A 288,358-nucleotide genomic window follows, 5' to 3' on the forward strand; every position below is an offset into this window, starting at 1 on the left:
GGGGCCGCTCTGCCAGTGGGTCGTTCCCCCCCCCCCGTGGGCACTGGTGACGTTAGGGACCCACTCTAAATAGGTGGCCTTGACGTGGCGAGTGGGCTTGTACTTTTTGATCAAAAATGTATACTAACAACCTGTTAGTTTTTGATATTATGCTGAGAAGCAATTAGATCATTATACAAGATTGTAGATGTGCGACCATGCCTGTTTTTTCTACCTGAATTCACTTTGGGCGGAATTCTGCCAGACTGAATTGCCGTCTATGAGATGCACATTTGCGTGGTCCTAACGCTGATAGTCCAGGTTGCACCCGCTATAAGGGCCTCCCGATCAGACATGTTGGATTTCAACTGTCTGATCTTTGTTTTCAGAAAATAAGATCAGGCAGTTGAAATCCAACATGTCTGATCGGGAGGCCCTGGCGTTAGATAGTCCCCTCATCCCACTGTATAGTATAGGCCCTGCACAATTATAGCACATGATCTACAGAGTCTTTACATGTGCTATAATTTGCAATATATATATATATATATATATATATATATATATCCATCTAGGAAGGATGCCGCAGCACACAAAAAGAGTTCAAGTGCAAAAAAACTGTGGTTTATTCCCTTGTATTACCATGGAATAAACCACAGTTTTTTTGCACTTGAACTCTTTTTGTGTGCTGCGGCATCCTTCCTAGATGTCTTACTAGCTTTGACCAAAGCTTTTTTCGCCGCCTGCACCAGCACTATGGTACAATAGGACATGCTGCTCCAATCTAGTTTTTGCAGTATATATATATATATATATATATATATATATATATATATATATCCATCTATCCATGCTGTTCACTATCGGAGAGTGCCTGCATCCATCATTGCTGACTGTTCGCAGTTCATCGCCCACCACTCATGGATGAATTGCTCTTTACTCCTGTATCTAATCCTGCGGTTCAGCTACCTCTCCAGAGCTGATGAAGTGTGACCTCATATCTGACACTGGAGAAATCTTAGGTATAAATAATGGAGTCTGCCTCCATAGTTATGTAAGTAAGGTAAGCCTTGAGCCTGCAGTTAGATAACTCGCTATTTGCTTGATTTATGGAACATTGTGGGTGTGTGTATCCAGGATAATGACGTGAAACATTTACCAGACAGAACTTCCTATAAGATGTCAGTACGTGCACCTGCTTAACTTTTCCCCATAGAAAACACCACGTCACCTGCATAGACTGACAGCAAGAATTAGTGTGGAAATGCACCCACTGACGTCAACTACAAATCCCAGCATGTAAGTGTATAACATTCTCATAAAGGGGTTAATAATATTTGGGCTTACAGTATGATATTTCTTGGTAGTGTTACTTGGACCCCCACGTTGCAGACCTGTCATGTGACATGTCCTGCATAGAGTCTAGCAGCAGCCATAAACCCTCATATGTGCACTAGTGTTGAGCACGAATATTCGTAATGCAAATTTTTATCGGGACTTTGCAATTTCGCAAATATTTAGAATATAGTGCTATTTATTCGGAATAACGAATATTATTTTTTTTCACATGCAAAGGATTATGCAAATTTTTATGTGCATTTTTCATGCGAATTTTCACATGGAAAAAAAAGTGAATGAACATAGCGAATATGTGAATTTTGCAAACATAGGACGAATAATCGTCAATATATTCACGAAATATCGCAAATTCGAATATGGCCCCTGCTGCTCATCACTACATATCACATTATATAACTCTTAAAGCAACATTACATGGTAAAACATATTTACAATGGGGAATCAAGTGCAGGGGGCCTTGGTGACACTGACGGAGGCTGCCTGACAGGACAGCAGGAGCACGGGGTAACACCTCCCGTACTGGGCCACCACAATACCATGAGTGAACCCGTCTTTATTCCTTGAAGATCTGATCGTCTGATTGCTTACATCGGTGTTTTCCAACCAGTGTGCCTCCAGCTTTGCAAAACTACAACTCCCAGCTTGCCCAGACAGCCTTTGGCTGGTTGGGAAACATTGGCTTAAAGGGGTACTCCGCACCTAGACATCTTATCTCCTATCCAAAGGATAGGGGATAAGATGTCTGATTGCGGGAGTCCTGCCGCTGGGGACCTCCGATCTCCCTGCTGCACCCAGCGTTCGTTTAGAGCATTGGGTGCAGCGCCGGAACCTTGTGACGTCACGTCACGTACATTTTTGTAAAAAGGGTTACATGATGAAGCGAAGTTCGCGCCGTGCACCGAAGTTCGCTCCGTGCAGGGGAAACTGACATCAAGTGTTCAGTTGAATGTTGAATTCTATATCTTCTTGTACTTTGGGGGTCAAATGGGGTGCATCCGCAGAATATTTCACACTGCGGATGCATTGCTGACAGTCACAGAGGGACTGCAGAGCGAGCTTCCTGCTCCATGTAGCTCTGTATGTCCGCTTGTAGTAGAGGATTTCCGTCCGGCAGTCACGAGCGGACATACAGAGCTACCCGACCGCAGCAGGGAGCTCACTCTGTAGTCCCTATGCTACTGTTGGCAGTGCATTCGCAGTGTGAAATACCCCTGCCCTAAAAGACTATTTTCTTTCATTCCCTATCTACTTGTCCAATGTCATTCTTGTTTCCTATCTTCTGTTTTGTCCTAATCGGAGGCTAAGTGATGACCACATATTATGGTTGAAAGTTTATACTATAGGTCATTCTGATAGAATGCGATTAATTCATGATGTTACAAACCTCTATATTATTTTTGCCTACTAGAACACCTTTGTGACACAATATTCTAAAGCAGTCTAAGTTTTTCCAATTTTTTATGTAACAATATGGAAATAAACAGTTATTGAAAAGAGTATAACTTAGATTTTCTTTTTCATTATAGTCATTTTCAAGTATAAAAGCAGCATGAAAGTGTGTTATAGTACAAGTTTACCGATGGCTCACAAATGGTTAATTTCTGGACAAAATCCAGAGTCACAGCACAAAGCTTAGGAGACCCCTTCCCCTCAATATCCTTGGCGATGGTAAAGGGGTGGAGTAGCATGGAGTCTGGCCATCAAACAGGTTAGCCATTGCCGCATCTATCTGAAAGGGTTAATCAGCCATGGCTGTCAGTTCTCATTAGCCATCTCATTGTGAGGGCGCGCTGTTCCTTGGTTTCCATTTTCACGCTCTGTGCCACAGACACCCGCTGAAAAGACCCCAATTGAAAACTGTGTTATTCGGACCCCAGTTCCCACAGGGGACAGGACAAAGGCTCGGCAGGAAAAAAGGTGACGTACTACGGCTGTGATCAGGGACCACCCAGGTGATGATGATGATGGAGTGAAGGGACGAGCGGCTACAGGACAAATAAAAGAGCAATTATTGTGAGGATTGTGTATAGGGTGAAATCAGCTTCCTATAGGATATTAGTCATCTCCAGGAAGCAGATGAAGACCCCTTAGGGATTCCGTGGCAGACTATGACCATCTGTTTCTGTACCTGGACATGTGCCAGCCATTAAGGAAGCTAAGGGGGTCTAGCTCTATAGATACAAGATAAGTAGATTTGGATCACTGACAGCTTACAGATCAGTAGAAAAGCTTAACCAACAAGCCGGGAACTGCTCGTCTAGATGTTTATATGGTGTAGATGAAGACCTACTGCCATCACAAACCCTGGTCCAACACTAACTTTGGCAATGTAGACCTAGTGGCTGCAACCCTGTAACAACTTTTCCTCTGTGTGTCTCAGCTATAGATGCAGCTTGGCTTTCTTTTACTCAGGGCAAAGACTCAGCTTGCTGCCTTCTCTATATCTAAATGCCGGAGCCCCTCAAGCACCAGTATTCTGATCACCCATTGGATACTTACCCTAGTAGTTATTCACTATGAGACAACCATGTGTATCAACCATGTGTATCACCTCTGCTGTGATACAGACTAAATATACTCTGATATAGCATGTACACTTTACGTACATTAGTACTGGGACACCTGCACATTTTATCTACAGAAGCTTTAAAAGGGGTACTTCACCCCTAGACATCTTATCCCCAGCGGTGGGACCCCCGCGATCTCTGAGCTGAACCCAGTGTTTGTTTAGAGCGTTGGGTTCAGCGGCAGAGGCTCGTGACATCCCAGCCGTGCCCCGCTCGTGATGTCACGGCCACGCCCCCTCAATGCAAGTCTATATGAGGGGGCGTGAGGAGAGGGGCCAAGCCAACACCCTGCATCACCAGTCATCCAGCACAGAGCGAAGTTCGCTATGTGCATCAGATGTCTGGGGTGGCACAGCCGAGATTGCGGGGTCCACAGCGGCGGGACCCCTGCGATCAGACATCTTATTCCCTATCATTTGGATAGGGGATAAGATGTCTAGGGGCAGAGTACCCCTTTAAGACATTCTATTCTAAATCCATAGGCAGTACCATGGAGACAATCCTCCTTTTGCAGTTACAAAAGCATCAACTCTTCTGGGAAGACTTTATACAAGTTTTAAGAGGGTTTCTGTGGGAATTTCCCCCTTTATCCAGAAAAGTTTTATGAGGTCAGACAATGATATTAGACAAGTGGGCCTGGCTGGTAGACTCCCTGTTAGATTATCACAGTGGTGCTGGATGGGGTTGAGGTCAAGGCTGTGTGAGTCAGTTATTCCACTCCAAGCTCAACCAACCATGCCTTTATGGATCTTGCTTTGTGCAGAAAAGGACCCCCCAAATTATTCCCGAAATGTTGGAAGCATGCAATTTTTCAAAATGTCTTAGTATGCTAAAACATTACGATTTGCATTCACTGGATGTTACGGGCAAAGCCAAATGCTAAAAACAACACCATAGCATTATTCCTCCTCCACCAAACTTCCAGTTGGCACAATGCAGGTAACAGTCTCCTTTTCAAACCCGTGTTACCAGTGCACTGTTTCACTTCTTCTAGTGTGAAGGATTTGACCATAACCCATGGTAAAAAGTCTCTATTAAACCTTCAGTCCAAGCTTAGCTAATAATATACCTGGACTATTACTATGCAAGACATGGTAAAGCATAACGTATATAGTGTCCATAAGGAACTACTCAGGGACCATATTGTAGGAGGATTTCTTCTTTTTTTTGTCTTTATTTCTTCATGACTTTCATCACATAAACATGACTTAAAGGGGTACTCTGCTGCCCCAGTGTTCGGAGCTGGCAACCATGCCCCCTATCATAAACTTTCATTAAGGGGGTGTGGCGTGCCATCACAAGGGGCATGATTGTGACATCACGACCCCGCCGCCAGCACCCAACACTCTAAACAAATGCTGGGTGTTGCACAGAGATTGTGGGGGTCCCAGCAGCGGGACCCTTCCAATAAGACATATTTTCCTCTATCCTTTGGATAGGGGATAAGATGTCTAGGGGCGGAGTACCCCTTTAAACAATCCAATGACTTCAAGATGAAATATATAACCTTGGTCGGATGAAGAAACAACCTGACCTTCCGGCAGGTAGATGCACAGGTCGTGTTTTCATTTGACCAGGGTTGTATATTTCATCTAGATTGGAATGTTTAAGTCATGTTTATGTGATGAAAGTCATAAGGAAATAAAAACAAAAAAGAAGACATCCTCCTACATGATGGTGTGTGAGACCTATCCATCATCCTGCCAAATAGAGAGGTGTGGGTCGATACTCCAAAGAACACATTTCCACTCCTCCAGAATTCAGTGGCGGCTGCTCTACCCCACTCAATCAGAAGCTTGGCATTGTGCTTGTGGATGTAAGGCTGGCATAAATCCCCTGACGGAACACAATTTTTGTGATGATTGTAATGTTAGATGAGGTTTGGTATGCAGTTATTGAGTCAGTAGAATGTTGGCTTTTATGCACTATGCCATTAGAACTCTATAACTTTGCATGGTCTCCAGGAGATGGAAGAAGTGTCAGGGAATTTCAGAAGCTAACTTGTAGCAGTGACATTCTAGTACAACACCATACTGGAATTCAGCCATCTTTAGAATAGCCTATTCTTTCACAAATGTTTGTAAAGACACATTTCATTGGTAGGGGTTGTATTTTATATATATTTTTCTATGAGATTGAGCCTGAATGAGACTTAAAGGGATAGTCCGCCCCTAGACATCTTAACCCCTATCCAAAGTATAGGGAATAAGATGTCTGATCGCGGGGGTCCCACCGCTGGGGACTCCCCATGATCTCGGCAGCAGCACCCCAGATATCCAGTGCACGGAGCGAACTTCGCTCAGTGACGGATGACTAGCCATGCGGGCGGAGGCTCGTGATGCCATGCCGCCTCCCATAGACTTGCATTGAGGGGCACGTGGCCATGATGTCACAAGCGGGCACGGCTGTGACGTCACAAGCTGCTGGGTGCAGCAGGGAGATCGTGGGGGTCCTTTGGATAGGGGATAAGATGTCTAAGGGCGGAGTACCCTTTTAATACTTGTCCATGTAGCTCATATAGATCAAGAATGGGACTAGGGCTGCAGAGCAACTTTGACTGCGTCACGTCACCCGCCCAAAGATCACAATGTCACCTGCCTCCATTGCAGCTAATGAAAGTGAATGTGATTACATTGCATCACACAAGTTGCCACATCTGACAGTAACCGGACATCAGGCAGGTATTGATTTCTGGTGACTGTCGTGTTTCGACAACCTTGTGTGTCACAATGCTACCACGTTCACTTTCATAAATTGTGATGCAAGCAGGAGACGCTACAATCTCTTTTATAGAAATTGATATAGCTTGCTCTATAAAAAAAAAAAAAAACTAAGAATGGGGATCTGCTACAAACATTTAATTCTACATCCAGAACCTCAACAAGGTCACAAGTTCTATGAACCAGCCCTTGGGTTGAGCCACTATAATAGATGGAGAAAGATATCTATGGAAAATGAGTTATTGTGTAACATACTAGCCAGCGCTTATGACTAAAGGGCTTTAATATCTTATAACTAAAAATAATTAATAAGATCCCCACAGTGCAACTTATTATTTGCTGAAATAAAAAAGTGTTATAAAAGGATTTTGGGGAGGGAGGGAGCTGTACTGACCTCGAGCTAGGAAACATAGAGGTGCCTCAATTCTGATCTTACATAATCTTCCTTTCTGCATTTTAATTTCCTTGGACCCTTCCATATCAGACTACTAATGGAGAAACTGAGCAATGCTCTGCCAAGTCCGCAGGGGGGAGACGTCTTAATATTGCAGGAAGCCATTTAACGCACCACAGATGTACTTAATTCTAGAAATCAAAATTCATTTTTAACCCCTCAACCTCTGACAAAGTCATACATGAGCAGTATTTCTTAAACATCTTAGTTTATGTAGACATTTACAACTACATGTACTGTGACAACTGTGCACGAACAGCAAGCACCATTTAAGTGCAAAATGTTTTTGTGCAAAAAAAAAAGTTGTGCAAAACAGGACTTATGCCAAATTTTGTCACTCTGCTCTCAGATAAATGTCAGATTGCAGCAAAGCTGATTAGACACTGGATCTTGCCATAAGAGGGCATAAAAGTACTTCCTCTGCCGCCCTAAAAAAAAAGCTCTCAGAGGCTACATTTGGGTAATGTATCTCTTAGACTTCTTTCACACTGCCGTTGTCCATTGGGGAACCTGGGGAGAATAGCAGGAGAAAAAATACATCATGCAACGTTTTGTACTCCCATTACTCCCATCAGAAAACAACGGCACCCCACGGAACCCATAATAGTAAATTATCAAAAATAATGCCGTTAAGGCAAAAATAACGTCCGTTAAGGCAGAAAAAAAAAGTGCCTAAAGGGGCCTTAGTGAGAGATCTTTGACTGCTACAAATTGCGATCTAGGCTGTTCTAACCAAGCTGTCAGGAGAGGTTGGGAGCAATGGTTACACAGTGTTCTTGTCCACAATCCAGGCACAGGTGGTACCTTCATTCTGTCTAGGACAGAATCATATTAAGGTGCTTAGCCAAAGGAAACTTTATATCTGACATCCATTATGTGTCCTGCCATTGGCAGCTGTGGTGAGCCACCAGTGTATGGCGGGACCACGGGTGCAGCGGACTGAGTGGTGGGATCAGATGGTATTATCCCCTGGGGCAAGATGTTGTTAACCCCTAATGTTCGTGACGCCAGGATGTGGTTGTTTGGTGTGGGGCACCGCCGACAACCAGCCCAAAACGGCATATATAGTAAATGAGAGTCCAAAGCAGGTTTTGATGCAACTGGAACTTCACTGAAGAAGGCAGTATAACAGTCTTCCACAGAGGTGACTGGGACACAGGGAACCTCTCAGGCTTGCTTGGACTTGTAATGATAATAACGATGATGCAGGGCACTGTGCTCCTGTTATGACTTTGGTAAGGACAGTAGAGACTAGACTTGTAGACATAAAAGTCTTACAGATTAGATGTGGCTGCAAACTTGCAGGCTTTGGCCTAGCTGGACTGAACTTGTACAGAGGGCAGCACTAAAGCCCATTGGAAGCTGGTTGCCTGGGGTTACCTTTGCCTCTGGAACTCTGGGTATCAGGTTATCACATATCACGTGACTACACTGTATAGGACTTTCTAAGGTCATGTGATAAACATCATAATAACCTTTGTATATAGCTTATATTCATTATACAATACCGATAATAAATGTGCATAATTGATATACAATGGAGTACCATAATAGTGACCTAGGTGTACCCTGCAGGAGAGCCCTGTGGACTTGAGGGGACTTTAGGACTGTAAAGAACCATGTTCTGTACTGGGACACGACACAGCCATCCATAATCCCTTTTGTTTGCAGTGGTGTGGTGAACAAGAAACCTGGACTGCTATAGACTACAACCGTATAGTCTTTGGAGATTAATTGAGGTAATGTTTATAATCTCATGACAGTCTATTGGCCTTGTGGCTATTGGTTCAATCCTATCATTGCTATGGAGTGACACACTTCCCTAACTGCTGCTGTAATGATGTGGGGAGCCATCACATACAACAGTTGGTCACCCCTAATGGTAATAAGAGTGACAGCAACAGTGCAGCAACATAGGAGTGCATACTCTAATCACTCCAAGTGCCCCGGCCACACTGTATTTAGCTATAAGTGTGTCCATATGACATGCTTATGGCTAGATACTGCGGTGCTCAGCTCAGAGCTCTGATGGAGAGAGGAGCGCCTGGCTCCTCCCACTGTCACTAGAGGTCTGGAGCCTGTCTTCCTCTGTGCTCTGTGGCACGATGACATCACGGATGACAGGCGACCACAGCCATCACGCCCCCTACATTCATGCCTATGGGAAGGGACGTGACAACTATGTACTAGCTGTCACGCCCTCTCCCATAGAAATAAATGGAGAGGGCAAGGCGTGACATCACGAACACGGAAGCTCCAAGCTTCCATGTTCAGAACACAGCAATGCCGGCCCGGAGATCGCAGGGGTGGGAGGTCCCAGTGGCTGGACCACTCGCGATCAAACATCTTATCCCCTATCCCTATGTTTAGGGGCGGAGTACCTCTTTAAACTCTGCAGCATAAAATCTGCAGTTCTCGGGCTGTGTCACGTGACCAGTCTACCTAATGTTTCCTTACGTTATTTTGACATTTCCATTCATTGGTTGAAAGCTCTGCCTTCATGAATGGAATATCACAGGATGGGTCATTGAGTTTTTTATTTGGGGAGGGGAGCGCTGACAGGCTTCTCTGAGACTATAGCTCTTACACAACAAGAGATAGTGTTGAACTAGGCTGCATATTAGCGTGTATGCCTGGTAGACAGTAATGGACATGTTTAGGAAGGATCTGCGCTTGTCTTGGGGCTAAATGGCTATGTTGTGTGATTACCATAACACTGTGGCTAGCTTTTTGTGCACTGGTATTTCCTGTTTGAGTTTTCTTTTTTGCCTACAAAATCCCATAATTCCATTTTCCTCCCTCCCACACATCAGCCACCCCACCCATTGAAACATAAATGAGCTGCATCCATTCAAAAGGCCTGTGGTTTTCAATCAGGGTGCCTACAGCTGTTGCATTAGTTGCAGACAGGCTCCATGTCATCAGCTGACTAGTGAGTCAGGTCTTGGCCACATTGCAACCTGGGAAAAATCTGAGACAACATTTACAGTCATTTTGTATGCTATTAAAAGTAAATATTGGGGTGACAATCACAGAAGAATTGTGATAAAACCATCACACTCAGGTACAGACACTATATTATGAACTACACTAACTTTACAGCCCCTGTAGCATAGTCAAATAAAATAAAATTCCTGGAATACCCCTTTAACATGAAATTCTATCTACACTTCAATGCACTACTTTGTATGATTTCTCCTTTGCTGACTTTAGTCTGTTTTGTAAGCCAGGTCTGGACTGGTATGTTTGTAGTGTATTTGAGGGCACTGCGACAAATGTGCAATCTCTAAAACATAGGATTCTACTCTCCACTTCTGGTTTTATGACTCAACAGGAGGTTTGGAGTCCTAATGAACCCAAAGCATCTGAACGAATATATATGATTTACCAGAAATATAGGATGAAGAATATTTCTCAAGCATAAATCTTTTGAAAGCTCCCTGTTTGGAATCAATAGACCTCCTTAAAGGGGTTGTGCGTTGCCCTGCCTTTTGGAGCTCCGCTCGCAGCGTCCGGAAGTTCATTACTCCGAACGCTGTGTGTGGGCTTCCATGTTCGCGGCCTCCCCCTCGTGACGTCACGCCCAGCCCCTCGTGACGTCACGCCCGCCCCCTCAACGAAAATCTATGGAAAGGGGGGCGACCTTTGGTTGAGGGGGCGGGCATGACGTCTCGAGGGGGTGGCCGTGAACACAGAAACCCGCACACAGCGTTCGTAGTAATGAACTTCCGGACGCTGCGAGTGGAGCTCCGAAATGCCGGGCAGCGCACAACCCCTATAACATGACTACCACCAGAGAGATAGGCTCTCCCCTTAGGTACTGGAAATCTAGAGTAGATAAGGAAGAGATCTCCTCCAATGCCTCAGTGGTTTCCTGTCCCCAAGGAAACCTGGAGTATATCCAGGTCTGTAGTGGCCAGAGTTTTTAGGAAAATTGCTGAGTTTGCTCCCTTTTGGCTACTAAGAGCCTGGTTTTCCAGCCATGTGTCTGTCAGACCCATAAGTCCTTCCAGAACGGCAAGATCTTCTGTTTCAGGGCCAATTGCATCATCTGGATGAATGCATCCTCCATCTAACTGCCTGGCATTTACAAGGTTGATACTGAAGGCAAATGGGTTATTTAATATTGTAATTTCTAAGCTGCAGGCCAGCAGGAAGCCGGTCACATCAACGATTTTTAGGATTTAGTGTAAATACATCTGTACACTGGGTGCGTCGAGCTTGGACTTTAACAAACCAAATATTGCCTCTTCTTTTTACAGACGGGTTTAAATAAGAGGTTGAAGGCAGCAACACTAAAGTTTCATGTTTCAGTTCTGTGAGCCCTGCTTAGCCAGAAGATAGCAGACCACCCTTGGGTAGTGAGGTTCAGATCTGTTAAGAAGCTCTTCTTAGATCTCTGTAACTTACATGGGTAATAAAAAAAGGGCTCTTCCTTTTCTACTTATGGTTTCCTGTCCCTAGCGGAGGAGTCCATCTCTTTGGTGGGGCTGTCATGACTACAAGAAAACAATTATCTGTAAGTAATTACCAGCTTTCAATTCCATGTCTTACCATTTGGAATCTTATCTGTACTATACAGTCACCTGGCTTTCATCATCCTGGTAGATGGCAGCAGATTTTTGTCAAGAATAAGTAAATTTACCCATTTAGCCTTCCTTCAATTACGTGAAGTTTGCCAGTACCATTTTCTGAAACCAAACTTCACTGTTAGTATGGGGATTTTAGGCTGATCTGCAGTGTAATTTCTCCTCCAAACATAGTTTGTATTATGGTATCTACACAGTTCAATTTTGCTGACCACGCTATATTCTCACAGTATTTCATTGGCTTTTCCAAATGCTTCAACATGATTTTTATTCCACAACAGAGTCTTGCATGGTGAGCGTGCAAACAGACCATGGCAGCTTAGTACATTACTTACTGTTTTCTTTGAGACAACAGTTTCTGCTAATTTCAGGTCTCCACAAGTGTCCTTAGCTCTTGGGCAACTTTGATATTAACCCCTTAAGGACCAAGCCCATTTTGACCTTAACCCTTTAATGAACCAACCCATTTTCACCTTAAGGACAAGAGCATTTTTTTGCACATTTTTCCACTGTCACTTTAAGCATTAATAACTCTGAGTTGCTTTTACTTATGAATTTGATTCCGAGATAGTTTTTTCGTGACATATTCTACTTTAACATAGTGGTACATTTTTGTGGTACAATTCCACAAAAAATTTGAAAATTTTGCATTTTTCTAACTTTTAAGCTCTCTGTTTGTAAGGAAAATAGACATTCTGATGTTGGCATCATAAATTTGACATGAAAGTATATCAAAAAAGAGCAAGAAGCCTGGCACCAGTATGTATTAAGATCAAAGGATATAAATACTTCTTGTGTAAGAACAATGTTGGGAGGTAATGTGCCTGCTATGGGTGGTGCTCACACGATGCGGTACAGTCCATACTATGCCTAAAGGTAAAAAAGAAAAACTGGAGCAACTCACCCGAGACCAGAGAGGTATTAGCAAGGTATTTTCTTTATTGCATATAGTGCAGGTATAGGTGCAAACCACGGGAGGCAGATGTAGCGGTGGGGGAGTAGCAGACAGCGACGGGCCACGGTCCGTATCGTGCTTCCAAAGCACTTCGTCAGGCCTGAGGAAGTGCTTTGGAAGCACGATACGGACCGTGGCCCGTCGCTGTCTGCTACTCCCCCACCGCTACATCTGCATCCCGTGGTTTGCACCTATACCTGCACTATATGCAATAAAGAAAATACCTTGCCAATACCTTTTGGGTGAGTTGATCCAGTTTTTCTTTTTACTTTTATGCATAATAAATTTGACATGTTTTTACATTTGGAAGACTTCAGAGGGCTTCAAAGTTCAGCAGCAATTTTCAAATTTTTCACAACATTTTCAAAATCAGAATTTTTCAGGGACCAGCTCACTTTTGAAGTGGATTTGAAGGGCCTTCATATTAGAAATACCCCATAAATGACCCCATTATAGAAACTGCACCCCTCAAAGTATTCAAAATGACATTCAGAAAGTTTGTTAACCCTTTAGATGTTTCACAGGAATAGCAGCAAAGTGAAGGAGAAAATTCTAAATCCTAATTTTTTACACTCGCATGTTCTTGTAGACCCGTTTTTTTTAATTTTTACAAGGACTAAACTAGGAGAAAAAGCACCCCCCCAAAAAAAAAAAAAAAAATTGTAACCCAATTTCTCTTGAGTAAGGAAATACCTCATGTGTATGTGAAGTGTTCGGCGGGCGCAGTAGAGTGCTCAGAAGGGAAGGAGCGACAATGGGATTTTGGAGAGTGAATTTTGCTGAAATGGTTTTTGGGGGGGATGTCGCATTAAGGAAGCCCCTATTGTGCCAGAACAGCAACAAAAAAAAAAAAAACACATGGCATACCATTTTGGAAACTACTCCCCTCAAGCCATGTAACAAGGGGTCCAGTGAGTCTTAACACCCAACAGGTGTTTGACGACTTTTCGTTAAAATTGGATGTGTAAATGAAAACATTTTTTTTTTTCACTAAAGTGCAGTCCCCCAAGAATTTGTAATCCCATTTCTTCTGAGTATGGAAATACCCCATGTGTGGACGTTAAGTGCTCTGCTGGTGCACTACAATGCTCGGAAGAGGAGGAGCGCCTCTGAGCTTTTGGAGAGAGAATTTGTTTGGAATGGAAGTCAGGGGCAATGTGCTTTTACAAAGCCCCCATGGTGCCAGAACAGTGGACCCCCCCCCCCACATGTGACCCCATTTTGGAAACTACACCCCTCACAGAATTTAATAAGGGGTGCAGTGAGCATTTACACCCCACTGGCATTTGACAGATATTTGGAATAGTGGGCTGTGCAAATGAAAAATAAAATTAATTTTCACATACCAATGTTCCAAAAATCTGTCAGAAATCTGTGGGGCATAAATGCTCACTGTACCCCTTATTACGTGAGGGGTGTCGTTTCCAAAATGGGGTCACATGTGGGGGGGGGGTCCATTGTTCTGGCACTATGGGGACTTTGTAAACAGACGTGGCCTTCAATTCCAAACAAATTTTCTCTCCAATGGCGCTCCTTCTCTTCTGAGCATTGTAGTTCGCCCGCAGAGCACTTTACATCCACATATGGGGTATGTTCTTACTCCTACTCTTACTGAATGGGGTTACAATTTTTTTCCCCTATTTTCCCCTGTGAAAATGAGAAATTTAGTGTAACACCAGCATTTTAGTTAAAAAAAAATATTTTTTTTTTCATTTTCCCATCCAACTTTAATGAAAGGCTCACTATACCCCTTGTTACGTTCCGTGAGGTGTGTAGTTTCCAAAATGGGGTCACACGTGGTTATTTATTTTTTTGCGTTTACGTCAGAACTGCTGTAAAATCATCCACCTCTGTGCAAATCGTCAATTTAGGCCTCAAATGTACATAGTGCGCTCTCACTCCTGAGCCTTGTGCATCCACAGAGCATTTTATGTCCATATATGGGGTATTTCCATACTCAGGAGAAATTGCGTTACAAATTTTGGGGGTCTTTTTTTCCTTTTACCTCGTGAAAATAAAAAGTATGGGGCAACACCAGCATGTTAGTGAAACATTTTTTGTTTTTTACACTAACAGGCTGGTGTTGGTGTAGACCCCAACTTTTCCTTTTCATAAGGGGTAAAAGGAGAAAAAGCCCCCCAAAATTTGTAGTGCAATTGCTCCCGAGTATGGAAATACCCCATATGTGGCCCTAAACTGTTTCCTTGAAATACGACAGGGCTCTGAAGTGAGAGAGCGCCATGTGCATTTGAGGACTAAATTAGGGATTGCATAAGGGTATTCTACGTCAGTGATTCCCAAACAGGGTGCCTCCAGCTGTTGCTAAACTCTCAGCATGCCTGGACAGTCAGTGGCTGTCCAGAAATGCTGGGAGTTGTTGCTTTGCAACAGCTGGAGACTCCCTTTTGGAAACACCGGCGTACGATACGTTTTTCATTTTTATTGGGGGGGGGGGTGTAAGGAGGTGTATATGTAGTGTTTTACCCTTTGTTATGTGTTAGCGTAGTGTAGTGTTTTTTGGGTACATTCGCACTGGCAGGGGTTTACGGTGAATTTCCCACTAGGAGTTTGCTCTTCGGCTCAAGTTTGAAGCAGGAAACTCACTGTAAACCCGCCCGTGTGAATGTACCCTGTACATTCACATGGGGGGGGAGGGGCCTGACAGTTGCAAAACTACAACTCCCAACATGTACTGACAGACCATGCATGCTGGGAGTTGTACTTTTGCAACAGCTGGAGGCACACTGGTTGGAAAACCTTCAATTAGGTTCTGCTACCTAATTCAGTATTTTCCAACCAGTGTGCCTCCAGCTCTCTCAAAACTACAACTCCCAGCATGTACTGATCGCCGAAGGGCATGCTGGGAGATGTAGTTATGCAACAGCTGGAGGTACGCAACTACAACTGCCAGCATGCCGAGACAGCTGTTTGCTGTTCATGCATGCTGGGAGTTGTAGTTTTGCTAGATCTGAAGGGCCACAGTTTAGAGACCACTGCACAGTGATCTCCAAACTGTGGCCCTCCAGATGTTGCAAAACTACAAAGCCCAGCATGCCCTGCATGCTGCGAGTTGTAGTTTTGCAACATCTGAAGGGCTACAGTTTAGAAACCACTGTATAGTGGTCTCCAAACTGTAGCCCCCCCAGATGTTACTAGGCAACAACTCACCAGCTTATTATTTTTTATATTTTTTTTTTGCCATTTTTTAATTTTGTCATCTGTACTCCATTGAATTATGCCTATGTCTGTCAGTACTGACAGGCATAGGATAGATCAGTCTACTTTAGGCTGATCTCTTGTTGCCATGACAATGGAGGCCATTGTCAGGCGTCCGATTGCCATGGCAACCAGACGCTCTGCTTTCACTTTGCAGAGTGACGATCGGTGACAGAGAGAGCTCCCTCCCTCTGTTAATCTAATAGACGCTGCGGTCTCAGTGACCGCAGCGTCTACAGAGTTAACCCAGGATTCTCTTGAAAAAGGGAAACCGAAACGATCATAGGGGTCAGGGCTCCGGTTGCTATCCCACATGGGTAAGATTATCTAGTTGTATAATGTTTCTCTATGCTATCCATGTATATGGTCTTTTCACATCCACATTCACCTTATATCGTTGCATTGTTTTACGGGCACCTTGTATAATACTTTACATATTTATATATATGTTCCATGAAACCTCTACTTTTGTTATTGAGGAGGATATATTTTTTGTCATGGCACATGTCATTTCATAGTGTTTTCCTGTATATGCATTTGGCTTACGCGCAGTACAGGGATTATAGGCATCTTATTTGTGTTGGATGTATTTGTTTACAGAGAGACTATTATTGCAAACGTTGCTGATATATTGCATTTATTCTTATTGGATAGCTTTTAGCTACTATGACATAGCAAACTTTTTCTTCTTAAGCCCCAATTTTTTTGTATTGGCTGACCATTACAGTACTTTCCATTTCACATATTATATGTCTTTTTAATTGTCATTGGAATAAAAACATTGTTTTTTAATCTACTATCAGGTGTTGTTTGAACTCTTTTCCAATATATATAATTTTTTTTAGGGTATACAAAGTGACCAAAAAATACGCAATTGTGTTTTTTTTTGTTACTTAAAATGTTATTGAACGTGAGGTTTAACTAACGTTATATATTTTAACAGTTACATTTACGCACGTGAAGATACCACGTGTTTAGAGAAGGGGTTAATTCAAATTTCTTAACTTTTTTTTACATTAAAATTTTTTACACCATTTTTTAGACCCCATAGGGAACTTTTACATGCATTCCTTGAATTTCATACACTGTTCAATGCTATGCCATAGTATGTCATTGATCAGTGCTAGTATAGCTCTGCTGCTCCAGCCTGCCATGACTGACTGGAGCTTCAGACCAAAGATCAGACGTCGAAGAGGCAGATAAGGGCCCTCCCGCTGTCCCCTCCCACCGTCCTCTCAGCTGATTGGGACACAACTTTGATCGTGGCGTCTAAGGGATTAATGCTATGACACAGGGTCAGCTCATGAGCCTGTGTCATAGAAGGGGGGGGGGGAGCGGGACAAGGGTGTATATGTGTTAATATCTAAATTTATGCATTTTTTTTTGTATGTATGGATTACTTGGGTTGTTACCAAAATTTCATGTCAATAGCACCTTTGGAAACATATTTAGCGAGAAAAAATAGTGACGTGTTCAATACTTATTTCACTCACTGTCTTTTAAAGGGTTTTGCCAGAAGTAACAGCCCTTTGTACAGCCAGATTTATCATAACCTGTGTAGAGGAAGAGTGGTGCAGTTCCCCATAGCAACCAGATTGATTCTTTCATTTTAAAAGATGCCTCTAAAAAAAAAAAAAAGAAAGATGAACTCTGATTGGTTGCACCACTCTTTCTCTACACAGGTTTCGATAAATCTCCCCCTGTGAGTCTATCTTAGGGGCCCACCTAGGAATTATAGTACACCTCTGTGGTCTGAACCTATTGCTTTAGCAGGATTATAATACACTGTGCCGCCATGAGCAGTATAAGATACTCACCAGCCTTTTTTTACACAGTCATCACAAGATGCTGCTATAGACTCAAGTTGCCAGGCCTGGTACCAAGAAAGTCACCAGATGTATACACACTGCATAGTGCAATCCTACAATCCTAGTTTGATTTTCTTACCAGGTATAAAGAAGAACTGAAACCCACATTTTATTGTAATGCAGGACAAGAATTTTCCCTCTGTGGAGTAACAAATTTGAATTCTAGCCCTAGCCCCCCCATTTAAAAAAAAAACAAAAAAAAAAACACTCAAAACACAAATGAGGGGAGAGTTATCAAAAACTGAGCAGAGAAAAAGTTGTACCCATAGCAACCACTCAGATCACTTTTTTTTTTTATGAAAGAAGCAATCTGATGGGTTGCTATGGGCAACCACTTTTACCTTTTCATAGGTTTTGATATATCTCCCCCAAATGCCTTTTTAATTTTCTTTCTGGCTGTTCTTTAGACTGAAGTTAAAAATACTGATTTCCAGAGAGCTACATCCTGGTTTTACCTCTACAAAATCTTTTATCTTCTCACTTGGGCTTTTACCTGAGCAACCTGGTTCATATGCAAAAGGAACCCCTTTTTCCCCTATAGATAAATTCTTTATTATAACTAAGGATTAGTTATCCTATCTGCTTTTTTAAAAATGGCATCAAGATGGGAACCGAACAGGAATACTCCCCTACACAAGGAATTGCAGAGTCTGCTCTTAGAGGCTACATGGGAGTCAATGGGAACCATACAGACCTGTATGTGCATACGGTTCCATCCAGTTTTCACCATACGGTTTTTGACTTTGCAGTGTTTTTTTTCTTGGAATTTCAATCAAACAAGTGAAACTTTATTCATATTGGAGTGAAAAGTTCAAAACGTATACGTTTTTTTTCTTAAAAAATGGATGCAACCGAACATCATTTTTCAAACCGTATACGGTTTTCAGCCATATACAGAAAACTTTGTACACACGTTTTGATACAGTTTAGTCAGGTTTTGAGGAATCCGTTTTTTTTAAAATCAAAAACCTGATAAAAAACTGTATTGCAAAAACATGGTGTGAACCTACCCAGACTACAGTTTTGGGTACTTGTAAAAAACGGACTAAACCCGATGATGCGTTTGACATACAGTTTACATGTTCAGTCAATGCATTCAGTTTTCTATACAGTTCCATATGGTTTTTAACTTGAAACCGTATACGGGAACTGTATAGCAAAAACGTGGTGTGCATGCACCCTTAGCACCGGAGTACCCCTTTAAAATAGAATAAGGCACAAAATTGTTTAAGAATTTTGATAGACTATGTAAATAACCCATTATTCCATTCATTGGCCCCAGTGTGTTTATAATTCATTGGCCCCAGTGTGCTTATTCCCCCTCCCGCTACCTGCTCCTCATCTTCTTGAAGCAGGGCAGCATTGGGACATGTTGGCTTCATTCACCGCCGCCAGTTCCCGACATGTCCTGCATGTAGGCTTCATTCATTCATTGCCGCCGCTGGACGTGTCCCCGCTGCTGCCCTGCTCCTAGTACCCGTCGGGTAGAGAGATGAGCAGCAGACAATAGACATGTCCCGGCGGTGCGCTGATTGTGCTAGGAGCAGGGCAGCAGCGGGAACGTGTCGGGCGACTGTGAATGAATGAATGAAGCCTACATGCGGGACATGTCCCGCTGCTGCCCTGCTCCAAGAAGATGAGGAGCAGGAAGCAGGAGAGGGAATAAGCACACTGGGGCCAATTAATTATTATAAACATGCATGGGGGCATAAATTTGGGGGACAAAGTAGTAGTTTAAAAATCCCGCCGGGAGCCCTGAATGGCTCCTTGGTGCCGGCTCCCAGTGGGGGGATTTAAAAATGAAAGTTTACACAGTAGTATATACATCGCAGGAGTGGAGCATGCCGCCCGCTCCCCTGCTTTATAACTGCTGATCACATCGGGTCTCAGAAGTGAGACCCGGTGTGATCAATACCTTATCCCCTGTACTACTGTTGGGTCTATAATATTCTGATATATTGATCGCTATATATCTATACTCATATGCCTTTATTAAATGCTATATGCCATTGCTAAATATAGCAGAAGAACTTTGCTTTCCTTAATTCAAAACATTTTAGCTTGCTCTTTGCCCGTAATTAAAGGGGTACTCCGGTGAAAACCTTTTTTCTTTTAAATCAACTGGTGCCAGAAAGTTAAACAGATTTGTAAATTACTTCTATTAAAAAATCTTAATCCTTCCTGTATTTATTAGCTGCTGAATACTACAGAGGAAATTCTTTTCTTTTTGGAATTCTCTCTGATGACATCACGAGCACAGTGCTCTTTGCTGACGTCATAATAATAATAACTTTATTTATTGTTATCCTTAGTGGGATTTGAACCCAAGGCCCCAGCACTGCAAGGCAGCAGTGCTAGCCACTGAGCCACCATACTGCCCTTAGCATACATCTGCTATGCACGGTTGCTAAAATGGACAGAGATGTCAGTAGAGAGCACTGTGGTCGTGATGTCATCAGTGTTCCAAAAAGAAAGGAATTTCCTCTGTAGCATTCAGCAGCTAAGTACTGGAAGGATTAAGATTTTTTAATAGAAGTAATTTACAAATATGTTTAACTTTCTGGCACCAGTTGATTTAAAAGAAAAAAGGTTTTCACCAGAGTACCCCTTTAAGACTAGAACCTTGAGATGGAGTCTGTGGATACAAGAAGTCTAAACATTGGGCTTTGTGGAAGGATGGAAAAATCTCAAGCTAGAGAAGTTGCAACATAAGTGACTTATGCTACGCCATGCTCAAATGGCCAATCAGCATATAAAGCGATGATTTGATGCAGAGTTTTACCCTCCCCTTTTTGTCAAATTGTAAAAACTAATGTGATTTCCTGATAATATTGTCTGGTGTGAATTTGTAGACACTCTGCAAAATAGCACAGCGGTAGTCACTCACAGTTTAAGGACTCACATTAAGACATCCTTGACACTACTTCCCCCAACATGGAACAGACTCTGTTCCATGATGGGTAGTGGTACAAACATTAATGTAGCCAATACTTCAGTGTCTGCAGAAAGAATTAACCTGTTCATTCTTTCTGCAGACTCTGCACAGAATGCATTCCTGTGCGGTCCTAACACCGGCATGTTAGTCTCCGGAACATATGCACAGAGATTTTCCATGCGGACATTCCGTAGTGTGAACATACCCATAGGCCAACATAGGCTCAGCTCACCAGTCACATTTTAATTAAGAGACCCCAAAAAGTCTCTGTTGACTGGCCCTCTGCATGTGCCACTTGTCGCTATTTCCAGAGTATGGTAAGCCCCCAGAATCTTATATCATCCAGGGCCCACAAGCAGGGTTTGATGCACTGCCCTTGTTCTCTTTATCCCTGACATCAGAGTTTGCACACATCCGCGGCTCAGGCTGCCATCACACAGGACCCCCAGTCCTACCCACACTTCACCAAACCAAGGTACTCCAGCGCTCCCTACCTTCCCCAGCAGTGGATAACTGGTCAGAAAGAAGGACAGGCAGACAAATGAACGGTTTGAGGGAGCAACTACCTCTCCTTTGATTCCAGGCAGGACTTGGGCTGCAGATGTCCCCTTCCAAGAACAGGAGGATGGGATTTTTTCACAGGTATTGTGCAGCAAGCAGATTCTGCACTGCAAATCCAGTGTCTGAATTCAGACTTATGGTTTGAGTAGTTGCTATGAAGGAACCCACTGCAATCATGATAGATGTACGAAATATAGTAGGAAGATGTGCAGCCATTTAAATACCAATATTGTGATCCCATAAGTCATCAACGTTGCTTAGGCCTAAAACAAGTTTGAGGAGGAAAGAAATATAAATGTACCAATAGTTTGCAACTTTCAGTAGATTTTATTCACAGACCATAGGCTGAATGCAACAATCAATATTCAAAGATTACCCCCCCCCCCTCAATTCCTGAAGCATTAACTCTGCGTAATCCAGTACTATAAACCCCACATCATATGGTTAACAGTCTAATGGGCATACGGGAGCAACCCCAGAGACTCAAGTATGATCCAGTAAATAAACGTGACACAATCCAAACCCATCCCCATCCCCATCATCACAATCTTTCATTAACAGTGTTGTGCTCGACAATAAATTACATTTTACATCAATATACAGCTTCTTTCTGCTTGTATATTGAATATACAGGCATCCATGATTGTGTGTTGTAAACCAAGATTATCCACTGAAATAGCAATGGTCAGTAGCCTGCTTAGAAGTATATCCCCACTTTAGAACACCATTTATCAATCATAAACGGATCTAATTTACACACAGAATTAAGAGACTTAATTTTAGATAAATTAAAGACAGTACTGAAACAAGTTATAGGAGTACTGAATTATATTATACTCCAGAGCTGTACTTACAATTCTGCTGTTATTGGAAACAGTCACCATGCAAGTCAGACACATTCCGAACAGCTTGGGTAAGCACAGTATTGCAGGTGAAAGTTATTTTGTCATACATTACTGTACAATGAAATTAGTCCAGTGTAAATAGCAAAGTGAACTGCAAGCAAAGCAAGCATTGTCCAGACACTATACAAGCAGAGAAGTGAAAGATGTCAGCTCTGAAGTTTGCAGAATCATGAAAGCAGATCCGGACTAGAATACAGAATGTAACTCTGGATCAGTACAGGATAAGTAAATGTTTGTGCACAGAGAGGGAGATTTATCAAAACCTGGAGCAGTTGCCCATAGCAACCAGATTGCAGCTTTTATTTTTCTAATCAGATTGGTTGCTATAGGCGACTAATCAACTTTTTCTCTGCAGAGGGACATGTCAAAAGTTTGGATTTGTCAGGGTCTCAGTGCTAAGACCTATAAGTCTATGGAGCAGCAAGACTAAGATCACTATGAGCCAGGAGTATACAGCAATGCTGCACATTTCTCCCTGCTCATTCTGCTGATTGGTCAGGGTCTCAGTGCTGACACCCCCACTAATCAAAACTCTTAACATGTCAGATGTTTTTCTAACCCATGCAATGGTTTATGTGGATAGAATTCTATATGTAAAACATTTTTTCAAATTGTGAACATTTTTTTTAAAATGAGAGGCTTTTGGCTATGCTAGTTACCACTTACACTGATGTAGCGGAGTCAACCTGTTATACATGGCACAATGCTATTTCACCCACTAACTTCTAGAAGCCCTAACATAACGAGCTGTCACAAACAGATCCATAAGTAATAGCTTTAAGTAGTTAACAAAATTTAGCTCTGTCACATTTGTACAGTCTGTGTCTGATGAAAAATCATTTGGAATAAGCTTAGTATGTGCCTAAAATAGAAAAATTAAGGTTATTATTTGCTTCTATTTCAGGTTTTCTCTTTCCCCATTGTCTGTCTCCTAGTACATTACAATCCAATGTGATGTCTTACATAAGAATATCAAGTGACAATCACACTGCGGTCGGCCCCCACTGTTACCTGTTGACATTACAGACAAAACCACCACTTTGCTGCAGGAAATGGAAAAGAATGTGAAACAAGTATAGGACACAGTTTTTTCATGCATTATTAATCCTTTCTTGTATAAAAGGATACTGATCATTAGATTTTTGCATACATCAGCAGTGCATGTGAACACAATAACATCTGTAATATATCTTATTATGAAATGTCACATGCAGATCCACAGCACAATCTTTGAGATCATTGGAGTTTTTTTTGCCTCCGCATTTCGGTGGAAAGTCTTCTTTAGGCTAAATTTTCAAATTGACATGGTACAGATTTGGCTTGTGGATCTTCTGCAAATCAATTGTGGATCTGCTGACAAAATTTCCTGCAGCAAATCCGATCCATGCAACCTTCAGACACCTTTACAGTCATTAAAAATTGACAGTGTTAAACAGTAAATATAAGAGGGGAGGAGGGAGATGTAGCTGCAGATTCTCAATCAGTGCTTTAAAGGGGTTGTCCCATCTCTTGAGTCTGCTTTTTCTGGCCACCTCCAGCAGAGGTAGTCAGGAAAGCTGAAAGCAACCAGAGCGGGGAAGATACGCAATTTGCGTAACTCCCATTGACTCCAATGGGAGTTATGCTAACAGCAAATCTACAATGTTTACGTAACTCTGTTACGTAATTCCTCCACGGAGAAAAGCCCTACAGGTAATATGCATCTATACACTTGAAGAGGAACTGGATATTTTTTTTTTAATGGTAGGTATGTTTTACAAATCCCAGAATACACCTTCATGGATAAATACTTGTATTCTTCATGAGTTAACAGTGCTGGAGCATCTCATCTCAGAAATTGCATTTTGCTATTCTGCAGTTGTGCCTCTTGGAAATAGGTCAATAGATAGACAACTGGATGTTTCCACTGATCGTATAAGGTGTGTCCCTATTTTTTTAATAAGTTTTTGCAAGCTGCTGCTTTTAACCATGTGAACATGTCTGACAACAGTCCACTCATCGCTGACTGGGTAGGGGCACATTCCTTGGACAAGGACAATGGTAACACCTAGTTGTCTATTTACTCATACATTATGACATGTCAGAACCCGAATAACCGTGTCAATTGGTTGGCCAAGGGTAAATTAGAAGGGCACAACTAAGCCACAGTAGTCCAAATAGTTGGCTGGGGGCTTTCCTATCCTTGGCTGAGATTCCATAGCTGTCACGAGTCCTTGTGCAATTGTAACATACACGCAACACTGCATGTAAATACAACACTTCGCAGTCACTAAACAGATTTTCTGGTGTACCCCAGCACTAGACCTAGAGGCAGAGCAAGCGAGACTTGAGTCCTTCTTCCCTAAACAAATGCAAAACTACCACTCAAACCCATGACACGACCAAGGCAATTATTTACCGAACAAAAGAAACATTTAACATAATGTTTAAAGCAAGGTCCCACTGATACAATGTAAAAAGAAAAAAGAAAAAACAAGTTACATCTTCAGAGTCCCATAGCCACGCAACCAGCCATTACCCAGAATTCTTTTGTGCATAGGCTGCTGTTAGGCTACAGATTAAGGCAGGAACTATGACCAGCTTCAAGTTCATTCCTGCTGGGTAAAGCCATGTCTTCAGTATGTAAACATAAGATAAAAAAAAGTGCCAATATTTTATAATGGTGTTTACATCTTTGTCAATTTACATATGGATGCCAGGAAGGAGTATAAATGTTCACGTCGATCATTACATCGAACCGAGCTGTAAAACTTCTAGAGAATCGGTGCCTGTGAATTTGTAGATTATGTTGACAAGGATACAAGCTTAGATATTATCTGGAACGGGACGACTAGGTGCAGCCAGAGAGCTCTGCTCAGCTACAAGAGAACTGCAGAGCGGGGACCGGAAGCAATCAGCATTACAATGGTTGCTCTGTTGTAGCCATACCTTCCTTCTACAAAGGGTGGAAAGGGTTCTCTTTATTTAAAAAAAAAAAAAAAAAAAAATTATATAAAATTGTTGGTCCTGAATTTTGATTTTCGGCTCTTAGTTGCTCTTCTTTTTCCTCCTCTTTTTTGATGGACGTCCAGAGCCTACGGAATAAGCAGGAAGGTTAAAGACTGTGGCAAAAGTTATGTTACAGTATTGCTGTCAGGCCAGCAGAGAGAAGCTACTTATGAATTTATCTATTGTGTAACCTGGATATAATTGTAACTAACTGGGAGATGTTTTATGTCTATGCAGCTTTTAATCCTCTGACAGAACATAGATCTCGAAAATGGTAGGATTGAAATCGAAGTATATTAGGGCCTTATTACATTACAGAGCCTATCCATGGCTTAAAGGGGTTGTGCGCTGCCCTGCCTATCGGAGCTCCGCTCGCAGTGTCCGGAAGTTTATTACTCCGAATGCTGTGTGCGGGCTTCCGTGTTCGCGGCCGCCCCCTCGTGACATCACGCCCGGCCCCTCGTGACGTCACACCTGCCCCCTCAACGAAAGTCTATGGGAAGGGTTCACGTCCCCGCTGTCACGCCCTTCCCATAGACTTTGGTTGAGGGGGCGGGCGTGACGTCACGAGGGGGCGGCCGCAAACACGGAAGCCCGCACACAGCGTTCGGAGTAATGAACTTCCGGACGATGCGAGCAGAGCTCCAAAAGGCAGGGCAGCGCACAACCCTTTAAGCGTCTGGCAAGGAGAGCTGGAAAAACTATTGCTAGATCATTTGTGTCTCTCTTTCCTGTAAACTGGTATCTGACGCACATCCACTATAACACCGAGAGATGTGTGGCCAATTAATTTCTTAATGGTTAAGCATTTGCTTGTTCATTGGCTGATCACTGATCCTATTACACAGAGCTACACTGATCAAAAAAAATAAAGGGAACACTTAAACAACACAATGTAACTCCAAGTCAATGACACTTCTGTGAAATCACACTGTCCACTCAGGAAGCAACACTGATTGACAATTTCACATGCTGTTGTGCAAATGGTACAGACAACAGGTGGAAATGATAGGCAATTAGCAAGACCCCCCCCCCCCCCAATAAAGTAGTGATCTCAGTTCCTATGCTTCCTGGCTCATGTTTTGGTCACTTTTTAATGCTGGCAGTGCTTTCACTCTAGTGTTAGCATGAGACGGAGTCTACAATCAACACAAGTGGCTCAGGTAGTGCAGCTCATCCAGCATGGCACATCAATGTGAGCTGTGGCAAGAAGGTTTGCTGTGTCTGTCAGCATAGTGTCCAGAGCATGGAGGTGCTACCAGGAGACAGGCCAGTACATCAGAAGACGTGGAGGAGGCCAACAACCCAGCAGCAGGACCGCTAGCTCCGCCTTTGCGCAAGGAGGAGCAGGAGGAGCACTGCCAGAGCCCTGCAAAAATGACCTCCAGCAGGCCACAAATGTGCATGTGTCCACTCAAACAGTCAGAAAAAGACTTCATGAGGGTGGTATGAGGGCCCGACATCCACAGGTGAGGGTTGTGCTTACAGCCTAACACCGTGCAGGACGTTCGGCATTTGCCAGAGAACACCAAGATTGGCAAATTCGCCACTGGTGCCCTGTGCTCTTCAAAGATGAAAGCAGGTTCACATTGAGCACATGTGACAGATGTGACAGAGTCTGGAGACGCTGTAGAGAACATTCTGCTGCCTACAACATCCTCCAGCATGACCGGTTTGGAGGTGGGTCAGTAATGGTGTGGGGTGGCAATTCTTTGGGGGGCCGCACAGCCCTCCATGTGCTTGCCAGAGGTAGCCTGACTGCCATTAGGTACCGAGATGAGATCCTCAGACCTTGTGAGCCCATATGCTGGTGCGGTTGGCCCTGGGTTCCTCCTAATGCAAGACAATGCTAGAACTCATGTGGCTGGAGTGTGTCAGCAGTTCCTGCAAGAGAAAGGCATTGATGCTATGGACTGGCCCGCCCGTTCCTGAATCCGATTGAGCACATCTGGGACACCATGTCTCGCTCCATCCACCAATGCCACGTTGCACCACAGACTGTCATCAGGAGCATGCATAGGCATTGTAGGGAGGTCATACGGGCACATGGAGGCCACATACACTACTGAGCTCTATTTTGACTTGTTTTAGGGTACGTTCCCACACGGCGTATTTTGCTGCGTATTTGCTGCGTATTTGGTGCTGCGTATTTTCCTACCCATTGATTTCAACAGAGAAAATAAAATACGCAGCAGCAAATACGCAGAAAATACGCTGTGTGGGAATGTACCCTTAAAGGATATTACATAAAGTTGGATCAGCCTGTAGTGTGGTTTTCCACTTTGATTTTGAGTGTGACTCCATATCCAGACCTCCATGGGTTGATAAATTTGATTTCCAGTGACAATTTTTGTGTGATTTTGTTGTAAACACATTCAACTATGTAAAGACGAAAGTATTTCATACGATTAGTTCATTCATTCAGATCTAGGATGTGTTATCTTCGTGTTCCCTTTATTTTTTTGAGCAGTGTATATCAGCCTGTTCGGCCAATCACTGTTCTACAGGTAAAAAGTTGCGAGCATTAAAACAGCTGTTCTTACATAATTTTGGGGTGTTAAAAATAACATAAAAAAAATTTATATTGGCTCTAGTTTCAATGATATAAGCAACAAAGTAATGAAGTAAGGTTTATAAAATGCTTGATGCAATTTACACCATGGATTACATTATTAGTATTGGTGACCAATAGAAAACCGCCAAGCGTACCAAGATGATGCAATATTAAGTCAACAAATTCTATAAAAGTCACAGTATCTGTTGCTTAGCAAGTTTAGAGTGGGTTCACACTGCTTTTACTAACTAGGGGAACCAGATCTGGCCCCCTTCTCATTCATTTGAATGAGCCGACCGGAGTTACATAGTTACATAGCAGCATACCACGGTTTTCAGTCCAGTCAGAAAACCGGATACAGGGCAAAAATGACCCACCGGAAGTACTATGCGACTCCGGTCGGCTCATTAAAATGAATGAGAAGGGGGCCAGATCTGGTTCCTGTAGTTAGTAAATGCAGTCTGAACCCATCTTAAACTTGCCAAGCAACAGATACTGTGACTTTTACAGAATTTGGTGATGTAATATTAGCTAATATTGCATCATCTTGGTACGCTTGGCAGTTTTCTACTGGTCACCAATACTGATTATGCAATCTATGGCAAGTTGCATCAAGCATTTTATAAACCTTACTTCATTAGTTGGTTGCTTATATCATGGAAACTAGAGCCAATATACATTTTTTTTTATGTTATTTTTGTTTTTAGCAACCCAAAATTATGTAAGAACAGCTGTTTCCATGCTCGTAACTTTTTACCTGTGGAACAGTGTCATTTGCCTATTACCTAAAGTTGGAAAATGTAAAATGTCCATTGCATGAAAACTAGAGCCAACTAACAAATTTCATTATTATATTTAAATTCAGCATGTGAAATTCATTAAGAAATGGCAAATTTCATATCTGAAACAAATTTTTTTTTAAATATTTTGTAGAACAGTGAAATCGCTAATGGGGGCCTTAAAAAGTTAAAAGATCCAATTGATGTCCTAATGTAAACTTGTGTGCTTCACACCTTTAACTATAATAAACATAAAAGCACAGTCCAGCTTAAAAAAATGTATTTCCATTATAAAAACTGGGTTAAAGGGGTATTCCAGGCAAAAACTTTTTTTTATATATATCAACTGGCTCTGGAAAGTTAAAGAGATTTGTAAATTACTTCTATTAAAAAATCTTAATACTTCTAATAGTTTTTAGCTTCTGAAGTTTTCTGTCTAACTGCTCAATGATGATGTCACGTCCCAGGAGCTGTGCATGATGGGAGAATATCCCCATAGGAGCTGGACAGCTCCCGGGACGTGAGTCATCAGAGAACAGTTAGACAGAAAACAGCAACTCAACTTCAGAAGCTAATAACTATTGGAAGGATTAAGATTTTTTAATAGAAGTAATTTACAAATCTGTTTAACTTTCCGGAGCCAGTTGATATATAAAAAAAAGTTTTGGCCTGGAATACCCCTTTAATAGACAACCTTACCACCAAATCAGTGCATACATTTTTATGGTTAATCTAAAACTATATTTCAGCAGGAATTCATAGAGAAGCCCTATAGGTTACTTTTAAGGAAAATCTGTCATCAGTGTCACCTGCACAAATCTGTCGGGAGAGACAGTGTAGATGACACTGATGACAACCATACTTAACCTGATCTCATTCCGCGCTCCGGGTCTCTTGTTCCATGCTCCCGCTATCTTCCTCCGTATCACCGCTGCTGTTTGGTAGTGCAGGACCCAGAAGCGAAGCAGGAGCGGTTATGTCACGAAGCTCCGCCCATGCTTCAAGTCAGCCCCGGAACGGAAGATACGGAAGATGGTGGCGGGACAGCTGGAGCACGGAACAGGATCAGGTAAGTATCGTTGTCATCAGTGTCACATGCACTACCTGTCTGTACCGATAGGTTAATGCAGGTGAAACTGATAATTATTTTATCAGTGGGGAACCAGACTCCTAGAATTCCCACAGATCAGATAATTGAAGGGGTTGCTGAGGCCTCTTAACCACTTACCAGGCATAGCAACATTGCATTTGAAAGTGGATGTGTCCGGTAACATAGGAAAAACATGGGATCCTTCAGCAGAGCTTATCAGGTAAAATTTGTTCTTTATTTCCTTACACATATCAAAATCTTCATCGAAACATTATTGTAGAATAGTAATAAAGCCAACGCGTTTCAGCCTGTTACCTGGCCTTAGTCATGGATATATATTACAGTGAAAAGCATAAATTTAAAATACCATTTGTGAGAATGTGACTGGCACATCCCTGGGTAAGGTTTATGATCCCATCTGGTACTGGTTCTTTTGGTTCTTATGCCCCTCTGCTGTGTTATTCTATACTATTTACCTTTGCTGGGTATTTCATTGGCATGAGTGTGGTTTTAATCATTTATTCATACATTATATTACAGCCTTCCCTAGTATGTGTTCACCATAGATATTCTCCACTGTGCCATTGTTATTTTAATTTATGTTTTATTCTTGTGATTTTTCAATAAAGATTCATTTTGTATTTTTTGTAATTATGGTTTTGGTTAGTGTCGTCTTATTTTTGGTGTAGTATTACTTAGTTGAGACCCTAGTCTATACATATTTACCTTGCAGTGGGTGGTCTCTGCAGGATGCTTTTGGCAGTATACATGTGAACTGTCGCCAATATAAATTTCTCTAACACAATTTGTTTTTCTCTTTTTCCTCTGCAGATTGCTATATATGTCTTACTGAATGTAACTACTGCTTACATTATTTCCACATTTTTAGCTGATGATCTGTTCTATTTGTGCGCTAATCCTTGGTAGGATCAATATATATTCGTTTACATTATTTCAAAAAATGTTTTATGTTTTTCCTGCCTATTTGTTCATTCTGGGATAAAATATTGCCAGCGATGCTACTGTTACTTGATACTTTTATATTAGTATTGTTACCTATTTGTACATTAAGGGGGAGAGTTATCAAAACCTGTCCAGAGGAAAAGTTGCTGAGTTGCCCATAGCAACCAATCAGATCGCTTCTTTCATTTTTGAAAAGGCCTCTGAAAAATTAAAGAAGTGATCTGATTGGTTGCTATGGGTAACTGGTCAACTTTTACTCCAGACAGGTTTTGGTAAATCTTCCCCTTATATCCCTGCTATTTATATGGTAAAATTAGGTCCTGTCTCAGGTCACGAACAAAGGAGAACAGATTTTTCCTGATAAGCTCTGCTGGACGATCCCTTGTTTTTTCCTGTTCTTAGTCTGAGTGGAGTGGCTCACCACACTCCGTCCGTGCACTACAGCAGGAATGATAGCAAGTGGGCTGGCTACTCATACACTGCAGATTGTAGACTGTTTTTTTTTAATGCCTGGTAATACAGCTCAGTAAATTTTGTCCAATGGACCAGCTGCCATTCCAGGAACAGCTTCTATCAAATGTACAGATCTTTGTATGGTAAGGAACCCCAACCAGCACTCCCAGGAGTGCTGTAGCTCCCTCAATCAGCTGATCAGCCATACCCCCCCCCCCCCCCCCCCACAAAATCATATCGATGGACTGGAGGTATGTTCATAACATGACATGTCACAGCCCATGCCTAAGGCATCCGAAAGGAAGGGGCATCAAAATGTTTCATTTTCATTTCTCATCTTAGTGTTGCTGCTGGATAACTGTTTTAAAGGGGTACTCCGGTGAAACACTTTTTTTTTTTTTTTTTTTAAATCAACTGGTGCCAGAAAGTTAAACAGATTTGTAAATTACTTCTATAAAAAAATCTTAATCCTTCCTGTACTTATTAGCTGCTGAATACTACAGCGGAAATTCTTTTCTTTTTGAAACACAGAACTGTCTGCTGACATCACGAGCACAGTGCTCTCTGCTGACATCTCTGTCCATTTTGTGAACTGTCCAGAACAGCATATGTTTGCTATGGGGATTTCCTTTTACCCTGGACAGTTCCTAAAAATGGACAGAGATGTCAGCAGAGAGCACTGTGCTCATGATGTCAGCAGAGAGCACTGTATTCTAAATGGAAAATAATTTCCACTGTAGTATTCAAGCAGCTAATAAGTACAGGAAGGATTAAGATTTTTTTAATAGAAGTAATTTACAAATCTGTTTAACTTTCTGGCACCAGTTGATTTAAAAAAAAAAAAAAAAAGTTTTTCACAGAAGTACCCCTTTAATATCAGTCAGTAGCGGGGAAGGAGGGCCTTGGAGGTCAACTTTAACAGACAGGAAAATGTCTTAGTAGGACACTGCACAGCAGCAATACCAAGCACGTTTATATGATACCTTTTTGTTACATTATAGGAAAGTGTAGCAGACTGCATTTTCCTATAGAGTGGGCCACTGTAAAAATGCAAAGCCGGCGGACATTTTTTTTTTTTTTTTGCATTAGAGCCATTGGGAGATGTATGCTAAAGTATGGCTATACAGTGGCATTTGATTGTGGTAACTAAATGGCAATTTATAGGTGTTAATCAATCATATGTTAATTATATGAAATACATGTATTACGTTTTTTTTTTTGTATAGTGGTTTATATTTAAAGGGGTATTCTCATCACATACATTTAAAGCCTATCCATAGAATATGCCATTAATGTGTGATAGAAGTAGGTTGGGAAGTCATGGGTAGTAAGCTGGGCCTATATGCTGAAAGCAGAGGTGAAGGCATGTGGTTAAGTAACTTGCTGGCAGCAGACAGCAAATAAGCCCAGATTTTGGACCAGTTGAAAAAAAAATAGAAATACTGGATGCAGTAAAATGCAAAAAAAATAAAAATAATAAAAAAAAAAAAATATGGACCAAATGCAGCTTTCTTTTTTTTTGTTGATAAAATGGGGTGTATTTAGGTGCGTAAGACAGAAACAACTATATACATCATAGATCTGTTTTAAGGATATGCTATCAATAAACAAGCCTTGGAAAACCCCTTTAACCATCAATGTGCTCCGTTATTTGGATTAATGATGCCATCACCTACAGTCTTGTTGCTATAATACCATGAAAAAAAACACTGAATACAAAACTTTTGAATGAAGCATTTGAAATGCAAAACTTCTTACCCCAGCGCAGCCGTGTCAGCCACTCTCCCAAGCAGTAGAAAGCAAGAATAACAAAGAATGACGATGCAAAAAACACCAGCATCCCTACTGCATCCAGCTTGGCCAGGATGGGATACACCCAGATATCTGCTGCAAAATGCACCCATTGGACCCTGTGCAGAAGAGGAGAAAAATGGCATTAATACAGGGGAGACTGTGTCATCGTTTTACAATGCTACATGCACTGCATGGATGGATTCTGAGATGTGTCTTATAAAACGCAACAACTTTCTGATATAATGGGGGAGATTTATCAAAACCTGTGCAGAGGAAGAGTGGTCCAGTTGCCCATAGCAACCAATCAGATTGCTTCTTTCATTTTCCACAGGCCTCTAAAGAGGCCTGTGGAAAATGAAAGAAGCAATCTGATTGGTCGCTATGGGCAACTGGACCACTCTTCCTCTGCACAGGTTTTGATAAATCTCCCCAAATATGTTTATCAATGGTAAATGGGGGACATCCTTGTTCACCCTCTCAGGCTGGTTTTACAGTTTGGGTGATTGAACCTGCAACCTGACTGTAGGTTCAAACAGCCGAATTGAAATATCATTGGGATCAATAATGCTTATAGTCCAAGTCATTAAACGTTTGGGGCAGAACTTATGGCCTTAATACAGATGCAAAACGTGGCCATTCTGTGCTGCTGTGAAATTGGCCATATGTTAGAAACCCAGCCTAACCTAATCAGCTGAATGGGGTTGTTATGTATTCTGAGAGCTAAAGGAAGCACAAGTACACATCTCTTGTACTACAGGCCAAAAGCACCCTCACATAAAAAGAAATTACCTGCATGAAGGTCTGTGTGTATGTATTCACCAAGGCTGGGTCCACACTACGTTTTGTCCCATACGGGAGCGCATACGGCAGGGGGGGAGCTAAAAGCTCGCGCTCCCGTATGTCACCGTATGCGCTCCCGTATGTCATTCATTTCAATGAGCCGACCGGAGTGAAACTTTCGGTCCGGTCGGCTCATTTTTGCGCCGTATGCGCTTTTACAACCGGACCTAAAACTGTGGTCAACCACGGTTTTAGGTCCGGTTGTAAAAGCGCATACGGCGCAAAAATGAGCCGACCGGACCGAACGTTTCACTCCGGCCCGCTCATTGAAATGAATGACATACGGGAGCGCATACGGTGACATATGGGAGCGCGAGCTTTTAGCTCCCCCCTGCCGTATGCGCTCCCGTATGGGACAAAACGTAGTGTGGACCCAGCCTAACAGAAAGTAGGAACATAGAAACATAGATTGTGTCAACAGATAAAAGCCATTCAGCCCATCTAGTCTCTGAATGAATGATAGCCTTATGCTTATCACATACAAACTGAAACTCCTTCACTGTATTTTGCATTTGCAGCTACCACTTCTGCAGTAAGGCTATTCCATGTATACACTACATCTCTCATTATAGTGACACTAATAATATTCCTGCATAAACCTTTGCTCCTCTAATTTAAAACTATGTCCTATTGTGGTAGTTTTTTTTCCTTTTGAATATCCTGTTCTGCTTTACCGTGTGGAATCCCTTTATGTATATAAGGTATCATATCCTCTCTGTCTCTTCTTTCTTCCAAGCTATACATGTTAAGGTCCTTTAACCCTTCCTGGTTAGTTATCCTGCAATCCATGTACTAGTTTAGTATCTTCTCTGAACTTTCTCCAAAGTATCTATATCCTTTTGGAGATACGGCCTCCAGTACTGCGCACAATACTCCAAGTGAGGTCTCACCAGTGTTCTGTACAGCGGCATGAGCACTTCCCTTTATACGGCTAATACCTCTCCATATACACCCAAACATTCTGCTAGCATTTCCTGTTGTGTATATCATGTAACTTTAAGTCTTCTGAAATAATGACCCCCTCAATCCCCCTTCGCTCAGATACTGAGGTCAGGACTGTATCAAATATTTAAAATTCTTCCCTTGGATTTTAATCCCCCAGGAGCATTATCTTGCGCTTATTCACATTAAATGCCAGTCACCAGAATTCGGACCATTCATCTAGTTTATCTAAATCCTTTTTCATTTGATGTATTCCTCCAGAAACATCAACCATGTAACTAATCTCTGTGTCATCAGTAAAAAGACCAATTTCTTACCATTGAAACCTTTTGCAATATCGCTAATAAAGATAGTGAATAAAATGGGTCCCAGTACAGATCCCTTTGGGATCCCCACAACCTTGCTGTAAATATATACTCCATAGATTAAAACCTCTGTTGTCTGTCAATATGGGAGTCCAAGCTCAAAGATGGCGGTTTATTGATAAGACTTCTATGTGCGACCAAGTCAAAAGCTGTACTAAAATCTGCCATGTCTTATTTTAGTCACCCAGTAAAAAAATAAACTGAACTAAACCAATGTTGTTTTTCACCTTGAAATCTCACCTTGGGATCTTAGATGTTCCACAATTCTATTCTTTAATGTAGTTTCTAATTCCCCCAGTCTTACTGGCTTATACTTGCCGGATTACTCCCTACTACTATATTTTTATTTTTAAGAAATTGTGCTAATTTGCAATGTCAAGTATTAGTAAATGTATTTTAGGAAGTTGCACAGGTTTTTACTATACAAAGAAAAGAAAAAAAAGGAATCATTAACATGGAGAAATCAAGCCTCCTTGTAGGACTGGGTAAGAACTTACCATTATATCTCCTTTCTACTCTTCATGCCATGGTCAAAATGTGTTTAGGCTAGTAGCCAGACCAAATAATTAAAAGGGCAATGAGGGCAGGGAGCCGGTTTTCCGAGCTCCCCTTCCTCCTTAAAGGGGTTATTTGGAAAAGGGGTTATTCAGGAAAAAAAAAAATTTTCTCCAGCCTCAAGGGTACTTTAGATATGCCCACCTGCACACATTCTGTCCAGTTCTGCCACCTCCTTTTGGCTTCAGTGAGCTTATCTGCACATTGCTTTTTCTTTTGGCCGCGTGTTGCCGGGATACAATTCCTGGCAGTAAATGCGGCTCTCTACTGACTGCCGATGTGGTGAAAAATCCTGCGTCTTTCCCAGCTAACTGCACCAGTGCTTCTTGACGCACAGACCCTTCTTCCTAGCCCCTCAGAAAGCAGCTATTCACCGCTGAGCTATGGAGGAGCGGAACTAAAGGGCAGGAGAAGAAGCCTGCCCCAGGATATGAGCAGCTACCTGCTTTCCCTGCAATACTGTGAACTAGTTACCACTGCCTGCAGGGACTGTGCGGGGAGAGGCGGGTGCACTGTGAGGGAGACTCTGACTACTTCTGTATCTCAGCTCCTCTTTTTTAGATCACCAGTGGAAGGGACTCTACGTGCAGGCCCCTGCAAGTCCCTGCTTCCTATCCCCTAAGAAAACCCAGGCTCCTCAATGGATATGGCTGAGCAGGTGCTGGCTGCAGGACTCCCACAGCCAGTGCCTACTTTGCCATATCCAGTGATTAATAGTATATCCAGAAGTAGGGACAAGAGCTGTGGTATCTGGTTTCCCTCACACTGCACCGCCTCTCCCTACACAGTCCCTGCTTGTTAGAAGAAAGTTAGGCCAGGCATGCAGTGATGTCATGCTAGGGGGCCAGGCTTACCAGGAGACACAGCATCAAGTCATGTCTCCTAGCAAGCACTGAAACCGTCTTGGGAGGGCTCCCAGTAGGCCCTCATGTCCTAGTGAAGTGAGAGTGAAGACATTTGAATTTTCATCGTGGGGGTGGGCCGGGCAGTGAATATTGTGGAAGCAGGGGTGCTTTGTGTGCTGCCTCCCCGCCTCCATTGTGCACAGCACTACTATAGCAATGGATGAGGAAGTAGGAATAACTCTGCAACTACCCCACTAATTAAAGTAAGTGACCACTGTCACAATCTTATACATGGAACGTGCCAAGTTCTGCAGCTCAGCTCTATTAACTTGAATGCTGCAATACCAGAAACAGTGATGGTAAAGTGGCACTTACCCTAATTTTTCAATACATGGACATTTTGCATTAATAGAAAAGAAGTGCTTACCATGACAGATAGGCAATGCTAAACACTAGCAGGACAGCGAAGCCATTCTTCTTGCTCGGGTAATGATGTGAACATGCAAGGAGCTCAATAAGCACAAGAGGTAAGATAGCTGTATGCTGTAGAGAGAAATAGAGAAGGATGATCAGATGGTGTGTCCCACATACAAGATTACATGTATCTATACCCATCAGAATACCGAGGAATGAAAGGAACCAGTATTTTTCTCCACTCTGTAGGAATCATACCTTAGAACAGAGTTCACCCAATTGCCTTAGAAGGAGCAGGGTGCAAACTGGCCAAGACAAACGGGAGCTGCCAAGTATCCTTGCTAGTACATAAAGGTGGTCGACCACGTTTTTGCCTGTGGTCGGGAAAACGCATACGGCCGAAAAAGCAGCTGACCGGAGGCTGCAGTTCACTCCGGTCGGCTCATAGACATACATTAACTACGGTTCCCGAATACGGCTGAGTGGGGGCGCCGCGATTAAGCCCCGCCCACCCCTCCTCCCAGCCGTATACGGGAACCGTAGTGTGAACCCAGCCTAATGCAGAGAAGCACAGCCTTCATGAAGGCTGAATCATGTTTCAATTCATAAAATTATACTATTCCCTAGAAGAATTGCTTCTAAAAGATGATCAATTAAATAGTAATCTAACCCTCCAGAAAGTGACAACTACAAGTTATAATATTCTTTAATATTCTCACCCTTTACACGTGAGGTTAATCAGTTTTCTGTCAGATAATCTAGAATATTTGATCATCTGGCTACCATAAGGTCCCATGGATGCAGACAATGAAATATTTTACTTCTGCACAATTATTTTTCATGTAAAGTTAATTTGTCCAAAAATGTATAAGATTTAATATGTGTCAGATTAGATATATTCTGGATTACTGGATATATTCTGGATTACTGTTGCTGTCAGGGCATGCTGGTAGTTTTACTTTCGTCACGGTTGGAGACCACAGTCTTAACTGGCCATCCTTGCTCAGTCTTTCGACATTATTTAGCAGTTTGTTCATTTTAAGGATTTCAGATTAAATAGATTTCACTGTAATTGTACAATGCCATGCAATAGCTAGATTACATAACTAAATATCAGATCCTCTGGATCAGTGGCCTTCAAACTGTGGCCCTCCAGATGTTGCAAAACTACAATTCCCAGCATGCCCGGACAGCCGTTGGCTGTCCGGGCATGCTGGGAGTTGTAGTTTTGCAACATCTGGAGGGCCACAGTTTGAAGACCGCTGCTCTGGATCATTGCTGTAGGTACATTTTTTTTTTTAAAGAATTGCCTCCTGGTGAGATATTATAATGTTTACACACCACAATGGATCTGGTTATTTTTTTATGTATAAATATGTATTCTGCCCATAGAGAGGAGATATGATATTTTCCCCAACCTTTGGCTCTCCAGCTGTTTAAAAACTACAACTCCCAGCATGCTTTGACATGTTCAGCTGTCAGACCATGGTGAGAGTTATAGTTTTGCAATAGTTGGAGAGCCACAGGTTGGGGAACACAGAATTATAACAGTCTTACCATGGCATGATTAAGCCAATGTGGAATGATGCTGTCCAGATCTTTGGGGTAGACCAGCTCTCTATCATAGAAGTACAGACTCCAGAATGAAGTAAACACAAACTGAAAAAGAAAAAAAAAATTGATCAAAAACTGAATACAAGTGATGACTGAAGCTGGCCATACACATGAGATTAACTCCTTAAGGACCAGGCCCATTTTGGCCTAAAGGATCAGACCAATTTTATTTTAGCATTTTCGTTTTTTCCTCCTCGCCTTCTAAAAATCCTAACTTTTTTATATTTCCATCCACAGAGCCATATGAGGGCTTGTTTTTTGTGTCACCAATTGTACTTTGTAATGACATCACTTATTTTACCATAAAATGTACGGCACAACCAAACAAATATTATTTATGTGGGAAAATCGAAAAGAAAACCGCAATTTAGCAAATTTTGGAAGGTTTTGTTTTCACGCTGTACACTTTCCGGTAAAAATTAGGTTTTCTTTATTCTGTGGGTCAATACGATTAAAATTATACCCATGATTATATTCTTTTCTATAATTGTACCACTTAAAAAAAATCTCAAACCATTTTAACAAAATTAGTATGTTTGAAATTGCCCTATTTTGACCACCTATAACTTTTTCATTTTTCCGTATATGGGGCGATATGAGGGCTATTTTTTTGCGCCATGATCTGTAGTTTTTATCAGTACCGCTTTTGCTTAGGTTTTACTTTTTATAAATTTTTTATAAAACATTTTTGGAATAAAATGTGACCAAAAAGCAGCAATTTTGGACTTTTTTTTTTTCACGTTTACGCTGTTCACCGTACGGGATAATTAACAATATATTTTAATAGTTCAGACTTTTATGCACGCGGCGATACCAAATATGTGTATTATTTTTTTAATGCTTTTTTGGGGGTAAAATGGGAAAAACGGACGTTTTACTTTTTTATTGGGGGAGGGGATTTTTCCAATTTTTTTACTTTTTAATTCTACATTTTTATTTATTTATTTTTTTACACATTCATAGCTATTAGTTGATTGCTAATACTGTTCAGTGCTATGTATAGGACATAGCACTGATCAGTATTATCGGTGATCTTCTGCTCTGGTCTGCTCGATCTCAGACCAGAGCAGAAGACCCCGGGAGACAGCCGGAGCAGGGTGAGGGGACCTCCGGCCGCCATGCTGGATGATCGGATCCACGCAGCAGCGCTGCGGGCGATCCGATCATCCATTCAAAGTACCGCACTGCCGCAGATGCCGTGATCTGTATTGATCACGGCATCTGAGGGGTTAATGGCGGACATCTGCGCGATCGCGGATGTTCGCCATTACCGGCGGGTCCCTGGCTGCTGATAGCAGCCTGGACCTGCCGGGCATGAAGCGAGCACCACTCCGGTGCTCGCGATCATGGCGGCGCATAAATGTACGTCATGGTGCGTTAAATAACATGTCACCATGACGTACATTTACGTCCATTGTCGTTAAGGGGTTAATGCTTGGCAAACCTGGCAAATCTGTTGGAAAAGGACAACTACCTAATGTGTATGGGAGCCTCCTGATTCTTACTATGCTGAAGTGAGAAGGAGGTGTGAGAAGGATTGGTGACCTCTTTAAGTTACCGCCATAGTAGAGTAGCAGCAGCTAAGATGACAGCTATGTTATGTGTATGGCCATCTTTACATACAAGCAAAGAGTCAAACTATTGTATATGAAAACCATGCATTCATTACAGTGCATGCCACCTTGTGGACACATTTCATAGAAGTAGTTGAACTGCTAAGCTCACCACGCCAACAGGAAATGCCAATACTGCAAAGATGCAGTCTTTCAACCGCGTGAGAACTGAGCAAAGTCGATTCCGAGTGGAAAGGCAGAGCTGAAGGAGATCGCACAGTAGGCAGACACCAAAGAACGCCGTCTGAAGAACCTGGGGAGACAAGTATATGTTGGATTAAAATTGTTCGAAAGCAGCATCACCTACATTATGAAAAAACCTACACAATCAGCTTTTTAGAGACAGTGGGAGACATGTATCAAAGATTTTACTCCTGTTTTGTGTGTATTTTTTTGCGCAAAATTTTGCGCAATCCCATTTTTTTGCGCACGTTTTGGTAGAGCATGTCCTCCAGATGTGGCTGAATCGGGGTACCTTGGAGTGACATCTATAGTACACATGGATTTATTAACTGCGTACTTTTCCTTTACACCAAAAATTTTGCCGCAAGAGCTCTTTTTTTTGCGCAAATATAAGCCATCTTGGACTTAACGTAGCAAGATGCTCTAAATCATCGATTCTATTTTCCAAAGAGTAGATTGAGGAGATTACTATATTTACCCGCAATTTATGAAACTCATTGCACTTGATTGATAAATTTAGCGCTTCTGCTCATAATTTAGAATTTGGGAAAAGGGGTAAAATGCTTCTACCATACACAAATAATGATACATGTCTCCCAGTGTCTTTCTATATGTGCAACTCAGCTTTGGATTGCAGCCCCTGCCTACGGAATAGTTAGATGTCAAAGTGGTCATAGAGCATAGCCTCTGCACAGAGCGCTTTAACAGGCACTTGATCCCCCAAATATCAGCTTATTGATGGGGGTAACTGGGGTTTATAATAGCTGAAAAACCCTTTAATGTTTAGGCATCTATATATACTCTAACAATGACGTCAGTGGGTGCATCTCCACACTAATTCTTGCTGTCAGTCTATGCAGGTGATGTGGTGTTTTCTATGGGGAAAAGTTAAGCAGGTGCACGTACTGACATCTTATAGGAAGTTCTGTCTGGTAAATGTTTCACGTCATTATCCTGGATACACACACCCACAATGTTCCATAAATCAAGCAAATAGCGAGTTATCTAACTGCAGGCTCAAGGCTTACCTTACCTACATAACTATGGAGGCAGACTCCATTACTTATACCTAAGATTCCTAAGATTTCTCCAGTGTCAGATATGAGGTCACACTTCATCAGCTCTGGAGAGGTAGCTGAACCGCAGGATTAGATACAGGAGTAAAGAGCAATTCATCCATGAGTGTTGGGTGATGAACTGCGAACAGTCAGCAATGATGGATGCAGGCACTCCGATAGTGAACAGCATGGATAGATGGATATATATATATATTATATTCCAAATTATAGCACATGTAAAGACTCTGTACATCATGTGCTATAATTGTGCAGGCCTATACTATACAGTGGGACGAAGGGACTATCTAACGTCAGGGCCTCCCGATCAGACATGTTGGATTTCAACTGCCTGATCTTATTTTTCTGAAAACAAAGATCAGTTGAAATCCAACATGTCTGATTGGGAGGCCCTTATAGCGGGTGCAACCTGGACTATCAGCGTTAGGACCACGCAAATGTGCATCTCATAGACGGCAATTCAGTCTGACAGAATTCCGCCCAAAGAATCAACATGTTAATTATTTGGGCATACATCCATTGAACCAGCAGAATTCCATAGTGCGCACAGAGCAGCAGATTCCCAATGAAATCAAAATGTCCGCAGTGTGAATGAGCCCTTACCCCTTCACAAATGTCAATCGGAAAACGTATGTGCATGTGGGTGAATGGGAAAGATAGATGTTGACCAAACTGAACATTTATGTGTATGTAGGGATCAAGAGATAACATTAAAGGGGCACTCCGGCGCTTAGACATCTTATCCCCTATCCAAAGGATAGGGGATAAGATGCCTAATCGTGGGGGTCCCGCCGCTGGGGACCCCCGTGATCTTGCACGGAGCACCCCGGTTAAAATCAGTCCCCGGAGCGTGTTCGCTCCGGGTCCGATTACCGGCGACCACGGGGCCGGCGGCATGTGACGTCACGCTCCGCCCCTCAATGCAAGCCTATGGGAGGGGGCGTGACAGCTGTATTGTATTTCCTGTTTGACTTTTTCTTTTTTTTTACTACAAATCCCACAATTCCATTTTCCTTCCTCCCACACACCCCACCCATTGAAACATAAATGAGCTGCATCCATCAAAAAACCTGTGGTTTTCAATCAGGGTGCCTTACAGCTGTTGCATTAGTTGCAGACTGATCTCTCTCCCACGAAGCAATCCCTCCACCTCCACCCATTGAAGCAGACAGGCTCCCTGTCATCAGCTGACTAGTGAGTCAGATCTTGGCCGCATTGCAATCTGGGAAAAATCTGAGACAACAGTCATTTTGTATGCTGTTAAAAATAAATATTGGGGTGAAAATAACAGAAGAATTGTGAGAAAACCGTCACATACAGGTACAGACACTATATTATGAACTACGCTAACTTTACAGCCCCTGTAGCATAGTCAGATAAAAAATAATCTTGGAATACCCCTTTAACTTGGTTGTGCATTAAAAGGCTAGCCATGCAGCGTGGTTTACCCTCTAGTACCGTGCTCAGTGATTGGCTGGATGAAAATGTGCCATATTGACTATACCACCAGGAAGTGCAGTGTGGCAACAACCAGGTGCTACAAGGTTACTGAGGGAGGTAAGTACAAGTGTTTTTTTTTTTGTTTTTTTTGTTTATGCAGGGAGCATGGACTTATTTAAGTTTCATTAAAGGGGTACTCCGCTGCTAGACATGTTATCCCCTATCCAAAGGATAGAGGATAACATCTGATCGCGGGAGTCCGGCCGTTGGGGACCCCCGCGATCTCTGCTGCGGCACTCCAGTCATCCGGTACACGGAGCGAACACAGCTGCCACGCCTCCTCCATTTGTGTCTATGGCAGGAGGCGTAACGGCTGTGTACTAGTCGTCACGCCCCCTCCCATAGACATGCATGGAGGGGGCGTGGCATGACTTCACGATCACGGAAGCCCCTGGCTTCTGTGACCGTAACGCTTCAGTGCCGGCCTGGGGTACCCGCGACCAGACACCCCCCCCCCCCCTGCAATCAGACATGTTATAGAACATGTCTAGGGGTGGAGTACCATTTTAAATGGGAAAAGTATGTTATAGGAATCTACCTGCTTAGCACAGTGTTTTCCATTCAGTGAGCCTCCAGCTGGAGGAGCTGTAGTTTTGCAACAGCTGGAGACACACCGGCTTAGCGGATAGATTTTTAATACTTTTCAAAAGTTAAACGTAAACAGTGTGAACCCGGCCTACTTGTTCTCAACCGTACGTACACTCCACCTCAACAATCACAACCCTTTGACATGCTGTAAGTCACCTTTACCCAGAGGCAAAGTCCCCTGCGTCCCTGTGATTGTCATCAGGGTTATCACCTTGTTCCTGCAGGCGGGAAATGATACAGGATCAATAAAATGCCATAAGGCTCAGTTTCTACTTTTTTTTTTCTGGCAGTTTTTGAAATACTGCCACTGCAATTTTTGAGCCAAAGTCAGAAGTGGATCCATAAGGGAGGAGAAGTGTAAGTCCTTCCTTTATATGTCATATTCCTTTTGAATACATTTCTGGCTTTGGATCGAAAACTGCAGTGGAAATATTCCAAAAACTGCCAGAAAAAAAAAACAAGTGGAAACTTAGCCTAAACGCTGTTTCTGAGACCCCCAGAATCAAGAGAATTGGGATTTAGGCAATTCTTGTCCACTACTAGTCCATTGGTGAACCATTTTTTCATGCGGCCCCTTCCTCTGAAGTCTAAGGGAAGGACTGAGGTCCCTTCCAGTGGTTGAATCTACACTATATCCTATGGATCCCTGCGGCTCGTATGCTGCTCCATGACGCACCTCCTAATATGATACATGACTATCTAGATCAGTGGTCTTCAACCTGCGGACCTCCAGATGTTGCAAAACTACAACTCCCAGCATGCCCGGACAGCCGTTGGCTGTCCGGGCATGCTGGGAGTTGTAGTTTTGCAACATCTGCAGGTCCGCAGGTTGGAGACCACTGATCTAGAACATGACTATCAGTCACAAATCTAGAAAATAAAACTGCCATATATATATATATATATATATATATATATATATATATATATATGACACTATGCAGGACATGTCACATGACAGGTCTGCAATGTGGGGGTCCGAGTAACACTACCAATAAATATCATACTGTAAGCCCAAATTTTATTAACCCCTTTATGAGAATGTTATACACTAACATGCTGGGATTTTGCACCAAGGTTGCACCATTCATTCATTTTAGCTGCTGGGTCACGTCAGGACTCACAGGAAGGACCTAACCCCCCAGAGCCCCAGTCATGGTTTACCTGGTTAAGAAAGGTCAGGTACTTCCACCTGCCTCCATAAGAATGGGCCCCATGATTCAGCCTGGAGCCGGTCACCTCAAAATTCTGCCATACCGCGAACACACTCCAGGCCAAGAAACCCAGATGAAGGACAATCCCCAGCGCCGCCATCTTGGCGAAGATCGTAAGGAGCCAGCACACTGAGGGCGTCCCCTCGGCTCACTTCCGTCAGTCAAGGGTCCGGTGTGACAGAGAACACACAACCGCACAGATAGCAGTGTTCCTAGGTACGGGAACAAGGTCCAAACCGACTGCAGAGAGTGTGAACGCTAGAGGCCACAATGTTTCTCGCCACAAGTCAATACCGTTAGCCGGCGGCCGCCATGTTGTTGGATACCAAAATTGTCAAAATGTAGTTTCAGAGTTGTATCTCTTGTGGTAGGAGACAGGTAAGGTGATAGATACAGTGCCATCTGCCGTGCCAGTCCATGTACCCAGATTTATATGTAAACCTGAGGTACGAGTTTTTGGGTGGATTACGGATATGTATGGCTATGACCACAGTGGACAACTTTGTGGTGATATTTTACCACAGTGGTCTCCAAACTGCGGCCCTCCAGATGTTGCAAAACTACAACTCCCAGCATGCCCGGACAGCCGTTGGCTGTCCGGGCATGCTGGGAGCTTTAGTTTTGCAACATCTGGAGGGCCGCAGTTTGGAGACCACTGTTTTACCACAACGAGCAAACCAGATGTGCAATAGTAACAAATGTCAAAAAAAATAAATAAATAAATAAAAACTGTTTAAGCGACATAGTATCACATTTTAGAAAAAAAAAAAATTACTTTTAGAACAAGTTTTAGGGTACGTTCCCACACGGCGTATTTTGCTGCGTATTTGCTGCGTATTTGGTGCTGCGTATTTTCCTACCCATTGACTTCAACAGAGAAAATAAAATACGCAGCAGCAAATACGCAGCAAATACGCCGTGTGGGAATGTACCCTAAGGATGATTTTCAGTCAGATTTTGGGTGCACTGAACATGTATCCCTCCTCCATGTTGCCTAAACCATAATAATCAGAAAAAATCTTGGTAACTGTGAATAAATGAATGACACTTGGTGCGGTTTCCCCATCCACTTGTCATAGATATGGCATGTGAGGTGGACACCATTATGACAGAAAGGTGGCATAATTATGAAATTAATAAACCAAAGGTGATTTTTCTTTTCAGAGGTCACCCACTCACTCCTCGCCAACTTTCCTATATCTGTGATGGATCCGTCCATTAGACTGCAGGATATTATCGCTTCAGTGACAATGTGCTTTACACCATTCCAGTGACACCACAGCGACAACTCCAACACGTACACCTGTTGTGTGCCACGATATAGGCAGGCAGTGGCAAATGTAAGCCATGGCCCGCAATGCAAAACAAATGCATGAAAGGGTAGGTTCATACTGACCCTCATTTACCATTCTAAACCCGACTTGTTTTGTCGAGTTTTTTTGGCGCATCTTTGTCTGCGACATGTGCGCCAGTCTGCGACACAATGCAACATTTTTTCCCGACGGACCCGATGTGGATTCTCCCAAACCCGAAAAAGGGGCGTAACCCGACATTTCTGATCTTTCCCACGTATTTATAAAGGTTTCCAACCTGAATTTGTTGAATTGTTGTGGATTTTTTCCCGACAACTCAGAGGAGTTGGAAACCAAAACCAACAAAACCCACGTGCGACAAACAGGATGCGACATAATAATAAATACCAGGGGAAAAAAGCAGTCGGGTAAGAAAGCAACATAGACTTACAACCCGATTTTCTAAGTAAATGAGGGCCACTGTGTTTGTGCCCTTGTTAGGGTGCATTCACACCACGTTTTTGCAATACCGTTCCCGTGTACGTTTTCTATATGAAAACCGTACGGAACCGTATTGAAAACCGTATGCATTGACTCTCCATTGAAAACCGTATGCCAAAAGATGCATCAGGTTGTGTCCGTTTTGCATCCTGTACGGTTTTGTCAGTTTTTTTTTTCCCATACCCAAAACCGTAGTCTACCACGGTTTTCAGTCGGGTGAAAAACTGTATTAAACCGTATACGTTATTTTTTTTTAACATGGGAGTCAATGGGAACCGTACAGAACCGTATGTGCATACGGTTCCATCCGGTTTTCACCATACGTTTTTTTGACTTTGCACAGTTTTTTTTCTTGGAATTTCAATCAAACAAGTGAAACTTTATTCAAAATGGAGTGAAAAGTTAAAAAACTTATATATTTTTTTCCTGTATATATGTTGAAATTTGTACACACGTTTTGATACAGTTTAGTCAGGTTTTGAGGAATCAGTTTTTCATCAAAAACCTGATATGGGAACTGTATTGCAAAAACGCGGTGTGAATGCACCCTTAGTTTTGTCTGTCGGAGCAGCGGACCCTATTGCTTCTGAATAGAGTCACTAGGGACATATGCAATATTTTTTGCGGACTCAAAAATGTGGGCTGCTGCGGTTTGGAAATAGCTACTAGGTCCCGAATGGAGTCACTAGGTAACTAACTCCATTCAGCCATAGAATGCAATAGGGTCTGCTGGTCCTGTTAACAGTATATGTCGGCATCCTGTTTTCGGCCATATGCGGACTGATACTACTAACATAGTATGAACCTACCCTTATATGGTGTACTTTTTTTTGTGGCAGCTCACAAATCTTAGTGGAAACATAGCCTTAAAGGGGTACTCCGGTGAAAACCTTTTATCTTTTAAATCAACTGGTGGCAGAAAGTTAAACATATTTGTAAATTACTTCTATTAAAAAAATCTTAATCCTGCCTGTACTTATTAGCTGCTGAATACTACAGAGGAAATTCTTTTCTTTTTGGAATGGTGTCTGATGACATTTTATCATGTAAAACTACTCTATGGTCTTTCCCACCATGCTGCTGCTCAGTTTCAGGGTCTTGGCAATCTTCTTAAAGTCTAGGCCACCTAGGCAACAAGTATTTTTTACAGATCCTCTGAGAGTTTTTTGCCACGACGTGCCATGTTGAACTTCAAGTGACCAGTATTAGAGAGTGTGAGAGCGATAACACCAAATTAAAGACACCTGCTCCCCATTCACATGTGAAATCTTATAACGCTAATGAGTCACATGACACTGGGGAGGGAAATGACTATTTGGGTCCAATTTGGACATTTCCACTTAGACATTAATGGCTGTGTGTAAAAATATTTACAAAAATGTGAGGGGTGGACTCACTTATGAGAGATACTGTACATCGGTGCTCTGTTCGCAACAAAAAAAAAAAACTGAGCGGGACAGTCTATTGCACAAAGGACACCCATAGGTCTTGACAGATCCTATTGTCTAGTGTGCATTTGTTAGCCGGATTTGAGTGGAAAAATATTCTTGGATAGATCCAAATAGAAAATCTGCTGGCATTGCACCCTCCTTTCTCACCCCTTATATCGGCAACAGTCCCCAGGTTCCAAAGTATATAGTACAGCCATTGGATCTGACAAAGTATATGGTATGCTCATTGGATCTGACGAAGAGGGGGTCTCCACCCCTCGAAATGCGTTATCCCTGCACATTCCTGCATGAATAAAGTATTCACTGCTATATTGAAAACAAGACCTAAGGCTATTATTCATCTTGAAAAGGAGCGCTTTTGGAGCACCGTGTTCTTCCGAGGATCTTAGATCCTCACTTTTTGCTTCCATTGACCAGACGTCCAGGACCGGTTCCCGGGACGGTGAGGTGCCAGCAGCCCTTTCTAGACCGCGTGTCCCCCAGAGATCTGGGATCAAAGCTGAATACGGTGTTGTGCCTGGGACACAACACGCTCAGGTGAGCGCAACACCTTTCTTCTCATCTCCACACTACTGCCTAAACAGAATCATGGCACATTAGTGTGCTTTTTCTCTGTTTCTTTTTTTCATACATATATTGAGTCTCTTTTGGTCTTAGAGTATACATAGCAATAGAATATTTGGAGTTGTTTTCTTTGAAAAGGCTGATGGTTGGAAAATAAGCAAATTGTTTAGGTCCCAGAGGCCCACCACTCAGCAGTGTAGCAATTTTTCACATGAACTCCTATAAAGAACCTCTTTGGAAAAGATATTTGTGAAAGCTCCAAGTAGAGCAATAAAAATGTGACCCAAGATTCCAATTCTTTCACACTAACTCCTGACGATAGTTATTTCATGCATTTAGAATTTTCATTCCTTAGGGAAGGGGGTAGGGGGTTCATCGGTCATCAGTAAATAAAGTTTGCTAAAATTCTTTACCATTTTTTGAGAATGGTTGCAAAAAGCATCTCTGGCTCATCCTGCCTTGCATTTCACAGACCACTCATAAATTTAAAGGGGTTATCCACCATAAGGTGATTTTAGTACGTACCCGTCAGACAGTAATGGACATCCTTAGGAAGGATTTGCACTTGTCTTGGGGCTTAATGGCTATGTTGTGAGATTACCATATCATTGTGGGTAGCTTTTTGTGAACTAGTATTTACTGTTTAAGTTTTTCTTCTTTACCTACAAATCCCATAATTCCATTTTCCTCCCTCCAACACATCAGCCACCCCACCCATTGAAACATAAATGATCTGCATCCATTCCAAAAAAACTATGGTTTTCAATCAGGGTGCCTACAGCTGTTGCATTAGTTGCAGATTGATCTCTCTAGCACCAAGCGATCCCTTCACCCATTGAAGCAGACAGGCTCCCTGTCATCAGCTGACTAGTGAGTCAGGTCTCGGCCGCATTGCAACCTTTGAAAAATCCAAGACAGCAGTCATTTTGTATGCTGTTAAAAATAAATATTGGGGTGAAAATCACAGAAGAATTGTGAGAAAACCGTCACACACAGGTAAAGTCACTATATTATGAACTACACTAACTTTACAGCCCCTGTAGCATAGTCAAATAAAAAACATTCCTGGTATACCCCTTAAAGGAGTAGTCCGGCACGCACTTTTTCCATTTTATCCCGTCCGGGCTGCAAAATAAAATAAAACAAACTTTCTCTTACCTGCCAACGAGCCCCCGGAGCTCCGGTACACTCCGGTACAGGTGTTCGGTCCCCGGGCTGTATTCTTCTTACTTCCTGTTAGCCCGGCACATCACACGGAGCTTCAGCCTATCACCAGCCGAGGTGATAGACTGAAGCTCCGTGTGACGTGCCGGGCTAACAGGAAGTAAGAAGAATACAGCCCGAGGACCGAACACCGGTGCCGGAGTGTACCGGGGCTTGTTGGCAGGTAAGAGAAAGTTTGTTTTCTTTTATTTTGCAGCCCGGACGGGATAAAAGGAAAAAAGTGCACGCCGGACTACTCCTTTAAGGGTGCATTCCCACCTGGCGTATTTTGCTGTATATTTGCAGCGTATTTGCTTATGCATATTTTCCTACCCATTGACTTCAATGGGAAAATAAAATACGCAGCAGCAAATACGCCAGGTGGGAACTTACCCTTAATGTGAAATGCTTCATTTCTTCTGTTTTGCATTGCACTGCCTAAAGATTGCAGCTGATCCAAGTGGAGAAGCATGTGGTCCAGGCAGCACAGTATCTCGCAGTGAACTGTAGTTATCCGATGGGGATACTTTGTTTCAGTTTGAGCTTAAAGGACAACTGTAGTGCAAGACTTTTATATATTCCTGTGCCCGGGCCTCAAAAATAAAATAAACTTTAACATACCTTCCTACATGCCCCCGTTGGTCCGGCACAGGCCTCACGGTCCAGCGGTGCTAACCTCGTTCAACTTCCTGGGGATGACGCAGAGCCATCGGCGTATCACCAGCCGCAGCGATGTCCCGCCCCGGCCGGTGATAGGCTGAGCCCACTGTCATGTAAGGAGCTCTGGCCGGCTTCTTACATGACAGTGGGCTCAGCCTATCACCGGCCGGGGTGGGACATCGCTGCGGCCGGTGATACGCCGATGGCTCTGCGGCGTCCCCGTCCCCAGGAAGTTGAATGAGGTTAGCACCGCTGGACCTTGAGGCCTGTGCCGGACCAACGGGGGCACATAGGAAGGTATGTTAAAGTTTATTTTGTTTATTTTTGAGGCCCGGGCACAGGAATATATAAAAGTTTTTGTCCTTTAACAAAATAAACAAACATTAAAATTCAGCATCTGGTAACCAAAAAAATTCTGCATAAAAATCTGGTTTGAAGAAGATTGAGCAGAGATTAGAAAACTAAAGGTACCTGTACACATGGAATAACTGCTGAACAAATATCGCTTCTTATCCCTCTATACACATGAATGTTCAGCTCGGCCAGGAATTAATCTGTTCTTAACCCCTTAAGGCTAGGTTCCCACATTTTTTTTTTTTTTTTACAAAAAATGCCAGACAAACTGCCAGTAAAACTGCCACTGATTTTCCCTGCGTTTTTTTCTGCCATTTTTTTACCTTTGTGTGGAAATAGCATTTTTGTCCCTTTGCCAGTTTTCTTTTTCTTTTTTTTCCCAGGGTACCAAAAAATTTAAAAATTTAATATATAGGAGAGATGCAGTAGGGATGCCTGATTTTGTAGGAAATAAACATTGTTTTTTATTTGTAACTTTTTTTGTATTTCAAAGCAGGGACCAATTAAAAATGCAGTGGTCCATATTAAAATGAGTGAATTTCATATATGTATATATATATATATATATATATATATATATATATATATTTTACTTTACTATTATTAATCCTATTTATTTATTTATATTTCGGGCATTTAGATGTGCATAAGATTGCGGTGGTCAGGGAGGAGCCGAGGACGGGGACATCAGTGATATGTATAATATAGTAGGTAAATAAAAAAGGCTGACAGTTTCCCTAATTTAGATAAAATCCATAAGTTTACAGAGGTCTTCTATCAGAAATTGAAGATACTTTAAATTGTCATTTGCAGAGAACAGTGATGGCCGGGACAATATCTATGTATTTAATGTAATTGTGGAGGGCAATGTAATTGTAATTATACTGTATGAGCTGGTTTAAAATGACAAATTACTTCAAAACTGTTCTTGGAATTCTAATGTCTCAGGAAGACATGGATGGGTGCTATATTTTTACTAGGATGGAAAGGACTGTAGAAGGGAATAAGTAACCACCGATGTTGGATGTGCGATTACTTTGTGAAATATGTGACATATCTTTTATTTTTTATTCTTGGGATGATGAGAGTTGTAATTCCTGAATTCCAGTTGTCCACGCTCGCAATCACGGGAGTTAGTACAGTGGTTGGGAGCGAGAAATGGCAGGGAATCACTCAGCTCTATGGCCGTCCTGGGGCCTTATGAATGGAAGAAAGAAAGTTTTGAAATATACAGTAGCTGCTCTAATTGGAGCAAATTTAGGTTAATTGAATAATGAGACCACAGCAATTAAGGTCAAATAGGTATCAGAACATCAAACGAATATATGTCAAGTGGTTTGACCTTAATTGCCTGCAGTCTCATTATTCAATTAAGGTCTTTCCCTCCTATTTAGTGTCAAAAAGAGAAAATTTATTAAAACACAGAGATAAGGTACATAAACCTTGCATTGCTCACGCAGGCTCTTGGTTGAAAAGACATAATCAACAACAAATCATCAACTAAGGCACGTCAAAGGTGCAGTATGAACAGAAGCAGGCTGGGTGCCAGGCAACATAACTAGAACTCGTATTAGAACTAGTCCGGTGAATGACACATGAGGAGGGGCGGATAAGGGTGATAGGAAGAGACACTAGGGTTTGGACGGAGCTGCAGATCATCTAAAAGGAGTAAGGGTAACATTAATAATGGTTTCCCTCCTATTTAAACCTGTTCTTCATTCATATGTCAGACCAGCAGTGTGAGCATAAATATCCTAGCTGCAATATTTATAAAATGACTTATTGTTTTAACATTTTCTTATGTGTAAAATTAACTTAATAAAATTATTATTAATAAAATTAACAAAGAGTAACATTCTAAATATATATATATATATATACGAATATATAAATATATAAATATATATATATATATTTGTGATGACTCGCTCTTGCAGTATAGAGGCAAGATAACAGTACTTTTCAATTCAAAGTTCAGTGTTTTATTCACACTTGACAAACAGTAAAAGCAGTCTTAGATGCAGTTCAAAGAAAATAACAAAGTCCACCTGCGTTCCTTAGGTGTTAGTTCACACCTGAGTAAGCAAGTCTTTTCCAGGCCTCCAGGCAGTCTGCTCACCAGCTTTCAAACTTGATGCAAACGCAGGGAAGATTCCACCTCACAACTCTGAGCTCCAACATGCAAATTTCCCCGCAGCTGGTGAAGCAAGCTGTCTTTAAAGGGGTTCTCCACTGCCCTGCCTTCCGGAGCTCTGCTCGCAGCATCTGGAAGTTTATTACTCCGAACGCTGTGTGCGAGCTTCCGTGTTCGAGGCCGCCCCCCTCGTGACATCACGCCCGCCCCCTCGTGACGTCACACCCGCCCCCTCAACGAAAGTCTATGGACTTTCATTGAGGGGGCGGGCGGGTGTGACGTCACGAGGGGGTGGGCGTGATGTCACGAGGGGGCGAGCATGACGTCACGAGGGGTCGGCCTCGAACACGAAAGCTCACACACAGCGTTCGGAGTAATAAACTTCCGGACGCTGCAAGCGGAGCTCCGGAAGGCAGGGCAGTGGAGAACCCCTTTAAGGCCAACAAAACGCGACCTGGATTGTGGGGCCCACCCTACACTTGACCATTCCCAGTAGGAGCCGTGCCAGATTGGCCTTCCAGCCATACTACGACCACAGTGTTAGTCTGCATCGCAGCACAGACACTGAATAAATACCGGCTCTTACTTCACCAAGGCCAGGAGCCTTGGTGACACATATCACCCATCAACCACCATGCCCTTCACCCTCTCACATACCCCTCCACTTTGTTCAAGCCTTAGGGGTTGAACACATGTGCAACAGTGTATTCGGGATCAGGCATCAGTGTTGCATAGCAAACTTGAAATTGCCTAGCAACCTTGAAATTCTGTAATGACAGAAACCACCTGGGTACCCTGGTATTTTTGTCCTTGGCTTGGCACATCCACTTAAAGGGGTACTCTGGTGCCAGAAAGTTAAACAGATTTGTAAATTACTTCTATTAAAAAATCTTAATCCTTCCTGTACTTATTAGCTGCTGAATACTAGAGTGGAAATTGTTTTCCGTTTGAAACACAGAGCTGTCTGCTGACATCATGAGCACAGTGCTCTCTGCTGACATCTCTGTCCATTTTACTAACTGCCAGAGTAAAAGAAAATCCCCATAGCAAACATATGCTGTTCTGGGCAGTTCCTAAAATGGACAGAGATGTCAGCAGAGAGCACAGTGCTCATGATGTCAGCAGACAGCTCTGTGTTTGAAAAAGAAAATAATTTCCGCTATAGTATTCAGCAGCTAATAACTACAGGAAGGATTAAGATTTTTTTTTAATAGAAGTAATTTAAAAATCAGTTTGACTTTCTAGCACCAGTTGATTTAAAAAAAAAAATTAAAAAAAACTTTTTCACCGGAGTACCCCTTTAACCCCTTAACGACGCAGGACGTATATTTACGTCCTGCGCCGTCTCCCGCGATATGAAGCGGGATCGTGCAGCGATCCCGCATCATATCGCGTGGGTCCCGGCGCTAATCAACGGCAGGGACCCGCGGCTAATACCACACATCGCCGATCGCGGCGATGTGCGGTATTAACCCTTTAGAAGCAGCGGTCAAAGCTGACCGCTGCTTCTAAAGTGAAACTGAAAGTATCCCGGCTGCTCAGTCGGGCTGTTCGGGACCGCCGCGGTGAAATCGCGGCATCCCGAACAGCTGATCGGACATCGGGAGGGCTCTTACCTGCCTCCTCGGTGTCCGATCGACGAATGACTGCTCCGTGCCTGAGATCCAGGCAGGAGCAGTCAAGCGCTGATAATGCTGATCACAGGCGTGTTAATACACGCCTGTGATCAGGATGAGAGATCAGTGTGTGCAGTGTTATAGGTCCCTATGGGACCTATAACACTGCAAAAAAAAAGTAAAAAAAAAGTGTTAATAAAGGTCCTTTAACCCCTTCCCTAATAAAAGTTTGAATCACCCCCCTTTTCCCATAAAAAAAATAAAACAGTGTAAAAAAAAATAAAAATAAACATATGTGGTATCGCCGCGTGCGTAAATGTCCAAACTATAAAAATATATCATTAATTAAGCCGTACGGTCAATGGCGTACGCGCCAAAAAATTCCAAAGTCCAAAAAAGCGTATTTTGGTAACTTTTTATAACATTAAAAAATGAATAAAAAGTGATCAAAAAGTCAGATCAAAACAAAAATCATACCAATAAAAACTTCAGATCACGGCGCAAAAAATTAGTCCTCATACCGCCCCGTACGTGGAAAAATAAAAAAGTTATAGGGGTCAGAAGATGACATTTTTAAACGTATAAATTTTCCTGCATGTAGTTATGATTTTTTCCAGAAGTGCGACAAAATCAAACCTATATAAGTAGGGTATCATTTTAACCGTATGGACCTACAGAATAATGATAAGGTGTAATTTTTACCGAAATATGCACTGCGTAGAAACAGAAGCCCCCAAAAGTTACAAAATGGCGTTTTTTTTCCGATTTTGTCGCACAATGATTTTTTTTCCGTTTCGCCGTGCATTTTTGGGTAAAATGACTAATGTCACTGGAAAGTAGAATTGGTGATGCAAAAAATAAGCCATAATATGGATTTTTAGGTGGAAAATTGAAAGGGTTATGATTTTTAAAAGGTAAGGAGGAAAAAACGAAAGTGCAAAAACGGAAAAACCCTGAGTCCTTAAGGGGTTAAGGGGGGAATGATCCATCACGAGACAAAACTTCCTTCCCAACAGATAATAGTGGAGAGACTCGAGTGCCCACATAATGGCCAGGCACTCTTTCTCCACTATACTATACCTGGTCTCGGCCGGGGTCAGTTTGGGCCTGAGAAATACAACGGGATGCTCTTTCCTGTTGACTTCCTGGGAGAGTACAGCACCGAGACCTACCTCAAAGACATTGGTCTGTACCACAAACTCCCTTTTCAAAGCGGAAAACGCCGGCTCTGCCTGTTGGTTCCAACGTACCATTACAGACTTGCGTCCCTTCAGGAGGTCTGTTAAGGGCGCAGCCATTGTAGCAAAATGGGGGATGAACCTCATATAATAACCCACCATTCCTATAAATGACTTCACCTGTCGGGTAGTGACAGGTTGGGGCCAATTCCAGATGGCCTCTGTTTTGTTTACCTGGGGTTTGACAACTCCACGCCCAATGACATACCCCAGGTATTGGTCTCTTCCAACCCTATGGCACATTTTTTGGGGTTAGCAGTTAACCTGGCCTTCCTAAGGGAGTCTACCACTGCCTGTACTTTTGGAAGGTGACTTTCCCAGTCTGTACTGTGGATGATGATATCGTCCAGATAAGCTGAGGCATACCAACGATGTGGCTGGAGTACAATATCGATTAGCCTTTGAAACATAGCGGGAGCACCATTTAAACCAAAGGGTAACACCTTGTAGTGGGATAAACCTTCTGGTGTGACAAAGGCTGTTTTCTCTTTGACAGCATTGGATATGCATCGAACTTGGAAACCTCATTAAGTTTCCAGAAATTGTTACAGAACCGTAACGTACTGTCTGGTTTGGGTATTAAAACTACCGGACTGGCCCACTCACTTTTCGATTCTTCGATGACATCCAATTTTAACATCTGTTGCACTTCTTCCGAAATGGCTTGTTGCTGCGGCTCAGGTACCCGGTATGGTTTCAACCGTATTTTAACCTGGGTTCAGTGACAATGTCATGGCGGATGACAGAAGTATACCCAGGAAGGTCTGAGAGAACATCAGTGTTCCGACTGATGAGCTCCCTGGCCTCCTGAGTCTGTGCAGAGGAAAGGCTGTCAGCAATCTATACTGTGACAACTGCTTCCCTCGACCCAGACTGAGGGACGGGAAACTCTACCCCTAACAAACCTGGCCGGCGGCTGTTATCCACTCTAGTCTCCCTATCTCTCCAGGGTTTCAACAAGTTTACATGGTACACTTCACCTCCCCTACTTTTTCGATCACTTCGTAGGTACCGCTGGTACCAGAACCCGATCTCCCGGGTTAAAATTCCGTACCCGAGCGATTATAGACTCTACTCTGGGCTCTCTGAGCTGCCTCCATATGTTCCCTAACCAAGGGCAACACTGTTTTCATCCGTTCGTGCAACTGAGTGACATACTCAACTACACTTTTGTGCGGCGTGGACTATGGGCATGCACTGCGAACATGAGATAGGGCAGCAAAGATCCCAATTCTTCCCATCTCTAGCCGACACCTGCTTTAACATATTTTTTTTATGTTTGATTAACCCCTTAAGGACTCAGCCCATTTGGGCTTAAGGACTCAGACAATTTAATTTTTACGTTTTTGTTTTTTTTCCTCTTTGCCTTCAAAAAATCATAACTCTTTTATATTTTCATCCACAGACTAGTATGTGGGCTTGTTTTTTGCGTGACCAGTTGTCCGTTCATGCCATCACTCACTTTACCATAAAATGTATGGCGCAACCAAAAAAATACTATTTGTGTGGGGAAATTAAAAAGAAAACCGCAATTTAGCAAATTTTGGAAGGTTTCGTTTTCACGCCGCACCCACGATAATATACTTTTCTATTACTGTTGCGCTTAAAAAAATCGCAAACTGTTTAACCAAATTAGCGTTTAAAATCCCGCTATTTTGAAGACCTATAACTTTTTCATTTTTCCGTATAAGCGGCGGTATGAGGGCTCATTTTTTGAGCCGTGATCTGTGCTTTTTATTGATACCATATTTGCTTATATAAAACTTTTAACACTTTTTAATTAATTTTTTTGGGAATAAAATGTTATAAAAAAGCAGCTATTTTGTATTTTTTTTTTTTTTACGTTCACGCCGTTCACCGTACGTATCATTAACATTTTATTTTAATAGTTGGGATATTTACACACACGTATATAAAATATATTTTTTTACACTTTTTGGGGGTGAAATAAGGAAAATGGGACAATTTACGTTTTTATTGGGGGAGGGTTTTTTTCAAATTTTTTTTACTTTTATTTTTTACTATTTTTACTTTTATTTTTACACTTTACTAGTCCCCATAGGGGACTATTTATAGCAATCATTCGATTGCTAATACTGTTCAGTGCTATGCATAGGACATAGCGCTGATCAGTATTATCGGTCATCTTCTGCTCTGGTCGCAGACCAGAGCAGAAGACCCGTGGAAGGCAGCGGAGCCAGGTGGGAGAAATGAAACTGAAAGTAAAGTGATTTTTACTGTGGCATCCACTAGGAAGGCCGAACTGCAACTCCCAGCATGCCCAGATAGCCAAAGGCTGTCTGGGCATGCTGAGAGTTGTAGGTTTGCAACATCTGGAGGGTCACAGTTTGGGGACCACTGTTACAGTGGTGCCCAAACTGTAGTCCTCCAGATGTTGCCAAACTACAACTCTCAGCATGCCTAGACTGCCCAGGCATGCTGGGAGTTGTAGTTCTGTGACATCTGTCCCTTCAGATTTTGCAATTTTCATGAAATTTTTGAAAATTGCTGCTCTATTTTGAAGCCCTCTAATTTTTTCAAAAAGTAAAAATATGTCCATTTTATGATGCCAACATAAAGTGGACATATTGTATTTGTGAATAAAAAAAAAAATTATTTGGAATATCCATTTTCCTTACAAGCAGAGAGCTTCAAAGTTAGAAAAATGCTAAATTTTCAAATTTTTCATGAAATTTTGGAATTTTTCACAAAAAAAGGATGCAAGTAATGCCGGAAATTTACCACCAAAATAAAGTAGTGACTAAAGTAGTGACTACTTTATTTAAACAGTCTCAGAATCAAAATATTCGGTAAAAGAATCTTAGAGTTATTAATGCTTAAAGTGACGGTGGTCAGATGTGCAAAAAATGCTCTGGTCCTAAGGTGTAAAATGGCCTGGTCCTTAAGAGATTAAGGGGTTCCACTGAAGTGCAAAACATTTTTTTTTTTATTTTTTTTTTCAAATTAATGGTGCTAGAAAGTTAAACATATTTGTAAATTACTTCTATAAAAAAAATGTAATCCTTCCAGTAGTTATCAGCTGCTGTATGCTACAGAGGAAGTTCTTTTCTTTTTGAATTTCTTTTCTGTCTGACCACAGTGCTCTCTGCTGATACCTCTGTCAGTGTCAGAAACTGTCAGAAGCAGGAGAGGCTATGAGGATTTGTTCCTACTCTGGACAGTTCCTGACATGGACAGAGGTGTCAGAGAGCACTGTGGTCAGACAGAAAAGAACAACTCAACTTCCTCTATATTATACAGCAGCTGATAAGTATTGGAAGGATTACGATTTTTTAATAGAAGTAATTTACAAATCTGTTTAGCTTTCTGGAGCCAGTTGATACATAAAAAAAAAAAAAAAAAACTTTAACCCCTTAAGGACTCAGGGTTTTTCCGTTTTTGCACTTTCATTTTTTTCCTCCTTACCTTTTAAAAATCATAACCCTTTCAATTTTCCACCTAAAAATCCATATTATGGCTTATTTTTTGCGTCACCAATTCTACTTTGCGACAAAATCCAAGAAAAAACGCCATTTTGTAACTTTTGGGGGCTTCCGTTTCTACGCAGTGCATATTTTGGTAAAAATTACACCTTATCATTATTCTGTAGGTCCATACGGTTAAAATGATCCCCTACTTATATAGGTTGGATATTGTCGTACTTCTGGAAAAAATCATAACTACATGCAGGAAAATGTATATTCTTAAAAATGTCATCTTCTGACCCCTATAACTTTTTTATTTTTCCACGTACAGGGCGGTATGAGGACTCATTTTTTGCACCGTGATCTGAAGTTTTTATCGGAATGATTTTTGTTTTGATCGGACTTTTTGATCACTTTTTATTCATTTTTTAATGGTATAAAAAGTGACCAAAAATACGCTTTGTTTGACTTTGGAATTTTTTTGCGCGTACACCATTGACGGTGCGGTTTAATTAATGATATATTTTTATAGTTCGGACATTTACGCACGTGGCGATACCACATATGTTTATTTATTTATTTTTTTACACTGTTTTATTTTTTTATAGGAAAAGGGGGGTGATTCAAACTTTTATTAGGGAAGGGGTTAAATGACCTTTATTAACACTTTTTTTTTTACTTTTTTTTTTGCAGTGTTATAGGTCCCACAGGGACCTATAACACTGCACACACTGATCTCTCATCCTGATCACAGGCGTGTATTAACACGCCTTTGATCAGTGTTATCGGCGCTTGACTGCTCCTGCCTGGATCTCAGGCACGGAGCAGTCATTCGTCGATCGGACACCGAGGAGGCAGGTAAGGTCCCTCCCGGTGTCCTGTAAGCTTTTCGGGACGCCGCGATTTTACCGCGGCGGTCCCGAACAGCCCGACTGAGCAGCCGGGTCACTTTCACTTTCACTTTAGAAGCGGCGGTCAGCTTTGACCGCCGCTTCTAAAGGGTTAATACCGCACATCGCCGCGATCGGCGATGTGTGGTATTAGCTGCGGGTCCCGTCCGTTGATGAGTGCCGGGACCGACGCGATGTGATGTGGGATCGCGGCGCGATCCCGCTTCATATTGCGGGAGCCGGCGCAGGACGTAAATATACGTCCTGCGTCGTTAAGGGGTTAAGGCCAAAATGGGCTGGGTTCTTAAAGGGGTTATCCAGGGAAAAACTTTTTTATATATATATATATCAACTGGCTCCAGAAAGTTAAACAGATTTGTAAATTACTTCTATTAAAAAATCTTAATCCTTTCAGTACTTATGAGCTTCTGAAGTTAAGGTTGAAAACTTTGGTAACAAACAAGTATTTGGTAAGTATCTCAGAGCTTAGACCCCAATCGATCAGAACTTTTCACAGGTCTCTGACGTATCAAATGTTTTTTGTTTTTTTTCTACAAGAATGCTATTTGGGTGCCAATAAAAAAATACAACTTGTCATGCAAAAAAAGAAAAAAAAAAACTAATTCGACGGTATTGTGAGAAAAATACAAAAGTTTTGGCTCCTGGGACCTAGGGATAAAAAAAAACCATAATGTCATTGTCAAAAATTGCAGCGTCAGATAATGGGTTAAATGTCACCAGAGAAGAGAGAGCAGATGAAGTGAAACCACTTCTGGAACATGTACATGTCATCTTATGTTGAGCTTGTCGGTTGTGGTTTGCACTTTTGATCACTATAAGGAAACGCACATCCTTCTCCATCTTGATATTTCACAGCAGAACCACTGGTTTATTTGCTCTGCTAATTTCATTAGGCAGCGAATGCTGACATGGTTGCTATGGAAATAGCCCCCCTCCCTGTGATGCGTTGCTATAGAGATGCCTGTCATGGGAGTATTGCAAGTAACACGATGTGTGCTGCACCCTCAGGCGTTTCTGGGTCGCGCTCACGTGTGTTTTACGAATGACAGGAAAACATCAAGACAAGATTGCTGAGTATAAGAACAAATGCTGCAGATTGAGCTTGTATATCTGTTTGTTACACGGGGGTCTATTAGATTTGTCTGTAATCAGACTGTGGACTTACCTGGTTTCTGCAGATGACACAAGTTATGGTGACTTATCTGTAGTTTTACATACAATTGGGAGAATCAGCTATAGTATTTACATGTATGTGTCACAAACAAAATACTGATTTATATTGTATTGCCGATCACTACTTTTTCATTCCAGTAAGGAGATATCCATGGATACAGCACAGGCTGTGGACTGGTTTATCCTATACGTCTCTTTACTCCCTACTGATGCTTGTGCTTATATAATGGAAGATCACTGCAAACAGACAACAGAACTGGAACACACTTGATAACTGTGAGCAATGATCTCCCAAAACAGGACCATGGCATTTTAGTCATGTATAGCAAATCTGTCAATAAGAAATAAGACTGTATGACGGCTCAAAAAAACTATAGTCTCCTCAATGACTATGAGCTGCCTATATTGAGTACTAAGTGTGGACCTGCTGTGCTACCGGACCAGTTTGGTTTTTGGTCACCCCCCCCCCCCCCCCAACAGACCAGTCTTAAGTACATTCTGGTTTGTAACCCTTTATCCTGCTCCAGGATTGGAAGATAGACTTCTGCTGCTAGAGGGTACATGGCAGGCCTCAAGTCCTGCAGGAATGTATGGGAACTGAGTTCCTGTACTTTTTCCACAGCAGGAATGCCTTTCCCATTAGCAGAAGTTCTGCAGGACCAGCTCTTGAGGGGAAATATTGGGTGAGTTCCCACACTTTTTTCCAAGACTTGACCCCTGGTACCAGGTAACTCCACAAGTGTAATCCCAGTGTGGGTGGTGACTGGCTTAGTGGACCAGAATGTACCGGTGTAACACCAGTGGGTCAGGCAGGTAAGTGTAGCCAGCAGTCCAAGGCTTACACAGGAGAATCAGAATGGTAGCAAGGAAGGAGGCAGAGATGTAGTCCAACATGAGCAGAAGGTTAAGCCAGGAAATTTTTTTTTTTTGGCTCACGTTTTTTTGCTCCCCACATTCTAAGACCCATAATTTTTTATTTTTCTACTCACAAAGTATTAGGGCTTCTTTTTTGTGGGACAAGCTGTATTTTTCATTGGCATGCTTTACTTTATCATATAATGTATTAAGGACCCAGAAAAAAATATATATGTAAGGTAAAAGAGAAAAAAATATGGAATTGCGCAATTTTGTGGGACAATATTTTTTTCATAGTTTACAACATGGTAAATCTGACATGCTATCTTTATTCTATTGGTCAGTATGATTGTAATGATACAACTTGGGTAATTTTTGTTTCGTTGTAAGATAAAAAAAAAAAATTGAATACCATGTTCTGACTCCTATAATTTTGGCATTTGGATTTTTTTTGCATTTACACCTTTTACCAATCAGCATTAGGAACACCATAATTTAATAATTCAGACCATTACGCATGTGGCGATTCCAAATTATTATTCAAATTCTTTTTTCTCATTTACCTAAATAATTGATGTAAATAACAGTCAGCATAATTATCATCTTATCAACTATTAAGAGAACAATTCAAATTTTACTGAACAAACCTCCTAATGATAACAGTATTTTTTTAAACATAAAAAAAACTTACAATGCACTGCTCCAAATTATTACACACAGTAAGTTTCTAAACACTTTATAGCTTGTAATGAACTGAAAATTGTTATTTGTTGTGTTTGCAGCATATTTACTGAAATCAAAAGCTATTTCGATCAAACTTTAACAACATTTTAACTTTTTAAACATTTTAACAAGCTATGTTACATTTTAACATAGGACCCCTTATTTGATAGCAGCTTCACAAGTCTTGCATCCATTGAACTTGTGAGTTTTTGGACAATTTCTGCTTGAATTTGTGTTTGCAAGATGTCAGAATAGCCTCCCAGAGCTGCTGTTTGGATGTAAACTGCCTCCCACCCTCATAGATCTTTTGCTTGAGGATGCTCCAAAGGTTCTCAATAGGATTGAGGTCAGGGGAGGATGGAGGCCACACCATGACTTTCTCTCCTTTTATCCCCATAGCAGCCATTGATGCAGAGGTATTCTTTGCAGCATGAGATGGTATATTGTCATGCATGAAGATCATTTTATTATGGAAAGCATAGTTCTTCCTTCTGTACAGGGAAGAAAGTGGTCAGTCAGAAACTCCACATACTTTGCAGAGGTCATCTTTACACCTTCAGGGACCCTTAAAGGGCTGACCAGCTCTCTTCACATGATTCCTGCCCAAAACATGACTCCACCACCTGCTGACGTCGCAGCCTTGTTGTAACAGGGTGGCACTACTGCATCCATCTGGACCATCCAGGGTTGCACGGCACTCATCTGTGAACAGGACTGTTTGAAAATTGGTCTTCATGTATTTCTCTGCCCCATGCAGCCGTTTCTGCTTGTGAGCATTGGTTAGTGGTGGCCGAATAGAAGGTTTATGCAATATCTATTTGCTGCTATTTAGTGGTATTCTAGCAGCTGCTCTCTTGATCCGATGCATGGATTTGGCAGAAATCTTCCTCAATGTGCCTTTATCTGCATGAACCCGTCTGTGCTCTGAATCAGCCACAAATCTCTTAATAGTGTGATGATCACGCTTAAAGGGGTTCTCCGGTGCTTAAACATCTTATCCCCTATCCAAAGGATAGGGGATAAGATGCCTGATCGCGGGAGTCCCGCCGCTGGGGACCCCCGGGATCATGCACGCGGCACCCCGTTTGTAATCAGTCCCCGGAGCTTGTTCGCTCCGGGTCTGATTACGGGCGACTACAGGGCAGGCGGCGTGTGACGCCTGCGCCGGCGTGTGACGTCACGCTCCGCCCAGCAATGCAAGCCTACGGGAGGGGGCGTGATAGCTATCACCTGCTGAGCTCCCTATTTAACCCCTTCATGACCCAGCCCATTTTCACCTTCAGGACCTGGGCATTTTTTGAAAATCTGACCACTGTCACTTTAAACATTAATAACTCTGGAATGCTGTTACTTATCATTCTGATTCCAAGATTTTTTTTTTCGTGACATATTCTACTTTATGTTATTGGTAAAATTTCACTGATATTTGTATCCTTTCTTGATAAAAAATCTAAAAATTTCATAAAAATTTTGAACATTTTGCATTTTTCTAACTTTGAAAGTCTCTGCTTGTAATGAAAATGGATTTTCCAAATAAATTACATATTGATTCACATATACAATATGTCTACTTTATGTTTGCATCAAAAAATTGACAAGTTTTTACTTTTGGAAGACACCAGAGGGCTTCAAAGTTCTGCATCAATTTTCCAATTTTTCTCAAGATTTTCAAAATCGTACTTTTTCAGGGACCAGTTCAGGTTTGAAGTGGATTTGAAGGGCCATCATATTAGAAATACCCCACAAATGACCCCATTATAAAAACTGCACCCTCCAAAGTATTCCAAATGACATTCAGTAAGTGTTTTAACCCTTTAGGTGTTTCACAGGAATAGCAGCAAAGTGAAGGAGAAAATTCTAAATCTTCATTTTTTGGACTCGCATGTTCTTGTAGACCCAATTTTTGAATTTTTACAAGGGGTAAAAGGAGAGAAATCACCCTAAAATTTGTAACCCAATTTCTCTCGAGTAAGGAAATACCTCATATGTGTATGTCAAGTGTTCGGCGGGCGCAGTAGAGGGCTCAGAAAGGAAGGAGCGACAATGGGATTTTGGAGAGTGAGTTTTTCTGAAAGGGTTTTTGGGGGGCATGTCCCATTTAGGAAGCCCCTATGGTGCCAGTATAGTGGACCCCCCCACATGTGACCCTATTTTGGAAACTACACCCCTCATGGAATTTAATAAGGGGTGCAGTGAGCATTTACACCCCACTGGCGTTTGACAGATATTTGAAACAGTGGACTGTGCAAATGAAAAATTGTATTTTTCATTTTCACAGACCACTGTTCCAAAAATCTATCATACACCAGTGGGGTGTAAATTCTCACTGCACCCCTTATTAAATTCCATGAGGGGTGTAGTTTCCAAAATGGGGTCACATATGGATATTTATTGTTTTGCATTTATGTCAGAACTGCTGTAACAATCAGCCACCCCTGTGCAAATCACCTCAAATGTACATAGCGCACTCTCAGTTCTGGGCCTTGTTGTGCGCCCCCAGAGCACTTTGCGCCCACATATGGGGTATCTCCGTAGTCGGGAGAAATTGCATTACAAATTTTGAGGGTCTTTTTTCCCTTTTACCTCTTGTGAAAATGAAAAGTATAGGGCAACAGCAGCATGTCAGTGTAAACATTTTTATTTTTATACACTAACATGCTGGTGTAGACCCAAACTTCACCTTTTCATAAGGGGTTAAAGAAGAAAAAGCCCCCCAAAATTTGTACGGCAATTTCTCCCGAGTACGGAGATACCCCATATGTGTCCCAAAACTGTTGCCCTGAAATACGACAGGACTCCAAAGTGATAGAGCGCCATGCGCATTTGAGGCCTAAATTAGGGATTTGCATAGGGGTATTCTATGCCAGTGATTCCCAAACAGGGTGCCTCCAGCTGTTGCAAAACTCCCAGCATGCCTGGACAATCAAAGGCTGTCCGGCAATACTGGGAGTTGTTGTTTTGCAACAGCTGGAGGCTCCGTTTTGGAAACAGTAGCGTACCAGACGTTTTTCATTTTTTTGAGGGAGGGGGGCTGTGTAGGGGTATGTGTATATGTAGTGTTTTTTACTTTTTATTTTAGGTTAGTGTAAGTGTAGTGTAGTTTTTTTAGGGTACAGTCACATGGGCAGAGGTTCACAGCAAGTTTGCCGCTGGGAGTTTGAGCTGCAGCGCAAAATTTGCGCCATCTCAAACTTGCAGCACTCACTGTAAACCTCCGCTCATGTGAGTGTACCCTGTACATTCACATTGGGGGGAGGGGGGGGGGGGCAAACATCCAGCTGTTGCAAACTCCGAGCATGCCCTTTGGCTGCCCGTGCATGCTGGGAGTTGTAGTTTTGCAACAGCTGGAGGCACACTGGTTTGGAAACACTAAGTTAAGTAATAAACTTTCAAGTGTTTTGCAACCAAACAGTGTTTCCAAACCAGTGTGCCTCCAGCTGTTGCAAAACTACAACTCCCAGCATGCATGGTCTGTCAGTGCATGCTGGGAGTTATAGTTTTGCAACAGCTGGAGGCACTGAGGTAGGAAACAGACAATGTTTCCCAACTAGTGTGCCTCCAGTTGTTGCAAAACTACAACTCCCAGCATGCCAAGACTGCCCAGGCATGCTGGAAGTTGTAGTTCGGCAATATCTGAAGGATCAGATGTTGCTGAACTACAACTTCCAGCATGCTTGGGCAGTCTGGTATGCTGGGAGTTGTAGTTTTGCAACATCTGGAGGTCCACAGTTTGGAGACCACTGTATAATGGTCTCCAATCTGTGCTCTTCCAGATGTTACAGAACTACAACTCCCAGCATGCCTGGACAGACTGAGCATGCTGAGATTTGTAGTTTTTCAACATCTGGAAGAGAACAGATTGGAGACCATTGTGGTCTCCAAACTGTGGACCTCCAGATGTTGCAAAACTACAACTCCCAGCATGCACAGAAAGCCAAAGGCTGTCTGGGCATGCTGGGAGTTGCAGTTTTGAAACTCCCAGAGGCAGCGGTGAGATCGCTTTACGGCGATCTCACTGCTGCCAATGAAGATGCCGCCCTGCTGCTGCAAACTCACCGCTGGGACGCACCACCGCCGGGACCGCCTAGAGGACGCCACTCACGCCGGGACCGCTCGGGACACTGCATGGCCGGGTAAGTGACGCCGGGAGACGGGTAAGGGACACTTAGCAGAGTGGTGTGTGTCCTGATCCCCGTGATCGGGACTCACACACTGCGCTGCTAAGTATTCTCATAGCGAAACGCTGCTATCAGCTAGTCAGATTTGACTAGCTGATAGCAGCGATCGCTGGGGGGGGGGGGGGATGAAATCCCCCCGTGGTCGCATGGTAAGATGGCTGGCTATCCGTGATAGCCACCATCTAACCGGGCGCTGCGGGATGCCGCGAGTAGCGTCAAAAATGTTCATGACGTACCTGGTACGTCATGGGTCGGGAACACCTTGGGTCGGGAAGGGGTTAAAGGAGTACTCCGGTACAAAACTTTATTTTTCTTTTTAAATCAACTGGTGCCAGAAAGTTAAACAGATTTATAAATTACTTCTATTAAAAAATCTTAATCCTTCCAGTACTTATTAGCTGCTGAATACTACAGAGGAAATTATTTTCTTTTTGGAACACAGAGCTCTCTGCTGACATCACAAGCACAGTGCTCTCTGCTGACATCTCTGTCCGTTTTAAGAACTGTTGAGAGTAGGAGAAAATCCCCATAGCAAACATATGCTGCTCTGGACAGTTCCTAAAATGGACAGAGATGTCAGCAGAGAGCACTGTGCTCGTGATGTCAGCAGAGAGCATCATGCAGCAGACGACAAATCTGCAGCAACTTCATGATGCCATCATGTCCGTATGCCAAAAAGAATGAAGGCAAATGGGGGTCCTTTACTAGCAAGGTGTGCCTAATAAAAGGACCAGTGAGTGCAGACACACTACTACTGCCATTTTCCCAGAGGGACTGCAATGCTAACCCAGCTCCTTACCCCTTTTACTCTGTGATGCTTATAGCTACGGCACTACAGCACTACATCATTCTCAGAATCAGTGGAGGTCCCAGTCTCCCACCAATCAGAAAGGGATAACATTTCCTACAGATTGTGTGACTTACTGATGATGCCTCATGGACAGACACCATACATTGCTGCCGATCTGGCCTGATGGCAACAAAGGGATCATATAGACCATGTTCTATTTCAACACTTTACATTTGTGTTATAAATCTGTAAACTTACAAGACCCTATAATTGTCACTTTAACATTCTTTGGTTGTCTTGTAGTCATGGTTACCGAAATGTAGACATTCGAGTAGAAAAGAAAAAAAAACGGTTTCCGTGACAACTGATGAAAGCATAACTGCATGAAAGCAAAAAAAAATAAATATATATATATATAAAACATAATAATGCTAGAGCTGTATCTTTTTAGAGAGAAAAGAGAAGAGACTTTTCATCACACGCCTCGTGTCGGATCACGGGTGAGTCGTGTATTTGTCTGTCTTAATGTGTCCATTGTAAGTCTGTGCCATGGCCGGATACATACTTGTGGTGCAGCATATAAGGTCATGTGCCCTTGGCTGATTCCATGCTTTTTTTTATAGAGACATTTTATTACTATTTACCTTGTTCTTCTATGACTAAGAATGGGCAATCTGTGTTAAATCATGACTGATAAAGACAGTAGTACAGCACATGCATTAAAGTAAATGCATGTCATAGCAATGTATGGACTAACTGGTTCTAAAGGGCCCAGATCATGTCACCCGGGACAAAGGACTTTTTGAGTCATTTCCAATGCATTTACAGACATGGGGTGTTCTGTGACAGCCTGTAATGTATTAGCAGATTACAGACTTCCCTAAAACAGGGAGGAAGCTAGGCACGTCAAAGATCCCATACAACTGTTGCTAACCTGTATTTCCATTATTAGATCTTTCTGCGCATACTTATGGTCAGCACCGTCTAGGAACAACCCCTGTTTAAAATCCTTGCCTTTTTCTTCCTAGTAGGTATTTTAATTTCTAATTATGGCACCTTAGTTGTGCCACATGGAGATCTCTATTAGCCCCTAAATTATCTGTCATTCTGAAACAGAAGTATTGCATTGTGTTAAGAAAGTGATAATTAAATTGCATAGTCAAGTCCTCTAATGTAACTTAAAAAATAAATTAAAAAAAGGTCAATAAAGTGTCCTGAAAGAAAAATCCCAAGCATCTTACATAGTTAGTACAGTTAAAAAAGACACATGTACATCAAGCTCAACCAAGGAGATGAAGGAAAGGAGTATGGTGAATGAAGATGAGGTGAACTTTGTTCTGTCACAACCAAAACCATAGAACTATCACCGTATTTATACCTCATGGTGGTAAAATCTACAAGTTGTCTAGCAAGAAAGTCAACAGCTCTAACTACAAGATAAAATATTATGTTTATCATGCTGAAGTAGTAAACCTATAAATACTCAGTATTGCCATAATCATTTCAAACAATTGTTTAAAGTTATCACGTTATTTGTACTGCATGGTAAACGGTCTATATTTAACCTCTTAAGAACGTAGGGCGTACCTTTACGCCCTGAGTCTGCACCCTTTCTATAATGCGGTGCCACGGCATCATAGCGGGTCGTGCCCGGCCTCTAACAATGGCCGGGACCCGTGGTTAATAGCCAGGCCCGTGGCTAAAGGACAGGCAAACCAAGCAATTGCTTGGGGCCCCGAGCTGGCCCGGGGCCAGTCGGTGCTTGTTGTGCTTCCTATAAGGCTGCACCTTTTATATATATATATATATATATATATATGTTGGATTGTATGGTACAGTGGTGTTTTTTGCAAATGTTTAATTGTTGAAAATGTTCAAATTTCATGCACATTAAATGCAACAGCAGAATTTGCACTGTAAACCTCCTTTTATTTATATAAAGTGTGGGTGAACTTAAACTGTATGGCTATGCTGTGGTTCCTGTAGGCTTTGCATGCGTGAGGTGGGGAGGGGGTGGAGGGGGGGCCTCCATGTCTATTTTGCTTGGGGCCCCCAAATTCCTTCAAACGGCCCTGCTAATAGCGTGCGGCACTCATCGTGGTGCCGCGCGCTATTTAAGGAAATCTGTCATCAGAATCACACGCACTAAACCTGTTACACAGGCTTGTAGTGCGGGTGATCCTGATTAAAACCTGGTTAAAAATGGTTCAGCGCTTCTTAAGATATCTTTATTTTTAGTTTTCTGTTATTCCCTGGCTTGGGACTCAGTGGGAGGTGTTATCATCTGGGACTCGGCCACACGTCATTCTAGCTGGGCGGAGCTGCCGCCCGGCTCATGAATATTCATGAAGTTATCCATACAAATATATCTATATATAACCTGCTTGTTCCTTCAGTTTGTGAATAAAAACACCCTCCGTCCCTCCCTTAAAAATATAGATATCTTAAGAACCGCTGAACCATTTTAAACCAGGTAAGGAGCGTTTTAATCAGGATCACCCGCACTACAAGCCTGTGTAACAGGTTTAGTGCGGTTGATTCTGACTACAGATTTCCTTTAACCATTTAGACGTGGCATTTAATGTTGATCTCCACGTCTAAAGTAAAAGTAAACTACTCCCGGCTAGCTCAGTAGGCTGTTCGGGACCGCCGTGGAGAACAGCTGGAGGACACAAGGAAGGTCCCTACCTTCCTCCTGTGTGTTCCATTGCCGAATGACTGCTCCTTGCCTGAGATCCAGGCATGAGCAGTCAAGCGGCAGAATCATTGATCAATGTTATCCTGTGGGGGCTATAACGTTGCAAAAAAAAGTGCAAAAAAAAAAAGTTATTAAAGATCATTTAACCCCTTTTCCCATAAAATTTTTTATAAAATGTGTATATAAAAATAAACATATGTAGTATTGCCATGTGCGGAAGTATCCAAATTATAAAAATATATAATTAATTAAACCGCACAGTCAATGGCGTACACGCAAAAAAATTCCAAAGTCCAAAATAGCGTATTTTTGGTCACCTTTTTATATCATGAAAAAATGAATAAAAAGCGATCAAAAAGTCCGATCAATACAAAAATGGTACCGCTAAAAACTTCAGATCACGGCGCAAAAAGTGAGCCCTCATACAGCCCCGTAGGCAGAAAAATAAAAAAGTTATAGGGGTCAGAAGATGACAATTTTAAATGTATAAATTTTCGTGCAAAGAGAAGGATTCATTTTTACCGAAAAATGCACTGCGTAGAAACTGAAGCCCCCAAAAGTTACTAAATGGCGTTTTTTCTTCAATTTTGTTGCACAATGATTTTTTTCAGATTTTGCCGTAGATTGTTGGGTAAAATGACTGATGTCATTACAAAGTAAAATTGGTGGGGCAAAAAATAAGCCATCAAATGGATTTTTAGGTGCAAAATTGAAAGAATTATGATTTTTTTAACCTCTTAAGGACACAGGGCGTACCTGTACACCCTGCGCCCGGTCCCGGTATTTAAAACGGGGTCACGCCGTGACCCTGCATCGTACCGTGTCGGTCCCGGTGGCTTATGATAGCCGGGACCCTGGGCTAATAGCGTGCGGCACCGATCATTGTGCCGCGCGCTATGAACCCTTCAGTCTAAAACGAAAGTAAAAGCTTCCCGGCAGCTCAGTCGGGCTGATCGGGAGTATTGAGATAAAATCGTGATGTCGCGATCAGCTAGGACGCAAGCGGAGGTCCCCTTACCTTGCTCCATCGCGTCCAATCGGCATTTGATTGCTCCAAGCCTGAGCTACAGACTTGAGCAGTCAAGCCCCTATTACGCTGATCCATGCAAAGCTATGGCTTTGCAGGGATTAGGGTAAAAGATCAGTGTGTGCAGTGTTATAGCCCCCTATGGGAGCTATAACACTGCAAAAAAAAAAAGTTTAAAAAAAAAAGTTAATAAAGGTCATTTAACTCCTTCCCTAATAAAAGTTTGAATCACCCCCCTTTTCCCATAAAAAAAAAACTGTGTAAATAAAAAAAATAAACATATGTGGTATCGCCACGTGCGGAAATGTCAGAACTATAAAAATATATAATTAATTTAACCGCATGGTCAATGGCGTGCGCGCAAAAAATTGTCCAAAATAGCGTATCTTTGGTCACTTTTTATATCATGAAAAAATTTATAAAAAGCGATCAAAAAGTCTCATCAATACAAAAATGGTACAGATAAAAACTTCAGAACACGGCGCAAAAAATGAGCCCTCATACCGGCCCGTATGCGGAAAAATAGAGGTCAGAAGGAGAATTTTTAACGTATAAATTTTCCTGCATGTAGTTATGATTTTTTTCAGAAGTCCGACAAAATCAAACCTATATAAGTAGGGTATTATTTTAACCGTATGGACCTACAGAATAAAGATAAGGTGTAATTTTTATCGAAAAATGCACTGCACAGAAACAGAAGCCCCAAAAGTTACAAAATGAAATTTTTTCTTCAATTTGGAAGAAAGTGGATTTTTTGGTAAAATGACTAATGTCACTGCAAAGTAGACTTGGTGGCGCAAAAAAATAAGCCATCATATGGAATTTTATGTGCAAAATTGAAAGCGTTATGATTTTTAGAAGGTGATGAGGAAAAAATGAAAATGCAAAAACGGAAAAACGCTGAGTCCTTAAAGGGGTATTCCAGGAAAAAACTTTTTATATATATATCAACTGGCTCCAGAAAGTTAAACAGATTTGTAAATTACTTCTATTAAAAAATCTTAATCCTTTCAGTACTTATGAGCTTCTGAAGTTAAGGTTGTTCTTTTCTGTCTAAGTCCACTCTGATGACACCTGTCTCGGGAAACGCCCAGTTTAGAAGAGGCTTGCTATGGGGGTTTGCTTCTAAACTGGGCATTTCCCAAGACAGGTGTTATCAGAGTGGACTTAGACAGAAAAGAACAACCTTAATTTCAGAAGCTCATAAGTACTGAAAGGATTAAGATTTTTCAATAGAAGTAATTAACAAATCTGTTTAACTTTCTGGAGCCAGTTGAGATATATATATATATATATATATATATATATATATATATATATATATATATATATATATATAAAGTTTTTTCCTGGAATACCCCCTTTAGGTAGGAAAAAACGAAAGTGTAAAGATGGAAAAACCCTGAGTCCTTAAGGGTTTAAAATGGTTTCCACCCCCCCCCCCCCCCATTGCAGAAAAAGTTTAGAAAAGTTATTAAAGTTTTGTATCTCGAAATGGTGCAATCCAAAATAAAGTCCAATGGGTATGTCAATGAAAAAAAAACTAACCTGAAATAGGCTGGTAACTTAGGGGTTATATAAAATACTCACAAGTAGGGAAAGGCTTATTTTGGCATCCCCAGATCTACTATCTAGAGAGTAAAGAGCACACCATTTTTTTTTAATTCAAAACACACATAGAAATATGGATTTAGGGTACATTCACACATACAGGATTTGCTGCATATTTTTGCTGCATATTTTCTGCAACTGATTTTGCTACACAATGAAGTTATTGGGTAGAAAAATCAGTTGCACAAAATATGCAGCAGATCCTGTATGTGTGAACATACCCTTAGGGTCTATTCACACGTACAGTTATCCTTCGCAGATTTGATGTGCAGGATTTGAAGCTGTATTAAGTCTTTTAGTATACATTGAAATCTGACAGATAAAATCCAGCGCATCAAATATGCAAAATGGGATAAGCCACAGATCATATTTCTGACATATAACCAGCTGACAGTGACCCCATAGACTAATAGATAGTTTATCACAAGACCAATGGGTTCAAATTAACATTTATGGGAAGACAAATGCCACTAAATAAGGAAAAAAAAAGCCACAACATACTCCCATTTTGAAAAACTGTCACTGTGCCAAAAAAGCCACAAAATAAAATGCCCTGTTTGTATGACATTTTATATTTACCTTTTGACTCGCAGTTGACATCTGGCTGCATCATTGGTGCCAAAAAAAAAGCCATGTAGCGAATATGATATTTTTCATTTTAATTTTCTTTTTTTTAATTGAAAACCAGTGTGTCTGATATGAGCCAAATTCTTCTATTTTTCGGAGGTACAGCTGAATTTTAGTAATGCAGTTGAAAGAGGAGTCCAGAGGTTCTAGGCAACACAGCAGCTAGAAATAGTAGGGACAATACAAGACAAGGGGCCTCTGGTATCTCAGCTCAGCACTGCAGACACTCCTTTCCACCTCTCCATCTAAATTTCTGTCCAATTTACAATGTGTCATGACTATACAGCAGCCAGAGGAAACCATAGCAGAACAGAGGGATATGGGCTTCCTAAGGGAGAAAGATGTACATCTGCCCTTCTCCTCTGGACACACAGACAAAAATACATCTCAGCAAGTTCTGTCTGGTTTTTAAGCAATGATGCAAAACTTATAATACATTTGATCTATCGACCCCACCCCTTCAAGCTAGGCAGCACTGCGAGAGGTGAGATACTCGTAGTAGAAACACCCCTGTGTGCATGATGAGGTCAAGCACTTGAGTTGGTCCTCTGTAGTTTTTCAATAGATCCTAAAGTACAAATACTGATCCTTTTGATTAGGTAATCCATCATGGTGTACAAAAGAAGCAGATAAAGCAAATTAAGCTCAACTGCATCTGCATATTACAATATTTTGTATACATATTTACATACAAGCAGGAGAATGCAGCAGCACACAGATACAGATAAAACATGAAATGCTATATTGCTAAAATGAAAAATTTAAGTGCTTCGCTAACCATTTGGCCAATTAGTTTGGACCATCCCACCACAATAAGGTGACCTCATTGGGACGGACCCTACACTGTTAATGTGCCTCTGTGCAGTCAGTTACCAGGCTTGTAAAATCTGAGATATCCAGCACCTTATAAGATGGGTGGGGTGCAGGAACCAATATGGAGGTAGCCACTCCCCCCATATGTATAACACAAAAAAGGATATGTTGGCCAGCACTTACTGATACCAAACTATTGCATGGACCCGACATACAGGTGCATTCTGCTAGGCTAAATATACACAAGCAGGAGAATACAGCAGCACACTGCCAGCACAAAGATACAGATAAAACATGAAATGCTATATTGCTACAATGAAAAATGAAAAATTGAGGTGCTTTGCTCACCATTTTGCCAAATAGTTTGGACCATCCCACCACGATAAGGTGACCTCATTGGGACGGACCCAACACTATGACTGTGCCTCTATGCAGTCAGTTACCAGGCTTGTATGGGTATATATAGCCAAATGTTAAGACATATTCTCACATTGTGTTGAATTGCGATTTGTCCATATCTGAAGTCCAGATACACAGGGGACCAATAAACACACGAAACAAAGCTATAGAAGATTTAACACCGTATTCTATGGAAGAATATACACAAATGAGAAGGGTCACTTCAGTGGATGACGGACAGAACAGAAATGTTGCTGACCTTGTATTTCATTCTAGTATATGATATACGTGGTCATGAGTATCTAAGTGAATACAAGGCTAGATATAGTGCTGGAGTCAGAAAGTCAATGCATTTTCTTGCTTTCTTTATGAAATAAAAAGAAGAAATCTGAACAGATGGTGGACATCTGTGTGCATCAAATTCAGCTCAGCTGCATCTTTGTATTACAATAAAAGTAGATCTATGTATAACGAAGTTCTATTCTATTTTCTGACATTTTGTTTGATCACTACCTGTCCATATCTGAAGTCTAAAGCATGGGGAAACAATAAACATGAAACTTCACAGATATTTCTTAACTGACAGGAATTGTTTGTGATCTTCTTCAAGGATGAAGGAATGTTATGAAGAACGCAGTGTTCTAGGGGAGAGGGTATCCGTTGCTATATGAGGAGGGTCATCTCAATGGATGGGGGCACAGGAGAAGAATTCATTGTTTAGTATGTGGTTATGGATATTTAAGCTAATAAAAGGCTGTATAGGTTAGCTCAGTGGGCTTGGAAGGTCCCTACCTGCCTCCTCGCTGTCTGATCGCCGAATGACTGCTCAGTGCCTGAGATCCAGGCATGAGCAGTCAAGCGGCAGAATCATCGATCACTGGTTTCCTATGAGAAACCAGTGATCAATGTAAAAGATCAGTGTGTGCAATGTTTTAGGTCCCTATGGGAGCTATAACGCTACAAAAAAAAAAAGTGAATAAAGATCATTTAACCCCTTCCCTATTAAAAGTTTGAATCACCCCCCTTTTCCCATTTAAAAAAAAACACAGTGTAAATAAAAATAAACATATATGGTATTGCCGCGTGCGGAAATGTCCGAATTATAAAAATATATCGTTAATTAAACCGCATCGTCAATGGCGTATGCGCAAAAAAATTCCAAAGTCCAAAATAGTCTGATCAATAAGTCCTATCAATGCAAAAATGGTACAGTTAAAAACTTCAGATCACGGCGCAAAAAATGAGACCTCATACCACCCAATATGCGGAAAAATAAAAAAGTTATAGGGGTCAGAAGATGACAATTTTAACCTCTTAAGGACCAATGACGTTGTGGAACGTCATGGCACCCTGGGCCTTAAGGACCAATGAGGTTCCACAACGTCATGGCGTTTTCCGGTCCCTGCCGCGCCCCGGGCAGGGATCGGAAGCGGATGCCTGCTTAAATCCATCAGCAGGCATCCAGGGCAAACGCCGAGGGGGGCCATGTAGGCCCCCCATGTTGGCGATCGCCGCAAATCGCAAGGGAAATCGCCCTAGCGATCTGCGGCGATACCGGGCTGATCGGGTCTCTGGGACCCGACCGCCCGGTAATTTTGCATGATCCCGGCTGTCACAGACAGCCAGGACCATGCTAACTTATAGGAGCGAGGTGGCAAGCCTGCCACCTCCTCCTATACCCTGCGATCCGTAGGTTAGTTAACCGACCAATCGCAGGGGGGGGGGGGGGGCGGTTACTTCCTCCCGCCCTGCCCGGCCCCTTGAAGTCCGGAGAGGACGGGAGGAAGACCGGAGGACGCAGCGGGGTACGGGGAAGTGCTGGGGCCTGGCCCCGGTACTTACCTCGTCCCTGAAGACCCGGATCCCGGCAATGAAGACGGCGGCGGCAGCAACAGGTGAGTGGATCTTCAGCCGCGGTCGGGCCCTTTACAGCAATGCACGTCGCCGTAAAGCGACATGCATTGCTGCATTGCTGGGGTATTTCTAAGATGAAGACCCTTCAAATCCACTTCAAACCTGAACTGGTCCCTGAAAAATTGTGATTTTGGAAATTTTGTGAAAAATTGGAAAATTGCTGCTGAACTTTGAAGCCCTCTGGTGTCTTCCAAAAGTAAAAACTTGTCAATTTTATGATGCAAACAAAAAGGACATATTGTATATGTGAATAAAACAAAAATAATTATTTGGAATATCCATTTTCATTACAACCAGAGAGCTTCAAAGTTAGAAAAATGCAAAATTTTCAATTTTTTCATCAAATTTTGGAATTTTTCACTAAGAAACGATGCAAGCATCAACAAAATTTTACCAATAACATAAAGTAGAATATGTCACGAAAAAACAATCTTGGAATCAGAATGATAGGTAAAAGCATTCCAGAGTTATTAATGCTTAAAGTGACAGTGGTCAGATGTTCAAAAAACGCTCTGGTCCTAAGGTGTAAAATGGCCTGGTCCTTAAGGGGTTAAACGTATAAATTTTCCAGCATGAAGTTATGATTTTTTCCAGAAGTACGACAAAATCAAACCTATATAAGTAGGGTATCATTTTAATCGTATGAACCTACAGAATAAAGATAAGGTGTCATTTTTACCAAAAAATGTACTACGTAGAAACGGAAGACCCCAAAACTTACAAAACTGCGTTTTTTTTTTTTCAATTTTGTCTCACAATGATTTTTTTCCAGTTTCACCGTAGATGTTTGGGCAAAATGACTGACATCATTACAAAGTAGAATTTGTAGCGCAAAAAATAAGCAATCATATGGATTTTTAGGTGCAAAATTGAAAGAGTTAGGATTTTTTAAAGGCAAGGAGCAAAAAACGAAAATGCAAAAACGGAAAAAACCCCGGTCCTTAAGGGGTTAAGGAACCTGTACATAGGGCAGATAGAAGATGTAATAAAGATTTTTCGGAAGCATTTGATTTTATTATAAAATTATTAAAGTTGTACAAGTTCTCAATAACATCATTCATGCAATTATTGACAAATGCACTCAGAAATGTTGGATTGCGGCATGCTGTTATGTTTTAGGCAGTTATGTTTTAGGTAAATGATGACAGGTGGAGTCTGATTAGACACTGGGTCTTGCTAAAAGAGGGCAAAAAAGTGTTAACCCTGCTGTCCTATTTAAAAAAATAAAAATAAATAAAATAAAAAAAGCTCTTAGAGGCTACTTGGGTTGTTAACCTCTTGGTGAGAGATTGTTGACAGCTAGACATGTTTTTATGATGCACTTAAAGAGTACCTGTCAATAATAAAACTTTAATATAGTGTTCCTTGTGTAATTAGCAGACACTTTCCCATTCACTTGCTTTTAAAATTATCAACATAAATATATTTAAAATGTAATATAAAAAATAGCTCTGTTGTGTCCCCTGCCTCAATTAAAGGAGTACTCTGGTGCGGAGTATTCCTGCTCCGTCCTGCACGGGCTGCAAAAAAAATGAAAATAAACCATTACTCACCTTCCTGTGTTCCTGCAGAGCGCCACTACAGCTGATCGGCCCTCCGGTCAATCTTCTTCATACTTCCTTGTGAACGAAGCGTCACATGGCGCTCAGCCTATCGCCGGCCGCCGCAATGTTCTGCCTCGGCCCATAATAGGCTGAGCGCCATGTGACGCTTCGTTCACACGGAAGTATGAAGAAGATGGACCGGAGGACCGATCAGCTGTAGTGGCACTCTGCAGGAACCCAGAAAGGTGAGTGATGGTTTATTTTCATTTTTTTGCAGCCCGGGCAGGACGGAGCAGGAGTACTCTATACCAGAGTACTCCTTTAATACAGTGAGTTTGATCTCCTCCTGGCCTGGCAGGAGGCGAAACTCAGGAAGTGTTTCTCTGCACAGAGCTTGATTGACAGCTGCACAGAAAGTGAAAGCTCCTCAGATTCTCACAGAAAGCTGCACAGACTGAAAGCTGCAGGAGATCCTCACTGATAGCAACACAGACTGAAACATGCACAGAGCCTGAGGTCTTCTATTCATCACAGCACTGCAACCATGGGAGGATGGAAGTGGTCCCCCAGTGATGTCATGCCTGCTGGGGAAACGCTCACTTTCTCCTGCTGGGAAATTGCATTGCATTGCATTTTGAGCAAGAAGGAAGGTATGATACACAGCTTTTTTTAAGCTCTGAATTTTTAGTTTAAAAAGTTAGTCTAGAACAGTTTATTTGGTGACAGGTACTTTTTAAATGGGTACTCGCCCCTAGACATGTTATCCCCTATCAAAAGAATATGGGTGACATGTCTGATTGCTGGGGTCCAGCTGTTCATGTCTATGGGAGGGGACATTACGGCTGTGTACTAGCCGTCATGCCCCCTCCCATAGACATGAATGGAGTGGGCGTGACATGACGTTCATCAACGCCACACCACCGGCCCGAAGATTGCGGGGGTTCTAGCAGCCGGGCCCCCTGTCATCAGACATGTTATCCCCTATCCTTTGGATAGGGGATAGCATGTCTAGGAACGGAGTACCCGTTTACAGACATTTTGTCCGGTTGACAGACTTTGAGAGGGGGCGCACCATTGGACTGAGAGAAGCAGGATGTTTGTTTCATTGAATTGCCTGCCATCTAGACCATTCTGACCAAGCTGTGAGAAGTTGGGAGAAATGGTTACAAGAGGGTACACACAGCAAAATGGCTCCAGATGGTTTAGACAGATCACTAGTAGGAAATATCATTTGATTTCCTAAGGACTACAAGCAGCTACTACAGTTTCCTTGTCCAACATCAAGACACACCTAACTCATGTCTAGGTGCATAGCAGAAGAAAATTTGGTGTCATGGCACCCATTATGTATGCTGCCATTGACAGTGGTGTCATAAATAAAAAATACCATGCCATATGGAACCTGTATGCCTTCATGCCCAACTGTATGTCATCTTGTACATAGGTTAGAGTCAGCCCAACAATGTACTAGAGCCTTCTTTCACTTGTACAGTTTTTGCCAATAAACATATGCTTTTGCATTAGTATTGTAATTACTTTCATATAGCATCATTGCACTAACACATATAAAGTTTCATTCAACAGCTACTTCTTGGTGCGTTGATATAGTCAACCCGTAATCTTTTGTGTTAAATGGAGTCAGCCTATATTCTCCCAAGCAGATGGTTAGGCATTTTTATTAGTACTGTAATATGTAGCCTTTTTTTCTAAATATGCTTTATGATGCAAGTTTTAGACCTGCTGTGCTTGATGAAAATTAATGTTTAAAATATATGGATCCCCCTCATCACTAAATTACCAGTTACTGCAGAAACACATAGAGAAAACCATGTACAAGCAGCAGAAAAGCACAGAACATAATCTTGTAAATCAATTTTAGATATACCACTTTTCCCTACATGCAGAATGAGTCAGATCTAAGTGGTGAAATTTTGTTACCGTACTTATGCTAAACTGACCCTTTAATAAACTACAGGTTAAGGCATTGTCTGGGTAGCAGTTATTGCTATGCCGTGCATGTTAAAAAACAAACAAATAAAAACAGCAGCTAAAAAAAAAATTTATGTCAAAAATGGGAAAAGAGGGGTAATTTGAAATTTAGTGTAATACTACAGTATTAACTTGATCCATTTAATCTATGACAGGCTGTAGGATCGGAATACTGATGGCTGCCGTGGAAGCCTAGTACAAGCCTCAGGCTGCCATGACAACAGATCGGCTCAAAATCCCCTATACCACCAATGGCACACACGAATACTGTTTAAATGTAGCTTTCAGTTTTGACAACAGTTAAATATTTCACAATGTAAATCGTTCAGTGCAGGTTATTAGTGGTAGCTCTCAGCTGCTAAAAGCACCAGCAGTCACCAGGAATGAAGTGGGCTTGGCTCCCAAGCCTGCTCCATGCACCCCCATGACAAAAACCCACATCATGGGTCCTTAAAGAAGAAGTATTGTGCAGAAAAACATATATCCTCTCCAAAGGATAGGGATTAAGTTGAAGGTCGCAGGGGGTCCAACCGCTGGGACCCCCGCAATCTCCTGCACTGGACCCCAGCTCTCCCCAGGAACTGATCATGTCGAACCTCGCACGAATGGTTGCCAACAAGCCCCCTCCATGTATCCCTATGGGAGAGCCAGAGATAGCTAAACAGCTCTCCCATAGCGATACATGGAGGGCAGGTGTTGGCTGCCACTTCATGTAAGGGACGCCACACCCCATTTCTGGGGAGAGCCAAGGTCCCATGCAGGAGATCCTAGGGGGGGGGGGGGTCCTGACGTTCAGTCCCCAATGATTTAAATCTTATCCCCTATCCTTTAGATAGAGGATACAGTCACTACTTTCAGAATCATTCCAGGTTTGATACCAAATCTGCATACTTTGAAGTATTACATTACTGTCATTAAAAACAACTTTTGACATGTCGATCATGTCGACCAAAATCGCGGTAAAAATGACACATTAAAAATCACCATAATACTATGATGTGGGGAAAATAAAATCTTAAATTCAATTGTAAACACAGCCTGAGGTGAGGTGTATAACTACCACATATATCTCAAATCCCATAGTGATGGCAGGTGGAGTGGGTAGGGCTGGGGAGGGATCTGAGAGCTAGTAGGAGGGGATCTGGTAGGTGATTACTTAATTCTGTAGTTCACAGAAAGTCAGAGCCAAAGACTGACATCCTGTTTTGACCTTTCACCATCAATGACATGTAATATACATGGGCCATTTATATGGATACACCTTAATAAAATGGGAATGGTTGGTGATATTAACTTCCTGTTTGTGGCACATTAGTATATGTGAGGGGGGAAACTTTTCAACATGGGTGGTGACCATGGCGGCCATTTTGAAGTCGCCCATTTTGAATCCAACTTTTGTTTTTTCAATAGGAAGAGGGTCATGTGACACATCAAACTTATTGGGAATTTCACAAGAAAAACAATGATATGCTTGGTTTTAACGTAACTTATTCTTTCATGAGTTATTTACAAGTTTCTGACCACTTATAAAATGTGTTCAATGTGCTGCCCATTGTGTTGGATTGTCAATGCAACCCTCTTCTCCCACTCTTCACACACTGATAGCAACACCACAGGAGGAATGCTAGCACAGGCTTCCAGTATCCATAGTTTCAGGTGCTGCACATCTCGTATCTTCACAGCATAGACATTTGCCTTCAGATGACCCCAAAGATAAGTGTAAGGGGGTCAGATCGGGAGACCTCGGGGGCTATTCAACTGGCCCACGACGACCAATCCACTTTCCAGGAAACGGTTCATCTAGGAATGCTCGGACCTGGCACGTTCCCTGAGTTTTTCCAGCAAGATGGTGCACCACCACATTATGGGTGTCAGGTCCGAGCATTCCTCCTTCTGGTCCTGCCTGCAGTCCTGCTAGCAGATTGTCTCCTGCAGCAGCCTGGCAGAGACAAAAGTCATGAAATGCAGGTGGGACCTTAGCTCAGCATATTATATAGAGTTAAATATTTCAGCTCCCTTTCCCTTTAAGCAAAAACAAGAACAAAATGTGTCTGGCACTTATTCTAGGAATTACAGACGCGCCACAAGTGATCTCAGCAGCCTGGGATGGGAGTCGGCTATCTTCAGCTGGAGGTGCAGAACTATCATAGAATGTAGTACACACGAGTAGGTAAGTAGGAGATAAAAAAAAACATACAGTTGCACTCACCACTCTGATCTTTTACTTCTTCATTCGGGTAGTTTCAGGTACAAACATAACTAATGCAGGTGCGCGTCCAGGGGACGGAACCGTTTTGCGTGGGATACACTCTTCGTCAAGCCAATGCTCGTTGGCTTGACAAAGCGTGTATCCCACACGAAACGGTTCCATCCCCTGGAAGTGCCCCTGCATCAGTTATGACTGTACCTGAAACTACCCGAATAATAAGTAAAAGTTTAGAGTGGTGAGTGCAACTGTCTACTTTTTTATCTCCTACTTTCCTTTCCCTTTGAGCGGAGCTAGACAGTAGAGCTGGGTTTCCCAACCAGGGTGCCTCCAGCTGTTGCAAACCTACAATTTCCAGCTAGTGGGGTAACAATAAATATGGGGGGCCCCCTGCCAGACCTACCGAGGAGGCCCCTAAGCTCCCCCCCCACAAGGTATGCCCCAGGCCAATGTCCCCCACCCATACCAAATTGATCCACCCTTACTGATATGCACCACCCACAGGCATTTTCTATGGATTTATGAAGAGCATTTGTAAGTAATACTTACATTTGTTTTTTTAAATGTCACTGTAGTTTACAATATATAGCGTAGATAAAATAAAACCATTATCTGTTTTACAACCTAAGTAAATAAATAAATGAGGACTGCCACACACTGCACCCTCTGAATATAATAGTGCCACACTGCACCCTCTGTATATAATACAGCCAGACACTGCCCCCTCTGAATATAATACTACCACACACTGTGGTCTCAGAATATAATACTACTATACACTGTGCACATTAAATATACCGTATATACTCGAGTATAAGACAAGTTTTTCAGCACGATTTTTCGTGCTGAAAACCAGTGAACTCTCCGCCTGTCAATCCCTTCATCAGTGGTCTTCAACCTGCGGACCTCCAGATGTTGCAAAACTACAACTCCCGGTATGCCCGAACAGCCATTGGCTGTCTGGGCATGCTGGGAGTTGTAGTTTTGAAACATCTGGAGGTCTGCAGGTTGTAGACCACTGATGAAGGGATTGACAGCCGGTGATGATGAAGGAGGGGGATGATGACGGGGGTCTGGATGATGACAGGGGGATGATGATGGGGGTGATGATGACAGGGGGATGATGATGGGGGGGAAAATGACCAGGTGATGATGACAGGGGGATGATGACGGGGGTGATGATGACAATGTGATGATGATGGGGGTGAAAATGACCAGGTGATGATGACAGGGGGGATGATGATGGGGTGATGATGACAAAGTGATGATGACGGGGGTGATGATGACAGGGTGATGATGATGGGGGTGATGATGACGGGGGTGATGATGACAAAGTGATGATGACAGGGTGATGATGACGGGGGTGTTAATGACGGAGGTCTGGATGATGACAGGGGGGATGATGACAAGGGGGATGATGACAGGGTGATGATGAGGGGGGTGATGATAACAGGGTAATGATGACGGGGGTGTTAATGACGGGGGTCTGGATGATGACGGGGGTCTGGATGATGACAGGGGGGGATAATAACATGGGGGAATGATGTATTTCCCACCCTAGGCTTATAGTCGAGATAATAACTTTTCCTGGGTTTTTGGGGTGAAATTAGGGGCCTCGGCTTATATTCGGGTCGGCTTATGCTCGAGTATAGAATAGAACTAACACACACTGGCGCTCTGTCTTCATGTAGCAGGGGTTCAGTAAGCCCCTCTGAGCTACTGCAGATTTTTACTTTCCCTTTAGACTCCGTGATTGGCATTGATCATGGCGGTCCGGGCATGCTGGGAGCTGTAGTTTCGAAACATCTGGAGGTCTGCAGGTTGAAGACCACTGATGAAGGGATTGACAGGCAGTGATGATGAAGGAGGGGGATGATGACGGGGGTCTGGATGATGACAGGGGGATGATGACGGAGGTGATGATGAAAGGGGGATGATGACGGGGGTGAAAATGACCAGGTGATGATGACAGGGGGATGATGACGGGGGTGATGATGACAATGTGATGATGACGGGGGTGAAAATGACCAGGTGATGATGACAGGGGGGATGATGATGGGGTGATGATGACAAAGTGATGATGACAAAGTGATGATGACGGGGGCGATGATGACGGGGGTGATGATGACAAAGTGATGATGACAGGGTGATGATGACAGGGTGATGATGACGGGGGTGTTAATGACGGGGGTCTGGATGTTGACAGGGGGGATGATGACGAGGGGGATGATGACAGGGTGATGATGACGGGGGTGATGATGACAGGGTAATGATGACGGGGGTGTTAATGACGGGGGTCTGGATGATGACAGGGGGGATAATGACATGGGGGAATTATGTATTTCCCACCCTAGGCTTATAGTCGAGTCAATAACTTTTCCTGGGTTTTTGGGGTGAAATTAGGTGCCTCGGCTTATATTGGGGTCGGCTTATACTCGAGTATAGAATAGAACTAACGCACACTGGTGCTCTGTCTTCATGTCGCAGGGGTTCAGTAAGCCCCTCTGAGCTACTGCAGATTTTTACTTTCCCTTTAGACTCCGTGATTGGCATTGATCATGGCTTCTAAGGGGTTAAATGATCCCACCGCTGTAGGCAGTGAGTGTCTGGCAAAAACTAAAAGAAAAATAGCCAGCACAACTACCTAATACACGGGTGCACGCTGCTGTGGCAAGTATGCAAAAAAGAAGGTTGCAGCAACACTCTTGCCTCTGACTGGGTGACATGCTGGATCCACTATCAATCTATTGATAGTGGATCCAGCATATCACCCAGTCAGAGGCCATATGCCCAGCAGACGTGAGTGGAATAAGTGTTAGGGTCCCATCCGAAATGAGGCCACCTCCGCGTGGTGGATGGGGGACACGTTTGATCAAAAAGTGCGCTAAGAGCCTCCATTTTTTGACCAAGAGTACTGCTGCAACCTTTTTTTTTGTATAGTGAGTGTCTGGCTACAGATAGTAGCTGACACTTACTGCTTTGAAACGAATGCAGCTCCTGCGTTCGCTTCAAAGCCACTTAAGGTGTCTGAGCGTACAGGTATGCCCTGCATTCTTAAAGGAGATCTGTAGTGCTCTGAACTTATCCCCTATCTGAAGGATAGGGGAAAAGTTATAGATCGTGGGGGGTCCGAGCGCTGGGGCCCCCCGCAATCTCCTGTATGGGGCCGTGGCAATGTACAGGAAAGGGGGCCTCTCTCCCCACGTGACACGGCTGCTGGCACGCCCCCTCCATGTATCTCTATGGGATTCATGGAGGGCATGCCAGCTGCCGCGTCATGTGGGGATGGAACACCCCTTTCCTGTACATTGCCGCGGCCCCATACAGGAGATCGTGGGGACACCAGTCCTCGGACCCCCCATGATCTATTGGATAGAGAACTACAGATCAGAGCACTACAGATCTCCTTTAAGTACCAGGAAAGGAGGGCGTACCTGTATATCCTATGTCCTTAAGAGGTTAGCACACATACATTAATCCCTTCCATATTAAAATAAATTCCATATACAAATTATGTAAACATAATAAAAATAAACATATTTGGCATGTCTGATCTATTAAAATATAACATTATTTATCCTGTACAGTGAATGTTAAGAAATACCAAGCCCCAAAATTGCTTTTTTTATCACATCATACCCAGAAAAAATGAATTAAAAAGCTATCAAAAAGTCCAATCAATGCTACAATGGTACAAATAAAAACTACAGACCACAGTGCAAAAAAAAAAAAAAAAAAATAGCTCTCATAGAGCCCGGTAGCCAAAAAAAGTAAAATAAAAGTTATAGGTGTCAGAAAATGACAATTAAAAATATAAATTCTAAAAAAGTTTAGAGTTCTTGTTTTAAATTACTAAAACGTGAGGCGAACTATACAAATTAGGTATTGTTTAAATGGCGCCAACCTCATGTATTCAGATTACATGTTAGTTTGACCGCACGGTGAAAAAGAAAAAAAAACACATTTCCAAAATTGCTTTTTCCCCCTCAATTTCACCTCCCAAATGTTTTCGTTTTGAAGCATATTTTATAAATAAATCAATGAAGACGTTACTAAGTACAATTGGTCTCGCAAAACAATAAGTCCTTATATGGGTATGTACCGTATATACTCGAGTATAAGCCGACCCGAAAATAAGCCGAGGCCCCTAAATTCACCCGAAAAACCCAGGAAAAGTTATTGACTCGACTATAAGCCTAGGGTGGGAAATACATCATCCCCCCCCATGTCATTATCCAGACCCCCGTCATTAACACCCCTTCATCATCACCGCCTGTCAATTCCTTTTCAGTGGTCTTCAACCTGCGGACCTCCAGATGTTTCAAAGCTACAACTCCCAGCATGCTGGGAGTTGTAGTTTTGCAACATCTGGAGGTCCGCAGGTTGAAGACCACTGATAAGGGATTGACAGGTGGAGATGGACGGCCGGGACCATCCCCTCACAGCTAAAGCCAAAAATGTTTTTTTTGTTCACTCAAGTATAAGCCGAGGGGGGCGTTTTCAGCACGAAAAATCGTGCTGAAAAGCTAGGCTTATACTCGAGTATATACGGTAGATAAAAAAAAGTCTGAGTTATGGTAATTAGAGGGCGAGGGAGTTAATAGTTTGGACATTTCTGCACACGGCGATACCACTTGTTTATATTTTTGTTTACATTATTTTATTTGAAAAATGGGAAAAGGGAGGTGATTCAAACTTTTATTTGGGAAGGGGCTTATTCACATTTATTAACATTTTAAAATATATTTTATTCACTATTTTTAGCCCCAATAGACCATTACATGTGATGTTTTGATTGTAAGCACTGAACAATGCTGCTCCATATCACAGTACTGATATTGGTGGTGCTCTGCTTCTTCAGTTTCTGTGGTGCAGCTTCCTCAAATAAAACTACAACTCCCAGCATATTGCTCTATATTGTAGTATAGGTAATGGTGCAACTTGCTGGGAGTTATGGGGGAGATTTATCAATAATGGCCTTGGCTAGATCATTTTTGTGGTTTGTCTAGATGCGTTTTTTTTGGCGGTGCTGCTCCAAATTTATCATATTGTTGCAGTGACCATGAGAAATTTCAGGCAGATCTGCACCGAGATAATTTTTTACCCCGCTTTCAGATCATGCCTATCCTGCTTCTAAGCGGAAAAAAAGCTAATTTCCAGCTTCCATAAAAAAAAGTGCATTTTATTTCAATCCTTTAAAAAAGCGTGCAAAAAATATAAAGGTGACCCCAAAAAATCCAAGGGAAACGCTACCGCGTTTCGGTTTATTAATAAACCTAAGTCATAGCGATATTCATATTTGGGAACCTGTTCCTCTCTTTATACCTGTAGTAAATGTGGTTTAGGAAAATACAAGATCCACCCACCTGGAGGGTGGGGGCAGGAATTAATCAGATGTGTGTGAGAATTCACACCTGTGCAATAGATCAGGTAAGAGAGAAGGAACAAAATAGAAAGAATATTCAAAAAAATATATATGAATATACATCACAGAAGTATCAATATTTTAACTTGTAATTAGAAAATGTACATAAGGTCATTTTTGTAGTTGAGTCCTCGGGGGAATCAGGTATCCAGGCCGAGGATCCAGAACGCCTCCCGTCTGAATACCAGCTTCCCCCAGTCACCACCTCTGTTAGGAGGTTTAACCCTCTCTATCTCTTGTATACTTAGACTGAACAAATCGCCTCCATGTCTTAAAAAAAAATGTTTAGTAAGTCCTGACATGGAGCGTTGAGTCCTGTTCAGATTATGCGGCATATGATGATGTTCCGAAATTCTTGTTTTGAGTTTGCGAGAAGCACATCCTATGTATTGTAAATTGCAAGTACGGCAAACAGCTGAATAAATGACTTGTGAAGTATGGCAATTTATGAATGATTTCATCTTGTATGTTGTGCTGTTGGATATGGATTTAAATTCAGAAGTATTCATATATTTGCATATATTGCAATGAATGTGGTTGCATTGGTAATTACCCTTACGGTCCAGTTTTTTTTTGTGGTCTTTTTATTTGAAAGGAAAAATCACTAGGAGATAGTTGATTGTATAAGGATTTCCCTTTATGTAGGACAATTCTGATACCATCTTTTATTATATTTGAGAGTTTCTCATCATAGTGTTATACAGGTAAATGGTGAAGGATGATTTCTCTTATTTTATTGAAATGTATACTGTAAGGAGTGCTGAAAGTAGGTAAGTCGTGTTTAGTTTTTTTTTCTTCCATTTTTCTATTTTATAGATAATAACCTTCAGGTTTGGCGTTTACAATATTTTTTGCTCTATCAATGTCACTTTAATAGGATTTTATGAGGTCACCTTTATATTTTTTGCACGCTTTTTTAAAGGATTGAAATAAAATTTACTCTTTTTTATGGAAGCTGGAAATTAGCTTTTTTCTCCTATCTGCTCAACTGGGATCCGGCTCAGTAATCAACCGTGCTTCCACTGAACTTTGTCCTGTATCTGTATCTACTACTGGACGGGTGAGCTGACTCCATTTCTCTTTATTCATATACATATCCTGCTTCTAATGCTAGGATTCCACTTTTTTTTTTCAAGCATTTTTTCAAAAAAACGGCAGAGAAAACGCCAGTGCAATTTCCTGCATCTAACGTTTTTTCTGGCATTTTTGCATTTGAGTGGAAATGGCATTTTTGGGTACAAAAAACAAACAAACAAAAAAAAAGGGATGGGAAAAAATGTATTTAACTAAGTTTTTATAACAACATTTTAATACATTTTTAATAAAGTGTGTGTGTGTTTCACTTTTTTTTCTCTCTATTTTTTTATTTTTTTTAGGAATTCTACTACTCCCAGCATGGGACAGACTGTTCCATGATGGGAGTAGTAGTACCTGTGCTAATTGGCTAATCGCCCCATTATCATTATAAAAAAAGATACATTTCTTTAAATACAATTTTTTCCATCAATACCGTATCTTTTTTATTATTATTTTTTTAATGGTACCCTATGAGATTTTATTAAAAAAGGTATCTCCATCACTTTTTTGGATCGCTAAAGTCTCTGTCTCCCTCTCTTTCACTTTGGCTGATGTTTTTTGATTTTTGGCAAACAGATAGGAGTAGTTATTTTTTTTTAGACCTGGTCAGGAGGTGGTCTAGATTTGTGTTTTTTTTTTTTTTTTTGCACCATTTGCGGGTTATTTTGCGCAAAAATTTAAAACACGCAGATAATAAATACATTACCACTGCATCCGTCACTTCAAAAACTGGTCTAGCAAGACCAAAAGGTCAAAAGGAAGGAATTTAGAACTTTAGAAAAGCGCAATTAGCACGAAAGTAAAGAAAATTCACAGATTTAGACCAAAAAAAAAAAGGAATAGAACACAATGATAAATAACCCCCATAGTTTTGAGCTTGCTGCAGAGCCATAGGCCGTGTCAAGGAATGCTGGGAGTTGTAGTTACTAACTACAACACCCAGCATGCCCTGATACAGCCTATGGTTATGCTGGTGACCCAAAACTACAACTCATGCTGCACTAACCTGTAATTTAAACATTTACAGCAGGTCTGGCTGCCACTTCCATTTATAAAGTCAGGCTTCTATCCAGTGGGGCCTCCACACTGACAGCATCCTTCCTTGTAGGGCTTCATTCACACTACGTTTGCAGCCTACGGCTGCCGAATCCGACTGGGAGATTTCAAAACCAGGAGCTCCTGTATCCCAGCCAAACCGGCGCCAAAACCCGTTCACTTTAATGAGCCGGCAGGAGTCAGACAGTGACTCTGGTCGGCTCATTTTTGCCCCGTGTCCAGTTTTGTGACCGGACCTTAAACCATAGCATACCACCACGGTTTTAGGTCCAGTCACAAAACTGGATATGGGGCAAAAATGAGTCGACCGGAGTCACTATCTGTGTCCGGTCAGCTTATTAAAGTGAATGAGAAGCTGTGTGGGTCCAGCTGGGATACGGGAACGCCCAGTTTTGACATTTCCCAGCCGTAGGCTGAAAGCGTAGTGTGAATGCAGCCTTACAGACGTACCTGTTCACGGCACGCACGGCTGTTACCAGCATACCCTGCGCTCTTAGGGTAGATTCACACGTAACGGATCAACCCATGACCTGACCCATATTGTGCCTCCTGCTATTGCCGAACCCACCGCCCCACCCCCTTCCCTGCTCGACCTGCCTCCTGGCTGATCGCAGCAGCAATCTGCCGCTCCGAGTATCTACACTGGGGGTCTGCGGGTCGCCGAATGCACCCTGCGTACACTGCGCATGCACAGGGGCGTTCAGCAACAGCAGAAGGCACAATATGGGTCAGGTCACCAACGGATCCGTTGCAAATGACCCTATCCTCAAAGGGTCCCGGATAGATGCCAGCAAGGGGAGGTGCTGTTGTTGGTGCTGGCGGTACCGGCAGGTGTTGCCCTTGAGTGTTGCACCTAAAAAAATAGGCTGTTGGCAGTGGCGAGCTCCCCTAGCAATGCCACTGCTGAGGGACCCCTATCTAGATGGGGCCCCCTTGCATTGCAGGGGCCTCCACTTCGCCATTCCATACACACATTATACATAAATACACACATATTAACACCCTCCCCCCGTCCTTGGCCTCCACCTCCCAGGGGTGGACTGACAACTCATGGGGCCCCGGAGCAATAGAGAATCATGGGGCCCACCATGCACCCACCCATGTGTAAGCCACGCCCATATAGATACCCCGCCGACATATAATAAATACAAAATTATTTTGTAAAATTGAAAAGAAACAACACAATTTGCTGTTTTGTTTTTTTTTGGGGGGGGGGGGGGGTATCAGGTATGTAATGGTTAGGGGCTGCAGTGCCAGTCACCTAGCCAGCCCCGCAGTCCCAGACAGAGTGAAGTGAGGGCCGCAGGTGTACATAGTGTACAGCTTAGCAGGCATCGGCGCGCAAGACATGATGCTGCCAGGTGGACCCCCCTTGCAACGCCACTGCTGGGGGCCCCTACCTAGTTGGCCTCCACTACACCACTGATCCCAGCTTGCCTGGACAGCCAAAGGTATGCTGAAAGTTATATTTTTGAAACAGCTGGAGGCACCCTGGTTTGGAAAAACTGCTATAGAGTCGTAATGCCTTCAGAGCATAGTGCTAAATATTGTGCTAAAATTGCGCTGGATTTTTTGCAGCTGCTGGGAAAAGCTGACACACTGTAGAGTTCAAAGCTGAAGGGTGTGTGTGCGGTCTCAGCCAATCATAGCCTATCTCACACTTACGGTGTCCATTTTAGGACATCGTCAGACGTAACTCCGTCCTCCGTCAGGTGAAAGGGTGTCCCGCCTCCTCCCTCGGGCCAATCTCCGTCAGGCGTCAGCCGCAACTCCCTCCTCCCTCCTTTGTCATCCTAAAGTCTCTCATCCAAATCTCCGTCATCCCTGAGACAAAAAACTTTCCTGCCGTGTAGCAAAGCCGAGTCAGTGTTGGCTGTCTGCTCTACGGGTTCTGCTGTACATGCTATTGAGTGTCGGCTCTGCTATACAGGCTCTGTAGAACATGTAGTGTCTGTAGTACACGTGCAAGTTTCACAGTTTCGACTCTGCTATACAATGCTGTGCAGCGTCGTCTCTGCTATGCGGCAGGAAGTTGCGGCTGCGGTATGATGGCGTTTTGGATGACGGAGTTTCGGATGAGGGAGGATGGAGTTGTGGCTGAAGGAGCACGGCGATTGTTGTGAGGGAGGACGCCGTTTCACATGACGGAGGACGGAGTTGGGGCTGACGACTGCCGGCGATTGGTCCGAGGAAGGAGGTGGGATGCCGTTTCACCTGAGAAAGGATGGAGTTGCAGCTGACGACTGACAGCGATTGGTCTGAGGGAGGAGGCGGGACGCCGTTTCACCTGACGGAGGACGGAGCTATGTCTGAAGACTGACGATGTCCTAAAATGGACACCGTACACACTGAACTGCTCTAGGCTTTGTGCTCAGAGCAGCATAGCAGAGTAAGGGAGGAAGTTCTCACTAGCAGGGCTGGGTAACTCCCCTTCCCAGTCTGTGGAGCTGACTGAGACTGAGCAGAATATACAGCACAATATCAAGGTAGAAAACGGGGGGAAAAAAAACAAAACATGAAAATAAAGGCAGAGGAAGGGGACGTTGTGTAGTTCTTTCCAGTCTGACAAAAGTCCCCTGCTGCCACCTCTGTCCATGTCAGGAGCTGTACAGAGTAGGAGAGGTTTACTATGGGGAATTGCTTCTACTCTGGACAGTTCGTAACATGGATAGATGTGGCAGCAGGGGACTTTTGTCAGAGCAAAGAGCACTGTGGTCAGACTGGAATTAACTACACAACTTCCTCTGGAGCATACAGCACCTGATAAGTACTGGAAGGATTAAGATTTTTATATAGAAGTAATTTACAAATCTGTTTAACTCTCTGGCACCAGTTGATTTGAAAACAATTAGGCATTGTCATTTTCTGTGGATCAGACTTGTGATCACATGACCACGTTATAGTAAAAAAAATACATAAATGCAGCTGCACTTGAATAAAACAAATGGTGCTGGGTTACTAGTGATGGTGAGTGTGCACTATATAGGCAAAAAAAAAATAAAAAAATAAAAATAAAACTATAGGAGTGTTCCTTTAATTCTGTGGCCCCTATTTACTGAATGCACCCATACATCTGTGGCTCCAGTTTCCTCAACTTGCAGCTCTGGTTAGTCCTATGTTTTGCTCCTGGATCTTGTCATCTCAAAGCAGATAAGTCATTTTTGGATCGTGTCTAGAAGAGGTTAAAACACAGTTGTGTCATTTTATACGCCCACACAGAGCTGCAGTGGCACAGACATTATAAGCAGGAAAACCATATTACGGTCATTAAAGCTCTACCCACGCTATGCCATCCAGGTCCTTAACACACAGGCTTAAAGTACTGAGAAGATGGAGGTCTACAGAGGGACGAACCTTCCCAAACTGAGCCCACAGTGTGCAAACCGTACAGCATATCTGTACGCCGGCCATGAAGTCAACCTGCTCAAAGTAAATTCTTAGTTGTACAGTCTGTGATATGCATTGGTGCTTTGTGTCTTGCAAAAATGTTCACAGCATGCATTATGTGTATGTAAGTGTGGTTGGAGCTGCCATGTCATGAAGAAAGTATAGATTCTAAAAGGTGCTTGGAGTATTCTACCTGCAACAAATAAAGCTTTGTTGATGTAGGATACAGTATATGAAAAAAGGGATTTTTCCAACATACTTGATCTATGTTTGTTAGTCATTTCATGACATAGCAAGAAAGAGATCTGTTAACTATAGGAAGCAATGCAACTGTGTGACTCTATCTATCACTCTACAGAGGCTGATTTTCATTCTCAGAAAAGTTTCTATGCATTGACAGCAAGCGGAGATCCTGAAAAATAGTGAGAAATCGATACACAAAGTACGTTACAAGATTGCACTGCTTTTTTTTTTTATCATACGATGAGTTATCTTTCTTTATTGAAACTGGATTACCGCTTTAAGAAAAAGGGTCTATAGATGTATATGTGTTCCATGCTGTATAGAAGATATATGTATCCCAGCTAGTAGCTAAAGGATCATGGGTCCTGGTGCAGAAGTTACTGTTGGTTCCCCTTGGGCAGCTTCTCTTTATCGCCACAGACTGCATTGCTGAGTTATTGAGTGACATAGTTAGGGACGTGGGCAATGTTCCCTATAAGCTGGGCAATACAGAACAGCATAAAAGATAACTATGAATTTACATTATCAGCTATAAGGCAGACAAATATATAGGGCCACGTAGCATCCAGGCCATTAGTACTAGACAGCTTCCAGGTGCAGTATGTTAAATGGTTTGTCTACAACTTTGGTTCATTTCTGTATCCTTGGGGGTCTAGGGCAGTAAAGTTGTTGATCTCTGTAAGCCTGGTGGTCTATTGCAGTAAAGAAGTTAGTATCAGCATTTATGGTGGTCTATTGCCGTAAAGATGTTAGTATCTGCATTAATGGTGGTCTGTGGCAGTAAAGATTTTAGTATCGGCATTCTTGGTGATCTAGGGAAGCTAAAGAGTTGATGCTAATATTCCAGGTGGTCTTGGGCATTTTGTGGTTTAATGTCAGTATACTTGGTTGTCTAGTACAGTGAATAAGGTTAATGTAAGGTTCCTTAGTATTATCAGACAATATAGGGGATAATGTTAATATAGGGGATAATGTTACATTTTGGCCTTAAGGACACAGCCAATTTTATTTTTGTGTTTCCATTTTTTCCGCCTCACCTTCTAAGAGCCATAACTATTTTATCTTTCCATCCACAGACCCATATGAGGGCTTGTTTTTTGCAAATTGTACTTTGTAATGACATCACTAATTTTACCATCAAATGTACGGCAAACCCCAAAAATTATTATTTGTGTGAGGAAATTAAAAAGAAAACGGAAATATTGCTAGTTTTGGAAGGTTTTGTTTTCACCCTGTACACGTTACGGTAACAATTACATGTTTTCTTTATCCCGTGGGTCAATAAAATTAACAATACTATTATTGTACTGCTTTTAATTTTTTTTCACAAAATAGGTATATTTAACACGTTAAGGACTAAGGGTGTACAGGTATGCCCTTGGTCTCTGGTCACCAGTAATCTAGTGGTCATTGTAACAGGATGCCTGCTAAAATTGTTCAGCAGGCATCTCAGGAAAATACCTAGGGGGGTCCGTAACCCCCCCCCCCCCCCACCATAACGGCGATAATTGTGATGCGCTGGTCAATTCTCACCAGAGACTGAGGAGTAAGGGGAGGGTGATCGGTGGTGTAAGACACACCTCCCACTTCCCTCCATATGTAGGTGGGAGGTGACAGTGAAGCTACCTTCAGGAGCTCCGTGATTGGTTGGTCAGTACTACCGACTAATCACGGGCACCGGCGGGAGGGGTAACCTTCTGTTGCCCTGCTCTGCCCACCAACAATAGGAAGTAAATGACCAGAGCGGAGCCTGGTGCCTGGAATCCCCTGTGCCAATCCGTACCCATCTGGGCAAACCGTGTGTCATCCTGCACTGATTTAGTAAAGGGAAAGATTTAGAGCAGGCAGAGATAAAGTGTAAAAACAAGAATAAAGCAAGTATATATATATATTTTTTTTGTCGCAGCCTCCCCCGAAGTAGGTGTCCAAAGGTCCTCAGCACCTTCAGCTGTGGTCTGCCCCAACCTTCAGTTTACCTCCCCCTTCTCTAAATGGACTGCCCCAGAGGACTATCAGCCCATGATTCCTGGGTTTGTTGGAAACCCAGGAATCCAGATTGAGATTGTCGACTTCACTGAAATGTACTTTTTCAGTTCTTTTTTCAGTAACGATTTTGGCAATCTAATGGTGGAGCAGACAAACCTGTACGCCCAACAGTTTGTCACCCACCACCTGGATTCCCTTTTGGCTAAGCCCAATGGAAGGAACTCTGTCAGTGCAGCCGAGATGAGGATGTATTGGGGCATCGTGCTACACATGGGCCTATCCAAAAAACCTAGTGTCAGGCAATACTGGAGTGGGGACATCCTCTACCAGACCAAACTCTACAGTATGGCCATAGCACGGGGACATTTTGGGGCCATATAAAAATGCTTTCATTATGCTGATAATGCAGTATGTCCCCCCCCCCCCCCCAAAGTGATCCTGCTTATGACCGCCTTTGCAAACTCAGGCTGATAATCGATCACTTTGGGGCCAAATTTTTGAAGGCCTACATACCCCAAAGGGATGTCTCATTTAATGAGTCTCTTATCAGCTTCAAAGGGAGACTCATTTTCTGCCACTATATCCCTTTGGGGTACGTCCCACTAAATGGGGGAGGAATGATGTGAAATTTTGTGAGAATACCTCAGGGTATACTTACAAGTTTAGAGTGTACGAGGGAAGGGATTCCCATATTGAACCCCCAGAATGTCCCCCCATTCTGGGAGTTAGTGGGAAACTTGTGTGGGACCTTTTGCACCCACTGCTGGATAAGGGTTACCACCTGTACATGGATAACTTTTATACCAATATCCCTCTTTTCATATCCCTTCATATCCCCACGGTTGCTTGTGGTATGGTGTGGAAGAACCAAAGTGGCCTCCTTATCTATCCACTCCAGAGACCTATGCCCAGGGGTGAGATTAGGGCCTGCACCTCTGTCCCTGTATGAGGTAACATGACACCGATCCTCAAACCTGATTGTATTGTGGCCTACAATCAGTATATGGGGGGAGTTGATCTCTCTGATCAAGTCCTCAAGCCAAATAATACATTGCTGAAAATCCAGGCATGGTACAAAAAATTTGCAGTCAACATGGCCCAGGTTGCCATGTACAACTCTATTGTACTGTCCCAGTATGCAGGCAACACAGGGACAAACCTTCAGTTCCAAGAGGAAGTCCTCAAGGCCCTGATCTTTGGTGACCAGGAAAGAGCGAGCTGGAGTACCTCTGGAACTGTAGTCCCCTGGATTGTCTCAGGCCAACACTTTTCAGATGAGGTCCCCCACACTGGAAAGATGGAATGGTCCCAGAAAAAATGCAGAGTGTGTTGGGGAAGGACATCACCACTTTATGTGACACTTCCACCAATCAACTGCACCTCTGCATTAATAATTGCTTCAGGGAGTACCACACTTCCATGGAGTACTACATTTCTTATCCTCGTAGCCTATTTTAATTTCCTATAATTTGACCCCAATGTACCAGTCCAGAGTACATTGTCTTCCAAAATTTTAACCAAAAACCCCCATAAAACCCCTTCACATAATACTGCTGATAAGATCACTTGGGGTATTTTTCCCAAAATAGGTCATGGGTCACTTGCATTGGGGGTTTTCAAGTTGTCTCAAATGCTCTATGCTTTCTTTTCACCTGAGCAGTGTGCGCATTTGCAGGCAACAGTTTAAGGACAGCCACACATAAAGCATTACCAAAATGATGAAGGGGTTTGGGGCTTGGGGGCATGCATTATTTTTACTTTTGGCAATCCTCTGGGACATCATTCTGGGAACATAATTGGCATATCAGTATGAAAATTGCAATTTAAATTTTTCCCAAACTACACTTCTTCCATTCATGGAAAATAAATTTAGGGAACACCTGTCCATTCCAAATGTCCACTTCACCCCAATACACCTTCCTCAGGGGGTGTACTTTCTGTAATGGGGACATATGTAGGTGTTCCTTTTTTTTCCCCCCTCTGAATGTATGTAACCGTCAGCTACTGATATGTCAGTAAGAAACATCGGCCTCAAATGTGGAGTTCTCTCTCAAGAACCCCATCAAATTTCCAGGCAACAATTTGGGGTCACATGTTGGTTGTTCCCAGAAGCAGATTAAGCATGATGAAGCAGAGCATAGGGTTTGGGGCGGGCACAAGTTTTACTTTTGACAATCCTCTGGGTCATCATTCTTGGTACATAATTAGCACTACACTTCATCCAATCCTGGAAAATAAATTTATGAAACACTTGTGCGTGCAAAATGTCCACTTCACCCCTATGCACATTCCTCGGGGGGTTTACTGTCTGTAATAGGGTCACATGTGAGTGTTTCCTTTCTTTATATTCCTTGGAATGTAGGTAACCGTCAGCTACTGATATGTCATAGGCCTCAAATGCGAACATAGCTCTATGACTCTTGAACATTGTTGTGCACCCGCACAGCATGTTACATCCACATATGGGGTATTTCCATACTCAGAAAAGAAAGCCCTCCAAAATCTGTAACACAATATCTCCCATTACCCCTTGTGAAAAAGAAAATTTGGGGTAATACTAGCCTTTTAAGGTTATGGATACTAGATTTATGTGGATAGAACGTTAATCCAGGGATTTATTCTGATGCCATATTGGGGTCAGGAAGGAATTTTTCCTCTGTCATGGGGCAATTGGCATCAGCCTCATGTTTTTTTTTTTTTGCCTTCACTCTGGATCAACACAGTGGGGTTTTAGGTTGAACGCGATGGACTCTTGTCTTTTTTCAACATTACAAACTATGTTACCTTTGAGGTGTAAATAATCACCGTACCCCTTGTTACGTTCCTTGGGGGGTGTAGTTTCAAAATTGAGGTCACTTGTGCCAGTGTCTTTTTTTTATTTATTTTATTTTATGTCAGTACCTCTTTCATTGCAGTGCAAATCACCACCTTAGGCCTCAAATGTGCTCGGTGCTCTTTCACTCCTTAGTCCAGTTGGGCACCCGCACAGCAAGTTACATCCACGTATGTGGTATTTCCTTACTCGGGGGAAATTGGGCTACACATTTTGGAGGGCTTTTTCTCCTATTATCCCGTGTGAAAATAAAAAAATTGGGTAACAGCAGAATGTTTGTGAATTTTTTTTGTCATTTTAATGTCCCTTTTTATTGCAATCACAAAACAATGTACATAAAAAAAGTTTACATTCAGAAGATACTTTGGACAATTACATACATAATCATACAATAATCATAATCATAAGTTTCACCTCTGACCAGTGTCATCACTATGCCCCTTGTTACGTTCCTTGAGGGGGTCTAGTTTCCCAAATAGTGTGCCTTGTGTTTTTGTTTTGTTATGTTTTTTTTGTTTTTGCTGTTCTGGCACCATGGGGGCTTCCTAAATGTGATATGCCCCTCAAAACCATTTGAGCAAAATTCACCCTTCAAAAGGCAATTGTCGCTCCTTACCTTCTGAGCCCTCTAGTGCACCCACAGAGCACTTTATATCCACATATGAGGTATTTCCTTTTTTACCTTTTACCCCTTGTAAGAATGAAAAAAAAATGGGTCAACAACATGTTAGTGTAAAAAATTGAGATTTTGAGTTTTCTCCTCCACTGTGCTGCTTTTCCTGCGAAACACCTAAAGGGTTGACAAACTTTATGAATGTCGTTATGAATACTTTGAGGGGTGCAGTTTTCATAATGGGGTCAATTATATGGGAATTTCTAACATAAAGATCCTAAAATTCACTTTAAAATCGAACTGCTCCCTGAAAAATTTAGATTTTAAAATTCATGTGAAAAATTGGAATATTGTTGCTAAATTTTGAAGCCCTTTAACAGTTTCAAAAAGTAAAAACATGTCATCTTTATGAGGCCAACATAAAGTAGACCTATTGTATATGTGAATAAATATATCATTTATTAAGCATGTGTATTTTCCATACAAGCAGTTTGTAAAGTATTGATGAAAATTTACCACTAACTTAAAGTTAAATATGTCACAAAAAAACTCTCAGAATCAGTATGATAGGTAAAAGCATCCGAGAGTCATTAATGCATTAAGTGACACAGGTCAGATTTGCAAAAAATACCCTGGTCTTTAAAAGGGGTATTCCAGGATTTTTTTTATTTGACTATGCTACAGGGGCTGTAAAGTTAGTGTAGTTCATAATATAGTGTCTGTACCTATGTGTGACAGTGGTTTCACAATTCTTCTGGTTTTCCCAGGTTGCAGTGCATCGAGAATTGACATCGCTAGTCAGGTGATGACAATGGTTCAATGGGGGGGAGCGACTGCTGAGTGGAAGAGAGATAATTTTGCAACAGCTGTAGGAACCCTGATTAGAAAATACTGGTCTTTTGAATGGAATGCAACTCATTTGTGTTTCAAGAGGTGGGGTGGCTGATGTGTGGGAGGGAGGAAAGTGACCTAAATCTTACAAGCATGGAACTATGGGATGTGTAGTTTGAGAACGAAATCCAGCAGGTAAGTACTAAAATGACCTTATGGTGGTTAACCCCTTTAAAGAGAACCTCTCATGATCGTGTTAAAGTTTATAATCCTCCCAGTTCACTACCCCAAATATGATAAACCACCCCCTGCCTTTATTTTTATAATTTTTTAGTTTTCTACCTTGAAATTGCTCTGTATTTTCTGCTCAGTCTGAGTTAAATTCACAGACTGTGAAGGAGCGTTACCCAGCAGGCATGACATCATCTGAAGCCATACAGGGGAGAACTTCCTCCCTCACTCTGCTACACACAGCCCACAGCAGTTCAGTGTGTGAGATGAGCTATGATTGGTTAAGGCTGCACACACCCCCCCTCAGCACTCCAGACTGCATTTCCTGATTTTGGACTTCGTCCAGGTCAGCAGGAGTGCAAGGTATGTGCAAAAGATGGGGGAAATGTGTTCTGGAAAAGTAGGGAGACTCCTAGTGGCAGCTTTTTTAAACACAAATAAAACATAGAAAATGTATTTTAATTTTTTTAAACAAAGTACACTAGAAAGATTTTTTTATTTACCATAAGGAGTGCAATAGCAAAAATTAGCTTTTATGATAGTGCCCATTTAAGGTCAAAATGGGCTTGGTCCTTAAGGGGTTAAAATTGCCCTATTTTGACCACCATCAATTTCTCATTATTCCATATACCAGGCTGTATGATGGCTCATTTTTTTCCACTGTGATCTGTAGATTTTTTTTGTACCACTTTTGCTTATATGTGACTATTTGATTGCATTTTATTTATTTATTTAATGACTTGACCAAAACGCATCAATTTTGGACTATCTTTTTTATTACATATACGCCGTTATATTTAAATAGTTTGGACGTTTATGCACGCGGCAAAACCAAATATGTTTATTTATTATAATTTTTTTTGCTTTTATGAGAAAAATGGGGACTAGGGGTGATTTAAATGTTTATTGGAGGAGGGGCTTTTTCACATTTAAAAAAAACTTTTTTCACATTTATTTAACGCTTTTTATGTCCCCATAGGGCCTGGGTTCTCAACCTGGGGTATGCGTACCCCTAGGGGTACGCCAGGGGCTGTCAGGGGGTACGCAAAAGCGCTGTCAAATACCGGCCATGCATTGGCCAGTATTTGACAGCGCGTAGCAGAGAACGGCAGCGGCAGCTTACTGTACAGTAGCAGGGCCCAAGCTGCGGCCGCAGCTACTGTAAGTGAGCTGCGTGGTTGCCGGGGAGACGTGAGGCCTCCCCTGACGTTGCGCGGAGTTGCCACACAGCGCAGGAGACTTCACACGTCAGTGCGGCCCCGCCAATCATCCCGTGAAGGAGCAGGCAACGGGACCGCAGGACGCCAGGTAAATAACTGTATGGGACAGAGGGGGAACTGTATGGGACAGAGGGGGAACTGTATGGGACAGAGGGGGGACTGAATGGGACGTAGGGGGGACTGTATGGGACGGAGCACAAGGCATTAAGATGGAGGGGGAGAGAGATAATGGTGGAGGGGGGATGGGGAGTAATAAAGTTAAAATTAAAATGTAATAAAGTTAAAATTAAAATGTAACGCCTTGTGCTTTATTTCTCCCCTTCCATCTTAATCCTCTTGCACCATTCCCCCTCCCTCTGATCCCCTTTTGCCATATTAGATAATAATGGCACAAAGGGATTAAGATGGAGGGGAAAAATGGCAAAAGGGGATCAGAGGGAGGGGGGAATAATGACACAAGGGGATTAATATGGAGGGGGGGGGTTGATTATCCCCCCCCTCCCCTCCATCTTAATCCCCTTGTGTTATTATTCCCCCCTCCCTCTGATCCCCTTTTGCCATTTTTCCCCCTCCATCTTAATCCCCTTGTGCCATTATTATCTGGTATGGCAAAAGGGGATTAGAGGTAGGGGGAATGGTGCAAGAGAATTGAGATGGAAGGGGAGAGGGATAATGGCGGAGGGGGGGGGGGGGGAGTAATAAAGCACAAGCCGTTACATTTTAATGCCTTGTGCTTTATTACTCCCCATCCTCCCTCTGCCATTATCCCTCTCCCCCTCCATCTTAATGCCTTGTGCTCCGTCCCATACATTATTCCTCCTTCATCTTTATCCCCTTTTGCCATTTTTCCCCCCTCCAACTTAATCCCCTTGTGCTATTATTATCCGATATGGCAAAAGGGGATCAGAGGGAGGGGAAATAATGGCAAAAGGGGATCAGAGGGAGGGGGGAATTATCAACCCCCCCCCTCTATATTGTGAGATTTTTTTTCCTCCCTCCATCTTTATCCCCTTGTCCCATTATTGCCCCATCAATCTTAATCTCCTTGTGCCATTATTATCAGAGGAAGGGGGAATGGCACAAGGGAATAAAGATGGAGGGGGAATAATGGCACAAGGGGATTAAGATGGAGGGGGGGAAATGGTGCAAGAGGATCAGAGGGAGGGAGGAATAATGGCACAAGAGATTAAGATGGGGGGGGGGTTGATTATCCTCCCGCCCCTTCCATCTCAATCCCCTTGTGCTTTTATTCCCCCTCCCTCTGATCCCCTTTTGCCATATTGGATAATAATGGCACAAGGGGATTAAGATGGAGGGGGGATAATAGCACAAGAGGGGGGATGCATTAGTATAAAGGTAAGAACACGCCTTTTGTCCGCGGGTACCCCTCAGGCGCAGGTACCCCGCGAGGGGGTACCCGCAGACATACATTCAGGCCTTGGGGGTACGGTCGCCGAAAAGGTTGAGAACCACTGCCGTAGGGGACTATTTATAGCAATCATCAGATTGGTAATACTTTTCAGTGCTATGCATAGGCATAGCACTGATCAGTATTATCGGCGATCTACTTCTCTGGTCTGCTCAATGACAGACCAGAGAAGATCACTCCAGGAAAGGTGCAGAGGCAGGTAAGGGGACTTCCGTTCACCATCTTGGCTGATCGGAACCCCGCTGCCATGTCGTAGACAATCCGATTAGCCATTTAAAGCGCTGCATTGCCGCAGATGCTGTGATCTGTATTGATCACGGCATTTGAGGGGTTAATGTCGGACATCAGCACAATGGCTGGTCCCTGGCTTCTGATAGCAGCCGGGACCTGCCATGCATGAGGCGAGCACTGATGCAGTGCTCCCATCATGCACAGGACGTAAATGTGCATACTGGTGCGCTAAGTCCCAGCGCATCAGGACGTACATTTATTTCCAATGTCCTTAAGGGGTTAATGGAGCTCTGGGGTCCTGAGTAGGGATGAGGGAAATTTTTCATAAGTATAATGATCAGAACCAAATTTTATTGCCAGAGTTCAGCAAACCAGCTGAACCGAACTTTTAAAAAGTTCAGTCAAAGTTATGGCAACATGTATGGCTATGGATTAACAGATGCCTGGTGGTTATTAACAACTTTTTGAAAAACACACAGCACTAACAGATCTATCCAAAGATGCCAGCCAGTGTTTATATGCACATGCAGGTATTAGAAGAAGCAATGGTTTTTTCAAAGTGGTAAAAAAATGTATCAATTTTTGGAGATAGCAACAGATTTCGCACAAAGAAAATGAAAAAACAATGGCTTACAAGCGGTCCAAAATTATCCCATTTTGGGCAGTAGAAACAGGATAGGCATCCTAGAAAGTACACAAAAGTATCACAAAACCCTCTATTCATTACTTTTTCACAATTTTAGAAGTGCGCTAAGAGCACTGTGTCAGCTGCGTATTTTGTTACTCATTGACTTTAAAAAGTAGGAAAATGCGCAGCAGCAGATATGCAGCAAAATATAACACTTGTGACTCTACCCTAAAACAAAAAAACTGTCACACTTGCCATTGAAAAGATTTAGCACTGACAGAATGCTATATGCTGATTTACTACAATATTATATATATATATATATATATATATATATATATATACTAATATCTGTGTTGTTCACTGATCACTGTCCCTCACAGAGATCATCTCCTAACATCTGCTATCCCTAAAATGGCTGTTAAAGGTATGTGCATAGGCTTTGACATCACCCTTATTCACCCTCCTGATTGGATAGGGGAGCTATTTGAAAGGCATTATGGACTACCTTGAGGTCATATGATACTTTTGTCCTTTCTGCCATTTATCTGTTATTATTTTAGCAGGTTTGACTGAACCAATTGTGTGCAGAATATTACTTTTAGCAGAGTTCTACCTGGTCGGTTCGCTCATCTCTAATCCTGAGGAGATTAATGTCAGCCTAAGGCTGTGAAAGTATAAATGTCAGAATCTTTGTCGGTCGGTCTAGGATAGTAAATATCATTATACTTGCTGCCCTAGGGCAGTGAAGGGGTTATAACTTTAATGGTTAATTATTATATTCCTGATGGAGGGCAGTAGAAGATTACTGCTCTACTCCTGGGATCCAGTAGTTGCTCACCTCTGTAGGCTTAAAGGGGTACTCCAGGGAAGTAAAGAAAAAAAAATGCCACAAAGCCTCCACAATACCTTGTCTGGGTCCCCTGTACGGTCTTCTTGTGATTCCACCCACTCCTGTGGCCCCTGGTGTCCTTTTCAATATTCTTTCCCCCCTTGCTTCTGTCTAAAACTACAACTCCAGGCAGTCAGCGCGCATGAGCTCTGACTGCCGAACTATTCCTATTGGCCTTAGGCTCTTCTCTGCTAGACTGTAACATAGGGAGCTGAGGGGAGGGGGGGGGGGGGGTTGGGGCTTGCTTTGAGGAGGTGCTGCGGCTTCTCTGTTAGATCGTTTCACACAGGGAGCTGAGGGGAGAAGGGTTTTGCTATGAGGAGATACTGATGGCTTCTCTGGTAGATTGTATCACACAGGGAGGGGGAGGGGGGTTGTGATCTTTCAGCCAGACACTGTGAAGCCAGACAAGACATAGGTCACGTGGGCTTGTCTTGGAGCACTGAGACTAGCCCCCACCTTATCAAGACAGAGTGGACCTGATGATGACCTTTTTGTACCACTTGCTGCATGTACGTGACAGCTGTAGCAGGAAATCTGCTCTATATAGGTAATGAATGATATTTAGACAGATAAATAGGTTGGGGAGAAGGAAATGAAGGGCTATGGGTTTAGTTCCCCGGAGTACCCCTTTAAGTGTTGTCCTGTCTGTAACTTTCTGTTTGCTCTGTGCACTAATTCTACAGATGAGTGCAGTGAGGGGATAAAGAGGACTGTGCAACTGTATCTGTAGGGCTACACAGTTCTCCCTATGATCATACAGAGCGATTGAGGAGCACTCCACTTGATTATTACGGGACAGTCAGGGCTAGTGTGCGGAGAGGAGTTTGTGAGCCCCCTGGTTCAGGAGCTGGGCCCCAATTGTCACTGTTTTTACCCTTATAGGCCACTATATGCGTCCACCTTAAAAATTTTGGTTCCAGGTTAGAGTGGGTCTGGCTCATGAAGCCTCTGACAAACAGAAGGGAAATGTAGTATTGCATTATGTGGATGTCTTTCAGGGAAATGGCCAGCCATCATAAAATATATGTGTGGTTACCACAGGGATGATGAGCTTTATGCTGCAGGCCAGCTGGGAGTACTAGTACCGAGTATATGTCACATGGTAGGGGGGTGTAGCTAACCTGATTTTTCCCAGTGAACCCCACAGACCTTTTGTCACTTGAGTTTTCCTGTAGTGCAAAGTGCAAGAATGAGACCTCTGGACATTAGGATTCTTAACACTTTACTTAAAGGAGTTGTCCAGTATAGAACAACTTATCCCCTATCCTAAGGATAGGGGATAAGTTTCTGATCGCGGGGGGTCTGACCGCTGGGGTCCCCTGTGATCTCCCGTATATGGCCCCGGCTCGCTGGGCAGAGAGCACGTGCCGACCACCACTCGATGCGGTGGCTGACACGCCCCCTCAATACAGCACTATGTGAGAGTCGGAGATTGCCGTAGGAAGCGCTCTGGCTCGGCCATAGCGCTATATTGAGGGGGCGTGTCAGTCACCGCTTCATGTGGTGGTCAGCACGCGCTCTCTGGCCAGCTACCGGGGCCCTGTACGGGAGATCACAGGGGGCCCCAGCAGTCGGACCCTCCGCGATCTGAAACATATCCCCTATCCTTAGGATAGGGGATAAGTTGTTCTATAATGGACTACTCCTTTAACCCCTTAAGGACTGAGCCCTTTTTCACCTTAAGGAATGAGCCCTTTTTGCAATTCTGACCACTGTCACTTTATGCATTAATAACTCTGGGATGCTTTTACTGATTATTCTGATTCCGAGATTGTTTTTTCATGTCATATTCTACTTTAACACAGTGGTAAATTCTCATCATTACTTGCATCCTTTCTTGGCGAAAAATCCCAAAATTTCATGAGAGTTTTGAAAATTTTGCATTTTTCTAACCCTTTAGGTGCTTCACAGGAATAGCAGCAAGGTGAATGAGAAAATTCTAAATCTTCATTTTTTACACTCGCATGTTTTTGTAGACCTAGATTTTGAAATTTTACAAGGGGTAAAAGGAGAAAAAGCCCCCCAAAATTTGTAACCCAATTTCTCTCGAGTAAGGAAATACCTCATATGTGGATGTCAAGTGCTCTGTGTGTGCACTACAAGGCTCATAAGGGAAGGAGCGACAATGGGATTTTGGAGAGTGAGTTTTTCCGAAATGGCTTTTGGGGGGCTTGTCACATTTAGGAAGTCCCTAGGGTGCCAGAACAGCAAAAAACAAAAAAAAACAACATGGCTTACTATTTTGGAAACTACACCCCTCAAGGAACATAACAAGGGGTACAGTGAGCCTTAACACCTCACAGGTGTTTGAAGACTTTTCGTTAAAGTTGGATGTGTAAATGAATTTTTTTTTTCACTAAAATGCTGATTTTCCCCCAAATTTTACATTTTTACAAGGGGTTATAGGAGAAAATACCCCCCCAAAATTTTAACCCCATCTCTTCTGAGTATGGAAATACCCCATGAGTGGACATCAAGTGCACTGCGGGCACACTATAATGCTCAGAAGAGAAGAAGTCACATTTGGCTTTTGGAAAGCAAATTTTGCTGAAATGGTTTTTGGGGGGCATGTCGCATTTAGGAAGCCCCTATGGTGCCAGAACAAGGAATGTAACAAGGGGTACAGTGAGCCTTAACACCCCACAGGTGCTTGACAAATTTGTGCTAAAGTTGGACGTAAAAATGAAAAATTAGATTTTTTTTAAAAAAAATTAATGCTGGTGTTACCCCATAGTTTTCATTTTCATAACGGGTTATTGGAGAAAAAGCCTCCCAAAATTTGTAACCCCATTTGGAAATACCCCATATTTGGATGAAAAGTGCTCTGCGGGAGAACTAAAATGAGCTTTTGGTGAGAGAATTTGGTTGGAATAGAAGTGGGAGGCCATGTGCGTTTACAAAGCCCCCCATGGTGCCAGAACAGTGGACCCACCCACATGTGACCCCATTTTGGAAACTACACCCCTCACAGAATTTAATAAGGTGTGCAGTGAACATTTGCACCCCACTGGCATTTGACAGATCTTTGGAACAGTTGGCTGTGCAAATGAAAAATAACATTTTTCATTTTCACGGACCACTTTTCCAAAAAATCTGTCAGACACCTGTGGGATGTAAATTCTCACTTTACCCCTTATACATTATGTGAGGGGTGTAGTTTCCAAAATGGGGTCACATATGGGGGGTCCACTGTTCTGGCACTATGGGGGCTTTGTAAACACACATGGCCTTCAATTTCGGACACATTCTCTTGCCAAAAGCCCCGTGGCACTCCTCTTCTGAGCATTGTACTTAGCTCGCAGAGCACTTTACATCCACATATGGGGGTCTTTTTTTCTTATTCTCCCTTGTGAAAATGAAAACTGTAGGGTAACACCAGCATTTTAGTGGAAAAATATTTCTTCATTTTCACGTCTAACTTTAACGAAAATTCGCCAAACACCTGTGGGGTGTTAAGGCTCACTATACTCCTTGTTACATTCCATGAGGGGTGTAGTTTCCAAAATGGGGTCACATCTGGGTATTTATTGTTTTGCGTTTATGTCAGAACTGCTGTAAAATCAGCCACCCCTGTGCAAATCACCAATTTAGACCTCAAATGTACATGGCACGCTCTCACTCCTGAGCCTTGTGCGCCCACAGAGCACTTTACGCCCACATATGGGGTAGTTCTGTACTCAGGAGAAATTGCGTTACAAATTTTAGGTGCCTTTTTTCCTTTTATCGCTTGTGAAAATTAAAAGTATGGGGCAACACCAGCATGTTAGTGTAAATTTTTTTTTTACACTAACATGCTGGTGTAGACCCCAACTTTACCTTTTCATAAGGGGTAAAAGGAGAAAAAGCCCCCCAAAATTTGTGAGGCCATTTCTCCCGAGTACGGAGATACCCCATATCCCATATGTGGCCCTAAACTGCTTCCTTGAAATACGACAGGGCTCCGAAGTGAAAGAGCGTCATGCGCATTTGAGGCCTAAATTGGGGATTTGAATCCGCCACAAAAATACCCTACGGCAGTGTTTCCCAAACAGGGTGTTTCCAGCTGTTGAAAAACTCCCAGCATGCCTTGACAGTCAGTGGCTGTTCGGCAATACTGTGAGTTGTTGTTTTTCAACAGCTGAAGGCTCCGTTTTTGAAACATTGCCGTACAAGACATTTATTAATTTTTTTATTGGGGGGGGGGGGGGGGCAGTGTAGGGGTATGTGTATATGTAGTGCTTTACCTTTTATTTTGTGTTAGTGTAGTGTTTTAAGGGTACATTCACACTCTCAGGTTTACAGTGAGTTTCCCGCTAGGAGTTTGCGCTGCAGCGGAAAATTTGCCGCATCTCAAACTTGCAGCAGAAAACTCGCTGTAAACCCGCCTCTGTGAGTGTACCCTGTACATTCACATGAGGGGGGGGGGGGCAAAACTCCAGCTGTTGCAAAACTACAACTACCAGCATGCACTGACAGACCATAAATGCTGGGGGTTTTAGTTATGCAACAGCTGGAGGCACATTGGTTGCGAAACACTCAGTGTTTCGCAACCAGTGTGCCTCCAGCTGTTGCAAAACTAGAACTCCCAGCATGTACAGTCTCCCAGTGCATGCTGGGAGTTGTATTTTTGCAACAGCTGGAGGCACTCTATTTGCAAAACTGGTTTCACAACCAATGTGTCTCCAGCTGTTGCAAAACTTCAACAATCAGCATGCATTAACAGTCTAAGGGCATGCTGAGAGTTGTAGTTTTGCAACAGCTGGAGGCACACTGCTGCAACTCCCAGCATGCACTTTGGTAGTCTGTGCATGCTATGAGTTGTAGTTATGCAACAGCTGGATGCACACTTTTTCTTAGAAAAAAATGTGCCTTCAGCTGTTGCATAACTACAACCCACAGCATGCACAGACTACCAAAGGGCATGCTGGGAGTTGTAGTTTGAACTCCAGCTGTTGCAAAACTACAACTCCCAGCATGCCCTTTGGCTTTGCATGCCGAGAGTTGTTGCTAAGCAACAGCAGGATGTGAACAGGCCTCACCTCCTGCTGTATCCTGCTGCCAGGACTGCCGCCGCTGCTACCACCGATCCTGCTGGTCCTGTAGCTGCCACCGCACCAGAGGGGACCCCTGCCGGACCAGTGCAAGGTAGGTGACCCTCACCGGCCCAGATCGCCACCATGATCGCCGTCCTGATCTCCGCCCAGCAGGGTCGTGATTGTGAGGCGGCACCCGTTCCACCTCACTCCTGCTGGCTAAGGGTGAATGGGGCTCTCATGGAAAGCCCCATTCACCCTTTTTTCTGGGTCACCAGAGATCCGATTGACCCGGAATAGCCGCAAATCGCCGCTCTGATCGCCGACATGGGGGGGGGGGGGGGGTCTCAGCAGTCACCCCGGTCCGCTCGCTGGGCAGGGACCAAAATTCCCACGGGTGTACCCATACGCCCTCAGTCCTTTAAGGACTTTAAAACGGGGGTGTATGGATATACCCGGCATCCTTAACGGGTTAAACATCATGTGCAAGTCCAATATAATACAGTCTCTTTAGCACCGCTTGGAATGTTGCAGTGTTTTAGCCAAATGAATTGTCAGCTGTGAGACCTTATATAGACAGGGCTATGTCATTCCAAATCATGTCCAACCTAAAAAAAGAAGAAGAAACCACTGTGTTAAAAGCTAAGTCAGGAAAAAATATGAATAAGACATTTTCCATGAATCATTTGATGCCTGTGTCTAATGTAAAGACAAATAAGTCACAGGAGACTGATTGCATATACCCAAAGTTGTTATTAAAGCTTAGCAATGTACTAGCAAAACCATTTACAGATTTATTTAACCAGTGAGTGCTAACAGGAGTAGTCCCAGAAGATTGGAAAGTAGCAAATTGTTACGCTTTGCACTCCGGCCAGACAGGCTGGCCATGAGCGCTTCCCCCTCTGTCCTCCCTCCCAGCTGGCGGGACTGGGATTCGCATCACGGGACGCGCCTGCATGTGAATCTCAGCCTGTCATTCACCTCTGCTCCCTGTTGTCCCTCTGGTCCTCTTGCAGCACCCAGAGAATGCCTGTGCCGGAGCTAAGATCTAAGATTTAAAGGGCCAGTGCGCCCTTAATTATTATCTACACCTGCACCTATGCTATAAGTATGAGAACCTCCCACATACCCATACCGGATCTTTGTTTGCCTTAGTGCCCTAGGGAAAGCGTCTGTAGTCTTGCCCTGCTGTGTTCCTGACCCTTTGTTTCATGACCTGACCTTGTTCCTGTGCCGCCTGCCTATTGAACTCCTGCTACGATCCGGACTTCGCATCTGTGCCGCCTGCCTTGACCTTCTTCTATCCAGATCATGAGTTGCCGTATCCCTCCAGTGCCTCGAATCTCTTCAGCCGCCTGTGTGGTCGAGTCGTGCCAGGGGTAGCAACCTGGGTGCCACCTGCTGCAGCAAATCCATCCCGCTTTGCGGCGTGCTCTGGTGAAAACCAGCGGGACCATAGACTCTGCTCTCTGGCACGGCCCACGTAATCTACTGGGAACAGGAGCTGATAAATGTCTGATGTACTAATATAAAATGTTTTGACCATCTCTCTGAAAGAGAGAGCTGTAGGTCTGCTTCCCATTTAGAAACAAAAAAAGGGGACAGTTGAGCTGAAGGCAAAATCAAAAGTGCATGGATCAATGATAGGGAATCAGGGGTTCAGTTGCTATAATCATTGCCTCATAACTTTCATTAGTCATGAGGTGGAAAATCCTAAATTTGCCCTCCCGTATCCACTGACCAAAAATTGGGTCCTTCACCCCTGGAGGAAACACTGGGTGATCTTAGTGGCAGTAAAGATTTGCACACTCTCACATCTGTGCAAGCCATAATGGTGGGGCTGATGGTCGGGTGAGTTTTTAAACCAGTGATCCAGGAGAGCCAGCCTCCAGGAGAACACCAGGAGATACACTGTAAAGGCATATTGGCTGCTTATTCAGTTGATACCCAAGTTTTAAGGCTTACACATCTACACCAGTCTAATGCCCTAGATAGATGAACGAGATGAACGGAAATATAATAACTTCTAAGATCGGGCATATCAATTCAATCCCACCCTCTTTTCACACAAATAGATTCCCCCCCCCCCTAATTAAAGCGATTCTGCAGTGAAACAACCATCTGTAAGAAGACCTGGGGTAATCGTATTGGGATACACTGGAAGGCATAAAGCAATCTCGATAGAATTGACATTTAAAAAATGGCACATCTGCCTAACCACTAAAGGGCATAGTGGGAAACTTAATGGAAACCATACTAAAAAATAGGATTATTGAACATCTAAAATCATGTGGGCCTAGATTTATAAAACTGTGTGAGAAAAATTGGAGTAAATCCCCCCCTGTATCTCCAGAAGAATATACACACAAAGAGAAGAAGCAGCACTCCAAAAAAATATGTGAGGAGTTGGGTGCACACAGTAAATGGTCTCAGTCACAAGGCCTCAAGGTAGATACACAAAAAGAAAAAATCACTGCAGCACTCACAAATAGTGAAAAAATGGTGTTGCTTTTATTCCATCACAGACAGGCAACGTTTTAGATGTGCAATTGCAGCCTTTCTTCAATTGCGCAGCCGAAATGTTGCCTGCCTGTGATCCAAAAGCATATAGATCCTGTGGAGAGAAGAGCTACTAAAACTAGTACATGTATTGCAGGATAAAAATGACCAGGAAAGGTAAAGGACCTTAACGTGTATAGTTTGGAAGAAAGACAAGACAGAGGGGATATGATAGAGACTTTTATATACATAAAGGGAATCAACACTGTAAAGGAGGAGAGCATATTTAAAAGAAGAAAGACTACCACAAGAGGACATAGTTTTATATTAGAGGAGCAAAGGTTTCTGCAGTTATCAGGAAGTATTACTTTACTGAGAGAGTAGTGGATGCATGGAATAGCCTTCCTGCAGAAGTGGCTGCTGCAAATACTACAGCCGCCGAAACCGTTGTTCTGAACAAGAATGTTCAGACTAGATGGGCTGAATGGTTCTTATTTACCAAAACATATTTCCTTTCTTTAAAAAATGTGTAACATTGTGTTTTCACATTCTCATTATAGGGTATTGGGTGCAGAATGAATAGGGAATCTTGAATTGAATTTTTTTTAGCACAAGGCTGCAGCATAACAAAATGGGGGAAAAGTAAAAAGGGTCTGAAAATATACCTATTGCTCCACAATATGTAGTACATATAGTATAGTGGACAGTGCTGGTTAATGTTCTGCACATGATGTGTCTATCATGACTCATGTCTTTGTTGTTTTCTACAGCTACGTTTAATTCCAATTTTCAGTATTTCATTATTGTGAGTCATAACAAGAGCTGCCCGCCCCTCAGTGCTTGTCACATGCTCACGTTTGGGGTTTCTGACTCATTGCTGTGATCTACATAAAAGAAAAAAAACATGAACACTTGAAGAGAGGCAACATACCATGGGAAGAAAAAAGGGCAACCAGGTAGAGTGAACAACTCTGCCACCCTGCCGTAGGCTAGCATGGAACAGATGTCAGACTGATACTAAAAGCGACACTATGCTGGGAGATGGGCTGGTTGAGGGAGTGGCTTGTATTCAGAGTACCTTAGAGAGGAGGGGACTTTCCTAGAGAAGATCCAACAGAAATAAGGGGATTTTAGTGGCTAAAGAATGGGGAGGAGTGGCGTTAACATGTTTAAGAATAATACCGAGAGGATCAAACTCTTTGATAGTTTACAACTGATGGCCATAAATGTATGATTGGCGGAGTCCTAACCCAAGCATACCACTAGAATGGAACTGAGCTTCAGTACCAGGCACAGTCACACTTTTATTGATGGCACTATGTCTATTACTGTTAAATGCTCTGCTTTTTACTGAAGGTCCATGATGTTAAAATTATACTGTTTATAACTCGATGGTCTATCCTGATAGAAACACTGCAGGCACACTTATATACTGTTTAATGTCTAGTGCAGGCACTGAGTAGGCAGAACATGACTCAGGGACTCTGTTCTTTGTGTTCTTTCAATCCTTTTGTTATGTACTGCTCCCTTAGGTCTTAGGGTGGGTTCACACTACGTTTTCTCCCATACAGGAGCGCATACGGCAGGGGGGAGCTAAAACCTCGCGCTCCCGTATGCCTTCGTATGCGCTCCCGTATGTCATTCATTTCAATGAGCTGGCCGGAGTGAAACGTTCGGTCCGGTCGGATCATTTTTGCGCCGTATGCGCTTTTACAACCAGACCTAAAACCGTGGTTGACCACAGTTTTAGGTCCGGTTGTAAAAGTGCATACGGCGCAAAAATTAGCGAGGTTTTAGCTCCCCCCTGCCGTATGTGCTCCCGTATGGGAGAAAACGTAGTGTGAACCCAGCCTTACACTGTTTAATTTAGTGCTGTGAGTAGTACAGGATCCTCTACAGAATTATTGAGATTTATAGTATATATATACTTAAAGGAGTACTCCGGCACGCACTTTTTTCCTTTTATCCCGTCCGGGCTGCAAAATAAAAGAAAACACACTTTCTCTTACCTGCCAGCGAGCCCCCGGAGCTCCGGTACACTCCGGTACAGGTGTTCGGTCCCCGGGCTGTATTCTTCTTACTTCCTGTTAGCCCGGCACGTCACACGGAGCTTCAGCCTATCACCAGGCGCAGCGATGTCCCGCCTCGGCCGGTGATAGGCTGAAGCTCCGTGTGACGTGCCGGGCTAACAGGAAGTAAGAAGAATACAGCCCGGGGACCGAACACCTGTACCGGAGCTTCGGGGGCTTGTTGGCAGGTAAGAGAAAGTGTGTTTTCTTTTATTTTGCAGCCCGGACGGGATAAAAGGAAAAAAGTGCGTGCCGGAGTACTCCTTTAACAGAGATAGAGGTATAAGGTGTACCATAGAGACAGACCATGCCACTATTATGAAGCCTTTAAAAACGGGATCAGCACTAGCTTATTACATCTCCTTTCCTGCTGGCTGGCAAAAACATGTGCAGGACTGCCCTCTTCAGAGGAACTCCAATGTAAGCAAACAAAGAGGGGGGGCAATTGGTTCAATGGTGGTGGTAGAAACAATCACCAGGCCCTTCTGTCCCAGATTGCAGTATTCAGCACTATAGCGTTTGAACATTTTCATGTTTCTTTTCTGATTTAATATTTGGTAGCATCGGATAGCATAACCAAAGCTTCTGCTTGGTAATGTGAGGGTTAAAACAGTTAGCAGTTTCTGTTTGCAGGAGACGTTTTTAAAAGTGAAATTGAATTTCTCAGCTTCCTCTTTCTGTATCTGGTCCAGAACAATGGTACATTCTTTGTGATTAATAGTGTTACCACTTATTATACCAATGTGCACCCAGGACTTCCTATATATTTCATGCACCTGTGGAAAAGTAAGTTATAGGAATTCCTTATACTGGGCCCTAACACTCGCCTGTTGCAGGTGTTCGAGAGCTGGAAGTTTTACATGTCAGGAAATTAATACATAGTTGGGTGTCACATCCTGCCTGAACATCCCTGACAAACAGTATCTGACACATATGTACAACTACAAGAAGCGTAAGGACTGACAAGTGGGATCTTTAATCTCTGATGTGTGGTATGTAAGATGTGGGATCTTAACAATTACTGATGAGTTTTTGAAGAAGACAAGTAATAGTTTCCGAAATATTTTAATACTCTCGTGAGCAGTAGCCCCTCCTACAAAATTCTGCTTCCAGTGTGTGTGATAGAGCTATTCAGCATGGTTCAAAACGGTACAAATGTTACAGCTTTTTGGCAGCTAGCAGGGATCTACCCACAGGTAAATATAGGGGTTGTTTAGCTTCCGTAAATCACGTTTAAAGGGGTACTCCGGTGGAAAACTTGTTTTTATTTTTATAAATCAACTGGTGCCAGAAAGTTAAACAGATTTGTAAATTACTTCTATATAAAAAAAAAATCTTAATCCTTCCAGTACTTTTTAGGGGCTGTATACTACAGAGGAAATGCTTTTCTTTTTGGATTTCTCTTCTGTCACGACCACAGTGTTCTCTGCTGACCTCTGCTGTCCATTCTAGGAACTTCCCAAAGCAGCATATGTTTGCTATGGGGATTTTCTCCTGCTCTGGACAGTTCCTAAAATGGACAGCAGAGGTCAGCAGAGAGCAATGTGGTTGTAACAGAAGAGAAATAAAAAAAAAGAAAAACATTTCCTCTGTAGTACACAGCTGCTAATAAGTACTGGAAGGATTAAGATTTTTTAATAGAAGTAATTAACAAATCTGTTTAGCTTTCTGGCACCAGTTGATTTAAAAAAAAAAATAAAAAATAAATAAATAAAAACATTTTCCACTGGAGTACCCATTTAAAGGGGTATCCAACTATTATCAAGTGACTGTATACAGCTTGGGTAGCAGACTGGTGTGGTTCAACTATAGTCACCTCACTTTTCATGGTAATGAAGGAGCCAGGGCCGCTTTACAAATTTCTCCCTAGCAGATTCTGTGCAGAGAATTGCAACTGAGCTTATGCAGTATTGCAGTATTTGCCCTGCACTTGGATGGCAGCAGTGTCAGTGGACATCTGGCAGACCCTATTTCACGTCTATCTGCAAAAAGACTTGCCATAGCTGTCAAAGGCCAGTTTTAAATGGAATTCCCATCACATACCCTTATGGTATATACATCTTAAATATATGCTTTGCATTGGTTTGGACTGGGGGCTCCCCGCTGATGTCATAAATGAAAAGGAAGCAGCCCCTTTAGCTTTTTCCCTGCACATTGGTGCTCCTGGCCACCTGCTGTTCTGGAAACTGCAACACATATCTATTAAAGTGTAGGGGACACTAAACCAACCTTGATTATTGTAAAGACCCTGTGTTATGCCCCACCCCCTCAGGCCTGCACAGTATATTAGTTTTAATCAGAGTATTTCTTGAAATCACATAGCCAAGTCTAAAGTGACATTGTGAAATTGAGTTATGAGACAATTTCGTTAAGGCCAGAGTTTGGTTAATCCATAGGGAACTTTGGAAATTAAGTGCTCTAATACAGCTCATTTGTGTTTTAATTTAGGAAAGGTTAACATGCATATATATATATATATATATATATATATATATATATATATATATGTATATGTTTTTCTTTAAAGGGGTATTCCAGGCAAAAACTTTTTTTTATATATCAACTTGCTCCGGAAAGTTAAACAGATTTGTAAATTACTTCTATTAAAAAAACCTTAATCCTTCCAATAGTTATTAGCTTCTGAAGTTGAGTTGCTGTTTTCTGTCTAACTGCTTTCTGATGACTCACGTCCCGGGAGCTGTCCAGCTCCTATGGGGATATTCTCCCATCATGCAAGGGATATTCTCCCATCATGCACAGCTCCCGTGACGTGACATCATCATTGAGCAGTTAGACAGAAAACTTCAGAAGCTAATAACTATTGGAAGGATTAAGATTTTTTAATAGAAGTAATTTACAAATCTGTTTAACTTTCCGGAGCCAGTTGATATATAACAAAAAGTTTTTGCCTGGAATACCCCTTTAATTCTGTTAGTGTCGTCTACACATGGAACTAGCCAAGTGTAAATGTATATTTTTTTCTCTATTTATTGTGCTGCTGGCCTGGTTATAATGTTCTGAAGGAAGACTCTCTGGCTCCATGCCATAGGAAGGGCGGTTTACTGTAATAGGAGTATTAGGGATAATGTGTGTATCTGAGCCAAGAAGAACAGCTTATCAGCCATTATTGAACAAACTGAAGGTCAAAACACAGACCCTGGGACATGAAATGAGTATATGAAAAGTAAAGTATTTAATCTACACTGAATAGTTATTAGTTCTTTAGTGTAAATGAGTTATAATAATAATAATATTATAAATAATATTGGTAATATATGGACCTTTAACCTACTGAGAATAAGTAAGATAAGGTATGCATACTGTTGTGGAATACATAGGGGTTGTCTGCTTTATACAAATTATTTTTATTACAAGGGATCCCCAACAATAAACTGATCACATGTTGCCTCGCTGGTGGGCCCTTAAAGGGGTACTCCTGTGCTCCAGCGTTCTGAACATTTTATTCAGAACGCTCGTAACTGGAGGCCATGATTGTACAGTCATGGCCCCTCATGACGTCACACCAGGCCCCCTCCATTCATGTCTATGGGAGGGGGCGTGTCGATAGACATGGATGGAGGGGGTGTGGTGTGACGTCACAAGGGGGCAACACGACCACTGCAGCAGGAACCCAGCGTTTATTTAGAATGCTGGGTGCTGCGGTAGATCCCTGGGGGCCCCAGCAGCGAAACCCCCACGTTCAGACATCTTTAAGCTATTAAGTATAATGCTATTAGGTATTAGGGATTGACCGATTATCGGCACGGCCGATATTATTGGCCGATACTCATGTTTTTTCCCGTTATCGGTATCGGCTTCTAACCTGCCGATAATGCCGATAATGCTGAAAACAAGGCGTGCGCACGAATCGCGGGACCTTAGTCCCGGCCCTGAACTTCAGGCCGGGACTGAAGTTCCGCGATTCCTGCGCACGCCTTGTTTTGCCGTGCGGAGCAATTGCCTGACAGCTGACAGCATGGTAGAGAGGAAGCTGTCAGCTGACCCGCTCCTCCACTCCCAGGCCAGCGTGATGACATCCCATCATCGCGCCGGCGCCCGGAGATCACGTCCCTGCAGCTCTCACTTACAGTACAAGAACGTAGCAGCGTGTGAGGTCAGCACTGCACTGTATGGGTGGACGGGCAAATTATAAGTGAGGGGGGCAAATATAAGTGAGGGGCACATATCAGGGGGGGTATTATATGTGAGGAACACAGGACAGGGGGGATTATATGTGGGGGGCACATGACAGCCCCCCTGTCATATGCCCATATAATGCCCCCCTGACTTATAATACCCTCTGTCCAGTGCCCCTCACATATAATGCCCCATGTCCTTTGCCCCTCACATATAATGCCCCCTGAGGAGGCAGGACATGGGGCATTATATGTGAGGGGCACTGGACAGGGGGCAATTGTTACGCCGAGCGCTCCGGGTCCCCGCTCCTCCCCGGAGCGCTCGCTACATCCTCGCTACGGCAGCGCCCCGGTCAGATCCACTGACCGGGTGCGCTGCGATACCGCCTCCAGCCGGGATGCGATTCGCGATGCGGGTGGCGCCCGCTCGCGATGCGCACCCCGGCTCCCGTACCTGACTCGCTCTCCGTCGGTCCTGTCCCGGCGCGCGCGGCCCCGCTCCCTAGGGCGCGCGCGCGCCGGGTTTCTGCGATTTAAAGGGCCACTGCGCCCCTGATTGGCGCAGTTGTTCTAATTAGTGTGTTCACCTGTGCACTCCCTATATATACCTCACTTCCCCTGCACTCCCTCGCCGGATCTTGTTGCCATCGTGCCAGTGAAAGCGTTTCCTTGTGTGTTCCTAGCCTGTGTTCCAGACCTCTTGCCGTTGCCCTTGACTACGATCCTTGCTGCCTGCCCCGACCTTCTGCTACGTCCGACCTTGCTCTTGTCTACTCCCTTGTACCGCGCCTATCTTCAGCAGTCAGAGAGGTTGAGCCGTTGCTAGTGGATACGACCTGGTTACTACCGCCGCTGCAAGACCATCCCGCTTTGCGGCGGGCTCTGGTGAATACCAGTAGTAACTTAGAACCGGTCCACTAGCACGGTCCACGCCAATCCCTCTCTGGCACAGAGGATCCACCTCCTGCCAGCCGGCATCGTGACAGTAGATCCGGCCATGGATCCCGCTGAAGTTCCTTTGCCAGTTGTCGCCGACCTCACCACGGTGGTCGCCCAGCAGTCACAACAGATAGCGCAACAAGGCCATCAGCTGTCTCAACTGACCGTGATGCTAGAGCAGCTACTACCACAGCTTCAGCAATCATCTCCTCCGCCAGCTCCTGCACCTCCTCCGCAGCGAGTGGCCGCTTCCGGCCTACGACTATCCTTGCCGGATAAATTTGATGGGGACTCTAAGTTTTGCCGTGGCTTTCTTTCACAATGTTCCCTGCACTTGGAGATGATGTCGGACCAGTTTCCTACTGAAAGGTCTAAGGTGGCTTTCGTAGTCAGCCTTCTCTCTGGGAAAGCTCTGTCATGGGCCACACCGCTCTGGGACCGCAATGACCCCGTCACTGCCTCTGTACACTCCTTCTTCTCGGAAATTCGAAGTGTCTTTGAGGAACCTGCCCGAGCCTCTTCTGCTGAGACTGCCCTGCTGAACCTGGTCCAGGGTAATTCTTCCGTTGGCGAGTACGCCATACAATTCCGTACTCTTGCTTCCGAACTATCCTGGAATAATGAGGCCCTCTGCGCAACCTTTAAAAAAGGCCTATCCAGCAACATTAAAGATGTTCTGGCCGCACGAGAAATTCCTGCTAACCTACATGAACTCATTCATCTAGCCACTCGCATTGACATGCGTTTTTCCGAAAGGCGTCAGGAGCTCCGCCAGGATATGGACTTTGTTCGCACGAGGCGTTTTTTCTCCCCGGCTCCTCTCTCCTCTGGTCCTCTGCAATTCGTTCCTGTGCCTCCCGCCGTGGAGGCTATGCAAGTTGACCGGTCTCGCTTGACACCTCAAGAGAGGACACGACGCCGCATGGAGAATCTTTGCCTGTACTGTGCCGGTACCGAACACTTCCTGAAGGATTGTCCTATCCGTCCTCCCCGCCTGGAAAGACGTACGCAGACTCCGCACAAAGGTGAGACAGTCCTTGATGTCAACTCTGCTTCTCCACGTCTTACTGTGCCTGTGAGGATATCTGCCTCTACCTTCTCCTTCTCTACTATGGCCTTCTTGGATTCCGGATCTGCAGGAAATTTTATTTTGGCCTCTCTCATCAACAGGTTCAACATCCCGGTGACCAGTCTCGCCAGACCCCTCTACATCAATTGTGTTAACAATGAAAGATTGGACTGTACCATACGTTACCGCACGGAGCCCCTCCTAATGTGCATCGGACCTCATCACGAAAAAATTGAGTTTTTGGTCCTCCCCAATTGCACTTCCGAAATTCTCCTTGGACTACCATGGCTTCAACGCCATTCCCCAACCCTTGATTGGTCCACAGGGGAGATCAAGAGCTGGGGTACCTCTTGTTTCAAAGACTGCCTTAAACCGGTTCCCAGTACTCCCTGCCGTGACCCTGTGGTTCCCCCTGTAACCGGTCTCCCTAAGGTCTATATGGACTATGCTGACGTATTTTGCAAAAAACAAGCTGAGACTTTACCTCCTCACAGGCCTTATGACTGTCCTATTGACCTCCTCCCGGGCACTACTCCACCCCGGGGCAGAATTTATCCTCTGTCCGCCCCAGAGACTCTTGCTATGTCTGAATACATCCAGGAAAATTTAAAAAAGGGGTTTATCCGCAAATCCTCCTCTCCTGCCGGAGCTGGATTTTTCTTTGTGCCCAAGAAAGATGGCTCCCTACGTCCTTGCATTGACTACCGCGGACTTAATAAAATCACGGTAAAGAACCGCTACCCCCTACCTCTTATCTCTGAACTCTTTGATCGCCTCCAAGGTGCCCACATCTTTACCAAACTGGACTTAAGAGGTGCTTATAATCTCATCCGCATCAGGGAGGGGGACGAATGGAAAACTGCATTTAACACTAGAGATGGACACTTTGAGTATCTGGTCATGCCCTTTGGCCTGTGCAACGCCCCTGCCGTCTTCCAAGACTTTGTTAATGAAATTTTTCGTGATCTCTTATATTCCTGTGTTGTTGTGTATCTGGACGATATTCTGATTTTTTCTGCCAACTTAGAAGAACACCGCCAGCATGTCCGCATGGTTCTTCAGAGACTTCGAGACAATCAACTTTATGCCAAAATGGAGAAATGTCTGTTTGAATGTCAATCTCTTCCTTTCCTAGGATACTTGGTCTCTGGCCAGGGACTACAAATGGATCCAGATAAACTCTCTGCCGTGTTAGATTGGCCACGCCCCTCCGGACTCCGTGCTATCCAACGTTTTTTGGGGTTCGCCAATTATTACAGACAATTTATTCCACATTTTTCCACCATTGTGGCTCCTATCGTGGCTTTAACCAAGAAGAATGCCAATCCTAAGTCCTGGCCTCCTCAAGCGGAAGACGCTTTTAAACGGCTCAAGTCTGCCTTTTCTTCTGCTCCCGTGCTCTCCAGACCTGACCCATCTAAACCCTTCCTATTGGAGGTTGATGCCTCCTCAGTGGGAGCTGGAGTGGTCCTTCTACAAAAAAACTCTTCCGGGCATGCTGTTACTTGTGGTTTTTTTTCTAGGACCTTCTCTCCGGCGGAGAGGAACTACTCCATCGGGGATCGAGAGCTACTGGCCATTAAATTAGCACTTGAGGAATGGAGGCATCTGCTGGAGGGATCAAAATTTCCAGTTATCATTTACACCGATCACAAGAATCTCTCCTATCTCCAGTCTGCCCAACGGCTGAATCCTCGCCAGGCCAGGTGGTCTCTGTTCTTTGCCCGTTTTAATTTTGAAATTCACTTTCGCCCTGCCGACAAGAACATTAGGGCCGATGCTCTCTCTCGTTCCTCGGATGCCTCGGAAGTAGAGCTCTCTCCGCAACACATCATTCCTCCTGACTGCCTGATCTCCACTTCTCCAGCCTCCATCAGGCAAACTCCTCCAGGGAAGACCTTCGTTTCTCCACGCCTACGCCTCGGAATCCTCAAATGGGGTCACTCCTCCCACCTCGCAGGCCATGCGGGCATCAAAAAATCCTTGCAACTCATCTCTCGTTTCTATTGGTGGCCGACTCTGGAGACGGATGTTGTTGATTTTGTGCGGGCCTGCACTGTCTGTGCCCGGGATAAGACTCCTCGCCAGAAGCCTGCTGGTCTCCTTCATCCTCTGCCTGTCCCCGAACAGCCTTGGTCTCTGATTGGTATGGACTTTATTACAGACTTACCCCCATCCCGTGGCAACACTGTTGTTTGGGTGGTCGTTGATCGATTTTCCAAGATGGCACATTTTATTCCTCTTCCTGGTCTTCCTTCAGCGCCTCAGTTGGCAAAACAATTTTTTGTACACATTTCTCGTCTTCACGGTTTGCCCACGCAGATCGTCTCGGACTTTTTTTTTGGTTGATTGGGAGGGTTGTGGTCCTGAAGAGAGATCCTGGGAACCTGAGGACAATATCCTAGACAAAAGTCTGGTCCTCAGGTTCTCAGGCTCCAAGAAGAGGGGGAGACCCAAGGGGGGGGGGGTACTGTTACGCCGAGCGCTCCGGGTCCCCGCTCCTCCCCGGAGCGCTCGCTACATCCTCGCTACGGCAGCGCCCCGGTCAGATCCACTGACCGGGTGCGCTGCGATACCGCCTCCAGCCGGGATGCGATTCGCGATGCGGGTGGCGCCCGCTCGTGATGCGCACCCCGGCTCCCGTACCTGACTCGCTCTCCGTCGGTCCTGTCCCGGCGCGCGCGGCCCCGCTCCCTAGGGCGCGCGCGCGCCGGGTCTCTGCGATTTAAAGGGCCACTGCGCCCCTGATTGGCGCAGTTGTTCTAATTAGTGTGTTCACCTGTGCACTCCCTATATATACCTCACTTCCCCTGCACTCCCTCGCCGGATCTTGTTGCCATCGTGCCAGTGAAAGCGTTTCCTTGTGTGTTCCTAGCCTGTGTTCCAGACCTCTTGCCGTTGCCCCTGACTACGATCCTTGCTGCCTGCCCCGACCTTCTGCTACGTCCGACCTTGCTCTTGTCTACTCCCTTGTACCGTGCCTATCTTCAGCAGTCAGAGAGGTTGAGCCGTTGCTAGTGGATACGACCTGGTTACTACCGCCGCTGCAAGACCATCCCGCTTTGCGGCGGGCTCTGGTGAATACCAGTAGTAACTTAGAACCGGTCCACTAGCACGGTCCACGCCAATCCCTCTCTGGCACAGAGGATCCACCTCCTGCCAGCCGGCATCGTGACAGCAATATATGTGAGGGGCACAGGACAGGGGGTATTATAAGTCAGGGGGGCATTATATGGGCACATGACAGGGGTGGGTTGTCATGTGCCCCCACATATAATCCCCCCGTCATGTGCCTCTCATACATAATACCCCCTGTCCTGTGATCCCCACATATAATGCCCCATGTCCTGTGTTTCTCACATACAATGCCCCCATCATGTGCCCCCACATATAATGCCCCCTGACATGTGCCCCTCACATATAATGCCCCCTGTTCTGCACCCTCAGGGGGCATTATATGTGAGGTGCACAGGACATGGGGCATTATATATGAGGGGCACAGGACAGGGGGTATTATAAGTCAGGGGGGCTTTATACAGGCAGGGGGAGAGAAGTAAGTGGTGGCGGCGGTCTCTAGCACCGCAAAAGCCGCTACAGTTCATTGATTTAAAGCGTCCACTTTATATCAGTGATCTGCAGCGGCTTCGGGGGGGGGAGAGAAATAGCCTATAATTTATACCGGAATATCGGTATAAATAATCGGCTATCGGCCTTAACCTCCACAGATTATTGGTATCGGCCCTAAAAAATCGATATCGGTCGATCCCTGTTAGGTATAAATGTGGGTAAATAGTAGCAAGTAATCAGTTTCCACTGCAGTGTCTCCACAGGTAGATTAAATAATTACACAGTTCCCTTTTAAATCAATGGGTTGAACAGGTAGTGTATGGATATATTGGGTCATCCAGAGTAAAAAATGCTTTTTATAGCAAATCTGTCAACTCCATAATAGGTTATTTATAACAGGTTTTCTAATGCAAATATTTCTTTTTATGTCCATAAGGGTCCTTTGGTTTCCTTCCAAATCACATTCATAAGGGAAATTCTTATGACCTGAAACACAAGATGATGTAGCACTACACTAGCATTTTCGTATGAACCAACCATAAATAAATATATGATAAGTTCTCTTCCTTTAGAATTGTAGTTGTATGCATTCTTTTATAGTGAACCCATGCATGGCAATTTTACATATGTATTTTATGTATCTCAATTTTGTGGTTGATTCTAGAAATACCATTCCAACAGCGAACTAGATGAAAATTTTTATTCATTTATATTTTATCTGCAGATACAGCATAGAAGCATTTAGGAATGGATGCATCAAGTATATCGGTTTCGTCCTCCAGCTTAGCATGGCCTTCATGCACAACAAATACATTACCAAACAATGATAACCACCAGTCCTCCACAAGAGAAGAAAGAACATCTCCACAAGCCGTGGTTCTAAATGGCCTAAGCCTTCCTGTAGTTCAGATTGCACAACAAGAAGGTCAACAGACACCCTTTCAACTGGCATCAGGTGGTACCAGCTTTGCGATTGAAAATGCCAATCTATCTGTGATATTTACCCCTCAGCCTCAAACTGTTCTCCAAAAAACTCCACAGACTCTCACACTGAACATTGTCAACCCTTTACCAATTCTGAGCCCGACTTCCCCAGCTGGCTTCATGGGTGCAAACTCAGGAAAATCAAAAAGTGTTGGAAAGCACATATGTGGCCATTGTGGTCGGGACTGCTTGAAGCCAAGTGTCCTTGAGAAACACATTCGGTCACACACTGGGGAGCGACCCTTTCCCTGCAACATTTGCGGTGTCTCATTTAAAACTCAAAGCAACCTTTACAAACATAGAAGGACACAAACTCATGTTAATAATGTCAAGCAGAGCTGTGACTCTGATTGTGGTAGTTGCCATGAAGATAAACTTCATGAACAAGTTGAACACCACACTAGTTTTGACATCAGCAGTGGAATGAGGGATGTTTGTATAAATAATAATCCAGTACATGAAAGTGATAGTATACCAGGAAAGAAAGAAGATGTATCAATACTATCATCTTTAAGAATCCATGGCAAGACACATGCAGATAATGATTCTGATCCAAAGTCTACAGCTTCAATTAGGCATGGTCAACTACAGAGGCAACATGAAGCCAGTGTAGATAAGCAATGGGATGGTCCTCTTTCTGAAAGGAAACTTAAAAAATGTGAAAGCACAGATTCTGGATACTTATCCCATTCAGACAGTGCAGATCTTCAGATGTTTGCTGGAAGCCCTCTTCATAGTCTTAGTGAGTGCAGTATGGAATCAGAAAACATGCTTGGTATTGGTTCTGTGGAAAGTGAGGATAAGTCCTCATCCTCACACAAGAAGAACTTGGAGGAACATATCTCCATGCTGATCTCTAACAATAAAGTGGTTGTGGATAACACACACTTGGACAATGTTCGTCCTCGAAAAACTGCTCTGTCAAAGCAAGGTAGCATTGACCTGCCAATGCCATATACTTTTAAAGACTCCTTCCACTTTGAAATCAAGTCGCTTGATGCCAGCAGAAAGAAGGTGGCTCTTTGCTCTACCAAATCTACTTTCACTCCATCAGAGAAGAACAAGCCTCTGTTTTTTCACTCAGTACCAACCCAGATCTCTACAACTATAGAGAACATAATATTGTCTCGAAGCAATTCCTTGCCATTTGTAGAAAGTGGCAAATTGAAAGACAGATTGACAATACATAACATTAAATCACATGGCTCTGGAAAACAACATTTAAATGCAAGCTATGGCAATTTATTACTGTCCAACACTGCCACAGCCTGCACAGTTGATTTTTCATGCAGCCATCCCCGTGGGCTTGTTAGACAAGCTGCCGTAGATGAGATGCATATTGGCATTGGTTCTGACAATACCACTTCAGGAGAAATTAAGGAAAAGACAAAGGTTGCAGTTGATCAATTATCCTCAAAGTTGAAAACAGCAATTAAAAAAGGTGGACAAAAAAAATTAAACATGTTTTCTCATGAAAAATGGCAAATGTATGGGGATGAAACATTCAAGAAGTTTTATCAGAAAATGAAGAAGAATGATCAGGTTAAGAAAACAAAACAAGAAAATTCAGAATCTACATGTCTGATCAATAATGAAGTATGCTTACAGGCAGCTTGTGAACTGGACAAGTCATCTGAAAATCTTGCCTCTATGTCTTCTCCAACTTCAAACCTGCAGCTTACATATACATCTGCAATGACCTTAGCTGGCAAAGGAATGAATGTTCCTGCATCTACTGAAGTCCCCCAAGTAACTCTAAATGATGAAAGTGGTGATCAAGGAAACCATCCCGAAGCTAAGCTACAAAGTAACCTAAAAATATCCAAAGGTGATATTAATAGTTCACAAAATGTTCTGGTAAATGTTCCAAGTTCTTCTACTGGTGTCACTGATAACTCAGGTACTGTAGTAACTGGAAATCAGCAGAAAGTACCAAGTATTTCAAGTATTCATGACTGTTTAGATGTTAATTATACTGACAATTACCAAAGCAATGAAATCTCTCCATCAGACAGCAAAAAACCTAAGGTAGCCCAGTTGAAAGGGGAGATATTGTATAGTGTTTCCTTGGACATTGCAGAAGATAGCATTGAACATCAGAATAAAAGTGTGGATGACTTAACAGATAGTGGAAATATTACAAGAATGCTAGGTGGTGAAGGGACTAAGAAAGTCTTATCTTGTCAATTACTTTCCACTATCCTTTCCCATGCAGAAGATTCTAGACAAATACAGTCAAATAAAAGTCGACTTTTCAGCCCAACTACTCAACCGCCATTAGCATTGAAAGAAACTTTATTTTCACCCAGATATTTAATAAAATTTCACTTCACTGGAGCTTCTTTAAATGAACCTGTCATACAGTCAAACCAGCCAGCAGTTTCTGGTTGTATCTCAAGAGATACTGATATGTTCAACTTAAGTCATCCAACCTTTCTTGAAAACCAGCCACAAAAGATGCAGAAACATGAGTCTGTTATTGCTCCCTTTGGAAAGATACGTCTTAATGAAGAATGTGTTTCTATATGTTGCGCCTCAAAGATATCCCAACATCTAGTACAGAACAAAAGCTTAGACACTCAAAAAGTCAGGTTAGATAGCACATATCCAGAGAGACATAATACATTTCAGAACCGTAGAGTAGTGACTGAGGGCCACAGAGTGGCGAAAGCCCAAATATCTAAACAAATAGAGTTGAAGTCTACTATGGTTTTATCAAACAGCTCAACCATGTCAGCCAATGAGGTTACAAAACCCTCTCAAGACCAATTTCTTCTAGATATAATTCAGCCTGGACAAACTTGTTGGAAACCACTTAATACAACTGAATTACTAAACTGGGAAAACTCATTGTCCTCCACGACATGCACCCATTCACCATCAGGTATCTGTAGTGTTAAAGTCACACAAGTCAGCTTCTCAACAATGAACACAGAACCTAAATCTACATGGTGCTGGTTGGACAGATGTCTACCCTTTCCAGCAGAGCAAAAGGAAAAGTCATATTCAGTTTATGCTTCATTGTCAAGTAATACCTTTAAAGAAATGAGGTCTGAACTTAATGGAAGAATTGAGAATAACATGAACAACAGGACAACCTTCAATGACCAATCAATGATGTCTTCACTTCTGATGTCAGTAAAAGAAAAGGTATTTAAGACAAATTAGCAAATTATATGTGAGGGGCGCATAATGGGGGTATTATATGGGAGGGGGCACATGATGGGGGCATTATATGGGAGAGAGCATTAAGAAAGGCATAATATGTGGGGGGCGCATGATGGGGGCATTATATGCGAGGGGCGCATAATGGGGGCATTATATGTGAGGGGCGCATGATGTGGGCATTATATGTGAGAGCGCATGATGGGGGCATTATATGTGAGGGGCACATGATGGGGGCATTATATATGAGGGGTGCATAATGGGGGCATTATATGTGAGGGGCGCATGATGTGAGCATTATATGTGAGGGGCGCATGATGGGGGCATTATATTTGAGGGGCGCATGATGGAGGCATTATATGAGAGGGGCGCATGATGGGGGCATTATAGGTGAGGGGGGCATGCGGCCCAGCCTCACCCAGCCTCTACCTCCAGTCGCCCCAGATAATTAGAATTTGCACTAGGAAGTGTAGAGAGATCAGGGAGGTGAGTAATGCTTCTCTGAATCTTTTCAACTAGTCTGCCCCTTTTAATAAAATTATTTGGCCAGACAACCCCTTTAAACTCCCTATTTATCCAAGGTGTGTAAACTGTTTATAAATATAAAACCATGGATGACTCTATTAAAAAAATCATGTAAATTTGTTAGGGATTGTTTATAAAACATGTAAACTTGCCACCTTAGTCCATAGATGCACAGTGTTAGATGCACAGAGTAAGTGCCTATTTCAGTTTTTGTCTGTGTGCTGGATGCAAAAAAAACAACCATAAGCAATAATCTGGGATCTTGCTAGTTCTGCGATATGCTGGTAAGACTTTAACTGAACAGATACAGCGGGTGAAATAAGTATTGAACACATGAAGATTTTTCTTACCACATATTTTTCCAAAGGTGCTATTGGGGTTCGTTTAACCCCTTAACGACAATGGACTTAAATGTATGTTATGGTGCCGTGGTACTTAGCGCACCATGATGTACTTTAATGACAGTGATCACCTGATCGGTGTTCGCGTCATGCACAGCAGGTCCCAGCTGCTATCAGCAGCCAGGGACCCACCAGTTATGGCAGACATCAGCAATCGCGCTGATATCAGCCATTAACCCCCTCAGATGCCATGTTCAACACAGATCAGGGGATCTGTGGCAGTGCGGCAATTAAAATGGATGATCGGAGTGCCCACATCGCTTCCGTGGGGATCCGATCACCTGCCTCCAGCCATCTCCAGGGGACATCTGCTCTGGTCTGAGATCGGGCAGACCAAAGCAGAGGATCGCTGATAATACTGATCAGTGCTATGCCTTATGCATAGAACTGAACAGTGTTAGCAGTCAACTGATTGCTATAAATAGTCCCCTATGGTGACATAAAAATTGTAAAAAAAAAAGTTTTTAAAAAGTTTTTAAAAAAGAGGAAATTTTTTAAAAATCCCCTCCCTCGATAAAAATGTAAATAGTCCCTTTTTCCCATTTTACCCCCAAAAAGCATAAAAAAAAAAGATTAATAAACATATTTGGGATTGCCGCATGCATAAATGTCCAAACTATGAAACTATAATGTTAATTATACCGCATGGTGAATGGCATAAACCTAAAAAAGAAAAAGTCCAAAATTTCTGTCACATTTTATTAAAATTTTTTTTTTTTTATAAAAAATGATTAAAAAGTAAAATACAAGCAACAATGGTACTCATAAAAACTACAGGTCACAGTGCAAAAAAAATGAGCCCTCATACTGCCCCGTATACGGAAAAATTACAATGTTATAGGTGGTCAAACAGGGAAATTTTAAACATACTAATTTTGTTAAAATAGTTTTTTTTTAAGTGGTACAATAATAGAAAAGTATATAACATGGGTATCATTTTAATTGTATTGAACCACAGAATAAAGAAAACATGTAATTTTTACTGTAAAGTGTACAACGTGAAAACAAAACCTTAAAAAATTTCATAAATTGTGGTTTTCTTTTCAATTACTCCACATAAATAATGTTTTTTTGGTTGCGTCGTACATTTGATGGTAAAATGAGTGATGTCATTACAAAGTAAAATTGATGATGCACAAAACAAGCCCTCATTATGGGTCTGTGTATGAATATATGAAAGAGTTATGATTTTTAGAAGGCAAGGAGGAAAAAACAAAAATGCAAAAATAAAATTGGCCTAGTCCTTAACCCCTTAACGACGCAGGACGTATATTTACGTCCTGCGCCGGCTCCCGCGATATGAAGAGGGATCGCGCCGCGATCCCGCATCATATCGCGTCGGTCCCGGCGCTCATCAACGGCCGGGACCCGCGGCTAATACCACACATCGCCGATCGCGGCGATGTGCGGTATTAACCCTTTAGAAGCGGCGGTCAAAGCTGACCGCCGCTTCTAAAGTGAAAGTGACCCGGCTGCTCATTCGGGCTGTTCGGGACCCCCGCGGTGAAATCTCGGCGTCCCAAACAGCTGACAGGACACCGGGATGGCCCTTACCTGCCTCCTCGGTGTCCGATCGGCGAATGACTGCTCAGTGCCTGAGATCCAGGCAGGAGCAGTCAAGCGCTGATAACACTGATCACAGGCGTGTTAATACACGCCTGTGATCTGTGTAAAAGATCAGTGTGTGCAGTGTTATAGGTCCTCATGGAAAAAAAATGTAAAAAAAAAAGTGTTAATAAAGGTCATTTAACCCCTTCCCTAATAAAAGTTTGAATCACCCCCCTTTTCCCCAAAAAAAATAAAACAGTGTAAAAACAAATAAAAATAAACATATGTGGTATCGCCGCGTGCGTAAATGTCCGAACTATAAAAATATATCATTAATTAAACCGCACGGTCAATGGCATACGCGCAAAAAAATTCCAAAGTCCAAAAAAGCGTATTTTGATCACTTTTTATACCATTAAAAAATGAATAAAAAGTGAACAAAAAGTCTGATCAAAAAAAAATCATACCGATAAAAACTTCAGATCACGGCGCAAAAAGTGAGTCCTCATACCGCCCTGTATGTGGAAAAAAAAAAAGTTATAGGGGTCAGAAGATGACATTTTTAAACGTGTAAATTTTCCTGCATGTAGTTAGGATTTTTTCCAGAAGTGCGACAAAATCAAACCTATATAAGTAGGGTATCATTTTAACCGTAAGGACCTACAGAATAATGATAAGGTGTAATTTTTACCGAAATATGCACTGTGTAGAAACGGAAGCCCCCAAAATTACAAAATGGCGTTTTTTCTTCGATTTTGTCGCACAATGATTTTTTTTTCCGTTTCGCCGTGCATTTTTGGGTAAAATGACTAATGTCACTGCAAAGTAGAATTGGCGACGCAAAAAATAAGCCATAATATGGATTTTTAGGTGGAAAATTGAAAGGGTTATGATTTTTCAAAGGTAAGGAGGAAAAAACGAAAGTGCAAAAACGGAAAAACCCTGAGTCCTTAAGGGGTTAAAGGGGTACTCCCATGGAAAACTTTTTTTTTTTAAACCAACTGGTGCCAGAAAGTTAAACAGATTTGTAAATTACTTCTATTAAAAAAATCTTAATCCTTTCAGTACTTTATTGGGGCTATATACTACAGACGAAATGCTCATCTTTTTAGATTTCTCTGATGTCATGACCACAGTGCTCTCTGCTGACATGCCTGTCCATTTTAGGAACTGTCCAGAGTAGGAAAAAATCCCCATAGCAAACATATGCTGCTCTGGTCAGTTCCTAAAATGGAAAGCAGAGGTCAGCAGAGAGCATTGTGGTCATGACATCAGAGAAATCTAAAAAGAAAAGCATTTCCTCCGTAGTATATAGCCCCTAAAAAGTACTGGAAGGATTAAGATTTTTTAATAGAAGTAATTTGCAAATCTGTTTAACTTTCTGGCACCAGTTGGTACTGGCAAACTTAACATAAATGAAGGAAGTATGAATGGGCAAATTTACCCATTTACCAGTTCTTGATGAAAAAACTGCTGCCATATACCAAGATGATGAAGATGAAACTAGGGGAGAACATTTCAGCAAGACAATGATCCCAAACAGTACAAACACCCAGACAAAGACATTCTTAAATGGTTTCAAAGAAAAAAAAAATACATCTGGCCCAGCCAATCACCTGACTTAAAGGGTAGCTCCCACAATCCTATTTTTTTTTTGTTGCTAGCCCGTTCCCCCCTCCCCCCCGCTACGGCACTAGCCCGTTCCCTCCTCCCCCCCGCCCTGCATACATCGTTCCCTCATTACACTTGCAGTTACTGCAGAGTCCGGCAGCGGGCATGCAGGGACAGCGTCGGCAACGAGGCGGCGGCGGCGATGTGCGGGAGGAGTGGCCTCCCAGCCAGTGGCCGGGGAGCCAATGCGCTCGCTCCCGCCTGTCTGATTGACAGGCAGGGAGCGAGTGCAGCCTAACTGAAAAAGGACTGATTGCCACTCCAAAATCAGTCCTTTTTCAGTGGCCGGTTTTTAAATGTAAATTAAACCTTTTTAATGAAAAAAAAAATAATAAAAGTATATTAGAGATATGTTGTAGTACATAAGTACTACAACATATCAAAAAATAAAGTTGGTGACAGTGCCCATTTAAAGAGTACCTGTCATAAAACCATATTTTCTAAAATAGCTAATATTATATTCCCCAGCTATTCCTAACACCCCTCCTGCCCTTAAAATATTTTCTGAGCTTTAAAAAGCTGTGTATCATACCTTTCCCCTTGCTCACATTGTGGGAGCTCCCAGCAGGAGAAAGTGTGTGTTCCCCAGCAGCCGCAGCATTACTGAAGCCTGCGAGGGCTGTGCCTCCCCATGCCCAGCATTCACTTCCTGAGTTTGCTCTCCTGCCAGGCTACAAGGAGACCAAACTAACTGTTTCACTTGCGCAGGGAACAGAGCCACCTAGTGGCTGTTTTTTAACCCCTTAAGAACGCAGGGTTTTTCCATTTTTGCATTTTCATTTTTTCCTCATCACCTTCTAAAAATCATAACGCTTTCAAATTTGCACCTAAAATTCCATATTATGGCTTATTTTTTGCGCCACCAATTCTACTTTGTAGTGACATTAGTCATTTTACCAAAATATCCACAACAAAGCGGAATTTTTTTTTAATTGTGCAGCAAAATTAAGGAAAAAATGCCATTTTGTAATTTTGGGGGCTTCTGTTTCTATACAGTGCATTTTTCGGTAAAAATGACATCTTATCTTTATTCTGTAGGTCCATATGGTTAAAATGATCCCCTACTTATATAGGTTTGATTTTGTATTACTTCTAAAAATAATCATAACTACATTCAGGAAAATGTATACGTTTAAAATTGTCCTCTTCTGACCCCTATAACTTTTTTATTTTTCTGCATACTGGCCGGTATGAGGACTAATTTTTTGCACCGTGATCTGAAGTTTTTATCGGTAAATATATTGATCTGACTTTGTGATCGCTTTTTATTCATTTTTTTCATGTTATCAAAAGTGACCAAAAATACTCTATTTTGGACTATGTTTTTTTTTTTTTTACGCGTACACCATTGACTGTGCGGTTTAATTAACGATATATATTTATAGTTCGGACATTTCTGCACGTGGGGATACCACATATGTTTATTTAAATTTTTATTTACACAGTTTTTTTTATGGGAAAAGAGGGGGGGATTCTTTCTTTCATTAGGTAAGGTGTTAAATGATCCTTATTAACTTTTTTTTTTTTTTACACTTTTTTTTTTTGCAGTGTTATAGGCCCCCCCCCCCCTGGTGGCTATTTCACTGCACATACCGATCTCATACACAGATCACTGCCATGCATTAACATGGCAAAGATCAGTGTAATCGTCGGTCGATTGCTCAAGCCTGGATATCAGGCTTGGAGCACTCAATTGCCGATCGGCTTTTATACAACATATTAAAAAAAAAATAGTAATTGTGCTCAATACTTTTTACCTGTGTCATTACACATTATTACTAGTGATGAGCAGCTGGGGCCATATTCGAATTTGCGATATTTTCATGTTCACGAAATTTGCATATTCCGATGTTTGTTCCTTTTTTTTCCATGCGAAAAGTCGTAATGAAATTCGCATAGTGCGCATGCGCGATTATATCTTTCACCTAAAAGAAGGGAGGGATCAGTGTTCTCTGGAATTGCCGATATTCACGAATATATGCATATTCACATATACGAAATATTCGCGCTCCACACCGACTCACAGTAAATAATATTGGAGCCTTCTTTGGACCACAAGCTGGAAGCAGGGAGGGATGATCACTTTTTTCTTACACAGTACACATCATTGTTGTGGTGTGTACTGTGAAGAAAAAAAAAGAAAACAAATGTTAGTCATTACGAATATATATCGCTACATTCTAAATTTTCGGGAAATCGCAAAGTGCTGATATTTACGGTACAAATTTGCATATCCAATATTTGCGCTCAGCACTAATTATTACACATAACATAATTTTTCAGCTTAATTGTTTTGATTTCTTTGTTTTATGCGTTACTTGGATTGTTACCAATATCTGGTGAAAATGTTTCAATAGCATCTTTGAAAATATATTTAACTAGAAAAATGATGGCATGTTCAATATTTATTTCGTGGCCAACTCCCGTTATGTAAAGCGCGTTGAGGAGCTGAGCGTGCTTTATACCTGGTGGGTCCCAGTTGCTATCAGCTATTAACCCTTTAGCTGCCGGGATCTAAGTCGGGAGAAAACACTGCCAGTTAGCTCAGCGGAGCTTTTCATGACCGCTGCAAACAGCTGAAAGGACAGCGGGAGGGTGCTTACCTTCCTTCCCGCCGTCCGATCTTTGCTCCATTGCTCCAAGTCTGAGATCCAGGCTGGAGCAATAGAACACAGATAACACTGATCAATGCTATGCTATGGTATAGCATTGTTCAGTGTATACAATCTGAGAATTGCATGTAATAGTCCCCTATAGTGTCAAAGAAAAAAAAATGAATGTGATTTAACCCCTTGACTCACCCCCCTTTTCCCATAAAATATGTAAACAAAAATAGAAAATGAACATATGCGGTATCACTGCGTGCGTAAATGTCCAAACTATAAAAATATAATATTAATTGTGGTCGTTGCTACATGACTGATATGCGTACAACCCTAATACTAACCTAACAACCAACTGTAACCAATAATCTATCAACCTCAACTAAGCAGTTTGGAGTGTGCCATAACTGCGGCGTAAAGAATATGCCTGGAAAAGAGGGCATACCCTGTGGTAAGTGTGATGAAATGAAAAGAAGGGGGGGCGGGTGGGAGCGAAGAACCCACGGCGTCAATGAAGGGGGGAGAGCCGTGGGTTTTATGGTCATCCCGCTCCTCCCACAATTACAGGCCAGCTGCGCAGGCCTTTCCATTTGTGGTCGTTGCTACATGACTGATATGCGTACAACCCTAATACTAACCTAACAACCAACTGTAACCAATAATCTATCAACCTCAACTAAGCAGTTTGGAGTGTGCCATAACTGCGGCGTAAAGAATATGCCTGGAAAAGAGGGCAAAACCCGGATTTAAACAAACATTTGTTTATTGCAGATTACAACACAAGAGACTGGAATGCGCTAGCCATTTCTTTGCGAGGGTTAGGGAAATACTGCATGAAGCATCCGCATTTCCAACATCCTAATTTCATGATTACTTGGGTCGGGACCCCGTGCCTAGAAGTGGCTGTAGCTGCGCCAAAACGGAAGGAGTGACCGGATAATGAAGTCGGGACTCCTCCCAGCGACCTGACCGAAATGCGTAAATGTTAGATGAATTGAGAAGTAGTTAGCGGGTTGGATCTGAAATGGAGTAAAGAGTCATCAGCTGATAGGTTAACACAGGCATTCAACAATTCACGGAGGATTGTGACAGGACACCATTTGTGCACGGTGGGAAAACCGAACAACCACCGTATGACCCGGAGACGAGGTCTTGATCTGACTGAGGGACAGCTGGAAATGATCAGAGACACGTGACAGCTGACTGACCTAAGGAAAGGGTGCGTTAATGGTCCGAGTAGTACACTCACCCGGTCTGAGAAACCCATAACAGGCAAGGTACATGGCCGCTTTTAATGTGAGGCTATCACGGATACCCAATGGTGTGGAGTCTAACAAGTCGGACAACTGCCTGAACATGTTGCCTGTGATTGGTTGTCTGACTGGGCTGCGAGGGACTTCCTTCTCAAGGATGCCCTTCAGAGCGGACTTCACCAAGCGAGAAGGGAGTATGGAGTAACTACGGGTATTGGTCAAGGATAAATGGTGTTGGATACCGGCTAGATAACTCTTAAAAGTATTGTGGGATAAATGCAGTGTGGAATGGCAAAACCCGATATATGCTAAATAGGAAGGGAACTGAAATCTTGTCGCCCTCGGCGTGCTTGGATCTGGATTTGGAAAACGAGTTCCACGCCGTACCATAAATTTTTGCGTATTTGCGGACAAGGCATCTGCTGCAATATACTGGACTCCTTCAACGTGAGCACATGTGAAAGTAAATGTATGTAGTAGGGACAGCCAAACTAACCGTCTAGCCAAGCTCATTTATCTATAACATGGCTGACCGTCTAACACCAGGACAGAGAGAGAGTATCCGAAGACGTGACGGGTGAGAATTGTATACGTGACGGACCTAGACAAGTATGTGCCCGGTGACAAGAGCGAAACGTTATACAAGTACCTTAACAACCTGGAACACCCTGAAGAGCATCTTTAGGAACGAGACTACACGGAGAAAGGAGCGCATCGACAACGCAAGCAATCACAACCTGAAAACGCGTCAGGTTCATGAGGTGATTACTTGGAGAACAATGTACGACACTTTAAACCAGAACAGAGGGAAAGTATCCGAAGACGTGTTGGACGAGAATCGTATGCGTAACCGGGCCTAGACGAGTATGCGCCCGGTGACAAGTGCGAAACGCTAAACGAGTATCATATCAACCTAGAACACCCTGAAGTACACTTTTGGACATGACTACACAGAGAAAGGAGCGCATCGACAACGCAAGCAATCACAACCTGAAAGCGTGTCAGGTTCATGAGGTGATTACTTGGACAATAATAATCAACTCTTTAAACCAGGGCAGAGGAAAAGTATCTGAAGACGTGTCGGACGAGAATCGTATGCGTAACCGGGCCTAGACAAGTATGCGCCCGGTGACAAGTGCGAAACGTTATACGAGTATCATATCAACCTAGAACAGCATGAAGTACATTTTTTGGGACATAACTACACAGAGAAAGGAGCGCATCGACAACGCAAGTAATCACAACCTGAAAGCGTGTCAGGTTCATGAGGTGATTACTTGGACAATAATAATCAACTCTTTAAACCAGGACAGAGGGAAAGTATCTGAAGACGTGTCGGACGAGAATCGTATGCGTAACCGGGCCTAGACGAGTATGCGCCCGGTGACAAGTGCGAAACGTTGAGAAAGGAGCGCATCGACAACGCAAGTAATCACAACCTGAAAGCGTGTCAAGTTCATGAGGTGATTACTTTGAGAACAATGTACGACACTTTAAACCAGAACAGAGGGAAAGTATCCGAAGACGTGTCGGATGAGAATCGTATGCGTAACCGGGTCTAGACGAGTATGCGCCCGGTGACAAGTGCGAAACGTTATACGAGTACCAAATCAACCTAGAACACCATGAAGTACATTTTTAGGACATAACTACACAGAGAAAGGAGCGCATCGACAACGCAAGTAATCACAACCTGAAAGCGTGTCAAGTTCATGAGGTGATTACTTGAGAACAATGTACGACACTTTAAACCAGAACAGAGGGAAAGTGACCGAAGACGTGTCGGACGAGAATTATATGCGTAACTGAGTCTAGATAAGCGTGTGCCCAGTGGTAAGTGCGAAAGTTTATACGAGTACCATGACAACCCAAAACATCGTGAATTCCGTTTTTTGAGAACGTGACTATATCGTAAAAGAGGTGCACCGACGATACAAGTAAACACAACCTGAAGACGTGTCAGGTTCATGAGGTGATTACTTGGATAATAAAACAAATCTTATCACCTATGTGTGGCGTTATTGCTGTTCTGAAGGCGTGTCAGTAACAACCGTGCGACGTACTCCCTGCAGGCGTGGCAGGCATGATGGGTATACATCACCTATGTGTGGCATGACAGTCATAAGAACTATGCGACGTACCCTTCCTGTAACATGACAGGCTTAACAGGTAAATACCACCTATGCGTAATGTCAGTGTCGCTCAGAAGGCATATCAGTACCAACGATAATGAGACATACCCCGTCTGCAACGGTTTACTGGGTAAGCCCCGCCTGTGCGTCGTGTAATTGTCGTTCTGAATATGTGTCAGCAGCGACAACTGCTATGTATCACTCTGTCTATACAAAGATGCGTGCAGAACGACTACGTGTGAAACTGTCGTGAACCGCTATGCATGGCTGTACCACCAACTTGATGAACCTATACTCGGGCCAACCATATACGCGTATAGACCACCAGTGAATGCCTGAAGCTAACCACGACCTGATGGCAGAGAATATGCCGGGAAGTAATAACTATTATAACCACATACCTGCGTACAGGGCCACACCCCATGAGCTGTATGAGCATGTGCGCTGCACTAAACTGCGGGCGTACGAACTTCACAAATAGCGCAAGTGCAGGTACAGAACACATGCCACGGGTGCACGGGCAGCCTGATTCCCGCGTGCACCCGAGTAATATAACCCTACAAACACGCGTGATACAGGTCCTGCGAGCGGGAGTGCAGCACAAACCTTATGAGTGCATATTCAGTAGTAATCTTACAAGCGTGAACCATGTAATACTATAAACGTGCGTACAGAGTGACTCGTATGAGCGTGTACAAAGTATGAAACCTATGAGTGTGTACAACATGACTCCTACAAGAGTGTGTGTAGTATGAACCCTGGAAGCGAGTAAAAGCGTGTATACTACGTAAACCTACGAGCAAGTGTACAGTATGGATGCTACAATGGTATGTACCGCATGAACTTTATGAATTATGCGATCAAGTGAACCGTATAAATGCTACCGGCGAATGTGCTGGATAATCCTAACGCGTGTAAGTAAGAATCCAACAAGCGTGTGTACAGGATATCCTACCAGTGTGTACCGTGTATGGCATGAATCTTATAAGTGTGTACGCAGCATAATGCTACAATTATGTACAAGCGTGTGTATAAATGTAACCGGCATGAATCCTACCAACGTGTATGGGTACCAGGATGTGTACAGCATGAACCCTACGGCATGATTCCTATAAGTGAGAATCGTAGCTCCACAACAGCTGGAGGCACACCGCCCGGAAACACAGAAGTATAAAATAAATGAAAAGAAAACTGTGAGGAAGTTAGTTAAGAGACAAAGGTTGGAGGTGAGCGCAGCTGTTGGTGTAGCGTGCCTAAGACTGACCAGATTGGCAGCTGTGGGGGTGAAGCATAAGGCCACAGGGTGGGGCGGAGCGGTGAGTCCGATTGAGTGTAAAGGTGTGCGAGTCTCAGTATACTGGAGACACATATAGATCCTCCCAGCAGCACAGAAGTACAAAATGTGATAAAGATATATATGTGCAGGAGGCTGTTACATAGAGCGGCAATGATATATATGTGCAGGAGACTGTTCACATAGTGCGGCAATGATAAAATAAGTAGGAGGCTGACCACATAGTGCGGTAATGATATACATGTGCAAGAAGCCTATCACGTGGTGCGGTAATGATAAGCATGTGCAGGAGACTGTTCATACAGTGCGGTAATGATATGTATCAGCAAGAAGCCTATCACACAGAGCGGTAATGATATGCATGTGCAGGAGACTGATCACACAATGCAGCAATCAAATACATGTGCAAGAGGCCAAACACATGATGCGGTAATGATATGCATGTGCAGGAGACTGTTCGCACAATGCAGTAATCATATGCATGCGTAGCAAGCCGTTCACATAGTGCGGTAATGATATGCACGTGCGGGAGGCTATTCACATAACAAAGTAACGGTATACATGCTCAGCAAGTCGATCACATAGTGCGGTAATGATATGCACGTGCAGGAGACTGTTCAAATGGTGCGGTAATGATATGCATGTGCAGGAGGCTGTTCACATAACAAAGTAATGGTATACATGCGCAGCAAGTCGTTCACATAGAGCGGTAATGATATGCACGTGCAGGAGACTGTTCACATAGTGCGGTATTGATATGCATGTGCAGGAGACTGTTCACATAGAGCGGTAATGATATGCATGTGCAGGAGACTGTTCACATAGTGCAGTAATGATATGCATGTGCAGGAGACTGTTCACATAGAGCGGTAATGATATGCATGGGCAGGAGACTGTTCACATAGTGCGGTAATGATATGCACGTGCCGGAGACTGATGACATAGTACGGTAATGATATACATGTGCAGGAGACTGTTCATATAGTGCAGTAATGATATACATGTGCAGGAGACTGATGACATAGTGCGGTAATGATATGCACGTGCAGGAGACTGATGACATAGTGCGGTAACGATATGCACGTGCAGGAGGCTGATGACATAGTGCGGTAATGATATGCACGTACAGGAGACTGATCACATAGTGCGGTAATGATATGCACGTGCAGGAGACAGTTCGTGTAACAAAGTAATCATCACATAATAAAGCAAGCCATAAGAAAACACATACATGCGCAGCAAGCCGTTCACCTAGTGCGGTAATGATATGCCTGTGTAGGAGGCTGTTCGCATACAAAGTATCCATATACATGCGCAGCAAGCCGAAGTAAATATATGTGGCCGAAAACCGTATAATGCGACCGGCAAATGCCGAATGCCGACATGTAATACGAAAAACCTGGGGCCGGGCTGACCAAGGGTTTCCCTGAACTCCGGCTCACCTCCGGAGTCCGGGAACCGCCAGCGTTACCCCCGGTCAGCCACGGCCACTTACCCCCACCATGCCGGCTGAAGCGAGGTTCCTGTCAGCTGACTCGTGCAGTCAGCTGACCGGTGGGAACGTGACTCCACTTCCTGCCGACGTCACGTGACACCCTCAAGCGAAGAACCCACGGCGTCAATGAAGGGGGGAGAGCCGTGGGTTTTATGGTCATCCCGCTCCTCCCACAATTACAGGCCAGCTGCGCAGGCCTTTCCATTTAATCCTCATGGTCAATGGCGTACACATGAATAAAATTCCAAAGTCCAAAATTGAGTATTTTTTGGTCACTTTGTATACCCTAAAAAAATGTATAAAAAGCGATCAAAAAGTCCCATTAAAACAAAAATGGTACAGATAAAAACTTTAGGTCATGGCACAAAAAATTTGTCCTCATACTGTCCCATATACGAAAAAATGTAAGTTATAGGGGTCAGAAGATGACAATTTTAAACATACAAATTTTGGTGCATGTAGTTATAATTTTTTTATTTTGTAGTAAAATAAAACCTATAAAAATTGGGTATCCTTATTACCGTATGGAAGTGCAAAATAAAGATATGGTATCATTTTTAAGAAAAGTGCACTGCATAGAATCGGAAGCCCCCAAAAGTGACAAAATAGCATTTTTTTCCAATTTTGCCCTACACATCTTTTTTTGCTAGTTTCGCCGTAAATTTGGTGGTAAAATGATTGATGTAATTACAAAGTACAATTGATGGCGCAAGAAACAAGCTGCCATATTGGTCTGTAGGTGCAAAATTGAAAGCGTTCTGATTTTTAGAAGGTGAGGTGGAAAATACTAAAGTGCAAAAATGAAAAAACCTGTTGTCCTTAAGGGGTTAATGTCTATGCTGAGAAGTGAATAGCAACATCCGCTTTTCACTATTAATTTGTGTTTTCTACTAGTGATAACACGCTTAAGAAAGTATAATATGTATAAATATAATTATATTTCACCAATCTACTTATGACATATAATAATTTTTATCCAATGAGTACATTATAACCAGGGGTCAAGTCCTGGAAAAAAAAAGTGTGGGAACTGACCCAAGATTTCTAATACACCCCCCCCCCCCCCCAGTTTGCGCAAAAAACAAAACAAAAAAAGAAAATGTCCAAGCTAAAACTTGACATCCTGCATGGTTCCAGGATTCTTACAGGCCACAGGCATACAGCTGCCCAGCTGCCTACTGAGTATAAGAGTGACACACTGTAACAAACCTACTCCTCATGTAATCTCCCTACTACTGGGATGACACACTGTAACAAACCTCCTCCTCATGTAATCTCCTTGCTACTGGGGTGACACACTGTAACAAACCCCCTCCTCATGTAATCTCCTTGCTACTGGGGTGACACACTGTAACAAACCTCCTCATCATGTAATCACCTTACTACTGGAGTGGCACACTGTAACAAACCTCCTCCCCATGTAATCTCATTACTACTGGGTGACACACTGTAACAAACCCCTTCCTCATGTAATCTCCTTACTACTGGACTACTGGGGTGACACACTGTAACAACTCTCCTTCCATGTAATTGCCTTATTGGGGTGACACACTTTAACAAATCTCCTCCTCATGTAATTTCCTTACTACTGGGGTGACACACTGTAACAAATCTCCTCCTCATGTAATCTCATTACTACTGGGGTGACATACTGTAACAATGCTCCTCCTCATATAATCTCCTTACTACTGTGGTGACACACTGTAACAAATCTCCTCCACATGTAATCTCCTTACTACTGGGGTGACACACTGTAATAAACCTCCTTCTCATGTAATCTCCTTACTACTGTGGTGACACACTGTAACAATCCTCCTCCTCATGTAATCACCTTACTACTGGGGTGACACACTGTAACAAATCTCCTTCCATGTAATTACCTTACTGGGGTGACATGTGACATGTCTCCTCCAGCTCAGCCCCGCCTCCTCCACAGCATCACACAGGTTCTTCAGCCACGATCTTTACTCTCCTCCACAGCTAAGCTCCGCCCCCAACATGTGATGGTGACATCATCACAGGTCCTACATCTCCAGCATCTAGCAGTCTGGGCCAGGGGAGGAGATGGAGGGAGGGTAAGAATAATTCAGAGGTCGGTCCTGCAGGACTAGTATAACAGGGACGGCGTTCCTCCTCCGGAAAAAGCAAAGGAACGCCGTTTCTGTGCGTTCCAGCAGGACTCGAGCCCTGATTATAACAGAATGTCTTTGATCATCAAGCATAACATTTTTCCTCAGGGTACATCATTTATGATTGATGTCGCCTTAATGTAACCATCAGACACATTCTTATGTTCCCGCTAGGCTGTAAATCCATTAACAAATTACGGGTGGTTGGACAATTAACTTAATGTGTCATGATTTCCAATTATACATGCATTTTGACTGTCTTATAACACCCTGTAATTCACACTTTTTTGGTAACAATTCAAGATAGTTCTATAATATTTAATCTTTGATTCAAGTTCTTTGTAATCTAACCTTACATACAAGAAAACATTAAGTTTGCCTCTAAAGGGGTTGTTGATTTAGAAGAAAAAAGACTTAAGTAGTTCATCTGTTTTCCCTTAGTCTTGTCAGCAGCAAAATAATGGGTTAACATTTCCCCCTGTGTGCTTGTAGGACCTTGGAATGTTTAATGAGAAATAATGAACACCCTTGGATATATAAAGGATCCTCCTCCCTCTAGACAGTGAGTAAATTATAAAGTAACAAAATAACAATAATATCATCAAGGGTGGGAATTTGTGCTGCTGACAAGACTAAGGGAAAACAGATTAACTACTTAAATCTAATTTTCCCTAGCATCTTGTCAGCAGCACAATAATGGGACTTAAGTAGCAGTATTCCTGGGTGGGCTAGTTGCATTAACAGAATTTAGTACAGATTTAACAAACTGCATTCTTCCCGATAACAATAAGTCAATCTTATAGCGCTTAAAGAAAGTGTTTGATGCACTTTGACAAATGTGTTCCAAAGGAGGCTGCTGTTGCTCTTCTTCAGTGAACTTTGGTAAAGTCTCTGGGATCTAGATCCTGGATGGAATAGGAAGTGGTGATGCAGTAAGAGATCCATCTAGAAACATATTATTTGGTTAGTATTGGCAAATGATGGACATTTAGAAAGAAAAGAAGGAAGGAATCTTAGGAGTACTGTATCAGAGCGAAAAGATAGGTAAGGCTCTTCAGTAGCTAAAGCCTGCAATTCTCCTACTCTTTTGGCAGATGTTATGGCCAAAAGAATTTTTTTTTAAAGGTAAGTTATTTCAAGGAAGCCTCTTTTAGAGGCTCAAAGGGTTGTTGACATAATTGTTTTAGTACAAGCGAAAGATCCCAAGAGACTATAGGTTGGACTCTTTTTGGTCTGAGACTACCTAGGGCTTTAACAAAGTCCTTGACTTCTTGGTATTGTAACAACTTTATATGAAGAAAAGCTGAGTCCATCACAAGAAAAGCGAAAGAGACAGCTCACCTCTAAGAGCAGGTACCGTATATAGCTTGGAACAAAGCAATAACCAGGCAACAATAGAGTCGATGCAGGCTCAAAGAGACCTGCTGTCAGGACCTGGCCAGCTGAAATATGCCCGGTTTGGCACCAGGTGCCTAAGCCCCACCCCCTAACATGCCCCCTGACCCGGAACATATATTGCTAGATATATTAATAAACATTTATATATCTATATAGCATAGCTATGAACATAACTGCGTTGCTGCCGCTCACCTCGTCCGCCAGGAAATATAATCTTATAAAGGATACGCTGTTTATAAAAAGCAATGTCCCGGCCGCCCATGCCTCTGTCTGATGTCTTCGTGACATACGCAGCAGAGGGAGAAATCCAGCAAGTACCGGAACGTGTGCTCCTAGCAGCACAGGTCGATGCCGGCACACATGTTTTTATCCAGTACGGAGATGGAAGCTGGCATAAGACCTGGATGGAAAGTGAGTAAAAAGAACAGGAAAGGGGGGATACAAAGATATACAAGACCCTAGTAAATGGTCAAGGGAAATGGAGGGACTGTGGAAGCTTTTAAAAAGAGAGAAGAACAAACAAACTTAAGGAGGAGTAAAATACAATAGAGATCCTGCACACAGGAAGAAAAATACACATGTTTAAAGGGAGGTGGATCCCTTATATACCTCAGGGTGTGTTTTTATTTCTCATTAAAAATTCCAAGGTCCTGCAAGCACACAAGGGGAAATGTTACCCATTATTGTCACGCCTCCTCCCATGGACATGAATGAACGAATTCAGAGTGCTGCGCTGAGATCCTTTGGATAGGGGATAAGATGCCTAGCAGGGGAGTACCCCTTTAAGGCCCTTTTACATAGGCCAATTATCAACTTAAGAGTGCTAGGCTAAAAGAAGCTGAGGCAGGCATTGTCACAATAATCTCCTGTATTAAAGGGGTACTCCACTGCTAGGTATTTTATGTCTGATCACTGGGGACCCCCGCGATCTCTGCCGTGGCACCCCAGTCATCTGGTACATGAGGCAGGTATTGTCACAATAATCTCATTCATTCACCATGTATGTTTTTTTGAGGAGAAACGGGTAGGTAAACAAGCGGAAAAATATAGAGGGTGCAAGACCGACATTCTTAAAAACGTGCCAAGGTGGGGTGTAGGGAATCCGCGGTCAGCACTAGGCTGACTGGTGGAGAGGCTGATGTTTGTTCACAGTTGCAGATTTCTCTAAACTTAGAGGCTTCTCTAAGCTTAGAGGGTTAGAGAAAGTGGCAACCGTGAAACGGATATCAGCCTCTCCTAGAGTCAGTCTAGTGATGACCTCGGATTCCCTACACCACAACGTGGGCATGTTTTTAAGAAAGTTGGAATAAAGCTGAACTTCTTTTATACAGATCGGGTGAGTGCTAACTACTTTTTCTTTTTCATTTTTTATCAGCTGAAGAGCGTTCCTAGGCAAATGAGAAATAGCTTGTTCTTCAGCTTATTAGCTTATTGGATCTTTTGTGCAGCTAACAAAATCATCACTATAGGCTGCACTTGCCCTTTGTAAAAAGTGCAGACAACGATGGTCACATGAATAATCCAGCAATAGTTTGTGTGGCCTGGCTGCACAATTGAATGAGCCTTTTAAAGGCTCAGTAATTAAGCGCTGATAATTGAGATCGGCAATCATTATCAGGATGGATTTTAAACAAGTATACTGTTGATGTTACTGGGAGCTGTGTAATGCTTAATTTTAAGTGTGATGGTGCTGCAGGATAAATTTTACAGCCACGTTTAGTCACAGATTACAGCCATCTGCTGGCAGCCCCAGCATGAGGACACATTGTGGTCTGCTTAATATCTGTGAATACTTAGAACAGAAAGGGATTGTCCAAAGCGGAGAACCTCTTTAATAATTTCTAGACATGACTTAAAGGGGTACTCCACTGGAAAACATTTTTTTTTTAAACAACTGGTGCCAGAAAGTTAAATGTGGTGTCCCGGTACCGTATCCTATCCGGTACCTGCGTGTGGGTCCCCTTAGCCAGAGTCCCTAGGATGTTGGGGTCCCCATTGTCTAGTTCACCCCTGGTCACCTCTCATCTAGATAGTTATTGAGCTAATAGTTTATTTTGGATGCATGTAAATATGATATCAATGTCTATAAATAGTTAATTACCTGTATACAGCGTAGCAGGACCTGCGGGTCACCTGATCAGGAAAACTCTATGGTTCCTGCTTTAGGACCTTTGGAGGTCCCTGTGACGTATGCTACCCATCACTCCTTGTAACAGTGAGTGACAGTTACTGGGACATATCCAAAACGGCCCTGCCCCTGCCCATATAAGGGAGCGGCGGCCATTGCTCTTCCTCTCTTGGCTCCTGCGCTCATGACGAGGAAGGATCTATACAGCTATCTCCCGCAGTGAGTTAGGCCCAAGCCTTGCGGCAACGGCTGATCGATTCTAAATTGAGAGTGTAACAATCCCTAAGCACTCTGCATGATCACCGGACCTTATCTATCCCCTAAATCCGGACGGATCTGCAAATATTACCCTACATTCAGAGGCTGTATCTAAAAGTCAAGGTCCGCAACAACTGTCAGTCTTTGCACTATATAGAGACTGTATTCCTGAGACTGTTATTGTGCATTGGATGTACCGCAAGCCTTTCAGTAAAGTTTGTTCAAGTTCAAGCACCTTGTGGACCTTCAGTCATTTTTATATATGCACCTATCGTTACTGGGAAGGGCGGCGATAGGCTGGAGAATTACCTCAGCATACTAGCCCTCAGCCTGACGTCACGAACTATAGGGTTAACATTAACCCCTTATCTACCGAAACAACTCCCCAACTACCATATACCCCCCCAAGGGCTACCACATGAACAGATTTATAAATTACTTCTATTAAAAAATCTTAATCCTTCCAGTACTCATCAGCTTCTACACTACAGAGGAAGTTATTTTCTTTTAGAATTTCCTTTCTGTCTGACCACAGTGCTCTCTGCTGAAACCTTTGTCCATTTTAGGAGCTGTTCCGAGCAAAAGAGGTTTTCCATTGGGATTTTCTCCTGCTCTGGACAGAGGTGTCAGCAGAGAGCACTGTGGTCAGGCAGAAAGGAAATGCAAAAAGAAAAGAACTTTCTCTGTAGTATACAGCAGGGGATAAGTACTGGAAGGATTACGATTTTTTTTATATAGAAGTAATTTACAAATCTGTTTAACTTTCTGGCACCAGTTGATTTAAAAGAAAATGTTTTCCAGTGGAGTACCCCTTTAAAGGTTACATAAACACACTGTGACCCAAAGAGTTATCTACTTTGGACATTTTTTTTTTCTTTGGGAAAACTGACCCCCAGGAATTCACTGTACACTTAAAGGGGTATTCCAGGTATTTTATTTATTTGACTATGCTACAGGGGCTGTAAAGATAGTTTAGTTCGTAATATAGTGTCTGTACATGTCTCTTACGGCTGGTCTCGTATTCTTATGTGATCTTTGCTCTGGATGTTCATTTTTAACAGCATACGAAATGACCCTTGTCTCGGGTATTTTCCAGGATGCAGACCTGACATCACTAGTCAGGTGATGAAAGGGAGCCTGTTCTGCTTCAATGGGTGGAGCGACCACAGGAGATTAGCAACAGCTGGAAGGACCCTGATTAGAAAGCACTGACCTTTTTCATTGAATCTAGCTTGTTTGTTGTTCAATGGGTGGAGTGGCTGATGTGTGGAGGTAGGAAAGTGGAATTCTGGGATTTGTAGTAAAAAAGAACAGAAATACTTAGGTTCACAGAAAGATAGCCACAGCTTTATGGTAATCTCACAACACATCCATTTACCCAAAGACAAGTGCAGATCCTTCCTAAGTATGTCCATTACTGTCTGGCAGGTAGGTGCTAAAATCACCTTATGGTGGATAACCTCTTTAATGGTAGCCTGCAAGCAGGGCCGGTTTTAGGCTTAGAGTGGCCCTGGGCAATCTCAAAAATGGGGCCCCAAAAGTCGTAATAGTGCACTAACCAGATTTGCACATTTTTGGTCACTTCAAATACCATAAAAAAATATCTAAAAAGCAATTGAAAAGTCCCATCAAAACAAAAATGGTACAGATAAAAACTAAAAATCACAGCGCAAAAAATTACCCTCATACCCCCCATATACAGAAAAATAAAAGGGTTATAGGGATCAGAATAGTACAATTTTATACTTTTGTGTAGTTCCCCCGCTTTAGGATGACAGTATAGTTCCCCCCACACAGGGCTGCCATCAGAAATTTCGGGGCCCCTTACACCTCTCAAGGCCTGCCCCCCCCCCAAACCCCCGTGGCCTGCCCCCAATTTTATTTTATCTTCCAGATATATATTTCCAATTAGATTAGAGCATTCATGGAGGGGGTGTGCCGGCCGCGGCTTCCTGCGGGGTACAGACATCAGCTTCCGGCAAACTGCCGGGGCCCATGCAGGAAATCACAAGGGGCCCAATGCTCAGACCCCCCGCGATCTATAACTTATCCCCTATCCTTGTATAGAGGATAAGTTATTTTTCACCAGACTACTCCTTTAACAGCTCCCCCTCCCTTCCAAGGCCCGGGCATTTTAGTATAAGCAGCTAATTTTTTTGGTGGGGGTCTGACTGCTGAGACCCCCACTGATCACCTCAGTTGAAGTGGTTCTCCAGCTGTTGGAAAGCTAAAACTCCCATCATGTCTGGAGAGCCTCAGGCAATGGGAGTTGTAGTTTTGTAACAGCTGAAGAGACACAGATTGGACGCAGTTTTACCCATCATCATTGCAGAACTTACAAGTGACTACAGCTCTGATGGGACAGTCATGAGAACACACAATGATATCAGTGACCTGAGTGACGTCTTCTGACTTGAGTGATATCTTCTCTGTTATCTTTTCTTCTTTATCTGGTCCAGAGACCAGGTCTTCCTCCAGCTCCATCTTCTCTACAGAGTCTGACATCCGGACATCATTGGCTCTTCACTTTGTCAGCAGATCCTCATCCTCTGCATGAAGACAATAATCATTATAACCTTGTCAGAAAGTGTACCCGAAATAAAATACTGCCCCACACTGTACCCTGAATATAAAACTGCCACACACTGTATCCTGAATATAATACTGCCCCACACTGTACCCTAAATATAATACTGCCAGACACTGTAACCTGAATATAATACTGATGTACACTGTACCCACTAAATATAATACTGCTATACACTGTATCCACTAAATATAATCCTGCCACACACTGTAACCTGAATATAATACTGCTGTACACTGTACACTGAATATAATACTGCCACACACTGTACCCTGAATATAATACTGCTGTACACTGTACCCACTAAATATAATACTGCTATACACTGTATCCACTAAATATAATCCTGCCACACACTGTAACCTGAATATAATCCTGCCACACACTGTACCCTGAATATAATACTGGCACACACTGTACCCTGAATATAATACTGCCACACACTGTACCCACTAAATATAATACTGCCACACACTGTACCCAGAATAAAATACTGCTATACACTGTACCCTGAATTTAATACTGCTATACACTGTACCCTGAATATAATACTGCTATACACTGTGCCCACTAAATATAATCCTGCCACACACCGTACCCTGAATATAATACTGCTATACACATACTGCTATACACTGTGCCCACTAAATATAATCCTGCCACACACCGTACCCTGAATATAATACTGCTATACACTGTACCATGAATATAATACTGCTATACACTGTGCCCACTAAATATAATCCTGCCACGCACTGTACCCTGAATATAATACTGCTATACACTGTACCCTGAATATAATACTGCTATACACTGTACCCACTAAATATAATCCTGCCACACACTATACCCACTAAATATAATACCTCTTATCCTCTGTGTCCTCATCATTCCTCATCACCCCCATAACCCCCGCCAAACCTCTCCTCATCACTACTATAACCCCCCCGCAGCTCTCCTCATCACTACTATAACCCCCCGCACCTCTCATCACTACTATAACCCCCCTGCACCTCTCATCACTACAACCCCCCGCACCTATCCTCATCACTACTATAACCCCCCGCATCTCTCCTCATCACTACTATAACCCCCCCGCACCTCTCATCACTACAACCCCTCGCATCTCTCCTCATCACTACTATAACCATCCACGCACCTCTCCTCATCACTACTATAACCCCCCCACACCTCTCCTCATCACTACTATAACCCCCCCACACCTCTCCTCATCACTACTATAACCCCCCGCACCTCTCCTCATCACTACTATAACCCCCCCACACCTCTTCTCATCACTACTATAACTCCCCCGTGCCTCTCCTCATCACTACTATAACCCCCCGCACCTCTCCTCATCACTACTATAACCCCCTGCATCTCACCACCCCCATAACACCCCCCTGCACCTCTCATCACCCCCATAACACCCCCCTGCACCTCTCATCACCTCCATAACACCCCCCAGCACCTCTCATCATCCCCATAACCCCCCTCTCATCACCCCCCATAACCCCCCTGCATCTCTCATCACCCCCATAACCCCCCCTGCATCTCTCATCACCCCCATAACCCCCCCTCTCATCACCACCATAACACCCCCTGCACCTCTCATTACCCCCATAACCCCTCCTCTCATCACCCCCATAACCTCCCCATGCACCTCATCACCCCCATAACACCCCCTGCACCTCTCATTACCCCCATAACCCCCCCTCTCATCACCCCCAAAACCTCCCCATGCACCTCATCACCCTCATAACACCCCCTGCATCTCTCACCACCCCCATAACACCCCATGCACCTCTCATTACCCCCATAACCCCCCCTCTCATCACCCCCATAACCCCCTCTCATCACCACCATAACACCCCCTGCACCTCTCATTACCCCCATAACCCCCCTCTCATCACCCCCATAACCTCCCCATGCACCTCATCACCCCCCCATGCACCTCTCATCACCCCCATAACACCCCCTGCATCTCTCATCACCCCAATAACACCCCCTGCACCTCTCATTACCCCCATAACCCCCCCTCTCATCACCCCCATAACCCCCCTCTCATCACCACCATAACACCCCCTGCACCTCTCATTACCCCCATAACCCCCCCTCTCATCACCCCCATAACCTCCCCATGCACCTCATCACCCCCCCCCCTATGCACCTCTCATCACCCCCATAACACCCCCTGCATCTCTCATCACCCCAATAACACCCCCTGCACCTCTCATTACCCCCATAACCCCCCCTCTCATCACCCCCATAACCCCCCTCTCCTCACCCCCATAACCTCCCCATGCAACTCATCACCCCCCATGCACCTCTCATCAACCCCATAACACCCCCTGCACCTCTCATTATCCCCATAACCCCCTTTCATCACCCCCATAACCTCCCCATGCACCTCATCCCCCCCATAACATCCCCTGCACCTCTCATTACTCCCATAACCCCCCCTCTCATCACCCCCATAACCTCCACATGCACCTCATCACCCCCATAACACCCCTGCATCTCTCATCACCCCCATAACACCCCCTGCACCTCTCATCACCCCCATAACCCCCCTCTCATCACCCTCATAACACCCCCTGCACCTCTCATTACCCCCATAACCCCCTCCTCTCATCACCCCATTAACCTCCCCATGCACCTCATCACCCCCCCATGCACCTCTCATCACCCCCATAACACCCCCTGCATCTCTCATCACCACCATAACACCCCCCTGCACCTCTCATTACCCCCATAACCCCCCCTCTCATCACCCCCATAACCCCCCTCTCATCACCCCCATAACCTCCCCATGCACCTTATCACCCCCCCATGCACCTCTCAGCACTACTTTAACCCCCCTGCACCTCTCCTCATCACTACTATAATCCCCCCGCACCTCTCCTCATCACTACTATAACCCCCCCTGCACCTCTCCTCATCACTACTATAACCCCCCTGCATCTCACCACCCTATAACACCCCCCTGCACCTCTCATCACCCCCATAACACCCCCTGCACCTCTCATCACCCCCATAACACCCCCCTGCACCTCTCATCACCCCCATAACTCCCCCTCTCATCACCCCCATAACCCCCCCTGCATCTCTCATCACCCCCATAACCCCCCCTCTCATCACCTCCATAACCCCCCTGCATCTCTCATCACCCCCATAACCCCCCCTCTCATTACCCTCATCACCCCCATAAGACCCCCCTGCATCTCTCATCACCCCCAAAACACCCCCCTGCACCTCTCATCACCCCCATAACACCCCCTGCACCTCTCATTACCCCCATAACCCCCCTCTCATCACCCCCATAACCTCCCCATGCACCTCATCACCCCCATAACACCCCCTGCACCTCTCATTACCCCCATAACCCCCCTCTCATCACCCCCATAACCCCCCTTTCATCACCACCATAACACCCACTGCACCTCTCGTTACCCACATAACCCCCCCTCTCATCACCCCCATAACCTCCCCATGCACCTCATCACCCCCCCATGCACCTCTCATCACCCCCATAACACCCCCTGCATCTCTCATCACCCCCATAACACCCCCTGCACCTCTCATTACCCCCATAACCCCCCCTCTCATCACCCCCATAACCCCCTCTCATCACCCCCATAACCTCCCCATGCAACTCATCACCCCCCATGCACCTCTCATCAACCCCATAACACCCCTTGCACCTCTCATTACCCCCATAACCCCCCTCTCATCACCCCCATAACCTCCCCATGCACCTCATCACCCCCATAACACCCCCTGTACCTCTCATTACTCCCATAACCCCCCTCTCATCACCCCCATAACCCCCCCTCTCATAACCCGCATAACCTCCCCATGCACTTCATCACCCCCATAACATCCCCTGCACCTCTCATTACCCCCATAACACCCCCTCTCATCACCCCCATAACCTCCCCATGCACCTCATCACCCCCATAACACCCCCTGCATCTTTCATCACCCCTATAACACCCCCTGCACCTCTCATTACCCCCATTAACCCCCCCTCTCATCACCCCCATAACCCCCCTCTCATCACCCCCATAACACCCCCTGCACCTCTCATTACCCCCATAACCCCCTCCTCTCATCACCCCCATAACCTCCCATGCACCTCATCACCCCCATAACACCCCCTGCATCTCTCATCACCCCCATAACACCCCCTGCACCTCTCATTACCCCCCTAACCCCCCCTCTCATCACCCCCATAACCCCCCTCTCATCACCCCCATAACCTCCTCATGCACCTCATCACCCCCCATGCACCTCTCATCACCCCCTGCACCTCTCATTACCCCCATAACCCCCCTCCCATCACCCCCATAACCTCCCCATGCACCTCATCACCCCCATAACACACCTGCACCTCTCGTTACCCCCATAACCCCCCTCTCATCACCCCCATAACCCCCCCTCTCATCACCCCCATAACCTCCCCATGCACCTCATCACCCCGATAACACCCCCTGCATCTCTCATCACCCCCATAACACCCCCTGCATCTCTCATCACCCCCATAACACCCCCTGCACCTCTCATTACCCCCATAACCCCCTCTAATTGCCCCCATAACCTCCCCATGCACCTCATCACCCCATAACTCCCCCCTGCACCTCTCATTACCCCCATAACCCCCCTCTCATCACCCCCATAACCTCCCCATGCACCTCATCACCCCCATAAAACCCCCTGCATCTCTCATCACCCCCATAACACCCCCCTGCATCTCTCATCATCCCCATAACACCCCTGCACCTCTCATTACCCCCATAACCCCCCCTCTCATCACCCCCACGCACCTCATCACCCCCCCCATGCACCTTTTAATCACCCCTATAACACTCCAAGCACCTCTCATCACCATTGTAGTCTGCAAACAACACCCCTCGTCAGTGACGTCCCCGCGTGCGCTACCTCCCGGCGGCCCCTGCATCTTTAAAGTTAACGCGGGGCCGCAGAAAGGTGACCGGACATCCTTGTATCCCAAAAAGATCTTTTGGGACACAGGGATCTCCCGAATGTGACAGGGGGCCCCCTGCGGGCTGCTCAGTGGCAGATCCCTCCCCCTGGATCCACCACTGGGGGATGGGGGCCCTGGGCAATTACCCGGTTTGCCCCGCCTTAATGCCGGCCCTGCCTGCAAGTATACATTCAACACTATGCAGCACCAATATAGACAAAAACCCATTACACAGTGTCCATTGAAATCAATGATCTGTTCATGTAATACATAGATGTATAGATGTTTTGGGTCCTCCAGATGTTCTTTGTAGCTCCTCTCCACTATGGCTATAGGGTTCTGAATGACAAACAAGCTCTATAAAGTCATTTTATATGAAAACTTTTTTTTTTTATCTTGATGTCATGACTTACCATTGGCTCTTCAGGTTTCTCAATAGTTTTTTTTTTGTTTTGTTTTTTACAATATTTGTAGTTCTATACATCCACCTTTTTTAATGGTTGGCCTCTTCCTATTCTCCTTCGAGTCTTCTAATCTTGACTTCTCCAATAAGTTCTCTCTCATCATACTTCCCTGGCTGCAAGCAAAGGGATCAGATTATGCATTTAAGTACCGTATATTAATTAAATAGGGTTCACCTTTGAACACCATCTGACATGCAACTTAGACTTGTCATAAAATAATATTGCTAGTGCTCTGTGGCCTGTGAACGCCACAATCCAATACTCATGGCCCTTTGTTTTCTGGCATCTTTAGTCTGCTGCTGAAATGTTACCATAATAATAAGTTGTTGTGAGTTTCATGGTAATAACTCTTCTCTAACATCATCTCATATAGAGTTATTTCTCTTTAAAGGACGGTGTGGATAAAGAAACCGACAATGGCAATTACTATCCATTGGTCAAAAAGTCTAGCAGGATGGGCACAGTCATGAAGTCTAGACATGTAAAAAGGTCAGCCACCTCTTTATTCTTCTCTTCTGCTGCCTGTTTGCTTGGTGATGTCAACCATGAGCAACACTGTAGCCGCCACTATTATCTTGCCTAGAGTTAGGTATCATGTCTGTGTATTATTGGCACTTAAGACAGTCCATTACTATTTTTTGTCTTGTTTTTGATTCCTGTCTCCTATCTTAAGACAGTCCATTACTATTTTTTGTCTTGTTTTTGATTCCTGTCTCCTATCTTAAGACAGTCCATTATTATTTTTTGTCTTGTTTTTGATTCCTGTCTCCTATCTTAAGACAGTTCATTACTATTTTTGTTTTGTTTTTGTTTCCTGTCTCCAATCTTAAGACAGTCTATTACTATTTTTTGTCTTGTTTTTGTTTCCTGTCTTTGATCTTTTGTCTGGTTCAGAAAATTAACTGCAGGTGAAGTGTAATGTTAACTGAATTCTTATTAGTATTTCTCTTTGGTGATTATGATTTGGCTGGCTGCTTCATCTGTCTTCTTAAAAGCAACCTGACATCAGATTTTACCTTATATAACACGATTTATATTGTAAAATCTTCTTTCTCACCATATCTGGGAGATGTTAATTAATGCCCACAGGGATAGTGAGGATATATTGCCCCGTAAGTAGTCCCCTGGGCTGGGAACTATCCTCACCTAGTCCCATCTGCTGTGCTGTAATCACACACACACATCCCCCCCCCCCCCCCCCCAGTATGATTGACAGCCCAGTTACAGCCCATGCCATTTCACTGCTTTGTTTGCTTAGGAAGCAAAGTGGTGGGAAGGGCTGTCAATCAAACTGAGGGGTGTTATTGTAGCGCAGCAGATGGGACTAGGTAAGTTAAACTCCCTGTTCGGGGGACTACTTACGGAGCTGGCGGGGGACACTTTCAGACATCCTATCCTCACCATCCCTGCGTCTTCAGGGGATGATGAGGAAAAAGATTTTACCATATATATAACGCATTGCCATATATTGTAACATTTTATGACAGGTTCCCTTTAATGTATTCGATTGGGTCAATGAGTGATTTACTAAAATCACTCTGGGCTGTACAGGTTTCTTCATCTCTATGTTGTTTATCTAATGCAGGAGCAAAGATGGTACCCGTGGACGTTCCCACTGCAAAATGTTGCAGCACAGATCTTCAAGAGTTCTTGTTCAAGACCAACAGCATAAGAAAAACATTGATCCTGGAAGTCTCGAGTCAGGTATTGACTAACTCCTAGAGTTTAAGTATCTTCATATGAGCCCTCTTAATAAAAATATCTATCTATTTATTTATTTAGCTATTTATTTTCTGCTCTCTCCTTCAGTGACTCTGGTCAATAACAATGCATCACAATTGCATTATTGAGGTGTGTCCTCCATTTAGATGATTCCTCTTTTAAAAGAGGTTGTCCCTTTCAACATATTTAGTAGCTCGATCCACAAATTTTAGCTCTATCTACAAATTGTAATCTCTCATATTTAAACCTAGGATCCTTTAGATAAGATAGACCCTGGCCCTATCTTATATTGGGGATATCCTTATGCTTATCCCATGCATGCTTTAACTCCTTCACTGTACTTGCTTATCCCATACATGCTTTAACTCCTTCACTGTAGTTGCAGCTACCAGGAGGTTTATTTAATGCATCCTCTACTTTCTCCCCCCTATATCCCCTGTCTCATCTTTCTTCCAAGCTATACATGTTAAGGTCCTTTATCATTTCCTGGTAAGTTTTATCCTGCAATCCATGTACTAGTTTAGTATCTTCTCTGAACTCTCTCTAGAGTATCTATATCCTTCTGGAGATACGGCCTCCAGTACTGCTCACAATACACAATAATGTGTTCTGTACAGCGGCATGAGCACTTTCCTTTCTACTGCCAATACCTCTCCCTATACACCCAAGCATTCTACTAGCATTTCCTGCTGCTCTGTTACATTGTTTACCTACCTTCAAGTCTAATGCCCCAAAAATTCCTTTCCTCAGATACTGAGGTTAGGACTGTATACATTTTTCTATATTCTGCCCTCTGGTTTTTACACCAGATGTGCATTACCTTGTACTTATTGACATCACATTTTACTAATTCACCTAAATGATTTTACATTTGGTGTATCCATTCACGAACATTAACCCTGTTACAAATCTTTGTGTCATAAGCACAAAGTCATAACTTACTAATAAAACCCTCTGCAATATTAATAATAAAGATATTAAATAATATGGGTCCAAGTACAGATCCAGGTGATACTTGTTTTCCCTGCAGTGGCTACCACAGAGCAAATGTAGTATTACATATGTATCTGTCACGATTCGGCTTCCAGGTAGTGGATCCTCTGTGTCAGCGAGGGATTGGCGTGGACCGTGCTAGTGGACCGGTTCTAAGAGGCTACTGGTTTTCACCAGAGCCCGCCGCAAAGCGGGATGGTCTTGCTGCGGCAGTAGCAACCAGGTCGTATCCACTAGCAACGGCTCTACCTCGCTGACTGCTGAGAAGGCGTGGGACAGAAGGACTAGGCAGAGGCAAGGTCAGACGTAGCAGAAGGTCGGGGGCAGGCGGCAAGGTTCGTAGTCAGGATGGGTAGCAGAAGTTCAGGTACACAGGCTTTGGACACACTAAACGCTTTCACTGGCACAAGGCAACAAGATCCGGCAAGGGAGTGCAAGGGAGGAGACTAGATATAGCCAGGGAACAGGTGGGAACCAATTAAGCTAATTGGGCCAGGCACCAATCATTGGTGCACTGGCCCTTTAAGTCTCAGAGAGCTGGCGCGCGCGCGCCCTAGAGAGCGGAGCCGCGCGCGCCAGCACATGACAGCAGGGGACCGGGACGGGTAAGTGACCTGGGATGCGATTCGCGAGCGGGCGCGTCCCGCTGTGCGAATCGCATCCCCAACGGCCAAGACAGTGCAGCGCTCCCGGTCAGCGGGACTGACCGGGGCGCTGCAGGGAGAAAGACGCCGTGAGCGCTCCGGGGAGGAGCGGGGACCCGGAGCGCTAGGCGTAACAGTACCCCCCCCCTTAGGTCTCCCCTTCTCTTTGTCCGGTAACTGCCTCCCCTGGGATGAGGACACCTGGAAAGAATGGAGGGTTTCCTCAACGGCAGGCAGTACAGCAGGAGTGGGAATAGGGAGGGAGGGCAGAGGGCGAGGCCTGGCACGGAGCAGTGTGACACCAGGACGGGGACCATGGGGAGGCACAGAGGCTTGCCTGACGGGACTGGGAGGGGGGGAGAGGCACTTCCTGTGGCAGGCAGAGTCCCAGTTCCTGATCTCCCCGGTGGTCCAATCAATGGTGGGGGAATGAAGCCGGAGCCAAGGCAGACCGAGGAGGACCTCAGAGGTACAGTTGGGGAGAATGAAGAACTCAATCCTTTCGTGATGGGGTCCAACAGACATGAGGAGGGGCTCTGTGCGGTAACGCACGGTGCAGTCCAATCTGGCTCCGTTGACCGCGGAAATGTAGAGCGGCTTGACGAGACGGGTCACCGGGATGCTGAATTTATTAACAAACGACTCCAAAATAAAATTTCCAGAGGCACCGGAGTCCAAGCAGGCCACGGCTGAGAGGGAGGAGTTGGCTGAAGAAGAAATCCGCACGGGTACCGTGAGACGTGGATGAGCAGACTTGGAACCAAGAGACGCCACACCCACGTGAGCTGGGTGCGTGCGTGCGTTTCCCAGGCGTGGAGGACGGATAGGGCAATCCACCAAGAAATGCTCGGTACTGGCACAGTAAAGACAGAGATTTTCTTCCCTACGGCGATTCCTCTCTTCCTGGGTCAGGCGAGACTTATCCACTTGCATGGCCTCCTCGGCGGGAGGCCCAGGCGTAGATTGCAACGGATACTGTGGGAGAGGTGCCCAGAGATCTAAGTCTTTTTCCTGGCGGAGCTCTTGGTGTCGCTCAGAAAAACGCATGTCAATGCGGGTAGCTAGATGGATGAGTTCTTGCAGATTGGCAGGAATCTCTCGTGCGGCCAGCACATCCTTGATGCGACTGGATAGGCCTTTTTTAAAGGTCGCGCAGAGAGCCTCGTTATTCCAGGATAATTCTGAAGCAAGAGTACGGAATTGTACGGCATACTCGCCAACGGAAGAATTACCCTGGACCAGGTTCAACAGGGCAGTCTCGGCAGAAGAAGCTCGGGCTGGCTCCTCGAAGACACTCCGGAGTTCAGTGAAGAAGGCCTGGACTGTGGCTGTGGCAGGATCATTGCAGTCCCAGAGCGGTGTGGCCCAAGACAAGGCCTTTCCTGAGAGAAGGCTTACTACGAACGCCACCTTAGACCGTTCTGAAGGAAACAAGTCCGACATCATCTCCATATGCAGGGAACACTGAGACAAAAATCCACGGCAGAGTCTGGAGTCCCCATCAAATTTGTCCGGCAGGGACAAGCGGAGGCTAGGAGCGGCCACTCGCTGCGGAGGAGGTGCAGGAGCTGGCGGAGGAGATGGTTGCTGCTGTAGCAGAGGCAGAAGTTGCTGTAACGTGGCGGTCAACTGCGACAGCTGCTGTCCTTGTTGGGCAATCTGCTGCGATTGCTGAGCGACCACCGTGGTAAGATCAGCGAGACTTGGCAGCGGCACCTCAGCGGGATCCATGGCCGGATCTACTGTCACGATTCGGCTTCCAGGTAGTGGATCCTCTGTGTCAGCGAGGGATTGGCGTGGACCGTGCTAGTGGACCGGTTCTAAGAGGCTACTGGTTTTCACCAGAGCCCGCCGCAAAGCGGGATGGTCTTGCTGCGGCAGTAGCAACCAGGTCGTATCCACTAGCAACGGCTCTACCTCGCTGACTGCTGAGAAGGCGTGGGACAGAAGGACTAGGCAGAGGCAAGGTCAGACGTAGCAGAAGGTCGGGGGCAGGCGGCAAGGTTCGTAGTCAGGATGGGTAGCAGAAGTTCAGGTACACAGGCTTTGGACACACTAAACGCTTTCACTGGCACAAGGCAACAAGATCCGGCAAGGGAGTGCAAGGGAGGAGACTAGATATAGCCAGGGAACAGGTGGGAACCAATTAAGCTAATTGGGCCAGGCACCAATCATTGGTGCACTGGCCCTTTAAGTCTCAGAGAGCTGGCGCGCGCGCGCCCTAGAGAGCGGAGCCGCGCGCGCCAGCACATGACAGCAGGGGACCGGGACGGGTAAGTGACCTGGGATGCGATTCGCGAGCGGGCGCGTCCCGCTGTGCGAATCGCATCCCCAACGGCCAAGACAGTGCAGCGCTCCCGGTCAGCGGGACTGACCGGGGCGCTGCAGGGAGAAAGACGCCGTGAGCGCTCCGGGGAGGAGCGGGGACCCGGAGCGCTAGGCGTAACAGTATCGCATAAATGTAATATATGTACAGACAAGGCCTGTAAGAACCAATACTTGTAATACGTGGTCATAGAGTTTCTTATTGGATAAGTAAAATAAAAATTCTACTGAATTTCACATTTTACTTCCTTGACCCACAAATCACTGAAAGAGAAGCTAAAGCCTTACTGTTTTATGGCCTTAAAAATTATGCAAATTGCTAGCAGTAGGACGCAGACTATGTGAGAGATTAACAGTCTGTTTTAGTAGATGGGATAGTTTTTATTAGCTGTTCTTAGCCAGTGTTTGACAGTGTCATAAAGGGCTCATTCTTATTGGCAACTTTTAACTCCGAAATTGCCTCTCGCAGGCTTCCCGTTGCCTTCTTATGATCTTCTTTTAAGAATGAAATTCCTCACATGAAGAAATTGAACTACAGATGTGAAACTTGTTTTAAAAGTTTTTTTTTCTTCAAGTATGCATGTTGTGTGGTATATAGCTCCAGTCCCCGCAGCTATTGTTTTCTTGAGCTGCAGTATGACTGTAGGGCTCAGGAAACAAGCAGGCCCAGTGTGTTAACACTACTACTCTGCAAATCCCTCACCGCGCCGTGACATCGCTGTGGCCAGTGATTCGCTCAGCGACAGCTTTACACACTGGGCCCGGGAATTAGCTCAGGAAGATGATCACTGTGGAGATCGTAGCAGGACATAGGAGGCCTGGCGGGAGCGCTGGAGATAAGGTTGCCACCTGATAAAGGTTGCTACATGATATATTCATAATTCCACACCATTTATGTCTTATTCTTTCAAATTTTTGTAAAGGGGTAAACAGGCCTTTTTTTTCAAAGACAGCGCCCTCCTTGTCTCCACTTTGGGTGCGGTATTACAATGCTGCTTACGACCCTCAAAGCAACGGACTCTGTGAACGCATCAATCAAGTTTTTATCCACGTGCTGGAAATGTATAACAACACAGTCCATTGTTCATGAAGGAGCTTAAAGTCCAAACGTCCGATCCTTCGATAGTTTCCCATGCCGCCCCTTTCTACCTGATGATGGGGCGGCATGGGCAGCTACCGTAGAATCGGACATTTGGACTTTAAGCTCCCTTCAATAACTCTCCGCAAGCTTCCATGGAGTGGGTCTCTGACCATCAAAGGAGAATCCAGGAAGCAAAAGAGATTGTCAACAAAAAGATTGGTGAGGCGCAGCAAAAGCAACAGCAAGACTACAACCGTCATGCCTCCGCCAAACCCCTGCAGTTAGGTGACAACTGGAGGAATGGCTGCGGAGATTTCCGAGGACCCACAAGCTGGATTCCATCTGGGAAATGGAACCATAAACAATAATGGCCATACACTACCCAGACCCTGATGTGTACGAGATCCAGAAACCTGGGTATAAGCCGCAAGTTGTCCATCGTAACCGGATAAAGTTATGCCACAAGGAAGACCTGCTGAACCTCCTGTACCTCCTCCACCAGCTGTCAGACCTGCGAGGTAGTACATGCCAGGAGAGGGGATCCACCCATCCATGGATGTCCCCATGTTTTCTCCCAGCCAACCTGAATTCTTCTGTGTTGTGCCATCTCCAATGTCTCTGCCAGCCAGAAGAGTGACGTGTTCCTGGTTCAAAAGAAGTGGTGCTGCGTAGGTCCCAAAGGTCTTCAGAGGGCCAACTGCCAGCAAGATACAAAGATTAAGTTTCAAGTAACCATTAGTATCACACATAGAGTCGCTGAGTACATATATATATTCATGTACACATTTCTGTCATTTCACTAGGGCTGTAGCACTAACCATCAAACAGCCCACACTAATGTCTCTATAAATTTTCATATATCTAATGTATTTTCTCTTGTGTCCTCGTGCTCAGGATACTTTCCTGGCCAGAAAGTATACCTGTAACCTGCTATGCACATATCAAACAGTCAATGGTAACAAATGTCAAAAAATGTCTAGTTTAAATTATATATCTATTGTTCTGGGGAGAAGTGTGTTATGCCAAGGGACCCCAGTAGCCAAGGCATTGGGTAAAAAGACTCCGGCAGCCCAATCCGTCTTATATTGTGTCAACAATTTATGGAACGGTCTACCTCAGGAACTGGTCACAGCAGGAACAATTAACAGCTTTAAAACAGGATTAGATACATTCATGGAACAAAATAACATTAATGCTTATGAAGAAATATAAAATCCCATCCCTTCCCCAATATCGCGCCACACCCCTACCCCTTAATTCCCTGGTTGAACTTGATGGACATATGTCTTTTTTCGACCGTACTAACTATGTAACTATGTAACTATGTAACAGTTGCATATAGTGTGTTATAGTGAAGTGTAATATTATCGAGTCATGTTCCTAAAATAGTCATAAAAGTTTATAAGTCTTCAGAGCGTGTATGGACATTATACAAGAACTCTTTATTTTCATTGGTCATACTAAGGTTAAGCCTGGAAATGGAAGCTAATTGTAATGCTCCAAGACTGCATGCGGCCCCTGTGGCCATTTCGTTCCTCCACCCTCCCGGACTGGGCGTCGAGGGCGACTTTATTCAAGTGGGGGAGTTTGTGATGTCCCAGTATGGGATGATGTGGCCCTGTACTGTCCTCCTATGTTGTCTCTGCAGAGTCTCTGCATGTCCCTAGGGCTCCCCTGCAGCATACCCCCATTATGTATATAGGTTTGCCTCATTTAATGTACTGTTGCGTTAATGTTTGTACCACAAGATTGTTACCCAGAGGGCTCCGGTGACCAGGTGACCCCCCCCCCCAAGTGACTTATGGGCTCCTTGCACTGTCCCCTATATAGCCAGGGCTGCAGTCTCTCGCATAGCACATTGCTACTTCTGCTGAGGTCAAGTCCAATTAAGTTGTTCCTCAAGCCTAAAGTCCTGCAGCCACAAGTCGGTCATCAGTAAGTCAATTCATCTTATTGTCAGTCACCATCTCTGTCAAGTCAAGTACATCTGTAGTCACCGTGGCCTGCACTAAAGTCAGTCTAACTACTGCAGGTCCCAGCAAGCCTGCGAGGTCCCCCTGTGTCACTGGTCACCTCCTTGGGATATTTGGCTGTACTGCAAAGACTATATCACCTGTCTTGCCTCAGTAAAGCTGCCGTTATCCCTAATCTGGCGTTGGTGTCTTCATTGTCCCTACCTAACCCAGGATCAGCGGTATTATCTTCGGGTGGTTAAGGCTAAACCATGTCCTGGCGCCAAGACAAGAAGGGGTTAATTTCATCTGCCCCTTGGGCCATAACATCTGCCCTGCATCAACCCTGCACCTCACACCTGACTCCACATTTAGAAGATATGTTTCCGCTCACAGTGGAATGTGGGACCCTATAACCCTCCTAACTAGTGATTGCACCTCCTGCCAAAAGTTTCTTAGAAGTGGGCAGTCCCAAAATATGTGTGGTTTAGAACCAATTTCTCGATTACACCTCCAACAAGAGGGTGAAAGGTGCGGGAAGATGCAGTGCAGTATCTCAGGCGTGTGATACCAATGTAGTAAAATGTTGTACTGGTTCTCCTTATGTGTGATGCAAGTTGAGGACTTAGCTGCCCGTGACCAGATGACCTGCCATTGTGCAAAGAAGAGGGATTTCATTAAATAAGATTCCTACTTTCTCAATATGGGTGTTGTAGTTTGGACATGTCCTCTGGAGATATTGGAATATCATAAATTCTTGAGATGAGACCTCTAGTGGTGGTGTCTCATTTACAAATAAATTCAAAGGGAGTTGGAGGGGGGAAGGGGGGATCGGATGGGTGAATCCCAAAATGTTCCTGAATGGTGTGGTAGTGAATAGAGGTGCCGATTTGCCGAATTGTTTGAAAATTTTTTGTTTGACCCGAATTTATTTATAATATAATCTATATTAAAAACGGCTATTTCTGGCCTACAGAGAGCCTCAATAGGGGGTGTAGAACATTTTCTGTGTTCTAACATGCATATGGAGTGTGCTGGGGTTGTGAAATAATACTGTTATTCAGCATGACATGCAGATTACAGGCATTGCTTTTAGAATCACTGCCACAGAGTGGCACAATGACAGAGCCTGGAGGTGGTATCAGTATGAGGAGACCATATAGTGGCTGAATGACACAGCAGGAAGGTGTTGGCAGGATGAGGAGACCATATAGTGGCTGAATGACACAGCATGGAGGTGTTGGCAGCATGAGGAGACCATACAGTGGCTGAATGACACAGTGTGGAGGTGTAAGCAGCATGAGGAGACCATATAGTGGCTGAATGACACAGCCTGGAACTGGCAGCAGCATGAGTAGACACTAGGGCTTCACAATCCCTAAGATTAAAAGATGAATTTTGAAATTTAAATTGAAGATTTATGGTAGCTAGTGCTACCATAAAAATGTTTAGGTCCAGGCCCAGCAGCATCAGTAAACCATATAGTGGCTGAATGACACAGCCTGGAGTTGGCGGAAGCATGAGTAGACACTAGGGCTTCACAATCCCTAAGATTAAAAGATCATTTCTGAAATTTAAAAGGAAGATTTTGGGTAGCTAGTGCTACCATAACAACATTTTTATTCCAAGACCCAGGCCCAGCAGCATCAGTAAACCATATATTGCCTGAATGACATAGCCTGGAGTTGGCTGAAGCATGAGGAGACCATATAGTGTCTGAAAGGCACAGCCTGGAGTTGGCAGCAGCATGAGTAGACACTAGGGCTTTACAATCCCTAAGATTAAAAGATGAATTCTAAAATTTAAACTGAAGATTTTGGGTAGCTAGTGCTACCATAACAACATTTTTATTCCCAGACCCAGGCCCAGCAGCATCAGTAAACCATATATTGCCTGAATGACAAAGCCTGGGGTTGGCTGAAGCATGAGGAGACCATATAGTGTCTGAAAGGCACAGCCTGGAGTTGGCAGCAGCATGAGTAGACACCAGGGCTTCACAATTCTTAAGAAAAAAAGACGAATTTTGAAATTTAAATTGAAGATTTAGGGTAGCTAGTGCTACCATAAATATTTTTTAGGCCCAGAACCCGGACCAGCAGCATCAGTAAACCATATATTGGCTGAATGACACAGCCTGGAGTTGACAGAAGCATGAGGAGACCATTGAAATTTATGATTTTTAAATTTATATTTAAGATTTTTAAATTGAAATTGAGGGTTTTGAAATTTAACTTTTAACTCCCATGTTTTAGTGTCCCGGGCCCCGGCGTGTAGGTAAAAAGGCCAAATCTAACAAGGAGTCACATGTCACATGGCAGCAAAATGACAAGAGCCTGGAGGTGGCATCAGTATGAGGAGACCATATAGTGGCTGAATGACTGCCTGGAGTTAGTGTCAGCATGGGTAGACCATATAGCGTCTGAATGGCACAGCCTGAAGTGGTCAGAAGATGAGGAGACAATAGGGCCTCACAATCTCTAAGAATAAATGAATGAATTTTGAAATTTCCATTGAAGACCTAGTGCTACCATAAACATATATAGGTAATATCCTAGGCCCAGCAGCATCACTAAACCATGTAGTGGCTGAATGACTCCGTCTGGAGCTGGCTGAAGCATCAGTAAACCATATATTGGATGAATGGCACAGCCTGGAGGTGGCTGAAGCATGAGGAGACTATATAGTGGCTGAATGACACAGCCTGGAGTTGGCTGAAGCACGAGAAGAGACCATTTAGAGACTGAATGAGACAGCCTGGAGGTGGCAGCAGCAGCATCAGGAGTCCTGAAAGGGACATGGTGACAGAGTGGTGCGGTGGGTGGCAATACCAGTACCCAGTGATGAAGGTGGTTGAAAAAAGGTCTGATGCGGAGGAATGTTTGTAACTGGGGAGCAGCGCCTTAAATCTCTTTGGCACTATCCATATTTGTGAAGTGTTGGTGTGGCACCATGGTCAATCTACTCTCATGCATCAGGCATTGGTGGTTGGAAATTCTGGCTAATCCATGACTGATTCATCTTCACAAAGGTCAGTCTCTCCACATTTTTCGTGGACAATGTTCTCCTTGGGGTGACTATGGCCCCCTGCTGCACTAAACAACCATTCTGATGGCACACTACTGGCCAGACAGGACAGCTTTTCCAGAGCAAACTCTGCTAGTTGAGGCCACAAATCAAGTTTGGCTTCCCAGAAGTCCAGCGGAGCTTCAAGGTGTGTTGGCATGGGCATGTCAAGGTATGCCACCACCTGCTGGTTCAGGTCCTGCTCCAGGTCTACCTGCTGCTGATGAGTTGCTTCACTATGCGGGTGAAGAAAGCTACTCATCAGCGACTATAGACTCAGGCTGCTGCTGATGGAGCTGGTACTGCTCCTGCCACCCCACCCCTCCCAGTGGCAGTGGAAGGTAAGCTCAGAGGGCCCCCCGATTCAGACCTGCGAGAGGATGACAATGGCGCCGTAGGCATCGGCCAACTGACTACATAGGATGCCTCTGTAGTAGGTCATTTTGTCCTCCCTATCACTGGGTGTAAAAAAGGCCCCTATTTTGTGGCGGTAGTGAGGGTCCAATAAGGTGGAGATCCAGAAGTCATCCCGCTGCCGAATGGTGATAATCCGGCTGTCACTACACAAGCAGGTGAGCATGCATTGTGCCATTTGTGCAAGTGACTCGGAGGGACTCCCTGCCTCCATCTCCACTGCATACTGCCACGGTGTGTCTGGGTCCTCTGTCTTGCCTTCCTCATAAACCTCTTGCTCCTCTGGCTGCTCCTGCTCCTCCTCTCCTATCAGATTACAAGAAGAAAAACCCATTTGGCGAAACCTAAACTGTGCTCCACTGTGCCCCTCCCCCTCCTCCTCCCCCAGTTCAGCCCCCACAGGGCTCATGTGGCCATGAGATGTAGGTGCCACATCTCCACTGCCCTGACCAGCCATTGTTTCCAACACGTGTTGTAAGAAATGAAGCAGTGGGATGACATTGTTCATCCCGTAATCCTGGCGACTTACTAATAATGTGGCTTCCTCAAAGGGCCTGAGCAAACGGCAAGTGTCGCGTATGAGCTGCCACTGGTTCACATTGAAGTTACACAGGGGAGTACCCCCATCCGCTTGGATCATCAAGAAATGATGTCTTTTCTCTGTTCGTACAGTCGGTCCAACATATGGAGGATGGAATTCCAACGTGTTGCAACGTCACAAATCAGACTATGTTGTGGGATACCATTCTGCCGCTGCAGCTCAAGGAGGGTGTGCTTTGCAGTGTACAAGTGGCTGAAGTGCATGCAAAGTTTCCTTCCCATTGTTAGGATGTCTTGCAAATGAGGGGAACACTTCAGGAACTTCTTCACAATCACATTGAACACATGTGCCATGCAGGGCGCATGGCTCAGCCTTCCCAGTTGCAGCGCATGCAAGATGTTCTTCCTGTTGTCAGTCACCATGGTTCCCATCTCCAGTTTTTGCCAAGGCAAACCATGTGAAGAACAGTGTGACACCGCCGTGCCCTGCACAGATTGTATGCTGAAGGGCCACTGAGACTTGTCTGCGCAGTGGAGGCTGAGGACACGGTGGAGGATGAGAAGGCGGAGTCGCACACTGTCACAGGACCAACGGGCTGAGAGCGTGGAGGAGGTAGTGGCGTGACCTGTCCAAGTTGGGGTTTTGGCTGTGCAGGAACCACAGTCACCCAGTGAGAAGTAAAGGACATATATTGTCACTGACCGTAGTTACAGCTCCAGACATCGGTGCTGCCGTGCACTTTGTTACACACCGACAGGCTCAAGGACTGGACCACCTTTTCTTGCGCAAAATTGTGCAGGGCTAGTACTGCCTTCTTCACATAGAAATGACAGCTTAGCACTCTCCACCTCGGCTCAGCACAAGCCATCATTTCTCTGAAAGGTGCAGAGTCCACCACTTGAAAAGGAAGGGACTGCAGCACCAGCAACTTAGACAGGAGCACATTCAGCTTCTGCGTCGTTGGATAGCGAAGCATATGTTGACACCGGGGTGGGGTGCCAACATTGGGACCCTGGCCACGCTTCACCTTCTGCCGACATATCTTGCATGTGGCTATGAGAACCTCCTCCGGATGCTTGATGAAAAACTGCCACACTGCCGAGTAGCTTATTTTCCCACCAACAGTCCGCACTAATTTACTGCTACTGCCGCCGTCTCCAGGAACCCCTGTTCCACTACCTGGAAGATACCTGGAAGATAGGCTGCCGCAAAGCAGGCTGTCTCCCCAAGCACGTTTGGCTCCAGAATTTCCACTTCTGCCACCATGCTGACTGCCAACCATGCTACCGCCTTGCTGGCTCAACTGCTGCCTCATGGGCAAGCTGCAACTATGATGATAAGCCCCTTTTCACACGGCTCCCAATTGCAATCAGCTTCATCATCATCAAGTGTCTACACGTCACTGATGTCCTCCTCAGGTTCCCTTCAGGACCCTGAAGCCTGGCAACACCGCCTCCCACTTTACTCTCCTCATCACTACTTGCCCGCCTAGCGGAGGAAGTGGCGGATGTCTCCTCCACTTCTTGGCTGGGCAGTAACTGCTGACTGTCCTCTATTAGATTGTCCTCAGTGAATAGTGTGGAGCTGAATCCACAGCATAAGATACTTCTGTAGGGGAGGGAACAGCTTAGGACAGAGGAAATGGGAGGACAGGGACTGCTCCTGGGCCATGCCAACTGAGGATTTTGTCTGAGGAACCCACCGACTGGGGGTGTCAGATGTCACTTTTGATGAAGGGGATGACTGTGTTAACCAATCGACGATGGCAGATGGGTTGCTGGTCGAGACACGACCACTTGCTGATAACGGGAGCTCAGGCATCTTGCTGCGACTCCTGCTGCCACTCGCCCCTAGTCTGCTGCGACCTCTGCCTGAAGGATTTAGGCTTCTTCCACTCCTCTGTGCACGTCCTGGCACTTCTCTGCCCGACATACTTAGTGCGTATATGAGGGGAGTACAATACGCTTCACAACGCTTAAAACAGTATTTGTCTAGAACAGCAGCAGGTGTGCACTTTTGGCTGGCCTTTCACAGTATCTAGTACCTTGACAGATTAACAGATACAAAATAGTACACTACTTAGATGTAGATATGTGGTATGCACTGATGAGGGCAAAGAAATGCGCTACAGTACGCCTAAAAACTCTGTATTTTTTGTAAAACACCAGCTGGTGATTACTTTTTTTTCTGTCCTTTCACAGTATGTAGGAACTTGACAGATTAACAGGTACAAAATAGTACACTACTTAGATGTACATATGCGGTATGCACTGATGAGGGCAGAAAAATAACCCACAGTACCCTTAAAAAATATATATTTTTGTAAAACACCAGCAGTACACAACAATGCTGCAGCCAATAAAAGCTGTGTACTAAACACAAAATTGTACTCTGTCAAAGACTATTAGGAATGGACTGCTGGGTATTATAGCGTCTACAGACTAGTATAACCAGTAGATGATTTTTTGTGGAACAAAGACACTGTATTGCACTGAAAAAATGATTCCTGCCTCCTCTGCTAAGGTTTATGAAGTTGATGCAGCTTGTTGAAATGTATGAGGCAACACACAAGTATGTGCCCCTCTCTGTATTATTATGCTGAAGAAAGTGCTGGAATGCACTTTTCTCTGCTGTAACACACACACACAAGCTTTGCGTCCTATGATCCTTCTGCAGTGTGTTGTAAAGAAGTGAGGAGCCGGAATTATGTCTGCCGATTATATAGGGCTGTGACATCACATGGGTGACTGGCTGCTGATAGGCTGCATCCTGCATGTTATTCAGGGTCATCCTGCCTACTTCCCTTCCCGCCTTGCCTTCCCAGCCTTCCCAGCGTCCCTTGCTCCATGTACTGACATGTGGATCCGCCATTTTCGGGTTCATCAGCTTCGATTCGCTCATCTCTAATAGTGTGATAGGGACACTCTTGTCATGTGAAATTTGTCACCAAGAGATTGCAGGGTTAGAAGCTTTCGAGTGATGGGATCAACCAAGTCGGCTAGATAAAATTTCTTGGCCATGATCCAGGGGGAGATAGTCCTGATGTCATCGCTATCTGGGATACCAGGGTTAAATAACATTGGTGTGAGTAGAGAGGTCGGTGATTTAAGGGGATATGTGGAAGAGGCCTCCAGATTTTAATAGTTAGTCTCATTAACCTAAAAGGTTCCTTGTGATCCTTGTGCAGGGGGTAAAGGACCATATCATAGAGGATGGATGTATAGAAGCAATCCATAACTTCTCTACTTTAGTCCACCTGTTGTACGCCAAAAAAAATCTGGTCCATGAGGGAATTCTCCGGCGGTGCACCACCATATAATATTTATAGACATCAGGCATGGCCAGGCCTCTGAACAGTTTTTTTTAGCAGACAGGACAGCTACTGAGAACCTATGTCTCCTAACCTGCAACATAGCTTGGAACTTTCTAATGGCATTTTTGGGAATGGGGACGGGTAAAGTTTCTACGAGATACAGGAATTTTGGTAGAATTTGTTTGTTATTCTTCCTAAAAGAGAGAGTGATATTGGAGCCCATTTTGCTAACAGTGTTTGTATATTTTTAAAGAGACATGGGAAGTTCTGCTTATACAGGGAAGACTGTGTGGGGATAAGACGTACTCCTAGGTAACCCAAGGACGTATCCTGCCATTTATAGGGAAATGACTGTTTCAAATTTAAGAGATCAGTTGGAGGGGACATTAATTGGGAGGGCTTGTTTTTGAAGTGTTGATCTTGTAACCTGACAAATGCCCATAATCAGTTAAAGGGGTACTCCGCCCCTAGACATCTTATCCCTTATCCAAGGATAGGGGATAAGGTTTCTGTTTGCAAGTGTCCTGCTACTGGGGACCCCCGGGATCTCTCCTGCAGCCCCCGAGTCATCAGCTCTCCGGAGCTAGGTTTGCTCCGTTGCTGATGACTCATGATCAGTTCGTCATGTCATGGCTCCGCTCCCTCATGACGTCACGCTCCGTCCCCTTAATGCAAGTCTATGGGAGGGGGCGTGACTGTTGCCATGCCCCCTACCATAGACTTGCATTAAGGGGGCGGGGCATGACATCACGAGAGGGCGGATCCATGACGTCATGAACCACCGGCCCCTCTCATCAGCCAGCGGGACCCCTGCGATCAGACATCTTATCCCCCCATCCTTGGGTAGGGGATAAGATGTCTAGGGGCAGAGTACCCCTTTAATGCTATGTGGAGATTGGGTAGGGATATTAAGGGGTAGTGAATGGTCAGAAGGACATCGTCCGCAAATAGCGAGATTTTGAATTCCCGATTCCTAACCATTATACCTTGTATAACAGGACAATTCCGAATGGAGGCTGCTAATTGCTCTATACTGAGCACAAATAGGAGTGGTGAGAGGGGGCACCCCTGACGTGTGCCATTATAAATTTGAAATCTAAAAGAAGTGGCATGTGGTAATTTGATCTGGGCAGAAGGTGTGGTGTATAATTAGGAGACAGCAGTAAGGAAGGGACAATTTATACCATAATTCTGAAGCGTAGACAGCAGGAAAGGCTCAAAAGAAGGCCTGAAGACTTGGTCTTATTTAATATGTCGATGAGGTCAATGGCCCTCCTTGTGTTGTCCCCCACCTGACGGTGTATAGCAAAGCCAACTTGTATGAGTAAGGCTAGGTTACCTGGCTGAATTGCGTCACTTTTATCCTGTTCTTGTTGGTACCTGAATAAAATCTTTCTACTGCACGAGGTCAGCGCTGGATCCATTTTTTTTCTGCATTGTTTCCTTCGGTGTTGGGTTGCACCTGTCTGTGTGCGGACACCTGGCGTGACCAGGGGTGAGCTGATAATCATTGCTATCTTTCCAACAAAGCCAACTTGGTCTTTGTTTACAAGGCCGGATACCACATTGCTAAGTCTGTCAGCCAGAATTTTAGTGAATAGGTTGAGGTCCGAATTGAGTAAAGATATGGGTCTATAGCTCGTGCATTCTGATGGGTCTTTCCCAGGTTTAGGGATCACAGTGATATGATAAGATAGCATCATGGGGGAAATAGGTGTACCCTGAAGAAAGGAATTAAACAGTGTTAATAGATGGGGGCCAAGATATCCATGATATATCCCCCCCCCCTCCCTTCTTTATACAATCGTCATGGAATATCTGGTGGTAGCCTTGAGGCAGGACGTTTCTAATTCTGTGCCTTGCTCTTCACTCCTGGTCCTATGAATTGTCATTATAAGCAGATGATTTGCTACTGTACAATATGTCTCCACAGGTCTCTCTTCCAGTTATTTTAGCAGAATTTTGTGAACTATGCGATCCTTAGCAATTAAGGTTAACACCCATAAATCTGAACTCCTAGGGGGAGATTCATCAAAACCAGTGTAGCGGAAGAGTGGTGTAGTTGCCCATAGCAACCAATCAGATTTCTTCTTTCATTTTTAACAAGGCCTTTGAAAAATGAAAGAAGCGATCTGATTGTTTGCTATGGGCATGGGCCTACTCTCAATTTCCTTTTAAGACCTAATCCCACTCTCTGTCTCTCTATGGTTGCCAACCTTAATGATCTGTTAGCGGCCTATTTATCCCTCTTGTGGACTATTGAGCATAATCTTGAAAACTGGGGCTCACTCTCTTGTGGTTTGGTAAGATAGCTGTCCTTAAGATGGATATCTTGCCTAGAATCCTGCATATTTATGTGTGTGGGCAGGGCACAAAAAATGTAGCCGACCATAATTAAAATGTAGTGTGTGTGTGTTTTTCCCTTTTTTTTCATTTTTTTAAACATTTTTAGGTAGTACTACTACTCCCAGCATGGAACACACTGTTCCATGATGAGAGTAGCAGTACCTGTAGTAATTGACAGATCGCCCAGGGTCTGTTGCGATCCTTCTGTATAATTTATAGATGCGGCCGGCCACATATATATATATATATATATATATATATATATATATGTCAGTGCAGGGGACCATAGAAGAGTGGCCTCCCGCATCTATACATTATACAGGAGGATCACAGCGGGTGTCAGGAGTGACATCCGCTGTGATCTTTTCTTAAAGGGGTATACCAGGATTTTTTTATTTCACTATGCTACAGGGGCTGAAAGTTAGCGTAGTTCATAATTTTGTGTCTCTACCTGTGTGTGACGGTTTTCTCACAATTATTCTGTGATTTTCACCCCAATATTTATTTTTAACAGCATACAAAATGACTGTTGTCTCAGATTTTTCCCAGGTTGCAATGCGGCTGTGACCTGACTCACTGGTCAGCTGATGACAGGTTGCCTATCTGCTTCAATGGGTGGAGCGATCGCTTGGTGGGAGAAAGATCAATCTGCAACTAATGCAACAGGCACCCTGATTGAAAATCACAGGTTTTGAATGGATGCAGCTCATTTATGTTTCAATGGGTGGGAAAATAGAATTATGGGATTTGTAGCAAAAGAAGAAAACTCAGAAAGGAAATACCAGTTCACAAAAAGCTAGCCACAGTGTTATGGTAATCTCACAACATAGCCATTTAGCCCCAAGACAAGCGCAGATCCTTCCTAAGCTTGTCTATTACTGTCTGCCAGGTACGTACTAAAATCGCCTTATGGTATATAACCCCTTTAACGTCAGGTACTACTGCTCCCAACATTTAGCACACTCTGCTCCATGCTGGGAGCTGTAGTACCAGCATTTTTTTTAAGGAGTGTCCAATGGACATAGGGGTAATAAATAGGGTGCTGTTCGTAATGGGTAAATATGGGGTAAAGGTTAATACTATGTTGTCCAAGCAAGTGAGGATGAATTCTGGGGGTGCAGAACAGTATTCTATGAACTCATGAGGGGCTTGGTATGTAAGGGCAATGGCGGTGTGATGCAACGGGCTTAGTGAGGCACAGGGAACCTATCAAGGTCCGAAAAAATGTGAGTGTATGTATTTAGGTGCAGGGAATCTGTTCATTCTGTGTAGATAACAAAATTGGAGGGACAGGTGAAGGTCTGCGTGGTCCTCAGGTTGGGGTACAGTCATTTATACCCAGTATTGCTTGCTGCAGATGACTGGGATTTGGTGGTTGTGTCTGTTCTCCCTGCGGAGCTGGTTCTTAGTTATATAACAGGGGTCTTAGCAATCCCATTCTATCCCAGAGGCCCAGGACTGGGAGTAGAAGTCACTGTCTGAGGATAAGATGTGCAGAGAGATACCTGCACTGACCCCGAAGTCACTGTCTAAGCCCGGACCCAGGGAAATGCTGTTGGCTGAAAATACAGTTGGCGTATCATCCGGGGGATACTGCTGGCGTGTTCAAAAAGTATGTACCCCAAAGGGGAGAACAGGGCTCCCAGATGCTTCCTCTGTTTACTGATCTTATTGCAGTTCTTCACCCCGGGGACCATTTGTGGAGCCACTGGAGTGTTGGGTGGCATGGCATTTTGCCTGGACTCTTTCTCGCTGTATCATATTCCACCACCTCCTTCGCCATCTTCCACTTCATTCCAGCTGATCACTCTCTCTTAGCACATGCCGGGAGATACTGAGAGGGGACAGGGCATAGGCGAGGCACGGGGCGGGCGCAGACAGTAGGGTCTCAACGGGGTTGTTCTGCATATGGAACCATTCCCTGGTGGACTGAAGCCTATCACGAGACGCATGGGCAGTTTTGCCAAGGGCCAACGTGGCCTCCAAACCTTGACTGATGGCCGCACAGTAGCTGTCAAAGGTGTACATATCCGGGCAACCAGGCTCCTGCCAGTTATTATGTCTGGCCTCATTGTTCCTATAAGGGGGGGGGGGTTGTTGCCCCTCCTCGCCTCTTGGCCAGTTTCTTTAGGGGCAGGATGGGAAGGCAGTGGAAGAGCAAAAAGCAATTGATGAGGAAGAGTAAAACCACACATGGGAGGAGGATGAAAACCAGGAGCGTCAGAGATGGTTGCAAGACCAACTTCTCCTCTACGGATGGAGCCACCTGGGAAAGTGGGTTCCCCCCAACTAAGGGGGGGGGGTCACAGACACCATGACATTAACAGATACTAGAGTATTTGGAATAGGATTAAGGGGAGTGTAGTACCTGCATTAATAGACAGATCGCAACAGGTGTCAGAAGATACACTCTCTGCGATCTATTAATGCAGGTACTACAGCTCCCAGCATGGAGCAGAGTGTGCACCATGTTGGGAGTAGTAGTACCTGCAGTTAAGGACAGATCACAGCGATCGTCCTATCTATTGCAGAAATGCGGAGCGGCTCTATACAGCGCTCGCATCTCTGCATTATACTCCGGCCGGCCAGTGATATGAATAAAACATCACTCATTCATATTTCCCACTGAGAGCGGGGATTGTCTGCAACCATCTGGCCAATCCCCACTCTGGGCAGAAAATATGAATGGGTGAGGTGAATTTCTATTTACATCACTGGCCGGCCGGAGTACAGAGCAGAGATGCGGAAAAAGAAAGTGAAACACACACTTTATTAAAAATGTATAAACATTTCGTTATATAAAAAAAAAAAAAATTGTTTAATAAATTTTTTCCCATTCCTACTGCATCCTTTTTTTTTTTTCTTTTTTGTGACCCAACAAATTTTGAAAAAAACGCCAAAGGGGCCAAAAATGCAATTTCCACTCAAACGTAAAAACAGCAGAAAAAACATCAGACGCAGGAGATTTTTTCTGGTGTTTTTACTGGCGTTTTTATTTTTTATTTTTTTGTGAAAAGGGGAATCCTAGCCTAAGTGTCAGTACTTGTTAATGAGGACATTGGGGAGATCTATCAAAACCTGTCCAATCAGATCGCTTCTTTCATTTTTCAGAGGCCTTATTAAAAATGAAAGAAGCGAGCTGATTGGTTGCTATGGGCAACTGGGATGCTTTTCTCTGTACAGGTTTTGATAAATCTCCCCCATTATCCAAATTTATATTGCTAAGGGCCTCTCTGAGTTGATCAAACTTTGCCTTCCTAAAGTTCATTGGTTTTGTGGCCCCTTGAGAGGATCCCTTATTGAAGAACAAGTTATAATGTATTATACTATGATCACTATTTCCTAGGTGTCCATCAGGTCTGTTGGTTAATATTAAGTCCAGTTGGGCGCCCCCTCTGGTCGGGCCCTGCACCATTTGGGACAGATAATTGTCTTTAGCTATAGTCAGAAACCTGTTTCCTTTATGAGATTCACAGGTCTCAGTCTCCCAGTTTATATCAGGAAAGTTAAAGTCCCCCATTATTACCACCTCAATTTGATTTGCTGCCTTGTTTATTTGCCTCAGTAATTGATCTTCTGCCTCTTCCATTATATTTGTCGGCTTATAGCAAACCCCCAATAACTTGTCTGTAATTTTTTAACCCCTTAGGGACTCTATTTTCACCTTAAGGACTCAGCATATTTTTGTTTTTGCATTTTCGCTTTTTCCTCCTTCCTTTCTAAAAATCATAACGCTTTAAATTTTGCACCAACAAACCCATATAAGGGCTTGTTTTTTGCGTCACCAATTGCACTTAGTATTTTAGAATATAACCTGCGGTGAAACCAAAAAAAAATTTTTTGTATGGTGAAATAAAATAAAAAATGCCATTTAGTACATTTTGACAGCTCCCGTTTCTACGCAGTGCAATATTTTGTAAAAATGACACCTTATCTTTGTTCTGTAGGTCCATACGCTTACAAGGAAACCCAATTTATGTAGGTTTTATTTTATTTTAATATAAAAAAAAAATTATAAACTACATGCACCAAAATTAGTATGTTTAAAATTGGCATCTTATGACCCCTATAACTTTTTTATTTTTCCGTGTATGGGGTGGTATGAGGGCTCATTTTTCGCGACCATGTGGTTTAGCTAACCTAATATTTTATTAGTTCGGACATTTACGCACACGACGGTACCGCATATGATTATTTTTATTCTTTATTACATTATTTTATTTAAAAAAATGGGAAAAGGGGTGTGATTTAAACTTTTAATAGGGAAGGGGTTAATTAACTTTTATTTAAAAAATAATTTTTACACTTTTTTTAGCCTCCATAGGGGGCTAAAACATGCAATCTTCCGATTGCATATACTGATCAGTGCTTTGCCATTGCAAAGCACTGATCAGCACTGATCAGTGTAACCAGCGCTCTGCTGCTCCAGGCATGGAGCAATAGATCACCGATCGGACCACGGAGAGGCAGGTGAGGACCCTCCCATCGTCCGGTGTGCTGATCTGGACATCGCGATTTTGTCGCGATAGTCCCGATCAGCTCCTCTGAGCTGCCGGGATTCTTTTACTTTTGTTTTAGACTGCGCAATAAAGGGTTAATGGCAGGCATCAGCCCGATCGGCCGTGCCCGGCATTAGCCGTGGGTCCTGGCTGCCCGTAGCAACCGGGACTCACCGGGTTTAACCCGTTCTCTGTTTAAACCCGGTAAACGGGACCAGGGCGTACCTGGGCGACCTTAAGGGTCGGGGATGCAGGGCGTATGCATATGCCCTGTGTCCCCAAGAAGTTAAATAGTCTGTTAAAATAACAGGCAAGTGGCAGTATCCATTTGTTAGTATGGTCCATTTAGCAGCAATAACGGGAGAATAGCGGGACAGGAGAGAACGGCCATGTAAACCTAGACTTACTCAAAATTGAATTTTCCGGCACCCCCCTCCCCCCCCCCCCCTGTAAATACACAAGCCATCTGGATTTATAGCTTAGAAGTTCATTTCAAGTTACCAAGATGGCCCATAGGTGGTAGAGGTAAAGAAAAGGCATGCCTATAAAGCAATAAGTGACCTCTCTGGTACTTACCACAGAAATAATTATTGCATCCATTTTCTTTTTGCAATTTAACAAGTCCATAAATATTTCACATTCCCAGTCCCTACATAGGACTCAATATCAAGGACTTCACCACTCCTACCAGATGTCTTAAATTAGGCTAGCCATGTTTGTAGGGTGCACTTTTCCCATCTAAATATGCACAAAATGAGACTTGGTTATTAATCTGTTGGTTATTATTCATATATTGTTTTTGTTTGTTTTTTAAAATATGCTTTAGAAAGACAAGAGTTTTCTTACTGCTAAGGTTCACTTACTTAGTAAATGAAAAATGATCCAGGATACAGGCTAGATATAGCAGATTAGCATTTAATTTACCTTGAAGCCAGACAAAAGAGCAATTTAACCCCTTGTGTAGCATTTCTCTTTGCCGAGGAGTTCTGGCTGGAGTCACAACTTTACAAGAGGATGTATAAACCTTCTGAAATCACATCACAATCAAATTAACTCCTCTCCTGCTGATACAGGCTGTACCACCTTTACCAAGAAGTAAATACATGAATATACTACACAAGAGATATGTAGTGGGGCTGAAGTTACAAATATTATATTTGTTTTCACCACCTAACCACTGATATTTATTTTCTGCTGTTTTGTAACCCAAGATCTCTGTCTTATTATGTACTAATCTGTCATCTGTTTATGTTGTAGGGGACATATTACTGATTTCTACTAACTCTGAGCTTAGTGATAAGGAAGGCAGCAGAACCAGCATCCACCATCGACCATTTCAAGGAAATCTGGGCCAGGAGGTGAGAACTTGCTTAATTCTTAGTACAGAGGCCAAAAAAATTTAATCCCATTTCTAGGCATGTGGGTACACTGAAAGGGCAAAGTATATTTAGTACATTTAAGAATTAAAGAAATTGTGGTAAAATGCATGCTATCCCTATCCACAGTTTAGGGAATACATGATTGTGGGGGGCGGGTCAAACCTCAGGCCCCCCCATGTGATCATGAGAACTGTGACCCGACTCTCCCTGCTGAATGGAGAAGTGGGTCAGCACCCACACCCAGCTACTTTCATTTATTTTCTTTCCATATGCTGAACAGTAATTGTGTATGGGGGATCCATCTTTACTTGAAGTGATGAACTAGGGAAAAAAAATGTAAAAGGTTACTCCGGTGGAAAACTTTTTTTTTTTTAAATGAACTGATGCCAGAAAGTTAAACAGATTTGTAAATTACTTCTATTAAAAAATCTTTACCCTTCCAGTACTTTTTAGCAGCTGTATGCTACAGAGGAAATTATTTTCTTTTTCGTCTTGTCCACAGTGCTCTCTGCTGATACCTCTGTCCGTGTCAGGAACTGTTCAGTCTATGAATGAAAAGAGAGCACTCCTTGGCGTGATAAATGCGATAAAAGGGTTATAAACAAAAGAGGCTTGAAAGCCGCTCACCCCACATAGTTGTGTACCGACATAGACAACAATGGCCAACACATATATATATATATATAGTGTCATCCGCAGCCCTCCGGCTGAGATAATGGCACAAGATCAGGGAGGCTTCAGAGAGGAATGCCGGTTCCACGAGGCGCAGGATGAACTCAGCAGGAAACCAGGTAAAATCAATGAAGGTTTATTCCCAAGATGCAACGCGTTTCACTGCAAGTTTGCAGCTTCATCAGGCAATGAACTGTCCAGAGCAGCATAGGTTTGCTATGGGGATTTTCTCCTGCTCTGGACAGGTGTCAGCAGAGAGCACTGTGGACAAGACAAAAAAGAAATTCAATATGAAAAGAATTTCCTCTGTAGCACACAGCTGCTAAAAAGTACTGGAAGGATTAAGATTTTTTTAATAGAAGTAATTTACAAATATGAATTCAGGCAGAAGAAACAGACATGGTCGCACATCTACAATCTTGTATAATGATCTAATTGCTTCTCAGCATAATTTCAAAAACTAACAGGTTGTTAGTATACGTTTTGATCAAAAAGTACAAAGCCCACTCGCCACGTCAAGGCCACCTATTTAGAGTGGGTCCCTAACGTCCCTAGCATAAAATGCCGTAGCACTGGGCGGCGACCACCACCGCCGCGACACCAGTGCCCACAGGGGGAACGACCCACTGGCAGAGCGGCCCCATTGCCACTCAAACCAGTCTATGGTCGCACCTCCCCACAGACACGGCGCCACGGCAGCAACGGACACCGCACAGCACCACACCAGTGTGAACAGGGTGCTACAGCTCACTTACATGCTGTTCCAGTCAGACTGGGAGGCTGCTAGGAAAGAAATGGCCCTTGTGTAGCTAACTACTACTTATATAGGGTTGGGCTGAGGGGGTGGGGAAGAGTGCAGACACATGTTAAAAAAAAAAAGGAGGGGATTGAAAACACTATGTGAATTCAGTAGAAGAAACAGACATGGTCGCACATCTACAATCTTGTATAATGATCTAATTGCTTCTCAGCATAATTTCAAAAACTAACAGATTGTTAGTATACGTTTTGATCAAAAAGTACAAAGCCCACTCGCCACGTCAAGGCCACCTATTTAGAGTGGGTCCCTAACGTCCCTAGCATAAAATGGCGTAGCACTCGGCGGCGACCACCACCGCCGCGACACCAGTGCCCACAGGGGGAACGACCCACTGGCAGAGCGGCCCCAATGCCACTCAAACCAGTCTATGGGTCGCACCTCCCCACAGACACGGCGCCACGGCAGCAACGGACGCCGCACAGCACCACACCAGTGTGAACAGAATGTTACAGCACACTTACCATGCTCTCCCAGTCAGACTAATTTACAAATCTGTTCAACCCCTTAAGTTTTTGCATTTTCGTTTTTTCCTCCTTACCTTTTAAAAATTAAAACCCCTTTAAATTTTCCACCTAAAAATCCATATTATGGCTTATTTTTTGCGCCACCAATTCTAATTTGCAGTGACATTAGTCATTTGACCCAAAAATCCACGGCAAAACAGAAAAAATAATGAGGGCTTTTATCGGTACCATTTTTGTTTTGATCAGACTTTTTGATCGCTTTTTATAAATTTTTTAATGGTATAAAAAGTGACCAAAAATACGCTATTTTGGACATTGGAATTTTTTTTTACTTGTATGCCATTGATCGTGCGGTTTAATTAATGATAAATTTTAATAGTTTGGACATTTACACATGCGGCGATACCAAATATGTTTATATTTATTTTTATTTACATAGTTTTTTTTATGGGAAAAGGGGGGTGATTCTGACTTTCATTAGGGAAGGGGTTAAATCACATTTATTAACACTTTTTTTTCACTTTTTTTTGCAATGTTATATCTCCCATAGGGGACTATACCATTGCACAAACTGAATTCCTACACTGATCGCTGCCATGCATTAACATGGCACTGATCAGTGTTATTGCCGCTCGACTGCTCCTGCCTGGATCTCAGGCACGGAACAGTCATTCAACGATCGGACATGCAGGAGGCTGGTAGGGATCCTCCTGGTGCAAGCTTCACCTCTGCTGTCCCGAATAGCCCGACTGAGCTGCCGGGATGCTTTCGGTTTCACTTCAGACGCGGCGGTCAACTTTGATCGCCGCATCTGAAGGGTTAATACCGGGCATCAGACGCGATCAGTGATGTCCGGTATTAGCCACGGGTCCCGGCCGTTGATGGCCGCCGATACCGACCCGATATATAGTGGGAGCTGATGCAGGACATAAATATATATCCTGCATCATTAAGGAGTTAACTTTCAGGCAGCAGTTGATTTTAAAAAAAAATATATGTTTCTACCGGAGTACCCATTTAAGTTTATTTGTCTATGCCCTTCAGGCAGCTTGACATTGCCTCCAGGGATTTAATGGCAGCTAATGTTGCTTTTGCATGCTTTGAGTCATTGGTACAAGTTCCACCATGCAACATCTTTATGGAGTTTATATGTTCTCTCTGATTTTCTTTTCGTCAAAAGCATATCATTGGAGCAAGTGCATCAACTGATTTACTGGAGGCTAAAGTTGCCTTGCATATGTGGAGCTATTGATTCTTTTGCCACTGTGCAACATCCCAGGTTTTCTCTACATTTTTTCCGCTCTTAAATCATTGTCAGGGGCAGCGATTTGGCCATTCATTCCGTCTGTGAGCGCTCCCTCCCTGCTGGTACTAGTGGCTCCAGGACTCACGGTGCGGTACGTGCCCGGATGCGTGTCCCGGGCATTGCTATGGGTGGCGCTCTGGCCGTTCAGCGCGGCCGTGAGCGCACCTCTACTTATGTCCACGGTGGCTCCGGAACTTGCTGCGTGAGACGCACCCACATACGAGTCCCAGACATTTCCTTACCCCTCACTGTCTCCAGCCTCCCTCTCTCTGCACATTGCCGGCGCGTGCCTCCCCTTTTCCTTAGGGCGTGTGCACACCGGCGTTATTAGATTTAAAGGGCCAGTAAGCCCTTAATTGGTCTGCTGCAGGGCGGACTTTATTGAAGTCCAGCACCTTCCTATCTTGGTGCCGGATGTTTGTGCTTTGTGCCTAGAGAAAGCGTTCCACAGCATTTGCCTACTTAGTGTTCCTGACCTCCAGCTCATGACCTGACCTTGCTCCTTTGCTGCCTGCCTCCTGACCTCGTGCCTGTGACCCAACTACGCTTCCTTGCTGCCTGCCCTTCTGACCTGTGCTTCGTCCTGACTATGCCTTACCATCTGTGCCTAGTTACATCTGGGCAACCTGTGTGGACGGATCGTACCAGGGGTAGCAACCTGGGTGCCGCCTGCCGCAGTAAGTTCATCCCGCTTTGTGGCGGGCTATGGTGAAAACCAGCGACACCTTAGACTCCACTCCCTGGTACGGTTCAGTCATTGTCCACATAGGCCAGTGGATCCACTATCCAGCCTCCTTACAGTAAGATCTGGCCATGGATCCAGCCCAGGTTCCTCTACCGAGCGTTGCCGATGTCTCGGTAGTCTGCGCAGATTGAACAGCAAGCACAGCAGATGTCTCACTTGTGCAGCAGCTCCTAGCTTTACAGCAACACACGTCGGCAGAACCTTCGGCCTCTTCTGCTTCTGTGGCTTCTGGTGGCTCCAAGATTCGCCTGTCTCTTCCCACCAAATATGATGGTGACCCAAAGTTGTGCAGGGGCTTCGTGACTCAGTGTTCTTTGCACCTAGAACTTCAAGCCTAGGGAGCATGCCAAAGTGGCATTTATCATCAGTCTTCTTTCCGGGAAGGCTTTGGCCTGGGCTACCCCGCTGTGGGACCGCAATGACCCGCTTTCCTCTAATCTCCGGACTTTCCTTGCTGAATTCCGTAATGTTTTTGAGGAACTGGCCCGGGATTCTTCGGCGGAAACAGCCTTACATGGGAGAATACGCAGTACAGTTCTGCATCCTGGCCTCTGAACTTGCCTGGAACAATGAGGCCTTGTGTGCTACCTTTAAAAAAAGTCTCTCTAGTAGGATCAAGGATGCTTTGGTGGCTTGAGATCTTCCATCCTCTCTGACTGATCTCATTAATTTCGTCACTTGCATTGATGTGCAGTTCTCTGAGAGACAGGAGGAGTTACGCCAGGAGAGGGAGCCAGTCCGGTTACGGCGTTTTCCCCGTTTGGCTCCTGTGTTTCAACGTCCTCCACAGCAGTCTCCATCTCTACCAGCAGAGGAGCCCATGCAGGTGGACCACATTAGACTTTCTACACAAGAAAGAACCCGTCGACGCAACGAGAACTTTTGCCTCTATTGTGCCAGTCCTGAATACTTCCTTAAAGAGTGCACTCAACGTCCACAGCGTCCGGGAAACGCTCGCACCTAGGGCATGTAGGAGAGGCGTCCCTGGGTGTAAATAGTACCTCTTCACGTTTGACCATGTCTGTTCAAATCTATACTTCTACGAAGTCTTCGTTCTCCGCCTCTGCATTCTTGGATTAAGGTTCCACGGGAAACTTTATTGATGCTACTCTGGTCCAAAAGCATAATTTACCTGTGTCTTGGCTTGCTAAGCCTCTATATATTTCGTCTGTCAACGGAGCGTATCTGAATGGTACGGTCCTATACCGCACAGAACCTTTCTCCATGCAAGTGGGCGTGTTACATAAGGAGAAGATAGAGTTCTTAGTGCTCAATGTTCCTCTGAAATTCTTCTAGGACTACCTTGGCTTCAGCGTCACTCTCCGCAATTTGACTGGAACTCAGGGGAGGTTTCTCATTGGGGAACTTTTTGTCAAGGTCACTGTCTGGAGTCCATTTCACCTAAGGCTGTACCATCACCCCTTATTAGGTCGGGCATACCTTCCTCTTATCAATATTTTTCTGATGTATTCTGCGGCAGAGACTCGTCCATATGATTGTCACATTGATCTTCAACCTTGTACAACACATCCCCGGGGAAGAATTTACCCGCTGTCTGTACCTGAGATGCAACTATTGAAAAATACATCCAAGAAAACCTTGAAAAAGTATGGATCTCTCTGTCCTTGCATTGACTGTCGGGGACTTAACAAGATCATAATAAAAAAAACGCTAACCTTTGCCTTTGATTTCAGAACAATTTGATCGCCTACGTGGAGCCAGAATCTTCACTAAATTGGATCTGTGGGCGGGGGGTGGGGGGTGGTGGTGTTGCTTACAATTTAATCCGCACTCGTGAAGGCAATGAATGGAAAAACGGCCTTTAACACCCGAGACGGACATTTCGAGTACCTTGTCATGCCTTTCGGTCTCTGCAAAGCTCCCACAGTCTTCCAAGAATATGACATCTTCCGTGATCTGTTGTATATCTGCGTGGTAGTTTATCTGGATGATATTCTGATTTTCTTTCCCAATTTGAAAGTCTATCGTTTACACGTCAGCCAAGTCTGGCAGCGTCTCTGGGAGAATCATCTGTTTGCCAAACTGGAGAAATGCCTCTTTTAGAGAACAAGTCTTCCTTTTCTGGGTTACATTGTCTCCCATCAAGGACTTCAGATGGATCCTGCCAATCTTTCTGGGGTTTGATAATTACTACCATCAATTCATTCCCCATTTCTCTTCTTTGGTTGCCCCAATTGTAGCCCTTACCAAAAAGAACCATAACAACAAAAAATGGCCCCCAGAGGCTGAAGAGGCTTTCTTTCGGGTGAAATCTGCCTTCACTTGAGCACCTCTTCTCTTGAGGCCTGATCCTGAAAGACCATTCTTTTTGGAGGTAGACGCATCGTCTGTAGGAGCTGGTGCAGTTTTGACACAGAAAACCTTTCAAGGGGTACTCTGGTGGAAAACTTTTTTTTTTTTTTTTAAATCAACTGGTGCCAGAAAGTTCAACCGATTTGTAAATTACTTCTATTAAAAAATCTTAATCCTTCCAGTACATATTAGCTGCTGAATACTACAGAGGAAATTATTTTCTTTTAGGAACACAGAGCTCTCTGCTGACATCACGAGCACAGTGCTCTCTGCTGACATCTCAGTCCATTTTAAGAACTGTCCAGAGTAGGACAAAATACCCATAGCAAAGATATACTGCTATGGTCACTTCCTAAAATGCACAGAGATGTCAGCAGAGAAAACTGTGCTCGTGATTCAGCAGCTCTGTGTTCAAAAATGAAAATAATTTCCTCTGTAGTATTCAGCAGCTAATAAGTACTGGAAGGATTATGATTTTTTAATAGAAGTAATTTACAAATATTAAAATTAAACAATAACCAACCCCTCAGGACTAGTATCAGTTGCCTGATACATGGATGAATATTGGAATAATTTATATTATAGACTGGATCGTGCTTCAATTATAGGATGCAAAATTATAAAATATTTTATTAAAATCTAAAATATCAAATACTACAATTTATCCTCATGGCACAGGGCCCTTGATTTTGATTATCCAGCATCTGGTGATCCAGAAATAAACTAAAGTCCCGTATATTGAATGGGTTTCCAGAATAGAAGATGTATGGAGAATGGAATATAGTTACCAGCTTGATGAAAGTGCCAACATAGCGTCACCTGAGGATAGAAGGTGAGGTCCGCAAACCTTGGATGGTGCAAGACACTGGCATGCGTCACCGCGGCGGTCTGCCTGCCACAGACCAGTTTGAATAGAAGCCGCTTCCAAGTTGTTTCGCTGTAGATGGTATCAAGCGATGTATTGGTGCAGACCTCGTGATATCCTGATGGCGTGTAATGTCACAGGCGCTGGGCAATGCTGCCTGGAAGTTGGATTCGGATTAGAACTGCTGGTTTAGCCCAAGATATACAAGGCTGGATCAGAATCTTCTGGTAAGTAGTTAGGTATCGGTGAAATAGATATGACTTAAATACACCTAGACGCGTTTCAGGGCTCTCATATGTTAGACACGGCCCTTTCCTCAGTAGGCATATACATTTTTTTTTGGAGCTACAGATCCTTTATATATTCTTCCGGTCATAATCAGATAAATTGCACATAGATGTTGTTTGGGATGAACAGAAAATTTGGAACGGATCCTTGCAAAAATGCTTGATTTGTAAGACCCGACCTGGCATCAGGATCAGCCGATAGTTAAATAGGTGCTTGCAGGTTTTTGCCGCATCATGTGTATAAGCATATATAAAATGGAAATAGCAGCATGATTACAGACATCATAGACTAGTAATTAAACTATACTGTATTTAATTAATGAAACTGCACAACAGTATGGGAATGAGAAGAAAAAAGAATAAAAACGTAAATATGAAAGAACAAAATAAAAATATAGTCCAAAAACAAAATATAAAGGGAAGGGTCTTACGTCTCCGGGTGTATCAGTGTGGTGACTGGGTGCTCTATTCCCAGTGTGTTCAAAGTCATATGAAGGCTCACACACACTGTTACTGCTAAAGCTTCTTCTTTATATGAAATTTCTTCACAAGAAATAATTTCTTCACAATACAACAAAGCAAGAAAAAAGCAGTGAATAATCACCCAGGTGGATACAGATAGTCTGCAAGATGTAGATTGGAGAAATAGCCGATTTCTTAAGACTTCATTGTGCAGCTCCACTGCTCAGTTTCTCTGACCGTCTCCATTCACACGAAGGACAGGTGAGAATAATTGCAATGTTTCAGAGGCCTCCTTTTTCAGGCATAGTGAACATTCCCATCACCCACATACATAGTATCAAACTCTCGCGAGATTTAAATTCTACAAAAATATATAGAAATTACAACACTATTAAAAACAATGTATATAGTTAATCATAGAATATATCCTAATTATTTCTTACAGAAAAATATTAAAATTACAATTTTCATTAATTCCATGAGGCTGTAACGTACACAATTTTTGTTTCCAACACACCTCGCTCTTTAGTAATCTCGTCTTAATTTGTTCCTTGTTATCTCCATCAATATTTTACAATACTTGCCACCTTAATTCGTTAATATTGTGCCCCTTTTCAAAGAAATGCCGTGCTACGCTAGTTTCATATTTTTGCTTTTGTTTTTGGGTGTCTTCTTCAAACTCCTTTTTATACTTGCGAACCGCACTTTTGTGTTCATTTAATCTTTGTTTTATTGGTCTCATCGTCTGTCCTACATAACCCATCCCACAGGGACATTTTAAAAAATACACGACTTGGCTGCTGTTACAAGAATGCCATCCTTTGATTGGGATTTAAAGAGGCACTGTCATTGTTAAAAACTTTTCATATATTGCAGGACTCATTATAATATGACATTTCACAATATACACCTGTTAAAAAATTTTTTAATTTTCACCTGAAATTCAAGCTCAAAATAGCCACCACTAGGGGTCGTCTGTCTTTTAGCCAGACAGACTAGTCTAGATTTTACAGCATACTGGATACCGGCTGTAAAGCATACCGGTATCCAGTATAGGAGATTTCTATTGTGTATGCAAAACTACAGATAAAGGATGTGTGGACATGCTGGGAGCTGTAGTTTTAAAACAGCTGGAGGCAACACTGCTCTAACACAGTTATTTACAAACATTGCAGCTTCAGTTGTTACTAAACTACAACTCCCAGCATGCTGAAATAGTCAAAGCTTTCTCGGACTCCTGAATGACAAAGAAGTTGATCAGACATTCAGGAGTCTGTGAAAGATGAATGACACACATAGTGACAGCTATGCTGATTAGCATCCAGCTTTACTAGGAGAAGATAAAACAGATAGAACATGTATTCATAAAATGCTGTACTTTTATGTAAAAAATCCTTGCACTAATTTTATAAAGATCTATTCTTATATTTACCGTATATGCCGGCGTATAAGATGACTTGGCGTATAAGACGACCCCCAACTTTTACAGTTAAAATATAGAGTTTGGGATATACTCGCCATATAAGACTACCCCTCCTACCGCGATGTACGGTACCTTGTAGTTCCCCCCACATTAGGTAGGCATCATGTTCCCCCACATTAGGTAGGCAGTATAGTTCCCCCCCACATTAGGTAGGCAGTATAGTTCCCCCACATTAGGTAGGCAGTATAGTTCCCCCACATTAAGTTGGCAGTTCCCCCACATTAAGTTGCCAGTTACCCCTCATTAGGTTGCCAGTTCCCCCACATTAGGTTGCCAGTTCCCCCACATTAGATTGCCAGCTCCCCCACATTAGGTCGGCAGTTCCCCCACATTAGGTCGGCAGTTCCCCCACATTAGGTCGGCAGTTCCCCCACAATAGTAGGCAGCTCCCCCACAATAGGTCGGGAGTTACCCCACATTAGGTCAGCAGCTCCCCCACATTAGTAGGCAGCTCCCCCACATTAGTAGCAGTTCCCCCACAATAGTAGGCAGCTCCCCCACATTTGTAGGCAGCTCCCCCACATTTGTAGGCAGCTCCCCCCACATTAGGTCAGCAGTTCCCCCACAATAGTAGGCAGCTCCCCCCACATTAGATTGGCAGCTCCCCCCTACAGACATACAGCTTCCAGCCATATACAGTGTATGGCTGCAGGCTGTATGTCTGTACTGGTTTGCCCCAACAGTGTTCCGATCACCGCTCCTCCGGCCCGGGTCACCATCTACTGCTATGGCCTATGGACCATAGCAGTAGTTGCCGGGACCGGGGAGCGGTGATCGGATTACTTAAGATAGCATGGCCGGTCACTCACCAGGTCCCGGTCGGCGCGCGTCCTCCTGGTCCTGCGCTCCTCTGCCTTTATGGTTGTAGGCACGTTACGTCACTGATGTCCCGTGCGTACAACCATAGAGACGGAGGACCGGACCGCAGGAGGACAGAAGGAGGATCGCTGGAGGACACGCGCCGCCAGGGAATGGTAAGTGACCGGCGGACATCCGGACATGTCCGGCATAGGAATACCTATGATTATCTGCCCGGGCCGGCTCCCGTGTGTGGCTGCAGGCGGGGGCCGGCCAGAGCATCTAAAAACTAATACTGTATACTAAAAACCAGGGGGCCTCCAGCTGTTTTAAAACTACAACTCCCAGCATGCCCACACAGCCTTTGCCGTGCTGGGAGTTGTAGTTTCACAACAGCTGGAGGCACCCTGGTTTTTAGTATACAGTATTAGTTTTTACTTGCTCTGGCCGGCCCCCGCCTACAGCAACACACGGGAGCCGGCCTGGGCAGATAATCAGAAGTTTTCCTATCCCGGACCTCAATACCCAGCTTATAAGACGACCCCCGACTTTTCAGAAGAAAATTCAGGGTTAAAAAGTCGTCTTATACGCCGGGATATACGGTATACATTTTATCCTGTTATGAATTCACCATAATGTCTTCTGATTACTGCAGGCAAGCTCCAAGTATCTTCCTCTGACACAGCATAAAACCAGAGAGGAAAGGGTTACAGAGTAGAGAGTACTGATTGGCTGACTGCCCAGGCTTGCTCCTGTGAGGGAGACAGACTGACACGCCCCCTCCAGCTCGCACAATGAAAAAGTAACTCACCAACGGATGAATGCTTATATCTCTGGATATATAGGTCCAAGACACATAAAAATGATATGCACATGATCAGGATTGGGTCCTGAGTAACATATCACTTTTTTTCTTTTTTTTGCACTATGACAGGTACCCTTTAAGTCCCCTTCATCGGATGGGAGACCGTATCTCCTTTGATGATAGCACTGCAATTTTGACACGACAGACATGCAGATGTCCCTGATTGTCTAGCGTTTAAGAATGTTTGTCCATTTTCTTCTTTTTTAGGTCTGCTCTAATCAAATGTTTAGCAATTGATTTATTTTTTCTATAGACAAATCTTGGGCGTTCTCGGATTAGGCGACCATTTTTGTCATCTGCACCAAGCAGTCCCCTATACTTGCATATGACTTTTTTAATAATTTTAAAGTGACCAGTGTATGTAGAAAAGAAACTCATCTTATTATCTTGTATAGTCTTTTTATTCTTATTACTTCTTAGATCTTCTCTCGATAATAAATCTATCTCTTGGCTCGCCTGCTCTAATTCTTTTTTGTCATATCCTCTTTGTGTGAATTTTTCAATCACTATTTCTTTAATTTTTATAAACTCTTCCTCTTTACTACAAATTCTTTTTGTACGAATTAGCTGGCCTTTTGGGATACCCTTGAATATTTGCGGCGCATGACTGCTTTCTCTATGTAACAAATTATTACGATCAGTTTTTTTAACATAAAGAGTAGTCTCTAACCTCCCCTCTGTGTTTTTGATTACTTTCACATCAAGATAGTGAATCTCCTTCTCACTGGACTCTTTTGAAAATTCTGTCAATTCATGACAACCATTCAGATATTCAACATATTCGAGGAGTTGAGGCTGTGAGCCTGCCCAGAGGATGAAAACATCATCCACATAGTGGACCCACAGCCTCACCCTCTCACTGAGGTTATGACCTCCTACGAACCTCTCTTCGAATTGGGACATAAAGATATTAGCTAGACTGGGGGCCACAGGGGACCCCATCGAAGTCCCCTGTTTCTGTAGAAAAAATCCTCTCCAAATCTAAAATAATTCTTATACAAAATAATTTCCAACAATTCTACCCAAAATTTAAGTTTTGCATTACTCAATTTGTTGTCCTTAATAAGTTGTTCTTTTATTGGAAGTATGCCCTCCTGAGTTGGGATATTGGTATACAGACTTTTTATATCTAGAGTGCATAGCAAAAGATCGTGAACATTATCATTCACTCCCGCTAGGCAGTCCAGAAATTCATTCGTATCGCGTAAGCAATTTGGTAAGGAAGCAACAATTTTTTGTAGATAACTATCTACATAAATTGCCAAAGGGCACAAAATGGAGTCGACCTCCGAGACGATGGGACATACTCTTTATGTTAAAGAAACTGATCGTAATAATTTGTTACATAGAGAAAGCGGTCATGCACCGCAAATATTCAAGGGTATCCCAAAAGGCCAGCTAATTCGTACAAAAAGAATTTGTAGTAAAGAGGAAGAGTTTATAAAAAAAATAAGGAACTAGTGATTGAAAAATTCACACAAAGAGGTTATGAGAAAAATGAATAAGAGCAAGTGAGCCAAGAGGTAGATTTATTATCGAGAGAAGATCTAAGATGTAATAAGAAGAATAAAAAGACTATACAAAATAATAAGATGAGTTTCTTTTCTACATACACTGGTCACTCTAAAATGATTAAAAAAAAGTAATATGCAAGTATTGGGGACTGCTTGGTGCAGACGACAAAAATGGTCGCCTGTTCCGAGAACGCCCAAGATTTGTCTATAGAAAAAATAAATCAATTGCTAAACATTTGATTAGAGCAGACCTAAAAAAGAAGAAAATGGACAAACAAATATTCTTAAAAGCTAGACAATCAGGAACATTTGCATGTCTGTCGTGTCAAAATTGCAGGGCTATCATCAAAGGAGATATGGTCTGCCATCCGATGAAGGGGACTAAAATCCCAATCAAAGGATGGCATTCTTGTAACAGCAGCCAAGTCGTGTATTTTTTAAAATGTCCCTGTGGGATGAGTTATGTAGGACAGACGATGAGACCAATAAAACAAAGATTAAATGAACACAAAAGTGCGATTCGCACGTCTAAAAAGGAGTTTGAAGAAGACACCGAAAAACAAAAGCAAAAATAGGAAACTAGCGTAGCACGGCATTTCTTTGAAAAGGGGCACAATATTAACGAATTAAGGTGGCAAGTATTGTAAAATATTGATGGAGATAGCAAGGAACAACTTAAGACAAGATTACTAAAGAGCGAGGTGCGTTGGATACAAAAATTGTGTACGTTGCAGCCTCATGGAATTAATGAAAATTGTAATTTCAACATTTTTCTGTAAGAAATAATTAGGATATATTCTATGACTAACTATATACATTGTTTTTAACAGTTTTGCAATTTCTATATATTTTATATTTTTATAGAATTAAAATCTCGCGAGAGTTTGATACTATGTATGTGGGTGATGGGAATGTTCACTATGCCTGACAAAGGAGGCGTAGCCTCTGAAACATTGCAATTATTCTCACCTGTCCTTTGTGTGAATGGAGACGGCCAGAGAAACTGAGCAGTGGAGCTGCACAGTGAAGTCTTAAGAAATCGGCTATTTCTCCAATCTACATCTTGCGGACTATGTGTATCCACCTGGGTGATTATTCATTGCTTTTTTCTTGCTTTGTTGTATTGTGAAGAAATTATTTCTTGTGAAGAAATTTCATATAAAGAAGAAGCTTTAGCAGTAACAGTGTGTGTGAGCCTTTTTTCATATGACTATAAAAATAATAATATAATTTAAAAAAAATGAAAATGAAAATAAATATACATATGAAAATGAAAATAAGGTGACAATAAAAATAAAAATGAATATATCAATAAATCAATGAGAATAAAAATACAAAAATAAACATGAAAGTGAAAATAAAAATAATGATAAAAATAATAAAAAAATAAAATAAAAAAATAAGAGTAGATATAGAATAGCGTTAGAATATAAGATAACAATAATCAATGCTAGATCAACTATTAAGCCTACACATTTATAGTACATGTGTAGGGTTAATAGTTGATCTAGCATTGATTATTGTTATCTTATATTCTAACGCTATTCTATACATACTCTTATTTTTTTATTTTATTTGTATTATTTTTATTTTTTATTTTTATCATTATTTTTATTTTCACTTTCATGTTTATTTTTTGTATTTTTATTAACATTGATTTATTGATATATTCATTTTTATTTTTACTGTCACCTTATTTTCATTTTCATATGTATATTTATTTTCATTTTCATTATTTTTTTTAATTATATTATTATTTTTATATTTTTATTTCATTCTTTCATATTTACATTGTTATTCTCTTTTCTTTTCATTTCCATACTGCTCTGCAGTTTCATTAATTAAATACAGCATAGTTTAATTACTAGTCTATGATGTCTGTAATCTTGCTGCTATTTCCATTTTATATATGCTTATACACATGATGCGGCAAAAACCCGCAAGCACCTATTTAACTATCGGCTGATCCTGATGCCAGGTCGGGTCTTACAAATCAAGCATTTTTGCAAGGATCCGTTCCAAATTTTCTGTTCATCCCAAACAACATCTATGTGCAATTTATCTGATTATGACCGGAAGAATATATAAAGGATCTGTAGCTCCAAAAAAATGTATATGCCTACTGAGGAAAGGGCCGTGTCTAACATATGAGAGCCCTGAAACGCGTCTAGGTGTATTTAAGTCATATCTACATCACCGATACCTAACTACTTACCGGAAGATTCCGATCCAGCCTTGTATATCTTGGGCTAAACCAGCAGTTCTAATTTGAATCCAACTTCCAGGCAGCATTGCCCAGCGCCTGTGACGTCACATGCCATAAGGATACCATGAGGTCTGCACCAATACATCGCTCGATACCATCTACAGCGAAACAACTTGGAAGCGGCTTCTATTCAAACTGATCTGTAGTAGGCAGACCGCCGTGGTGACACATGCCAGCTTCTTGCACCATCCAAGGTTTGCGGACCTCACCTTCTATCCCCAGGTGACGCTATGTTGGCACTTGCATCAAGCTGGTAACTATATTCCATTCTCCATACATCTGCTATTCTGGAAACCCATTCAATATACGGGACTTTAGTTTATTTCTGGATCACCAGATGCCGGATAATCGAAAGTGACATTTCTTTGTGATTATTTTATTGATGCTAGCTATCGGTGTATGTTCTGAATTTATTAATATGTTATAATTGTATTTTATATACTATTTTTCATCGGCACAAGGGCCCTGTGCCAATGGGATAAATTGTAGTATTTGATATTTTATATTTTAATAAAATATTTTATAATTTTGCATCCTATAATTGAAGCACAATCCAGTCTATAATATTAATTATTCCAATATTCATCCATGTATCAGGCAACTGATACTAGTCTTAAGGAGTTGGTTATTGTTTAATTTGACTATTTCAAACCTCCAGCACCAGGTGTAAGTGTACAACCTCCTTACGTCGGCTAGTTAATTTTGAGCTGCACATCCCCCCCTTTGTTTCTATATTAATTTACAAATATGTTTAACTTTCTGGCACCAGTTGATTAAAAAAAAAAAAAGTTTTCCACCGGAGTACCCCTTTAACGGCAAGAACATTACTTTTTTTTTCAAGACCTTTTCACCTGCAGAGAGGAATTATTCTATCAGCGATTGGGAACTCCTCGCCATCAAACTTGCCTTAGATGAGTGGCGCCAACTTTTAGAGGGTTCTACTCATCCTGTCAGCATTTTTACAGATCACAAAAACCTCTTATATCTACAGTCAGCACAACGCTTGAATCCCCGTCAGGCAAGGTGGTCACTCTTCTTCTCCTGATTCAACTTCTTCATTCATTTTTGTCCCGCTGAAAAGAATGTTAGAACCGATGCACTTTCTAGATCCTCTGATATTGTTGGTCAGGATTTCACCCCTTGTCATTTTATTCCTCCAGAGTGCCTGTTTACTGTGGCTTCAGCTTCTCTTCTTCAAGTTCCACCTGGAAAGACGTTCTTGGCTCAGACGTTGTGTCCTCAGTTGGGGACACTCCTCGCTGCTAGCTGGTCACTCTGGGATCAAGAAGTCTTTTCAATTAATCTCTTGACACTACTGGTGGCCGCACCTCAAACGGGATATCACTGACTACGTCAGTTCTGGTGCTACCTGTGCTCATGACAAGACTCCACGGTTGAAACCTGCTGGACTTTTACAGCCTTTGCCTATTTCGGATACCACATGGACACATATAGCCATGGATTTCATCACCAATCTGCCACCTTCCTGTAACAATACCAGCATCTGGGTGGTCGTTGATCGGTTCACCAAAATGGCACATTATATTCCTTTGCCCGGACTTCCTTCTGCTCCTCAGTTAGCCAAACATTTTCTACAACAAATCTTTTGCCTACCTGGTCTTCCTTCTCACATCGTCTCAGATCGTGGAGTACAATTTGTTTCCAAGTTCTGGCATGCTCTTTGCTCTTGTTTAAAAATCAATCTGGACTTCTCTTCCACCCTTCACCCTCAATCCAACGGGCAGGTGGAGAGAGTTAACCAAATTCCTTGGGCAGAGTTTTCTTATAATCACAGAGACTCTGAGTCCACGAAAACTTCTCCCTTTTTTGTTATCTTCATCCTCATCAACCTATTCTTCTACCAGTTACATTTGGAGTGCTGGCCGTAGATGCTCTAGTCAGAAATTTTGTGTCCATCTGGCAGGAGACTTGCTTTCCGCTTCCTCTCAAATGAAGTTGTTATGCCGAGCGCTCCCTAGGGCACGCACGCGCCGGGTCTTTGCGATTTAAAGGGCCGGTGCGCCACTGATTGGCGCATGGGTTTAAATCAGTACCTTCACCTGTGCACTTCCCTATTTATACCTCACTTCCCCTGCACTTCCTTGCCGGATCTTGTTGCCATTGTGCCAGTGAAAGCGTTTCCTTGTGTGTTCCTAGCCTGTGTTCCAGACCTCCTGTTGTTGCCCCTGACTACGATCCTTGCTGCCTGCCCTGACCTTCTGCTACGTCCGACTCTGCTCTTGTCTACTCCCTTGTACCGCGCTTATCTCAGCAGTAAGAGAGGTTGAGCCGTTGCCGGTGGATACGACCTGGTTGCTACCGCCGCTGCAAGACCATCCCGCTTTGCGGCGGGCTCTGGTGAAAACCAGTAGCAACTTAGAACCGGTCCACCGACACGGTCCACGCCAATCCCTCTCTGGCAGCCGAATCGTGACAGAAGTCTCAGGCTGACAAGAGGAGAAGGCCTCCTCTATCTTTTTCTCCGGGTGACAGGGTTTGGCTCTCCTCTAAGTATATACACTTCAAAATTCCCATTTACAAGTTGGGTCCTCGTTACCTGGGTCCATTTGTGGTGCTTCAAAAGATCAATCGAGTCTCTTACAAATTATGTCTGCCCTCCTCCCTTCGCATTCCAAATTCTTTCCATGTTTCCCTGTTTAAGCCTCTGGTCATTAATCAGTTTTCTCAAAAGGTCATTGCTCCCACTCCTGTCTCTGGTTTTTCTGACCTTTGCGAGGTTAAAGAAATTGTTGCTATGAAAACTGTAAGAGGGAAAGTTATTTTCTTGTCGAATGAAGAGTGTCCAGAAGAGAGGTCTTGGGAGCCAGAGAAAAATATTTTTGATTCCAGCCTGGTTTGATACTTTCTAAGACCCAAAAAAAGGGGGAACCCGGGGGGGTACTGTCACGGGCATCGCTCCGGCTATTCATTCCGTCCGTGAGCGCTCCCTCCCTGCTGGTACTAATGTCTCCGGGACTCGTGGTACGGTACGTGCCTGCATGCGTGTCCCGAGTGTTGCTATGGATGACGCTCTGGCTGTTCAGCCTGGCCGTGAGCGCACCTCTACTTATGGCCATGGCGGCTCCGGGACTTGTTGCTTCGGACGCGCCGGCAAATGAGTCCTCACCTCTCACTCTCTCCGGCCTCCCTCTCTCTGCGCATCACTGGCGAACACCTCCCCTTTTCCTTAAGGCGTGCGCATGCCAGCATTACTAGATTTAAAGAGCCAGTACGCCCTTAATTGGTCTGCTGCAGAGCAGACCTTATTTAAGTCCAGCACCTCCCTATCTTGGTGCCGGATCTTTGTGCCTTGTGCCTAGAGAAAGCCTTCCACAGCATTTGCCTACTTAGTGTTCCTGACCTCCAGCTCGTGACCTGACCTTGCGCCTTTGCCGCCTGCCTCCTGCCCTCGTGCCTGTGACCCGACTATGCTTCTTTGCTGCCTGCTCTTTTGACCTGTGCTACATCTGGGCAAAGTTGAACGCCACGTCTAAAGTGAAACTGAAACCATGCCGGTTAACTCAGTGGGCTGTTCGGGATAGCCCCGGTGAAATCGCGGCATCCCGAACAGCTTACAGGAGAGCAGGAGGGTCCCTACCTGCCTCCTCACTGTCCGATCGTCGGATGACTGCTCAGCGCCTGAGATCCAGGCATGAGCAGTCAAGCGGCAGAATCATCGATCACTGGTTTCTTATGAGAAACCAGTGATCAATGTGAAAGATCAGTGTGTGCAGTGTTATAGGTCCCTATGGGAGCTATAACACTGCAAAAACAAGTGGAAAAAAAAGTGAATAAATATCATTTAACCCCTTCCCTATTAAAAGTTTGAATCACCCCCCTTTTCCCATAAAAAAAAAAAACACAGTGTAAATAAAAATAAAAACAAACATATAGGGTATCGCCGCGTGCGGAAATGTCCGAGTTATAAAAATATATCGTTAATTAAACCGCACTGTCAATGGCATGCGCGCAAAAAAATTCCAAAGTCCAAAATAGTGCATTTTTGATCAATAAGTCCTATCAATGCAAAAATGGTACCGTTAAAAACTTCAGATCACGGCGCAAAAAATGAGCCCTCATACCGCCCCATACACATAAAAATAAAAAAGTTATAGGGGTCAGAAATAACAATTTTAAACGTATTAATTTTCCTGCATAAAGCTATGATTTTTTTCAGAAGTACGACAAAATCAAACCTATATAAGTAGGGTATCATTTTAACCGTATGGACCTACAGAATAAACATCAGGTGTCATTTTTACCGAAAAATGTACTACGTAGAAACGGAAGCCCCCAAAATTTACAAAACAGCGTTGTTTTTTTTCAATTTTGTCTCACAATGATTTCTTTTTCCGTTTCACCATAGATTTTTGGGCACAATGACTGATGTCATTACAAAGTAGAATTGGTGGCGCAAAAAATAAGCCATCATATGGATTTTTAGGTGCAAAATTGAAAGAGTTATGATTTTTTAAAGGCAAGGAGCAAAAAACGAAAATGCAAAAACGGAAAAAACCCCGGTCCTTAAGGGGTTAAATCTTTAAATCCCAGTGAATATTAACTGGAAAAACAGCCTGTTTCTCCAGAGATATTCCACAGGATGGTAAACCACCTTTAACTGCAAATACTGGTAAAATATTCAGGGGGTTATTAATTAACTGGTATGCGTCTGCTAAATTGCCTGTGCTGCATGTTTTTATTTTGAGCATTGACTTGCACAGAATTTGCTTCTAAATGTTATTTTATGTCTATGCTGGCTTTGTTGTTTTTCCTTCTGTGGACTTGCAAGGGGCTTGGCTGCAGATGCGCTCATTGGTGTGCTTAATTTATAATGTGCGCAAAAATATATTTTAGTCAACAACTGTTTTATGTTTGATGAAGGGCCTTCCTGTCATTTGTGGGGTCATGATTAATCTCCACTTAATGTCATGGCCTTTTGAAGAATTTTTGTCCTGCCATATGTTGGTCTGTTTATAAATAAATATTTAATGCTGAAGTGCTATAGTCGTAATGCAGGGAAATGGCAACATTTCTTCACACACTCTACGCACCTTTTCATAACTCATGCTAAATCCCACAAAATTAATGGAATAAAATGATCTATTGCTATAAGCACAAGAAAACACATCAATAAAAGTTTGGATCTGTAATTCTGCCCTTTAGAATGCCTGATTCCAATATTGTAATTTAAAAGCCGAGCTTCCTCCTCTCCATACAGGCATGCAGACCTGCTATATCTCAATTACGAGCGTTTATTTTAAAATCCTATATGCCCGAGCTGCAACAACAAAAATAACATGCCTTAAAGGGGTACTCTGGTGGAAAATATTTTTTTTTTTATCAACTGGTGCCAGAAAGTTAAACAGATTTGTAAATTACTTCTATCTAAAAATCTTAATCCTTCCAGTACTTATTAGCTGCTGTATGCTCCACATGAAGTTCTTTTCTTTTTGAATTTTTTTTCTGTCTGACCACTGTGCTCACTGCTGAAACCTCTGTCTATATCAGGAAGTGCTCAGAGTAGGAGCAAATCCCCATAGCACACCTGTCCTGCTCCAGATAGTTCCTGACATGGACAGAGGTGTCAGCAGAGAGCACTGTGATCAGAGAGAAAAAAAATAAAAAAAATAAAAGAACTTCCTCTGTAGTATAGAGCAGCTGATAAATACTGGAAGGATTCATATTTTTAGATAGAAGTAATTTACAAATCTGTTTAACTTTCTGGCACCAGTTGATTAAAAAAAATGTTTTCCACTGGAGTACCCCTTTAACTTACCTCCCACCGCACTCATAATGAGTATCACTTCTCCGGCCCAGGTCTTCTTCCACATTCTGGGGCCTGACACTTCACACTGTGCTAAGGTTATCGCCGGCCACAGCGATGTCCTACCTAGACCAGTGATCATCAGTGTGATGTAAAGGGCCTGGGCCTGGCTTTTTTCCTGGTACCCAGGCCTGTTACATCACAATGCCACTCAGTGTATCACCTGCCAAGGCGGTACATCACTGCGGCCAGTAATAACCTAAGCACAATGTGACATATCAGGCCCCAGAATGTGGAAGAAGTCCATGGCCGGAGGACAAGAGACTGATATTGGGCATTGGGGAAGTGATGGGAGATAAGTTATGGTTATTATTTTTGTTGTTGCAGCCCAGGCAAATAGAATAAAAAAAAATAAAAAAACAGGAAGTTCCTGTCTTGTTTTTCTCAAAAAATTCTGAAATATGATGTTTATGGTGTGTGATATCAGTGGGCAGATTCAAACAATGCATTCTTTGCACAATCTTATTTGGTTATGATACTGGATGCTGGAATTACAATACATTTTTTTCTGGACTTTACCTTTACCTGCTAGCCAATTGTAGGAACACTCATCAAAACCTGTGCAGAGGAAATGTTTTCTGTTGCCCATGGCAACCAATCAGGTTGCTTCTTTGTTTTTTCAGAGGCTTTTTCTAGAAATTAAAGAAGTCATCTGACTGGTTGCTTTGGGCAACTGGTCAACTTTTTCTCCACATAGGTTTTAATAAATCTCTTTTTCTCTATTATTTATTTTTGTATCTACAAAGAAAGTCTGGAGAACCTTGTATATCTGTGCATTATATGAACAGATCATTTATATGCGTGGGGTATGTTTTATCCTATGGTAGCATCACTGTTGAATTGAACACTTTCTGCCAGATTTCCCTTTTTAACTTATTGTCTACATTCTGTAATAAATCTTCCACTCTTGCACAATTCATAAGTATAGTCCATGAAAAAGGATAATCCATTTGGATTTTCCAAAAATTTGCATGAACATAAGTGTTACTTTACAGCTCCCCATACAATTCTTTCCCAACCATCACTTCAGGCAGGACTATTGTTTGGCAGTAACAAATGTAAAAATTCTCTTGGTTTTACCAGAGTGAAGCTAAAGCTCTACTAGACAGTCAAATGAATGAGGGTACAATATCCACATCACCTGCAGCACCAGAACAGATCTTAACCGCAGAAGCTAATCTGTCTCTGTCTATGGAAAAGATTGCCCATCCAGAATCTCCCAAGTCAACATCATTACTTTGGCAAAAGTCCTGCTCAAGTGTTCGCCTGACAGGCAGTGAAGTTCAACATCAACATTTAACAGGTTGTCCACAACAAAAATATGTCAAGAAGATACTTCACAGATCTAAGACAATAGGACACAGCTTAGGAGATGATCCTGTAGGGTCAACATCTAAGTTGACATCTTCTGACTCCCAACCAAAATTACCGGTGGAAGTGAAAGATGGAACACGCAGGTCGTCTTTACAAAATATACATTCAACTGATTTTCATTTGGGACCAAAGGCAAGTAATTCTGGGACACTTCAGTCAGAAAACTATGGAGCACCCTCTGGCCTTCAACTTCATGGTTTTAAAACACAGAAGAAAATTAACTTGGAGGTCATGAGAAAGCAAACTCATGTAGAATATAGTGACAGTGATGACGAGGACCGACTCTACATAGAAATTGAGTAGTTCCTTGAAAGACATGTCAAAAGAAATGATAAAAACGTTACTGCGGGATGGATACGTTTGTTAGATTTTTATAGTAGACCAGTTTTTCATGGGTTTGAAATTTCAAACCAATTTGGACAATATGGAACAGATTGTTGTTGTTTTTTTTTTTGTACCTACCTTTATTACTGATATTACAGTGAACATTAACTGAAGCCATTACAAATATATTGTATTGTTGTATTTTGCAGTGAAGCCTTTACCTGTGTGCAGCATATACAGAAATAATCAATTAATAAATAAGTGATCAGTTTCTTAGGATTTACTATGTTTTTGGTAGAGTCCCTTTTGGTTTCCATATATACTCCCTGTGCATATTATTTCTGATTTAGTTTTGTCTAAATTTTTTATTTAATCTTCCAGCTTCAAGACTGAATGGCCTGCTGACTTAATGTTGGTACTGTTACCAACAAGCTTGTATTTTCTTTGTATAGGCTTTCTTTGGGTACTCTGGTGTAATTTTATAGTTGGAAATATTTAGGTAAATCAGAATTTATTCCAGAATATGACTGACTTTCTGCAGATCTCCTACATAAAGAGGAAGAGCTCAATCTCTAGTGCTAGATGTAAATTCTCTTTAAAGAGTACCTGTCATCAACAAAAACTTTTAATATGTTGTTCATAATCATTAATGAAGAGATATTGTAATATATCTTCATTAAAAAATATTAATATTTATACCAGTTTTTTCATTTTATACTTTTGGCCACTAGGGGTCTCTCTTCTATGCCTGGTCTGCAGGTAGCTTCCTATGCTTTTCATAGTAAGTGTACAGCTTTTAGGACTAATGCTGACAGGGTTCTGGTCCTTCCATCGGAAGTTCAGTACTCTCAGCTCACTGTGAGCTACAAGCCTGTGAGCTGAGAATACTGAACTTCCGGTGGAAGGACCAGAACCCTTTCAGCATTAGTCCTAAAAGCTGTACACTTACTATGAAAAGCATAGGAAGCTACCTGCAGACCAGGCATAGAAGAGAGACCCCTAGTGGCCAAAAGTATAAAATGAAAAAACTGGTATAAATATTAATATTTTTTAATGAAGATATATTACAATATCTCTTCATCAATGATTATGAACAACATATTAAAAGTTTTTGTTGATGACAGGTACTCTTTAAGTCAATGGTGAAACCTAAACGGTCCAGCAAAGGAGCACTACGGTGGAATCCTTTTTTTTTTTTTTTTTTTTAAATCAACTGATGTCAGAAATTTGAACAGATATGTAAATTACTTGTATTAAAAAATCTTAATCCTTCCAGTACTTATCAGCTGCTGTATACTACAGAGGAAATTATTTTCTTTTTGGATTTCTTTTCTGTCACGACCACTCTGCTCTCTGCTGACACCTCTTTCCATGTCAGGAACTGTCCAGAGCATGAGAAAATGCCCATAGCAAACATATGCTGCTCTGGACAGTTCCTAAAATGGACAGAGGTGTCAGCAGAGAGCACTGTGGTCGTGACAGAAAATAAATCCAAAAAGAAAAGAATTTCCTCTGTATTATACAGCTGCTAATAAATACTGGAGGGGTTAAGATTTTTTGTTAGAAGTAATTTACAAATCTCTTTAACTTTCTGGCATCAGTTGATTTAAAAAAAAAAAAAAAGTTTTCTACCGGAGTACCCATTCAACATAGAGATATGCTACTTTCAGCAGGTGGCAAATCTTCTGAAACTGAGCCACTTTGTATACTTTCCAGGGAGTATTGTCTGCTTATGAGACTATTGCATCTTAGTGGTCTTTATACAGGGACACATTACCCCCTCAGACTGACTTCATTCTGTGACATTAAAGGGGTTTTACAGAATTATGTTAATGAACGTCAACCACTGGATAATACAAAAATCTGCAACATTTTGTATTAATTTGTGCTTAAATTTTTCACCAATTCACCTGTTTGCTTGCAATAAATGTAAACAGAGGCTGAAAACCTGTCCTGATCATTCCTGCTCACAAAAGGCTTTTTTTTCTTGTTTTTCCATCACATTCATTTGTGACATATGCCACAAAAGTGCAGGAGACAGAAGTCCAATCTTTGTCTTGCTTGTAACTCTCTCATTGAACAGATTTCCACACACATGGCTATCCTCCTCTTTATTCAATGCAGATACCTTAAAGGAAATCTGTCATCAGTTTAACCTGCACTAACCAGGCAGGTAGTGCAGGTGACATTGATGACAACAATACTTACCTGGTTCCATTCCATACTCTAGTTCTTCAGACTTGGAGCATGGGCGGAGCTTTGTGACGTCACTGCTGCTGTATGCTAGCAGAGGAACTCAGCAGAGAACAGCAGTTGTCATCAGTGTCACCTGCATTAACTGATTGTACCGACAGGTTAGTGCAGGTAACACTGATGACAGATTTTCTTTTAGTGGGAAAACTGGGGACTCCGTTTTCCCAATGAATGGGGGTCCCTGAGAGGTGGTCCCACCAGTCAAATGGTAGACACCTGTATCAGTTGGACATGATTAGAACTTTCCATTCTTGTGAACTTTACAGAAAGTAAAACTCTTAAAAAATTGTGAGGAATTTTATTAGTTAAAATTTAGAAACTTGATGAATTTTTCCTTACATAACATGAGATTTATTTGGATAAAACTGTGAGTCCTCTTTTTAGTGTATTTAATTCAAGTAAAAGTGACAAAGTTGCCCATAACAACCAATCAGATTGCTTTATAAATTTATCAGAGGCCATCTTTCAAATAAAAGAAGAAATCTGATGACCAGTCTTCCTCTACAGCTTCTCCTCAACGACTTAGTAACCACAAATATGTGTTTTAACATCAGAAAGCCGGTCACTGCATATAAAGCGAGGTCACGAGCTGAGCCCAGTCCATATGCGGCAGGTGCCAACTATAGCTTGCAGCCATCACTTACGGCAAATGGCTGTGGCAGGCTGTATGAGTAGAGGCTGAGCGGCAGGTCAGAGTCTTTCAGAAGGCCTCTGTTTGATCTTCACTCTGTGATTGCGTTGCAGGGCTGCTGATAGGAGACTTGACCGGTGCGGCACATGTCTGGCAGTTTTAACCTTTAGTTGCCATGATCAATAGCGATTGTGGCATGTAGAGGATGACTTGACAGGTGCAGCATCTGTCAAGTCTTCTATTGTCACCCATATATTGCGATCATAGGGTGTTGACTGTTACTATGGCAGCCGGAGGCTTTCTAAAGACTGTGCTCATAGAGCCTGGGCAGGCTGTACAAATAGAGCACAGATCTTACGGATCAATGCAATTCATATGTATTGAACTGGTGTGTGTAAGTAATCCAGTAATTGCTTATTAAAGTCTCCTATGAGACTTAAGAAGTCTAAAACCATAAAAAATAAAATACATCTAAAAAATATCTTAAAATCCCCAACATAATAGAAAATTGGAATCACCCCCGTTTTCCATTTCTTTAAAAAAATTTAACCCCCCAAAAATTGGGAATGGTGCCAAAAAAATGAATCCAGAATATTAGATTTAGATTTAATGATGTGAGATATGATGTGACCAAAACTATTTAATTCGGACTTTGGAATTTTTTTTACACTGTGCGGGAATCGCGGGATCATAAACATTATATTTTAATAGTTCGAACATTACCCCATGCAGCAATACTAATGTAGTATAGGCAGTCTACACAAGAAGATCAGTCACCCTGTATGCCAGAGGAAGGTAAGAGACCTCCGCCATAATCTGCGCATCATTTAAATCTCTGCGATCACACTGCAGGGGTCGGATAAGCCCCCTGGACCAGTGACATAGCTATAGAGGTCGCAAAGGTAACAATTGCGACCGGGCCTCGGGCCCCCCGTCACTACACTATGTGCTGCAGCAGCAGGTCGGGCCATTGGGCAGCGCAGGATGGTGAGGGGGGGTAGATATGCTGTTAGTCCACTGTATATGGAAGCAGTGTATGTTGATTGCTACCTAACTTACTCAGAAAGTGCCTTCTTTCTAACGTTTAGTTGCTGTTCCCGAACCTTTTCCAAAAACTACAACTCCCATCATGCCCTGACAAGCTATAATGGCATGCTTAAAGTTTTGGTTTTGAAACAGGTAGAGCAGTGTTTCCAACACTGTGTGCCTCCAGCGGTTGCAAAACCTGCAGAACCTACTGTTGTGAGAGAATGCTGGGAATAGTAGTTTTGCAACAGCTGGAGAGTCTACAGCTTTTATAATATGCTGGGACTTGTAGTCTTGCTGAGGGTGGTAAAACTGCAATAGTTACAAAGCCTGCAGTTGTCGGGGAATGCTGGGGGTAGTAGTTTTGCAAAAGCTAATGAGCCACAGCGTAGGTAACACTGCTCTAACTTAGCTCTGTAAGTGTTTTCCGTACAGTGTGTCTCCAGCGGTTGCAAAACTACAACTGTCAGCATGCCCGGACAACGCAGATAGAACAGAATAAATAGTGGAGGCTAATGGGGGATGTAAATTACACCCCTATGTATATGCCAGTGCACAAGAATACAGCTAAAATAATCATATGATTATAAAGTTACAGAGCCAAGTAAGCCTCCTTCATCCAACGTTGCACCCAAAATTGTCTTCTTCTGTCATCACACTACAGAAGAAGCCATTTTGAGCTTAACCCCTTAAGGACACAGCCAATTTTTATTCATTTTTTATTCTTTCATTTTTTTCCTCCTCTCCTTTTAAAATCCATAACTCTTATTTTTTCATCTACAGACCCATATGAGGACTTGTGTTTTGGATGAATAATTGAACTTTGTAATGACAGCACTTATTTTACCAATAAAATGTACAGCCCAACCAAAAAAACATTATTTGTGGGCAGAAATTTATAAGAAAAGTATTTTGCATACTTGGGGTTTGGTTTTTACACAGAGCACTTTATGGAAAAAATAATACATTATTTTTATTCTGTAGGTCAATGCGATGAAAACAATACACAATTTATATAGCTTCGCTTTTATTGTGCTACTAGCTGAGTACCCGGCGTTGCCCGGTTTTTCCTTCCTAATCCTTGTTGGGGAGGTAAATAAACAAAGGAGGAAGCTTTTGACTTCATATCCCGTCCTCATATATTGTTGTCATATCCCAACCCCATATGCTGTCCTCATATCCCGACCTCCTATCTCGACCTCCTAACCAGTCATCATATCCCGTCATCATATCTTGTCCTCATATCCCGACCTCCGATCCCGACCTCCTATCCCGTCCTCCTATCTCGACCTCCTATCTCGACCTCCTATCCAGACCTATCTCGACCTCCTATCCTGATTTCCTATCTCGACCTCCTATCCCGACCTCCTATGATGACCTCCTATCTCGACCTCCTATCACGACCTCCTATGATGACCTCCTATCTCGACCTCCAATCCCATCCTCCTATCTCGACCTCCTATCCCGACCTCCTATCCCGACCTCCAATCCCATCCTCCTATCTCGACCTCCTATCCCGACCTTCTATCTCGACCTCCTATCCTGACCTCCTATCCCGTCCTCCTATCCCGACCTCCTATCCCGTCCTCCTATCTCTTCCTCCTATCTCGACCTCCTATCACGACCTCCTATGATGACCTGCTATCTCGACCTCCTATCCCGTCCTCCTATCCCGTCCTCCTATCCCGACCTCCAATCCCATCCTCCTATCTCAACCTCCTATCCCGACCTCCTATCTCGACCTCCTATCCTGACCTCCTATCCCGTCCTCCTATCCCGACCTCCTATCCCGTCCTCCTATCTCTTCCTCCTATCTCGACCTCCTATCCCGACCTCCTATCCCGACCTCCTATATCGACCTCCTATCCCGACCTCCTATCCCATCCTCCTATCCCGTCCTCCTATCCCGACCTCCTATCTCGACCTCCTATCCCGACCTCCTATTTCGACCTCCTATCTCGACCTCCTATCCTGACCTCCTATCCCGACCTCCTATGCAGTCCTCCTATCTCGACCTCCTATCCTGAATTCCTATCTTGACCTCCTATCCCGACCTCCTATGCCATCCTCCTATCTCGACCTCCTATCCTAACTTCATATCTTGACCTCCTATCCCGACCTCTTATCCCGACCTCCTATCCCATCCTCCTATCTCGTCCTCCTATCTCAACCTCCTATCACGACCTCCTATGATGACTTCCTATCTCGACCTCCTATCTCGATCTCCTATCTCGACCTCCTATCCTGACCTCCTATCCCATCCTCCTATCTCGTCCTCCTATCTCGACCTCCTATCTCGACCTCCTATCCTATCCTCCTATCCCGTCCTCCTATCTCGTCCTCCTATCTAGACCTCCTATAACGACCTCCTATCTCGACCTCCTATCTCGACCTCCTATCCCGACCTCCTATCCCATCCTCCTACCCCATCCTCCTATCCCGACCTCCTATCTCGGCCTCCTATCATGACCTCCTATCCTGACCTCCTATCCTTACCTCCTATCCTGACCTCCTATCTCGACCTCCTATCCCGACCTCCTATCTCGACCTCCTATCCCAACCTCCTAACCCAGACCTCCTATCCCATCCTCCTATCCCATCCTCCTATCCCGACCTCCTATCTCGACCTCCTATCATGACCTCCTATCCCGACCTTCTATCCCGACCTCCTATCTCGACCTCCTATCTCGACCTATCATGACCTCCAATCCCGTCCTCCTATCCCGTCCTCCTATCCCGACCTCCTATCCCGACCTCTTATCCCGACCTCCTATCTCGACCTCCTATCCCGTCCTCCTATCCCGACCTCCTATCCCATCCTCCTATCCCGTCCTTCTATCTTGACCTCCTCTCTCGACCTCCTATCCCGACCCGTAATATGTGTACCTGGTATTGAAATATGTCCACCCGTACGGAAGTAATGAGGGAACATACATTTCCCATTGATTTGCATGGGACTTTAAACAAAAAACCGGACACTCACAAATGGGGGTAGTTAAGGGTTAAATTAACTATCCTATATTTTAAGTGGACATATAAGTAACATGTGACCAAGTATTAACGAAATATCTCCAGCCGTTTGGAAGTTATGCAGTAACATATATTTCCCATTGACTTGTATGGGACTTTAAACATAAACCCCGCCCCTGGCAAATGGGGGGGGGGGGGGGGGAGTAAGGGTTAAATAACCTATCCTATGTTTGTTGTTACATATAAGTAACATGTGTGCCAAGTTTCATGTTAATATATTTAGCCGTTCGGACGTGATGCTGGAACATACACACAAACATACATACACACACACGTTGAGTTTTATATATATAGATTTTTAAAAAATGCTAACTTTTTTTTAAAGAAATTGGTATGCATAACATTGTCATTTTCTGACCCCTACAATGTTTTTATTTTTCCGTATACAAGGGAGAGGGCAAATTTTTTGCGCCATGATCTGTCCTTTTTACTGGTATACTCTTTGTTTTGATGGGACTTTTTGATTGCTTTTAATATAAAAAAAAATTCCAACATATGATGTGATAAAAAAATTGTATTTTTGGTGTTTTTTTTTTGTAAAATGAGAAAATAAGGGGGATTTGTTTTCTTCTCTTTTTTTTTTTTTTATTAGGGGAGGGGTTTTTATATAATTTTAGAAGCTTTTTTTATTTTTTATTTTACAATTTTTAAGACCCCATAGGGGACTTTTATGTGCAATCATTAGATTGTACGTACTGTATAATACTATATATATATATTGTATAATACTATATAATTGAATCGGCGATCCGGCTGAAGGAGGCAGATAAGGGGACCCTCAATCACGTTGCGGGGGTTCTTTTAGCTCCATTAAGCTGTGGGCATCTTTCAGGGGTGGGATTGAATGATGAGGAGACCGAGGATAGGGTACGGGGGGGGGGGGGGAGACGAGGATGGGGTACAGGAGGGGGTGGCAGTGTATGAGGTGATGAGAACACTGAGCCTGGAGGAGGACAGATGGATCTGGAGGAGGACAGTGCAGTGGTGGGATTTAGCTGAACTGAGAAAAAACACTGTGTGACAGTATAATTATTGTTATTATTATGGGCACAGTGTGTGGCAGGGTTATATTTAGAGGGTACAGCGTATAGCAGGGTTATGTTTTGAGGGTACAGCATGTGGCAGTATTATATTCATAGCATACAGTGTGTGACAATAATATATTTAGAGGCACAGTGGGTGGCAGGGTTATATTCAGGGGGTACAGTGTGTGGCAGTATTATATTTAGGGGCACAGTGGGTGGCATTGTTATATTCGGGGGGTACAGTGTGGCAGTATTATATTCAGGGGGTACCGTTTCTGGCAGTATTGTTTTCAGAGGGCACAGTATTAGGCAGGATTATAATGATTAATGTCTTTATATAGAGGATGAGGATCTCCTATCAATGTGAGGAACCAATGATGTGCGGGTGTCAGACACTGCAGAAGATGTAGCTGGAAAAAGACCTAGTGCCCGGACAATATGAGGAAGAAAAGAAAAGACAACAGAGAAGACATTACTCAGGTCACTGATATTGTGTATTCTGTCTGACCCAATCTGTGGCTCTCCAGACAAATTTTTAGCTTTGCAACAGCTGGACAGACACTTGAACAAAGGACCCCCATCATAAAAATGGGCTGCTTATTTTAAAATCCCTGATTTTTTGGTCCCAGTTCGGCCCTGCCTGTAATTCATTAATGTCTTTGTACAGCCAAGGCCAGGTAAGGGGGTCATCAGGGATTGGGAAAGCGGGTCATAGGGGAGTAGGGGGGCCCAGGACAATTTTTTTTGCATCGGGGTCCTGTGATTCCTAGCTATGCCCTTGTCCTGGACCCACCGACACCTCAATTTCCCTTTTGAGGGTGCCCTGATTGGCATTGATCATAGCATCTAAAAGGTTGATGGCAGATATCAGGATCACTGATGTCGGCCAATAGTAGTGAATCCACAGCTGCTGATAGCAGCCAGGAATCACCCGCTCTGAAGCGAGAGCAGCTCCTGCGTTTGCTTTATAGGTGTGCCATAATTTTACTGCACCATGTGCAAAGTACTTCACTGCAGCGCTGTATAATTATGTTGTACATCCTTAAGGGCATAACAAAATATGTATGCACAACATTGGCCTAAACTAACCCCTACAACTTTTTATTTTGCCTTATAAAGATCTAGTTTTTAGTGAAGTTTTTATCAGTAACACTTTTTTATAGGACTCTTTAAAGGGTTACTCTGCTCCCCAGCATCCTGAACTCAAAATGTTCCGAATGCTGGGTGCGGGCTTCCGAGTTTATGCCCGCCCCATCGTGACATCACGCCCCGCCCCATGATGTGATGTCACGCCCCGCCCCCTCAATGAATGTCTATTGGAAGGGGCGCCACGGCCGTCCTACCCTCTCAATGCAAGTCTATGGGAGGGGGCGTGACGTCCGTGGCACCCCCTTCCCCCATTGAGGGGGCGGGACATGATGTCACAATGGGGCAGGCGTGAACACGGAAGCCTGCACCCAGCGTTCGGAGCATTGAGTTCCGGACGCTGGGGAGCGGAGTAACCCTTTAAGCACTTTTTATAAATTTTTTCTGATATATGATATATGACTTTTTATTAAAAATATTCTGATATACTGTATGATCCAAAATTAGCAATTCTGGCATTTAATTATTTGCACATTTTGCCATTCATGATGCACATATCAAATATTTTAATTATTTATTTTTTTATTTTTTTACAGGGGACTTTATATCATTTTAGGAAGGAAGGGGCTTTTATATAATTTTAAAAACAGTTTTTTTTTATCATTTACTTTACACTTTTTAAGTCCCCACAGGGGACTGTTATAATCAATCATTGGATTGCATTCACTGTACAATGTTATGGTATTGCATAGCATTGTACAGTGAAATAGGCGGCCTGCTACTACACTCTGCTGAAGACTGTTTTAGAGGAGCAACGACTGGGCTTAACGGAGGTGAGTAGCAAATATCCACCATTGTAGCTCATTATTCCCCTGCAATTGTGCTGTGGGGATCTAATGAACACCCCAGACCCACCTTCATCTAAATGTCATTCAGATGTCATAATGGGCATTGATCACAGCATAGGGTTAAAGGGGTACTCCGCCCCTAGACACCAAAGAATAGGGCAGAAGATCTGATCTGGGAACCCCCGAGATCTTCTGCACGCCAACTCGGCATTCTGAACTTTTCGTTCCGAAAGCTTGGTTCGGGCCGTGGCTGTGACATCACACCACGCCCCCATGTGATGTCATGCCACCACGATGTCTAGAAGCGGAGTACCCCTTTAATGGCATTATCGCTAACAGACTGTGATTGTCGGCTGCCGATAGCAGCCGTCACCAATGTTTTATGAAGCAAATGCAGCTCCTGTGATCACTTCATAGACCGTAAACACTCCAGGGCATAGATGTATGCACTGGTGCACCAGGCAGCCAGGGCATACAGGTACGCCATGTGTCATCTAGTGGTTAACTGAGCATGAAAATGAATAGCAGGCCATAAGTAATGACTTATAAAAATCTGCAAAGCCTCCCAGAAACCCCCACTCTGCACATGTTTTCATAGGTTCTGCTTCCTTTAAGATCTATCTCAATGAACACTTATACGAAAAACAGGACATTGGAAGATATGAAATTACCAGTGTGTCAATAAGAACAAAGGGGTCATTTTTTGCCATAAAGGTGGGTGGAAATGTACTGTATAGGCCATTTATGCTCCTCTGGGATTTCTGATAAGAAGGATATGCAAAAAATCTCTCTGGTGCTACTTTTTGGAGGTAGCTGTAATGTCCATTTTTGTGTTTTTGCATTTTTCTATTTTAGGCCCTGTTCAGACTTTGTTTTATGTATGAACTGTTTTCTGTGCTATTCTCCCTGGCTAGGGAATAGTTAATGCTTTTAGCCAATGGGAACTTGGGTGGGGCTATGTAAACCCGAGCTCTGCTGAACTCGGGGCTGGTGATTAGTTCTTATTCTGACTATGACTATTTTAGTCTGCTTGGTTTTAAAGGGGTATTCCAGGCAAAACCTTTTTTTATATATATCAACTGGCTCCGGAAAGTTAAACAGATTTGTAAATTACTTCTATTAAAAAACCTTAATCCTTCCAATAGTTATTAGCTTCTGAAGTTTTCTGTCTAACTGCTCAATGATGATGTCACGTCCCGGGAGCTGTGCATGATGGGAGAATATCCCCATAGGAACTGCACAGCTCCCGGGACATGAGTCATCAGAGAGCAGTTTGACAGAAAACAACAACTCAACTTCAGAAGACAATAACTATTGGAAGGATTAAGATTTTCTTAATAGAAGTAATTTACAAATCTGTTTAACTTTCCGGAGCCAGTTGATATATAAAAATAAGTTTTGGCCTGGAATACCCCTTTAAGTACATCTGTTGGCTTTTAGTACCTTGTTATATCTTAGTCTGTGTTCACACTGTGAGTCTTGCTTGTACCTGTGCTCTCTTTTTTGTATCCTGACCCGGATACCTCCATGTTCTGGAGTTTGGTTTTGTAAATTCTTGTTTGGTATCCTGACCTGTATTCCTCCATGTTTGGAGTTTGGCTTTAGTAGAGTCTGTTCAAACTTATCTGGTTCTCAGTCTAGTGTTCCGTGTATTATATTTCTGTTTCCCTCTAGACCAGTATCCTGATCACACGGTGGAGTGTACCCACTGGCTAGTAGTCTATTTGGCTTTGGTATTGATGTCCCTCCATGTTTGGAGTGGGGAATCTAGTTTGTTCTTTATTCAGTGTCCAGTGAGAACAGTGTTCTATGTTTCCTGACGTGTTTTACATTCAGTTTATTTGTTCATCCCCTGCATCTCCTGGTTTCTGCTCTGGTGCCACTTTCCGTTTTCTTGGCTTTCCGTTTTTTGAAGTGGACCAGATGCAAGTATTTCTACAGCCTGTCCTGGAAGCTGCAGTATGGCGTGCCTCCATCCCTTAGCCAAGCACTTGCGTCCAGGTGGCAATCGTGGTATTTTTTTAAATACATTTTATCTGATTTATGTTTTGCTTATTTTGTGTTTATTTTAGACGGTCCGGTGGCCCCTCTTTAAAGGGAGGGTACTGTAATGTCCGTTTTTGTGTTTTTGCATTTTTCCGTTCAGACAGTTTTTTTTTTTTAAATAATATATTCTTTGTAAACTTTTTCAAAACATATAAGGTAACATATACAAGAAAAATATAGAAAAGTCACTCGAACCGGTGCAAATAAAAGTACTTAAAGTCAAGAGGACAGTCTTCCTTTTCTGCAGATGAGTCACTCAGCTGCAATGATATATAAAATTCAAACAGGAACTGAGCAGGAGTCCAGGAAAATACTGCAGTGGAGCATCCATTCATTTCCTCCCCAGCACAATAATACCCCGATCCGCCTCCCTTCAGTCGTTAAGAAGGAAAGCCCACAATACAGTGAGAAGGAGAAAAGATGTGCTATGCAGAGATTGCTCAACTCGACTCTCAAGGGCCACCATACCCAAAAGATAAACTTACTCAGTCATCAGGCAAGTGCAAGGCCTCCAGTGTGCCCTGCAACGCCTCAATACAATACCACTCAGTATGGCAAAAAGAGCATACAATATCAACTATCCCCAAAGAGTCGAAATGAGACACAATAAAAGAGCACTACTTCTTGAAAAAATGTGGAATCCTTATGTCTCTCTGCATCTAATCTATCTATCCCCATAAAGGTCTTCAGTTGACACACCAGCATAGGCAAATCATGAGTAGTTGCTTCTAACCATTTGGTAAAAAGGCATCTCAAGGCAACCAAAAGTGCAATATGTACAATTTGCAGGATCTTCTCCTCCTCCCCTGTAGCCCCCCAGGTGGGTGTAATTCATGAAATAAGAAGAACTGGGGAGTAAATGGGAGCGGTGTATGCCAGTGATCCTTAATAAAGGTCCCCACCAACTGCCAGTAGTCAACCGAATGCGAACATTTCCAGGCCCCGTGATATTAATTCATGAGTGGTGCTCAACATTTAGGGCAACTGGTGATCCAATCCGGAAAGGAGGGTGAGGGAGTATATTGAACCCATACAAAGCAGCATGAGATAGCTTAAAGTATGTCTCTCGCCAGCGTTCATTAATAACATGCCTACGGATTGCTTCCCAGCCAGCCAGGGTGACATCAGCGATGTTAGAGTCCATCTTTCCAAAGTGCTAAAATTTTTTGCAAAGTCCAGTTTGAGATCAAGACCCTTCTTGGTTCCGTGCCAATAACATCATCGAGGGAATGAGCTGTTGCTTCCCGTGAAAGATCCCTCAGTCTGGAGGAGCAAAAAGCATAAACCTGAATGGCATAGAGCATGTGAGACTGCGGGAGTTCAAACATGCTAAGTATGTCTATCGGCGCAAGCCATCTGCATTCGTCTCTAAGCATGAGAGTCCCTACATCAGTCACCCCCTTAGTGCCCCAAGAACTCAGCCAGGAAGAGGAACAACCCTAAGGAAATTCCGGATGGTCACGCAAGGGCATCCTTTTGGATAGAAGGAAAATAAGGCCAAACGCCTTCCGTACCTCCTTCCACATCACGATTGTGTTTCTAAGCAACACCGAGCTCTTGATCTCTGTCGGCAGGTTAGCCTAAGAAGTGTGCAGCAATGCCGTTAGAGACCATGGCGCAGCCATTGCCTTCTCAACCCTCAGATTGGAGTAAAATGTAGAGCCATGTATCCAATCCATCACATGGATGGAATAGACATGCCAGATTATATCCCCTATCATTCGGAAATTGTACTCCGTCCTACACAACACAAGTTTCTGTAAAGCTATACGTGGACACTTGCCCTGCCACAAAAAAATGCGTAAAAGCAGAATTAAGACACCTGACATCGTCATGTTTTAGGAGCAGTGGAAGTGTTTGTAGAATAGATAATAATCGTGGAAAACTAATCATTTTAATAAGGTGACAACGGCCTAAAAAGTAATGTGGTAGGTTTTCCCAGCGTTTTTACTCTGCCAATATACGTTTGAAAAGTGGAACATAAATAAGGGAGTAAAGCCTGTCAGGCGCCCTTCCTATGTGTATTCCCAAATAGGTAATGAAAGAAGTGGTAACCACTACTCCCGGTTCTTCAATAGGGTACAGCCCCCTCACTGGAGCCTATCCTAAGGGCAACAGCATGCTTTTCGCAACATTATAGGGGTATTCCGGGAATTTTTTTTATTTTTTACTTGACTATGCTACAGGGGCTGTAAATTTAGTGTAGTTCATAATATAGTGTCTTTACCTGTGTGTGACAGTTTTCTAACAATTCTTATGTGATTTGCACCCCAATATTTATTTTTAACAACATACAAAATGACTGCTGTCTCGGATTTTTCCCAGCTTGCAATGCGGTGGAGACCTGACTCACTAGTCAGCTGATGACAGGAAGCCCGTCTGCTTCAATGGGTGGAGAGAGCAATCTGCAACTAATGCAACAGCTGTAGGCATCCTGATTGAAGACCACAGGTCTGCAGCTCATTTATGTTTCAATGGGTGGGGTAGCTGATGTGTGGGAAGGAGGAAAATGGTATCATGGCATTTGTAGGCAAACAAGAAAACTGAAAACAGGAAATACAAGTTCACAGAAAGCTAGCCACTGTGTTATGGTAATCTCACAGCATAGCCATTTAGCCCAAGACAAGCGCAGATCCTTCCTAAGCATGTCCATTACTGTCTGCCAAGTACGTACTAAAATCACATTATGCTGGATAACCCCTTTAACCTTATACCCCGTGAAGAGCCGAAGAAAGGAACTCAAAAATCCTGGGAACATCCTCTCTAAGCCTACTAACATACAAAAGGACGTCATCAGTGAATATAGAAAGTGTAAGTTCCTGGGAGCCCACCATAATGCCCTTAAACAAGTCGGAAGAAACAAGGAAACGCGCCAGGGGTTCTATTGCCAAGTCAAACAATAAGGGCGACAGCGGGCAGCCCTGACGTGTGCCCTTCGACAAAGTTATTGAAGGGGATAGAATACCCGGGGTGTATACCTTGGCCGTGAGATTATCATATAAGCCTGTTAGAAAGGCGCAGAAACGCCCGGTAATCCCAAACCTGCACAGCACCAGCCACAGCTAGTCCCACCGAATGTTATCAGAAGCTTTTTCAGCATCAAGTGTAAGTAGGGTTGGGTGAAAGGCTGACTGGGGCTGGCACCAGACGCTATCCACAACTGCCAAGACTTTGCGAATATTAGTAACCGCTAAACCCACCTGGTGATCTCCGACTAATGAAGGCAGAAACCTAGCCAACTGATCTGCTAGTATTTTAGAGAGCAACTTCACGTCCTGGTTGATGAAGGATGTGGGGCAATAAGATCCAGGATCCAAAGGATCCTCTCCCGGCTTGGGGAGTACTTTAATATATGCCATTTTAGCCAATGCCCCAGTATGCAACACTTCATTGAAGTAAGATGTTAAGGTGGGGACAATTTGCCATATGAGGGGTTTATAAAACTCACTGAGATAGCCATCCCTCCTGGCGCTTTGCTATTAGCCAGAGATCGGATAACAACTGTCACTTCCTCTCCTGACACCTCCTCATTCAGGTTCTGGCGTTGTTCTTCCGACAGTGTGGGCAGAGACATGCCCTCAAAAATCTTTTCCCCCTCAACAATGGGAGTGGGAGATGTCGAATAAATGTCAGTGTAATAGGAGCCCAACACTGCATTTACCAAATGCAAGTTATTTTTAACTTGCCCCAGGGCGTCTCTGAGCGCCAAGACGTGGGCTGATGGATGCGTACGCTTAGCCAGTCTTGCCAGGAGGCGTCCGGCCTTATTACCGTGTCTGAACATGTCTGCCTCCAATTGCAATCTATATATTCGTTCTCTCCTGTCCAACCACAATTCGTAGGAAGCCCTCGCCTCCTGCCACTGAAGCTTAAGGGACGGAGTAGGGAAGGCAATAAAACAGTAGTAAGTCTCTGACAAGGTTGCGCTAGCTGTTGCGGGACCATCCTGTGTTTTGCGTTTAAGGGAGTTACTATAGGCCATAATGTTGCCCCTAATGACCACCTTGGCTGTCTCCCAGTAAAGTGTGGGGTTGTGTTTGTGTGCTGCATTATCAGTCTCGAACTCCAGCCACCAACGCTGCAAAAGGCCCAGAAAAGATTAATCTTTATCAAGATAAGATGGGAATCTCCATAAGTAGTCCGACCCTTTGGGGCAGGACAGCAGGAGCTCTAAGACCACTGGTGCATGATCCAAAATAACTAGATCCTGGATATCCACAGCCTGTAAGGGGGCTCCCAGCTGGCGACTATTCATGATATAGTCAATGCGGGACCAAGAGTCGTGAGCATGTGAAAAGTGTGTGGACTCACGGTCATCTAGATGAAGGTGACGCCATGCATCTAAGAGGCCCGTCTGATTCTTAAACGGAGGGAGCACCTTGTCACTATGTTGGGTGACTATGGGCTGCAATTAAGAGCATCTCTTGTCTATATTAGGGTCGACTACAGAGTTCAAATCTCCCCCAAAGATTGTCAGCGGTCCTGCTGCACGTTGAACAGTGTGAGCTAGGGAAGTGTAAAAAAAAAAAATTATTATCACCATTCGGGGCATATATATATTATAGACATCATAAGCTTGGCCACTATGTTCCAATTGTACATGGGCCATGCGTCCTTCTGAATCAACATCATGGGACAGTAAGCCATAGGGGAAGGATTTATGAATCAATGTTATTACTCCAGATTAGTGTTGAGCGGCATAGGCCATATTCGAATTCGCGAATATTCGCGAATATATGGACGAATATTCGTCATATATTCGCGAATATTCGCATATTCGTAATATTCTCGTTTTATAGTATTAAATAACATATGCGAAAATTAGCATATACAAAATTAGCATAGGCAAAAATTCGCATAGGCGAAAATTAGCATATGCTAATTTTCGCATATGCAAAAATTCGCACACCAGTCTCACACAGTAGTATTAGAGCCTTCATTACACCACACAAGCTGGAAGCAGAGAGGGATGATCACTGTGATGTGTACTGTGAAAAAAAAAAAAAAACGAATATTCGTAATTACGAATATATAGCACTATATTCGCGAATATTCGCGAATATGCGATTTTCGCGAATAAAATTCGTATTGCGAATATTCGCGAGCAACACTACTCCAGATTTCCCATCTACAGCTGGGGAACGCAATACTTTGCCCACCCACAATTTCTGCAGTCTTTGAAAGTCTGCTGATGCAAGGTGCGTCTTCTGGAGAAGAGTTTACCTGTTGCCGGGGTCGGGTCCGCGCTGCTGCAGGCCTCCGGCGTTCGTCCCCTGCGTCGTTGCTATGCACGGCACGGCGCACTGACGTCATGCGCCGCGCCATGCAGTGCATAGCAACGACGCAGGGGACGCACGCCGGAGGCCTGCAGCAGCGCGGACCCGACCCCGGCAACAGGTAATTATGCCACCGGGGATGGGGGGAGGCAACGGGGCAGCGGCGCCGGCAATGGGTGCCGCTGCCCCCTTCTCTCCCCCTGGCTGTCGGCGCCGCTTCTTTCCCTCTGGCTATCGGCGCCGGCAATGGGGCAGCAGGGCTCTAGACCCCAGGAAAGGCAGGGGGAGAGAAGCGGGCAGCGACGGCCTCTCTCCCCCTGCCTTTCCTGGGGGTGTATCGGCGTATAACACGCACATAGACTTTAGGCTAAAAATTTTAGCCTAAAAAGTGCGTGTTATACGCCGATAAATACGGTATATCAGGAACATGGTGTAGGAACCCTCTTGCAGTGCGAGGGGTGTATCCATGTTGATTTCCCTTCCAGCTTCACCGATGTTGGTGTAATATGCATACTTGGAACAGCTCATGGTAAACAGTACATTCAACATTTCCTTGTCTCTTCCGTAGCTGCTATCAGTTTGCTTTTTAGTATACCATTATGTCTTTCTACAAACCCTGCTGACTGGGGGTGGTATGCACAATGTTTTATTATTTCTATCCCTATTACTTCTATTAGGTGTTTAGAAAGGATCTTTCACCATATCAAGTGGTTAAAATTAGTTTTAACTAAATATAAAAAATAAGAGGATAATTTGACCTCGTAACAGCTAACAACACTATAATGTTTATAGCTAACGTCTGACTATGACTAGGAATATGTAGCTAGGACCTTAAAGGGGTGCTCTGGCCCTGAGACATCTTATCCCCTATCCAAAGGATAGGGGATAAGATGTCTCACCGCGGGGGTCCCGCCGCTGGGGACACCCGCAATCTTGTATTCGCCACCCACCTGTTTGAGCTGCACGACGGGGTGCCAGCTCACAAACAGCCGTGTGGCAACCATGGGGCCGGAGTATCGTGATGTCACGACTACACCCCGTGTGACTCCACCCCCCCCCGCCCCGCTATGCAAGTGTATGGGAGGGGGCGTGACGAGGTTAAGGGGATGACATGTCTCAGGGCCAGAATACCCCTTAAAGAGATAACCCAAACAAAGCTGATATGGTGTTTGAGAAACATTTTGTTGTTGTGAAGAAATGTTTATGAGAATAGAGGTTAGTGTGTGCAATATCGTAGGTCCATTAAAATGGCTGCTGTTATGTTAACTTAAGAATTATGGAACAAGTAGAATATTTATGAGGAACAATAGAATAAATTATGTGCAACTCTAAAATGTTAGAATCTCATATGAGTGATACAGTGTACAGCTGATTATATACACAGTGTGAATATAAAATATATGTTTGTGTAATGCACCATCTCATATCCAATTAAATAACATTTATCATTTCGGTATTTAGGGTTAAGTTTTGAATGCATCTGCTTAAACATGGCTGCCAGGATCAAAATGGAGACTCATGTCTCTCCGCTTCATTTTGATCCAATCAGAATGCATGACATATTCCCCCACCCGTCATTTCCGTGAGTCAACAGGAAGTTGACTGAACCGAAATGAAGAAAAGGTAAAGTGATCTCCATTATCATATATTAAAGAACATAGGTGTATAAAATAAATGGACCACAAATTATGTGTACTTTAACAACACATACCCAATGTGCAAATATAGTTATGCAACTTCACTTTCAGTGTATTAATGTGGATATTAGTGAATATGTGTGCTAATGATAGCAACAATTATTTAGATGACCACGGTAGGAAAAATGTCGCGATTATTGATTTTTAAGAAACGTGTCTCTGGAACATTTTTGGGGGGTATTTAATAAGCTCAATATAGTATGATTTAGCTCTATTTAATTTAAAGTAAGCTTCTTCTTTTCACTTCAGTTACAATTCTAATTATTATTATTATTAATTATTATTATTAAGAAGTACATTTGACCTTGATTTGGTACACTCTGCTCTGTGATGCTGATAAAATGTTCATAGTGAGCTGAAAAAGAAAATGTTTACATGAAACTGCAAAGATGTGACAGGCAGGTTCTCCCTTGCTCTGTGTCTATGCTTCCCCCCCCCCTGCTCTTAAGGGGTCACTTAGGTGTTAAAGTATACAGCTCTGCCACTTGTTTACACTATCGGGCTGGTCTCAGGACTTTGAAACTTTACAAGAACATGTGATTACACTAGCATTGGATAGCAAATTAGTAACCAACTTGAATATTTTCTTGCTATTGGAGATTTTTTACCTCATCAGGAATTATTTAGAAATAATATATATTTTAAAATGTTCCTCTTTTATTCTGCCTCACACTCTAATATTCACTGTATCTATGGTCACAGAATCAGTACAGTCAGACAAGGACATACTTATATTGGCCCACCTTAGGCAGTTAGATGAAGTCTACTCTTAGTCTCTGAAACAGGTAAGATGATTCTAGTGTGTTGGTAAGATACTTTTATTGTTTTTCCTGGGTCATAACAGATGTAGATAATGAAGTCTGTACAAAACCGTCTTTTTGCATTGTTGACTCCTGAGGCCACCCAATATACAGATATTACTACACACATAGCTCCCTTCTGTTTAGCATATGAGGCCATGTATGTTACCATGGGGTACAAGACTGCTGGCACACATAGTTTCTTACCAACTCTCCAGATGCAATCTTTGCCCTGTACCACCTCTTTCTTCTTCCATTGGTCTCTCTCAGCATGCATTGCTGGTTCCTGCAAAAGAACTCCCCATCCACCTGTATACTCTGTACCAGAACTGTGGGAGGACAGGAGCACTGCAGCCTTGGCAGCCTCCTTCACCATCCAGTCCCCTTTGCTTCTGAGGTTGTTTTCATGTGGGTCTGATCTTTATGATGGCCACCTTCTCGGGCAGCTCTAGGACTTTGAACACTGGAATTGCAAACTATAGATTGGTTTGCCCAAGGATTCAAGAAAACCGTTACTCCAATGGGCCCATACTTGTGGGGGGTCATAAACGTGAACCCGTACCTTCAGATATCTTACACATCTCAGTGAATACATTTAACTCTACTTTCTGAACCACCTGCTCTGGTCGAGTGGTTTATTGCAATAGAACTTCATTTTGCATGTGGTCACAATATATCCTGTCTTATGTATTACATCTTTGCGTTACTTGGAGTAAGCTTACATTTATAACTCAGCATTAACCATGGATTCTCTGATATTTTATCATGGCTCTTGAATTCTTAACCTCATAATTTCAAAACAATTTAATCATTATCCGAGAGTAGCAAAGCCACCAAAGGGTAAAAAACTGTCTTCTTTTTCAGCATCTTTAGATTACACTAAATTATCACTATAAAGTTATCCACTCAAAATTAATATTATTCAAATAAATACAAAGTAGAATGTATAGGTATATCACATTGTGTATGCAGGTACTATAAACATACTCAATTTTAAACAGTAAATATATATACATTTCCTTCAAGTCTAATGTGATTTTTGTGTTTCAGGAGAGGAGGCTTTCATTCTCCCTATAGGCCTATCCTTTCTCCTCCCACTCCTCTATGTCACTGGTCACTGCCCCTTTGAGTCTGGCTTTTTGCTTTCCCCCAGGTTTGGTCAGTCTTCAACATCACTTGAACGTCTAGTATCTGACTGGATTTCTGTGTTACTTTACATCAAGAGACATACAAGACATGTGTAACAATACTGACATTTACAAATACTCAACGTACAACACACAGGGCCCAACACACATTCTCACCAAAAATGTAAAAGAATGAAAAATATAAAGAGCTCTTTCAAAATAAAAAATAATAAATTGGGGGAAAAAATCACCTTCAATGTGCATTGTTTATGATCCAATAAACCATTAGCTGATTTTTAACTACTTTAGGTAATATTTATCAATTAAATAGTGATCACTTTCTTTTTTATCTTATTTTATTTTTCTTGGCCAAACTTCTCTTGTTACTCCTGTAACATAATCAGAAAATTAATCGCATTTCCTGATACACATCATTTTTTGCCATCCATCCTGTGCAAGTGTGAAAACAAAACTTATTAGCAAATTAATGAAATATCATCAAATAGGTTCAATTAATACCACATTGATGTTCTTTTGTTCTACACCAATCTAAAAAAGAATCCATTACAACACAAACAGCTTCACAGAGAAAACATTCACTGGTCATATTTCATAAATCCCCGATTCATTAATACACATCACACATATACAACATACTTTATATCATCATAAGAACCATCCTATGAACGTCATCACATGAATACATACACACAGCTTTCCTAGAGACCTACCACACCCTCTGCATTCCATAGCACTAAACACTTCTCCTCCTCATCATCATCATTAGAGATGAGCGAATCGAAGTTGACAAACCCGAATTCATTACGAATTTCATGAAAAATTTGATTTGCAACGAATACGAATATCGCCGCAATTCTATCGCGCGATTCACTTCATTAAACTCCTTTTTACATCGTTCCAGGCTATTGGAGACCTAAGATGGCGGATCCACATGTGAGTACATGGGGCAGGGGATTATGGGAGGGCGGGAAACAGCGGTGGGAATGAAGGTAGGCGGGCTGACCCTGAATCACATGTGAGATGCAGCCTATCAGTGTTCATTGAACGCTGTGATGTCACAGCCCCTATATAATCTGCGGCCATCTTGCCTCTCTTCATTTCATCTATGCACTCAGATGGAGAGGACGGGACTGCGTGTGTGTGAATAGCTCATACCACAGCGTTACACTGCAACTGCTAGTCACATCAGCATTAGGGAAAAACAGGAGTGCAGAGTGCTTTGCTGTTACACTGAGAAGGATCATTGATAGCTAAACCTTCTATTCACGTTATTGAGGATTGCAGCAGAGAGGGGCAGATAGCTGTCAGTGGCCTCATACAGATCTCCAAGCTTCCTGAACTTTCTGAAGTATCTTATCTCCTCATTTTTCAGCCCAATTGAGTTTATTTTTATTTTCTGCTGCTCAGAATTGTGTGACACAGTGCAATTTAGGGTTTAATCCCTGGATTTTTTTTGTGGTGCTACACTGTTGGGTCCTGCTGCTGTTCAGAAATAAGTCATATTAGTGTGGACTTTAGTGCCTTTTTACAATTTTTTCACCTGTTACTCAAATTAAGCAAATAGTGTGCTATATACTACCTTTTTATTTGTCTCTGTGCTAAATTCAGTGTTATACCACATGTTATACACCTGCCGTTGTATGAAATAAAAAAAAGTTTTTCCTGCGTACAAATACGCTTAACAGTGGCCTTATCATTGCAAAGGGCCTACATACAAGCAAATAGCGTACCATTTACCACCTTTCTTTCTGTCTCTGTGCTAAATTCAGTGTTATACCACAAGTTATACACCTGCCGGTGTATTAAAGAAAAAAAAGTTTTTCCTGCGTACAAATTCGCTTAACAGTGGCCTTATCATTGCAAAGGGCCTACATACAAGCAAATAGCCTGCCATATACTACCTTTTTTTCTGTCTCTGTGCTAAATTCAGTGTTATACCACACGTTATACACCTGCCGATGTATTAAAGGAAAAAAACTGTTTTTCCTGCGTACAAATACGCTTAACAGTGGCCTTATCATTGCAAACGGCCTACATACAAGCAAATAGTGTACCATATACCACCTTTTTTTCTGTCTCTGTGCTAAATTCAGTGTTATACCACACGTTGTACACCTGCTGGTGTATTAAAGAAGAAAAAAAGGTTTTCCTGCGTACAAATACGCTTAACAGTGGCCTTATCATTGCAAAGAGCCTACATACAAGCAAATAAGGTACCATATACTACCTTTTTTTCTGTCTCTGTGCTAAATTCAGTGTTATACCACAGGTTATACACCTGCCGGTGTATGAAAGAAAAAAAAAAGTTTTTCCTGCATACAAATACGCATAACAGTGCCCTTATCATTGCAAAGGGCCTACATACAAACAAATAGCGTACCATATACCACCTTTTTTCTGTCTCTGTGCTAAATTCAGTGTTATACCACACGTTATACACCTGCCGATGTATTAAAGAAAAAAAAAAGGTTTTCCTGCGTACAAATACGCTTAACAGTGCGCTCATCATTGCAAAGGGCATACATACAACCAAGTAGTGTACTATTTAGTACCTGTATTTCTGTCTCTGTGCTAAATTCAGTGCTATTCCACACATTAGTATATACCTGCTGGTGTATTTTTCTTAAAAAAAGTGTTTTTTCTGCGTAGAAATACGCATACCAGTGCGCTCATCATTGCAAAGGGCATACATACAACAAAGGAGTGTACTATTTAGTTACTGTTATTCTGTCTAGGGCCTATATACTTTGAAAGGACAGCCGTAAGTAATCGCCTGCTGCTGTTCTATACCCTCATAAACGCACTAAGTATGTCAGGCAGGGAAGTGCCAGGACATGCACAGAGAAGGGGCAGAGGCCTACATACGTCAGGCAGAGTTGGCAGCAGACTTGGGGCGAGTGGCAGCAGGAGTCGCAGCAATAGGCCTGAGCTCCCGTTAACACCCATCGGTCATGTCGTCGACCCATCTCTCCTCGTCAATTGGTTTGCACACTCATCCCCATCATCACAAACGACATCTCACAACCCCAGTCAAGAGTCGGTGGGTTCCTCAGACACAACCCTCAGTTGGCATGGCCCGGGAGCAGTCCCCGTAATCCCATTGCCTTTGTCCTATGCTGTTCCCTCTCCCAAAGAAGTAGCTCAGGCTTTGGGTTCAGCTCCACTATTTACTGAGGACGATCCATTAGAGGACAGTCAGCAGCTAATGGGCAGCCAAGAATGTGAGGAGATATGCATCGCTTGCTCCACAAGGCGGGCAAGTAGTGATGCGGAGAGTGACGTGGGAGGCGGTGTTTCAATTGTTCAGGGTCCTGAGGCAGACACTGTTGTGGAACACGAGGAGGACATCAGTGACGTGCACACATCTTTTGATGATGATGAAGCCGATCGCAATTGGGAGCCGGGTGCAGAAGCCGGGGCTTCATCATCATCAGAAGAGATTTTCTCTTTGTCTATGAGGCAGCAAGGGGGTAGCACGGTTGGCAATCTGCGTGGTGGTGGCAGTAGTGGAAATTCAGGAGCCAAACGTGCCAGGGGGAGACCACCTCATTCGCGGCAATCTACCATTCAGGGAGGTAGTGGAACAGGGGTTCCTGGAGACGGCGCCAATAGCAGTGAAATAGTGCGGACTGCGGGTGGGAAAATCAGCTACTCTGCGGTGTGGTTTTTCTTCATAAAGAATCCGGAGGACCTTAGCGTAGTCACATGCAAAATCTGTCGGCAGAAAGTGAAGCGTGGCCAGGGTCCCAATCTCGGCACCACGGCCCTTCGTCAACACATGATTCGCCACCATAAAGCGGCCTGGGATAACCGTGGCTCCGATGTAGTGGTCCAGCCTGCCGCATCAGCCAGTGGCCTTCCGCTCCCTCCGTCATCCAGCCAGGGCTCCACCACCTCAGCCGAAGGGAGCATTGTGTCAAACCCTCCTTCTTGCACTCCTGCTTCTTCCGCTCGTAGTCAGCCATTCCGCCAACAATCGATCGGCGAAGCCCACTCATCCAATGGCGCAGAACTTGAATGTGCTCCTGTCCAAGTTGCTGGTGTTGCAGTCCCTCCCTTTCCAACTGGTGGACTCTGCAGCTTTCAGGGAATTGATGGCTTGTGCCGAGCCGAGGTGGAGAGTCCCAATCCGTCTGTTACGCCGAGCGCTCCGGGTTCCCGCTCCTCCCCGGAGCGCTCGCTTCACCTCCTCCGCTGCAGCGCCCCGGTCACGTCCTCTGACCCGGGGCGCTGCGATCCTGCTGCTAGCCGGGATGCGATTCGCGATGCGGGTAGCGCCCGCTCGCGATGCGCACCCCGGCTCTCCTACCTGACTCGCTCCCCGTCTGTTCTGTCCCGGCGCGCGCGGCCCCGCTCCCTAGGGCGCGCGCGCGCCGGGTCTCTGCGATTTAAAGGGCCACTGCGCCGCTGATTGGCGCAGTGGTTCCAATTAGAGTTATCACCTGTGCACTCCCTATATTACCTCACTTCCCTTGCACTCCCTTGCCGGATCTTGTTGCCTTAGTGCCAGTGAAAGCGTTCCTTGTGTGTCCCTTGCCAGTGTTTCCAGACCTTCTGCCGTTGCCCCTGACTACGATCCTTGCTGCCTGCCCCGACCTTCTGCTACGTCCGACCTTGCTTCTGCCTACTCCCTTGTACCGCGCCTATCTTCAGCAGCCAGAGAGGTGAGCCGTTGCTAGTGGATACGACCTGGTCACTACCGCCGCAGCAAGACCATCCCGCTTTGCGGCGGGCTCTGGTGAAAACCAGTAGTGGCTTAGAACCGGTCCACTAGCACGGTCCACGCCAATCCCTCTCTGGCACAGAGGGTCCACTACCTGCCAGCCGGCATCGTGACAGTAGATCCGGCCATGGATCCCGCTGAAGTTCCTCTGCCAGTTGTCGCTGACCTCACCACGGTGGTCGCCCAGCAGTCACAACAGATTGCGCAACAAGGCCAACAGCTGTCTCAACTGACCGTTATGCTACAACAGTTGCTACCACAGCTTCAGCAGTCATCTCCTCCGCCAGCTCCTGCACCTCCTCCGCAGCGAGTGGCCGCTCCTGGGATACGCTTATCCTTGCCGGATAAGTTTGATGGGGACTCTAAGTTTTGCCGTGGCTTCCTTTCCCAATGTTCCCTGCATCTGGAGATGATGTCGGACCTGTTTCCCACTGAAAGGTCTAAGGTGGCTTTCGTAGTCAGTCTTCTGTCCGGAAAAGCCCTGTCATGGGCCACACCGCTCTGGGACCGCAATGACCCCGTCACTGCCTCAGTACACTCCTTCTTCTCGGAAATCCGAAGTGTCTTTGAGGAACCTGCCCGAGCCTCTTCTGCTGAGACTGCCCTGTTGAACCTGGTCCAGGGTAATTCTTCCGTTGGCGAGTATGCCGTACAATTCCGTACACTTGCTTCAGAATTGTCCTGGAATAATGAGGCCCTCTGCGCGACCTTCAAAAAAGGCCTATCCAGTAACATTAAAGATGTTCTGGCCGCACGAGAAATTCCTGCTAATCTACATGAACTTATTCACCTAGCCACTCGCATTGACATGCGTTTTTCTGAAAGGCGTCAGGAACTCCGCCAAGATATGGACTCTGTTCGCACGAGGCGTTTCGTCTCCTCGGCTCCTCTCTCCTCTGGTCCCCTGCAATCTGTTCCTGTGCCTTCCGCCGTGGAGGCTATGCAGGTCGACCGGTCTCGCCTGACACCTCTAGAGAGGACACGACGCCGTATGGAGAACCTCTGCCTGTACTGTGCTAGTACCGAACACTTCCTGAGGGATTGTCCTATCCGTCCTCCCCGCCTGGAAAGACGCACGCTGACTCCGCACAAAGGTGAGACAGTCCTTGATGTCTACTCTGCTTCTCCACGTCTTACTGTGCCTGTGCGGATGTCTGCTTCTGCCTTCTCCTTCTCTACAGTGGCCTTCTTGGACTCTGGATCTGCAGGAAATTTTATTTTGGCCTCTCTCGTCAACAGGTTCAACATCCCAGTGACCAGTCTCGCCAGACCCCTCTACATCAATTGTGTAAATAATGAAAGATTGGACTGTACCATACGTTTCCGCACGGAGCCCCTTCTTATGAGCATCGGATCTCATCATGAGAGGATTGAACTTTTGGTCCTCCCCAATTGCACCTCGGAGATTCTCCTTGGACTTCCCTGGCTTCAACTTCATTCCCCAACCCTGGATTGGTCCACTGGGGAGATCAAGAGTTGGGGGTCCTCTTGTTCCAAGAACTGTCTAAAACCGGTTCCCAGTAACCCTTGCCGTAACTCTGTGGTTCCTCCAGTAACCGGTCTCCCCAAGGCCTATATGGACTTCGCGGATGTTTTCTGCAAAAAACAAGCTGAGACTCTACCTCCTCACAGGCCTTATGATTGCCCTATCGACCTCCTCCCGGGTACTACTCCACCCCGGGGCAGAATTTATCCTCTCTCTGCCCCAGAGACTCTTGCCATGTCCGAATACGTCCAGGAGAATCTAAAAAGGGGCTTTATCCGTAAATCCTCCTCTCCTGCCGGAGCCGGATTTTTCTTTGTCTCCAAAAAAGATGGCTCCCTACGTCCTTGCATTGACTACCGCGGTCTTAATAAAATCACGGTTAAGAACCGCTACCCCTTACCCCTCATCTCTGAACTCTTTGATCGCCTCCAAGGTGCCCACATCTTCACTAAATTGGACTTAAGAGGCGCCTATAACCTCATCCGCATCAGAGAGGGGGACGAGTGGAAAACGGCATTTAACACCAGAGATGGACACTTTGAATATCTGGTCATGCCCTTTGGACTGTGCAATGCCCCTGCCGTCTTCCAAGACTTTGTCAATGAAATTTTTCGTGATCTATTATACTCCTGTGTTGTGGTATATCTGGACGATATCCTAATTTTTTCTGCCAATCTAGAGGAACACCGCCGGCATGTCCGTATGGTTCTTCAGAGACTTCGTGACAACCAACTCTATGCCAAAATTGAGAAATGTCTGTTTGAATGCCAATCTCTTCCTTTTCTAGGATATTTGGTCTCTGGCCAGGGACTACAGATGGATCCAGACAAACTCTCTGCCGTCTTAAATTGGCCACGCCCCTCCGGACTCCGTGCTATCCAACGCTTTTTGGGGTTCGCCAATTATTACAGGCAATTTATTCCACATTTTTCTACCATTGTGGCTCCTATCGTGGCTTTAACCAAGAAAAATGCTGATCCCAAGTCCTGGCCTCCTCAAGCAGAAGACTCCTTTAAACAACTCAAGTCTGCCTTTTCTTCGGCTCCCGTGCTTTCCAGACCTGACCCTTCCAAACCCTTCCTATTGGAGGTTGATGCCTCCTCAGTAGGAGCTGGAGCTGTTCTTCTACAAAAAAATCCTTCCGGGCATGCTGTCACTTGTGGTTTTTTCTCTAGGACCTTCTCTCCAGCGGAGAGGAACTACTCCATCGGGGATCGAGAACTTCTAGCCATTAAATTAGCACTTGAGGAATGGAGGCATCTGCTGGAGGGATCAAGATTTCCTGTTATTATCTACACCGACCACAAGAACCTCTCCTACCTCCAGTCGGCCCAACGGCTGAATCCTCGCCAGGCCCGGTGGTCTCTGTTCTTTGCCCGATTTAATTTTGAGATTCACTTTCGTCCTGCCGATAAGAACATTAGAGCCGATGCTCTCTCTCGTTCCTCGGATGCCTCAGAAGTTGATCTCCCTCCGCAACACATCATTCCACCTGACTGCCTGATCTCCACTTCTCCTGCCTCCATCAGACAGACTCCTCCAGGAAAGACCTTTGTTTCTCCACGCCAACGCCTCGGAATCCTCAAATGGGGTCACTCCTCCCATCTCGCAGGTCATGCGGGCATCAAGAAATCTGTGCAACTCATCTCCCGCTTCTATTGGTGGCCAACTCTGGAGACGGATGTTGGGGACTTTGTGCGAGCCTGCACTATCTGTGCCCGGGATAAGACTCCTCGCCAGAAGCCCGCTGGTTTTCTTCATCCTCTGCCTGTCCCCGAACAGCCTTGGTCTCTGATTGGTATGGATTTTATTACTGATTTACCCCCTTCCCGTGGCAACACCGTTATTTGGGTGGTCGTTGATCGATTCTCCAAAATGGCACATTTCATTCCTCTTCCTGGTCTTCCTTCTGCGCCTCAGTTGGCTAAACAATTTTTTGTGCACATTTTTCGTCTTCACGGGTTGCCTACGCAGATTGTCTCGGATAGAGGGGTCCAATTCGTGTCTAAATTCTGGAGAGCTCTCTGTAAACAACTCAAGATTAAATTAAATTTTTCCTCTGCATATCATCCCCAGTCCAATGGACAAGTAGAAAGAATTAACCAGATCCTGGGTGATTATTTGCGACATTTTGTTTCCTCCCGCCAGGATGACTGGGCAGATCTCCTTCCATGGGCCGAATTCTCGTATAACTTCAGGGTCTCTGAATCTTCCTCCAAATCCCCATTTTTCGTGGTGTACGGCCGTCACCCTCTTCCCCCCCTCCCTACCCCCTTGCCCTCTGGTCTGCCCGCTGTGGATGAAATTTCTCGTGACCTTTCCATTATATGGAGAGAGACCCAAAATTCTCTCTTACAGGCTTCTTCACGCATGAAGAGGTTCGCGGATAAGAAAAGAAGAGCTCCCCCCGTTTTTTCCCCTGGAGACAAGGTATGGCTCTCCGCTAAATATGTCCGCTTCCGTGTCCCTAGCTACAAGTTGGGACCACGCTATCTTGGTCCTTTCAAAATTCTGTGTCAAATTAATCCTGTCTCTTATAAACTTCTTCTTCCTCCTTCTCTTCGTATCCCTAATGCCTTTCACGTCTCTCTTCTCAAACCACTCATCCTCAACCGTTTTTCTCCCAAATCTGTTCCTCCCACTCCTGTTTCCGGCTCCTCGGACGTCTTCTCGGTCAAGGAGATTTTGGCTGCCAAAAAGGTCAGAGGAAAAAATTTTTTTTTAGTAGACTGGGAGGGTTGTGGTCCTGAAGAGAGATCCTGGGAACCTGAGGACAACATCCTTGACAAAAGTCTGCTCCTCAGGTTCTCAGGCTCCAAGAAGAGGGGGAGACCCAAGGGGGGGGGGTACTGTTACGCCGAGCGCTCCGGGTTCCCGCTCCTCCCCGGAGCGCTCGCTTCACCTCCTCCGCTGCAGCGCCCCGGTCACGTCCTCTGACCCGGGGCGCTGCGATCCTGCTGCTAGCCGGGATGCGATTCGCGATGCGGGTAGCGCCCGCTCGCGATGCGCACCCCGGCTCTCCTACCTGACTCGCTCCCCGTCTGTTCTGTCCCGGCGCGCGCGGCCCCGCTCCCTAGGGCGCGCGCGCGCCGGGTCTCTGCGATTTAAAGGGCCACTGCGCCGCTGATTGGCGCAGTGGTTCCAATTAGAGTTATCACCTGTGCACTCCCTATATTACCTCACTTCCCTTGCACTCCCTTGCCGGATCTTGTTGCCTTAGTGCCAGTGAAAGCGTTCCTTGTGTGTCCCTTGCCAGTGTTTCCAGACCTTCTGCCGTTGCCCCTGACTACGATCCTTGCTGCCTGCCCCGACCTTCTGCTACGTCCGACCTTGCTTCTGCCTACTCCCTTGTACCGCGCCTATCTTCAGCAGCCAGAGAGGTGAGCCGTTGCTAGTGGATACGACCTGGTCACTACCGCCGCAGCAAGACCATCCCGCTTTGCGGCGGGCTCTGGTGAAAACCAGTAGTGGCTTAGAACCGGTCCACTAGCACGGTCCACGCCAATCCCTCTCTGGCACAGAGGGTCCACTACCTGCCAGCCGGCATCGTGACACCGTCATTTCTTTGCGAAGAAGGCAGTACCAGCCCTGCATAAGTTTGTACAAGAGAAGGTGGGCCACTCCTTTAGCTTGTCGGTGTGTTCAAAAGTGCACGGCAGCGCCAACGTGTGGAGCTGTAACTACGGGCACTGGGTAAATGTTGTTCCTGCACAGCCACAACAGCAACTTGGACAGGTCACACCGCTTCCTCCTCCATGCTCTCGCTCCCAGGCAGTTGGTCCTTTTACAGTGTGCGCCTCCTCCTCCTCCCCCGTGTCCTCAGCCTCCACTGCACGTCCAAATCTCGGTGGCCCTTCATCGTACCACGTGTGTAGGGCACAGCGGTGTCAAAACGTCCTTCACATGGTTTGCCTTGGCGAATGGAGTCACACAGGGGAGGAACTGCTGAAGTTCATTAGGGAAGAAATCTGAGTATGGCTTACTCCACAAAATCTGGAAATGGGAACCATGGTGACCGACAATGGGAAGAACATTGTGGCCGCTCTGCGACAAGGAAGTGTGAACCATTCGCCCTGCATCGCACATGTGTTGAATCTGGTTGTCAAGAAGTTCATCAAGTCTTCACCCCATTTGCAAGACGTCCTGACAATGGCAAGGAAACTGTGCATGAACTTCAGCCACTCGTACACCGCCAAGCACACTTTGCTTGAGCTGCAGCGTCAGAACGGTATCCCACAACATAGCCTCATTTGTGACATTGGCACACGTTGGAATTCCACCCTTAATATGTAGGACAGACTATACGAACAAAGAAAAGCCATCACGGATTTTTTGATGATACAAGCAGATAGGAGTACTCCCCTGTGTAACTTCAATGTGAACGAGTAGCAGCTCATACGTGACACCTGCCGTTTGCCGAGGCCCTTTGAGGAAGCCACATTTTTTGTTAGTCGCTCGAATTACACCATGAACAACGTAATTCCACTCCTACATTTACTCCAAAAAATGATTGAAAACGTAGCTGGTCACGGCAATGGAGACGTTGCGCCTACATCAGAAGGCTACATGAGTCCTGTGGGGGATGAACTGGAGGAGGATGATGAGGGGCAGAGCGGAGCACAGTTTATGGTGGATGAGATGGCCGGTGTTTCTGGTCATTGGACAGGAGAGGAGGAGCAGGAGCAGCCAGAGGAGCTGGAGGGTTATTACGAGGGAGGCGAGACAGAGGACCCAGACACACCGTGGCAGTATGCAGTGGAGATGGAGGCAGGTAGTCCCAGTGAGTCACTGTCACAAATGGCACGATGCAAGCTGAGTTGCTTGCGTAATAACCCCCAAATTGTCAAAATTCGTCAGCGTGATGACTTCTGGATCTCCACCTTATTAGACCCTCGCTACCGGCCCAGAATAGGGGCCTTTTTTACACCCACTGAGAGGGAGGACAAACTGACCTACTTCAGGGAGCTTCTACGTAGTCGGCCGATGCCTATCAGCCACATGGTCCATCCACTCGCAGGTCTGACTCGGGGGGCCCTCTGCGCTCACCTTCCACTGCCATGGCTGCTGGGGAGGGGTGGCAGGAGCAGTACCGGCTCAATCAGCAGCAGCCTGAGTCTACAGTTGCTGATGAGTAGCTTCCTTCAGCCGCATAGTGAAGCTACTCATCAGCAACAGGTGGACATGGAGCAGGACCTGAACCAGCAGGTGGTGGCTTACCTCGACATGACCCTGCCAACAACCGTTGAAGATCCGCTGGACTTCTGTGCAGCAAAACTCGATTTATGGCCGCAACTAGTCGAGTTTGCCCAGGAAAAGCTGTCCTGCCCGGCCAGTAGTGTGCCATCAGAGCGGGTGTTTAGTGCGGCCGGGGCCATAGTCACCCCAAGGCAAACTCGTCTGTCCACTAAAAATGTGGAGAGACTGACGTTTGTCAAGATGAATCAGGGATAGATCAGCCAGGATTTCCAGCCACCAATGACAGATGGGTCTGAGTAGATTGACCATGCTCCTACAACAAAATTTTCTCTACTGTGGTTGGTTATGAAACCCTCTGGGGCAGACCTGGGCATTATACGGCCCGCTTGCAACATACGGCCCTTTGATTGGCTCTGAGCGGCCCGCGCTGATTGGGGGTCAACTATGCTGCCTAATCTGGGGGACAACTATGCTCCTAATCTGGGGGAAATCTATGCTGCCTAATCTGGGGGACATCTATGCTTCCTAATCTGGGTGACATCTATGCTGCCTAATCTGGGGGACAAGTATGCTCCTAATCTGGGTGACATCTATGCTGCCTAATCTGGGGGGACAACTATGCTCCTAATCTGGGGGACATCTATGCTGCCTAATCTGGGGGACATCTATGCTGCCTAATCTGGGTGACATCTATGCTGCCTAATCTGGGGGACAACTATGCTCCTTATCTGGGGGACAACTAAACTCCTAATCTGGTGGACATCTATGCTGCCTAATCTGGGGGACAAGTATGCTCCTAATCTGGGGGACATCTATGCTGCCTACTCTGGGGGACAAGTATGCTCCTAATGTGGGGGACAAGTATGCTCCTAATCTGGGCAACATCTATGCTGCCTAATCTGGGTGACATCTATGCTGCCTAATCTGGGGGATATCTATGCTGCCTAATCTGGGTGACATCTATGCTGCCTAATCTGGGGGACAAGTATGCTCCTAATCTGGGGGACATCTATGCTGCCTACTCTGGTGGACAAGTATGCTCCTAATCTGGGGGACATCTATGCTGCCTAATCCTGGGGACATCTATGCTTTCTACTCTGGGGGACAAGTATGCTCCTAATCTGGGGGACATCTATGCTGCCTAATCTGGGGGACAACTATGCTCCTTATCTGGGGGACAACTATGCTCCTAATCTGGGGGACATGTATGCTGCCTAATCTGGGTGACATCTATGCTGCCTAATCTGGGGGACAACTATGCTCCTAATATGGGGAAAACTGATGCTTCTGGCCTTGGGCCTATAATTTTTTGAAGTTTAGCAGTAGCTAAATACATGCTTAATGCAAATGTCAACATTGCTCTTTAAATGTAAGGGGTTATGAAACCCTCTTGGGTACTGCGAATGACTGCTCCAGACTCATTCTGTGTCTTTCACAAACTACTTGCCTCCCTGGTGCCTCAGGCCTTGGGCCTATAATTTTTTGAAGTTTAGCAGTAGCTAAATACATGCTTAATGCAAATTTCAACAATGATCGTTAAATTCTCGGCGCTCTGCCAGGGCCTTCTCCTACCCCGCCTGGGCCGATCTGAGGACCTCACTAACCAACTCACTAACTAATCCAATCGCTTATAGCGACGGACTTAATCAACGCCAGCTTATGACCCACACTTACTGGTAATTCCTCGTTTTAAGGTTAAATAATTGCAATCCCTATCATGAACTGGTTTCAGCGTGCAACACGCACCTGTCCTTGAAAGATAGAGACACGCTAATCCGTTCAGTGGAGTGCTAGTGCGGCCCAGGACATCTGAGGCCATAACACACCTGTTATTGCTCGATCTCGCAATTGATCGGGCAAGGTAAGGGGTTATTAAAGCCTCTTGGGTACTGCTGAGGCCTACTCCTGACTGTTCCTTGTGCAATGTATGGGGTAATTAAACACTCTTGGGTAGTGTTATTGTTAAATTTACTGATAATTTTATCAGTAATAAAATTGAATTTTGCAGAATGCTAACCGTTACACTACGGAACGCTTGTTGCGTGTGATTTTTTAATGAAAAAAAAAATATATATATATATATGGAGAGGGATTAACTCTGCTTAATCATTTTTGGTGATTAGAATCCTTTTGTGATCTGATCTTTTGGAGACAGATGCGCTTACACACATGTAATAATTTTTTCAACCAAATTTCAAACATTGTGTGGTTTATTATTTTGGAGAAGAATGTCTTTTGGTGGTCCACCGTCCTGCATTATAGAGTCTTCTGAACTGCTGTATATGCGCTTGTTTTTAAAAAAACAGGTATTTTGTCAGACAATTTCAATAAAAGTTTGCGTTTTTTTTTGGGTGGATTGTGAAGCCCGGGTGTGTACTCGTGCATCAGCCAACTCCAGGCTGTGTCTTTCAGGCAATCTATGGGTTCCTGATGCCGCAGAGGTGGGGCCTGGGTCTGGGAATTAAAAATTTTTGGATTGCGGGTGCTACCAAAAAAGATGGACACACCCTAATCCGTTCAGTGGAGAATTGCAGGTTGCCCTTGAGTCAGCAAGGCGGTCGCACGGTTGGCAGTCAGCGTGGTGTGGCAGTAGTGGGAATTCTGGAGCGAAACGTGCCCGGGGGAGACCACCTGCTTCGCGGCAGCTTACCTTTCCGGGAGTTAGCGGGTTACCAGCACCGGTTGATGAAAGATAAAGACTTGCTAATCCGTTCAGTGGAGCGCTAGTGCGGCCCAGGACATCTGAGGCCATAACACACCTGTTATTGCTCGATCTCGCAATTGATCGGGCAAGGTAAGGGGTTATTAAAGCCTCTTGGGTACTGCTGAGGCCTACTCCTGACTGCTCCTGGTGCAATGTATGGGGTAATTAAACACTCTTGGGTAGTGTTATTGTTAAATTTACTGATAATTTTATCAGTAATAGAATTGAATTTTGCAGAATGCTAACCGTTACACAACGGAAAGCTTGTTGCGTGTGATTTTTTAATGAAAAAAATAAATAAAAATAATATATATATATATATATATATATATGGAGAGGGATTAACTCTGCTTAATCATTTTTGGAATCCTTTTGTGATCTGATCTTTTGGAGACAGATGCGCTTACACACATGTAATAATTTTTTTAACCAAATTTCAAACATTGTGTGGTTTATTATTTTTGAGAAGAATGCCTTTTGGTGGTCCACCGTCCTGCATTATAGAGTCTTCTGAACTGCAGGTATTTTGTCAGACAATTTCAATAAAAGTTTGCTGTTTTTTGGGGTGGATTGTGAAGCCCGGGTGTGTACTCGTGCATCAGCCAACTACAGGCTGTGTCTTTCAGGCAATCTATGGGTTCCTGATGCCGCAGAGGTGGGGCCTGGGTCTGGGAATTTAACATTTTTGGATTGCGGGTGCTACCAAAAAAGATGGAGGAAAAGAGTACAATATATCTAGACGGAAGAAAAAAAACTAATATTAACTCCTCCCCCTCCCCTTACAGAGACATAATTGCCTACCGCCCCCCCCCCCCCTTCCCCACCACATGGCAGAAGGAAAAAAATATTTATCTAAAACTCTCCACTAGGCACAATCTCTCTCTTTCCGTCATACCTTTAATCCACTTATCCCAAATTGCATGGAATTTTGACAAACATCCGGCCTTGGCTGCCCAACAAAACTCAAAATTCCAGTTTCTCGCTACCAATAGTCTGGTTACAAATTGCACTTTCCCTCCTAAAATCTTATCCATCCTTCTTCCATCAGTTCTTCCTCCCCCTAATAACTAGGTTATCAATTTGTCTCCCTCCTCCAACTCTAGCCTTTCCTCCGTCATCCTTATCATCTTCAACCAAAATTCCTTAAGCATCGGACAGTCATAGTACATATGGCTCTCACATCTTGGGCACTTATTTTTGGGATTTGTCTATTTTCCCCAAAAGTTGTGGCGTATAATATAACCTATGTGTTTTAAAAAATGTTGTAATCCTATGTGAACTATTTTTAATAGTGTTCAGACTCTCTTCCCAAATCCCCCTCCATTCCTTCTCTGTTACTTGTCCTATATCCTTTTCCCATTCCTTTATACTGTAGTGCCTCACTCCCTGATTTTTAACATCCACCATTATTTTATACAACTTATAAATAATTTTTTTTTTATCTGTGCCTTCCCTTAACCCCTTAAGGACCAGGCCATTTTACACCTTAGGACCAGAGCGTTTTTTGAACATCTGACCACTGTCACTTTAAGCATTAATAACTCTAAGACGCTTTTACCTATCATTCTGATTCCGAGATTGTTTTTTCGTGACATATTCTACTTTATGTTATTGGTAAAATTTTGTCGAGAACATCGTTTCTTAGTGAAAAATTCCAAAATTTGATGAAAAATTGAAAATTTAGCATTTTTCTAAATTTGAAGCTTTCTGCTTGTAAGGAAAATGGATATTCCAAATAATTTTTTTTTGTTATTCACATATACAATATGTCCACTTTATGTTTGCATCATAAAATTTACGAGTTTTTACTTTTGGAAGACACCAGAGGGCTTCAAAGTTCAGCAGCAATTTTCCAATTTTTCACAAAATTTCCAAAATCACAATTTTTCAGGGACCAGTTCAGGTTTGAAGTGGATTTGAAGGGTCTTCATCTTAGAAATACCCCATAAATGACCCCATTATAAAAACTGCACCCCCCAAAGTATTCAAAATGACATTCAGTCAGCGTTTTAACCCTTTAGGTGTTTCACAGGAATAGCAGCAAAGTGAAGGAGAAAATTCACAATCTTCATTTTTTACACTTGCATGTTCTTGTAGACCCAATTTTTGCATTTTTACAAGGGGTAAAAGGAGAAAATGTATACTTATATTTGTAGTCCAATTTCTCTCGAGTAAGCACATATCTCATATGTCCATGTAAAGTGTTCGGCGGGCGCAGTAGAGGGCTCAGAAGCGAAGGAGCGACGAGGGGATTTTGGAGAGTACGTTTTTCTGAAATGGTTTTTGGGGGGCATGTTGCATTTAGGAAGCCCCTATTGGTGCCAGAACAGGAAAAAATACCCACATGGCATACCATTTTGGAAACTAGACCCCTTGAGGAACGTAACAAGGAATAAAGTGAGCCTTAATACCCCACAGGTGTTTCACGACATTTGCATATGTAAAAAAATTTAAAAAAAATGTCACAAAAATGTGTGTTTCCCCCCAAATTTCACATTTATGCAAGGGTTAATAGCAGAAAATACCCCCCAAAATTTGTAACCCCATCTCTTCTGAGTATGGAGGTACCCCATAAGTTGACCTGAAGTGCACTACGGGCGAACTACAATGCTCAGAAGAGAAGGAGTGATATTTGGCTTTTTGAGAGCAAATTTTGCTTGGGGGCATGTCGCATTTAGGAAGCCCCTATGGTGCCAGGACAGAAAAAAATACCCACATGGCATACCATTTTGGAAACTAGACCCCTTGAGGAACGTAACAAGGGGTACAGTGAGCATTTACCCCCCACTGGTGTCTGTCAGATCTTTGGAACAGTGGGCTGTACAAAATTTTTAATTTGCACAGCCCAATGTTCCAAAGATCTGTCAGACACCAGTGGGGTGTAAATTCTCACTGCACCCCTCATTACATTCCGTGAGGGGTGTAGTTTCCGAAATGGGGTCACATGTGGGGTTTTTTTTTTTTTGCGTTTGTCAAAACCGCTGTAACAATCAGCCAGCCCTGTGCAAATCACCTCAAATGTACATAGTGCACTCTCCCTTCTGGGCCTTGTTGTGCGCCCCCAGAGCACTTTGCGCCCACATATGGGGTATCTCCGTAGTCGGAAGAAATTGCATTACAAATTTTGGCCTTTTACCTCTTGTCAAAATGAAAAGTATGGGGCAACACCAGCATGATAGTGTAAAAAAAATTTTTTTTTACACTAACATGCTGGTGTAGACCCCCAACTTCACCTTTTCATAAGGGGTGAAAGGAGAAAAAGCCCCCCAAAATTTGTTGGGCAATTTCTCTCGAGTACGGCGATACCCCATATGTGACCCTAAACTGTTGCCTTGAAATACGACAGGGCTCCAAAGTGAGAGCGCCATGCGCATTTGAGGCCTGAATTAGGGATTTGCATAGGGGTGGACATAGGGGTATTCTACGCCAGTGATTACCAAACAGGGTGCCTCCAGCTGTTGCAAAACTCCCAGCATGCCTGGACAGTCAACGGCTGTACGGCAATACTGGGAGTTGTTGTTTTGCAACAGCTGGAGGCTCCATTTTGGAAACAGTGGTGTACCAGACGCTTTCATTTTTATTGGGGAGGGGAGGGTAGCTGTGTAGGGTGATGTGCATATGTAGTGTTTTGTTTACTTTTTATTTTATTTTGTGTTAGTGTAGTGTAGTGTTTTTAGGGTACAGTCACACGGGCGGGGGGTTACAGCGAGTTTGAGCTGCCGCACAAAATTTGCTGCATTGCAAGCTTGCAGCCTGATACTCACTGTAAGCCCCCTGCCCATGTGAATGTATCCTGTACATTCACAGGGGGGGGACCTCCAGCTGTTGCAAAACTACAACTCCCAGCATGCACAGTTTATCAGGGCATGCTGGTAGTTATAGTTTTGCAACAGCTGGAGGCACACGGGTTGGGAAACACTGAGTTAGGAAACAGACAATGTTTCCCAACCAGTGTGCCCCCAGTTGTTGCAAAACCACAACTCCCAGCATTCTCAGGCATGCTGGGAGTAGTAGTTCGGCAACATCTTTAGAGACAGATGTTGCCGAACTACAACTCCCAGCATGCTTGGAGTTGTAGTTTTGCAACATCTGGAGGACTACAGTTTGCAGACCACTAATACAGTGGTTCCCAATCTGTGCCCTTCCAGATGTTGAAAAACTACAACTCCCAGTATGCCAAAACTGTCCAGGCATGCTGGGAGTTGTAGTTCTGCAACATCTGAAGGGCCAGATGCTACAGAACTACAACTCCCAGCATGCCTGGACAGTAAGGGCATGCTGAGGATGTGTAGTTTTGCAACATCTGGAAGGGCACAGTGGTCTCCAAACTGTGGACCTCCAGATGTTGCAAAACTGCAACTCCCAGCATGCCCAGACGCCAAGGGCTGTCTGGGCATGCTGGGAGTTGTAGTTTACAGGGTCCCATTACAGCAATGCATGTCGCTTTACGGCGACGTGCATTGCTGTAAAGGGCCCGACCGCGGCTGAAGATAAACTCACCTGTCGCCGCTGCCTCTGTCTCCGCCGCCGGGATCCGGGTCTTCAGGGACGAGGTAAGTACCGGGGCCGGGCCCCAGCACTCCCCCGTCCCCCGCCGCGTCCTCCGGTCTTCCTCCCGTCCTCTCCGGACTTCAAGGGGCCGGGCAGGATGGGAGGAAGTATGAGCCCCCCCCCCCGCGATTGGTCGGCTAGTTAACCGACGGATCGCAGGGGATCGGAGGAGGTGGCAGGCTTGCCACCTCGCTCCTAGTCTTCAGCATGGTCCTGGCTGTCTGTGACAGCCGGGATCATGCGAAATTACCGGGCGGTCGGGTCCCAGAGACCCGATCAGCCCGGTATCGCCGCAGATCGCAAGGGCGATTTCCCTTGCAATTTGAGGCGATCGCCGACATGGGGGGCCTACATGGCCCCCCTCGGCGTTTGCCCTGGATGCCTGCTGAAGCATTTCAGCAGGCACCTGGTTCCGATCTCTGCCCGGTGAGCGGCAGAGACCGGAAAACGCCATGACGTTGTGGAACGTCATTGGTCCTTAAAGCCCAGGGTGCCATGACGTTCCACAACGTCATTGGTCCTTAAGAGGTTAAAGGCGTACTCCGGTGGAATTATTATTTTTTTTTTTAAATCAACTGGTGCCAGAAAGTTAAACAGATTTGTAAATTACTTCAATTAAAAAATCTTAATCCTTCTAGTACTTATTAGCTGCTGAATACTACAGAGGAAATTCTTTTCTTTTTGGAACACAGAGCTCTCTGCTGACATCATGACCACTGTGCTCTCAACTGACATCTCTGTCCATTTTAGCAGCCTATGTTTTCTTTGGGGATTTTCTTCTACTCTGGACAGTTGTTAAAATGGACAGAGATGTCAGCAGAGAGCACTGTGGTCATGATGTCAGCAGAGAGCTCTGTGTTCCAAAAAGAAAATACTTTTCTCTATATTATTCAGTAGCTAATAAGTACTAGAAGGATTCATATTTTTTTAATAGAAGTAAAGTACAAATCAGTTTTACTTTCTGGCACCAGTTGAAAAAAAGTTTTCCACCGGAGTACCCCTTTAAGACCTTCATTATCAAACACTTGTGAATTCTTAAAGGGGTATGCCAGGAATTTTTTTTATTTGACTATGCTACAGGGGCTGTAAAGTTAGTTTAGTTCATAATATAGTGTCTGTACCTGTGTGTGATAGTTTTCTCACAATTCTTCTGTGATTTTCACCCTACTATTTATTTTTAACAGCATACAAAATGACTGTTGTCTCAGATTTTTCCCAGCTTGCAATGTGGCCGAGACCTGACTCACTAGTCAGCTGATGACAGGCAGCCTGTCTGCTTCAATGGGTGGAGCGATCGCTTGGTGGGAGAGAGATAAACTGCAACAAATGCAACAGCTGTAGGCTCCTTGATTGAAAACCACAGGTCTTTTGTTTCAATGGGTGGGGTGGTTGATGTGTAGGAGAGAGGAAAATGGAATTGAGGGATTTGTAGTGAAAAAAATAAAAGTCAAACAGGAAATACGAGTTCACAAAAAGCTAGCCACAGTGTTATGGTAATCTCACAACATAGCCATTTAGCCCTAAGACAAGCGCAGATCCTTCCTAAGCATGTCCATTACTGTCTGCCAGGTACGTACTGAAATCACCTTATGGTGGAAAACCCCTTTAACTCCTCTTTCTTTTTTTTTTTTTACTGCCTCCCTTAACTGTGCATATCTAAATAGTGACAACATATTATTGGGAATTTTATATTGTGCACTTAGCTCCTCTAATGATCTTAGTTTCTCTCCTTCAAAAAAATGAGCAGCATATTTAAAATTATATCTACCCCAAAATTGCCACTCCTGTCCCTCAAATTCTTTAAATTTCATGTTATTAAATAATCTTGTGCAATCAAGTGAGCCTTCCACCTTCATTACTTTTTTCATTTACGCCCATACTTTCTCCACCATCTCCCTTATAGGCTCCTTTCCACCAAAGTTGGATTCTAAAAATTCTCCCATATCTTTTTTAATATATTTTTTTTTACCATGTTAGCAAAGGAATCTGTTTAATTCCATTTCTTTACATACCTCAACTATTCTGCTATATAGTATAATCTGAAGTCTGGAACAGATAGCCTTCCGTTCTTCATTACCCTACATAAATGACCTCATTTCATCCTTGGTTTTTTCCTTTTCCAGACCAGTTCTCTTTCCATTGCTTCAATTTCTTTAAAAATTTGTTCTCCTAACCATACCGGACCATTGATCAACACAAAAAAGATCTGAGGCAGGATTATCCTCTTAAATAGGCTAATCCTATCTGCCATACTAAGTGGTAAACCTATCCAATTTTTTCTTTATGCCTTTATCTTTCTCAAAGTAGGCCAGACATTTAATTCCAGATATTTTGATACTTGCCTTCCAACATTTATGCCCAAATACTTAAACGTTTCTCCATCTCCTGTTATCTTGAGCCTCCTATGGGATATTTGTTTATCAAGTGGCAGTAATACAGTTTTGTTCCATTTTATACTCAATCCTGATTTATTCCCAAACTCCTCTATTTCCTCTATAATGCCCTCTAATGCCTTTTGCGTATTCCGGATATAAAGCAAAATATCATCTGCAAAAAGTTATATTCTGTCCTCTGTCCCCCGACATCCAAACCCTTCCACCTGCTTCATATTTTTAATGCTTGTTGCCAATGGTTCAATATATAGGGTGAAGATATGGGGGGACAGAGGACAGCCTTGTCTAGCTACCCTAGTTAACTGAAATCCTACTGATATACCCCATTTAATAGGACCACTGCCCTGGGGGAGTCATACAGAATTCCCATCCATTTCATAAAATCTTCACCAAACCCATATCCCCTCATTACAGTCCAGAGGTAGGACCACTCCACCCTGTCAAAGGCCTTAATGGTGTCCAATGACAGGACGGAGCGCCCCCCCCCCCCCCCCTTTCCATCTGCAGATTTCCAAACAGTCTTCTCACATTATGAGTTCTTTCACTCATAAATCCACATTGGTCATTCAATATTAGTAAAGGCTTTATCTTCGCCAATCTCACTGCTAAAGTCTTTGCCAATATCTTCATATAGGTATTTAGCAGCGAGATTGGCCTATACGCATCGGGCTCACTTTCTTTTTTTCCCAGGCTTGAGAATCAACGTTATCACTGCCTCCTTCATTGAGGGGGGTAGTATTCCTTTCTTTAGGATGTCTCTAAATTATTTCCCCAGTCTGGGGACAAGAACACTCGCATACTTTTTGTACAGTTCGAATGGTATCCTATCCGCGCCTGGGGCTTTTGATCTGGGTGCTTCTTTTACCACTTTCCACACCTTACTTTCTAAGGTCCCCCACTCCAGCATCTCAACAACTAATTTTGGTAGTTCACATTCATCAACATATTTTTGTAAGTCTTCTTGTTCTGCTTTTATTTGTGAGGTATATAGCTCTTTATAAAATTCTAGAAAGACTTTTGTAATTTCTTCCTGTTCTCTAGCAATCCGTCCCCCTTTATCTTTGACTGCTGCTATCAATGTTTTTTCTTTTCCTTCTTTTATAAGCTTAGCCAATCATCTTCCTGGCTTTCCCCCTTCTAAATATTTCTTCTGCTCTGACTGAAACATAGTTTTTTTTTTTTTGCTTTCGCTGTTAATAGCTCTTTATACCTCCATATTGCCTCTTCCCATTCTCTTCTATTCTTTTCTAGTCCTGTTTCTACAAAATGCTTTTCTGCCTCTTCTACTTCCCTTCTCATCTCTTCTTCCTCTATCTTTGATATTTTCTTCATCCTAACAATTTTCTCTTTGCAGAGGCCACGTAATACCGCCTTAAAAGCATCCCAGACCATACCCTCTGAAGCTGTTCCATCATTGATCTCAAAATATGCTTTTATTTTATCCCCTACCTCGCTATCTTCCCCCCCATAATTCTATTCAAAATGGATCTATTCTCATATTTATCTGACGTATTTTTCAGTTTACCATTTGGAACATTAGCAGTGTATCATCAGATATACTCCGAGGTTTGTATTTTATACCCTCTATCCATGGCATGATCTCCTTATCACCAATTTTATTATCCATACGGGTTAGTGTTTTCTTGGATTTGTTATAACATGAATATACTCTCAATTCTGGGTTTCTCTCTCTCCAATAATCCACCCATCCTAATTCCTCCACAATTCTTTTTAATCCTGTTATTCCACCACTCAGATTTTGTCTCCCTATACTTAATCTATCTTTTCCTTCATCCATTACTGCATTGATATCACCCATCACCATAATTGGAATACCTCATTTATCATTGGCAAACCAACATAGTTCCTTAAATACTCCGGGTGAGAAGGGGGGTGGCACATAGATGAAAGCGAACAGCAGTCTTTTTCCAACCCAATTCAATACCAGAAATACATATCTTCCTTCTTTATTTACTTTTGAATTGAACACTTCTACCTTCAACCCTTTGTGTATTAACACACTTACCCCTCTAGAATAACAAGTATGTGTTGAGTGAAATTGCTTTGCAATCCACCTTCTCTGCAAAATCTGGATTTTATACTTTATTAAGTGTGTCTCTAGTAGACAAATAATACCTGGTAGATGTTTATCTATTACTTTATAGACCGCTGTCCCCCTCACCCTATCCGCTAGCCCCCTTACATTCCAAACTAATACCCTCATTCAAGTATGAGGATAGAAAAAAAAAATATATATATATATATATATATATATATATAATAACCCTTGCCCCCTCCTTTTAAATTTTCAAAATCGTTTTCTGACAATTCTTCTATCTCGAGCCCCCCACCCGGCCAACCATCTTATCCATTTTCCCCTTAAATTACATCAGTATATTTAAATATTTATTTACAGGGGAGATTAGTTTATTAAATTTTACCTGATCCCTTCCTTTTCCAGCCACTCATTTACTTCCTCTACTGAGGAAAAAAAAACATTACCTTTCCTTATATACCACCCTAAGTTTGGCCGGAAATAATAATGAATACCTGATATTTGCTTCTCTTAACCTCTTTTTGACATGTATACAATTTAACCTCGCCTGCTGTGTTGCCCTCAAATAATCTGCATATAACATTATTTTGTTACCGTTAATTTCTTCATCTGCTCCTCTGGCTGCCCTCAAAATTACATCTCTATCTGCCGTCGATAGCAACCTGACTAGAATTGTTCTTGGATGTGCCCCTGGTGGAGGAGGTTTTGACGGCACCCTGTGCGCCCTCTCTACTTCAAATAGATTGGATAGACGAGTTTGGTGATATGTAAAACCTGAACGTAGACTTGTTTTGCACCAGTATACTTGTACGGTGATTGTACTTTATGTTTGTTTATATGTTTTTATTTGAAACTGAATAAAACTTTAATTGAAAAAAAAAACATTTTTAAATATCGAACTTTTTACAAACCCTTGGCAATCTTCTCCTTCCGCTTTTTCTGGGATCCCAACTATTCTGACATTTGATCATCTTCCTTTATTCTCTAGGTCTCTCACTTTGGAACTCAATTACTGGCACATCCTTGACAATTTGCCCACCTCTCTCTCTGTCTCGTTTACCTTATGTTCTATCCCTTTTGCTTTCTCTTCCACCTAATTCAGCCTTTCTCTAATTTTCTGAAATTCCTGTTTTAAGATTACAGTATCTTGTCTTACCTCTCCTATCTGATTTTGGACCTCCCTTATTGCTTCATTTGTATTTTCTACACCCTCAAATATTTTTTTAAGCATTACTTTATTTCCATCTTCCTCCTGATCTTTATCTTCTTCTACCTCCTCCTCGGAATTTTCCGCTACTATTTTTTTTTCCAGCTCTTGTTGATTCACCTTTCCTCCCTGAAGATCTAAAAAATGTTTTAAAATCTAGAAAATTATTTTCTAAAAAATGTTCCACTGAGCCTCCGCCCACCGCACACCGCACCATCTCCCTTCTCCTTGTAGAGTTTTAGTTTAGTAACAACTGAAGCTGCAATGTTTGTAAATAACTGTGTTAGAGCAGTGTTGCCTCCAGCTGTTGTAAAACTACAGCTCCCAGCATGTCCACACATCCTTTATCTGTAGTTTTGCATACACTCAATAGAAATCTCCTATACTGGATACCGGTATGCTTTACGGATGGTATCCAGTATGCTGTAAAATCTAGACTAGTCTGTCTGGCTAAAAGACAGGCGACCCCTAGTGGCAGCTATTTTGAGCTTGAATTTCAGGTCAAAATTAAAAAAAAATTTAACAGGTGTATATTGTGAAATGTCATATTATAATGAGTCCTGCAATATATGAAATTTTTTTAACAACGGCAGTGCCTCTTTAACAGTATCTGTGAGCCAAAAATATAAGCTACACTGAGGAGAGGAAATAACAAAACAAACCCAAAAAAAACTAAAGAAAAAAACTAGGCATTGTGCTCTAACAGACAAAAACAGAGAGAAAGAGAGAGAGAGAGTAAGAGAGAGAGAGAGAAAGAGAGAGAGAGAGAGAGAGAGAGACAAGGGTTACCAGCCCTCTCGATTTAAAACAACCCCAAACTCGAAGAGTTTATCTCTTTGAGTGTATCTCTTTTGAACAATAGTTCAGTGCTGCAGCTGGGTATGTGGGCTGCTATCCCCCCCCCCCCCCCATTACATATCTTTGAAAATAACATAAGCAGGTTTACATACTCCAGAATTTCCATTAATCTGGCAATATTTTACATTTACTAAATGTATTACTGCAAATATTGATTACCTTTTATCCCATTGAATTATCTATTAAACCATTATTTATTTAAAAAAAGGATATATATCAGGAACATGGTGTAGGAACCCTCTTGCAGTGCGAGACGTGTATCCATGTTGAGTTTTCCTTCCAGCTTCACTGATGTGGGTGTAATATGCATACTCGGAGCAGCTCAGGGTAAACGGTACATTCAACTTTTCCTTGTTTCTTCCATAGACTCTCTCAGTCTTCTTTTTAGCATACAGTGATCCCTCAACTTACAATGGCCTCAACAACAGTTTCAACATACAATGGTCTTTTCTGGACCATTGTAGCTTGAAACCAGACTCAAAATACAATGCTCCGGACAGTCCAGATCTGTGAACCGTGTCAATGGCTGAAAGAACTGACCAATCAGAATGGGCATTTCACTGGTAAAACACCTGTATTACTGAAAAGTATGCACTAAATTCCTGTCTGGTAGCGCCTTCCTACAGTACAGGGTGGTACTACATGTTAACTGCTCCTTTGGACACAAAGTAAGGGCGGCTCCATTTTACTTTTTAGGACATTGTGTGCACTATACAGGATCCTGAAGAAGCTCCTGTTCTCTACATAGACAGGGATTTACCCCAGCAGCTCTTTCTTACTTTTATATGTAAGGACTTGCTTCATCTATATTAGTTATCTACTTATTTTTGTTTAATCCTCACTTTTTCCTATTTTGGATGAAATTTTGGTGACTTCAGAACCAATTGCCAGGTTTAAATAGAGTTATGGTCCCAACATACAATGGTTTCAACATACAATGGTCGTCCTGGAACCAATTAATATTGTAACTTGAGGGACCACTGTACCATGTCTTTCTATAAACCCTGCTGACTGGGGTGGTATGCACAATGATTTATTATTTCTACACTCTTCTATTAGGTGTTTAGAAAGGATCTTTCACCATATCGAGTGGTTAAATTTTGTTTTAACAAAATATAAAAAATAAGAGGATAATTTGACCTCGTAACAACTAACAAAATCATAATGTTTATAGCTAATGTCTGACTATGAAGGGCATATGTAGCTAGGACCTTAAGAGATAACCCAAACAAAGCTGATATGGTGTTTGAGAAACATTTTGTTGTTGTGAAGAAATGTTTATGAGAATAGAGGTTAGTGTGTGCAATATCGTAGGTCCATTAAAATGGCTGCTGTTATGTTAACTTAAGAATGATGGAACAAGTAGAATATTTATGAGGAACAATAGAATAAATTATGTGCAACTCTAAAATGTTAGAATCACATGTGATATGAGTGATACAGTGTACAGCTGATTATATACAGAGTGTGAATATAAAATATATGTTTGTGTAATGCACCATTTCATATCCAATTAAATAACATTTAGCATTTTGGTATTTAGGGTTAAGTTTTGAATGCATCTGCTTAAACATGGCTGCCAGGATCAAAATGGAGACTCATGTCTCTCCGCTTCATTCTGATCCAATCAGAATGCATGACATATTCACCCCCCCCCTCATTTCTGTGAGTCAACAGGAAGAAAAGGTAACCATTATCATATATTGGAGAACATACCTTTAATTTAAAATAAATGGACCACAAATTATGTGTACTTTTACAACACATACCCAATGTGCAAATATAGTTATGCAACTTCACTTTCAGTATATTAATGTGGATATTGGTGAATATGTGTGCTAATGATAGCAACAATTATTTAGAAGACCACGGTAGGAAAAACTTCTCGATTATTGATTTTTAAGAAACGTGTCTCTGAAAAAAAAAATTGGGGGTATTTAATAAGCTCATTATAGTATGATTTAGCTCTATTTAATTTAAAGTAAGCTTCTACTTTTCACTTCAGTTACAATTCTAATTATTATTATTAAGAAGTACATTTGACCTTGGTTTGGTACACTCTGCTCTTTGATGCTGATAAGACGTTCACAGTGAGCTGAAAACGAAAATGTTTACATGAAGCTGCAAAGATGTGACAGGCAGGTTCTCCCTTGCTCTGTGTCTGTGCCCACCCCTTAAGGGGTCTCTTAGGTGTTAAAGTACACAGCTCTGCTGCTTGTTTACACTATCGGGCTGGTCACTTAACCATAGGTTACTTATGTTGCCATTTCCCTATTATATCAAAAAATTTTATATGTATCTGTCCTTCTGCACAGTCTATTTTCTTCAGATGTTTTGTCTCTAACTTCCAACTTCTTCTTTATCTTGCGTCTTTTGGCCTCCTAAGGTCTTCATCTTAGTTACAAGCAAATAGACAACAAAAAAACGTGGTCTCAAATGGCTGGAGGTGCTCAACCCCAAATGCGGTTGTTCATTTATACTGGGGGAGCAGATCCTGCCCTTGTAGTCCATTGCTAAGGGCGATCCCCAGCATAAAAATGCATACAAAGGAGGATGCCTGGAGCGGACTACAAGTGCCACAATAGAATCCTACACCAGATAAACGGTGTGGATGTGTAACAATTAGAATAATACAATACAGGAATATGGGTGCACTACTGTGATAGATGTATACAATGACATTGGCTATCCCTCAACACTGATGTTAAAATTGAAACATTAGCCAGTGTATCCTTATATGAAGGACACACCAGAGCCCGCACACCAACGCCAAGGTTTCTCAAAATGGCCCTAATCCTACCTAATCCTACCCTAATCCTACCTGTGCTTGAAAAGCAAAACAGGAGCCAGTGGGCAATTACGGCAGCATTACAAGCAAATAGCAAGCTGATATAGAGGTTAAGGGTAACAAATATCTTTCTGCAGCATTAGCAATGGCATATAAGTATTAATATATTGAACAACAATCAGAATCATTATAATCAATTTTAACAATAGTAATACCGATAAGGAAGGACATAAACCTATAAAAACAGAAGAAGTAAGAATAAGAAAACAAAGTTAACAACACATTCCTTCAATCAATCTGCACCCAGGGTGGTAAAAGGGTGGCTATCCACTGTGTAAAGAACCTCACTTTTTTGGGATATATGGGAGACAAGAGTCCCACCTCCACTGTTGTCCCTCAGACAACAGTGATTATAGTAGTTCAAAAAGTCCCGAGCTGAGCCCAATAAGGGGTGAATAATAAACCCCTGGGGAATAGGTACAATTAACGAGTTACGTAGGAATCAGGGTCATCCTCCACCAGGATCCTTAACATTGAGAAGAATTAAACTAGTTCCAAGGAGACTTTCCAAACCGTATCAGGAGAAAGGAACCCCTCACTAACTCAATACAAACAGGCAGGCAGGAGAACCGTACCACTTTCAGGACATCAAAGCTCTATCCCCAAAGAAAAAAAGAAGGGGTAAGAATAAGATATAATATATAGACATCATAAAAACAATATTCAGTCCGGTAAAGTAGATCTGCTGCTACGACTTCTGCTGCGCTGCCTTGGTGACTTTTTGCGTTTCCTGTGGTCGCCAGGTGAGCGGCATCGAATCTCTCCATGTTTCAAAGATCTAGATGAAGTGCCATCTTGTCTTCTTGGTGATAGAGAGCGAGGAAGAGGGGCCCTCGAAGGTCCGGGTGAGTCCGTTAGCAATTCCTTAAGTGCCGCTTCCGCTGCTGCTGGCGTTTGGTAGGTTGCGAAAGTCCCATCTGTATGGAACACTTTCAGTGTGGAAGGGTATTGCAACTGAAAGCGTTTCTTAGCCTTGTAGAGCTCTGTGCAGATTTTACTGTAGGCTCGTCTGCGTTTGGTGACCTCAGCTGAAAAGTCCTCGAAAATTTGTAATTTCCTTTTTCTGAAATTCAATGGGGAGGAACGCCGACAAAAGGCTCACAGAATTTCCACCTTATCATTATAGTCGAGTAGTTTCAGGATAACTTGCCTTGGACGGATAGTGTCATTAGCCTGAGATGGCGGGCGAGTAGTCAGTGCCGGGCCCAAACAGTGCGCACGTTCGACTCTGCATTTATGTGTAAGGCCTAAGGCAGGTAACTCTCACAGAAGTCTTGTAGATCATTCTGGGTAACAGATTCACTCACCCCTACTAAGCGCAAGTTTTCCAAGTCATCAAGTTTCTGTTTGCCACAGTCTGACAGTCAGATCACTATTCTCATTCTCCAAAGCAGCAATCCGCTGCTCAGCTTCCTCTAGACTACATGCATGGGCGGTCAGGTCATTCTTTATAATGGTGAGCATGGCACGCATCGTAGACTGCAGTGTCTGCTAAATATTAGGGGTAATTAATTTGACCAGTGCAGCCGCTAAGGTGTGGAGATCCATAGGGCCAGATAGGGAGATGTCAGGTGCCACCTCTACAACAGGAGGGGGCAAGCTGTACTCCATCCTCAGGAGAAAATAAAAGTTAACTGTCCGCTATGTCCATGGTGACTGGCAGATCTGGAGGAATCCATTGCTGATTGTAAATAGGGGCAGAGGGTAATACTGTAGTCGAGGAGCCTTGACGTTGTGACCCCCTGTTTAGAAACGGTCCACAATGAGGTGGAGGTACATCAACTGACTGCAGGTGTACAGGAGGCCGATGAGGAACCTGTTGATTTCCTTTGGTGACTATGGTGTGCAAGATCACCCTGGTGGGTGTTGGCAGTCTCAGGGGCCGTATGGTGAGGTCACACCACCTGGAAATAGCAGGCCTAGCTAGGGGCCACTGAGAAATGGTACAGTCTCTCAGGAATTCCCTTATGCTTAAGGGTTGCAGGGAGGCCGCCACCGAAAATAAGTACTGGTGAGGGGTGCAGTAATGATCAAGCAGCCTGTAGCAGAACTAGGATCCCTGAGAGCAGAGTTGATAGTAGGGACTGCTCTATAGATATGACGGTGCCCCTGATGGAGTGTGGCAGGAGCGGTGAGATGGTGGCAACCCCTTATAGTGTGGGGATGCCAAGCAATGTCCTTTTATGCAGGCTGGGGCTATGGAGAAGGCAAGATCTCCACCTCTCACCTCCAGAGACTTAGTATACCGGGCTGATGAAATGGGAGGCAGGAGTGCCGGGCTCCGCTGCTAGCAGAGACTCCCTGAGAGAAGCTGCGTCGGTCACAGAGGTGCAGGAAGATGGCGGCGGGCGGGAACTGCAGGTGGCTTTCCAGCACCAGTCCTTCTTCTCCGGAAGAAGCCCCACTTGTTACCAGAGACTTCACGAAAAGTTTTGGCAGATGAGTGGAGCCTGTGCTGTCCGGTACAGTGCGGGTATGGGGTCCGGGGTGTGGGAGCTCTGTCTCCTCGCTCCTCACATGCCTGCACCGGAATCAGAAGTCGACTTTGTTTTTATGTATGAACTGTTTTCTGCGCTATTCTTCCTGGCTAGGGAATAGTTAATGCTATTAGCCAATGGTAACTCAGGTTGGGCTATATAAACCCGAGCTCTTCTGAACTTGGGTCTGGTTCTTATTCTGACTATGACTATTTTAATGTACAAACAGAGATAAAGTCCGTCACTGCGGGATGTGTATAAAGACCACTTTGGATAATAGAAGTGAAGAGTTGTGGCTTATGAAGGTAGGTGGTGCTCTGACTCAATATGAATGAAAGTCGGCAACTCACCGGTTTTCGGAACTCAATGGTTACAGGAGAGGGATGACAGACCAGATGAAGCACTAACCTGTGTGAAACGGCTACCGTTGCCTGCTGTACCCCCCGTCTGTCATCTCTCTCCTGTAACCATTGATGTGAGTACTTAATAAAGAAGTTCAAAAGACCGGTGAGTTGCCGACTTTCATTCATTCCTTTTCTGTATTGTACTCTATGACTATTTTAGTCTGCTTGGTTTTAAGTACATCTGTCGGCTTTTAGTACCTTGAAATATCTTAGTCTGTGTTCACACTGTGAGTCTTGCTTGTACCTGTGCTCTATATTTAGTATCCTGACCCGTATTCCTCCATGTTATGGAGTTTGGTTTTGTAATATTCTTGTTTGGTATCCTGGTCTGTATTCCTCCATGTTTTGGAGTTTGGCTTTTGTGGAGTCTGTTCAGACTTATCTGGTTCTCAGTTTAGTGTTCCATGTATTATATTTCTGTTTCCTTCTAGGCCATTATCTTGATCTCACTGTGGAGTGTGCCCGCTGGCTAGAAGTCTATTTGGCTTTGGTATTGATGTCCCTGGAATGGGGAATCTAGTTTGTTCTTTGTTCAGTGTCCAGTGTGAACAGTTGTTTATTTTTTTACATTCAGTTCATCTGTTCATCCCCTACATCTCCTGGTTTCTGCTGTATACTTATTCCATATTTAGTCTTGTTTAATTATTCATATTGATCTTGATTCCAGTTTCTTAACTGTATGTTAGTACGCAATATCCTGCCCTGTTTGTATATTTATATTATATTTATGGTTGTTTTCCCGTTCTGTTTCTGACCTGTCCCCCACTGTGTACAGTATTATTTGTGTACCTTATGCCCATTGCCCATTAGTGCAGGGAGGGACCGGCTCCAAGTTGTTGATCTGCTGTTTAGGGTGGATGGGTAAGTAGGCAGGGAGAGTGTTTCTAGGGAAAGCTTAGGGCTCACTCTCCTTGTCCACCCACGGTCATGACAATAGCTTCAATATCGCACTCTTATAAGAAATCTTAGAACATGACTGAGGTTTTAATAAGTCAAGCCAGAACACCCCCTCCCAGAAGAGGAAGTTATAGGAGTCAGAAATTGTCTTGAAGGGAAGTTACCTTTAAAGGTGGCACCAGTGAGCTGCTTTGCATATCCTTCTTCCCAGTGTGTCAATAACAGCTCTAAAGTATGGCACAAGCCCAAATAATAGTAAAATAAATAAAAATAAAATAATGTTCATGAATGCTCCTGACTGATATCTGCACAGTATTCTGCTTGTTATAGCAGCTCTGGTGTTTCAGAGCTGAATTTCCTTCTGTTGTCCTTTGTAACAGAAAGTTGCACTCATGGCCAATTTAGAGGTTTGGAGATCAGTCACTTAGAGCAAAGTTGTAGCTTGTTGCCTATACATGCTTAATGACCCATATCTTAATGACCTGGTCTAATAAGAATGGCAAGTTGGTGCTCTTCCCCTTGAATCTAATACCTGACTAGTCCTGCCAGCTGCCTTGGTTATACCCTATACACTAAACAAGCATACAAAATGCGCATGTTTCTATCCTCTATATTCATGTGCATAATTCTTCCATAGTCACTCCCCTCGGCCTGTTTGAATTAGTACACATGGTATCAGCAATCCTATATGAAGATTGCATGTCCACATGACAGCCTACAAGAACCCAGTGAGTTGGTAATGCAAGCTGGTAAAGGGAAGGTCCTTGAAAACAGCCCCCACAGTTCTGTAAAGACGTAGTAATAAGCCTGTAGCATAGACCATGAGAGGTCTATATATGTTATGCTATATTTACTAAGTAAAGCAACATTTTTACTACAAATGGGGGGCACACTTCAAGATTTAGGAGGGATGTGTATGCAGCTGTGGTCAGGGAGCGCATCTTTTTGTGATTACTTTAATGGACAATGTGATGGAAAGACATGGGGGTGTTTACTATGAAAAGAGTAGTATTCTGCATCTGTAATGTAATATGTGTTAGGTATGTTACTCCTTAAAACATTCCATTAAGAAAATATGAAGTCCGAAATATTCCAACTAATAGAAACCATACTTGTGATTTAAAACATCTGTGTTTTGGTTGCAAAAAAAAAGTAGTACATTGTGTTCCTATATAAAAAATAAAAAATCCTAGATCTTTTTTTTTTATCAACAGAATTATAGGTAATAGTGAAACAGGAAGCCTATTAAGGGGAAGTTGAAAATCTATAAACAAAAAAAAAAAAAATACATTAAATTATGATAGTGTAGGCGGCCAGCAGGTAAAGTAGATAACGTGCCAAGTAGGTTGCTGTATCAACTAGTAAACTTCCAGGGCTGTCAAGAAGGCCAATCCAGCAGTCCATTTTGGCTTTTCCATACAGCTAAGTTGCAACAAGGAAACTGCAATATATGTGCCACCGAAGTCCCAGAGCTCAGTGGGGGAAAACAGCATTTTTAGTCAGTAGCAGTAGGTTACTGATGTATGCATAGTTAGGATAGATGCAATGCAGCTTTAATGGGCTCTTTTTCTGGAACCGCTGTAGTGTTGGTGGGAGGTCGTTCCCACAGTCCCATCCGGGCTTTACTAGACCTCTAGAGGCCTTTAAAATCTGCTGTTCCTAGACAATGCCGTAGCTGCCATGAGGTGACTGTGGCAGTCGCCTCAGGCGCAGCTGCAGCTTCTGTAAAGGGGACGCAAACTTGCTCCCCCTTTTGTTTTTTTCTACCTCCTGGGCAGCAGCTGCAACGTGCAGCCCTTTATGAGTACTGCAGTGGTTGCCTGGGAGGAGAGCGAGCCGTCACGTCAGTAATGACATGCAACGTGGTCCCGGCAGGACATGATCACGGGCAGAGAGGAGCAAATGGGGGATGCGCATGTACAAACTGCTTGCAGTTTGCCTCAGCAGTTGCCTGCACCACCGCCTGTCTAACTGCCTGTGCTGTTGCTGAATGTCACAGTTACAGGCCTCTTGCAACCACCTGCCATGCCAGTGCCAACATACAGGTAACCCACAACTACCTACACCCCCCCCCCCCCTGGCCTGCCCTCCCCAACCTACCTACCTACCTCCCCTCCCCCACCTGGCTACCCCAATAACCCCCCCTGGCCTTACATACCTGATCACCCCACCCACCTTCCTACCTAATTACTGCATCCTTAACTCCTTAAGGACCAGACCAATTTCGTTTTTGCTATTTAGTTTTTTCCTCCTCCCCTTCTAAAAATCAGAACGCTTTCAATTTTGCTTTTTATTTTTCCGCATACGGGGCTATATGAGGGCTAATTTTTTGCGTCATGGTACCATTTATGTTTTGATGGGATTTTTTGATCACTTTTTTTTTGTATGGTATATGAAGTGACCAAAAGTGCACAATTTTGAACTTTGGTATTTTTTTTTTACGTGTACGCCATCAACCGTGCGGTTTACCTAACCTTATTGTTTAATAGTTCGAACATTTACGCATGCAGCTGTACCATATATAATTAGTTTAATTTTTATTTTAGTATTTTATTTAAATAATTGGAAAAGGAGGGGGTTGAAACGTTTATTAGGGAGAGGTTAATTCACTTTTATTAACTTTTTTTGTTAACACTTTTTTTTTAAGTCCCCATAGGGGCTATAACATGATGCAATCTTTTGATTGCATATACTGGTCAATGCTATGCCATAGCATAGCATTGATCAGTGTTATCGGTGCTATGCTGCTCCAGCCTGCATAGCTGGCTGGGAACCGCAGAAGACCGATCGGGCAGCGAGGAGGCAGGTAAGGACCCTTTCAAAATTAGTATGCCTAAAATTGTCCTCTTCTGATCCTATAGGTCAGTGATGGCGAACCTTTTTGATCCCGAGTGCCCAAACTGTAATGCACGCGAACCTTTTTTCCCTCAAATTGCCAGCACAGCAATTAAATCAAAATACTGAGGTTTAAGATTAGAAAAAAACAACTTAGGTAGGCAGTATGTTCCCCCACATTGGGTTGCAGTTCCCCAACATTAGGTTGTAGTTCCCCCACATTAGGTAGGCAGTATGCTCCCCCACATTAGGTAGGCAGTATGTTCCCCCATATTAGGTAGGCAATATAGTTACCCCACATTAGGTTGCAGTTCCCCCACATTAGGTTGCAGTTCCCCCACATTAGGTTGTAGTTCCCCCACATTAGGTAGGCAGTATAGTTCCCTTACGTTAGGTTGGCAGTATGTAACCCCAAATGAGGTTGTAGTTCCCCCCATTAGGTTGCAGTTCCCCCACATTAGGTTGGCAGTATGTTCCCCCACATTAGGTTGTAGTCCTCCCACATTAGGTGCAGTATAGTTCCCCCACAGACATACAGCCTTCAGCCATATACAGTTTCTGTGTACTGCCTCACAATGCTCTGTCCACCGCTCCTCTGGTCAGGGTTCACGACCTACTGCTATGGTCTATAGGCCATAGCAGTAGGTCTTGGGACCGGAGGAGCGGTGGTCGGAGCATCGAAGCTGAAATGTAGCTGGTAACTTACCATTCCGACCAGCACGCGTCCTCCTCCTCGCTCCTCCGGGCGCACGCAGTGACGTCCCTACGTGTGCTACCTCCCGGCGGCCCCTGCGTTTTTAGAGTTAATGCGGGGCCGCAGAAAGGTAACCGGGACATCTTTGTGTCCTGAAAAGATCTTTCGGGACACAGGGATGACCCGATTTGCCCCGCCTGGTGAACTATGGCCGCGTGCCCACAGAGGGGGCTCAGCGTGCCACCTGTGGCACGCATGCCAAAGGTTCACCATAACTGCTATAGTTATTTCATATTTCTATATACAGGGATGTATGAGGGCTCACTTTTTGTGCCATGATCTGTTGTTTTTAGCTTTACCATTTTTGTCTTTAAAGGGGTATTCCAGGACTTTTTTTTTATTTGACTATGCTACAGGGGCTGTAAAGTTAGTGTAGTTCATAATATAGTGTCTTTACCTGTTTGTGACGGTTTTCTCACAATTCTTATATGATTTTCATCCCAATATTTATTTTTAACACCCTACAATATGACTGCTGTCTCGGATTTTTCCCAGCTTGCAATGCGGTCGAGACCTGTCTGCTTCAATGGGTGGAGAGAGCAATCTGCAAGTAATGCAACAGCTGGAAGCACCCTGATTGAATACCACAGGTCTGCAGCTCATTTATGTTTCAATGGGTGGGGTGGCTGATGTGTGGGAGGGAGGAAAATGGTACCATGGGATTTGTAGGCAAACAAGAAAACTGAAAACAGTTGACCATTGACCGTGTGGTTTATTTAATTAACCCCTTAACGCATATGGCCGTTTATGAACGTCCATAAGCGTCTCCCTATGTATAACGCGCGCTCAGCAGGTGAGCGTGCATCATACCCGGTGTGTCCCGGTTGCTATAAGCACCCAGGACCCGTGGCTAATGCCCGGCATGGCCGATCGGGCTGATGTCTGGCATTAACTCTTTAGACGCGGCAATTAAAGTTGATTGCCGCGTCTAAAGTGAAAGTAAAAGCTTCCTGGCAGCTCAGTTGGAAAAATTGTGATTTCCCAATCAGCTAGGACGCAGCAGAAGGGTCCCTTACCTGCCTCCTGCATGTCTGAATGGCGATTGATTGCTCCAAGCCTGAAATCCAGGCTTGAGCAATCAACCGCCGATAACACTGATTCCTGCCATTGAATGCAATGGCAGTGATCAGTGTATTGAATCAATGTACTGCATGTTATAGTCCCCTATGGGGGCTATAACATTGCAAAAAAAAAAGTGAAAAAAAAGAGTTAATAAAGATCATTTAACCCCTTCCCTAATAAAAGTTTGAATCACCGCCTTTTCCCAATAAAAAAAACTGTGTAAATAAAAATAAACATATGTGGTATCGCTGCATTTGTAAATGTCCGAACTATAAAAATAAATCGTTAATTAACCCCTTAAGGACCAGGCCATTTTATACCTTAAGGACCGGAGCGTTTTTTGCAAATCTGACCACTGTCACTTTAAACATTAATAACTCTGGAATGCTTTTAGTTATCATTCTGATTCCGAGATTGTTTTTTCGTGACATATTCTACTTTAACGTAGTGGTAAAATTTTATGGTAACTTGCATCCTTTCTTGGTGAAAAATCCCAAAATTTGATGAAAAAAATGAAAATTTTGCATTTTTCTAACTTTGAAGCTCTCTGCTTGTAAGGAAAATGGATATTCAAAATATATTTTTTTGGGGTTCACATATACAATATGTCTACTTTATGTTTGCATCATAAAATTTATGAGTTTTTACTTTTGGAAGACACCAGAGGGCTTCAAAGTTCAGTAGCAATTTTGAAATTTTTCACAAAATTTTCAAACTCACTATTTTTCAGGGACCAGTTCAGTTTTGAAGTGGATTTGAAGGGTCTTCATATTAGAAATACCCCATAAAAGACCCCATTATAAAAACTACACCCCCTAAAGTATTCAAAAAAACATTCAGTAAGTGTATTAACCCTTTAGGTGTTTCACAGGAATAGCAGCAAAGTGAAGGAGAAAATTCAAAATCTTCATTTTTTACACTCGCATGTTCTTGTAGACCCAATTTTTGAATTTTTGCAAGGGGTAAAAAGGAGAAAATTTTTACTTGTATTTGAAACCCAATTTCTCTTGAGTAAGCACATACCTCATATGTCTATGTTAATTGTTCGGCGGGCGCAGTAGAGGGCTCAGAAGGGAAGGAGCGACAAATGGTTTTTGGGGGGCATGCCGCATTTAGGAAGCCCCTTTGGTGCCAGGACAGCAAAAAAAAAACACATGGCATACCATTTTGGAAACTAGACCCCTCAGGGAACGTAACAAGGGGTAAAGTGAACCTTAATACCCTACAGGTATTTCACGACTTTTGCATATGTAAAAAAAATATATATATTTTTTTACCTAAAATGCTTGGTTTCCCAAAAATTTTACATTTTTAAAAAGGGTAATAGCAGAAAATACCCCCCAAAATTTGAAGCCCAATTTCTCCCGATACAGAAAACACCTCGCATGGGGGTGAAAAGTGCTCTGCTGGTGCACTACAGGTCTCAGAAGAGAAGGAGTCACATTTGGCTTTTTGAAAGCAAATTTTGCTCTGGGGGCATGCCGCATTTAGGAAGCCCCTATGGTGCCAGAACAGCAAAAAAAAAACACATGGCATACCATTTTGGAAACTAGACCCCTCGGGGAACGTAACAAGGGGTAATGTGAACCTTAATACCCTACAGGTGTTTCATGACTTTTGCATATGTAAAAAAATATATATTTTTTTACCTAAAATGCTTGGTTTCCCAAAATTTTTACAATTTTAAAAAGGGTAATAGCAGAAAATACCCCCCAAAATTTGAAGCCCAATTTCTCCCGATTCAGAAAACACCCCATATGGGTGTGAAAAGTGCTCTGCTGGCGCACTACAGGTCTCAGAAGAGAAGGAGTCACATTTGGCTTTTTGAAAGCGAATTTTGCTCTGGGGGCATGCCGCATTTAGGAAGCCCCTATGGTGCCAGGACAGCAAAAAAAAAACACATGGCATACTATTTTGGAAACTAGACCCCTCGGGGAACGTAACAAGGGGTAATTTGAACCTTAATACCCTACAGGTGTTTCACGACTTTTGCATATGTAAAAAAATATATATTTTTTTTACCTAAAATGCTTGTTTTCCCAAAAATTTTACATTTTTTAAAAGGGTAATAGCAGAAAATACCCCCCAAAATTTGAAGCCCAATTTCTCCCGAGTACGGCGATACCCCATATGTGGCCCTAAACTGTTGCCTTGAAATACGACAGGGCTCCAAAGTGAGAGCGCCATGCGCATTTGAGGCCTAAATTAGGGACTTGCATAGGGGTGGACATAGGGGTATTCTACGCCAGTGATTCCCAAACAGGGTGCCTCCAGCTGTTGTAAAACTCCCAGCATGCCTGGACAGTCAACGGCTATCTGGCAATACTGGGAGTAGTTGTTTTGCAACAGTTGGAGGCTCCGTTTTGGAAACAGTGGCGTACCAGATGTTTTTCATTTTTATTGGGGAGGGGGGTTGTATAGGGGTATGTGTATATGTAGTGTTTTTTACTTTTTATTTTATTTTGTGGTAGTGTAGTGTAGTGTTTTTAGGGTACAGTCGCACGGGCGGGGGGTTCACAGTAGTTTCTCGCTGGCAGTTTGAGCTATGGCAGAAAATTTGACGCAGCTCAAACTTGCAGCCGGATACTTACTGTAATCCTCCGCCCATGTGAGTGTACCCTGTACGTTCACATTGGGGGGGGGGGAACATCCAGCTGTTGCAAAACTACAACTCCCAGCATGTACGGTCTATCAGTGCATGCTGGGAGTTGTAGTTTTGCAACCGCTGGAGGCTCCGTTCTGGAAACAGTGGCGTACCAGACGTTTTTCATTTTTATTGGGGAGGGGAGGGGGGCTGTGTAGGGGTATGTGTATATGTAGTGTTTTTTACTTTTTATTTTATTGTGTGTTAGTGTAGTGTAGTGTTTTCAGGGTACAGTCGCACGGGCGGGGGTTCACAGTAGTTTCTCGCTGGCAGTTTGAGCTGCGGCAGAAATTTTGCCGTACCTCAAACTTGCAGCCGGATACTAACTGTAATCCTCCGCCCATGTGAGTGTACCCTGTACGTTCACATTGGGGGGGGGACATCCAGCTGTTGCAAAACTACAACTCCCAGCATGTACGGTCTATCAGTGCATGCTGGGAGTTGTAGTTTTGCAACAGCTGGAGGCACACTGGTTGTGAAACACCGAGTTTGGTAACAAACTCAGTGTTTTGCAACCAGTGTGCCTTCAGCTGTTGCAAAAGCTACAACCCCCAGCATGTACGGACAGCGGAAGGGCATGCTGGGTGTTGTAGTTATGCAACAGCTGGAGGCATACTACTTTGGCTGGGGATGCTGGGGATTGTAGTTATGCAACAGCTGGAGACACACTGGTTTACTACTTAACTCAGTGTGCCTTCAGCTGTTGCAAAACTACAACTCTCAGCAGTCACCGACAGCCAACGGGCATGCTGGGAGTTGTAGTTATGCAACCACCAGATGCACCACTACAACTCCCAGCATGCACTTTAGCTGATTGTGCAAGCTGGGAGTTGTAGTTACACAACAGCTGAAGGTACACTTTTCCATAGAAAGAATGTGCCTCCAGCTGTTGCAAAACTACAAGTCCCAGCATGCCCATAATGGCATGCTGGGAGTTGTGGTGGTCTGCCTCCTGCTGTTGCATAACTACAGCTCCCAGCATGCCCTTTTTGCATGCTGGGAGCTGTTGCTAAGCAACAGCAGGAGGCTGTCACTCACCTCCAATGATCCTCGCTGCACCAGGTCAGTCCCTCGTCGTCTCCGCCGCCGCCGCTGCTCCTGGGGCCCCGATCCCAACAGGGGCGCCGGGGATCGGGGTCCCCAGCACCGGGGGTCGTCTTCCCGCACCCGCTCACGTCCTCCGGAAGAGGGGCGGAGCGGGTTGCGGGAGTGACACCCGCAGCAGGCGCCCTGATTGGTCGGCCGGTAATCCGGCCGACGAATCAGGGCGATCGTGAGGTGGCACCAGTGCCACCTCACCCCTGCTGGCTCTGGTTGATCGGGGCCGTCTCTGACGGCCCCGATCAGCCAATAATTCCGGGTCACCGGGTCACTGGAGACCCGATTGACCCGGAATCCGCCGCAGATCGCTGGACTGAATTGTCCAGCGATCTGCGGCCATCGCCGACATGGGGGGTCATAATGACCCCCCTGGGCGATATGCCCCGATGCCTGCTGAACGATTTCAGCAGGCATCGGGGACCGGCTCCGCTCCAGATGGTTGCGGGGGGCCGGTAAAACACATGACGTTCTCATACGTCATGTGTCCTTAAGGACTCGGAAATGGAGACGTATGAGAACGTCATGTGTCCTTAAGGGGTTAAACCACACGGTCAATGGCGTACGTGCAAAAAAAATTCAAAAGTCCAAAGTATCGTATTCTTGGTCACTTTTTATACCATTAACCTCTTCAGGACGCAGGGCGTATGGATACGCCCTAGTATACACAATAATAACCGAGTTATCTCAATGTGTAGAGTGTATATACAACGCCTATATGACAGAGCTCCAGCCTCTCTGTTCAATAGTTCATGATTAGACACACATGTATAGGGCGCAACTCCAGCTGACACGCCGGCAACAGGATTTTAGGTGAGTATACACATGAATGTTCTGACTCACGGTTTAGTAGAAAGTTTCTTTCAGGTTTATTCAAGTATATTCAGGTATTGTCTCGCAGGACATCAGGTTAGCAGCATGATATGCAAGCAGCAAAGGTGGATACAAGCTCCGTGCTCCCTTCAGTCATGACCCAACGTTTCAGGGGCAAGCCCCCTTAGTCATGCGCAGTGACTGCCCGGAACATGAGCGTATGGATACGCCCTGCATCCTGAGTTCTTAAGGACGCAGGGTGTATCCATACGCCCGTGGGAATTCCGGCCCCGCCACTAGCCGGTTGGGGACCGGAGCCGGATGCCTGCTGAAATCGTTCAGCAGGCATCGCGGCATATCGCCCAGGGGGGTCATGATGACCCCCCATGTCGGCGATGGCCGCAGATCGCTGGACAATTCAGCCCAGTGATCTGTGGCGGATTCCGGGTCAATCGGGTCTCCAGTGACCCGGTCAATACACTGGTCAAGACCAGTATATGGAGGGTTAATCCAATCAATTTTCCAATAGATTACCCCTTGGGGCAATCCAATAGTACCCAAATTTCCCATATCCCAACTAAAATCCATAAACTTTATTAGAAACTAATCAATGTCCCCCCCCCCCATCCCCCCCAATGTGAATGTACAGGGTACACTCACATGGGCGGAGGTTTGGGAATCACTGGCGTAGAATACCCCTATGTCCACCCCTATGCAAGTCCCTAATTTAGGCCTCAAATGCACATGGCGCTCTCACTTTGGAGCCCTGTCGTATTTCAAGGCAACAGTTTAGGGTCACATATGGGGTATCGCCGTACTCGGGAGAAATTGTGTTACAAATTTTGGGGGGTATTTTCTGCTTTTACCCTTTTTAAAAATGTAAATTTTTTGGGAAAACAAGCATTTTAGGTAAAAAATTTTTTTTTTTTTTTTTTACATATGCAAAAGTCGTGAAACACCTGTGGGGTATAAAGGTTCACTTAACCCCTTGTTACGTTCCCCGAGGGGGTCTCGTTTCCAAAATAGTATGCCATGTTGTTGTTTTTTTGCTGTTCTGGCACCATAGGGGCTTCCTAAATGTGGCCTGCCCCCAGAGCAAAATTTGCTTTCAAAAAGTCAAATGTGACTCCTTCTCTCCTGAGACCTGTAGTGCACCAGCAGAGCACTTTTCACCCCCATATGGGGTGTTTTCTGAATCGGGAGAAGTTGGGCTTCAAATTTTGGGGGGTATTTTCTGCTATTACCCTTTTTAAAAATGTAAAACTTTTGTGAAACCAAGCATTTTAGGAAAAAAAAATTTTTTTTTTTACATATGCAAAAGTCCTTGTTATATTCCCCGAGGGGTCTAGTTTCCAAAATAATATGCCATGTGTGTATTTTTTTGCTGTTCTGGCACCTAAGGGGCTTCCTAAAGGTGACATGCCCCCCAAAAACCATTTGTTGCTCCTTCCCTTCTGAGCCCTCTACTGCGCCCGCCGAACACTTTACATACACATATGAGGTATGTCCTTACTCAAGAAAAATTGAGTTTCAAATACAAGTAAAAATTTTCTCCTTTTTACCCCTTGCAAAAATTCTAAAATTGGGTCTACAAGAACATGCGAGTGTAAAAAATGAAGATTGTGAATTTTCTCCTTCATTTTGCTGCTATTCCTGTGAAACACCTAAAGGGTTAAAACACTGACTAAAAGTCATTTTGAATACTTTGGGGGTGCAGTTTTTATAATGGCGTCATTTGTGGGGTATTTCTAATATGAAGACCCTTCAATCCACTTCAAAACTGAACTGGTTACTGAAAAATAGTGAGTTTGAAAATTTTGTGAAAAATGTGAAAATTACTGTGAACTTTGAAGCCCTCTGATGTCTTCCAAAAGTAAAAACTCATACATTTTATGATGCAAACATAAAGTAGACATATTGTATAAGTGACCCAATAAAAAAAAATATTTTGAATATCCATTTTCCTTACAAGCAGAGAGCTTCAAAGTTAGAAAAATGAAAATTTTTCTATTTTTTCATCAAATTTGGGGATTTTTCACCAAGAAAGGATACACGTTACCACAAAAATGCACCACTATGTTAAAGTAGAATATGTCACGAAAAAACAATCTCGGAATCAGAATGATAACTAAAAGCATCCCAGAGTTATTAATGTTTAAAGTGACAGTGGTCAGAATTGCAAAAAATGGCCGAGTCCTTAAAGGGGTATTCCAGGAAAAAACTTTTTTTTATATATCAACTGGCTCCAGAAAGTTAAACAGATTTGTAAATTACTTCTATTAAAAAATCTTAATCCTTTCAGTATTTATGAGCTTCTGAAGTTAAGGTTGTTCTTTTCTGTCTAAATGATCTCTGATGACACGTGTCTCGGGAAACGCCCAGTTTAGAAGAGGTTTGCTATGGGGATTTGCTTCTAAACTGGGCGTTTCCTGAGACACGTGTCATCAGAGATCACTTAGACAGAAAAGAACAACCTTAACTTCAGAAGCTCATAAATACTGAAAGGATTAAGATTTTTCAATAGAAGTAATTTACAAATCTGTTTAACTTTCTGGAGCCAGTTGATATATAAAAAAAAGTTTTTTCCTGGATAACCCCTTTAAGGTGAAAAAGGGCTAAGTCCTTAAGGGGTTAAAAAAATGAATAAAAAACGATCAAAAAGTCCGATCAAAACAAAAATGGTACCGATAAAAAGATCACGGTGCAAAAAAGCCCTCATACAGGACAATTTTAAACATATACATTTTTCTAGATGTACCGTATTTATCGGCGTATAACACGCACTTTTTAGGCAAAAATTTTTAGCGGGCGCTTTAAATCAATGAACTGCATTGGCTTTGCAGGTGCAGAGACAGCCAGCGATGCTGGATTCTCTGCCCCTGCCTGCCCTGGGGTCTAGAGCCCTGCTGCCGGCCCTTCTCTCCCCCTGGCTATCGGCGCCGCTGCCCGTTCTCTCCCCCTGTCTATCGGTGCCGGCGTCCCATTGCCGATGCCGATAGCCAGGGGGAGAGAAGCGGCACTGGCAATGGGGCAGCGGCGCCGACAGCTAGGGGGAGAGAAGGGGCAGCGGCACCCATTGCCGGCGCCGCTGCCCCGTTGCCTCCCCCCATCCCCGGTTGCATAATTACCTGTTGCCGGGGTCGGGTCCGCGCTGCTTCAGGCCTCCGGTGTGCGTCCCCTGCAACGTTGTTATGTGCTGCACAGCGCGGCGCATATGGGGCGCCGGCACCGATAGTCAGGGGGAGAGAACGGGCAGCGGTGCAGATAGCCAGCGGGAGAGAAGCGGCGGCAGCAGGGCTCTAGACCCCAGGAAAGGCAGGGGGAGAGAAGCTGGCAGCGACGGCCTCTCTCCCCCTGCCTTTCCTGGGGGTGTATCGGGGTATACACGCGCACACACACGCACCCTCATTTTACCATGGATATTTGGGTAAAAAACTTTTTTTACCCAAATATCCTTGGTAAAATGAGGGTGCGTGTTATAGGCCGGTGCGTGGTATACCCCGATAAATACGGTAGTTATGATTTTTTTCAGAAGTAATACAAAATCAAACCTATATGAGTAGGGTATCATTTTAACCATATGGACCTACAGAATAAAGATAATGTGTAATTTTTACCGAAAAAAGTACTGTGTAGAAACGGAAGTTACAAAATGGCGTTTTTTCTTCAATTTTGTCGCACAATGATTTTTTTTCCGTTTCGCAGTAGATTTTGGGGTAAAATTACTGCTGTCATTACAAAGTAGCCAGCCAAGAGTCTTTCAATTCTTGTTTGAGGTATCTTTGCCCATTCTTCCTTACAAAAGTCTTTCAGTTCTTTGAGATTTCTGGGCTGTCTGTCACACACTGCTCTTTTAAGGTCTATCCATTGATTTTCAATTATGTTGAGGCCAGGAGATTGTGAAGGCCATGGCAAAGCCTTCAGTTTACGCCTCTTGATGTAATCCCCCGTGGATTTCGAGGTGTGTTTAGCATCATTAATCCATTTTTAGAAGCCATCCTCTCTTTAACTTCAGCTTTTTCACAGATGGCATCACGTTAGCATCCAAAATTTGCTGAAATTTAATTGAATCCATTTTTCCTTCTACTCGTGAGATGTTCCCTGTGCCACTGTTACGCCGAGCGCTCCGGGTCCCTGCTCCTCCCCGGAGCGCTCGCGGCGTTCCTCTCTCTGCAGCGCCCCGCTCAGACCCGCTGACCGGGAGCGCTGCACTGACACTGCCGGCGGGGATGCGATTCGCATAGCGGGACGCGCCCGCTCGCAAATCGCATCCCAAGTAACTCACTTGTCCCGGCCCCCGGCTGTCATGTCCTGGCGCGCACGGCTCCGCTCCTTAGGGCGCTCGCGCGCCAGCTCTCTAAGATTTAAAGGGCCAGTGCACCAATGATTGGTGCCTGGCCCAATCAGCCTAATTAGCTTCCACCTGCTCCCTGTCCATATTACCTCACTTCCCCTGCACTTCCTTGCCGGATCTTGTTGCCTTGTGCCAGTGAAAGCGTTTAGAGTTGTCCAAAGCCTGTGTTCCAGATCTCCTGCTATCCTCTTTGACTACGAACCTTGCCGCCTGCCCCGACCTTCTGCTACGTCTGACCTTGCCTCTGCCTAGTCCTTCTGTCCCACGCCTTCTCAGCAGTCAGCGAGGTTGAGCCGTTGCCGGTGGATACGACCTGGTTGCTACCGCCGCAGCAAGACCATCCCGCTTTGCGGCGGGCTCTGGTGAAAACCAGTAGCAACCCTAGAACCGGTCCACCGACACGGTCCACGCCAATCCCTCGCTGACACAGAGGATCCACATCCAGCTAGCCGAATCCTAACAGTAGATCCGGCCATGGATCCCGCTGAGTTGCCGCTGCCAAGTCTCGCTGACCTACCCACGATGGTCGTCCAGCAATCGCAGCAAATTGCCCAACAAGGACAGCAGCTGTCACAGTTGACCGCCACGTTACAGCAACTTCTGCCACTGCTACAGCAACAACCATCTCCTCTGCCAGCTCCTGCACCTCCTGCGCAGCGAGTGGCCGCTCCTAGCCTCCGCTTGTCCCTGCCGGACAAATTTGATGGGGACTCTAGACTCTGCCGTGGCTTCTTGTCTCAATGTTCCCTACATATGGAGATGTTGTCGGACCAATTTCCTACAGAACGGTCTAAGGTGGCGTTCGTAGTGAGTCTTCTGTCTGGAAAGGCCTTGTATGGGCCACACCGCTCTGGGACCGCAATGATCCTGCAACAGCCACAGTCCAGTCCTTCTTCGCTGAAGTCCGTAGTGTCTTTGAGGAACCAGCCCGAGCTTCTTCTGCCGAGACTGCCCTGCTGAACCTGGTCCAGGGTAATTCTTCAGTAGGCGAGTACGCCATCCAATTTCGTACTCTCGCTTCCGAATTATCTTGGAATAACGAGGCTCTCTGCGCGACCTTTAAAAAAGGCCTATCCAGTAACATCAAGGATGTGCTGGCCGCACGAGAGATTCCTGCCAACCTGCAAGAACTTATCCATTTGGCCACCCGCATTGACATGCGTTTTTCTGAGAGACACCAGGAGCTCCGCCAGGAAAAAGACCTTGATCTCTGGGCACCTCTCTCACAGTATCCTTTGCAATCTACCCCTGTGCCTCCCGCCGAGGAGGCTATGCAAGTGGATCGGTCTCGCTTGACCCATGAAGAGAGGACTCGCCGTAGGGATAAAAATTTATGTCTGTACTGCGCCAGTACCGAACATTTCTTGGTGGATTGCCCTATTCGTCCTCCACGTCTGGGAAACGCACGCACGCACCCAGCTCACGTGGGTGTGGCGTCTCTTGGTACAAAGTCTGCTTCTCCACGTCTCACTGTGCCTGTGCGGATTTCTCCTTCTGCCAACTCCTCCTTCTCAGCCGTGGCCTGCTTGGACTCTGGTGCTTCTGGAAATTTTATTCTGGACTCTTTGGTGAATAAGTTCTGCATCCCGGTGACCCGTCTCGTCAAGCCGCTCTACATTTCTCTGGTCAACGGAGTGAAGTTGGACTGTACTGTGCGTTACCGCACAGAACCCCTCTTAATGTGCATTGGACCCCATCACGAAAAGATTGAATTTTTCGTCCTTCCCAACTGCACCTCTGAAGTCCTCCTCGGTCTGTCATGGCTCCAGCATCATTCTCCCACCCTTGACTGGACCACCGGGGAGATCAAGAATTGGGGCCCTGCTTGCTGCAAGAAATGCCTCACGTCTGCTCCCAGTCCCTTCAGGCAAGCCTCAGTGCCGCCTCCTACACCTGGTCTCCCCAAGGCCTATCAGAACTATACTTTGCCTCCTCATAGCCCCCGTCCTGGTAACACTCTGCCCCGTGCCAAGCTTCACCCTCTGCCCCCCCCTCCCCATTCCCACTCCTTCTGAACTGCCTGCCTTTGATAAGGAAGCCCTACAATCGCTCCCAGTGTCCTCGTCCCACGTGAAGCAATTACCGGACAAAAAAAGGGGGAGACCTAAGGGGGGGTACTGTTACGCCGAGCGCTCCAGGTCCCTGCTCCTCCCCGGAGCGCTCGCGCCGTTCCTCTCTCTGCAGCGCCCTGGTCAGACCCGCTGACCGGGAGCGCTGCACTGACGGCGGGGATGCGATTCGCATAGCGGGATGCGCCCGCTCGCGAATCGCATCCCAAGTCACTCACCTGTCCCGGCCCCCGGCTGTCATGTCCTGGCGCGCGCGGCTCCGCTCCTTAGGGCGCGCGCACGCCAGCTCTCTAAGATTTAAAGGGCCAGTGCACCAATGATTGGTGCCTGTCCCAATCAGCCTAATTAGCTTCCACCTGCTCCCTGTCCATATTACCTCACTTCCCCTGCACTTCCTTGCCTGATCTTGTTGCCTTGTGCCAGTGAAAGCGTTTAGTGTTGTCCAAAGCCTGTGTTCCAGATCTCCTGCTATCCTCTTTGACTACGAACCTTGCCGCCTGCCCCGACCTTCTGCTACGTCTGACCTTGCCTCTGCCTAGTCCTTCTGTCCCACGCCTTCTCAGCAGTCAGCGAGGTTGAGCCGTTGCCGGTGGATACGACCTGGTTGCTACCGCCGCAGCAAGACCATCCCGCTTTGCGGCGGGCTCTGGTGAAAACCAGTAGCAACCCTAAAACCGGTCCACCGACACGGTCCACGCCAATCCCTCGCTGACACAGAGGATCCACATCCAGCTAGCCGAATCCTAACAGCCACTGGCTGCAATACAACCCTAAAGCATGATTGATCCACTCCCCTGCTTAACAGTTGGACAGAGGTTCTTTTCATTAAATTCTGTTCCCCTTCTTCTCCAAACGTACCTTTGCTCATTCTGGCCAAAAAGTTACATTTTAACCTCATCGGTCCACAGAACTTGTTTCCAAAATGCATCAGGCTTGTCTATATTTTCATTTGCAAATTTCAAACGCTGATCTTTGTCGTGAGGACGTAGAAGAGGTTTTCTTCTGATGACTCTTCAATGAAGACCATATTTGAAAATCTTGGAGATTTTTCCATCTTTCCTTGGCTTCTTTATGCACATTAATACAAATTTTTACCTAGGGTGCCCAAACGTTTGACCCCCACTGTATATCCTGTATTATACCCCAGAACTGCACTCACTATTCTGCTGGTGAGATCACTGTTACGTTACTTTTCCTCTACTGAACCTAAGTTACATCCTGTAGATCTTTTATTAAAAAATATAAAACATTACAAAAAGAATAAACATCACCATAACAATAATACAAACAACATACACCTGTATAATATATACAAAAATGAGTCCATATTAGTCCAAAAATGTCCAACCAAGTATCTTCTGGTCCAGCCTCATTCTCACCAAACACACCGCTATAATAACAACCACTACTAAACACTCTACAATAATAATAATACTTACAGTAATAATAATAACAATAATAACTAAAAACTGGTCCGGTTGCATTTCCCCACCCAAAATAATAAATATGTGTCAAACCACCAACAAACACCGCAAACAGAAAAACCCAATATACAATGTTTTTTTTTATATTTTTAATATATTATTATTATAATTTTTTTTTTTTTTTTTTTTTTTTTTTGATTTATTAATTTTTTTTTTTTTTATTTTGTCCCTGAGCTGGTCCCGCATCCCATGCCCCCAGTACATGATAACAGACGTCCATGAACCAGTCCAGGATTTTTTTTTTTTTTTTTTTTAAACAAAAAGTCCCACACAGAATCCCCCCTCCCCCCATCTACCCACCACCCAACCTAGCACTAAACCCCAACACAGCACAACCCCTAGAAAAAAATACAATATATATACATATATACACATATACATAAATGTACAAACAAAACAAATATATACAAAATAATACAAACCAAACAACAAACATCAATAAGGCTTTTCAATCACACAAACCCCTAAAGCTCAAGTTCAGTGCCTGCAAGCCCTATATCACCATATATCTACAGCACAAAACAAAAAAGACTAATGTGCCTTGATCAGCCCACCACCAGGGGGAGACAACAGGCTAAGGCACTTTAAAGGCAGAGCCCCTCCACAGACGAGAGGCCCTGCCAGCACCCAGCCTCTCGTACTCCAGAGAACGCACCTTCACCAGGTCACCAAGAATGTTCCTAACCACCTCACCCACAGGGAGGATTTTACGCTGCGTCGACACTAAGTACCGTGCGTTCCACGTGTAATACCTGACCACTGAGCTGACTAGGAATAAAGTGCACCGGTCCCAGCCTCCAAGGTTTCTGAATGCCCCATAGGCCCATTCCGCATAGGAGAGACTGGCAAGCCGAGGCCAACCAATGGAAGCGCCCACCCTGGTGTAAACCTCTGTGTTAAAGGGACAATGAAGCAGAAAATGCTCCATGCTTTCCAGCATGCCTCCACACTCTTCGCGGGGACATCCCCGGTCATCAGAGCTCCTGCACTTCAGATTGTCCCTCACACACAGTTTCCCATGGAAGCAGCGCCAAGTCAAGTCCCAAAACTTCAAGGGGATCCTGATAGAATTCAAAAGCTCTAAACCCACCTCCAGATCCCGACTTGGGCAGTCCTTGAGTGCCAATGGCCTCTGGAAATGAGAAGACAGGACCCTCTTGTCAAGGAATTTCCTCGACAGAGTCCTAATCTCCCACATCCCCAGACCCCACCTACGAATAACCTTCAGAACCGGGGTAGCATAAGCCGGGAGATGCCCGTGTGGTGTGCGAAGATCCTTCACTTGCCCTCCTGTCTCCCATTCCTGGAAGAAAGGCCGAAACCATCCCCTACAGGAGGATACCCACGGAGGAGCCCTCTCTGACCAGAGGTTTGCTATATTGGTCTTAAGAAAGGTATTCACTAGGAACACCACAGGGTTGACCATACACAACCCCCCTAGTCTCCTCGTACGGTAAGTAACCTCCCTCTTCACTAGGTTCAGTCTATTCCCCCATAACATTTGGAAGAACACACTGTAGACCCGGGTCCAAAGAGGTTCTGGCAACATGCATACACTGCCCAGATATATCAGCAAAGGGAGCAGGAAAGTTTTCATCAGGTTAACCCTTTCCCGGAGGGTCAAAGACCAACCCTTCCACTGATCTACCTTCTGAGCGGCGATCTTAAGCCTGCTGTCCCAGTTTTGTTTGGGGTAATCCCCTTGGCCAAATTCGATGCCGAGGACTTTTGCGGATTCCTGGGGCTCTGGAAGGGCGTCCGGGAGATCAAAATCAGGATCTCCCCCTCCCAGCCAGAGACTCTCACACTTATCCTGATTGATCTTGGACCCGGATGCCTCCGAGTAGCGGTCCACCTCTGACATCACCCATCTGCCCTCCTCTTGTGAGGAGACAAACACGGTGACATCATCAGCGTACGCTACCGCCCTCAGAGCCGAATCCGGCACCGCCAGGTCCATTCTCACCCCCGCCAACGGTCCACAATCAATCCCTCTAAGGAAAGGATCGATTGCAAACACGTACAGCAAAGAGCTCAAAGGACAACCCTGACGGACACCAGACCCAACCTCAAAAGAGCGGCCAATCCAACCATTCACAAGCGGGAAACTCTCTGCCCCTACATACAAGGTCTTAAGCCAATCAACAAACCCCCCTGGCAGGCCATATCTCAGAAGGACAGACCAGAGGTACTCATGGTTAACCCGATCAAACGCTTTTGCCTGATCCAAGGAAAGCAAGTACCCCTTCCAGTGGCCAGCCCTACCCTGCTCCACAGCCTCTCGGACACTGAGCACAGCACTGAATGTACTGCGGCCCGGAACAGAGCAATGCTGAGCCCCCGAAAGGAGCCGGGGTGCAAATTCCACCAGCCGGTTAAACAGCACTTTTGCCAGAATCTTTCTGTCCGCATTGAGAAGTGCTATGGGACGCCAATTCTCAATGTGGGACGGGTCTTTACCCTTTGACAGGATGATCAGCGCTGACCTCCTCATTGACTTTGGCAGAGTGCCCGAGGATAGACACTCATTAAAAACCGCGGTCAAGAGGGGAACCAAAGTGTCCTTAAAGGTCTTATAGAACTCAGATGTTAAGCCATCCGGACCGGGTGACTTCTTGAGGGCAAGCCCATCAATAGCCATCCTGACTTCCTCTTCCCGGATCATCTCTGTCAAAACGTCAAGAGAGGGGTCTACTCCTGGTTCAGGGACGGTTTCAGCCAAGAAAGCTGATACCTTATCTCGATCTAGATCCTTCCTTCCCAAGAGGTGCGAGTAGAAGGATCTGATGACCTCCAGGATCCCTGATCTGGACCTTTTCAAGGATCCCGTACTATCAATCAGTCCTGAGACTACTTTACTATTCACTGACATCTTGCAGTTTCTGTAAGGGTCGGGCGAGCGGTACTTCCCGTAATCCCTCTCAAAAACCAAAGATGCGTACCTATCGTACTGGCACTTCATCAGCAAGGACTTCATTCTGGAGATATCATCACGACTACCTCCAGTCGAGACAAGGTTCTCAAGTTTCTTCCTCAGGCCCTGGTACAAGCGGTACCTGTTTAGGCTTCTGAGGCCCGAGAGCTGGCGGAAGAATCTCGCAACCCTTTCCTTGAAGATCTCCCACCACTCTGACTTACTGCTACAAAGGCCCAGCAATGGTACCTGGCTCTGAAGAAAATCCTCAAAGGACTGTCTTATCTCCGCTTCTTCCAAGAGAGACGAATTCAGCTTCCAATAGCCTCTGCCCATCCGGGGGGTCTCTGTGACATTCAGAGAAAACAAAATTAAACAGTGATCGGAGAACTCCACCTCAACAACAGACACTGCTGAAGAGACGGCTTCCTCCTTTAAATAAAACCTGTCTATCCTAGACCTACAACTACCCCTATGATAGGTGAATCCCGCGTGGCCTGGGGTGTGCCGGATGTGGACATCCACCAGGCGAGCCTCACTCGCTATGCTATTAAGGGCGACGCTATCATAAGTCAGCTTGTCTCTGGCACCTCCCCTGTCTTGGGGCCTCGTGACAGCATTAAAGTCCCCTCCAAAGACCACCTGCCGACTTGTAAAAAGATAGGGCTTGATCCTCATAAAGAGGCACTTCCGGTCCCACTTAGACTGTGGGCCGTAGATGTTAATAAGGCGAAGTTCTTGTCCCCTCATGAGGACATCTAAGATCAGGCACCTCCCCATTTCTAACTCGATAACCCGTCGGCATTCTACCGCTGCGGTAAAAAGGACCGCCACTCCGCTATACGGCTCGGCCCCAAGAGACCAGTAGGAGGGCCCATTCCTCCACTCTCTTTTAGCCTTGTAGATAGATGACATGTCTGTTAGCCTGGTCTCCTGCAAAAATAAAATATCAGCATTAATATGGGCAAAAAAATCATAGGCAGCAAATCGAGCCGTATCTGACTTAATGCTGGCGACATTAATGGACGCCAGCGTCAACGGAGAGGGTGCCGCCATCAAGGGTGATTGAGTTAAACAGCTTTCTTTTTCCCACTCCCCTTCTCACCCTCCACATCAGAAGAACTCTTCACCCTCTTTAGAGAAATTGAAGTGTCCATCTCACCAGACGTCGTTTTACTTTCCTCGTCTCCGGATTCAAGGCCAGTCCCTTCCCCCGAGGACATAACCTCCCCAGGGGAAGAGGACTCGGCGCCCCCTGGAAGCCCCTCTGCCACCTCCCCCTCATCCTCCCCCTCCGAAGAAGAGGAGGAGACGTCCCTGAGGGGTCGGAATCGATTGGAAAGGCCAACCAGAGGGGAGTCAGTTTTGCCTTCCTGTGGCACCTGGACCAGGGTGGGAGAAGATCTTAAATCTCCCTTTTTTTTTTTACTTGTACCCCGCTTTCGTGTCTCCTTCTGCCATCCCACATCATCCTCCTCCACGCTATCTGAGGAGATGGCACCTTCCTCATTCTGGATCCTCCTGACCTCCTCATTCAGCTCGCCATCCCTCGGGGTCTCAGCAGCAAGGTTGGCCTCTGGGACAGAATGAGAGGTCGTCCCAGTAACCCGGGCTTTCCCCATCACCCTATCCCTTTGGCGTTTATCAAGACGTCTTAGTTGGGCTGGTGTCTTTTTCTTGCTGTTCCTCACTGACCCCTCAGTTCCTCCACCCCTGCTAGTCCCCTCCCCAGCAGATTCCGGCTCGTGATCTTCACCCGCTGGGGACAAGACTGCATTAGCGAAAGAACGAGGACAACGACTGAATGGGTGACCTAAGTCACCACACAGGTGACACCTAATCTCTGCACAAGATGCGGCAAGATGGCCTACACCCCCACACAAGGCACATTTCTGCACCGTACAGTTTGCACTGAAGTGTGTGGGGTCACCACATCTGTGACAGAGCTTCGGCTGACCCCGGTAGAAAATCTGGATACGATCCCTACCGAGAAAGGAAGAGGATGGAATATGGGTAACTGTATTTCCTGAACGTTTAAGTTTTACCAAAAACGTCCAGGCTCCTGACCAGATGCCAAACTCGTCCCTGTTCTTCTGCGGGACCCCCATTACCTCGCCATACCGTCCTAACCAGGTGATGATGTCAACACAAGAGAGTGATTCGTTACGGGTCAAAACGGTCACTCTCTTGATTTCGTTTTGGCGAGACAATGCCTGTATGGCAAAGTCTCGCCAGCCGGGCTCATTCTTTACCAATTCATAATTCGACCAGAAAAGCTCAAGCCCCTCTGGCCGAACAAAACTGATATCGAATTCAGGAGTACCGTAGGGATGTATCAAGGCGAAGATATCAACTGCCTTGAAGCCCATCTTTAGCAAGAGCTCAACCACTTTCGTCCTTGAAGGACACATATCTTCGCCCTGCCACCGAAGACGGACTACATTCCTACGGTTACTACCTGCCCCGGCTGTTGGGAGGGACCACACAGTATCGCCCCCTCTTTCCTCTCGGAAGGCAGAGAGACCGTGTCTCTCTATCCAGAAGGACAGATCAACTGCTCTACCCTCTACATTAATCGACCTTTCCCCCTTTTTCAGAGCTTCCAGGAGACGTCGCTGCAATAAACCGTCCCTAGAGTCAGGAGACGAGGAAAGTATTCTACTTCCCCCAGCAGTGACATTGGCATAACTCCTATGGTCTGTCACCACTGGGGGGGCAACCGGACCAGACCCTGCACCTACACCACTGCCGATGACAACATCCCCACCACCCCCAATGACAACATTAGCACCAACTCCAATAACATGGTCACCACCTCCCCCAAAAACACCTTCCCCAGTAACATCAATCTCCATCCTCTCCCCAGTCATACATCCCCCAACCCCATTTACCCCATCACTCACACTGGCTGGACCAGCAACAGGTAAACCGGCAAATGATGATGATGATGGTGATGTTGATGAAGATACATTTTCAGTCCGTTGTGCCTCGGCATCACGGGGCACTAGAGCTGGGACAACCTCCGCTGGCCCTTTAAGGGACCGGGCAGCATGCTTACCCAGTCTAGAGGAGGCCCCAGCCCTGTTCTTATTAGTGCCCTCCGCCTCATCAGCAATTTCTGCAGTCTTATCAGGGCGCCGCTGATCAATGGGATCAGCGGCGCCAATACAAAATAAGATTTGTTCTTTTCTTTTGGGAGCATCTGCTACATCTGTAGTCACCGCGACTACCTCCGGCACTGAGTCACCCCCCCCTCCCACAGGGGAGCGAACTACAGCACCGGAGTCTGCCTCTCTGCCCACCGCTGGGCCGCCCTCACTGTCCGGCCTTGCAGCCAGTGCCTTCTCTGCTCCATCCCTGCTACTGCAAACAGGCATGGAGTTTTGCGCCCTTTTAGTACCTGTACTCTCCCCGCTCCTTTGCACCGAGTCCACCACAGAACACGGGCTGGGCTGGGTAACGGGGCTTGCACAATGAGCTGACCCTGCGGCCGACTCAGGGTTTACAGGGAGGGGGGTGTAGATGTAACTCACCACTTCTTGCCGCTTTGGCTTGGTCTTCTTTTTCTTCTTACCCCCAGGTGCCTCATTTGGGAACTCATCTCCGAACACCAGATTCTGAGGACACACTGGGGATTCCAGCATACGTATCTGGGCCATTAGCGCCCCTCCCTGGTAGCTGTTGTCACTGTCTTCCCCTGAGTCGGCAGGTGATACTGCTGGCTGCTGTGCAGGGGGCCCACTGTACGGGGCCTGCTGCTGTTGCGACAGGCCACCAGGTGGATCTGGCTGTTGTTCTCCCTCTATCTCCTCCTCATCATCCACCTGGCTCTCAGGTTGCAGCCCCATCAACCTTCTCTGTTTCTTTTCATCCATATCTCTGAAACGCTCTTGATTTTTCAGCTTTTCTTTAAATGGACCACTCATCTCCAGCAATTCCTCCTTTCTTTCCTCCAAAGCATTTATTTCAGCCATCAGACCTTTTATCTGTGCCTGGACTTCAGGCTTCTTCTTCTTTGGGGTAACCTCCAGCCTAGAACGGACATGGCGAAGTTCCTCCTGAAGCCTCCTCACAGCTTTCCTGGCGTCTTCATACTCACGGAGGTGACTTACGACCCGGGTAGTATAGGTGGAAATAGACTCCCGGGTCCTCAGCACTCCCCAGCCTTCCTCACTGAGGTCGGCTTCACCTCCGTGAGTACTCTGCCTTCCTCCAGATGACCTTGGCTTTCTGCTGGCAGCACCCAGCTTTCCCAAATTGGGATCCTCGTTTCCAGAAACCTTTCGGCCTCTTGCCTCTGTGGGGGGTGTTGGAGTGACATTGCTGCGACTCCGGGTGGATCGCCTAACCCCCAGATCTTCTGATGTACAGGCCGCTTGCTGGCCTCTCCTGCCTCCCTGCGGCCTACTCCGGGAGGCAGAAGCCTGGGCCTCGCCTCCCTCACTCATCCCTGGAAACCCACTCCCTCCCTGGGGAGGAGAAAGCAGGTCCCAGGTGGAACAGGTGGTAATTCCCTGGAGCTCAGGAGGCACAGCAGACACCACCACACAGCTGAACTGAAGCAGAACCACACCCACAACTGATTGGCTCCCACTCCAGAGCTGTACTCAGTATTCTGCTGGTGGGGTCACTGCGTACATACATTACATTACTTATCCTGTATTGATCCAGAGTTATATCCTGTATTATACTCCAGAGCTGTACTCACTATTCTGCTGGTGGGGTCACTGCGTACATACATTACATTACTTATCCTGTATTGATCCAGAGTTATATCCTGTATTATACTCCAGAGCTGTACTCACTATTCTGCTGGTGAGGTCACTGTGTGCATACATTACTTATCCTGTACTGATCCTGAGTTATATTTCATTGTAGTCCAGAGCTGCCACAGATATGAGAAACTGGGGAGCAGCTGTTTTTATAGACAAGGTAAGTGACCTGCTGCTTCCACGGAAAGTAATGTAATGTGACCTGGCATTTACTGCAATGAATAGATGTTTCACAATGGGTGCCACCCATTGGACAAAATCTCACTATTTTAGTGAATGCAAGGTCACATTACTTATCCTGTACTGATCCTGAGTTACAATCATGGCCGTAAATGTTGGCACCCCTAAAATTTTCAAGAAAAAATTGGACATAGTGTCACACCAAACTCCAAAAATGGTCTGGACAAAATTATTGACACTCTTAACTTAATATTTGGTTGCACACCCTTTGTAAAAAAAATTACTGAAATCAGTCGCTTCCTATAACCATTAATAAGCTTCTTATACCTCTCAGCCGGAATGTTGGACCACTGTTCCTTTGCAAACTGCTCCAGGCAATTTTAAGATCTCTCCACAGGTGTTCAATGGGATTTAGATCTGGACTCATTGCTAGCCACTTCAGAACTCTCCAGCGCTTAGTTGCCATCCATTTCTGGGTGCTTTTTGACGTATGTTTGGGGTCATTGTCCCGCTGGAAGACCCAAGATCTTGGACGCAAACCCAGCTTTCTTAAACTGGGCTGTACAGTGCGACTCAAAATCCTTTGGTAATCCTCAGATTTCATGATGCCTTGCACACATTCAAGGCACCCAGTTCCAGAGGCAGCAAAACAACCCAAAACATCATTGAACCTCCACCATATTTCACTGTAGGTACTGTGTTCTTTTCTTTGTAGGCCTCATTCTGTGTTCGGTAAAAGCTTTATCTTGGTCTCATCTGATGTTTTCCCAGAAGGAATTTGGCTTACTCAAGCTCATTTTGTCAAAATGTAGTCTTGCTTTGTTATGTCTCCGTGTCAGCAGTGGGGTCCTCCTGGGTCTCCTGCAATAGCGTTTCATTTCATTTATATGTCGACGGATAGCTCACGCTGACACTGATGATCCCTGAGCCTGCAGGACAGCTTGAATATCTTTGGAACTTGTTTGAAGCTGCTTATCCACCATCCGGACTATCCTACTTTTACACCTTTCATCAATTTTTCTCTTCTTTCCACGCCCAGGGAGATTAGCTACAGTGCCATGGGTTGCAAACTTCTTGATAATGTTGTGTGCACTGCGGACAAAGGCAAATCTAGATCTCTGGAGATAGACTTGTAACCCTGAGATTGTTGATATATTTCCACAATTTTGGTTCTCAAGTCCTCAGACAGTTCTCTTCTCTTCTTTCCGTTGTCCATGCTTAGTGTGGCACACACAGACAAACAATGCAAAGACTAAGTAAACTTCTCTCCTTTTTATCTGCTTTAAGGTGGGATTTTGATATTGCCAACACCACCTGTTACTTGCCCCAGGTGAGTTTAAAGGAGCATCACATGCTTGAAACAATCTTATTTATCCACAATTTTGAAAGGGTGGCAATAAGTTTGTCAAGCCCATTTTTTGGAGTTTAGTGTGAAATTATGTCCAATTAGCTTTTTTTTCCTCCCTTTTTTGGTTTAGTTCCAATACACACAAAGGGAATAAACATGTGTATAGCAAAACATGTGTTACTGCAATCTTTTTCTGTGAGAAATTTCAGGGGTGCCAATATTTGCGACCATGACTGTATATCCTGTATTATACTGCAGAGCTGTACTAACTATTCTGCTGGTGGGGTCACTGTGTACATACATTACATTACTTATCCTGTACTGATCCTGAGTTATATCCTGTATTATACTGTACTCCTTATTCTGCTGGTGCAGTCACTGGCCTTCATTTACTATTGCAAACCTGACATTTTACTGAGAAAACCCTAAAAAGGGGCATGGTTTTTGGAGAAAGGGGACGTGGTCACCAAAAAGAGGCATGCTCCCATAATTTTCACAAAATCCCATCATATTTACTAAGGTTTCCACAGAAAATGTGGTGGATTTGAGCTGAAGAAATCCCTACAGATCAGAGCATGTGTAAAAAAAAAAAAGCAAAATGTAGGGAAAGTGGAAAATGTAGGGAGACCTTAGCAAATACCATGGATACAATTGTAGGGAATTAAAACCCACAAAGAAAACTACACAAAACTCTTAGTAAATCAGGGCCACTGTGTACATACATTAAATAACGTATCCTGTACTGATCCTGAGTTATATCCTGTATTATACCCTACAGCTGCACTTACTATTCTGCTGGTGAGGTCACCATTAGAGATGAGCGATCCGAAGCTGACAAACCCGAATTCGTTACGAATTTCATGAAAAATTCAATTTGCAACGAATGCGAATATTGCCGCGATTCTATAGCACGAATCGCTTCATTAAACTCTATTTTACAGCGTTCCATACTGAAGGAGACCTAAAATGGCAGATCCACATGTCAGTACATGTGGCAGGGGATTATGGGAGGGCATCAGCATTCATTGACCCCTGTGATGTCACAGCCCTATATAATCGGCAGCCATCTTGCCTCTTCATTTCATCCATGCACTCAGTGATAGAGAGGACGGGACTGTGTGTGTGAATTGCTTATACCACAGCGTACCACTGCAACTGCTAGTCACATCAGCATTGGGGAAAGACAGGAGTGCAGTGCTTTGGTGTTCTTACTGAGAAGGATCTTTGATATATAAACCTCCTATTCACGTTATTACGCATTGCATCAGAGAGGGGCAGATAGCTGTCAGCTGCCTCATATAGATCAACAAGCTGCCTGAACTTTATCAACCATCTTATCTCCTAATTTTTCAGCACAGTTCAGTGTTTGTTTGTTTTTTGCTCCACAAATCATCTGCTGCTCAGAATTGTGTGCAATTTAGGCTTTAATCCCTGTATATATATTTTTTTTGTGGTGCTGCACTGTTGGGTCCTGCTGCTGTTCACAAATAAGTTATTTTTCAGTGTGAACTGTAGTGCATTTGTCTGCCCTCATACGTGCATAACACATGCCTACATCAAAGCAGTCTACTACTCTGTATCTGTAGCAAGTCTAGATACAGGGAAAGTCCTGACTCCTGTCAAAAGTAATCACCTGTTGGTGTTTTAAAAAAATACAGATTTCTTTTCTGCGTATTGTTGCGCATATTTCTGCCCTCATCAGTGCATACCGCATAGGTACATCCAAGTATTGTACCATTTTGCACCTGTTAATCTATCAAGGGCCTACATACTGTGAAAGTCCAAATAATAGTATCCACCGGCTGGTGTTTTAAAAAAAAAATGATTTTTTTTCTGCGTATAGTTGCGCATATTTCTGCCCTCATCAGTGCATACTGCATACTTACATGCAAGTATTGTACCATTTTGTACCTGTTAATCTGTCAAGAGCCTACATACTGTGAAAGTACAAACAATAGTATTCACCGGCTGGTGTTTTACAAAAATACAGATTTTTTTTCTGCGTATAGTTGCGCAGATTTCTGCCCTCATCAGTGCATACCGCATATGTACATCCAAGTATTGTACCATTTTGTACCTGTAAATCTGTCAAGGGCCTACATACTGTGAAAGTCCAAACAATAGTATTCACCGGCAGGTGTTTTACAAAAATACAGATTTTTTTTCTGCGTTTTGTTGCGCATATTTCTGCCCTCATCAGTGCATACCGCATACGTACATCCAAGTAGTGTAACATTTTGTACCTGTTAATCTGTCCAGGGCCTACATACTGTGAAAGTCCAAACAATAGTACTCACCGGCTGGTGTTTTACAAAAAAAACCTGATTTTTTTCTGCGTATTGCTGCGCATATTTCTGCCCTCATCAGTGCATACCGCATACGTACATCCAAGTATTGTAACATTTTGTACCTGTAATCTGTCAAGGGCCTACATACTGTGAAAGTCCAAACAATAGTATTCACCGGCTGGTGTTTTACAAAAATACAGATTTTTTTCTGCATATTGTTGTGCATATTTCTGCCCTCATCAGTGCATGCCGCACACGTACATCTAATTAGTGTACCATTTTATACCTGTTAAGTCTGTCAAGGGCCTACATACTGTGAAAGGACAGCCATAAGTAATCACCTGCTGCTGTTCTAGACAAATACTGTTTAAAGAGTAGTGTAGCGTATTGTAATACCCTCATATACGCACTAAATATGTCAGGCAGAGAAGTGCAAGGACGTTCACAGAGGAGTGGCAGAGGCCTAAATACTTCAGGCAGAGTTGGCAGCAGACTAGGGGGCGAGTGGCAGCAGGAGTCGCTGGGAGAGGCCTGAGCTCCCGTTATCAGCCAGTGGTCGTGTCTCGACCAGTAACCCATCTGTCGTTGTCGATTGGTTAACACGCTCATCCACTTCATCACAAGTGACATCTGACATCCCCAGTCAACAGTCGGTGGGTTCCTCAGACACAACCCTCATTTGGCATGGCCGGGAGCAGTCCCTGTTCTGTTAATCTGCACCCGGCTCCCAATTGTGATTGGTTTCATCATCATCAACAGTTGCCTGCACGTCACTGATGTCCTCCTCATGTCCTATGCTGTTCCCTCTCCTAGAGAAGTATCTTATGCTGTGGGTTCAGCTCCACTATTCACTGAGGACGATCTAATAGAGGACAGTCAGCAGCTACTGCCCAGCCAAGAAGGGTAGGAGACATGCGCCGCTTGCTCCGCCAAACGGCCAAGTAATGATGCGGAGAGTGACGTGAGAGGCGGTGTTGCCAGGGTTCAGGGTCCTGAAGCAGACTCTGTTGGGGACCTGAGGAGGACATCAGTGACATGCAGACAACTGTTGATGATGATGATGATGAAGCCGATCGCAATTGGGAGCCGGGTGCAGAAGGGACTTCATCATCATCAAGAGAAGAGAGTTGCAGGTTGCCCTCGAGGCAGCAGCTTAGCCAGCAAGGCGGTAGCATGGTTGGCAGTCAGCATGGTGGCAGGAGTGGAAATTCTGGAGCCAAACGTGCCCGGGGGAGACCACCTGCTTCGCGGCAGCCTACCTTTCCGGGAGGTAGTGGAACAGGGGTTCCTGGAGACGGGGCCAGTAGCAGTCAATTAGTGCAGACTGTAGGTGGGAAAATCAGCTACTCGGCGGTGTGGCAGTTTTTCATCAGGCATCCAGAGGAGGTTCACGTAGCCACTTGCAAGATATGTCCCAATGTCGGCACCACGGCCCTGCGTCAACACATGCTTCACCACCATAAAGCAGCTGTGAGAACCGTGGCTCCGATGGAGTGGTCCAGCCTGCTGCATCACCCAGTGGCCATCCTCTCCCTCCTTCATCCAGCCAAGGCTCCACCACCTCAGCCGAAGGGAGCTGTGTGTCAAACCCTCCTTCTTTCGCTCCAGATGCTCCTGCTTCTCCCGCTTTTAGTCAGCCATTCCGCCAACAATCCATTGGCGAAGCCATGTCCAAGAGACAACAGTATGCGCCCACTCATCCAACGGCGCAGAAGTTGAATGTGCTCTTGTCCAAGTTGCTGGTGCTGCAGTCCCTCCCTTTTCAAGTGGTGGACTCTGCACCTTACAGAGAATTGATGGCTTGTGCCGAGCCGAGGTGGAGAGTCCCAAGCCGTCATTTCTTTGCGAATAAGGCAGTACCAGCCCTTCATAAGTTTGTACAAGAGAAGGTGGGCCAGTCCTTGAGCCTGTCGCTGTGTTGAAAAGTGCACGGCAGCGCCGACGTGTGGAGCTGTAACTACGGGCAGGGACAATACTTGTCTTTTACGGCCCACTGGGTAAATGTGGTTCCTGCACAGCCACAACAGCAACTTGCACAGGTCACACCGCTTCCTCCTCCACGCTCTGGCTCTCAGGCAGTTGATTCTATGTCAGTGTGCGACTCCGCCTCCTCATCCTCCACCGTGTCCTCGGCCTCCCCTGCACGTAGAAATCTCGGTGGCCCTTCATCGTACCATGTGTGTAGGGCACGGCGGTGTCAAGCTGTTCTTCACATGGTTTGCCTTGGTGAACGGAGTCACACAGGGGAGGAACTGCTAAAATTCATTCATAAAGAAATCTGAGTATGGCTTACTCCACGAAATCTGGAAATGGGAACCATGGTGACCGACAACGGGAAGAACATTGTGTCCGCGCTGCGAAAAGGAAGTGTGAAACATGCATGGCACACGTGTTGAATCTGGTTGTCAAGCACTTCACCCCATTTGCAAAACATCCTGAAAATGGCAAGGAAACTGTGCATGCACTTCAGCCACTCGTACACTGCCAAGCACACCTTCCTTGAGCTGCAGCATCAGAATGGTATCCCACAACATAGTCTTATTTGTGATGTTGCCACACGTTGGAATTCCACCTTCCATATGTTGAACAGGCTATACTAACAAAGAAAAGCCATCACCGATTTCTTAATGATCCCAGCAGATAGGAGTACTCCCCTGTGTAACTTCAATGTGAACCAGTGGCAGCTTATACGTGACACCTGCCATTTGCTGAGGCCCTTTGAGGAAGCCACATTATTTGTAAGTCGCCTGGATTACGCCATGAACGACGTAATTCCACTCCTACATTTCCTACAACAAATGATTGAAACGATAGCTGTCACGAGATGTTGCGCCTACATATCAAGTCTACATGAGCCCTGTGGGGGCTGAACTGGAGGAGGAGGATGAGGGGCAGAGTGGAGCACAGTTTAGGTTGGATGAGATGGCCGGTGTTTCTAGTCATCGGACAGGAGAGGAGGAGCAGGAGCAGCCAGAGGAGCTGGAGGGTTATGAGTGGACATGTGCAGAACCAAAAATGTTGTTTCTTTTCGTTCGTTTTCAAAAATTTGTGGTTCTGTGAATATTCGGAATTCTGTTAATTCGTTATATTCGGTTTTCGGATGCATAGGCTAAAAAATATTTCATTTTCGTATGCATTCGTTAATAACATCGAATGCATTCGTTAATTCGGATCTTTCGTTATATCTGTAAAATTCTTTAAATTTAGTATTCGTTACTAAACGAAATGCACATTAGTTTCACTTGCTGATCCTCTTTTGTAATAAATAGCAGGTGTTACCTTAGGATTCTTGTTGTTTTCACCTTTTTTTTGCAGTTTTCTCTGTGCAGGAAGGCAAGTTTTCCTCAGGTAAACCCAATGAAAAAAATCGAATTCATTCCTTACATTCGGTTTACTGATAATGAATGCATTCATTATTCGTTAACATGCATTATTCGTTATGCGTTATTTAACTAATGCATTCGTTAACTGTATATTCGTATTCTTTTTCGGAAATAGTCGATTTTTTTCCGTGCATTCGGATTGTAACGAACACCCGAAAACGGGAACATTCGTTAAGTTTAGTATTCGTTCTGAAACGAATTGCACATGTCTAGTTATGAGGAATGCGAGACAGAGGACCCAGACACACTGTGGCAGTATTCAGTGGAGATGGAGGCAGGTAGTCCCTCCGAGTCACTGGCGCAAATGGCACGATACATGCTCAGTTGCTTGTGTAGTGACCCCCGAATTGTCAAAATTTGTCAGCGGGATGACTTCTGGATCTCCAGCTTATTGGACCCTCGCTACCGTCCCAGAATGGGGGCCTTTTTTACACCCACTGAGAGGGAGGACAAACTGACCTACTACAGAATATCCTACATAGTCAGTTGGCCGATGCCTATCGGCAACATGGTCCGTCCACTCGCAGGTCTGACTCGGGGGGCCCTCTGCGCTCACCTTCCACTGTCATGGCTGCTGGGGAGGGGAGGGGTGGCAGGAACAGTACCAGCTCAATCAGCAGCCTGAGTCTACAGTCACTGATGAGTAGCTTTCTTCACCCGCATAGTGAAGCAACTTATCAGCAGCAGGTAGACATGGAGCAGGACCTGAACCAGCAGGTTGTGGCATACCTTGACATGGCCATGCCAACAAACATTGAAGATCCGCTGGACTTTTGGGCAGCCAAACTTGATTTATGGCCGCAACTAGCAGAGTTTGCCCTGGAAAAGCTGTGTGCCATCAGAGCGGGTGTTTAGTGCGGCCGGGGCCATAGTCACCCCAAGGCGAACTCGTTTGTCCACTTAAAATGTGGAGAGACTGATGTTTGTCAAGATGAATCAGGGATGGATCAGCCAGGATTTCCAGCCACCAATGCCAGATGCCTCAGAGTAGATTGACCATTCTGCTACACCAACATTTCCCAATTATGGTTATGAAACCCTCTTAGGTTATCAATTAGGGTTATGAAACCCTCTTTGGTACTGTGAATGCCTGCTCCTGACTTATCCTGTGTCCTTCAGGAACTACTTGCCTCACTGACGGTTCTGGCCTTGGCCCTTTAATTTTTGGATGTTTAGCAGTAGCTAAATACATGCTTAATGCAAATTTCAACATTGATCTTTACATGTAAGGGGTTATGAAACCTTCTTGGGTACTGCGAATGCCTGCTCCTGGCTCATCCTGTGTCTTTCAGGAACTACTTGCCTCACAGATGCTTCGGGCCTTGGCCCTTTAATTCTTGGATGTTTAGCAGTAGCTAAATACATAATTAATGCAAATTTCAACATTGATCTTTAGTGAAGGGGTTATGAAACCCTCTTGGGTACTGCGAATGCTTGCTCCTGACTCATCCTGTGTCTTTCAGGAACTTCTTGCCCCACTGATGCTTCTGGCCTTGGGCCTTTAATTTTTGGAAGTTTATCAGTAGCTAATGCTTAATGCTAATTTCAACAATGATCTTTAAATTCTCAGCGCTCGGCCAGGGCCATCGCCTACCCCGCCGGGGCCGATCTGAGCACCTCCCTAAACCATCCAATCGGTAGTAGAGACAGATGGTGTGTACAAAGGGCAGGGACTTAATGAACCCGAGCTTATGACCCGCACTTAGTTGGAATTCTTCTTTCATGGCAAATAATAGCAATTCCCGATCCCTATCATGAACGGGGTTGAGCGGGTTACCCGTACTTGACGGTGAAGGATAGACACACGCTGGTCCGTTCAGTGTAGCGCGCGTGCAGCCCCGGACATCTGAGGGCATCACACACCTGTTATTGCTCGATTTCGCGATTGATCATGCAATGTAAGGGGTTATGAAAGCCTCTGCTGATGCCTACTCCTGACTGCTCCTGTGTCTTTGAGGAACTACTTGCCTTCATGATGCTTCTGGGCTTGGGCCTTTAATTTTAGGATTTGTGAAATAGATACATACATGCTCAATTAAAATTTCAACATTTATGGTGCAATGTATGGGGTTATTAAACCCTCTTGGGTTCATTTTTTTTCAAATTTTCTGATAATTTTCTCAGTAATAAACTTGAATTTTCCAGAATAATAACCATTACACCATTGAATGCTTGTTGTGTGTGATTGTTTAATTAAAATTTTCAAAAATAATACGGAGATGGATGAACTCTGCTTCTTTATTTCAGAAAACATTACTTTAGAGAAGA

The 288,358-nt window shown here is 44.0% G+C and overlaps 2 protein-coding genes across 6 annotated transcripts; one reads left to right on the plus strand and one right to left on the minus strand.

Moving 5' to 3' along the window:
• Window positions 1–22,373: 22,373 nt before the first annotated feature.
• LOC130296970 (androgen-dependent TFPI-regulating protein-like) lies at window positions 22,374–45,019 on the minus strand. Its single transcript, XM_056549076.1, has 6 exons — window positions 44,429–45,019; window positions 40,030–40,170; window positions 38,248–38,349; window positions 36,704–36,819; window positions 32,694–32,845; window positions 22,374–25,182 (listed from the first exon to the last, which is right to left on the minus strand). The coding sequence occupies exons 1-6, from the start codon at window positions 44,576–44,578 to the stop codon at window positions 25,136–25,138; spliced, it is 708 nt and encodes a 235-aa protein (XP_056405051.1). The 5' UTR covers window positions 44,579–45,019; the 3' UTR covers window positions 22,374–25,135.
• Window positions 45,020–67,982: 22,963 nt separating this feature from the next.
• Window positions 67,983–210,614, plus strand: ZNF831 (zinc finger protein 831). 5 transcript variants are annotated; one of them, XM_056549064.1, is made up of 6 exons: window positions 67,983–68,046; window positions 124,475–127,884; window positions 155,164–155,261; window positions 156,358–156,476; window positions 178,923–179,023; window positions 200,812–202,157. In XM_056549064.1, exons 2-6 carry the CDS (start codon window positions 124,498–124,500, stop codon window positions 201,403–201,405), a joined length of 4,299 nt encoding a protein of 1,432 aa, XP_056405039.1. In that variant the 5' UTR covers window positions 67,983–68,046; window positions 124,475–124,497; the 3' UTR covers window positions 201,406–202,157. The 5 variants fall into 5 exon arrangements, with proteins under 5 accessions (XP_056405039.1, XP_056405042.1, XP_056405038.1 ...); XM_056549067.1 differs by lacking the exon at window positions 200,812–202,157 and adding an exon at window positions 209,733–210,614 and having other exon boundaries at window positions 67,998–68,046; XM_056549063.1 differs by lacking the exon at window positions 67,983–68,046 and adding an exon at window positions 93,227–93,361.
• Window positions 210,615–288,358: the final 77,744 nt, after the last annotated feature.

The sequence above is a fragment of the Hyla sarda genome, chromosome 12, assembly GCF_029499605.1.
Source record: "Hyla sarda isolate aHylSar1 chromosome 12, aHylSar1.hap1, whole genome shotgun sequence".
In the NCBI taxonomy this organism is placed as follows: domain Eukaryota; kingdom Metazoa; phylum Chordata; class Amphibia; order Anura; family Hylidae; genus Hyla; species Hyla sarda.

Bases quoted from the DNA above. Each gene is read 5' to 3' on its own strand.
- LOC130296970 (XM_056549076.1), bottom strand. From the start codon at position 44,578: ATGGCGGCGCTGGGGATTGTCCTTCATCTGGGTTTCTTGGCCTGGAGT. The intron at 36,820-38,247 runs GTAAGACTGTTA...TTCTCTCTACAG, and splicing joins ATTGGCTTAATCATGCCATG to CATACAGCTATCTTACCTCT. The intron at 32,846-36,703 runs GTAAGCACTTCT...TCTTCTGCACAG, and splicing joins AGCATTGCCTATCTGTCATG to GGTCCAATGGGTGCATTTTG.
- ZNF831 (XM_056549064.1), top strand. From the start codon at position 124,498: ATGGATGCATCAAGTATATCGGTTTCGTCCTCCAGCTTAGCATGGCCT. The intron at 156,477-178,922 runs GTATTGACTAAC...TTTATGTTGTAG, and splicing joins TCCTGGAAGTCTCGAGTCAG to GGGACATATTACTGATTTCT. The intron at 179,024-200,811 runs GTGAGAACTTGC...TGGTTTTACCAG, and splicing joins AAGGAAATCTGGGCCAGGAG to AGTGAAGCTAAAGCTCTACT.